This window comes from Delphinapterus leucas, chromosome 2 (assembly GCF_059928025.1).
Source record: "Delphinapterus leucas isolate spDelLeu-1000000601 "Yukka" chromosome 2, BTC_Dleu_Yukka2, whole genome shotgun sequence".
Lineage (NCBI taxonomy): Eukaryota > Metazoa > Chordata > Mammalia > Artiodactyla > Monodontidae > Delphinapterus > Delphinapterus leucas.
The window spans coordinates 176,437,978-176,676,119 of NC_143130.1; the positions used below are offsets into that span (position 1 = coordinate 176,437,978).

At 49.7% G+C, this 238,142-nt stretch overlaps 2 protein-coding genes and 1 non-coding gene across 12 annotated transcripts; 1 reads left to right on the plus strand and 2 right to left on the minus strand.

Annotated features, from left to right (window-relative positions):
• The first annotated feature begins 8,086 nt into the window (after positions 1 to 8,086).
• Positions 8,087 to 171,196, plus strand: EVL (Enah/Vasp-like). 9 transcript variants are annotated; one of them, XM_089908197.1, is made up of 15 exons: positions 8,087 to 8,610; positions 56,825 to 56,960; positions 108,072 to 108,240; positions 119,653 to 119,830; positions 147,867 to 147,930; positions 151,805 to 151,860; positions 153,582 to 153,811; positions 154,566 to 154,687; positions 158,330 to 158,390; positions 162,530 to 162,593; positions 164,236 to 164,302; positions 164,404 to 164,466; positions 168,303 to 168,369; positions 168,815 to 168,872; positions 170,712 to 171,196. In XM_089908197.1, the coding sequence occupies exons 3-15, from the start codon at positions 108,106 to 108,108 to the stop codon at positions 170,747 to 170,749; spliced, it is 1,203 nt and encodes a 400-aa protein (XP_089764323.1). In that variant the 5' UTR covers positions 8,087 to 8,610; positions 56,825 to 56,960; positions 108,072 to 108,105; the 3' UTR covers positions 170,750 to 171,196. The 9 variants fall into 9 exon arrangements, with proteins under 9 accessions (XP_089764323.1, XP_022431807.1, XP_022431804.1 ...); XM_022576100.3 differs by lacking the exon at positions 8,087 to 8,610 and adding an exon at positions 48,344 to 48,516; XM_089908198.1 differs by lacking the exon at positions 8,087 to 8,610 and adding an exon at positions 87,352 to 87,454 and having other exon boundaries at positions 56,619 to 56,960.
• On the minus strand, positions 166,376 to 192,909 carry DEGS2 (delta 4-desaturase, sphingolipid 2). Of its 2 annotated transcripts, XM_022576104.3 has the most exons (3): positions 192,778 to 192,909; positions 175,602 to 176,344; positions 166,376 to 173,785 (listed from the first exon to the last, which is right to left on the minus strand). In XM_022576104.3, exons 1-3 carry the CDS (start codon positions 192,857 to 192,859, stop codon positions 173,639 to 173,641), a joined length of 972 nt encoding a protein of 323 aa, XP_022431812.1. In that variant the 5' UTR covers positions 192,860 to 192,909; the 3' UTR covers positions 166,376 to 173,638. The 2 variants fall into 2 exon arrangements, with proteins under 2 accessions (XP_022431812.1, XP_022431811.2); XM_022576103.3 differs by lacking the exon at positions 192,778 to 192,909 and having other exon boundaries at positions 175,602 to 187,823.
• Positions 192,910 to 200,281: 7,372 nt separating this feature from the next.
• TRNAG-CCC (transfer RNA glycine (anticodon CCC)) lies at positions 200,282 to 200,354 on the minus strand. The gene has a single exon. It is a non-coding gene; the product is annotated as a tRNA-Gly (tRNA).
• Between the last annotated feature and the right edge of the window lie 37,788 nt (positions 200,355 to 238,142).

Genomic DNA, 238,142 nt, shown 5'->3' on the forward strand with positions numbered 1-238,142 from the left:
GGGTAATTTGCACGGCAGCAACAGGAAACTAAGACACTGGGTAAAAGGGAGAAACAGAGGTGTTATTCGGCTTCTTACCTGCATTTGAAACTCGAAGTTTTCAGATCTCTGAGAAAAGAGAAGTGCAGGCCTAAACTCCTGTCCTGTCCAAGGGTATCATCCACATGGGAGAGTAAACAAGGCTGTTCCTCCCAGATTGTGGCTAGGTGAGTGTCTTTCTCCACCAATCTTCCCAAATGCCTGGTGAGCTCTCTCTTTTCGTACGGCTTTATTGAGATATCACTCACATTCCTTAAAATCCACTCATTTAAGGAATACCACTCAATGGTTTTTAATATATTCACAGTTGTGCAACCATCACTACAGTATAATTTTATAACATTTTCATCACCCCAAAAGAAACTCCATGCCCATTGGCATTGTATTTGTTTACTAGGGCTGCCATAACAAAATATCACGGACTGGGGGGCTTAAACCACAGACGTTTATTTCCTCACTGTTCTGGGGACTGGAAGTCCCAGATCCAGGTGCAGCAGGTTTGGTTCCTTCTGAGCCCTCTTCTTGGGGGCTTGCAGACGGCCACCTTCTCAAGGCGTCCTTTCCTCTGTTCCAAGAGTCTCTCTGTGTGTCCTAATCTCTGCTTATAAGGACACCAGTCAGATTGGATTAGGGCTCATACTAATGGCCTCATTTTAACTTAACTGTTTAAAGGTCCTATCTCCAAATACATTCTGGGGTACCAGGAATAGTGCTTCAACAAATGAATTTTGGGTGAACGATTCAGTTCATAACAGATCGTTATTCCCTATTCCCTTCCTGCTCCCCCACCCCAGCCCTTGACAACCACTAAACTACTTTATGTCTCTATGGATTTACCTTTTCTGGACATTTCCTATAAGGGGAATCACACAATATGTGGCCTTTGTGACTGGTTTCTTGCACTTAGCATAATATTTTCAAGGTTCATCAATGTTGTAGCCTGTGTCAGTACTTCATTGCTCTTTATTGCCAGCTAACATTCCAGTATATGGAGGGACCCCACTGTGTTTATCCACTCATCAGATGATGGACGTTTGGGTTGTTTCCACTTTGGGGCTATTATGAATACTTCTGCTGTGAACATTTGTGTACAGGTTTTTGCGTGGATATGTTTTTATTTCACGTGGGCACATACCTAGGAGTTATATTACTGGGTTATATGATAACTTTTTTGAACAGTTTGAAGAACTGCCAATCTGTTTTCCAAAGAGATTGCATCATTTTACAATTCCACCAGAATTATGAGGGCTCCAATTTCTCTGCATCTTCAACGTCACTTATTTCCCTTTTTTATTTAAAAACTTTTTAATTTATAGCCATGTCAGTGGGTGTGAAGTCGTATCTCATTGCAATTTTGATTTGCATTTCCCTGATAGCTAATGAAGTTGAGCATCTTTTCATTGCCTGTTGGCCATTTCTATATCTTCTTTGGAAAAATATGTATTCAGAACCTTTGCCCACTTTTTAATTGGCTTATTTGTATTTTTATTATTGAGTTGTAAGGGTTTATTATATAGTCTGGATACAAGGCTCTTTTCACACATATGTTTGCAAATATTTTCCCCCATTCTGTGGGTTGTTTTTTCACTCTAATGGTATTACTTGCAACAAAATTTTTTAATGCTGATGAAGTCCAATTTATCTATTTTTTTTGTCCGTTGCTTGTGCCTTTGGAATCATATCTAGGAAGCCTTTGCCTAACCCAAGGTTATGAATATTTAAACATGTTTCCTTCTAAGGGTTTTATTGTTTTAGCGCTTACATTTAGGACTATGATTTATTTTAAGGTGATTTCTGTGTATGATGTAAAGGGTCCAAACTTCATTCGTTCGTATGTGGATGTCTAGTTGTTCCAGCGCCATTTATTGAAGACTATTCTTTCCTGCATTGACTTATCTTGGAGCCCCTGTCAAAAATCAACTGAACATAAGTATAAGGGTTTATTTCTGGACTCTCAATTCAATTCCATTGATCTATATTATCTACGCCAGTACCACACTGTCTTGATTACTAAAGCTTTTCAATACATTTTGAAATCAGGAAATATGAGTCCTCCAACTTTGTTCTTTCTCAAGATTGTTTTGGCTGTTCTGGGTCCTTTGCATTTCCAAATGAATTTTAGGATCAGCTTGCTCATTTCTGAAAAAGAGATTTTGACGGGGATTGCATTGAGTTTGCCTTCAATCTGCGCACTGCTGCCTTTGTAACAATATTGTCTTCCAATCCACGAATGGATGTCTTTACTTTTATTTAGGTCTTCTTTAATTTCTTCCAATGACATTTTGTAGTTTTCAGTGTATGTCTTAACACTTCTTTTGTTAAATTTATTCCTAAGTATTTTATTCTTTTTGATGTTATTGTAAATAGAACTGTTTTCTTAATTTAATTTTCAGATTGTTCATAGCAAGTATATAGAAATACAATTGATTTTTTGAATATCTCTCTTGCATCCTGCAACCTTAGTGAGCTCGTGTATTAGTTTTAATAGTTTTTCAGTCGATTACTTAGGATTTTCTAAACGCAAGATCATGTAATCTGCAGATAGAGATCGTTTCACTTCTTCCTTTCCAATCGAATGCCTTTTTTTCATTGCCTAATTACCTCCAGTACAATCTTGAAAAGCAGTGGTGAGAGTCGATAACCCTGTCTTGTTTGATCTTAGGGGAAAGCCTCCAGTCTTCTGATGAGCTCTTTTGATTTAAAAACTCTTATTTTGTCCTCAATTATGGCTTTTCCTCCTTCCACCCCATTTGGAACTCCTCTTATTTAGAAGTTAGATCTCTTGAATCCATCATTTACGTGCTTTATCTTGTCAATGATAATTTCCACTTCTTTCTTTTTTTACTCTGCTTCACAAAGTAATTTTTTCATCTGATCTTTTAGGTCCCTGGACTGCAGGCCCAATCCTGCCTGCCACCTGTTTTTGTCAATAAAGTTTTATTGGAACACACTCACATCCACTGGTTTAGGGATTGTCTGTGGCTGCCTTCACGCTGTGATGGCCGAGAGGAGTAGTTGTGACAGAGACCGAATGGTCTGCAAAAAGCCAAAAATATTTACTATCTGGCCCTTTGCAGAAAAGTGTGCCAACCCTAGTTCTAGATCAGTGTATTTTCTGTTTTTCCCTGCCTCTAATTAATCTTTTAAATTATGAAGTAATGGTTTTTGTTCTCAAGAATTGTCTTTTGTTCTCAGATTGTTCCTCTGCAAGATCTCCTGACTCTCCTGATAACTTCTCTGTCATTGCCTCCTCTAGACATGTCACCTTCTGACTGCTCAGCGTGGTAGAGCATTTTGCGGGGGGATGGCAGTCTTTAAACTTCCCAAGCTCACGGTTTCAGAGGCCCCAGGCCTCCCGGCTCTGTTGCAGAAATGAGTTCCCCACAGAGGCCTGGCTGTCAGAGTCTCCAAGGCAGGTGTGAGATAGCCGACAGGGAGAGAAGTAACCAGGACGTTTCTTCCACAGGCTACTGGTGAACAGCCACCCACACTGGGACCTGATGGCTGGGGCTGGGAATGCCAAGGAGGTTGGGCTTCCTAGGTAGGAGCTGGCTGGGGCATCCTTTTCCAAAGGTCTGGAGGCTCCTGGGTAAAGGCTTCCCAGGGATCAGCAGCTCCCTCTAGGATTGCAGGCTAGACTGGCCTGAGGGATGCACTTGGCAAAGTTTTCTTACTTTAATGAAGCGGGGCCGTTAAGATCCTGTTAAGTGGGAACACTCAGGCAGCCCAGGATGGCAGGACTTGGCTCCAGGCTCCTCCAGAAAGGCAGGCCTGCTCCAGCCTGGGTCCTCGATGCTCCTCTCCCAGTGCAAAGAGGTACTAAGAAGTTGCCCTCTGCCAGATGGGTACCCAAGGTCCTCCCCCTGCCCCCAACATGCACACATCTGGCCCAGCTTCCCCTAGATTGGTCCAGGTCTTTGAGTTACCAAGGAGTCATCCCCGGTAGGACCACTGCTGGCTCCTCTCCCAAGAGTTGGCCCCTCCTGAGCCTTCAAAGTGGGTGAAACATAATCTTCAGGGGAGTTGCTTTCTGAGCTGAGGCGCCTGAGAGATGGAGTCAAAGAGAAGCTCCAGCTGTGCGCCCCACACCAACCTCAGTGTGCGGAAGGCAAGGTGGGCCAGGAACAACTTATATTTCCCACCAGATGCAACCAGAACACAAGCGAGAGCTTTGGTTTCCAAAATATAATGCCTGCAGGCTCGTCCCTGCCCCACACAAGCACCGTTTGGATGAGGATGACATGTCAGCTCTGTGCTGTAGGAAGCTCGGGGGCGGGGGGTGTGGGGGAAGAAACTCGGGGGCGACAAAGAGGAATAAGCACGGAAGACATGCCTGCTGCTCTCATGAAGTTCACAGTCCAGTGCGGGGGGCCAGCAAGTGAAAAGACCATTCCAGAATGGGATGGCAAGGGTGTGATGGAGTGGAGCCCAAAGCCCTGAAGCCTTTCGGAGATTGGTGCCTACAGCCCTGTGGGAGGGGGTGCCGAGTGTTTGGGGGGCGGGGAGGGGAGGTGACGTGTGGGTGGAGTTGAAGATAATTGGCCAGGTAGAGAGTCAGTGGGCTGGGCGTGAGAGGAGGCAGACGTGTGTAGGTGCTCAATAAACAATGAATGAATGAATGAAAACAAATGGTGCTGTATTTAAGGGAAACAACTATTGGTAATAAATGAATTGGTCAAGGAGATTAACGATCTCAGTGGGGATTTTCAAAAAAGGGCTGCAGGGTCACAGGTGATCCCAAGTTCCCTGAGACCTCTGTTGTCTTCCCTTTGAAGAAGACACTTCAGGTGTCTGACACGAATTAGTAATTTACCCCGGCTCATTAATATAAACCAGACATGGTCTCCTTGGTGAGTCATCAAAAGCAACTGTGTTTCTTTTTATTATTAGTGATGAGTGACGCAATTACTTTGTTTTGGCAACCCCAGGTAATGGAGAAGATGATCCATGGAGTTGGTTCCTCATCAGTGACTCCAGGCTGGAAAAACTTCTAGAAACAGGGAGGGAGCATGGGATAACATGGGCAGTCCTGGGGCTTGTTGTTTGCAGAAATGTGTTTGTTAGGCTCTTCATCCACTCACGCGTGTACCCTCTCAGGGCCTCACCTCCACCCTCTGGACAAGGAGGTTGCATAAGATACTCTTTAAGGACTTTTTAGCTGTATTATGTATCTGTGGCTCTATGACTAGCCTGGGCTTAACACACAGCAGAAACCCCATCTTTCCTGCCTCCCCCATGAATGAGAAATCCAGTCCAGGAGTGCCTCAGAGCTGACCCACAGATAGCCTGGCCACTTGTCCCGAACCCCAGTACAAAGTCACTGACTTTGGTGAGCAATCTTTTCAAATCCAAGAACTGGTGACTTCCAGATACACATTGTTCAGGGGCCACATGTCCCCCCAAAATGTTAATTTTCTTTTTAGCAGAAGAATGGAAAACATGAACTCATGTACTTTTAAGAAATAAAGGCTTCATTCAGCAAACGGGAGAGATGCTAAATAGACGATGGGTTTAAGTGCTGCACAGTCAAGGGAAAGGGGAAGGAGCTGTGAGAGTGAGGCACTGGAGAAGGGCAGGAAGGATCTTCTGGGAGCTGACTTTGTGCTTATCCTCAGCAGTGCCTGCAAGACAGCGTTAGGAGTCCCATCTGTCAGTAAGAAATGGAGGCTCAGAGAGGTCTGAGCTGCTGAGTAAAACGCAGGGCTCTGTCTCCCCAAGCATCCTCGGGCTGGTGGGACAAATACCAATGCCCATTCATGGGGAAGTGGGGCTCAGCTTAGGGCACAAGTGGTCCCTACCTGCCCACCCGGCCCTTTCTGCAGCTCAAGAAGCCCTCTAACGAACAAACATCACATGGAAGAAACCTACCAAGGAGGCTGACACAGCCGATTTCGTGAATTCACTGAGTGATGTTGGGCCGCTTAAACCTTTCTCAGCGTTCTGTGCGCCAAACCCTTTCCTAAGAGGAGGATTTGCAGGTCCCCAATAGCATCCATGTTCTCTGATGCTCCTTAAAGGAACCTGAATGTCTTTACTGTTCCAGGAGATTAGTAGTTAGCAGGAAAGGTTGACGGGGGCAAGTCCCCCTCACCTTTGGTGCTAATGTTCTATAGGAAGTCTGCCATCAACATCTCCCAGCAAATCTTCTTCCAGTTGCAGAGTCCAAGACAGCAGGGAAAGTGCTTGATCTAGAGGTTAGAGTGCACCACATGCTTCAATAAATCAGGCTGGGAACAAACAGGCCAACATCCTGGGAGGGTCTTCTCACAGAACTTTGATATGCATGAACCAGGGGTGACCCTGCCTCTGCAGAGCACATTGGGACATCTCCAAGTGACCTGGGGCTTGTCCATTTTAGTAATTTTTAGGGTCTAACAAGTCTCTTCTGTAGCAAAGAGACCGATCTTGACCCTGGAAAGAGAGGGACAGATAAGGTTAGGAGGGGCTGAAATCCTCTGGGGCTGCTAACAGGACTGTTAGAGGACCAAGGTGCCCTTTTGAGTTTGAAGACTCTAGCTCAAAGAAATTGGGGAAGGAAAGTGGAGATGTGACAGCCAATCGCTAAAGAACTCTGAGGACAAGTGGATGGTGACGAAGGGAGATCAATTGGCAACGTGTAAGAATGATGAACAACTGCAGCAAACAAGAATGGATGGGGGACTTCCCTGGTGGTGCAGTGGTTAAGAATCCGCCTCCCAATGCAGGGAACATGGGTTCGAGCTCTGGTCCAGGAAGATCCTACATTCCTCAGAGCAACTCAGCCCACGAGCCACAACTACTGAAGCCTGCGCACCCTGGAGCCTGTGCTCCGCAGCAAGCAATGAGAAGCACGTGCACCGCAACGAAGAGTAGCCCCTGCTCGCCACAACTAGAGCAAGCCTGCGTGCAGCAATGAAGACCCAAGGCAACTGAAAATAAATAAATTTATTTTTTTAAAATAAGAATGGGGCTTCCCTGGTGGCGCAGTGGTTGAGAGTCTGCCTGACGATGCAGGGGACGCGGGTTCGTGCCCCGGTCCGGGAGCATCCCGCATGCCGCGGAGTGGTTGGGCCCGTGAGCCATGGCCGCTGAGCCTGCGCGTCCAGAGCCTGTGCTCCGCAACGGGAGAGACCACAACAGTGAGAGGCCTATGTACAGAAAAAAAAAAAAAAAATTTTGAGTCAGAAAAACCTTGGCTTGAGAACTGACTCCACCACTTCCTGTATCTTGGGCAAAACCACTCTTCTCACTCTGGGCCAGGAGTAGAATAGCGACCCTTCGCTGCCCTCCTACTATATGCCAGAAACCACTTAACGCTTGATGTGCTCTTGCTCATAGGCAATTTTTAAAAAGGTAGATACGATTCCATTGTTGCTGTGATAGAGGGGAATGGGAGCATTAGTAGCGATACTGAGAAAGCATGACGAACTGTGTCTAATTAGAAGTGAGAAGTGAGACTCAGAGAGTTTAGGGTTTCCAGCCAGCTATGAGGATGGCTAACCTTTAGGAAGGGTGGGGATTTAACAACCAGAGAAAACCTGGACGACCTCGTGCAGTCGATGTGATTTTTCACAAGGTGTGGTTTGCAGGCGCCAGGTGGGGCTTTTTTGGACTGGGAGATCCTTCAACTGTTGATATTGCCTCAAAGATACGACTCCCCGTCCCAGCCTTGGCTCTTTATTTACAAAGAGAGGGGGTTGCTCACTGCCTCGGAGCAGGCTGGGCACGCCGCAGGGCCGGGGAAGGTGGACTCCTCCCGCCAAGTCGCACGGACGCCGGCGCGCTCAGCTGCCTTTGTAGTTGAGAGAGGCACCCCGCGCGGGAAGGGGGACACAGCGCTCCACGTGCCGCGCCAGCGCCCCGCCCACTTTGGGCCCTGCCCTCCTCCTCGGCCCCGCCCCTCACGGATCGCGCTTTCTTCTAAGCCCCGCCCCTCTCATCCGCCAGTCCCACCCCGCCCTCGGAGCTCCTCCCCGCCCCTTACTGAGCACCCTTCCTTCGAAGCCCCGCCCCTTGCGGCCCGGCCGGGCCCTCACGACCCGCCCCCCAAGGTTCCGCCCCGCCCTTCGCAGACCCCGGCTCAGCTCTCCTGGAGGCGCGGGCGGTGGGGCTCCGCGCCTTTTGTGTCGGGTTTGGGCCGCCGCGCGCGCTCTCCCCTCAGTTTCGACTCGCGGGCTGACTTTGCCCGCGCGCCCTCTTGCTTGTCCGTCGGCGGCCTCGCAGCCGCCCGCGCCCGCCCGGGGACCGCGTCCCCAGTCTCGGGCGGGCGCACGCTCCCCCGGCCGGAGGGACCCGGGCGACGCTCGCCCCCTCCCCTGCACTCCCCTCCTCCCGGCGGCGTGCGCACACGGCGGCCCGGGCACGCGCCCGCCAAGATGGCAGGGGCCGGGGCCCAGCTGTCAGGCGCCGCCGCCGCAGCCCGTCCCCGCAGCTAGCGGCCCGGACGGCAGCCCCGAGAAGATGAGCCCTCGCTGCCCCCCGCAGCCCAGCGAGACGCGGAGCCGCCGCGCCCGGGGCCGGCTGCCCCGCTAACGCCCCGCGCCCCGCGCCGCGCCCCCGGCCCCGCGCGCCCGCCCCGGCAGCGACAATGAGGTGAGTCGGCGGGCGCCTGGGCGTGGGGAGGTCGGGCGGGCGGCGTCCGGAGCGCTGGGCGGGCTTCGGTAGCACCGTGGGGGTGTGGGGGACCGTGAGAGGGTCTGAGGGAGTCGGGGTGGGCGGCCTTCTGGAAGCAGCGGGGTGTGCCGGCCTTTGCAGCTCGCGGGAGGCACACGTGGGGGCTGGGGGCCGCGCGGGGAGGCCGACCGCGCGGCAGGTGTGGCCGCGCCCGGCCCGGAGCCCCTCCGGCCTCCCTCCCCGGGGTTCTGTACCCTTGGTCGAAGCCTCCCTGTGCCAGCGCTCTGGGGCTTACACGTTAAGTGGTCTGGTCGTTTCCTTCCACCTGGAGCTCCTTGCCGGCTTCAGCTCCCTTTTTCTTGTCCCCGTCGCCTTTCTTCTTGCACGCCGGTCAAGTGCAAGACCCGCAATGTACCACTTATTGGTTTATCACCCAGCCATGGGGACTGGTGGTTACCAGTTCGAGAAAAAACATTGCCAGCACCCAGGAGCTCGGAATTCTCTCTCCAGAGGTAACCCAATCCTGACTTTTTGGGGATAATCACGTCCTTGCCTTTTGTCTGTGTGATTTTACCTTCCAAACATATATCCCATAAAAACTATAGTGTCTGTCGTTTCATTTTGACTGTTTTGTGATCTTTATATAAACGAAATACTAATGAAATATATATTCTTTTGTGTCCGGCTTTTTCACTCAACGTGCTTCTGAGATTCATCCATTATGTCGTAACCGTTGTTCATTTTTATTAATCTGTAGTATTCCATTGTATGAAATACTACAATTTAGCTATTCTGGTATTGGTAGACATTTGAACTGTTTCTAGCTTTAGACTATTAATAATAATGCTGTTTTGAATATTCTTATACATCTGGTACATTCATTTCTGTTGGGTATATACCTAGCAGTGGAACTTCTAGGTCAAAAGATACCCATATCTTCAACTTTAGGAGATAACACCAAGTTTCCAAAGTGTTTGTACCAATTTACACTCCTACCAGCAAATGTATGAGAGTTCTCGTGCTCCATGTCCTTGTCAGTACTTGTCAACACTTACATTTTAGCCATCCTGGTGAGTGCACAGCCATCCTGGTGGGGTATCCCATTGTGTTTTCAGATTGCAGTTTCTTGCTGACTGATGAGGTTGAACATCTTTTCATGTTTGTTTGGTATCCTCTTTTGTGAAGTGCCTGTTCAAAAGTGTTTTCTTTTGAGATTTACATGCCTTTTTCTTCCTAATTTGTAGGAGTTCTATTCCAAAGTCAAGAAGATAGTTTCCTATGACATCTTCTAAAAATCTTACTGTTCTGCCTTTCAAATTAAGATCTACAGTCCACTTGTGACTTTTGTGTAACTTGTGGAAAAGCGGTCAAATTTTATATTTAGCAGAACCATTTATTCAGTACTGTCTATCAGAAAGGTCATCTTTTCCCCATAGTTCTGCAGTGCCACCTTTGTCATCTTCCAGTCTTCCATTTGGGATCATTTCTTTCCATCTGAGGAATACCCTTTAGAATGCCTCGTGCAGGTCTGCTGGTGACAAATTCTTACAGTGTTTGTTTGCAAGTGTCATTATTTATCCTTCATTTGAAAAATAAAACAGATTTATTGAGATATAATTCACATACCATAAAATTTACCCATTTAGAGTATGCAGTTTGGTGGTTTTTAGTATTTTCACAGAGTTATGAAACCCTTACCACAATCTAATTTTAGAACATTTTCCTCCATTTTAGAAGGGTCTTTTCAGTAGTTACAGAATTCTTGGTTTACCGTTGCTTTCTTTTAGCACTTTAAAGATACCTCATTGTCTCTGACTTGCATTGTTTCTGTTGAGAAGTAACTTGTCTGTCGTTCTTTGAAAGTCGTGTTTTTCTCTGGCTGCTTTTAAAATGTTCTCTGTGTTTGGTTTTCAGCAGTTTTTTCTGTGCTGTCCTTAGTATGGATTTTTTTTTTTTTTAATAACTTATAACTTAGGGCTTCTTGAGTCTTTGGCTTTATGTCTCTCATTAGTTTTGGAAGTCATGAGCCCTTAGGACTTCAAATATTGCTTCTGTCCCATTCTCCCTCACCTTTCCTTCTGGGGCTACCATTATACATGTTAGGCTATTTCACTGTATCTTCCTTCTGTGTTTTCTTAACCTTCCTTCTGTGTTTTCTGTTTGTCTCTTTGCCCTTCATTCTGGTTATCTCCTCACTTATCTTTCCTATCAATTGACTTTTTAATTTCAGTTATTATATATTTTTTGATACTTTAATTTCCATTTGCTTTTTTTTATGGTTTCCAGCTGTCTGCCAAAATTATCAATATTGTCTTTCATCTCCTTGAATATAGTATGTATGATTATCTTAATGTTTGTCCAGTTATGGCAGTATTTGTGAGTCATTTCCAACGTCTGTCTCTCTTGGTTTTCATTCATATTGTCTTATCTCCTTTTGTGCCTAGTTGTTTTTGTTTTTTAATTCCATGCTGGACATCATATTTGCAGAATTGTTTGTAGAAATAATTTGAGGCCTAAGAAGATGTTTTTCTCTTCCAGAGATAATTCACATTTGCTTTTGTCAGACAAATGGGGCACTTATAATCTGGGGTCACTTCAGTGTAGTCTCAAGGAACTGGGCTGTTTCTAAGCTGAGCTCCAGTCCTTTATGAGAGCCAGCCTGTTCTGTTCACCTTTAGTGCTCATGTTCAGCTCTTCACCAGCACCTTTGCCCTCCAACCTAAAGCCAGACTTTTAGGATTCCCTTCAAAGTTGGCAGACATCTCCAGGGAAAAGTAGCCCCAAATACTGAAATCACCTCCCTGAGCCTCTGATAGCCCTTCTTCCTCCAGGCCTCCAAGCAGGTATTTATTCTGTTCTTTTCCCTGCTTTTCAACTGGAGGATTGTTCTGATGTACTACGTTCATGTTTACTGGAAGTAAAAGTCCCTGATGTATGCATGCTAGGAGCAGTTTGAGTCACTATTCAATTTCAGAGGAGACTCAAGCTACCTGGTTACAGAAGCTGTGGGGAGTAACACCACCAATTTTTTTGTGTTATAACTGTTTTAGATCATTTCAGTTTGTGAAATGCACTTAGAATCAAGATAACTTTAAGAATAAATCTTTATTTATCTTATTTCCTCTTAATATGTAATTAATTGAAAAAATGGCAGATCATTACTGTAAAGCAAAGGATTTTGGAAGCAGGTGCCTTCCTCTCTTCTTTTAATATTCATTTCTTTCTCCTGTCTTGATTTCCTTAATTGTTTATTTGATAAAAATTACCCCTTTCTTGGCCCACTTGAATAGAACATTTCATTTTTTGATCAATAATGACATAATAGTATTCTCGGATCCCATTTTGGGGGATCAAATGACAAGGCATGGATATAGAAATGAAAGTTTTTAAATACTTTTTCCAAAATGAGTCATTCAGTTACCCTTTTTCTTTACACAGATTTTTTTTTTAAAACGCTGCTAACAGTTTAACATGGTTCTCTGTTGCAGACTGTTTGTAGTTAAACATCTATACGTGTATATTTACATGTACCTCTTGAGGTACATGGCTTTTGCAAATGGACCTGAATGAGTCGAGGAGGTCTGTTCATCATTACCTCTGTTGTCAATTCATTTGATTTGCATATTTATAAGCAATGTGGCTCATCTGTGAAAATTACTTTCTTTTTTGTTCATTCTGAATTTTTTTAACGAAAATGACACATTTTTCTTGTTAGATAATCTCATGGGAGTACATAGATATGACGTTTTGAAAATGGTCTGAAATGGAGCCTCTAAACTGATGCTTTTCAGGAATGTCTCAGAAAGGCATAGAGCTAGAAATGCATTCTAACAAATAAACTGAACATTTGAGGCACATGTCCACATAGTTTAGTTTTGCTAAACTATGTGGACATGGTGAATTATCCAAGTCACTGTTTTGCTGACTTGGATAATTAAGGATGTGTCTGAGTTTTTCTTAATTTTCTAGACTATTGCCTGAATTCTTATTTCCCTTTTCCTAAGAGACGTTACGTATTCTCATATCTCATTCAGAAATCATTTTTCGAGGCCTTACCGTTGCCTGATACTGGATTTGGTGATAAGGAGGTAGAAGGGGCTAAACCTCCCCTCCCGCAAATAGTCTCTGTCCCTAAAAGATTTACAGAAATTTACTAAATCCCTTTCTGCATCATTTTTCTACTTAAAAACAAAGATGCCCACATACACAGTATAAAATATATTTCTGCTTATATACTTTAGTCATTTATCTGTTGGGAAGGTTCTCTTCTGTGAACGTTTTCCCCCTCTGCCTTTTATCTTTTAAAGATTTGATATATAGAAGTTTAAGATTTTTATGTTATCAAGTCATTTTCTTTGTGATTTTTCCATCATTTCTTATGTTTTAGCATTTGTCTAGTAGTTCGGTAAGTATTAAGTTGTTTTTTATATGTAAAATTTCACAGAAGTTCATCCTTCAAATTGTCTGGAATATGAGGTAAAGATCAAAATTACATTTTTCTTCAAAATTGCTGATCAGATACTTGATTATTTTAGTAGATATATGGCGGAGGTATCAGGAATGTTTTCTAAGTTGGATGGCAGAACAAACCTGCAGATTCCAGAATCCTCTCCAGGGCTGCATGGTAACATCTGAAGCAGGATCACCTCCAATCTTCAGAGAGCTTGCCTGCCCCCGCCAGGGCCAGCCTTGTGTGTGTAAGGCATGGCCAGCCTACCATCTCACAGGTCTGGTTACGTGCCAGGGAACTACCTCATCTGGGCCAAGGGCACTTTATCAATTTGGAGTTCTGCAGGGTACAGCATGAGATACCCAAGCACAGACACAGTCTTCACACACCACAGTTAGCCAGCACTAGCTAACACAAGTACATCTCAGAGCTTATTGCTGCAGGATAGGGGCAGGGGAGCATTCCTCCAGGAATCTTTGGAAGTTGTGTTCGGGAGACCAGCTGTGGGGTTGTGGCGCTTCTGTGTGTGTACCTTCGACTCTCTTCGGTTGTTCTGTCTGTTTTTAGACCTGTACTGTTACTATATTTACCTTGTGGGTGGTGATTTTTAATATGAGCAACATCATCTTTTTATTAATGTCCTTTTGAATTTTGCTGGGTTGGTAGTTTTGTTTGTATCTAGTTACATAAACATAAGAAATTTAAACTTAGTTTTATAATTGCACATAAATAAGCTACGTGAAAATATATCGGCATTGTTTCACATGAAGATTTTTTTCCCTGTAAAGGTAATCTGTATACTACCCAGGTTTGAACCTTGCGGTAGACTATAGGCTTGGTGACTCCGAGTTGAGTGAATATCATAACTGCCTTAATAGTGTGACGATAACTTAGACAAGAGCACCTCCAGCTGACGTCAGGGTGGGGTGGGAAGGACAGTGGTCCCCTCAGCGAACAGCTTTTTCTCTTTCTGAGCCTGAAAGGAGAAGACCTCATAGAAATGACTTCTAGTGGCAGTTTTTAGTTTTCTGGTTTAAATGTAGTATATATTGAATGTGGAGAATTTGAAAACAGAGAAAGTATAAAGAAGACAATAAAAATCAGCACTGATCCCGCTGTTTAGGGATAACCCATTAAACATGGGGTATAGTCTCTTTACCTTTTTCACGTGTAAGTGTAACATTTTCACAAAATTGATACTATACTGTGTATTCGTATTGGGCATTTTACATTCAACATATATGCATTTCCCCTTCGTTAAATGTTCTTTGAAAACATTTAAAATAGCTGCATAATAGTCTATCAGATGATATACCATAATCTATTTACCAGTACCCCAAGTTTGGGGCAGTTAGCTTTGTTTTTAGGATTTCATCATTGTAAATAATACGATGATAATGTCTGTACATAAATCTTAGGGTATGTCTCTGATTATTTCCTTAAGATAAGTTAGCAAAATAGTATTATTACTGGAACCAAAGGCTGTTGATAAATTTTAAGCAAAGAAGAGAGAAAGATAAAGTTAATGAAAGGAACTTTATTCCTGGTCTTAAATTGGAGGTTCCCCTCCCAAAAAGCAAAGGCCTAGGAGAGGAATCAGAAGTAAATGGTGTGGTTGCATCTGCTTGCCAGTGGGGGGAGCCCTGTTCTCAAGTCCTCTATAGCTACTGTGAAGATGGATTGTCTGTCTTTGTCTTTAAGGCTGTGGGAAAGGCATCTTCTGCTTCTGGGTTTGGACTTAACGTAGGAATGTGAATGACCTTTTTCTTTTTTATAATATTGAGTTAGGCCACATTTGTCCCTTGTATTCTAAACAGCCTGGGTTTTAGAGTCTAATAGACCTGGATCCTGCCCCAGAGCCACTCCTTACCAGCTGACTGACTTTGAGCAAATTACTTAACCTTTATGTACTGACACTTTTCTCACATATAAATGAGGGTAACCCTACTTCTTTCTCGGGGTTTTGTGAGGATCAAATGAGAATACATAGAAAGTTCTCGGCTTACGGTGTTCAGTAAAGGTTAGCTGTTTACTTCCCCCACCTCAATTTGTTATGTCTGTGAAGGAGATGAACCCGGGAAGATCTGGGACAATTCTGATTTCAGGTATTCTGCCCTTTTGTCAGATTGCTATATAAGTTCTCTACCATCTGTGATAATTTTTTGGTTTAGAAACCACAGTTGCTATTGATGCTTCAACTTCTAAAAATGATTCAGGGCCATTCTCTGTAAAAGAGACAAAATAGAACTACTGAAATAAAGACAAAACAGGAGGCATGTTATTTTGGGGTAGAGGAGATCATTGTACCAGGAAATTTAGATTAAGAAATAGTTACTGCAGTTGAGCAGTTAGTTGCGAAAGTCATGGAGGTGGTGGCAGAAAGGGCAGTGGGAGCCAATGTGACACGTTTTCTGAGTGTCTTAGCGGAAATGGGCAACGTCCCTTACAAGGGCTTGGTTTTGGAAGCCTCTTACTCACCTTCTCCAGTCCTTCCCCCTTGTCGTATATCTGGCCCGGGCCCCTCTGTAAAGCTTCCAGCACCTTAAACACTCTGTGGGTGCTGCCCTCCTCTCTGGGCTCTCTCTGTGGAGCTGTGTCTATTGCTCTGATCTTGTCTTCTTCATTCTTCTGCAAAGGATCCTTAAGTAAGAAAAGGTCTGACGGACTAATTCATGAGTTGACCAGAGTTCAGCTACTTCCTTTTCCTCTTCACCTTGCTAAGTTCTTAGCCTTCAAATCTTAGCTTAAATGTCACTTCCTCAGGGAGGCAGTCCTTGACTCCAGCCCTGGCTGATGGCCCTTCCCGATTATTTGCCTCTGTGGCATTCCATATTTCCTATTCTGTTATTTTATTTTATTTTATTTTTCGCCACGCTGCGTGGCATGTGGGATCCTAGCTCCCTGACCAGGGATCGAACCCATGTCCCCTGCATTGGAAGCACGGAGTCTTAACCACTGAACCGCCAAGAAAGTCCCTCTGTTACTTTTTGTATTTATAATTACTTATCTTTTTCCTCCTATACTTCATAAAGGATTATGCTAGTTTCCATCTCTGTTGGGTCTCTAGAGCCTAGCGCTGTGCCTGGCAATTGGTAGATGCTTAATGAATATTGATGCTGCCACTTGTACGTAAAATGGGTAGTAAATCATGACATTCATTCTGCCTTGTCATGGGTCCTTCCAGTACCACATTCAAGGCAGCTCCCAAATGAGTGAAGCTGGCATCCAAGATGAAAACTCTTTCATTATGTGCTTAATGAGTTAATGAATTACTGGGTGACAGTGCTTTCATCTGGTGTTTCCGTACCACTACCAGGAGACAGGATTTGTTTATTGATGTGTGGATGGATTTTTTTTTCCTGAATTTTCTTTGTAAGGACATTGTGCACTGTAACTCTCGATGTCCCTGATGTTTCTCGAACTTTAATGTGCATAGGAATCCCTGTGTGTATGTCCTTCCAAAATGCAGATCCCAGGCCCCATTGCCAGGGCTGGAGGAATGCTTTTCGTAAATCTTTTTTTTTCCTGTTTTTGTTAATAGACTTTATATTTTAAAACAATTTTAGAGTTATGGGAAAGTTGAGCAGATAGTACAGAGTTCCCATACACTCTCCACATATATAGTTTCCCCTGTTATTAATATCTTATGTGGTACCTTTGTTATACTTAGTAAACTAATATTGATACAGTATTATTAGCTGAAGTGCATAGTATATTCACGTTTGCTTGTTTTTACCTAATGTCCTTTTTCTGTTCCAAGGTCTGATCCAGGATACCACATTACATTTAGTTGTTAAATCTCCTTAGACCCCTCTGCTGTGGATAGTTTTTCAGACTGTCTTTAATTTTTGAAGCTCTTGACTATTTTGAGGAGTACTTGTTTTGGTATATTGTAGGATGCCCTTTTATTGGAATTTATTTCATGTTTTTCTCATGGTTAGCCTGGGGTTGTTAAGTTTCAGGCAGGAAGATCACAGAGATAAAGTGACATTCCATTCCATGTTACAGAGGGTACATACTGCAGTGTGATTTATCACTGTGCATGTTGACCTTGACCACCTGGCTGAAGCAGTGTTTGTCAGGTTTCATCATTGTAAAGTTACTCTTCTGTTCCCCTTTTCATACTGTCTTCTTTTCAAGACGGTCACTATTCGTAGCTCACACTTGAGGAGGGAGTCATGCTCCTTCTGCTGAGCGCTTTTTAAATTTTAATAATTAAGTATTTATTTTTGTGTATTAGAAGAAAATCAGTGCATCAAATTAGTGGTATTGTAACTGGGTTCCCCAGAAAACTGTACCCGAGATGAAGGCTCCTGTGTGTCTGGAGGAGAGCACAGGATTGATGTTTGTGGGGGCCGAAGGGAGAAGCCTATATCCATTAGCTACTGTCTCCATTTGGCAAAGGATTGCTCCATGGGGCATTAATTGCCCCCGTACATGGTGATGTTCTCAGTGGGTACTGAGAGGGCTCACGTGGCAGCCCCCTGGGGCCGCAGCAGGGACTGGACACAGGTCAGAGCCCGGGCAGAACTGGTTGCCTCAGGGGTGGCTAGAATAAGAAACAGATAAGGCAGGAGGGGCTGAAATGATGCAGACTAGGTGCTTAATGCACCTGATGTTGTGGGGATTACTTCTCTTTTTTGAAATTTTTTTTACTCACTGCTTCTTGATTTTCAGTCATGGCTCGAAAGTTTTCTGTGATACCAGCTTGAATTCACCTATGTTTTAAATCTTTGATCCATTTGGAATTAAATATATGGTATGAGAGCTGGATCCAATTTTAACCTTTTCTATCTGGTTTTGCAGTTATCCCAATACCCCTTATTAAAAATTTCATTTTCTGGGACTTCCCTGGTGGTGCAGTGGGTAAGACTCCACACTCCCAATGCAGGGTGTCCAGGTTCAATCCCTGGTCAGGGAACTAGATCCCACATGCATGCCGCAAATAAGAGTTCGCACATGCCACAACTAAGGAGCCCACGTGCCACAACTAAGGAGCCTGCCTGCCGGAATTAAGGAGCCCATGTGCTGCAACTAAGGAGCCAGCGAGCCACAACTGAGGAGACCCCTGCTGCAGCTAAGACCCAGCACAACCAAATTAATTAATTAATTATTTTAAAATTCCATTTTCTCCCAGTGTTTTGAGATTCTGTCCTTTGTCATATTTAATTAATTTAACCTATTTCTGGATTTTCTATTATGTTCCATTGGTCTGCATTTATTCATGTGTCAATACCTCACTTTTGATTAAAGAGGTTCTATAGTGTGTTTTAATATTTAGTAGGGCTAATACTCTCTTACTGCTCTAGTGAGTTGATTTTAAAGAAAAAGATTAATTGATAGCACTCACGTTAAACAGATATGACAAAAATCATGAATGACCAAACAGTGCTTTAATCCAAGGGAACAAATCCAGAATGGCATGAGTCAGGCATCTGTCTGCCCCTCGGGGAGAATTCTCACTTATAACATGACATGTGTGGCTTTTGAATATGAATCCAAGGAGGCATCTGTGAGGCTGGAGGACACTTACAGGCAATGTGACCCCTCGGGCTAGGATTGTCATCACAGTCGAAGCACCCCCTCTGTCACTCTCCCTCCAAAGTATTGATGAAACTGGTTTATTTTGGAGGGTTTTTGACCTGTAAAAAATACTCATTTGTCAAACCATAGAAAGTTAGATTCAGAAACTTAGAAATTCTCTAAGTCCAGTGGTTTTTAACCCTCACTGGGCATCAGCAGCAGTTGAAAAGGCCCTCTTCCCCACCCTCCACCTGATGCCCGGGCCCTACCTTAGAGAGTCCATTAATCTGGGATGAGGTGTTTTGTTGTTGTTTCATTTGAAATCTCCAGGTTATTTAAGTGTGCAGCCACAGTTAAGAACTGCTGATCTAGTTCTGAGTTTCAAGACTGGGGCTGGTTTTTTGGAATGTAGTAAGTGCTCAATAAGTGTTTGCTGACTAATGAATGAGCCCCCTATTTCTCAGATGAGATATGGGCACAGACTCCAGAGGCCACTTGCTTACGCCTCACAGGCAGTGAGGTATTAGGGGCATGAAGCTCAGATTTCCTGTCTCGCAGTTCTGGTCTTATTTTTCACTCTTCTTCACCCATGGTTTTCTCTTTAGTTATAGGCAGAAGTAGGCAAGAGCATTTGCTCTCTTGATTCGTGCGTTCATTTTTATGACCTCGACCCTAGCTCCTCCTATTCAGTACAGCAAAAACTTGGGAATGAGCCTGAGACTTCGTAGTGAGACAGCTGGACTGTGCTGAAATTCCAGCCTGCATTCAGTGTCAGCCCACCTCTAGGTAGGGGTCGGGGGGAGACGGGAAAGGAGGAGCAGGGGCACCAGGGACTGCCATTCCTTGTGTATCCGTGGTGTGTCAGGCTCTGTGCCTAGGAGTTTTCAGCTCTCTCATTTTTTGAAGGGAGCTCCATGCCTCCAGCCATAAGGCGTGTGAGATTTTAGATTACAGTGCATGATGACATTACTTTTGATTAATGCTTTGTTTGAATTCGGGCTTTATGGTTTTCTGTTAATCAGCAGTAATGCCTAATCTCTATTTTCTCACACTCCACATTGCTTCATCCCCTAAATTGCTTAGTCACCTGGGAAAAACTCAAACTTCAGAACAGCAGAAGTTGTAGAGACCAACTAGAGAAGACTTGAATTAAATTATGAGTGATTTATGTTAGAAAGTTGCCATTTCGTTCCGTTTTAAACACGTTAAATTGTACTGGATTGGGGGGTTCTACTTCTGGCAGTGTTTTAGTCCTATTAAGAGCAAGAAAAGGTGAAAAGGTAAAAAATAACATCCCAACCAAAAGACACAGATTGGCTGAATGGATACAAAAACAAGACACATATATATGCTGTCTACAAAAGACCCACTTCAGACCTAGGGACACATACGTACTGAAGGTGTGAGGGGATGGAAAAAGATATTCCATGCAAATGGAAATCAAAAGAAAGCTGGAGTAGCAATTCTAATATCAGACAAAATAGACTTTAAAATAAAGACTATTACAAGGGACAAAGAAGGACACTACATAATGATCAAGGGATCGATCCAAGAAGAAGATATAACAGTTGTAAATATTTATGCACCCAACATAGGAGCACCTCAATACATAAGGCAAATACTAACAGCCATAAAAGGGGAAATTGACAGTAACACAATCATAGTAGGGGACTTTAACACCCCACTTTCACCAATGGAAAGATCATCCAAAATGAACATAAATAAGGAAACACAAGCTTTAAATGATACATTAAACAAGATGGACTTAATTGATATTTATAGGACATTCCACCCAAAACCAACAGAATACACATTCTTCTCAAGTGCTCATGGAACATTCTCCAGGATAGTTCATATCTTGGGTCACAAATCAAGCCTTGGTAAATTTAAGAAAATTGAAATCGTATCACGTATCTTTCCTGACCACAACGCTATGAGACTAGATACCAATTACAGGAAAAAATCTATAAAAAATACAAGCACATGGAGGCTAAACAGTACGCAACTTAATAACCAAGAGATCACTGAAGAAATCAAAGAGGAAATCAAAACATACCTAGAAAGAAATGACAGTGAAAACACGACGATCCAAAACCTATGGGATGCAGCAAAAGCAGTTCTAAGAGGGAAGTTTATAGCAATACAATCCTACCTTAAGAAACAAGAAACATCTCAAACAACCTAACCTTACACCTAAAGCAATTAGAGAAAAAAGAACAAGAAAACCCCAAAGTTAGCAGAAGGAAAGAAATCATAAATATCAGATCAGAAATAAATGAAAAAGAAATGAAGGAAAGAATAACAAAGATCAATAAAACTAAAAGCTGGTTCTTTGAGAAAATAAAAAATTGATAAACCATTAGCCAGACTCATCAAGAAAAAAAGGGAGAAGACTCAAATCAGTAGAATTAGAAATGGAACAGGAGAAGTAACAACTGACACTGCAGAAATACAAGGGATCATGAGAGATGACTACAAGCAACTCTATGCCAATAAAATGGACAACCTGGAAGAAATGGACAAATTCTTAGAAGTGCACAACCTTCCGAGACTGAACCAGGAAGAAATAGAAAATATGAACAGACCAGTCACAAGCACTGAAATTGAGACTGTGATTAAAAATCTTCCAACAAACAAAAGCCCAGGACCAGATGGCTTCACAGGCGAATTCTATCAAACATTTAGAGAAGAACTAACGCCTATCCTTCTCAAACTCTAAACTCAAAATATAGCAGAGGGAGGAACACTCCCAAACTCATTCTACGAGGTCACCATCACCCTGATACCAAAACCAGACAAAGATGTCACAAAGAAAGAAAACTACAGGCCAATATCACTGATGAACATAGATACAAAAATCCTCAACAAAATACTAACAAACAGAATCCAACAGCACATTAAAAGGATCATCCACCATGATCAAGTGGGGTTTATCCCAGGAATGCAAGGATTCTTCAATATATACAAATCAATCAATGTGATAAACCATACTAACAAATTGAAGGAGAAAAACCATATGATCATCTCAATAGATGCAAAGAAAGCTTTTGACAAAATTCAACACCCATTTATGATAAAAACCCTCCAGAAAGTAGGCATAGAGGGAACTTTACTCAACATAAGAAAGGCCATATATGACAAACCCACAGCCAACATCGTCCTCAATGGTGAAAAACTGAAAGCATTTCCACTAAGATCAGGAACAAGACAAGGTTGCCCACTCTCACCACTATTATTCAACATAGTTTTGGAAGTTTTAGCCACAGCAATCAGAGAAGAAAAAGAAACAGGACTCCAAATCGGCAAAGAAGAAGTAAAGCTGTCACTGTTTGCAGATGACATGATACTATACATAGAAAATCCTAAAGATGCTACCAGAAAACTACTAGAGCTAATCAAGGAATTTGGTAAAGTAGCAGGATACAAAATTAATGCACAGAAATCTCTAGCATTCCTATACACTAATGATGAAAAATCTGAAAGTGAAATTAAGAAAACAGTCCCATTTACCATTGCAACCAAAAGAATAAAATAACTTGGAATAAACCTACCTAAGGAGACAGAAGACCTATATTCAGAAAATTATAAGACACTGTTGAAAGAAATGAAAGATGATACAAATAGATGGAGATATATACCATTTTCTTGGATTGGAAGAATCAACATTGTGAAAATGACTCTACTACCCAAAGCAATCTACAGATTCAATGCAATCCCTATCAAACTACCACTGGCATTTTTCACAGAACTAGAACAAAAAGTTTCACAATTGGGCTTCCCTGGTGGCGCAGTGGTTGAGAGTCCGCCTGCCAATGCTGGGGATGCGGGTTCGTGCCCCGGTCCGGGAAGATCCCACATGCTGCGGAGCGGCTGGGCCCGTGAGCCATGGCCGCTGAGCCTGTGCGTCTGGAGCCTGTGCTCCGCAACGGGAGAGCCCACAACAGTGAGAGGCCCGCGTACTGCAAAAAAAAAAAAAAAATTTCACAATTTGTATGGAAACACAAAAGACCCTGAATAGCCAAAGCAATCTCGAGAAAGAAAAACAGTGCTGGAGGAATCAGGCTCCCTGACTTCAGGCTATACTACAAAGCTACAGTAATCAAGACAGTATGGTACTGGCACGAAAACAGAAATATAGATCAGTGGAACAGGATAGAAAGCCCAGAGATAAACCCGTGCACATATGGTCACCTTATCTTTGATAAAGGAGGCAAGAATATACAGTGGAGGAAAGACATCCTCTTCAATAAGTGGTGCTGGGAAAACTGGACAGGTACATGTAAAAGTATGAAATTAGAACACTCCCTAACACCATACACAAAAATAAACTCAAAATGGATTAAAGACCTAAATGTAAGGCCAAACACTATAAAACTCTTAGAAGAAAACATAGGCAGAACACTCTGTGACATAAATCACAGCAAGATCCTTTTTGTCCCACCCCCCCAGAGAAACGGAAATAAAAACAAAAATAAGCAAATGGGACCTAATGAAACTTAAAAGCTTTTGCACAGCAAAGGAAACCACAAAGAAGACGAAAAGACAACCCTCTGAATGGGAGAAAATATTTGCAAATGAAGCAACTGACAAAGGATTAATCTGCACAATTTACAAGCAGCTCATGCAGCTCAATAACAAAAAAACAAACAACCCAATCCAAAAATGGGCAGAAGATCTAAGCACACATTTCTCCAAAGAAGATATACAGATTGTCAACAAACATGAAAGGATGCCCAACATCACTAATCTAGAGAAATGCAAATCAAAACTACAATGAGGTATATCACCTCACACCAGTCAGAATGGCCATCAAAAAAATCTACAAACAATAAATGCCGGAGAGGGTGTGGAAAAAAGGGAACCCTCTTGCACTGTTGGTGGAAATGTAAATTGATACAGCCACTATGAAGAACAGCATGGAGGTTCCTCAAAATACTAAAAGCAGAACTACCATACAACCCAGCAATTCCACTACGGGGCATATACCCTGAGAAAACCATAATTCAAAAAGAGTCATGTACCAAAATGTTCATTGCAGCTCTATTTACAATAGCCAGGACATGGATGCAACCTAAGTGTCCATCAACAGATGAATGGATAAAGAAGATGTGGCACATATATACAATGGAATATTACTCAGCCATAAAAAGAAATGGAATTGAGTTATTTGTAGTGAGGTGTATGGACCTAGAGTCTATCATACAGAGTGAAGTAAGTCAGAAAGAGAAAAACAAATACTGTATGCTAGCACATATATGGAATCTAAAAAAAAAAAAAAAAAAATGGTCACGAAGAACCTAGGGGCAAGTCGGGAATAAAGACACAGACCTACTAGAGAATGGACTTGAGGATATGGGGAGGGGGAAGGGTAAGCTGTGACAAAGTGAGAGAGTGGCATGGACATATATACACTACCAAATGTACAACAGATAGCTAGTAGGAAGCAGCCGCATAGCCCAGGGAGATCAGCTCGGTACTTTGTGACCACCTAGAGGGTTGGGGTAGGGAGGGTGCGAGGGAGGGAGATGCAAGAGGAAGACATATGGGAACATATGCATATGTATAACTGATTTACTTTGTTACAAAGCAGAAACTAACACACCACTGTAAAGCAATTATACTCCAATAAAGATGTTAAAATAAATAAATACAAATAGACACCAAAGGGGGGAAAAACGAATCAGTTTGAAGGCATAGGAGAGCTACAAGGCAGAAAGGATTTGCAGAGCCAAGATTTGGTAGAGGGTTGTCAGGTAAGCCCGACATTGGGCACCAGTTCTTCCTTTGACGCAGTTGTCATTGCTGAAATTGTCAACTGAGAAGCTGGTTAGAGCTTTTGGGAGATTCATGGGACAGGGGAGATTAAAAAAAAAAAGTTGGTATTTGCACCCTTGCCAGGGATGAGGAGCCCTAGTAAACGCCCCAGTTTTCATAAGGGCTCTGCTTAGGAGCAAGGGTGAACTTAGGCATAGACTGGCCTTCTCAGGAACTGGAGTACTGCTTTGAATCATCTCAATATCTAACTAGATTAAGGTGACCCGGAGTGGTTTGTACCCCTGACCTACCTACCTGCGCATTAGAAACAAAAGCAAATCCTAGAGGAGTCGCGAATTACCTATACAGTTTTTATTTTTAATAATAAATTTATTTGTTTTTACTTTTGGCTGTGTTGGGTCTTCGTTGCTGCGCATGGGCTTTCTCTAGTTGACGCAAGCGGGGGCTACTCTTCGTTGTGGTGCGCAGTCCTCTTATTGTCGTGGCTTCCCTTGTTGCAGAGCACGGGCTCTAGAGCTCAGGCTCAGTAGTTGTGGTGCACAGGCTTCATTGCTCTGCGGTCGTGGGATCTTCCCGGGCCAGGGATCGGACCCGTGTCCCCTGCACTGGCAGGCGGATTCTTAACCACTGCGCCACCAGGGAAGCCCTATACAGTTTTCATATACAGTGACTGGCACTCGATCAAAGATTATCAGATATATGAGAAGATAAGACCTATCCAAAAACCAAGGGAAAACGTAGACAATAAGGACAGACATAATAAAATGATCGACTTGGATTTTAAAAGAACTATGATTAGCATATTTAAGGAAGTAAGTTGTGTTTTACCTTTTCTTGTTCACCATGGCCATCTCAGCTTAGAGGCTGACTCAGACTCCAGACAAGAGTGTTTATAGTATTTCAGTGGAGGGCACGTGTGAACAAGTGTGACTGCCAGTTGTCCTTGGGCATATTTGCATGGTTCTAATCATCTTTGCTTAATCCCCTGCTATGTAGCTTTGAGGTAGGGACAGAAGAGAAATTGGAATGATGATCACAGGCTTTTAGATCTCAGAACTAGAAGAGCCCCTGGAAGTCAATATATTGACCTTATTATTTTTTTCTTTGAGAGACGTGTACATGGTGATTGGTTTAGGCAATGTAAACACATGTGGAAGTTATTTTACACAATAAAGGTGGTGTTAAGTACTTAATGTAAACATAATTTCAGTAAATGTGAATAGTTTTTTTTTGTTTTTTTGGGTTTTTTTTTGTCTGAGCCACATGGCTTGTGGGATCTTAGTTCCACGACCAGGGATTGAACCCGGGCCCCAGCGCTGAAAGCGCCAAGTTCTGACCACTGGACCTCCAGTGAATTCCCTAAATGTGAATACTTTAAAAATACTTCAGAATTTTAAATTTACTATAATAAATGTGAATTTTTTTTAAAAAAAGTATAGACTTCTCTGTATTATAAATACATGACTACTGCTTATTTATCTATTTTCACGTCATACCTGCTTAAATTTTTACTTGAAAGATAGATATTGAGTACCTACCATATGCAAGACAGTGGTACTCGGGATAGGGCGAGTGAAAGTTGGACCTTGGGTAGTAGTATGTAGCCAAGAAGGGGAGCGTGAGGCATCTGAGTTGAAAGTGCCAGAAAAGAGGTATGGACAACACAATTTTTTTAATTTATGTTTTTGCATTTGCAGTGGGCTAGGCTAGGCTCTTTTATCTTCTGTTTTCGTTCTTTTACACTTCTTTTTACTGGTTTATTCTTTCGTCCAGTTGGCTTTTCAGTTGCTTGAAAACAATAGTCTTCAGAAAGTCTCTCATTAATTTAGTTTAATGTCTCTGGTTCTTCAAGTTATTCATGAGTTATCTCTAATTAGTGGCCCTTTAGAGGGCTTTCCTTTCACTGAGCTCTGACCCACTGAAGTCATTAGCAATTTAAAAATTTAAATTCTCTAACATTTGCCTGAACACAGAAAACTGTTGGGCCTGGCACACGTTTGAAGCCCTTTATACAAAATAGAAACACCACACCTTGGAGCCTCAGTGCCTATGAAGAGATGAAAATCAAATATACCCATTGACGCTACGTTCTTCTACCAGCTGAGATTTCTAACTGATCGGCTTTAGGGACTTCCTTTCCTAGGAAGAAGGAAAATGCTCTCCTCATTTTGTGTCACTGTGCAAAACTTTAGTCTCTTATAGGAGAAAATGTGAGTAAACCTTCATGGCCTTGGGTTAGGCAGTGATTTTTTAGACATAACACCAAAACACAAATGGTATCAATAAAAGAAAAAAATAAATTGGATTTCATCTAAAGTAGAAACGTGTGTGCTGCAAACTATACTATCAAGAAAGTGAGAAGACAATTCACAGAATGGGAGAAAGTATCTGCACGTTATATATCTGCTAAGGGACTTATATCTAAAATATACAAAGAACTCTTACAACTCAGTAATAAAAAGAAAACTGACTTTAAAAATGGGCGAATGATTTAAATGGACGCTTCTCCAACGAAGATGTACAGATGGCCAATAAGCACATGAAAAGGCACTCAGCATCATTAGACATGAGGAAGTACAAACCAAACCACAATGAGATACCACTTCACATTCACTGGAATAAAAAGGACAGATAATAACAAATGTTGGTGAGGGTGTGGATGCTCTGCACACATTGGGTAAGTGGCTCTGTGGGTAGATCTCATTGGAGCCCTTAGACGTTGGCTGGGGTGAATGTAAAAGGGTACAGTTGCTTTGGAAAACAGTTCGGTAGTCCTTCAAAACATTAAACAGAGTTTCCATATGTCTTGGCATTTCCCCTGTGAGGCATATACCCGAGAGAAATTCAACATACGTCCATACAAAACTTATACATGAATGTTCATAGGAGCATTATTTATAGTAGCCAAACAGTGAAAACAATCCAAATGTCTGATAAATGGATAAATAAAATGTGGGCTCTTCATACAGTGGGATATTATTCAGCAATAAAAAGGAATGAGGTACCCATACTGATACAACACAGATGAACCTTGAAAACGTTATGCTAAGAGAAAGAAGCCAATCACAAAAGACCACATATTGTTTGATTCCATTTATGTGAAATGTCAAGAAAAGGCAAATCCGTAGAGACGGGAAGTAGATTAGTAGGGCTGAGGTTAAGGGGTAAGAATGGGGAGGGGCTGCTGAGGGGTATAAGGTTTCTTTGGGGGATGATGAAAACATTCTAAAATTAGATTGCAGTGATTGTCGTGCCACCTTGTGAACATACTAAAAAATCATTGAATTGTGTGCTTTAAATGGGTGGTTTTTATGGAATAAAAAATCTCTTTCTAAATAAATCTGTTAAAAAAAAAACAAAAAACTGAACACACTGCTCTCCTTCCCAGACTTTTCTTCTTCCAAAATCCTCAATCTCAGTGAGCTGCGCACTGTGGTCCAAACTAGAAACCTAGAGGCTTGATGGAGTCAGATCCAAGTGGATGCATCATTATCATTATCTTGTCTTCTTCCTTAAACTCTCTCTTGTCCACTTCAGAGCTGTGATACTGACATACATAGGTCTTCATCATTATTAAAATGCCATAATTATATTCCGCTTTTGTTCTCTACCTCTTAAACTGTCCCCTCTGTATTTTGTTAAATTGTCAATACTCAAATCTGAGTTAATATTCTCTTCCTGAGTTTCTTCAGGATATTTCTGTGTCTTTCTGGATAAAGTTATGACTCCTTAGCTTAGTTTACAAAGTATTGCATGAACTGGCCTCTCTCTCCCTCTTCAGAGTAATTTCCTCGGTTCTCCATATTACAGGGAGCCTACCCTCACATGTTCTTTCATATGATACCTCCTGATTGTAATGCCAATTTCAAGTGGTCAGCAGCCCCATGTGGCTACCATGCTGGACAGCACAGATTACGGAACTTGCATGATTGCATCATAAGCACTCAGTTAATACTTCTTGAATGTAATCATAGCCATCATCTATGTTCGGCATTTACCCAGCTTCTGCTTTTATACTTTTGGTGGTAAGGTGCTCCCTGGGTTGTTACGTTACTAACCCAGCCCTGGGTATCTCTTCCTTCTTCTTCTTATATTCAGCCGGTGTTTGCTTCTCCAAAATGTCTACTAGTTGATCCAAGTACTGCATCATCCAAAACGGCACCCAGGTTATTAGACTATGACAGTCATTTCCTCGACTTTGCCCCAGGTTAACACATTGCTCACTTGAGCTTTGTACAACAGGTTCTGGTTTGTCAGTGGTTCTTACAAATTGTTGACTCCAGTTAAGATGTGGATATGGTGTGACTGGTGCAGAATTCAGGGTTTTATCAGCTCTCTTTCTGATATGTACATTTCAAGTTGCGCAGCCCTAATTGTTAATAAGTTTCAGCATTGGGCACAAAGTTCAGCGAGTAGGCAGTAGCTGGCTGAAAGAATTAGTCATTGAATGCATGTTGAATAAGCTTAAGACTTTTAAAGGTTTTTGGAGGGAGTGTTTTCTGTCACCGAGGTTGTGATCAAGTAAATTCTAATCAGTCTTGTCTGAAATTATTTATTGCTTCACTGCTATTAAGGCACCTCTTTTTTAAAAAATAAATTTATTTAATTTATTGTTTTTTGGGGGGCTGCGTTGGGTCTTTGTTGCTGCGCGTGGGCTTTCTCTAGTTGCGGCGAGCAGGGGCTACTCTTCGTTGCGTTGCGTGTGCTTCTCATTGCAGTGGCTTCTCGTTGCAGAGCACGGGCTCTAGGCGTGGTGTGGGCTTCAGTAGTTGTAGAGCGCGGGCTCAGGAGTTGTGGCTCACGGGCTGTAGAGCGCAGGTTCAGTAGTTGTGGGGCACAGGCTTAGTTGCTCCGCGGCATGTGGGATCTTCCCAGACCAGGGCTCGAACCCGTGTCCCCTGCATTGGCAGGCAGACTCCCAACCACTGCGCCACCAGGGCTCTTCTTTTTTTAAATCATAAGAATATTTGATCATTATAGAAAAATTTGAAGACGACGGATCTGCAAAAATAAGAGGAAAAGCAGTTGTCATCACATCATCCATTGACAGTCACTGTTAACTTTCTGCTGTGTATCCTTTTCCACCGGGCGCACGTTAAAAAAAATGAATATATTGTGGATTTGTACTATGCATACAGCTTTGTAATCTTTTTTATTTACCAGTACATCATGTTTGATGATATATTTGTGTTATGAAGTATTCTAGAGCTTAACCTTTTTCAACATCTTATGAAAATTTTCAGACTTAGAAAAATCATATTATCCAGTAAATATCTATACTCCCACCACCATTTCACTATATATGCTTTGTCACTTCTCAATCCATATACCCATCCTTCTGTCCTTCTGTCAATTCATGTTATTTTTTTTGATGAGTTTAAACTTTTTAACAACTCACTAGTATTTCATTGACTGGAAGTAGCTAGATTATCTAACCAATCCTCATTGTTGTATATTTATATAGGTTATTTTCAGTTTATATTATGGTTGTTCTCTCATTGTTGAGTTTTGAGATTTTGTTACTCAGTGTGGATATAAACATTTATCAGGTATGTGATTTCTCCCAGTCTGTAGCTTGCCCTTTCATTTTCTTAGCAGTGTCTTAAAGCACATATATCTTTAATTTTGATGAAGTCCAGCTTGCCAATACTTTCTTCTATGGATTGTTCTTTGCCTAACTCAAGATTAGAGAGATTTTCCCTTATGTTTTCTTCTAGAGGTTTATAGTTTTATACTTAGTCTGTGATCCATTTTATACGGTATGAAGTAAGGGTCTCAGTTCATTTTTTTTGTATGGATCTTCAATTGTTTTGGCACCATTTGTTGGAAAGACTATCCATTCCCCATTGAGTTGTCATAGCACCTTTGTTGAAAGTCACTTGACTATCTACTCATTCTTTTTTTTTTTTTTTTTTTTTTTTTTGCAGTACGCGGGCCTCTCACTGTTGTGGCTTCTCCCGTTGCGGAGCACAGGCTCCGGACGCGCAGGCTCAGCGGCCATGGCTCACGGGCATAGCCGCTCCGTGGCATGTGGGATCTTCCCAGACCGGGGCACGAACCCGTGTCCCCTGCATCGGCAGGCAGACTCTCAACCACTGCGCCATCAGGGAAGCCCCTCATTCATTATTAACTTGCTACAGCATATAATAAATCTCTCATTTCTGTATTATTCTTTTTTACCTCTGTTCCTGATGGCTTCACTCACCAAGCATTTTGGAAACAGTGTACTTCCCATGGTGCCTCTCATCTTGATTATTGATGCTGGGTGGCAGAGATCTGAGGGCATTGTGAAGAATTGGGGAAAATACGGTGGCGGGCCCTGCGTCTTACCCCTTCTCCCTTCCACCGAGGTTGGTTATTTGCCTGGGAAATTAAGTGATAACTACGGAGTGCCTAATTGGTGAAAATTTCATAAGAACAACGATTGAATACATGCTTTAACTGTAAAAAAAAAAAAAAAAATACCATCTAGCATGTACTAGGATATCAGCAAAGCTCAGAAAACTTTCTTAAGACTAAAAGTTAGTTTCTTCCAGTACTCTGTCTCTTGAAGTCGTCTTTCTCTGGGCAGTAATTTAATTGTTTTACAGTTTGTGAAAATGTGATTAAAGTAAAAGTGCAGCTTGGTAAGAAGATCTGAACTCTGTTTCTCAATTAATGTACTCAATAATAAGGATCGCGGTAGCTTATATTAATGAGCACTGTTCACATGCCATCACTGTTCTAGCCACCTAACATAAACTGTCTCGTTTTGTCTTCGCAGCACTCCCAGAAGGTAGGTGCTGTTGCTGCTCTCTTTTCATGGTGAAAAGCCCGAGGCACAAAGAGACAAGCGACTTGTCCTTTTGGCTGGAAAGCATGGGCCCCAGCAGGTCCCAAGCTCGGGAGTCACAGCCCTGTACTGCTCAAAAATTCACAGTGGTGGAGTTCCAGATACTCTGTTTATCTGTGATCCTAGCCTTCAGTTAGTACTCGATACTCCCCATGTTTGCTATTGCATTCATTTTTTAAATCACTTGTAAATGTAATTGTTTGCCCGAGCGTAGCTCCTTCAGCATTTCTCGTATGGCTAACATAATCTGGCTTCTCGTTGAGAATTTCAAGCTTTGAGGAAGTTGAGAAGCAGAAGGAAAGGACAGTTCAGTTTCTTTTGTCAGTTGCCGTTCGTGCCTAAAGGGCAGGTTGATGGCCATCCTGTATCTGTTCATCAGCATGTAGGCTCATCCCTTATGTAGTAAAGGTCTGGAGATGGGGGTGTTTTACTGCCACATTGAGCATGTGGTATATTCTGAGCGTCCACTTACCAAGATGCATGACTTCGATTCCGAGAGAGGAAAGGATTAGGATACGGAGGGCATAGGGAGCGAGGGTGGCGCAGGGCTGTTGTCACTGGAGATAGGTCTGAGGTCAGTCGCTTGAGGAAGGCGGTAAAGAGGGCGTTGGGCCTGGATCCAGGAGAGCTCCTGGCGGAGCTCCAAGCTCCCTGGCGGCCTTGGTGAGTCATTTCCCTCCTCTGAACCTCATCGTCACCATCGATCTGTTTTTGAAAGGAGACTGAACTAAGTGATGTCCAAGGACGCTTCTGGTATGCTAGCCTGTGGTCCTGTGGATCTTTCAGACCCAGGAGGACAGTGTGCTGACAAGCAAAATTAGGGCAGAATAAGTCAACCGGAGGCATAAACATAAATATCTTTCTCGGTTGTTCGCATTAGGGAAAAGTGATCCTGACGTAAGTAAACTCCAGACTCTGCTACCTGGTGTCAGCCTCTGGCCCCGCCCCTGATTAAGCAGGGCTAAAGGCACAGCTTTATTTTCCCTCCCCTCTCATGTTTCACAAAGCGAAGTACAGGGTTGGTCAAAACGTTCGTTCGGTTTTTTCCGTAAGCTGGCTCTAGTAGCGCTTAGTTGTCTTTAACTTCATTTGAAACAATTTTGTTAGATTGTATTGTGACAGCTGTCATATCAGCATGCATTTTAAAAAAACGTATCAAAATCGGTAAATTTTTGTGTAGCCATTTTAGTATTGAAGATGGAAGAAAAAAAAGCAACCTTTTCGGCATATTATGCTTTATTATTTTAAGAAAGGTAAAAACACAACTGAAATGCTAAAAAGATTTGAGCAGTGTATGGAGAAGGTGCGACGACTGATCAAACATGTCAGAAGTGGTTTGCGAGGTTTCGTGCTGGAGATTTCTTGCTGGACAGTGCTCCATGGTCAGGTAGACGAGTTGAAGTTGAGAGTTGATGTCAAATTGAGACATTAATTGAGAACAATCAATGTTATACCATGTGGGAGATAGCCGACATACTCAAAATATGCAACGCTGTGTGCAGTTCCCTGTCTGTTACCAAGCATGGCTGGCAGTGTAAGGCTTGACTTTGATCAGGGGCACTTTAACCGCTTAGATCCATAGTTCCCCCCTCTAAAGTCAGCATAATAATCCCTGCCTTGCCCGCCATGGCAGATGATTCTTTGGCCGGAGAAGACGGTGTGGAGAACTGCTTCGAAAGGGTTCTGTAGATGTCAGCTGTCACTGAGGTTGCTCCACAGCGAGAGCGTGGGTGTGTCCATTAGGTAAGGGTTTCAGCTGGAGGCATCTCAGATGGGTTAGTACTTCCTCTTAAACAGTGGGAAGAAGCAAGAGTTCCCATCTTTCTCATCAGGAGAACAAAACCACAAGCAGCCAGCACTTACGCCAGCTCCCTCGTTCCGTGCTGTGCAGTCTTTAGCAACGGGCTGAAATAGACCAGGGTTTCTTGGGAGGCAGTGATTCCAGCCAGATCAAGGCAGACTTTATTTTCAGGTAGACAGGGATTAGGCTATTCTGGGAACATTCATGAAGGTCAGTAAATTATTACTAATTAATAAAATCTGCATGTTTCTCAGATTTTAAAGGCTGTCCAAGTTTAGTTTATTGGAGCCAAGAGGCTATAAAATAAATTGAACCAAAAAACTCCCATAATAATCATAGTAAGTCTTTCCATTTGTATAGTACCTGATACTATACAAAAAGCTTTTACATAATGATCACAGCATCCCAAGGGGTAGGTGAATATTATGCTCATTTTATAGGTGAAAAACTGAGAACTTGTCCAGTGTCACACAGTTTGTCATTAGCAAACTTGAGACTAGAGGGAAAGAACTCTTTTATTGAACTTTTACTAAATGCAAACTGCTTTCACGTTTACTGTCTCATTTAATCCACGTAATAGTCTTATAAATTGGTACAATCCCATTTTATAGGTGAGGAAACGCAGGATCAGAGGGGTTAAAAATGAAGTGTTCAAGCTTAACAGCTAGAGATTGACAGAACTGGTATTTGAATCCAGCTGTTTGGCTCCAAAACTCAGCACTGCTGCCCTCTATTGCCTCTCAATTCATCTGTTCCTTCATTCATTCAACAGTGTTCCAGGCCCAGGGTCTCAGGCTCCCCAGCTTGCTCTGTTTCTAATTTGAGATATTGCCTATCACGTGAGTTCTATTGGAATAGAGAGCACGTTCATATAGTACACTTATCTGTATGTTGGGAGGGTATATACAAAGCAGTGTTGTTGTTTTTATAAAAACCATACCTATTCATTGTAAAAATTCAGCAGTACGGGAAAGTACAAAAAATAAAGTACAGATGACCAGGGCATATTCAGTCCCCTGGAGATAAACAGGTGTTAGCATTTTGGCTAACATGCTTCCGAACATCTCCTTATGCACATATATACACAGATAAAAGCATAGTAATAATGAAACAGCTCAGCTTAAGAGCTGTTTCATAGTGGCTCCATGTGCATCGCATCATTTGATTCTCACCAAAACCCTATGAGATGACAGTGTTACCCCATTTTACTCAGAAGGAAACTGATGTTGACAGCAGTGCAGTAATTTGCTCCTTAGTGGTGAGCTCTGTGATCTAAAGACTTAGCCTGTAACTACTGCGCTGTGTTGTATGTGATGTACAGGCCGACCTGGCTTTACTGCGCTTCGCAGGTACTGCGTTTTTTTATTACAGGTGGAAGGTTCGTGGCAACCCTGCGTCCTGCAAGTCTGTGGGCACCATTTTTCCAACAGCATTTGCTCAGTCACTTCGTGTCTCTGTGCCACGTTTTGGTAATTCTCGCAATATTTCAAACTTTATTATTATTTTATTTGTTTTGTAATCTGTGAGAGATCTTTGATGTTCCTACTACGACTCGCTGAAGGCTCAGGTGATGGTGAGCATTTTTTAGTAATAAAGTATTTTCTAACTAAGGTATGTACATTTTTTAGACATAATGCTGTTGCACACTTAATAAGCTGTAGTGTAAATAGAACTTTTATATTCACTGGGAAATCAAAACATTTGTGTGATTCATTCTATTGCATTATTGTGGTGATCTGGAGCTGAACCCGCAGTATCTCTGGTGTGCCTGTATATGATGGGGCATAAGTGAGAATACGCTATAGGCCTTTCTATAACTTGTTTTATTGTTTGATTTCTGGAAGTGTGTATCATACAATAATTCACAGTTTGTAATAATCCTCTAATGTTTTTACTCAACAGTAGTAACGTCTAGGCAGTTAATGTAGGTCTATACTTATAAAGACTCTTTGTATATGTACTTTATTTGAGCAATCCCTCGTTGAGGACATTTAGTTTATTTCCAGTTTTTTGCTATTTTAAGTTATGCAAGAATTAACGTCTTCGTGCCCTTTGGGTTTTAACTTGTTCTGTAGTGATTAAAAGGACAGAATCCCCCCAAGCTGAGAATCACAGGTGTTAGAGCGGTCAGTATTTCTCCATCTTGACCATGCATCAGACTCCCCTGGAGAGCTTGTTAAAACACACAGCTTGCTGGGTTCCGTCCTCCCAAAGTCTCTGATGCACTTCATCTGGGGACAGGGCTGAGGATTTTCCTCTTTGACAAGCTCCCAAGTAATGCTCACCCAGCTGGCGAAGGACCCCATTTTTGAGAGCCACTGATGTACAGGAAAAGCACTTAAATTGGAAATCAGAAGACTTCAGTTCTAATTCCAGCTCTGACCATAGTTCTGTGACCCTAAACAGGGGGCTGTGGTTTTCTCTGTCTTTGGTCAAAGTGGGAGGATCGGACTGACATTTTTCTTAGGCCACTTCTCATTATCAGTGAAAACTATGAAATCCTTCAAAATCCATGTTCTTCTGATGTCGTACAGTGGCTCTCAAGGTTTGCTTCATTCAGTGCCTGTGTCCTTTTTGCCCTCTTTTTCTTTCTTTTATTTACTGTGAGCCCATGGAAGGTAGTATTTACTGTGAGCCCATGGAAGGTAGTATCATAGGAGAGTTGAATGGTTTGAGAGTGAGGCTTAGAAAATGCTTATTTTTTTCATGTTAGCAAGAATACATCTTTTAAAAAAGAACCGCAGTTCCAAATTTAGTCAGCTACCTAACGAATCCCAGCTTAGCACTAGCAATCCACAGGAAGGTCTTTAATCAGTTTGTCCTCATACCTGTTAATTTAAACACCAGGGTTATATGCTGGGTGTCAGAGCTTTTTGTAAGAAGGAATATAAACACCATTGTAAGATTCATGCAAGTGGAACTTTTTTGGAAACTAAGAAGCAGTGCTATTTTGGATGAGGAAAAACACTACCCTGTACATTTTAGTAGGAGATCAGAAATAGAGAAAGCCTGATTATCAGAAATAAAATATGAGAAAGAGGGGCTTCCCCGGTGGCGCAGTGGTTGAGAGTCCGTCTGCCGATGCAGGGGACGCGGGTTCGTGCCCCGGTCCGGGAAGATCCCACATGCCGCGGAGCGGATGGGCCCGTGAGCCATGGCCGCTGAGCCTGCGCGTCCGGAGCCTGTGCTCCGCAACGGGAGAGGCCACAACGGTGAGAGGCTCGCGTACCACCAAATAAATAAATAAACAAACAAACAAATAAATAAAATAAAATATGAGAAAGAAAAACTAGCTTTTAGAGGGAAAAAAATACATTTATCTAAAGCAGGACTTTTCACATTACACCTCTCTTAGGCATATATTCATGTAATTTCTTTGTCATTATCTCTGCTCTCAGAACATGTGTGAAATGAAGGTTTTCCTTTTTAGTGCTTGCAGGTTAGGAAGAGCTTGCATGGCCTGGATTGGTGCCTAGACTTCAGACCTTAGGGAGAACCGCTGGCTTTGAGGGCAGCATAGGTGCCTTCAGACCTGTGTGGGTTGATTTTACATGTATGCATTTATACCCCTCCTTTAATTCCCTGCCTTCAAAATCAAATATCTTCATCCCTGCCTTGCCAGTAGGTGCTAGAAATTCCCACAGTGTTCATTCATTTGGTCGTTGCTATGATGTGAATGTTCGTGTCCCCCCAAAATTCACATGTTGTAATCCCTATGTGATGGTGTTAGGAGGTGTGGGGCCTTTGGGTGATTGTGTTACGAGGGTGGAGCCCTCAGAAGTGGGATTAGTTCTCTTGTGAGAGAGACCCCGCAGGGCTCCCTGGTTCTTTCCACTGTGTGAGGACCCAGCGAGAGGTCTGTGACCTGGAAGAGGGTCCTCGCCTGACCATGCTGGCACTCTGATCTCAGACCTCCAGCCCCCAGAACTGTAAGAAATAAATTGTTTATAAGCCACGGGGTACGTTACGCCACAACCCAAGCGGACTAAGCCGGTCTCCATTTCTGAAGGCTCCCGCTGGACTAGTCCCCGGAAATTCCCTTCCTTACTTAGCCTCTTAAGAGACACTTAACATGCCAAAGCCTTTGGAATCCATTCGTTCTTTCAGTTCTTTAGAGCGTTTACTTACTTGACCTGTTTGTTTATTCATTCTAATTTCCTGGCCTCTGGAAGGTACAGATGTGAACGAGACATTCTCTGATGCATTAGATTCTTCTTTGACTTCATATTAATTGTGCATTTAGTGTGGGTGGGCTTATATGTGCCTCTCTGTAGTGGGTTTGGTTTGTGACTTCCGAGCACGGTTATATTGGAAAGGAAGGAGTGATAGGGGTGGTTTTGTGAAGTTAGGAAATTAGAGTTAATTATGGTAACTGCCTCAGAATAACCAGAGCCTGGGGGAGGGGGCTCTGTGAATCAGTGCCTATGAATCAGATGTTCCCTTTTTGTCTTTAAGAGACTCACAAGTGTGATAGCTGGAGAGAATTCAGAGAAGCACTGAAGGCTGGAAATTCTGGAAAACAGGGCCCCCCCAAATTTCAGATGATTTGACCTAGGAAGACAAAGCAATAATTTAGAATTGACTTCAATTATTTGAAGGATTTCTTTTTACAAATTAAGAGGATATAAATGAGGCAGAAGCAAAAAATGGACCAGATAGGAAAGAACTTCTCATCCTTTCCAACCAGTTCATTGGAATGGATAATAAGCTAGGTTTAGATATTTTAGGAAAATTACCTAAAACTTGGAGAAAAGGCAAATTGATTATTATGTGCCCTTCCAATGTCACTCAAGAGCATTGTCTAGCAAGCCTGTCTAAGGGGTATCTGATATTCTTGGAGTTGACTTACTTTTGTAAAGTTAGATTTTAACTTGTGAAAAATTGGTAAGTGACAGGTGATCTTTTTCTGTCCAGTAGAGATCTAAATGATTTCTGTTTAGTAGAAGAGATAACCTCAAAAGTTACAGTTTAATTGCTCTGTAGGATATTAACCAGCTTTGTATCTAATTTGGCAAGATTATTACAGCATTCTTTTTTTCCACCACCTTTGAACCAGCTTTGCCATCCTGCCGGTTCCCTCATTAAGGACTTAGTTAATACATGCATACTATATATTTGTGAGAGAGTTGTGTTTTTAGCTTTTTGAAATTTATACTTTGACAGAAATGAGTGTTTGTGGAGGATATAAGCATCTTAGGTAGCTTACCCAGGAGTGGGGTTTGACTAATTTGACTTCCATGTCCTTTCAGCCCTGAATTCCCACAATTTTGGGTGTTTATCTGAATTCTCTTGGTCACCTGGGTAGTAAATTGCATTTATGGATCATCTAATTATCTGACCTGAATGAATACTTAAAATTCCTGCTTTATCAAGATCTCAGATAGCACAAAGTAGAAAAGGATCATTTCTTTTGTTGTTAAGACTAGCACTATTGGGGCTTCCGTGGTGACGCAGTGGTTAAGAATCTGCCTGCTAATGCAGGGGACACCGGTTCGAGCCCTGGTCCTGGAAGATCCCACATGCCGTGGAGCAACTAAGTGCGTGCACCACAACTACTGAGCCTGCGCTCTAGAGCCCGCGAGCCACAACTACTGAGCCTGCGTGCCACAACTACTGAAGCCCACGTGCCTAGATCCCGTGCTCCGCAACAAGAGAAGCCACCGCAATGAGAAGCCCGCGCACCACAACGAAGAGCAGCCCCCGCTCGCCACAACTAGAGAAAGCCCGCGCACAGCAATGAAGACCCAACACAGCCAAAAATAAATTAATTAATTCATTAAATAAATTTATAATAAAAAAAGAATAACACATTTATTTATGTAGCACTCACAGTTACAAAACACTGGCACACCTACTGTTGTATCTGACCCTCTCTCTTTCTTTGTGAGGGAGCAGGACAGGAACTATGGTCCCCATTTTATAGGTAACTAAGCTGAGCCTCCGGTAAAGTGCCCTTGCCCCAGGGCACTCGGCTGGTGACGAGTGGAGCTGGGACCACAGCGCAGCCCTTCACACTCCAAGCTCGTCAGCAGCTGCACGAGGGAACCAGGGTTCAAGAGGGTCTTGATAAGAACAGTGAGCTGAAGTAGGGAAAAAGCGAAGCAACCTAAATGCCCATCGACAGACAAATGGATGAAGAAGATGTGGTACCTAGGTACAATGGAATATTACTCAGCCATAGAAAGGAACAAAATTGGGTCATTTGTAGAGACGTGGATGGACCTAGAGACTGTCATACAGAGTGAAGTAAGTCAGAAAGAGAAAAACAAATGTATATTAACGCATATATGTGGAACCTAGAAAAATGGTATAGTTGAACTGATTTGCAGGGGAGAAATAGAGACGCAGACGTAGAGAACAAACGTATAGACACCAAGGGGGGAATCGGCGGTGGCGGGGGGTTGGGGGGGGTGATGAATTGGGATCGACACATATACACTAATATGTATTAAGTGTATGTATGTATTAAGTGGATAACTAATAAGAACCTGCTGTATAAAAAAAATTTTTTTCAAAAGAAACCAACTATAAAATCCTACATCACGGCTCCAGACTCCTTGCACACTGATTTACCAGTCCTGACTCTCATCCTGTAGTTTTGTTCGTCTGTGTGCTCTGTTCCTGACTGTTGGAGAGACCTGAGCTGTGTCTGAATCTTCCTTCACCCTCCCTCCCCTCTCAGGGATAGAGCGTTGCTGGACACACAGCAGGTGCCCAGGAAACAGTTCTCGAATGAATGTAGGAATTTGTTTTATGTGCTTTTATATCTTGATTCTCCCTCTATTCCTGGTAAGACACTCTCGGCAGATTTCTGTCTCTCTGGGTGACATCGGAGCAGCTGCACTTGTTCATTCAGAAGGATAATCTGCCCTTTTATTTGATGCTTGCACTGGGAGGAGGACTGCTGACTTAACCCAATTTCATCCTTTTATGAAATCTTCCCTCAACCTACAAACTGCTGGTTCGCTAATCCAGCAGATATTGCTTGACTAGTTCTGTGCTCCAGGCCCTGGGGTAGAACGGGAAAGACGAGGCGGGAACCCCCTCTCGTGGGGCTCCCACTCCCTTTGGCTCATGGCCCTGGTGGTGTCTTAGTATTTTTCTTTTTTCTTTGGCATGCAGGATCTCAGTTCCCCGACCAGTGATCGAACCTGCACCCCCTTGCAGTGGAAGTCTTAGCCACTGGACTGCCAGGGAAGTCCAGTGTCTTAGTATTTCTGTTGAAACATTTTCGGTCTTTGCCCTGTCTCATGAAACACAACGTGAAACAACTGAGTTGTGAAAAAGACTCTCTGAAACCTGCTCCCAACCCATCAACTTGTCTGTCTGCTGCTGCCCCTGGAGTCCACAGCCCACCATCTCTCACCTGCACAGCTGCAGCAGCTTCTCCCACTTCCATTTCCTTCTAAAAATGAAAATCAGGTCGTGGTACTCCATTGCTTAAAGCCCTCCAGCAGCTTCCCTGCTGATAAAGCCCTGCTTTCCCCTCTGTCTCCATCCCCCTCTACTCGCTCCTTCTCCGTTCCAGCCACACTGTGTGGAAGGGCAGAAGCCAAGCTAGTTTCCTCCTCCCTCGGGCCTCTGTACCAGCTATGTTGTCTGCCCACACTGATCTTCCCCTGGTATTTGCACAACTGTCCCTACTTGTCATTCACATCTCAGCTTAAATATCCCTACCTGAGAGGGGCCTTTCCTGTTACCTCTTTTAAGTTCAGTAGCTCCTCCCCCATCACTCTGGTACTTTGCCCTATTTTACCATCTTTTTCTTATTTATTATCTTACTTCCTTCATTAGAATATGAAACTGAAGGCTTTGGGTTTTCACACAGAAATTTGTTGAGGGAATGCAAGGATAGTTTTCAATAACCTGGTACAGATACTTAGAGAGTGCTTACTGGGTGAGAGGGATTGATGTAGACAGGAATGAAGAAGTAATTACCAGTAAACTCCTACTTTTGAACAGTGGGAGACTGAAAAATGGATCGTGATCGTGTTTGCTTAATCGTGGAATGATTTTTTTGGATAGCTTTTACTTTATTTTATTTTTTTAACATCTTTATTGGAGTATAATTGCTTTACAATGGTGTGTTAGTTTCTGCTTTACAACAAAGTGAATCAGTTATACATATGTCCCCATATCTCTTCCCTCTTGCGTCTCCCTCCCTCCCACCCTCCCTATCCCACCCCTCTAGGTGGTCACAAAGCACCGAGCTGATCTCCCTGTGCCATGCGGCTGCTTCCCACTAGCTATCTGTTGTACATTTGGTAGTGTATATATGTCCATGCCACTCTCTCGCTTTGTCACAGCTTACCCTTCCCCCTCCCCGTATCCTCAAGTCCATTCTCTAGTAGGTCTGTGTCTTTATTCCTGCCTTACCCCTAGGTTCTTCATGACCTTTTTTTTTTCCCTTAGATTCCATATATATGTGTTAGCATACAGTATTTGTTTTTCTCCTTCTGACTTACTATTCTGTATGACAGACTCTAGGTCCATCCACCTCACTACAAATAACTCAATTTCATTTCTTTTTATGGCTGAGTAATATTCCATTGTATATATGTGCCACATCTTCTTTATCCATTCATCCAATGATGGACACTTAGGTTGCTTCCATCTCCTGGCTATTGTGAATAGAGCTGCAGTGAACATTTTGGTACATGACTCTTTTTGAATTATGGTTTTCTCAGGGTATATGCCCAGTAGTGGGATTGCTGGGTCGTATGGTCGTTCTATTTGTAGTTTTTTAAGGAACCTCCATACTGTTTTCCATAGTGGCTGTACCAATTCACATTCCCACCAACAGTGCAAGAGGGTTCCCTTTTCTCCACACCCTCTCCAGCATTTACTGTTTCTAGATTTTTTGATGATGGCCATCGTGACCGGTGTGAGATGATATCTCATTGTAGTTTTGATTTGCATTTCTCTAATGATTAATGATGTTGAGCATTCTTTCATGTGTTTGTTGGCAGTCTGTATATCTTCTTTGGAGAAATGTCTAGATCCTTTTTGACCCTACTCCTAGAGAAATGGAAATAAAAACAAAAATAAACAAATGGGACCGAATGAGACTTAAAAGCTTTTGCCCAGCAAAGGAAACCATAAACAAGACCAAAAGACAACCCTCAGAATGGGAGAAAATATTTGCAAATGAAGCAACTGACAAAGGATTAATCTCCAAAATTTACAAGCAGCTCATGCAGCTCAATAACAAAAAAACCAACAACCCAGTCCAAAAATGGGCAGAAGACCTAAATAGACATTTCTCCAAAGATAGCTTTTACTTTAAATAGAATTCTCAAAATGGAGGCAAGGGATGTCTTTAAAACTTTTGTTTTGAAGTTAAATAGTTCAGGTGACATGTAGTTTGGGGGGAGGAGTTATTGGAGCAGGACTCACACGTTCCCTGTGCTTTCAACGAGGTGAGGGTTTTGTGTGGTTTTAAATTTTTGAAAGGTTAATTCAACTGGAATAAAAGCACGTTCAGTGCATTCAGCACGTCTCTGACAAAGAAATCTATGCCTAAGATTGTGCTCTGCCTTGTGAAGGATTAGAAAGGACTGAAAACAAAGGTCACTGCTAGTGGGCTCCCCACCGATTCAAAATAGGAGAGTTCAGAGCCGGTGGCTCCATATTGTGACGGATTTCTCTTGAAGCTGTATTTGCATAGCAAGCATGTTGTTTCACCTGGAATGTCTGTACATTTCTCTTTTTTTTAATATTTATTTATTTGGCCGCACCGGGTCTTAGTTGTGGCGTGCGGGGTCTTTAGTTGTGGCATGCATGCGGGATCTAGTTCCCCAACCAGGGATCGAACCTGGGCCCCCTGCATTGGGAGCACGGAGTCTTAAGCACTGGACCGCCAGGGAAGGCCCTGTCCATACATTTCTGATGGAGGTTGTGAGGGGCTAAACCCCTCAGGTCTCCTGTCACCAGCCCCCTTAAACACTGTCCCCAGTGACTCTCACCTGGTCAGAGGCCTAAGACATGTGATGGACAGAGATTACTCCTCAGTACAAGGCTTTTGTACAGTATGTGAGATTTTTAAAATAATAGCTGTTGATTATCACAGGAATTGCTGAGTTTTAGAGCTTATTGTAGGCTGGCTTTGGTCAGGAGGGCGCTCAATGGGATTTTGCAACATGCGGTAATATTAGCTACCGTGGCGTGCGGTTAACGTGTGCCAGCACTTCCTCTCCCCAGCATCCCACACACACGCTGTCATCCCCGTTCTGAGATTAGAGACTGAGGCTTAGATGGGAGAGAGTCTTCCCAAGGCTTCTCAGGCAGGTAGTAGTAGCACTGGGTTCAGAACCCCACTCTCCATAACCTCTGTGGAGAGGAGGCGGGGAGACCCCTGCGTCCGGGTCCCCGGTTGGCAGGGTGGGAAGTGGGTGGAGGCGGGAAGGCCCGGCTGGGGTGCCGAGACTCCATTCTGCAGTGAGGAGGAGTTGTGGGTTTTCCCTGGGAGGTGCTGGGGTGGGTGACTGTGCCGGAAGGGGTCAGATGGCAGGGTGATCAGGAGATGGGGTGTGACCAGGAAGGCCACTGAGCACACTCTCGAGCGTCTCTTGTTAGGCTCATCCCCCTGCTCAGTGGAACATCTGCGGCCAGGCCGTGAGGACAGAGTCGGATTTTCAGTCTTGTCTGTAGCTGGTTTCCCTTTATGTTCCCTCCCGCTTGGTCTGTATGCAGCACAGCCGCAAGTGTACGGGCCCGTGCATGTCAGAGCGTTCCTGCTCATGTGATGGGAATGCTAGTCTCTGCTCAGATGCCCAGTCCTTGTTTTGTTGCACATACATCATGGCGGTGCAAACCTAAAAACCTAACCTAAAAAAGTGGCAGAGGGGCTTCCCTGGTGGCACAGTGGTTGGGAGTCTGCCTGCCGATGCAGGGGACACGGGTTCGTGCCCCGGTCCGGGAAGATCCCACATGCCGTGGAGTGGCTAGGCCCGAGAGCCATGGCCGCGGAGCCTGTGCTTCGCAACGGGAGAGGCCACAACAGTGAGAGGCCCGCGTACCGCAAAAAAAAAAAAAAGTGGCAGAAGAAACATTGGTTGTGATGCCTCAAACCCATGGGACCTCAGGGCCTGAAACTCATAGATTGTCAGTCTCTAAAGGAGCTATGATGAGGATTCAGTGCCAACAATTAAATCATAACTTCACTTTCTTGGGAAATTGACCATTTCACGTGGAAAGCCATGTTGCTGGCAAGCTGAGCGTGTGCACCTTAAGCTAAGGAAGGACACCAGTTTCAAACATCCTTCTCATGTGGCTTTCCAAGATTGTCCCAGGTTTGGGAACACCTCCTGTCACCCACCGTGCTTCTGCTCCGTTATCCCCACGCCTATTTTTCTGCGGAAGCCTCGGGCAGCCCGCACGGCCAGTACAGGCAGCAGGTCAGTACTGGGACCTGATGGGACAGCCGGGCCCAGTCAGGAGGCTTCTGTTCATAGGATGAGACCGGGAAGAGGAAGTGAGTCCAGAGTGACAAGGGTGAGCGTGATGACGTGTAGCTCGGAGAGGCCTCAAAAGGTCAGCGCTGATGGGGCTGCCAGGTCATCTAGGCCTGGTGTTGCCAGGCTGACTCTGGTCCTGACCCTGGTGGAGGGAGGGGAAAGCCCGGTAGCAGGTAGTCTGGGGCTCTTCCATTTTTATCAGTTTTGTGTTCATATCAGTTTCATGTTCCAAGTAAGTGGCATTTAAAAAAACAAAAGCCTAAAAAATTACTGTCTGGTTATTCCTTCGTGTTACAAAGGGAACATAAGTCACAGAGTAGGAGCATGCTTTGTCTGAGCCTTGAGTCACTGGTGGATGGCCTGGGATAACTCTTTTTTAAAGCATTGTGTGGTCACAGAAGTGCCACTTAGAGAGGAGTGGAGTGGTCAGGAGTCCCTATTCCTGACACTTTGGTGTTATTAGTTATCAAGTGGTCAGGTGCGATTGCCCAGCCTCTGAAGCACACTCCTTCCCAATCTGGTCCGAAGGCCATGTCAACTCAGGTTTTCCTACTTCCTGGGGCAGCTGAACCACTTTTTCAGCCCTTAGCAGTCTCTTGTCTGGCTGTGAAATCTGGGGATTAGCCAGGGCCAGCTGGATGAAGGAACCTCAAAGGTTTGCCACGTCCCAGCCCTGTCTCAGGGCCACGGCTGCCTGACAGTCTGTGGAATAAGTCCTCTTAGGGAGGTATCCTGAGGCAGTTGGGTCTGTGGCATTGGAACCCCAAGCAGGCACAGGGGTTAAAAACTTTGGCATTAAACCTAACCAGGTGCCGGCGGGACTTCCCTGGTGGTCCTGTGGTTAAGACTCCACGCTCCCTATGTAGGGGACCTGGGTTTGATCCCTGGTCAGGGAACTAGATCCTGCATGCATGCCACAACTAAAAATCCCTCATGCCGCAACTAAGACCGGGCACAGCCAAATAAATAAATAAATAAACCTACCCGGGTGCAAGTCATTGCTCTGCCACTTCATAGCGATATGATCTTGGGCAAGTTACTTAACCACTGTGGCCTCTGTTCTCTTATTAGTAAATTGGGGAATCTCATAAAACTATGTCTCAAATACACTTGGTGCTAGGATTTGGTGATTTTTCACCATTTCTATCAGCTCTACTAGGACCTTAAAAGAATTGCCCTGAAAGGTATAACCAGCTCTCCAAGAGGAGATTCTTGAGTCGCCGGTGGAAACCAGGCATGAAGTCCAAAGGTTCTCTAACCCACCAGGCCTCATCACCACGCTGGACCTTCCTGGCGGCCATGGTAGAGCACATCTGGCAGTTCTCACCGTGCCCAGTCTCTGGGGGTTAAGGCCCCTGCTACTCCTCCCATGCCTTGCAAAGAGTACCAGGAATGTAGGTTTTGACCTTTAGACCAACCAACAGATCCGTCAAGTCATTGTGGGGTGTGTGCTGTTTACTAACCCCGCCCTCAAGGGTGGGAAGGATGGGCAGTGGGTGCTCGGTCTGGTGTCTCCTTTCCCTCGAGAAGCTTGCCCCTACCCCTATCCATCTGTGACTCTAACCAGGTCGTTTAATAAATTAAAACATCATATCATTTTATTTGGTATGGGTAAATTGTTCTTCCTAAGACTTGGATAAACTCTACTGCTTTTTTTTTTTTTTTTAAAGGACTTAGGACAGTGATTTTATCTGCATATCCATTTATCTTGTATTCCTGTCCTGAGAATCACAGGACAGAAATACCTTGCCCCTCTTCCCCCTGGGAAAAAAATTAAATGACCTCCTGTGAACAGACAAAACTTGAGTGCCAGGGTGGCCTCACATAAAGAAGAGCCGTCCCAGCGCTGTCAGCGAGAGACCACCTTGTGAAGTAATGAAGACAGTGAAGAACATCTCTGTAACTTTACATGCTTGTAAAGAACTTTCACAAGTCCTGCCTTGTTGGGTCCTTGCCCCCATCCTGTGACAGAGGCCTGGGCAGGATCCGCATTCTTCCCGTCTTACATACAGGGAGTCTCGGGCTGCCAGTGATCACAGAGTTAGCAGGTGGCAGATCTGGGACTTAAACTTGGGTTATTTAGTGACTCTGCCTCTCCTGCGTTTTCTGATCTATCACAGTGCGGCCAAGAAGCTGCCATCACTAGAGGGTCTCGGCAGAGGCTGTCAGGAATACTGTGGAAGGCATCTGGGCCGGCTTAGTTGACGATTGCTGTGTGGTTTGAGGGACAGAGAACTCCACAGGGTATCCTGCTCACCAGTCAGTCGCCTCAGTTGGCCCTCATCACTTCATTACTTTAAAGAGGAGCATGTGAATACACACATGCCCTAGCTTGCTTTTTCTCCCTGATAGAAAGCTGCGGAGGTTCGCTCAGCAAACCTTTACTAACTCCTCCCTGTCAAGCTCTCTACTGGGCCCTGGGAATACAGACATTAACTTCACACAGACCTCCCTCAAGGGCCTCATAGATGTGGGGTGGGCAGGGTGCTGTAATGCAGCGCAGTTGACAGCAGAGAGAGCAGCTGACCATCCTGCGGATGGGTCAGGCCCCTGGGGACGGAGCAGCCCAGGGAACAATGGGGACCACGTGGAAGGGTGCAGCCCATGTGGGGAGCAAGAAATAATCTGGGTTAGTTGGCCTGGGGACCAGAGGACAGAGGGCCTGGCTTATTTTGGGAACTGGGAGTGTCTAGCTGAATTTTGGGGGCTGTGAAAAGTTTTAATGGAAGAAAGTTGGAGAAATAAGACTTTGTGTGTTGCGCTGAGACATTTTTACTCAATCCCGTGACCACCGAGGAACTAAGGGTTGAAATAGGCGGACATCAAAGTCAGACTGAGAACAATTGTTCTGGTAGATTGTTAGAGAAGGGACGGAACAAGGAAGACCAGTTACTAATGCAGGAGACTACGAGGGAAATGCTGAAGGCGAGAGCCGAGGCAGTGGGTCTGGGAGTGGGGCAGGATCAGATTCAAAGAAACCTTCCTGAGGTAGAATCAGAGCCAGTGACCAGTGTGAGGGAGAGGAGAAAAGTCAAGAGTGACTCGCCGGTTTTTATTTGAGATCTGCTTGCCTTATTTTATAAAGATTTGCAATCCGGATGCTACAGTTCTCCTTAATGGCAACTTTCAGAGCACAGCCTCAGCTCACTTGCCAAATCTCGCCAGCTCGGGCTTTACAAGCGGGGAAACATTCCTCTTTTTTTGGCTGACGTCTCGTTTCCTTTTTCTTAACTTCTGTTCTGAAATTATTACAGCAGTTTTTGTACTTCAAGGAATTGGAGCCTGGTACATATTAGGCACTCAATAAATGAATAATCAGGTAAATGAGGTCACGCATTCTGGTTGACCTACAGGGTGATGTTGTTCGTGGTAAAGTGCTGGGCATAAAATGTGAATTCTGTCATTCCAGAGCAGCTTGTGCATTTGTGCTAAAATAGTGTTTGATAGTGGAAGGGTAAAATACAGAATTCTGAAGAATTTCCGGTAGCACGCAGCCAGGTATCAGTCTGCTCTGCGTTCGCTGCCCACGGTGGTCACCGTACCTGACCCTGAGCACAGCGGTGGCCGCGGGAGGGTGAGGTGACCCAGCAGCGCGCGGGGGAACAGATCGCGCTCTGGTGCCTTTACACTCTTGCCCCCCACCCCATCCCCCGTACGGTTCTTGCTGGGGGGGCGTGTGTTGTGTGATTTCCCCAGGATCCCAGGCGTGCCTGGGGTTCCACTTCTTGCCCGGGACTGACCCAGCTCCCAGCGTGGAGCCTCAGCATTCGCTGCGTTAATCAGACTTGCTGGAATGATCACGTGGTCCTCTAGCTGCCTGCCTGTCAGCTGCTGCTCGTCAGCAGCTGGCTGGCTGGAGGCTGCAGGCCCGTCTGCAGAAAGCCTTCTACTTCAGAATATGGGGGGTCGGGGGGTGCAGACCCGCCTCTTTCTTCTGCACTTTGCACCATCTGACTGACTAAACGGTTGTCCTCCGAACCAGAAAGGCTACCAGGCAGTATAAGGAAATTGTCTCTGACTAGGTCATGTTTGCATTTGAAGAATTCAGGTATGTTCTGGGTTTTCTACATCAGTCTGCCGCTGGGTTTTTGTTCTCGCTAGGTTTTTGCTGTGTAATGACAGCTTAGGCTCTGGCTCGTTCTCACAAAAGAAGGGTTCTTTTCTGTGGCGGGGTTTCTCCCGGTCACGGGGGCGGGAGGCGCGGAGGTGGTACCAGTCCAGGCTGTTTACTGCAGGACAGATGCAGCGTGGGTAATTGGTTTGATCGTGTGTGAATGTGCCGAGGACCCCACCTTGTGCCTCATCTGAGCTGTGCTGTTGCTGGTGTAGAGGTATGAATACAGAGTAGGAACTGCTTATCCAGAAGGAGTCTCTTGCTGCCTTTTGTTTTTCTTCCTTTGTCAAACTCATGGAGCCTGACTGCTCTTTTAAAAAACGCTAACTGTAGCGGTGAAGGTGAAAATCCTGCAAGTCTGTCTGCTTAGTCAAGATCTGATCTGGGCTCTGATTTTGCTCGTTGTGAATAGTGATCTCGCGGCTGGGCGGTTTTCTGGGAAGTACCCTCATGATGTTTTGTTAACAGGGTCCTTCTTTGCTTTCGTCAGCTTTTCAGCTGCTGTAATTATTAATGCTCCAGATTAGAGTCTTTTGTGAATCTTATGCCTTCTCTTTCCTCCATCTCTCCTCCCTGGGTATGAATGTAGGGGCGGGGGGGGGTGCTCCAGAAGAGATAGTCTCTAAGAAATGAAAATAAAGGAGCTGGGATGGGAGGGTTACCAGCTCATTCTTGTGCAGGTCTCCACCTCTTCGGAGCATACGGAAGACAGTGTGTCTGTTTCTAACCTCTGACAGCTTCTCATTTCTCAGATGGAATTTTTGTGTATTTTAGAACTGAACGAAAATACCATATTGATGGGCGAAGAAGTGATTGTGTGGGAACCTCCACAGGCCTTTTTCGTTCCCTCCAAATGTTGCTGCTATAGACATGAAAATGATAATAGAATTACCACCTTTCATTACTTGTAAGAGGAAACTAGAGACCTTTTGATCAAAATCAAGGGAGAGGATGAGAGCATTATCAGCTTTCCACAAGGAAAAGCAGGGCTACGGAGGTTGTTCCCGCCCTTTCTATAAACTTGGGGCTTTGGATCCAGGAAGTTATCCTTTGTTTAAGAGCGTGCCTCTGCATTATTTCTAATGGACTGGGTTTGTGAAAAGAACATTCTTTCCACGTGGCAACGTGCTCAGACGACATGGGGTGACACCGTGACCAGAACTTACAGTTTTAGGATAGCTCCATTAGATAACTAACAAGAATTTATTTAATGCCTGGCATGTAACAGTAGATAGGTCCTTAGGGAATGAATCGTGAGTCTTGGGTTCTAATCCGAGTTTCAAAATTGGCTTTCCTGATCCTTGTGAGAGTTACGGAAGAGCTTTGTACATCGTAGAAAGTAGTACAATGGTGAGGCTCAGATTTTATTGCTAGCATTTGTTTGAGATGGAGTAAGTCTCGGCTTCTGCCTCGAACAAGCTTGGAGCCTTTCGTTGCATTTTGTAGTCAGTGGGGAGGGATGCATATCAACAAACCCACTCCCACCGTGGTGGCACCTAGTCCCGGAGCCAAGAGCTGGGTCTGATGAGGTGGAAGGGGGTTGGGTTAAAGGCCACTGCTCTGCTGAGCTGAGAAAGTGGGGAAGCCTGTTACCCTTCAGGTTTCTGCCTAAGCTGGCCCTGAGGAATTTCGCTGAGTATGATTGCATTTTATGACGGCTGCACGGGGGCCAGACCAGGTGGCTTTCTTCTTTAGTCATGGGGCCTATGCACATGGGGGCCAGGTGATTGTGGTGGGGCAACGCTGCGCTCGAGAGGAGCTTAGCTTAGCTTTTTAGTTTAGGTCAGGTGGGTCCTGAAGCTATAGCACGCAGCAGAATCACCCGGAGGGCTCATGAAAACCCACCCCCAGAGTTTCAGATCTAGCAGGTCTGGAATGGGGCTTCAGGATCTGTGTGTCCGATAAGTTCCCAGGTTTTCTGATGCTGCAGTTCTGGGGACCAGACTTTGAGAACCATTGGCTTGGGGAAAGCAGACGTTGTTGTCGTTGAGGTGGGAAGTCTGAGGCAGAGGCGAGGAAGGAGGTACAGGGAGGAGCCAGAAGCTGCAGTTCAGGTATGGGCAGGTGGGCCAAGGCGGGGGTGCAGGCGTGAGGGGGGCACGCTCATGGGGCGGCGCTGGAAGGGAACACTGGGACGAGAACCAGGGGACTTGCTTTATAATCCTCGTTCTGCCGTGTGCTCCTTTGTGGGCTTGGCCAGCCTCTTCATCGTTCTGAAGTCTCAATTTTCTCAACTGCAAATGGGGATAGTTGTTCTTGCCAAGAAAGTCTATAATACTGTTAGAATTAAATGAGATAACATAAACTTACTTAATAAATTATAGCACTCTTTCCACATGAGTATAAAGGGAGGAGAGGACCCTGGGGGTCTCCATCAGGTTATCTGGACACAGCCCTCCGTACACACACCCAACTCCAAGAGCGCAAGGGCCACGTTCATTTTAAAAGGAAGTCTGATTGACAGACACGTTTACCTGCCGTTACTCCCTATTGGACTCTGAGTTCCAATGTGGTCTGTCAATCCTGTCTTTTTAACTTTGTCTCCTTAGTGCCTAAAACTGCTTGGCTCACAGTAAAGCCTTAGTAAGTGGCGGACGCAGTTCATTTTCACGAGGACTTAATAAGGAAGAAAAAGCAAGCAAGCTCTCTGGCTAGCTCGGCGCAGGCCTGGGATGGTACCGTGGTGCCCGCCGAGTGTGCTGGTTCAGAAGAGCATGTCGAAAAGCTGACATCTGACCTCCTGAGAAAAATGTGAAGTGTCCTCAGCACACCCCCACAGCAGGAGTGCCAGAGAACTGCGAGCACATTTCACGAGGAATCTCCGCGATGCCCTCACTCTAGAATGGGCTGCTCATTGTCGTGACGTGCCGGGGCCCAGGGCCCAAGCCTGGAGCGCTGCAGGGTCCCGAGAGCTTGAGAGACCGGGCCGGCATTTTCCAGCTGGTTAGGGGGTTTCTACCTTCCACTGACTGAAAGACTGTGTTGTCCTAACACGAGGCCAGCTGTTAGCTGGCTGTGCTGGGAGACACACTGCATTTGTGTTTTTGCTTTAAAAAAAAAAACAAAACTTCTTAGGCGAGATGTGTGCGGAACTGATAGTTTAAGTCAACATTTACCTGTTAGCTGCACACCACAGAGGCTGTCCTCTGAGCCCTGCTGGAGACAGCTTTGTGGCATACTGTCTAGTTTTTCCTCCACCTCTAGACCCAGAATAATGACTGCAGCCCCTTACCGACCCTGGAATAAAGAGTTTGAAATGTGATTTTCGGCTTCATAATCCCTCAAGTGAGAATGGAACCCAAATCAGAAACCGCTGTTTCTCAGAATTCCTGCCACTTATTCTGATTTATTTCCAGAAGGAATGTGGTATACCAACTCCAGTATTTAAAATCCACAGTTGGAGGGTTTCCCTGGTGGCACAGTGGTTGAGAGTCCGCCTGCCGATGCAGGGGACACGGGTTCGTGCCCCGGTCCGGGAAGATCCCACATGCCGCGGAGCGGCTGGGCCCGTGAGCCATGGCCGCTGAGCCTGCGCGTCCGGAGTCTGTGCTCCGCAACAGGAGAGGCCACGATAGTGAGAGGCCCGCATACCGCAAAAAAAAAAAAAAAAAAAGTGGCATCAGGGAAGACCTGAAGTTCGCACACGAGGAGAGCCCCACCACCCCATTTGAGTGTCCAGAGCCCAAGCCAGCTTAGTCCCTCTCATTTCCCAGGGTCCTGTAATCCCTTGAAGAAACATATTTAGGTACAGTGACTTTCACATGGTCGTGAGGAAATAAATCTCAGATCAACAGGACATGGAAACTGGGCTGGGCAGGGAAAGGAAAGGTACAGAAACTTGATCACTGAGTACATACTACGTACCAGACACTGCTAGCTGCTTTGCCCCTGGTAACTTTAACCCACATAAAAATGAAAACAGAGGCTCAGAGACATGGGACTGTCCCCAAACCTCCAATCCATAAATAATGTTCAATGAGTGAAGGAAATGAGAACAGAGGCTCAAAGGGGTGAGGTAATTTCCCTGAAGTCACCCAGCGGTTATGGGGATCTGGTCAACTTCAGTTCAGTCCTTCTTTCTCTGATACTCTGGGCCTAGAATGCCATCCTATGAATTGACCTTGTGTCTTCCAGCCAGCACAGCCTTTCTGAGTCTCTCCTCTGGGCCCAGAGCCTGTTGTAGCTCCAGGCACTTGGCTCACCTCCCTGACTGTGGGAAAAGACGGGGAATAGAAGAGGAATATTCTGCCCCCAAGGGTAGAACAGACTGACCCCTCCTCCTAGCTCCCAGGGCTCCTAGTGATGTAGCTATGTATCAATAGTACTTACTGTAGTGCAATTGTGTAACAGTCTCTTTCACATCCTTCTGCCCTACTAAAGTATGAGCTCTTGGAGGCCAGGAGGTATTATCTTAGTCGTCTTACCTCACTACCAACTCTTAGCCTAGTATCAGCTCTAGGAGGGATTAGTAAATGTCTGACTATTAAATGTCTACACTACTGATATTGTGGGCGTTAGAATAACTTTAATTGAATAAGTCACAGTCCCTAACTGCGGGGAGCTCACAGTCACGCTGTCTGATCCCCCAGGGCTATTCGTATGCACAGCCACGTGGGTCTTTAGTAGGGGCACCTGGTTGGAGTACATGGGCAGAGGGTGGAGGGTTGAGGGAGAGAAAAGTAGAGCAGCAGAGAGGGAAGGACAGACAAGTTTCATTGACTTGAGAGTTTCGCTGAGTGTTTGTCTAGCCACAAGCAAAAGTTATTTTGCGAAACAGAGAATTTAGCTGTAGGATGGCCACGCAGATATATTTTAAAATACCAGTCTATTCTCCGTTGTTAAGTAAGTGTTACAGTTGTTGAGTTTCACTCAAAGCGAAGCAGTGTTGTGGAACCAGACTCCCCCGCAGTTCATACAATGTAAATTTAAAAGCTGGGACCTTGCAGAAGTCACTTTATCTCTCTTTACCTCTCTTAGAGGAAAAGGACTATTTTGAGGATAACATATAGGAAAGAAGTGTATAAATTATAAAACTTTGCTATAAATGTTTGCATTTTATATTTTGGAATCAGTTCATAGTTGACTGGTTCAGGTGCTGCTTTATAAAACAATTTTTGTTTCCATCTCCCATTTCTCTTTGCTTAGCATTCTTGTCTCTTATATAGAAAACAAAGCAAAACTGAACTAAGAGGAAAGAATTTTAACTGGACTCATTACCTAGAGGAATAAGCCCCAGAATAGGACACCAGCTTGGGTCTGTGTAACTCTTGCTAGTTACTTAGGATGGTTGCAGAAGAGTCTCCCAGCTGTGTAGGTGTGTCCTTTTGGAGGTGGGAGGGCCTTTTTGCTATTAGGATAGCCCTTCATCCAACAGACCACTTCCTGAACATCAGTAGAAAATGCAAATATGTGTCATCGTTGGTCCTGCCCTCAGGGAATTAACTGTCCCTGAGAAGGTGCTGAACCAACACCAAAAGCATGGCGTGGGGGTGGCCAGAGACAAAAGGAATCCAGGGAAAACCAGGGGAAGTTCCACAGGGGTCCGGATAAGGGGCCTGGGCTGGGAGGAGGATCTGGTTTTTCTGTTGTGGAAGTTAGGGAGACTTGCGGGCCGGGCCGGGCCGTCTCTTGGAGCGAGTCTTAGAGAAGCATAGGATTTGGGTGGGTGAAAATAAAGGGAAGGGCTGTTGGCAGCAGTGCAGGAGCTGAGGCCCGGGGAGCCGGGAGCCAGGGGCAGTGTGCTCTTAGCCATATTTTGGCTGGTAAAACCTGAGGAGAAGGGACTTTTTCTCACTGTTTTCAGGGTAACCCAACCTGGTTGTCTTTTCCTCATGATGGTCACTTCTCTCTGCCCTGAAGGTCACTATTTTGCAGAGGCACACATTTTTCACCTTTAGGGAACATGTAAATATTCGTGGGAAACGCATGTTTTGCAGTGCTGGCTTGTTACTTCGCACAAGTTACCCAAGTTCTTCGTGGTTTAGTCTGCCTGTCTGTAAGATGGGGATATTACTTACCTCCCAGAGCTACTGTGTTGATTAAATGAGATTACTTATGTAAAGCATCTGGCGGGGTTCCTGGCACTTAGTAGATACTCAATAAATTAATTCCTTTAATTTACCTTAAGCAGCAGAGCATTTAATTCAGACCCTCATCCTGGATTAGAAATTACACAGGAGCCAGGAAGGAGACCTGACACACTCTTAAGGGTGGGGAGCACCTCTGATCTCCCCGTTTCCTTGGCATTCAGACTCAGAATGCCAGCAGTCAGTCCGTGGAAGATAATCCTGTTTGCTGCTGAAATGTTTATGACACAGTGAACTGACTGTGGTGTGACTGATCACCTGAGAGCCTGGATCTCGGCTTGGTTGGCACACAGATTCACTGGGCTGAGAGATTAATTAAGTTCCCTGAATTTGACATAACTGGGACACTGCCGCTTTCTGCCTAATCACGATACCATAGCCAGAGCCCACCATCAAGTGTCAACGTTGTCCCAGTGCCTCCCTGGTTAGTCCGTGGCCCGTTCTTCATTGTTCTGTATTCCTCCGGGTCATATCTCTTTATCTCCAGAGACTGACATGAGCAGTAGATGTCTGTTGAACTGAAGTGGGCCGCACTGGACAGGTTCGGTGTGTGAGCCCTCCTTTGGGGGGAAGCAGAGTGAATTACGGGGGGGAACTCTGTGGAGAGCACCATTCCACCCAGCGGGCGCTGTTGTGGATGTGGCGTAGTACATCCTGGGGCAGCTCTGCTGGGCCTCAGGAGAAGCCACTGGAGACCTCAACTGGGGGATCCCCCGTAATGGTTCCCTACTGGGAGGTTGCACTGAAACCTGACACAGGTGCCCGGGTCGCACCTCAAACCTCCCGAGTCCAGGTACTCAGAGGTGGAGTCCAGGCGTGTCCATGTTTTTTTTCAAGGCTCCGCTGATGACACACCTCCCTATGGAGTGTGTGGGGAGAACCTGAGCTTGGGAACCTGAAAGCCCTAGGTTCTAGTGATACTGTGTTACCTTAGATACGGCACTTAACTCCACTGGGATGTAGTTGGTCCACCTGGAAAATATAAATAATAATTTATGTGGTTCAGAGAGAACAAGATGACGGCCATGCGGGAGCGTGGGAAAGTCAGGAGCCCTGGATAATGAAAGGCGCTGTCACACGTGCTTTCAAGTTCAGCTGGCGCCTCCTGCGGCAGATTGAACCCAGGTGTGTTGAGTGTGTGGGGCTCGTACAGACACAACACTGGGTCTAGAACTGACGGCCTGCTGGTTTGTGGTCTGTTGGGTTCGGTAACTGGTCCTGTGGCTCTCGAGTTCCTGCTGAGCCCGGTTACAAGTGAGTGGGATTGTTTTCACTCCAGTCAGCCACTTCAGGGCCTGCCCGACGCCAGGACGGATCTCGCTGTGCGTCTTTGAGACTAGCTTGGCCTCCGTCTTCCTCAGTACAAGGGCTGGAGGAGAGAAAAGGCAGCCTGCGTTTATTTGTGGAGGCACTGGAGAAAACTGGAAACGGGGAGCCCTTCCGTCCCTGAGATCACCCCTATGCCCCTGGAGCACAGGGTCATAGGAAAGCGAACCCGGAGCAGGAAGGTGGGTGTCCCTCTGGGGCTCCCTCCAGGGTATTCAGAAGCTCTGTCCTTCCTATTTCACTGTGTGCCGTGGATCAGAAGCTGTGTATTGAGTCAAGATAGAGCCTTCTCAGGAGAGATGGGTAAAACTATGTGGTTGGATATACGTTTATGAACAGGACATCAAGCAAACTGTATGATTTAAAGAAGTGTTTGTACTCAGTGATGAAATTCCTTTTCCTGGAGAGAGGATGCTTTCATAGTCGAATGAACCTTGGAGCACTTCCAAAGCCAGAGTGAAGACTGTGTATTTTCCTTATTCACCAACTTACTGAAGAGTTGAGGGCATTAGAGATTCCTAAGGTAGAGGAAGGCAGATATGTTTTGCTACAGTTGATAAAACTGTTTGTTTTCCTGGTCTTGGTTGGGGCGTTATGATGATCAGGTTCCTGTGGTGATTCGAAGTGTGAATCAACTCACCCCGCCCTGACTGAAAACTTGAATACAGCCTGCCTCAAAGAAAGGTGGGCAGTGCGGGGAACAAGTCCTAGTATTGGGGGGACGGCCCTTTACCAAGTTGCAGTAGAACTCTGTCCACCACCAGTGCAGCTCCCCTTTGTCTTCTGCGAATGAAGCCGTCTGTGGCCTGACTGCATGCTCTCTCTTAAAGCTTAACTCCCAGGAATCTTCCCTCTGCTCCAAAACACGGATTTAGTCACAGATCTGCACGTGCCACTTTGCTTCCCCGTCTCTAAACTGAAACCACAGAACGCGTTTCAAGAATTCAGCGAGAGGCAGAGTGACAGGTAAGCAAAGAGTTTATTAGTAAGTATAGGATGCTTGTGAGAGATACAAGCGGGAAGGCAAGGGAGTGCTGCCCCCAGAACTTAGTGGGCTACGGTTTATAATCGAAGGAAAAGTGGGGCGGGGGAGAAGACCACCTTCGTCCTCACTCTTAAGCAGACGTCAGGCCTCCACCATCAGCTCCTCCTCCACGGCGGGTGGGGGAGTTCTCTTGCCCCTACACTGGCGAACTGGGACTGTCACGGAACCATGGAAACGAGCAAAACGGCGGTAACGTACACTGAAATGCAGTAAACCGTCTCGGGTTTCAGTGTAATGTCACCTTTTCCTCACATTTTTGTTTTTCGTGTGTGTAGAGGAGCATGTCCTAGGATTCACTAACTCACTGGCCTCACTGGGCAGGATGTGGGCCTCATTCCACCATTGTTTTAGTGTTTTGGGGGGGCATGTCTCATGCTTCTGTTGCATGGCTTTGTTGCTAAGCAAGCCCGTTCGGTTTTGTGGTTAAGCAAACCTGCTTTCTTGACTGATCATTAACTCACAGGATTCGCCCATACCTTTTTCTTTACTTAAGATTCCCTAGTGCAATTAACTGTTTAATCACCAACTTTGTCCCTTTACTCTGTCAAAACCGTTGTTTTCTTCCCATGAAACCCTTCAAAACCCAGGACTGCACACGCTACCTTCAGGAGCCTTTTCTGACCTCTGTCGCCCAAATACATTCTCCTTTCACTGAACTCCCATAGAGCACTCAAGCTGTATAACACATAATCTAATATTTAATGTTTCTCAATCTTATTTTCCTGACTAGACTGAGGGATACTTGAAGGCAGAAGCAGTGTTTGATGCATCTTCATCCCATCTGTCACACTTGAGCAGAGCTGGATGCAGCCTGGCTTCTCAGCACTTTTTATTTGCTCATTTTTATGACTTATTTAAAACCCTCTACCATATGCCAGTCATTGTTCTAGGCCCTAGAAGGGGAAACGGCAGGAAAAAGGACAATTTGCTGCCTCTCTGACGTCTGTTCATCACTGAGCACGGAGGCATGATTGGGATTTTGAGATAGGTACTGAGTCTGGGGAGCAGGACCTGCTGTGCACGGGCAGGGTCTGTCCGGGCAGTAGACCAGCAGGAAGGCCTGGAAGGGCCAGGTGGTAGGGTTTCAAAGCTGTAGGGACTTAGAAAAGGTTTGAGCTAGTAAAAATGCATGTGAAGTTTAAACAGTCGTTACATATTTAAATGAAAAGTTTTTCTGGTTCTTCTAGATTCAGATGCAAACAAGATAACACGTGTACACGTGTACCCGCCGTATTCCAGACACTTTTGTTATCATCTCTAATTTTCCCAACAATCCTATGAGCTAGGCATTATTATTACCATCTTATCTAAGAGGCGCCTAAGGTTCAGAGAGGTTAGGTCACTTCCTCAGAGTCACACATCTGCTTAATTGTTAAAGCTGGAAATTGGATCTAGGTCTTCTACCTAAAAAGTCAATGCTTGTTTTTATCATTCGGACCCTAATTTTGTAAAACAGAGTCTGTGAGGTATTCTGGCACTATTTGCTTTATATAATGTTTCATTGGATAAGTGAGTATATCACATTTATTGAGCCCTGACTGTGATCATTGTAACCTGCTAAGCACTTTGTAGGCATGAACACATGTACTGCCGTCCTCATAGGAATCCTGACACAGCTGCTGTTATTGTCGTATCTGTTTCACAACTTGTCCAGCATCACACAGAGCTGGCATTTGAACCCAGGGCCGTCTGACTCTCAGACCTGTGCTTTTGACTGCTGTCTTAGTCGTACAAGGGGCTTCATGGGGAACAAAGTTCTGTGGTCAGCTGTTTGAGGAAAATTGCACACCCCGTGCCCTGGAGAGTAGCATGAAGGCTCTGAGAAGTCCTGTAGCGGCGGGTGTGGGTATATGTGTGAATTTTGCCCCGAGTTTCCCATGTGTGTTTGATGAAGGAACTTTATTGCCTAACACTTAATTTTTAGTTTTAACTCTGGAAAATGCTGCTGTAGCGGAAGGAGAATCTGAGCCTGGGAATTGGAAGAGGGGGGAGAGGAGAATATTCAGAGCAAAATACATAAATGGAAGAAGATAATAAATAGAGCCTGTGATTTGAAGTCTCATTTAGGTGTGAGTTCAGGCTTCTGCTCTTACTGGCTGTGTAATTTGGGGCAAATCATTTATTCTTTTTGGGTCTCACTTGCCTTATCTGTAAAATATTGTTGTGAGGAAAAGTGATTATATACGCAAAAGTGCTTTGTTAACAAGCACTTTTTTTTAAAACGCGTAGTTCTTTTTTCAGTTGTTATTTGCCAAGTTCATTTAGTGCCCTAGTACCTAACACGGCATCTACTAGCTGTTTGAAGGACAATTAAAAGTTGTTCCGTGGGGGCTTCCCTGGTGGCACAGTGGTTGAGAGTCCGCCTGCCAATGCAGGGGACACGGGTTCGTGACCCGGTCTGGGAAGATCCCACATGCCGCGGAATGGCTGGGCCCGTGAGCCGTGGCCGCTGAGCCTGCGCGCCCAGAGCCTGTGCTCTGCCATGGGAGAGGCCACAACAGTGAGAGGCCCGCGTACCGCAAAAAAAAAAAAAAAAAAGTTGTTCCATGAATGAATGAATTTTGTCTTATGTGTCTCTGAGTTCTGTAGCTGACATGTTACAACTGAAAAGTTTTTTTAAATGTTCCTTGAATTTTCTTTCTCAGTTGTGTTTTTGCTAGGTTTTATGTTTTTGGAGTTTAATGAAGTCACTCAATTGGAAAATCAAGAACCATGTTTCTGTCACTCACTTTGTTGTACCCCAGTTTGGATTGCCAAGGCAGTTTATTTTGTGTGTTTCTGACATGTCCCTGGCAGCAAGAAATTTTTGACAGTTCCAAATAGTAAATTTCATTCAACAGTGTGCACGTGTTAGCTTTTTTTCTTTAATAAATTTATTTATTTATTTTTGGCTGCGTTGGGTTTTCGTTGCTGTGTGCGAGCTTTCTCTAGTTGCAGCGAGTGGGAGCTACTCTTCATTGCGGTGCGTGGGCTTCTTATTGCGGTGGCTTCTCTTGTTGCGGAGCACGGGCTCTATGCACATGGGCTTCAGTAGTTGTGGCGCGCGGGCTCAGTAATTGTGTCTTGTGGGCTCTAGAGCGCAGGCTCAGTAGTTGTGGCACACAGGCTTAGTTGCTCCGCGGCATGTGGGATTTTCCCAGACCAGGGCTCGAACCCATGTCCCCTGCGTTGGCAGGCGGATTCTTAACCACTGCGCTACCATGGAAGCCCTCTTTTATTTTTTACAATGCTCATTCTCTCAGATGTGCCCATCTGTGGTGGTTTTTTTTTTTTAAAGGAATTTCTAATGTATCACCCTCTTGATGGAATTACTCTTGATGTTTCCATGATAAAGTCTAGCTCTTTTCAAGGACTGTAAGGAGGAGAAACTTGCTGCGGTTTTGCTTTCCAGTACAGATCTTACTGATGGGAAGTGCTAAGATGTCAGGGCATTCTGTACCCACTTGAAATAAGTCATTGGTTTTTTAGCACCTGGCCAAAGAGACAGAGATGGGCTTGAGGTTATTTCAATAAGTAAGATGTTGCACAAAGATCAAGAAATTTTTAAAAAGAGAGAGGCAGTCAAAATACTTTTTAGCACACCTGTTTGTTTGCTGGAATAGCATTTATTGCTAGAAAGATACTGTGTTTTGCCCAGCAGCCGTTTTGGAGAGGAGGGGTTAAGTAGAGGGGAGCTAGCTTTCCGTTCCCTGGTAACTTGACCTGGTCATGCAGTTAGTGTGGGCCTGACAACTCACCGCCACTCTGGGGTAGCACACAACCCAGGCCTGGCCCGGCCAAAACTCAGTCCCCTGACTGTGGTGATTGGCTTAGGTGCGGGCATGTCTTCTAAGAGTCCTCCATGAGACCCCTGATGGGCTAGAGCTATTAGGGAAGATGCCGGTTTTCTCTGTCAGGATCATGAAAGCCTCAAGTCATTGGTAACCTTCTTTCCCACTATGTGGGGAAAGATGTTCTGCTAGTGAAGCCAGAGAGAGAAGTAGGGTTCAGCAAAGGCCAAAGAAACCGAATTCTCCTGGCATCACTGAGCTTGTGTGTCCCACTTTCCGCCCTGCTTAATCCAGGCTTATTCATGAGCCCACTTTTTTGTACTGTATGAACTAATAAATTCCATTTTTTTCCCATTAATATCTGTCACCTACAACCTAAAGAATCCCAAATAATACAAAACCATGCAAGATAAATAAAAACAGACTAAAAACTGTATCATTTTTACCTCCGGAGGAGATGACTGTCCCAGTAATCTTCAAAATTGTCAGACCACATTTACAGTGTTGTATTCCATCTGGGTGTTTAACAAAGGACTGTGGTCTAGGACACTGATATGGATGGAATTGTGTCCCCCTGAATTCATAGGTTGAAGCTCTAATCTCCAAGTGTGACTGTATTTGGAGATGGGACCTTTAAGGAGGCACTGAAGGTTAAATTAGGTCGTAAGGGTGGAGCCCTAATCCCATACGACTTGTGTCCATATAAGAAGAGGCAGAGTCACCAGGAGAGCTCGTGCACAGAGGAAGGCTGTGTGAGGACACAAGGAAAGGCGACATCTATTGTACAAGTCAGGTGAGAGACCTCTAGAGAAACCAACCCTGCAGACACCTTGATTTGGACTTGCAGCCTCCAGAACTGTGACAAAGTTAATTGCTGCTTCTAAGCTCCCACTCTGGGGTATTTCGTTACAGCCACCCAAGTTGACTAATACAGGCTCATTCGTTTAACTTTTTTTTTTTTTTTTTTTTTTACACGGTACGCAGGCCTCTCACTGTTGTGGCCTCTCCCGTTGCGGAGCACAGGCTCCGGACGCGCAGGCTCAGTGGCCATGGATCACGGGCCCAGCCGCTCCGCGGCATGTGGGATCCTCCCGGACCGGGGCATGAACCCGTGTCCCCTGCATCGGCAGGCGGACTCTCAACCACTGCGCCACCAGGGAAGCCCTATCTTTTTCTTTTTTTAGGTTTTTTTTTTTTTAACATCTTTATTGGAGTATAATTGCTTTACAGTGGTGTGTTAGCTGATTCACTGCTATACATATACATATATCCTGATATCTCCTCCTCCTTGCGTGTTCCTCCTGCCCTCCCTATCACACCCCTCTAGGTGGTAACAAGGCACTGAACTGATCTCCCTGTGCTGTGCGGCTGCTTCCCATTAGCTATCTATTTTACATTTGGTAGTGTATACATGTCCATGCCACTTTCTCACTTCGTCCAAGCTTACCCTTCCCGGGTCCTCAAGTCCATTCTCTACGTCTGCATCTTTATTCCTGTCCTGCCCCTAGGTTCTTCAGAACCATTTTTGTTTTTTTAGTTTCCACATATATGAGTTAGCATACGGTATTTATTTTTCTCTTTCTGACTTACTTCACTCTGTATGACAGTCTCCAGGGCCATCCACCTCACTACAAATAACTCAGTTTTGTTTCTTTTTATGGCTGAGTAATATTCCATTGTGTATATGTGCCACATCTTCTTTATCCATTCATCTGTCGATGGAAATTTAAGTTGCTTCCATGTCCTGGCTGTTGTAAATAGAGCTGCAGTGAACATTGTGGTACATGACTCTTTTTGAATTATGGTTTTCTTAGGGTATATGCCCCATAGTGGGATTGCTGGGTCGTATGGTAGTTCTGTTTTTAATATTTTGAGGAACCTCCATGCTGTTCTCCATACTGGCTGTATCAATTTACACTCCCACCAACAGTGCAAGAGGGTTCCCTTTTCTCCACACCCTCTCCAGCATTTATTGTTTGTAGATTTTTTTGATGGCCATTCTGACTGGTGTGAGGTGGTATACCTCATTGTAGTTTTGATTTGCATTTCTCTAATGATTAGTGATGTTGGGCATCCTTTCATGTGTTTGTTGACAATCTGTATATCTTCTTTGGAGAAATGTGTGCTTAGATCTTCTGCCCATTTTTGGATTGGGTTGTTTGTTTTTTTGTTATTGAGCTGCATGAGCTACTTGTAAATTTTGGAGATGCATCATTTGTTAGTTGCTTCATTTGCAAGTCTTTTCTCTCATTCGGAGGGTTGTCTTTTCATCTTGTTTATGGTTTCCTTTTCTGTGCAAAAGCTTTTAAGTTTCATTAGGTCCCATTTGTTTATTTTTGTTTCTGTTTCCGTCTCTCTAGGAGGTGGGTCAAAAAGGATCTTGCTGTGATTTTTGTCATAGAGTGTTCTGCCTATGTTTTCCTCTAAGAGTTTTATAGTGTCTGGCCTTACATTTAGGTCTTTAATCCATTTTGAGTTTATTTTTGTGTATGGTATTAGGGAGTGTTTTAACCTCATTCTTTTACATATAGCTGTCCAGGTCTCCCAGCACCACTTATTGAAGAGGCTGTCTTTTCGCCATTGTATATTCTTGCCTCCTTTATCAAAAATAAGGTGACCATATGTGCGTGGGTTTATCTCCGGACTTTCTATCCTGTCTGTTCCATTGATCTATATTTCTGTTTTTGTGCCTGTACCATACTGTCTTGATTACTGTAGCTTTGTAGTATAGTCTGAAGTCCAGGAGCCTTATTCCTCCAGATCCATTTTTCTTTCTCAAGATTGCTTTGGCTGTTCAGGGTCTTTTGTGTTTCCATATAAATTATGAAATTTTTTGCTCTAGTTCTGTGAAAAATGCCATTGGTAGATTGATAGGGATTGCATTGAATCTCTAGATTGCTTTGGGTAGTATAGTCATTTTCACAATGTTGATTCTCCAATCCAAGAACATGGTATATCTCTCCATATGTTTGTATCATCTTTCATTTCTCTCATCAGTGTCTCATAGTTTTCTGCATACAGGTCTTTTGTCTCCTTAGGTAGGTTTATTCCTAGGTATTTTATTCTTTTTGTTGCAGTGGTAAATGGGAGTGTGTCCTTAATTTCTCTTTCAGACTTTTCATCATTAGTGTATAGGAATGCAAGCTATTTCTGTGCATTAATTTTGTATCCTGCTACTTTACTAAATTCATTGACTAGCTCTAGTAGTTTTCTGGTAGCATCTTTAGGATTCTCTATGTATAGTATCATGTCATCTGCAAACAGTGACAGCTTTACTTCTTCTTTGCCGATTTGGAGTCCTTTTTCTTCTATGATTGATGTGGCTAAAATGTCCAAAACTATGTTGAATAATAGTGGTGAGAGTGGACAACCTTGTCTGGTTCCTTTTATCTTAGTGGAAATGGTTTCATTTTTCCACCATTGAGAACGATGTTGGCTGTGGGTTTGTCATATATGGCCTTTCTTAGTTGAGGTAAGTTCCCTCTATGCCTACTTTCCGGAGGATTTTTATCATAAATGTGTATTGAATTTTGTCAGAAGCTTTCTTTGCATCTATTGAGATGATCATATGGTTTTTCTCCTTCAATTTGTTAATGTAGTTTATCACATTGAATGATTTGCGTATATTGAAGAATTCTTGCATTCCTGGGATAAACCCCACTTGGTCATGGTGTATAATCCTTTTAATGTGCTGTTGGATTCTGTTTGCTAGTATTTTGTTGAGGATTTTTGCATCTATGTTCATCAGTGATATTGGCCTGTAGTTTTCTTTCCTTGTGACAACTCTCTCTGGTTTCGGTATCAGGGTGATGGTGGCCTCATAGAATGAGTTTGGGAGTGTTCCTCCCTCTGCTATATTTTGGAAGAGTTTGAGAAGGATAGGTGTTAGCTCTTCTCTAAATGTTTGATAGAATTCGCCTGTGAAGCCATCTGGTCCTGAGCCTTGGTTTGTTGGAAGATTTTTAATCACAGTCTCAATTTCAGTGCTTGTGACTGGTCTGTTTATATTTTCTATTTCTTCCTGGTTCTGTCTCAGAAGGTTTTGCTTTTCTAAGAAATTGTCCATTTCTTCCAGGTTGTCCATTTTATTGGCATAGAGTTGCTTGTAGTAATCTCTCATGATCCTTTGTATTTCTGCAGTGTGAGTTGTTACTTCTCCTTTTTCATTTCTAATTCTATTGATTTGAGTCTTCTCCCTTTTTTCTTAATGAGTCTGGCTAATGGTTTATCTATTTTGTTTGTCTTCTCAAGAACCAGCTTTTAGGTTTATTGATCTTTGCTGTTGTTTCCTTCATTGCTTTTTCATTTATTTCTGATCTGATCTTTATGATTTATTTCCTTCTGCTAACTCTGGGGTTTTTTTGTTCTTCTTTCTCTAATTGCTTTAGGTTTAATGTTAGGTTGTTTATTTGAGGTGTTTCTTGTTTCTTGAGGTAGGATTGTATTGCTATAAACTTCCCTCTTAGAACTGCTTTTGCTGCATCCCATAGGTTTTGGGTCTTCGTGTTTTCATTGTCATTTGTTTCTAGGTATTTTTTGATTTCCTCTTTGATTTCTTCAGTGATCTCTTGGTTATTAAGTAGTGTATTGTTTAGCCACCATGTGTTTGTATTTTTTATAGATTTTTCCTGTAAGTGATATCTAGTCTCATAGCCTGTGGTCCAAAAAGATACTTGATATGATTTCAGTTTTCTTAAATTTACCAAGGCTGGATTTGTGACCCAAGATATGGTCTATCCTGGAGAATGTTCCATGAGCACTTGAGAAGAATGTGTATTCTGTTGGTTTTGGATGGAACGTCCTATAAATATCAGTTAAGTCCGTCTTGTTTAATGTATTATTTACAGCTTGTGTTTCCTTATTTATTTTCATTTTGGATGATCTTTCCATTGGTGAAGGTGGGGTGTTAAAGTCCCCTACCATGATTGTGTTACTGTCCATTCCCCCTTTTATGGCTGTTAGCATTTGCCTTATGTATTGAGATGCTCCTATATTGGGTGCATAAATATTTACAATTGTTGTATCTTCTTCTTGGATTGATCCCTTGATCATTATGTAGTGTCCTTCTTTGTCTCTTATAATAGTCTTTATTTCAAAGTCTATTTTGTCTGATATGAGAATTGCTTCTCCAGCTTTCATTTGATTTCCATTTGCATGGAATATCTTTTTCCATCCCCTCACTTGCAGTCTGTATGTGTCCCTAGGTCTGAAGTGGGTCTCTTGTAGACAGCATATATACAGGTCTTTTTTTTGTATTTATTCAGCCAGTCTATGTCTTTTAGTTGGAGCATTTAGTCCATTTACATTTAAGGTAATTGTCAATATGTATGTTCCGCTTACCATTTTCTTAATTGTTTTGGGTTTGTTTTTGTAGCCCTTTTCCTTCTCTTGTGTTTCCTGCCTGGAGAAGTTCCTTTATCATTTGTTTTAAAGCAGGTTTGGTGGTGCTGAATTCTCTTAGCTTTTGCTTGTCTGTAAAGGTTTTAATTTCTCCAGCTAATCTGAATGAGATCCTTGCTGGGTAGAGTAATCTTGGTTGTAGGTTTCTGCCTTTCATCACTTTAAATATGCCCTGCAAAAAAAAAAAAAAAAATGCCCTGCCACTCACTTTTGGCTTGCAGAGTTTCTGCTGAAAGATCAGCTCTTAACCTTATGGGGATTCCCTTGTGTGTTATTTGTTGCTTTTCCCTTCCTGCTTTTAGTATTTTTTCTTTGTATTTATTTTTTGATAGTTTGATTAGTATGTGTCTTGGCGTGTTTCTCCTTGGATTTTTTTTCTGTATAGGACTCTCTGCGCTTCCTGGACTTGATTGACTATTTCCTTTCCCATATTAGGGAAGTTTTCAACTATAATCTCTTCAAATATTTTCTCAGTCCCTTTCTTTTCCTCTTCTTCTGGGACCCCTATAATTCGAATGTTGGTACGTTTAATACTGTTCCAGAGGTCTGTGAGACTGCCCTCAATTCTTTTCATTCTTTTTTCTTTATTCTTCTCTGCAGTAGTTATTTCCACTATTTTATCTTCTAGGTCCCTTATCTGTTCTTCTGCCTCAGTTATTCTGCTATTGATTCCTTCTAGAGAATTTATAATTTCATTTATTGTATTGTTCATCATTGTTTGTTTGTGCTTTAGTTCTTCTAGGTCCTTGTTAAATGTTTGTTGTATTTTCTTAATTCTATTTCCAAGATTTTGGATATCTTTACTATCATTACTCTGAATTCTTTTTCAGGTAGACTGCCTATTTTCTCTTCATTTATTAGGTCTGGTGGGTTTTTATCTTGCTCCTTCATCTGCTGTGTGTTTCTCTGTCTTCCCATTTTGGTTAACTTACCGTGTTTGGGGTCTCCTTTTCACAGGCTGCACGTTTGTAGTTCCCCTTGTTTTTGGTGTCTGCCCCCAGTGGCTAAGGTTGGTTCACTGGGTTGTGTAGGCTTCCTGCTGGAGGGGAGTAGTGCCTGTGTTCTGGTAGATGAGGCTGGATCTTGTCTTTCTGGTGGGCAGGACTGTGTCTGGTGGTGTGTTTTGGGGTGTCTGTGAAGTTAGTATGATTTTAGGCTGCCTCTCTGCTAATGGGTGGGGTTGTGTTCCTGTCTTGCTAGTTGTTTGGCATCGGGCGTCCGGCACTGGAGCTTGCTGGCCATTGGGTGGAACTGGGTCTTAGTGTTGAGACGGGCATCTCTGGGAGAGCTCTCGCTGATTGATATTACGTGGGGCTGGGAGGTCTCTGCTGGACCAATGTCCTGAACTTGGCTCTCCCACCTCAGAGGCACAGGCCTGACACCCGGACAGAGCACGAAGACCCTGTCAGCCACATGGCTTTAGGCCGGAGGGCTCTGCGGTCAAGATTGCCAGATTCAAAACTCAGTTTGGCCTTCTCTGGCTCTGTGGTCTCAGGTGAATTTCATCATCCACTGCGTCCTAAAGTACAGCACCCGTTCCCTGTGACTCTGAAACTAAAGGCCAGGAGTGGTGGACTGAACTCTGAGGGGGGAAAAATGCAAGAAAACGCAGAAGATGGACAGCCAGTGGTAGAAACCTGAAGAAGGAAGACTAGGTAGGGTAAAGCTGGTGCTGCGCAGCAATGGCGGAAGCTGGAGGAGCCCATGTCAGGCTTCTTAAAGTGGAACTTTAAGTAAAGTGAATAACCTCGGGTGCACAGTATAGATAAAAGAACTAGGTTTAAACCACATGCAAGAAAGTTCTAAATAAATGACAACGTGGGTCCATCCCTCCATGCTAAGGGGGTCCTAAGTAATTTCCTCTCCTGGACTCGTCAGCATCTTAACCCACTCTTTTCCCTTGGCTCGTGTGTCCCAGTGGCGGCTTCGAGCCGGTCCTGGGTGGTGTCTGTCCCTCTGCGTGCTGGCTTCTGGCACGTGGACAACTCGGCCAGCGGCTCAGTACGTGGTGATGGTGTTACTAGCACCTTGCTCCCTCTGCAGTTTCTTACAAGCCCCTCTTGTTTCCCCGCTTGCTTTCCTCCCTGTTCTTGTCTGCTGTCACCAGTTGCTGTGTTTTTCTCTTGTGAACTTCTCCTTGCTCCTTGTTCATAATCTGCTGTGTGGGGTTACTCCTGCGCCTGCATCCTCTCCCTCTGGTCCACACGCAGGCTTACCTTCTCCGCTGTGCTTGGATTACTTCTGTGTTTCACTGTTTTTCCCATATGTTGACTTCAAGCGTCAGGGCAGAGCGAGGATGGAGTGTGGTTGCCCTCTTGCTCCTCTGGAAACTCACCTGAGGACAGAACAAGACAGAACAAAACCAACCCTGACTCCTACACAGTGGATGCCCTTCCCTCTCAAGAAGTTAAACCTTTTTATGCATCTTTCTGTGCTTTTGCTTTTACATTTTCCCACCTGCACCAAGGAGTTTATACATCAATCAGTCAGACCTTCCCTGGGCTGTTAGAGACCAAGAAGAAGGGCTTCTCCCAGGCGCTTCTTTGTTTAACCTTTGCTGCCTGTGTGTTTAATTTGTTTGGTCCATAAGTAGCTCTGAGAGCTTTTGTAAAAGTCACTCAACTGTCCCATGTCTCAGTTTCTTCCTCTTTCAAATGCGTCTGACACTGTAAGCGTGGAAGAGCTGATGAATACGTAAAATATCACACTGAAAACTCATGGTGCTCTTACTACACTCATAACATGAGAATGTATCATATGCGGTAGTACGTGTTTGTCACTGAATATGAATATGACTGTTATTGACAGTAATGGTCCGCCTTCTGTTGTTCCCTTAATTCCAAGACCAGGAACGCAGTCAGTATTAATTAAAGGAGGAGGTTATGTTTGGTAGCATGGAGAGGGAACATTTGAAAGGATATTGAACTTGTTTTCACAACTCCTAGGTGTAAGGCTCTGCTCCACCAAGCTGTTAGGTGTAGGGCAAGTCCTTCACACAAGCTTTTCATGCCTTGCTTTTAATATGGTGATTGATAACCTCCATGTCTATCTCACAGAATAGCTTGGATGATTAGATGATACAATGTATCTCAAAGTACTTTATGTTTGCCTCACCCTTTACAGTTTACCAAGGCAGAATGTTGGCAGAGGGAGGGATGGGGCAGTGTGCTGTGGTACCAGGACCGGGGTTCAAGGTGACCTGCCACGTACAAGTAAAGTGGCCTTGAACCCCTCTCTGAGCTTCAGTTCTCTCGTATTTAAAATGAAAGTAATGATAATAAATGTGAAGAGCCCAACATTCAGTAGGTGCTCAGTAAATGTCTATAGAAATAGATTATTATTAGACGTATATCCTGGATGTGACATTTTCACCTGCATATTGCCAAGTGGATTTGGACCCCATAAATAAATGTGTCTGTCTTAGTGTATTTTCCCAGGTATTTTTGCCAAACTGTTTTTTATTTGTGTGAAAATACTAGTATCTAATGTAGAAAATCCTCTCCAAAAGTTTTGCTTTGGTTTGCAAAGAATAGAATGATCCTAAGCTGGGAATCAACCAGTGATAGAGTGAATAGAAGCACAGAATAGTGGCTGGCGTGCCACATTCTCTAGAGCAGCCCTGGCCCACAGAATAGAGCACAAGCCACAGATGGGAGCCATATGCCGCATTTTAAATATTTCATAGCCCTATTAAGTAAGAAGAACAGATGCAATTAATTTTAGTAATATATTTATTTAAAATACTGTGTCTAAAATATAATTTCAACATGTAATCAAGGTAAAAATTACTAATGAGCTCTATTAGGTGACTTTTGGTACTGAGTCTTGGAAGTCTGGTGTGTCCTTTACACTAGCATCGCGTCTCTACTCGGACTGGCGACACTTCTAGGGCTCTTGGTCACGTGGCTCGGGGTGTGGCACTGGACAGTGCAGCTCCGTGTCCCCATGAACTGAGAAGGAAGAGATCAGACAGAGATCTCTTTCACGTTGCTGCATTTAGCAAACAGACTTGAAAGTGCTGAGCTAAATAGAATTTCCAGATTTGTGCAGTATTCCTTGCTCTGTATTAGGTTGCAGTGATGTTGGAGGCTTCCAGATACTCCTCATTGCTCCTAATTTCTCTGCTCCTGACACAAGCGCCATGGGCATGCTGCCTGCTTTAACCCCCTCGTCTGTGGGCGCAGTGGTCCCTGAGCAGGGGAACGTACCATGACGGGGCTTCAGCGGCAGCCCCCAGGCTGGGGGGGCAGTTCATAAGCTTCCGGCGGTGGGAAGGTCTCTTTTTGGAGATTTGGAGCACCTTTGAAACATGAATGGAAGTTATTAACACAATCCCTGGAAAAGTCCAACATGCTTAAAACACAGCATTGTGTGCAGTTTCGGGGGGTTATGGATCCCTGAAGCCAGTGTGCGCACCTCCGGTGTAGAGCGGGCTGTGTCGGCTGGGGTCTCACCACACACTTGACTGTGCGTGGGGGTGGGTGGGAAGGAACAGACGTGGAACTAGTACCAGCAGTTACCCCCGGACGGAGCTTTTTATTTAAAAAAGTTCTTTATGACATGCAACATTGCCTAAACACAGAGATTTTGCTTCAACACACATACATACAAATACAACAACACCCCTCCATCCAGAATCCCATGTTAGAACTGTCCAGAAAGCGTCAACTAAAGCCATAGGAAAATAAACATGGGCTGAGCGCTCTCAGGCTGCCAGGTGCTGGGGAAGATAAAGTAGAGCCTGGTGCCTGCCCTCCCAGAGCCCAGTGGCAGACCTTGTAGTGGGGTCCAAGCATGTCCTAGGCAAACCTGGAGGAGGGGGTAATTAAATGCGTAGGCCCCTCTGGGTGAGTCCTGAATTCCCCCAGAGACAGAGCCTAAAGGGAGCCCTTTCACATCAGCGGGGGTGACCAGAGTGGCCGCCGGTGGGAGACGGCCTGGACTGTGCTTGGGGATAAGCTCCCCAGCATTGAAGCTTGGGCCGGCTTTACACCACTTCCCACAGGAGATGGGTCTTCTTCAGGGGGTTTTGTGTGAGGACCTGACATTGTTAGATTTGCATTTTATCCAGTTACTCTTGGAACTAAGTATGTGGAAGCTGGGTTTGAAGGAGCTATAGCTAGAGGCAGGGCAGCCAGTTAGGGAGCTGAGTTAGTCCACGTGAGAACTGCTGAGGTTTAATCTGGGTTGCCAGTTCTTGGCAAATTATTGGTTGAGGAATAGGAAAGAAATTCCAGATTGCCTGCCAAATAAATTGTGGTAGCATTAATTAAAGTAGAAACTATTAGAGGAAAAGCTGGGCATAGAGACTATGAAAGAGTAGCTAATTCCAGCCAGTGTGTTGACACCGTCCTAGGGTGGTGAGCCTCCTGCCTGGGGTTGGTGGAGTTAGAGCTGTCTGTGAACTCTGGGTGGGGGAAGGGGCTGTGAAAAGAAGGAGACCCCTGAGAGGCAGGAGGCGGCAGGAGGAAGCTTTGAGAGGATCTGAGCGCCTGTCTTCTCGTAGGGACACTGAGGCCCAGAGAGGGGACTCACTTGGCCAGGCTGCTGGGGGACTGACAGGAGACCTGACGGGAAACCCAGGACCAGCTGCCCAAGTCACGTGCCTCCTGGGCCAGGGCTCTTTCCTCTGTGCCCCAAAATGAGCATCTCCTAAGTTTAAGATTTTAGGGAACGTGCTGGCACGTGGGATGAGCCTGGCATCCATCATGTTTGCAGAGCAAGGAGCACCCAGGAAAAGTTCTGATTGACGGTCACTATCCCAAATGCCAGGCTAGGAGAGGTTTTTTGAAAATAAAAACAACTGGTCATTTTTTTTTTTTTTTTTTTTCGGTACGCAGGCCTCTCACTGTCGTGACCTCTCCTGTTGTGGAGCTCAGGCTCAGCGGCCACGGCTCACGGGCCCAGCCGCTCCGCGGCATGTGGGATCCTCCCAGACCGGGGCACGAACCCGCGTCCCCTGCATCGGCAGGCGGACTCTCAACCACTGCGCCACCAGGGAGGCCCCAGCGGGTCACTTTTGCACTTGCTTTGTAGAATACCCATGGCTTCCAGGTCTGCTGTCTTCTCATCAGTCCTAGGCAGAATAAGGACCCGTCACCTCATGTTACAGGTGACGAAATAGGCCAAGGGTAGAGAGGTAAAGAGATTTGCCTGGAGTCCCGCTGCTACTAAAGGACAGAGCTTGGGCTTGTCTAGGCCTTCTGGTGCCAAGGTCAGGCCGTTTCACTATAATGTACTGTACTTCCCAAGTCAGCCTTCCTCCATCCAGTAATCCTCCATTTATACAGCAGCCCGAACCCAGTCCTGTGTCAGGGCCTGGGGCTGCAGAGATGACCAAAACACTATCCCTGCCCGATGGCTCAGTTTGGTGGTGGTTTCCCAGAGGACACAGTGCTGCAGTAGATACAGGTGGATGGAGCAGAGTGTGTCTGCCCTCCATATTCCCTTGCTGGGTTCTCAGGTAGGTCTGTTCTGAATCAGCTTGGGCAGGACCTTAGGCAACCATTTCCTGGCTGTGAACTCAAGGTTGAAAAAGAGACTGGTGTTGGTGGAAAATAGAGGTTGACTATTACTAAAATTTTAGACCTAGGATGCTTTGTGAAGAGCTGGAGATTGTGACCTCCTTTAGGGCCTGACAGATGGAGCAGCTGGATCTATCTTGTCACTGTCGAGTAGACGACTTCAAGGCGACGACCCTGAGGAGTTTCTACTGAAGTGCTGGGTGAGTGGGCATCCGGAAGAGGCAGAGTTCCGTGGACTATGTGCCTATTGTCATCCTGCAAAGATTTTAGTGGCATGTGTCAAAAACAGATACATTAGTTCATAGATTCCAGGCCAGCCTGATAGGGTCTTTTTAGATTTTTAAATCATGAACTCTGTTATTAGCTAGATCTAGACTGATGAAACTGGAGTGGAATTCAGCAGAAGTTGAAGACAGTCCCCCAAACCAGGAAGTGACTGTCAGATGGGTGGTAGTCGCTTAGAGGATGCCCACCCAGGGTTGTATGGAATGTGATTCCACCTGTCTGCTAAAAAGATCATCTTGTAATGTAAATTGGCAAGAGTGATGTTACAGGGGTAACTTTGATTCATCTTGGTGATGGGGAAAAAGGTAATTCTTGCAAACGTTGATACTTCATAGTAATAACTTGCAATGCAATTTTCTGTAGAACTTTTCCTGACACACCGGGTGAGCTGCGCTTCCTTAGTTGAGAACTGCTGCTGAAGACCCCTGTACATGTATAAACTGGCATCCATATGCACGGCCTTCCGTGTATTAATTAAGCGGAGTGCTAAGCTCCACACCCCTCTGACAAGTGAAATGTTTTACTTTTCAAGAATCTTCCCCATTCATTGTTGTATTTAATCTTCACAAGCAGCGTGGTAATGAAGAAACAGACTCAGACCAGTTGAGACTTAAAATACTTTGAGACAGTGTCGGCTGTGTGCAGGTGGCCTCCTAATCCCGTCCCTCATTTTAAAGATGAGGAGATTATGGCCCTGAAAGGTAACTCGTTTCCCTGAGACCCAACCAGGTGTAGCTTGTCTCCCGACTCCCCACTCCCAGCTCGTCCCATCACACCTGCCCTGTGTGTCCCCGACGCCATGAGGCCCAGTCAGGGCATCAGTCACAGGAGAAATGTTAGCGTGAGCAGGAACTAAACCGTCATCAGCAAAGCTGCCTGAAACAGCAGCCAGGATATTTGGACAGAGATTTTTTTTAAGGATTCATTTTTTTGAAAATTAATTCATTAACGAAGTAATTATATTTCCTGTCAGCGTAGGCTAAGGCACTAAGCTATACCAGCTGCCTCCCCCATAACAGTTTTTGTTGGCCACACTTAAAAGCAGTATCGTTGGCTTCAGGAATAGAGAATTTTAAAATAGCATAGACTCCGCTTTCAGAGCAGGGAGGGCTCTCAAAGGTGATCTGTGGCTCTCTCACTGTGCGCACAGGCAGTAATGCCCAGAGAAGCCAGCAGGCTCACCTGATCTCGAAACAGGGAGCGGCCCAGGCCTGCAGTGCCTCCCTGCTCGGGGCCTCGGTTCACCAGGAGGCGTGCGTGCTTGCCGTCACAGGGAGCCCTTTCAGAGACACCTGTCCCACCTCCGTGGGCCGCAGGGGGGCCGAGAAACTCGCGGCGGGTGCGGGGCTGGGGTGCAGCGCCTGTCGACTGCCCGAGAGGGTGCTGACCGTCGAGTCCTGCCTCTCTCTGCAAAGCTCAGGGACCCTGGGTACAGCATTTCGCCCTTCTGGGCTTCGGAGAATGTGAGTATATTTTTATCTTCACCTCTCCCACCTCGCTGGTGAGGCTGTTGTGATGACTGAGAGTGTGAAACCCACTTCTTTAAGTGCAGATCGCTGTAGAAGCATTAAAGGGTTCTAAGGGTCAGAAATAGACGGCCAGCTGCCTGCTTCTTCCTTTGCCTTTTTCCTTCTCCCCTTCTCTCTCCCTCCTCTCTCACTGCTCCAAGTCTGTGCTGCTCTGACTAGGACTCAGGTTTGTCCTCCAGCATCAGTCAAGCTACTGCCCCAGCCCATTGTCCTTCATGCTTTCCCTCTGCTGCCCAGGTGTAGACCTGTACAGGCTATGACCTGGGACACCTGTCTGAGGTGCTCGGTCACGGGAGACCAGCGTTCAGGTTCCGGCCCTTCCACTAGCTTGCTGTGGCCTTTTGGACGAGTTGCTTCTCCTCTGCAGGCCTGTCTCCTTTACAGCAGGCCTGCTCAACATTGGCACAGTCGACATCTGGGGCCAGGTAACCCTTTGTCGGGGAGGCTGCCCTGTGCATTGTATTAATAGGGTATCTACAGCATCCCTGGTCTTACCTGCCAGGTGCCGGTAACCTCCCTGGTTGGGAGCCACTGCTTTATGGTACAGTAAGGGTAATAGTAAAATCATGGCCCACTTTTGCAGATTATCTCGTGCATCATATAAAATAAAGAGAGTGAGGTATTTTCTAAAATCTAGTACCGTCTTCTGCTGCCTTAATACCCTGTTCATGCCATATCTTCACAATCGTCGTTTCTAACCGCCCAGCCTGGGAATGGACCCCTCCTGAGCTCTCGCATCACCCTGTACTTTCCCATCACTGTGCTTGCAACAGTGTGTTATATCTGACTGTCTGGACTGCAGGGATGTATTTTATTTTACTTTATATCCATGAAATTTCACATGGTGCGTGCCATTTAATGGGTGCCCGGCATGTGCTTGTTAAATGAGTAAATCTCTCCCTTAAGTACAGTGCTTTTCACTTTTCCTATCGGTCATCTCCTTTGATCCCCACCAGAACTCTGTCTGCTAGAAAGGACTGGGGTTATTTCTTCCCTTCTGTAACTGAGCACACATCAGAAAGGAAGAGGTGGGACTGTCCGCCTCGGCCCTGTGGCGACTTCCTCCTGTCCCGCCCCCTTGCTTGGGGAGCTTGGGGAAGGAAGGGGCTGGCAATAAACTGAAGCGTTAGCTACTTTTCTGCTTTGTCCTGTCCTGGGTATATTGGTTAATACTAAATCATTCAGTGCTGTTTGTGCTCCTTGTTTGTCTGTGTTGATGGTTACTCGATGGAATGAATTATGGAATGAATCAGTGAATTCCCGGAATGCCCTGATGCTACTGTGGGCACTGATGACGTTAAGTAGTCTTGACAACTTTTTCCTCCAGCCGTAGCCTGAATCTCATGAAAGCCAGGTCTACTTCCAGCCTAATTAGAGTAGTAGGTCACCCAGAAGCAGCTCAGAGCAGAACTAAAATCTTCAGAAGAGCCCTGTCTGATTTGATATGATTTTTTTCCCCCATCTTGTCATTGAAAAAAAGTGTTGAAATTCCAAATGTAGGATTCCTTTCTCTATAAAGGCCTCTGAGACGGTGAGCCTGCGAGACTGAAAGCCCAAAGGGTCAGAAAAACCCAGGAGACACTATATATACAAGAGGAGGCACCGGGTTACTGAGTCTTCAGCAAATACAGTGTCGACTAATAATTTTGACAAGCAGTAAAAAGCAGTCCTGGACAAAGCATCAGGAGGCTTGGTTTACAAATTCAGCTCTGCAGCCACTGTTTGGAGACCCTGGGCAGATCTCTTTCACGTGGCCTGAGCCTCTTCCTGAGGCCATTAAACCCAAAGACAGAAACAAGTCATTTGTTCAAAAATAGAGTTGTTGGGCCACCTTTGGCAACCATGCAAAATCAGCGGCAAACAAGTTCTTCAATCCGGTCTCCTATAAAGCAGATGTCCGTTACACTTAAGATTGCTTGGATGGCCCACGTCAAAACAAAACAGTCTTTCCTGTGGCTTCCCCCTCTGAAAGCAGGAAGCATATCTTGTCCGTCTCTGGGCTCCCAGCACATAGCACAGTGCCTGCTTTAGCCACTGGTCCTAATCATCTCCCTAAAGATCCCGTAAAAGAAGTACTCCGTCTTTCCGGTGAGCTCCACTTCGTAGGTCCGGAGCTAGTGTTCACATTTTCCTTTCATCTCTCCAGGCTAGGCAGCCCCAATTTTCTCAGCCAGTCCTCACGTGTTATGATTTCTCTTTGCCCCACTATCTTAGTCACCCTCTCAGAATGTTTCCAGGTGGCCAGTACCTTTCATATTGCAATATCAAAAACTGATCTCGGGCTTCCCTGGTGGCGCAGTGGTTGAGAGTCCGCCTGCCAATGCAGGGGACGCGGGTTCGTGCCACGGTCTGGGAAGATCCCACATGCCGCGGAGCGGCTGGGCCCGTGAGCCATGGCCACTGGGCCTGCGCGTCCAGAGCCTGTGCTCCACAACGGGAGAGGCCACAGCAGTGAGAGGCCCGCGTACCGCAAAAAAAAAAAAAAATTGATCTCAATATTCCATGTGTGGTCCAGCCTGGAGAGGGCATGGGTTACATACTCCACAGCCTGTAGCACAAAGATAAATGAATCAAGTACCTAATCACTGTTTCTGATTCAGGTTCTGAGTTCTGATGTTGAGACATGTGTGAGATACCAACAAGCTTGCCTTGTGATTTTGCAAGATGACTTAGAGACATGTTGGACACTTGGGTGGAAAATCTGGAAATAGGTCCATACAGATTTGTCAGTTGATGTTTGACAAAGGTGCAAAGGCAATTCAATGGAGAAAGCATTGTCTTTTCAACAAATGGAGTTGGAACAATTAGACATTAATCTGCCAAAAAATGAACTTTGATCTAATCCCCACACATTATACAAAAGTTACCTCAAGATGGATGCTAAATCTAAATGTAACATACAAAACTATAAGAATTCTGGAAGAAATCTTGAGACAACCTTCATGAGCTAGGGTTAGGCAAAGGGTTTGAGACATGACAGCAAAAGCAACCATTCGTAAAAGAAGAAAAAGAGAGATGAATTGGACTTAATCAAATTGAAATAATTTTGACAAGGCAGGAGACAGACTTGGAAAAAATAATTGCTCATCCCAAAGGACTTGTCTTCGGAATGTATAGAGAACTCTCAAAGCTTAACAGTAATAAAACAGCCTGATTTTTAAAAAATGGGCAAAAGACTTGAATAGACATTTCACCAAAGACGATATACAGATGGCAAACAAGCACATGAAAAGGTACACAGCATCATTAGTCATTAGAGAAATGCAAATTAAAATTACAATGAGATACTACAACGCACTTACTAGAATGACTGAAATGAAGAAAATATTGACAATGCCAAATGCTGGTGGGGGTGCAGCTCTCCTGCATCGCTGGTAGGAACAGAAATGGTACAGCTACTCTGGAAAACAGTTTGGCAGTGTCTTATAAAGTTAATCATATAACCCAGTAATCTCACTCCTGGATGTTTACCTTATAGAAATGAAAACTTACATTCACGTAAAAACCTGTGTGTGTGTGTGTGTGTGTGTGTGTAGAGAGAGAGAGAGAGAGAGAGAGAGAGAGAGAGAGAGAGACTGTTTACAGTGGCTCTATTTATAACGGCCAAAAACTGTAAACCACTCAAATGTGCTTCGGCTTACTGGGTAAACAATTCGTGGTATATCCGTATAATGGAGTACTACTCTGCAAAACAAGAAAAAAGAACCAAATTATTTAAGAAACACAGTAACTTGGATGAGCCTCAGACGCATTATGCTGAGTGAAGGAAGCGTCCTAAAAGGTTACATACCGTAGAGTTCCATTAGTATAGCGTTCTATGAAAGAAAGCTATAGATCTAGAGAACAGATCAGTGAGAGCAAGGCGGGGGGCGGGGGGGAGGGAACGTGTGACCACTAAGGGACTATGGAGGAGGTTTAGGGGGTGATGGAACTGTATCCTCTGATTGCGGTGGTGGTTACTCAGATCCATATGGATGTTAAATTCACTGAAATGAAATAAAACCAAAACCAAGCCAAACCAAAAGTTCTGAGGAACAAACAAACAAAAAGCTCCAGTTTGGATGATAAAAAATGGTTCCTCATTATTGTGTTCCTTTGGATTTATTTGATTTATAGTTAACCAAAACTACCTAATGTGTCCTTCTATCTTCAGATGATCATTAAAACCATTGGAAATCACTGAAAGGAGGCAGAAGGCTTGGAAACCTTAAAATACTCAACATATAGCTTGAGATATGAATTGTTCTTGGGTTAGGTTCGTAGGCTTCCCTTGAAGCCTGAGCATAATTCAAGTTCATAGGCATTGCCTTGAAGCCAAAGAGCACATATACTGCAACTGCTGGATTCTGGGGAGGTCTTTTTAGTCAGAAGTCCCCTTGATTCATTTTATATTCTCTATATTCTAGAAGGCTGAAATAACTTGAGGGTTGTCACCCTACGTGAGGTCCTTTCTACTCGGTATTGTTTCTGATGTGAGCCAGAATGGTTTTCTTCAACAATCTCAAAGTCCCACTAATTCATAATCCATTTGGAAGCATTATATTCGCTACATTTAGGGTTAGTTTTTTTTGTTGTTTGTTTTTGTGGGGTTTTTTTGGTTTGTTTTTTTGTGTGTGTGTGGTATGCGGGCCTCTCACTGCTGTGGCCTCTGCCGTTGCAGAGCACAGGCTCCGGACGCGCAGGCTCAGCGGCCATGGCTCACGGGCCCAGCCGCTCCGCGGCATGTGGGATCTTCCCGGACCGGGGCACGAGCCCGTGTCCCCTGCATCGGCAGGCGGACTCTCAACCACTGCGCCACCAGGGAAGCCCTTGGGGTTAGTTTTTAATCATAGCTTTATTCAGACATAATTTACATACCATAAAATTCATCCAGTTCAAGCGTACTGTTCAGGGGTTTTAGTATATTCGGCTTTGCCACTGTTACCACAGTGAATTTTGGAACATTATCGTCACCCCACAAGGAAACTCTGTACCCATTAGCAGTCCTTTCCCATTTCCCCCAGTCTCTTCCCCCGGCAACCACCAATCTACTTCTGTCTCTATGGATTTGCCTGTTCTGGGCATTTCATATAAACGGAATTGTATGATGTGTGGTTCTTCGTGGTGGGCATCTCTCCCTTAGCCTGACGTTTTCAGTGTGCCTGATTGTTACACTGGCATCCCTTTTTGAGATGCTAAGTTGCACGAGTCCCTCTACAAAGCAGGGCTCATTTTAGTCCATCCCCGCATTATACCTGACGTGGGTGTAATGGAAGCAGCGCTGGACCGTGATAAATGAAAATTGTGACCCCTTATTCCATACAGACATTTTCCCCAGCATGAACAATGGTTCTCTTTGGGGAGAGAGGACCAGAGGAGAGGAGAGGGGCCTTAATTTACTTTCCATATCTTTCTATAGTTAGAGTTTTCTAACTTTAAACAAATATAACTTTAGAGCAAGGAATAGCTGAGTGGAGAGCTAATGCCTCCCACTTTGTTTACTTTGTATCTCTCTGTTTTAAGAAAGATCTAATAAGTCATATGTTTCTAAAATTTCACTGGGATGGTTTATTTAACTATTTCTCCTCAATTTTTTGGTTACTTTACATAGTTGAAGCTATATTACATATATATGTGCTCATGTTTTTTTTTGTATTTAATATTCCTCTGGATCCTTAATCATGTTTTTCTCCTTAAATTGTATTTGTGTGATATTAAAATTGCTAATGATGTTCTCTTTATATTTGCCTTATAACTTTTCCATTTATTTATTTTCAATCTTGAAGTATCCTTTTGTTTTAACTGTCTTGTGTTGACTCCATAACTCTGGTTCTTATTTTTTTTGAAATCCAACAAATCCCCGTCTGTTAACCAGTGACTTTAACCCACTTATGGTAGGTCATGACTATTACATTAGCACAGCCATCTTCAGACTGGGGCACATTCATTCCTGGGGGTGTGTTAAGACTTCCTGGGGCTACACTGGCAAAGATAGCTTGAAGGGAGTAAGTTTCCTGAGTTCCCAGTTCTGTGTGCCTGTGCTATGCTGGCTCCCCTTCCTCACATCGCCTCTCATGATTCCTCTTTTCTCACTGTGTGGAAGAGAGGCGTATCGCCTGCCCTTTCCAAACCTTATGAAGATTCATTGCCTCAGGATATAATAACCTTCAGTAGACCAAACAGAGGAATAATTTGAGAATGCATTGGCCTTGAAGGAGAGTCTCCTGAGAGCAGACCAAAGAAAGCATCTATAGAAAATACCAGGGGCTTCCCTGGTGGCACAGTGGTGAAGAATCTGCCTGCCAATGCAGGGGACACGGGTTCAAGCCCTGGTCTTGGGAGAGCCCACATGCTGCGGAGCAGCTAAGCCCGTGCGCCACAGCTACTGAGCCTGTGCTCTAGAGCCTGTGAGCCACAGCTACTGAAGCCTGCGAGCCACAACTACTGGAGCCCACACTCTTTAGGACCCACGTGCCGCAACTATTTGAGCCCACGTGCTGCAGCTACTGAAGCCCACGTGCCTAGAGCCCGTGCTCCACAGCAAGAGAAGCCACTGCAATGAGAAGCCCACACACCACAATGAAGAGTAGCCCCTGCTCACCACAACTAGAGAAACCCGCGTGCAGCAATGAAGACCCCATGCAGCCAAAAAAAACATAAGTTTAAAAAAAAAGAAAATACCAAAGAGGGGAGCTCTTATTTCATCTAGGCTGCCAACGTGTGCAAAGTGCCGTGCCTTATACGTGTAGCTCTCTGTTCTAAAATTAAGAATTCTCTCACTGTGCTGTGTATAAGCATGTTAGAGTTCAAAAGTTAGTCAAGGACAGGACTTCCCTGGTGGCGCAGTGGTTAAGAATCCGCCTGCCAATGCAGGAGACACGGGTTCGAGCCCTGGTCCAGAAAGATCCCACATGCCGCGGAGCAACTAAGCCTGTGGGCCACAACTATTGAGTCTGCACACTCTAGAGCCCGCGAGCCACAACTGCTGAGCCTGCGTGCTACAACTACTGAAGCCCGCACACCTAGAGCTCATGCCCCGCAACAAGAGAAGCCACCGCAATGAGAAGCCCGCGCACCGCAACAAAGAGTAGCCCCTCCTCGCTGCAACTAGAGAAAGCCTGCACGCAGCAACAAAGACCTGACGCAACCAATAAATAAATAAATAAATGTATTAAAAAGAAAAAAAGTCAAGGGCTTCCCTGGTGGTGCAGTGGTTGAGAATCTGCCTGCTAATGCAGGCGACGTGGGTTCGAGCCCCTGTCCGGGAAGATCCCACATGCCACGGAGCATCTAAGCCCGTGTGCCACAACTACTCAGCATGCGCACCACAGCTACTGAGCCCGCACGCCACAACTACTGAAGCCCGCATTCCTAGAGCCTGTGCTCCGCAACAAGAGAAGCCACCGCATAGAAGCCCGCGCACCGCAACGAAGAGTAGCCTCTGCTCACCGCAATTAGAGGAAGCCTGCGCACAGCAACAAAGACCCAACTCAGCCAAGAAATAATAATAATTAATTAATTTTTTTTAAAAAGTTAGTCAAACTTTTTCTGATAGAAAGTAAAACTGATTTGGCCGAATGGTTTGATAGAGCAAGCAAGTTCTACCAGTTAAGTTTTATGGCAGACGTTTTTCATAAATTGAAAGAACTTAAGCTTACATCTTAAATTGCATTTATAAATTTAACGTATTTAGTGCACCTATACCATATATGATGTTTCTAAATATTAAATCCTTCGCAACCATCTACACTTCCTGTGAAAAATTATACATGTTGCCTTAAAAATATGCAGCAGGATATATAATTTTCTAAATATTTCTAGAAGGTACATAAGCAGAAAAATTGGGTGACCAGAGTAATACACTGATTTCTGCTGTCTTAGTCTGTATTTCTGTTTTTAATGCTTTTTTCTCCTTGTTTTTTTCCTCCCGCCCTGCCTTCTAGTATATTATGTATATTGAATTTTCCTAAATTGAATTGAAAGCTGTAAATTCTATTTTTATTCTCCTGTGCTGCTCCTGACTTACTGTGACCCATGCTTGCCCCTCTTTCATCATCATTATTGTTCTAAGGCTTGTCAGTGTCTGCGCTTCCCTCAGCCTTTAATGTTCTCTGACCTCCCTCTGTGCCTCATCGGCAGTACTCCCCCACCCCCCCCAACACACACACACACACACACACACACACAAGTTGGTGTATCTGGAATTTTTGTTCAAAATTATAGATACACTTCCTTAAAAAATGGTTACTGATTATCATTGCTTATTCAAACATAAATTAAACCTCAGGCTATAAGAAGCTTCACTAGATTTTTGCCCCGCCCCCGTAATTTTTCTAACTATTTTAAAAAACCCTTTTAATCATTCTGCAGTCTGCAATCCAGTGATATTTAGTACATTCACAGTGCTGTGCAACCGTCACTACTATTTAGTTTCAAAGCCTTTTTATCACTTTTATCAAAAGGAAACTCCGTACTCATTAAGTAATCTCTTCCCATACCTCCCTCCCCTCCCCTCCATATTAATTATATTTTTAATGGGGTTTTTTTTTGATGTCTTGACATCTTTGGGGGGCCTTGCTGGCTGGGGAGAGACTGCCCCTCCCAGGGCTGGCTAATTCCTCTAGACAGTAAATTTGTTGGTGGGTCCACCTTTCATGTACAGACCAACCAGTCTGGAGTCCATACCCTCAGCCACCCCCTTTATCTAACTCACACACCAGGCCAGTATTTCCCCTGCCCTAAATCAAGCCTGGGACAGGTACCAGACAGCTAGGGACAGCCCCTGGGCCCCACAGCCTGCTGGAATTATTCAAACCAGCCAATTCTAATCTGTTTACCCTGCTCTGCTCTTCCCACGGAAACTCCAAGAAGGGCTGTCGCCTCTGCCTTCCCCTTGCTCCTTCCTGCCTCCTGACCAACACTGGTGCTTTCGCAATCCCAAACCTCTTGTTTCAAGGGAAACTGTCGGTAACGTTAAACTTTTCTTAGAACGGCATTGTCGTCACTCAGTCACCTTTATAAATGAAGATCCAGACACAAATGACCCTCCTCACCCCACCCCGCCCCGTGACGGCACTAATCTGTGAATTCTGGATATCACATGTAAATGGAATCATACAGTATGTGGCCTTTCATGTCTGGCTTCTTTCACTTCGCATAATGATTTCAAGGTTAATCTGTGCTGTAGCGTGTGTCAGTACCTGCCTCCTTTTTATGGCTGAATAGTATTCAATTATATGCTCCCATTTTTTATATCTTATTTCTTCCATCGTAAATTTTCTTTTTTCTTTTTTTTTTTTTTTTGTGTTACGCGGGCCTCTCTCTGCCGTGGCCCCTCCCGCCGCGGAGCACAGACTCCGGACGCGCAGGCTCAGCGGCCATGGCTCACGGGCCCAGCCGCTCCGCGGCATGTGGGATCCTCCCGGATCGGGGCACAAACCCGCGTCCCCTGCATTTGGCAGTCGGGCTCCCAACCACTGCACCACCAGGGAAGCCCTCTAAGATCTTATACCTGAAAGTACATTTCCCCCGCCCCACATTTAAATAATGGTTTAGCGAGGTATGAAATGTGAGTATCAAAGTTTTTCGTCCAGTATTCTGAAGCTAATATCCTGTTGTCTTACTGCAGCTAGGATATAGAAGTCTGTTCTGATTTTTGTTCTTTAATTGGTCATCTGATTTTACTTGGAAAACTTTTTAGAATTTTCTCTCTGTCTGATTTTTTTTAATTAATTTTGTTTGATTTATTTCCTTTTGGCTGCATTGGGTCTTCGTTCCTGCACGTGGGCCTTCTCTAGCTGTGGCAAGCCGGAGCTACTCTTTGTCGTGGTGCGCGGGCTTCTCATTGTGGTGGCTTCTCTTGTTGCAGAGCATGGGTTCTAGGTGCATGGGCTTCAGTAGTTGTGGCACGCGAGCTCAGTAGTTGTGGCTCGCAGGCTCTAGAGCACAGGCTCAGTAGTAGTGGCGCACGGGCTTAGTTGCTCTGCAGCATGTGGGATCTCCCCAGACCGGGGATTGAACCTGTGTCCCCTGCATTGGCAGGTGGATTCTTAACCACTGCACCAGCAGGGAAGTCCTAGTTGTTTGATGTTTTTGAATATTATTATAATCCTTGTGTGTGCACATGCACACTTACATTTTTTACTTATCAATTCTGTTTGTCACCCTGTGAGCCTTTTCAGTCTGAGGTCTTACGTCTTTCTTGAATTCTGAAAAATTCTGCCATTATTTTTGCAAATATTTCATCTCTTTGTTTTTCTTTCCTTCTCAGATGCCTTTTTCACAGAAACTGGTACTTTTCTGCTGTCCTCCTCTTTTTCACTTCCTGATGTGTCTAGGTCAGTTCTTTGACCTGATTTTGTGTTTTTCATCTCTCTCAGTTCTTCTGCTGAGGCTATGCATTGAGTTATTTCAACAATTATATTTTTATACTAAAATATTGCTTGGTTCTTCTTTCTCACTGCTTATTCCCACGTCATTATTAAATCTTTCCTTATATCTCCAGTAACTTTTATCATGCTTATTAAATTTTCAAATTCCGTTTCCCATGGTATAGGTTTTCTAAAGGAGAAACTCCTGTGTGTTTCATTTACTGTTACACTGCTCTACTACAATACTGCTTCACTTCCTACTTTATTTTTTTTCGTTTTAGTTTTATTGAAGTATAGTTGATTTACAATGTTGTGTTAGTTTCTGGTGTAAAGCAAAGTGATTCAGTTTTGTTTTGTTTTTTTTCTTTTTCAGATTCTTTTCCATTGTAATTTATTACAAGATATTGAATGTAGTTCCCTGTGCTATATAGCAGGACCTTGTTGTTTATCTATTTTATGTACAGTAGTTTATATCTGCTAATCCCAAACTCCTAATTTATCCCTTACTCCCTTTCCCCTTTGGTAACCATAAGTTTATTTTCTATGTCTGTGAGTCTGTTTCTGTGTCGTAAATAAGTTCATTTGTGTCATATTTTAGATTCCACACATAAGTGATATCATATGGTATTTGTCTTTGTCTGACTTACTTCACGTAGTATGTTAATCTCCAGGTCCATCCTTGTTGCTGCAAATGGCTTTATTACATTTTTTATGGCTGAGTAATATTCCATTGTGTATATATTACCACATCTTCTTTATCCATTCATCTGTCGATGGACACTTAGGTTGCTTCCATGCCTTGGCTATTGTAAATATTGCCACTATGAACATTGGGGTGCAGGTATCTTTTCAAATTATGGTTTTCTCCGGATAAACGCCCGGGAGTGGGATTGCTGGATCATATGGTAACTCTATTTTTAGTCTTTTAAGGGACCTCCATACTGTTCTCCGTAGTGGCTGCACCAATTTGCATTCCCATCAACAGTGCAGGAGGGGTCCCTTTTCGCCACACTCTGCAGCATTTATTATTTGTAGACCAACACTGCTTCGTTTCTGACACCGGATGTGTGGGGTTTTCACACATCAAGCAGTTCTGCAGTACCAGCTGGGTGTTCTAAGTTTAACTCAATTCTGATGCTGTTTACCTGGAGAGATAGCATCACATCCCACAGGTTAAGGGCTCTGTCCCACAAGGCTGTTCCTCCCCCTGCTTCAAATGCCAAACACAAATTCAGGTTATTACCTGGGCTTCAGACCAACTGGCTATTAATTGGAGGCTCCCATGCCCCCTTCCTGGGGTTCAGTTAGTTTGATAGGAGAGCTTACAGAACTCAGGAAAGCAGATTATTACAAAGGATATTAAAGGATACGAATGAACAGCTAGAGGAAAAGATATCAAAGGCAGGGTCCAGCAGGGTGCTGAGCGCAGGGGCTTCTGTTCTCACGTTTAGGTTGTGCCCCCCTCCCAGCTTGCGGATACATTCTCTCCACCCACCTGGAAGCTCTCCAACCCTGTCCTTTTGGGAGTTTATGGAGGCTTCATTAAAGAGGTGTGATTGAGTAAATCATTAGCCATTGGTGACTGAACTCAGTACAGTAAGTCCCCTACATACAAACGAGTTCCATTCCGAGAGCGCGTTCGTAAGTCCAATTTGTTCTTAAGTCCAACAGAGTTAGTCTAGGCACCCAACTAACATAATCGGCTATATAGTACTGTACTGTAACAGGTTTATAATACTTTTCACACAAGTAATACATAAAAAAACAAACACAATAAAACAGTTTTAACCTTACAGTATAGCACCTTGAAAAGTACACTAGTCCAGTACAACAGCTGGCATACGGGGGCTGGCATCGAGTGAACAGGCAAGAAGAGTTACTGACTGGAGGAGGGAGAGGAGGTGGGAGATGGTAGAGCTGCAGGATCATCAGCAATAGGAGATGGAGGGCCAGCTGCAATTTCACTCACGCCTGACGTTGATGGAATGCACGTTTGCATCTTTGAAAGTTCACAGCTTGAAGGTTCGTATGTAGGGGACTTACTGTATCAGCCTCTCTGCCCTCCTTGGAAGTTGAGGTCAAGGCTGTGGGTTGCAAGTTACAACCCTCTAATCACATGGTTGGTTCTCCAGGCAACCAGCCCTCACTCATCCTTAGGGGCTTTCCAAAAGTCACCTCGTTAACATTAATTCAAGGGTAGTTGAAAGGGGCTTGTTATCAGTAACAAAAGACATCAGTTTCACTGTTATCACACAAAACTCTTTCAGGAAGTGAAGACCAGAGGCCAAGTATTATAACAAAGGATGCTTCCATTCCTCTTACACTTTGGAAATTCCAAGGGTTTTGAGAGCTATGAGCCAGAAACAGGGACGAAGACCAGATATATATTTCTTATTATATATCACAGGTTTCTTCATTAGTTGCCTTTCTTTTAAGTCTTTTTTTTTTTTTATAGTGCTTACACTTCTCAGAGATATTATCATTTTCCCCTGTGAGTTCATCATTGTTTCCTTGGAACATTCAGTTGCCTCGGCCGGTCCTGCTGATTTATGCTGCAGGTGAGTTGGCCAGGATCTTAGTCGGGATGGAAGTTCCTTGGGGCAGAGGACCGTGGTATTATGGGCAAGGCTCAACCATTCCCTTTCCAAATGCTGAGATTTGAAAAACACTGTCCCCTCTCTGTACCACTAATAATTCCTGTACTTTTTTAGTCCCAGTCTCTGCAGCAGAATAGCTTAACAAACATTCTGAACACCCAGTATGTACCAAGAATTGTGCTGGGTACAGGTGGTTATAAAAGATGAATAAAACATGGTAGCCCTTACCTAAAGGACAGTGATCTGTGACAACTATTGATAATGCTGTAAAATGCTGAAGAAACACAGCAGCAGGAATAATTTTCTCTGGGGGCCTGGAGGGCATTAGACACCTCACTGAAGAGGCGATATGTAAGTTGGGTCTTGAAGGACAAATCCAAGTTTGACTACAGTTGGACATGAACCTTGCTAGCAGGTTTTCATAACATGTCAATGATGTTAACTAATTCTGTGTAGCCGTTTCTCTATCCTCTTTTTCTCTACTCCTAGAACACAAGGACCTACTGCCCAGAACACTGCCTCTTTTTAACACAAATTCTCATGGAAAGCCAGTATTACACAAGCATAATTTTTTTCTGTACTTCTTAGTCAAAGACCCTTTTATGCTGAAATATACCACTGAGGCAGAGTAGAAGAGCGGTTAGTCTCTTTAAAGAAAAGGAAACTAAAATCCACAGAAGGTGACTTCCCCAAGCCACACAGCAACTAGATGTTAACTAGATCTCCTAAGTAAGGTGTCTTTTAGTATAGCTTCGTGATTCGTTGTCAACCGTTCTGCTTCCTTTTGGGATCTAGCCCCTTGGAAAACACCTCCTTCAAGTCAATATAGTTGTTGTTTATTGAGCATGATCAAGGGCCAAATGCTTTAGCATTTAATATCCTGTGTGAGATTTGGTGCCCTTCTCTTTCATTTGTTCATTCATACATTCATTCGTGCAACTAACATCTACCCTGTACCTACTATATCCTAAACAGTATACTAGGTGCTGAGCTCAATTCATAGGAACACATTATAGGGTGCTACCTTAAACGACATTTCTTAACTCTCTCACTAAATTGCTCTCCAAGTGTCAACAGCCCCTATCCTGTTTTTCCAATACTTTCTATTTCCCTGACACAGTTGATGTAGGAATTGGTGGTGTACCTGCAGCCCATAGTTATTAATATAACCAGTCCTTTCATTGAACAGATGAGGAAGCCAGGGTCAAAAGTGAGGAAGCGAATGCCCAGGGACATACAGCGTGCCAATAATAAAGCATGGGCTGGAGTCCATGTCTCATAACACCCTGTTCATAAATCTTGCCACATTTCTTGCTCCATCTCATAATCCTACTCAAGGGCTGTATTAAGCCAGATGGTAGAGTTTTTTAAAAATGCCCCCAAAAGATTCACTCTTACCTGTGACCTACTTACTGAAACCAAGAAAAAGCAGTAGTAACATGTTTGGAGGACAGAGGAAATGAAGGATGAAAGTGAAAGGCACATTTCTCACAGTGAGGACATTTACACTGAAACTAATATCTTTAGGAAATGCTCAGGAAATGAAAAAGAACACCCTTTGGTACTTTAATAATCATAATCGACTTCTGCTTCTGGCCGTGACAGAGTATTTGTAATAGACTTGTCATCCTGACAAAAACGACTTGAAACTGAGCAAAATATACAAAATTCCTAACTATATGAAGGATATTGAAACTCAGACAAAATATTAAATCCTGGCTGTTTTCAGGCATTGAACAGGCAGCACAGCACTCTGAGTGGAGAAGCACACATGATAAGCCCCACGTGGCTCTAGCTTTCTACCTGGAGTCTCTTTCTGGTCTTGGCACAGAATGGTGGAACCCAATCTAAAAGTTGATCTTAGTGAGCGGACGAGTCAGTTGTTGGAATTCCAAGCTACTGAAATAGCTGGATGTTGCAGGGCAAGGAAATAGGGAAGAGGAAGCCATGTTGAGTTTTGTGTAGGGAATTCACTTTGGGTTGTTGGCTAAGGGCTGGCTGTGCATGAGTAGAATGGCACTCTCCATGAGACCTGGCACAGATTCCCTTCTGTAGGGCTAAAAGCTGAATGATGATGCCAGAGGTCATGCAGTGCTGGGAAATGCTGGAGATCCCTGTCCACCTGAATGAAGAGACCTCACTGAGCAGCACCTAGGCATGCAGTTGAGACCCCAGAACAGCTACGCATTAGGAGTAAGGACTATGCCCTTGAGTAAGGGACATATCCTAGGGCTAAATCAAAATGGAAGTAGAACTTAAGAAAGAATTAATCCAAGCTTGTTAACAATAAAAGGACATGCCAATAATTTACCTAACTGCCAGGACAAACTCAATACCTTTAAAGGAAGACAGCATAGCTGAGACTGTGCAGTGTATCATAACTGCAGTGTATCATAACGGGAGGGAAATTATATAGAGAGGATTATATGAATGACGGCTGACTTCTCATCAGATACCATGGATGCCAGAAGACAGTAGAACAACATTTTTAAGGTGCTGAAAGGGAAAGAAAAAAATCTCAGAATTCTCTATTCAGAAAAAAAAAGTGCCTTTAAGTATGTAAGCAAAATGAAGCCATTTTTCAGATAAAAGAAGAGTAAGAGAATTTATTGCCGGCATACCTGATGTACAAGAAATGCTATTGGCAGTTCCTCAGGCTGAAGAAAAAGGATGCCAGGCAACTCAGATGTTTAGGAAAGGATGAAGAATACTGGGAAGGATAAATATATATGGGTAAATATAAAAGACTTTTTTCCATAATTAAAAAATACAAACACACATACAGCATTCTATTGAGATTATATAATGCATAGGACTACTATACCATTAAGGGTGGGAGTGGATTTATGCAGTTATAAAGTTCTTACATTTTACATGAAGTGTACAATATTAATTCTGAGTATACTGTACGAAGTTAAGAATGTATATTTTAATCCCTAGAAAGACGTCTAAAAAGTAATGTAAAGAGGAATAGCTAAAAAGTCAATAGAAAAATTAAAATGGAATTCTAAAGGGTATTTAGTTTACCCAAAAGAATGCAGGAAAGGCACAACAGGGGAACCAAAAACAAATGAGATAAACAGAAAAGTAGCAAAATGGTAGATCTCTACCCAATCATATCAATAAATTAAATGTAAATGGACTAAATATTCCAATTAAAAGGTAGAGATAGGGCTTCCCTGGCGGCACAGTGGTTAAGAATCCTCCTGCCAATGCAAGGGACACAGGTTTGAGCCCTGGTCCGAGAAGATCGCACATGCCGGGGAGCAGCTAAGCCTGTGCGCCACAACTGCTGAGCCTGCGCTGTAGAGCCCGTGAGCCACAACTACTGAAGCCTGTGAGCCACAACTACTGAAGCCCGCGCACCTAGAGCCCGTGCTCTGCAACAAGAGAAGCCACCGCAATAAGAAGCCCGCACACCACAGTGAAAAGTAGCCCTGCTCGCCACAACTAGGGAAAGCCCGTGCACAGCAGCAAAGACCCAACACAGTCAAAAATAAATAAATATATAAAATAAAATAAAATGAATAAAATCTATCTTTAAAAAAAAAAGGTAGGGATGGATATGTTCATTAACTTACTTGTGGTGATTATTTCATAACATACATGTATATCATGAGCCAAGGAGTACAGGTAGCCTCTAGAATCTGAAAAAAAGGCCAGGAAGTTCTTCTCCTTTAGAGCCTCCAGAAGAGACTGTATCACTTCCAACACCTTGAGTTGAGCCCAGTGAGGCCATGAGATCTATGTCAGATGGCTGGCCTACTATTATCTTACAAAACTAAGGTAATAAATTTGTGTTGTTATAAGCCATAAGTTTGTGGTAATTTGTTATAGCAGCAGTGGAAAACCAATAAGAATGGAAGAAGATATACTAGGTAAATAGTAAGCGTAAGAAAGTTCCAATGGCTACATTAATATCAGATAAAGTAACCTTAAAGACCAAGAGTGTTACCAGCAATAAAGAGGGGCATTTCATACTGATCAAAGGGTCAGTTCATCCGGAAGATAGAATAGTCTTAAAAATATATGTACCTAACAAGAGCTTCAAAATACATAAAATAAAAATTGGCAGAAATACAAATCCACAATCATGTTTGGAGATTTGCCGCTCCACGGCATGTGGGATCCTCCTGGACTGGGGCACGAACCCGTGTCCCCTGCATCGGCAGGCGGACTCTCAACCACTGCACCACCAGGGAAGCCCATGTTTGGAGATTTTAACACCTTTGTCTCAGCAATTGATACAACAATTAGACAAAAATAAGTCAACAATGACAGCAAACCAATAAAGACATAAGATCCGAAACACCCTTTTTTTTTTTTTTTTAATTCATTTATGGCTGCGTTGGGTCTTCGTTGCTGCATGCAGGCTTTCTCTAGTTGTAGTGAGCGGGGGCTACTCTTCGTTGCTGTGCGCGGGCTTCTCATTGTGGTGGCTTCTCGTTGTGGAGCACGGGCTCTAGGTGCACGGGCTTCAGTAGTTGTGGCACGTGGGCTCAGTAGTTGTGGCTCACGGGCTCTAGAGCACAGGTTCAGTAGTTGTGGCACACGGACTTAGTTGTTCTGCGGCATGTGGGATCTTCCCAGACCAGGGCTCAAACCCGTGTCTTCTGCATTGGCAGGCGAATTCTTAACCACTGTGCCACCAGGGAAGCCCCGAACCACACTTTTAACCACCTTGACTTAATTGACATTTTTAGAAAAATGCACCCAGTTTCAGAACACATCTTTTCTTGTGCATGTAGTACATTCACCAAGATGGACTACCTGCTGGACCATCAAACAAGTCTCAGTAAATTTAAAAGGGCTGCAGTCATACCAGGAAGAACCAAAGAAGAAATTCTAAGTATGTTCTTTGACCACAGTAGAATTAAATTAGAAATAAATAATAATAACAGAGGTAAGATAACACCAAATATTTGGAAATTAAACAAAATATTTCTCAATAATCTATGGATAAAAGAAGTCAGGGAAAAATAGAAAATATTTTGAACTAAGAGAAAATGAAAACCACAATATGTCAAAGTTTGTGGTTTGCAACCTGAAGCTGTGCTTAAAGGGAGATGCGTATCTTTGAAATCCTTTGAAAATGCACTTTCAGCCTTCAGCTCTCACTGCCTGTGCTTTCAGCTCTCTAGTTAGAAGTGATCTTTCTTTTGTACTGTTCTCGGTGTAGCTGTTTTCCACTATATCAATAATAACATCTTAACACATCAACTTGCTAACCTGTCAGTCTCTTCCTTTATAACCCGCAAAAACCCTTTAAGGACAAGTAACTGCTGTTCCCATCAATGTTTTGTCTCTAGTTTCTAGCACAGTGCATGACACTTGGTGGGTCCTCAGTCAATTTAGAATGAAAGATTGGGAATGGACCTTATCTTCATGAGGACCCTGTGGAGACAAGCAAACTAAGAATTATTAGCCCCATTTTACAGCTGAGAAAACAGAAGCCCAGGTTCCCTTAATGAGCCAGTGACAAGGCCAGGTTTCCATCATTCCTCAGAAATTTTCCTTTCGGGTCCTAAGTTGCTGACAGAAACATCACCATTAGTGAGAAGCGTCTCCCCAACAGAAGTGTAGAATTTATACCGGGGTAAAACTAAAGCCTTCACGAGCTATAACCTCATCATGTCGTCTTTTATTCTCTGGAGGATGGACCAGGGCACCTTTCCGTGAAGACTTGTAGGAAGCCCTCGGCGCTGGGCCCCGGCGTCCTGACCGGTGAGGGAGTCTGGCCCTTGACCTTTCAAAACGCCCTGCCCGGCTGCGACCTCATCCCGGCCCTGCAGAAAGCGCTGGAGCTGGAGGCTGCAGCCTGGCGCTTTCAGGCAGCCCACGCTGGTGGGTCTGTGCACCACGAGCTCTGTTTCTCTATTTTCTACTGAGGTTTCAGTTCTCAACTGGGGTTTGTTTCTCCGTTGCCTCTGGTTCAGCTTCCTTTTCCTGTTTGGTTTTAAGTAGAGTCTAAAAATCAAGTTGCTGCCTTCCGAGGGTCTGTGCCCTCTGATCAGCTGGCCTGGTGGGAATACAGGACTTACCTCCTCGGGTTCCCTGTGCTACAGACGTGCAGCCATGGCCACAGTGTGAGTACGGGGACCAGAGGGGAGAGAGGGACGTCAGAGGAGACCGAGAATCACGGGGACTGTAGAGATCTCCCCAGATCCCCTGGGTGTACTGATGGGGAGACCGAGGACCCAGAGGGCAGAGGACTCTCACGGTCACACAGCAGGTTATGACGGAGCCTGCCCCCTCCGTCTGCTGGCCTGTCCACTACACCGGCCTGTGTCTCTGGATGCCTGTCATCTTTAATGGCTTTTTTTGTGTGTGTCAGAATCACTTCCTCAGAAGTCAGATGCCTGCCTCGGATGGTAGAGGGGACTCTGAACTATCTGAGGGGACTGGGGCTTGGCTGAGAGGTGCTGTGGACAGGTCCTGGCTCTTCTGTCAAATGGCCTGAAAGCCTCAGGGGGTTTTCTCTGAATGCTGGGCACAGAAGGAGGAGCTGGGGTGCCTTTTGTACGAGTTGAGACCTCATGGGCTGTCACAGCAGAACCCTGGCCTTCTGCTTGAGAGACTTGGGACTGACTTTAGACCGCGGATCACTTAGGCTGCTGCGGTTTAGCACATGTGTGGGCACCAGCCGGTCTGTGTCCTGAACTGGTCATTGTGAGCGCCCTTTCCAAAGGTGAGATTACAATTCAGACGTGATTTCCCCCTGCCCTGCGACCCCGTAAAATACTGTGGCTCGTAGGACAGAGCTTCATCCTCTGGGATTTGGGGCATTGACTTGATCGACTCACTGCAGCTTTGCATCTCAGCATAAATTATAATCCCTCCCCTTAAAAATTACTTCACAGTTCCCAAACTGCTGTTTCACCAGTTTTCTTGATTCTTTCAACCGTGTTGGGTGGTTAGCTCAGGAAGGGGGCATCACTGCTGTTCTGTGGGCGAGGAGGCCTGGCCTCTGATCGGCTGTGGCCCTCGCTCAGGGTTGCATGGCTGGTTGAGGAGGGACTGGAAGGAGAACCACCCAGAACAGCTGCGTCCAGCGTTTCTCCCAGGATGCAACACGGGCTCTCTAGGAGCATTTTGCAGGGAGTTATGACAGCTGACACACAGTAAGTGGGGCCCGTCCGATGCTTCTGGTCGGCAGGGGAGCTTTGGAGAGGGTGGCGCTCTCACGCCGTGGCGTGGCCTTGGGCAGGCTGCCGGAGCCCCTTCCTCCAGGCGCTGGCAGCTCTCAAGGCCAGGGCCGCAGTTGGCCTTCCCTGCTCCTTTGCAGCCAGTTTCCTATCATCCTTGAGCTCTAGAGGACTTGTGGGTGGAGCTGCAGCAAACAAGACTTTCCGTTTCAAAGGCTTGGGAGTGCAGAGTCTTACCCACTGGACCACCAGGGAAGTCCCAGGGATGAGTTTTAAAAGGGACCGAGGGGCTGCTCTCGGTGCCATGGAGACAGAGGGAACAAGACAGACGTCCTGAGACTGCACTAGGGGTAGTAGGAAGCGGGCGCACAGTCAAAAAATCGTGGAGAAGCGGAAAGCCCAGCTAGAGCGACGGCAGAGGCGGGGCCCTGCTCACGCCCGCTGCAGCCTTCACCCCCCGACCTGCGCGAGGGCACAAGGCAGCCACGCCAGACCTGAGTGTGAAAACATGAGGAGGGACCACACGGGGAGGGACAGCGAGGGGAAAGACCCTGAGACGGGAACAGCTTGGTGCGTCCAAAGGTCAGGAAAAGAACGGGGAGGCTGAAGCGACATAAGGGGAGAGTGAAGGGAGGTGGGGCGGAGGGGCAGCCAGGCCTCATCACGCAGAGCCTGGGAGCCCGGAAGGAGTCCAGGCTGTGTTTGTCGTGTCACGAGAAGCCTTTGGAGGGGGTTACGCAAGGGGAAAGACATCCGATAGAGCTTCAAGAAAAGTCACTCTAGTCACTGAGTGGATAAGAGTCTGTAGCACGACAAGAATGGAGGCAGGAAGGCGTCGGGGAGGCTGCTGCAGTCACGCAGGTGACAGGCCACGGTTGGGACCAGTGATGGAGCCAGTGGCATAGCGGGAGAGTGGCCGGATTTGGGAGGTGCTGTGGAGGTCTAGCCTCTGGGACTGCCTGCTGGATCCAGCTGGATCTGGAGGAGCCAGTGGTGTGAAGGAGGGGAGTGAATCAAACCCAACTCGGGCGGACTCGGGGAAGGCCGGGTGCAAGCCTGCGTACTGGCTGGGTCGGTGGGGGTTAAGCCGGTACAGGACGGCTTCCAGGGAGTGTTGGCTGAACGAGGCTGCACGAAGCGGAAACTCAGCGCGCCACGGCAGCGGGAGGACCGCACGCGTCAGTGATGTGTCTGCCCCTTCCTGGTGCAACCGGGTAATCCCAGCCCCTTCCCTCGTCTCCCTCTTGTCCTTACCGTGCTTGCTTGCTTGGTTTTCCAATGCACTTGTCACCTTCTGCCATATTACATGACTTTTTAATTTGTTGTTTGTCATCTGTCTCCACCCCACAAGGATGTAGGTTCAAAAGTGGGGGGTTTTTTGTGTTTTGCTGACTATAGTGTATCCTCAGTGCCTAAAACAGTGCCCAGCAATACACATTTATTAACTTGCTGGAATTAATTAACTACTTGCGTTACGATACTGGAGATGGCTGGGCCACCGACGTGCCAGCGGAGCTCCGCAGTGTGGCCTGTTGGAGCAGCGGCCAGGAGAGCAGATGTTCCGTGTGTTCTCAGCTCGTGATGGAGCCAGGGCTCCCTGTGCGACCAGTCGGTAGTCAGCTGCCTGGGCACAGCAGTCACCACTTATTCCACAGCCCTTCAGAGCTTGAATAAGCAAACGTGGAAGAAGTCCCACGGCCTGGCCACCCCACGGTGCCCCCCAGCCCACACCCTTGCCTCTGCTACAGGGTTTGGAAGACTGTCTCTAAGGGCAGCTGGTGTTTCCTTTGACATCTTGTCCTCACAGGCAAGTGTGAGTTCCGGAAGCTCACAACCAAACGAGCCCTCAGAGATCATGCTGTGCGTTTGCTGTCCCGGGAAGTGTAGCCCAGCCATTTGAAGATGTCTTGAAACTTCGCTGTCTTCTCCTATTCAAAGAATCCAGTGTGTCTGCAGTGGAGAAACACTCCCATAACGACTCTAAGTTCTTCTCATGGGAGTGTGTTGTGTTCCCTGGGCTTCCTGAGGCAGGAGATGGTTGAGAGCTAGTCTAGACTTTGACACCTGAACCCTTAAAAGAGAAAAGTAGCAGCAGTACCCTTTTCTGAGTGTTACATGCCAAACACTGTGCTAATTATATTGATGTGATTCGACATGTGTTGTACTTGACCCTCATCCTCGGAGGTGTTACGTTGCTGTTCCCATCTCACTGGTAGAACAGGGGTCAGCAAAGGTAGCTTGCTTGCTCCAGGTCACACTGGTATCACTTGGCAGAGTTGGGCTTTGAAGCCAGGTCTCCTGTGTTTTCAAAAGCTAAGCTTAGCTGTAGCCTCTTGAAGGAACTTGCCCAGAATGACCGTCAGAGTTAGAATCAAGGCTCCTAATCTCTGTCTTTCTTTGTGGTCTCTGATTTTCCACCGTTAATAGCATGGGAGACGGGAGACCTCCTCAGCCCTCCTGTGGCGCCCACGCGTCTCTCCGTCAGTCATCTGTTCATTCACCACCTCCCCTCCCAGCCGAGAGCTGTTCATGGGCAGGGTCTGCGTCCGCCCCCATGGCCAGGGGATGGCACGCACTCATTCTGATGCGAACCTGAGCCGCACCGCCCCGCCGATAATCAGGGGTGTCAGCCGAGGCTCAGCCGGGTCTCATTCCCAGGCGATTGATTAACTTACCCTCGGGGATGCGCGTACCGCCCCAGTCCTTGGCCCAGCCAGATCTCTACAGCTGTCCCAAGGCCGTGTTGAAACCTGTTCCACTCCCACAAGTGATCAGAGGCACAGACTCTGGGGACACAGGCATAGAGTGGAATTTAAATATGTTTGAAGTTGGAGCAGTCCTCGTGTGCACATGGCCTGTCAGATGGCTCCCCAAGGGAAGGGCTGCGTCGGTGGCCTCGAGAGAAAGTGTGGGAAGGGGTTGAGACAGGTTCAGTCTAAGGATGTCAGGCCCTCTCAACAGTTGGTTGGAGTGTTTGTTCCAGATTCCACTAGACTTCACAGAGAAGTGGAGCCAGCTGTCCAGGCATCCGGGACACTGGCATCAGAGCAGAGAAAAGGCAAACAGTCTCTTTTTTTTTTTTTTTTTTTTTTTTTGCGGTACGTGGGCCTCTCACTGCTGTGGCCTCTCCCGTTGCGGAGCAGAGGCTCTGGACGCGCAGGCTTAGCGGCCATGGCTCACGGGCCCAGCCACTCTGCGGCATGTGGGATCTTCCCGGACCGGGGCACGAACCCGTGTCCCCTGCATCAGCAGGCGGACTCTCAACCACTGCGCCACCAGGGAAGCCCTGGCAAACAGTCTTGACCGCACATGACGTGGCAGTCTGGCTCTCCCAACCAACTTGGGTAGAAGAAAAGATATTTGGGTTTGATACCAAATTTGTTCTTCACTTACCCAAAGCCTTTCTTTAATTCTAACACTCACAAAAATGGGGCTTAGTCACCATTTGAGATTATGCGTGTTATTCTGTGCAGATCTAATTTATTGTTTTCATTACTGTAATGCAGCAGTTCTAAAAATGTGATCAGAAGACCTACCCTTTTAGGGGTCTGTGAGTCAAAACTATATTTGTAATAATACTGAGACATTATTTGCCTTTTTCCCTCTCATGAGTGCAAAGTGGAATTTTCCAGAGGCTTACATGACATTGTCACGGTGACAGCCAAGGAAGTGTATACTTGTGTTTTTAAAAATTCTTAGTTTTAATTTCAAATATGGTAAATACAGATAGACTTAATCTCCATAAACAGAAGCTTTTTGGCACCCTCAATAATTTTAAAAAAAATTTTTTTATTGAAGTATAGTTGATTTACAGTGTTGTGTTAATTTCTGCTATACAGCAAAGGGATTCCGTTATACATGTATATACATTCTTTTTCATATTCTTCTCAATTATGGTTTATCACAGGATATTGAATATAGTTCCCTGTGCTGTACACTAGGACCTTGTCGTTCATCTATCCTATACATACTAGTCTGCATCTGCTAATCCCAAACTCCCACTCCATCCTTCCCCCACCCCCACCTCCTTTGGCAACCACAAGTCTGTTCTCTGTGTCTGTGAGTCTGTTTCTGTTTTGTGGATAAGTTCATTTGTGTCATATTTTAGAGTCCACGTGTAAGTGATATCATATGGTATTTGTCTTTCTCTTTCTGACTTACTTCACTTAGTAGGATAATCTCTAGGTCCATCTGTGTTGCTGCAAATGGCATTGTTTCATTCTTTTTATGGCTGAGTAATATTCCATTGTATATAGATAGGTACCACATCTTCTTTATCCATTTCTGTTGATGGACATTTAGGTTGCTTCCATGTCTTGGCTATTGTAAATAGTGCTGCTGTGAACATAGGGGTGCGTGTATCTTTTTGAATTACAGTTTTATCCAGATATATGCCCAGGAGTGGGATTGCAGGGTCATATGGTAATTCTATTTTTAGTTTTTTGAGGAACCTCCATACTGTTTTCCATAGTGGCTGCACCAATTTACATTCCCGCCAGCAGTGTAGGAGGGTTCCCTTTTCTCCACACCCTCCCCAGCATTTGTTATTTGTAGACTTTTTAGTGATGGCCATTCTGACTGGTGTAAGGTGGTACCTCATTGTAGTTTTGATTCGCATTTCTTTAATAATTAGCTGCCATCTTCAATAGTTTTTATGGGCATACAGGGGTCCTGAGACCAAAAAAGTTTGAGAACCACTTCTGTAAAGTAGTCCGTTATGTGACTGTACTATGAAAGACACGCACAGAATTGGTGAGCACCTGGTTCAGGATGGTGGCTCCCACTGGTCGAGAGGAGGGCACTGGGATGCAGGGGCCTCTCCAGCTAAACAGCTTTTTGAGATGACATCACATTCCCTGGCCTGAGTGGTGGGATCATGGGAACCTACTTCTCACAGGCGTGAACTGTTTCAGAATAAACATTTTAAGTTTAGATGAAAACACCAAACCTGTTTCAGGCCCGTTTCCATTAAGAGGAAAAAAGGTCACCCTAGAGGGGATTTACTCATTACCAAGAAAAAAGGCACCTTTCCATTGGAGAGCTCTGGCGCCTGCTCCCGTAGACAAGCTTGCCTGTCCAAGAGAAGGCACCTGAGTGTGGTGCCCCATGTGATGTGGCAGAATACATGCCCACTACCACCTGTGTTGTGTTCTTCCTATTTACCCTGAATTTAGTCACGAGGAAACAACCCAGGATGGGGACGGCCTCCAACACAATTGGCCTGATCTCTTCACACACACAAAAATCAATATCAGTGAAAAACAGGAAAAAAATACAGCCTAACACTCTAGCTTAAAAGAGAGTAAGCAGACAACACAACCAAACGTAATGCATGAGCGGATCCTAGATCTATAAAAATCAAAACATCTGGGGAAAACTTGGGTAACTTTTAATATGGGCTCTGTATGATCTATTAGTAAATTACTAATTTTCTTAGATGTAATAATGGTGTTTAAGTTATATATCGGAACGTCCTTATTTCAAAGAAATGTAAAAACCTTAGGATTGATGTATCATGATATCTGGAACTGTAAAATGGTTCAGAAAAAAAATGACATAAAAAAGAGAAAACTTGCATGTGGTAAAAATGCTTTATTCAGGAGGCAGAGAAGCCCTATCATGTAGCAGAAAGGGGTCTGCAGTCTAGTCCCGGCCTCCCGCATATTAGCTATGGGACACTGGTAAACTTGCCCCCTTCACTTGGCCTGACTCCTCCATCTAAAGAGTTCCTTACGAATGTTTCTCGGCTCTGACAGGGCTGTGTTTCCATCCCTGTTCCTTGGTCCCTGGATTGGGATGCGGTGCCGGTACGCCTGGTGTGGGCTTCCTGGTTCCCCTGGAATGCGTGCGTGTTGAGAAGTAACGGGAGGCCCGGGGTGATGGCCAGGAACACCAGGCACTCTGCCCGAGACGCACGCATCCCCACCCAGGGCCAGACGTGCCAGGCTCCCCTTCTGCTGCGGGCGCTCTGCACCCCTGGAGTGCCGTGGGCTGTGCGCGTGTGCCTTCCCTTGATGGCGCAGACCATGGCTTCTGTTCAACACACGGTCTGCTTTCTAAGTACCAGGCGTGGGGATATATTTGGTTCGTAGTCAGTACTCAGTGAAAGGGGTGTGTTCTTGGTTTATTTGTTAAATTAATGCGGGAAGAGAAAGCAGTGGTGGCCCGATCTCAGGTGGTTCGTGACCCCCTCCCCACCCCACCCCAAAGAATCCTCGAAGGCTGAGAAGTATGATGCCTGGCAGAACTAGGCACACTCAGAAGCAAGCATGTATTCAGAGATAATTACTGAGCAGTCCAGGAGGTCCCAGTTATTGGAGCTACAGAGATGAACATCTTTAAGGCAACCACAAAAAACCTGCCTCGTGGGGGAGAGAGAAAATCAGCAGACCTTCAGGACAGTGGCAGTGAATGGATAGGTGTTTCCTGAAGGCAGTGGCACTGAGCTGAGAAAGGTGAGATGCAAACTGTGGATGTAGGAAAGAGAAGTTGTCTTGAACAAGGGACATACTGGCTCAAGTAAACAGCACATCTGCATGAGGTAAGACTTGAGGTGAAGCCAGTGTGAGGCGCCTTCTGTATCCACGTTGGAGCTGCCCTTACCTCTTATTCTTTTAACCTCCAAGGAGAAAACTAAGGTCGGGGGCTCCTGAGTGTGACCTGGAGAGCCACCCTGGGCGTTCAGGTGGCAGCGCACAGGCTGTTGGGTCCTGCCTTTGCCAGGAGCCCCAGGGCGGAGGCTTGCCCACTGGGGGCACAGGCTGTGCTGCTGGGGCATCTCCCACGCCGGGTCCCCGAGCCCTGCTTTGCCCACTTACCCTCCTGAGTGCCTGCCCCGGGAGGGTGATGGCCCACCCCACGGAGAAGGTGCTGGGTAGCTTTCCTTCATGCCACTTACTGTACCTGCCACTGTTCTGCAGGTCTGTCTGGCCAGGTATCATATGTCTCAGCCTGACGGAAGAGAAGACGAGAGCTAGAGAGGTAGCGGCTGGGAGCAGGGAGTGGTGCCAGCTCATATCAGCTTACATCAGCCAAAACTCACATTCAGTGGGTGTTTATTAGGTGCGTAATCCCGTGATAGTTATTGTGGAGAGGGAGAGGAAGCTCCCAGTAGGGTAACCACTCACTCTGCTTTGTCTTAGCGCTGAGTCCTGCCCCACCTCCCGGGAAACGCCTCAGTCCCAGGCAAACCTGGATTCCTGGTCCTGCTGGGGCGACAAGATAAGCCTTCAGGACAGAGTGTGATGACTTGTCCTGTCTGAAGGGAGTGACCGAGCTGGGCATTGGGTTGAGCCCGTGCTGGCAGGAAGGGTGAGGTGTGATCCAGGCGACAGAGTGCGCTCCTAGGCTGACCCTCCAGAGGACCCCGAGAGGGCAGCCTGCACTTGCCCAGAGCCGCGGGTCTGTGTCTGCAGCTGGCCTCCTGGGAGCCTCACCCTCCGTAGGCCCACCCTCAGCACTGCGGTCTCCTGACTCTCAGATCCCAGGCCACGGTGATCTGACGGTGCTCGGTAACCGAGGCTTTTATTCGGCAGCTACTCTCTCTGAGGGTTAACGGACTCGGATTGTAGATGGAATGTTCCCACGGGCACGCGGTCATGAATGCACTTGTTCACAGTTAGAGAGTCATGTATTCAACAGTTTGTAGCGTCAGCAGCACACAGGGACAGATTACGAAGGGGAAAGCAGTAGAGCCCCTGCCTTCAAGGAGCTCACCTTCTGATGGGGCAGACGGATGCTGATTCAGATGTTGAGAAGCGGGACGGACAGGTAAGAGCTTTGGTGAGAGGCAGAGACGAGCACAGTGCTGCGGGGGCCGGTTCTTCTTACAGGTCCAACTGCTGTGCAGGTTCCAAGCTCAACCCTGGACTTAGTTTTCCAATGAGCCTCTCTTCATTGGCCCTGTTGTTCTCTGTTCCCTTTTTGGCTTTGCATCTTTTTGCTCTTACTTTATGAAATTACACTCTGTCCTTCAAATTTTTATAGTAACTGCCTGGAAAAGCCCCGAAAGGTATTTGTAGAGTGGAAAGGATTCCACATTCACTGCGCACAGGGAAGAGCGTGGCCAGGATGGGGTGTCACCACAAGCCCGAGAGAGGTTCGGAGACCTCATTCCCGGTCACGTAGGGAGCGGTGGGGCGGGAGTCCATCAGCTGGTGGGACGTGGAAGCTGAGCTTTTCCAGAAGGAATAGACAGAAGCAGAGGTGGAGACTGACTTCAGGCTACCTTCACTGTGTTTTCCCGTGTATTAGTTTTATCCACAAGTGCATCAGTGGTTTCTTATGTCAAGTCCAGGAATATCTGTGAGTATGTTTCACAGTTATATGCAGAAAGTTTGGGGTGTGTTTGCTCTTTTTCTTTTTACGTGAGAGATTTCAACAGGGATTCAGTAGCGGTCTCTGACGTATAGCCTAGAGGAGTTAACTGCTGAACCAGTGACAAGACACTGACTGCTGACCCGGGGCTGGGCTTATGGGCAGAGCTCAGCACGAACGCATGGCTGTCTGAGGGGGGCCCTGAGGTCAGACTAGCCTTGTACAGATGAGGAAACTGAGGCCCAGAGGATGCCATCTTCCTCCTCTAAGGTCCTGACAAAAGAGCTGTCCCAGCTTTGTCAGTGTATGTCTCACCTGCCACTGGGAGGGAAGTTACAGACTTGAATATTTTGCTGGGCCCACAAATACCCATACAAAAGCCCAAAATGAGACTGGAATTGGACTGCTAGCTCTGAAAGAGCCTTCTCCTGGGAGAGAAACTGCTTGTACCTGCAGCTCAGAGCAGCCTGTTAGGTCCCAGGGGCAAAAGTCCATCAGCCTGGCAGTTCAGCACCATGTGGAGCAAACCAAACGGCATATTGGACTGATTCCCACTAGTCAGTGGTGGTTTGCTCACGTGAAGGCAGCCTGTCCGAGATGAGCCCTCAGGAGGACCAGCTTTGGCGCAAGTTGTACAGGGCCAGGGCTGGGGGGAGGGGGGGTAGCAATAGTCCTTTTCAGTTTAGTAAAGGGAATTTTGTATGTATGTGTTTTTAAAATAGTTCAGTCTTTCTAGTATTTGTCTACCAAATTAACTTTCCTCAAAAAACTGATTTAGACAAATGAAGTGTCTGGTGCCTGTGAAATAACGCGTGTAGTATAGAGTTTGCATATTCATCCCAGTGGAGGTGTCGAGAAGACAGTGAATATATGGCGCTCAGAGGCACTGTCTAGGCTGGAGAGGAATCAAGAGTTTATTAAAACAAAACACAAGAAAAAATTTTCATAACTAGGTGTGATGGATGTTAACTAGACTTACTGTGGTGATCATTTTGCGATATATATATAAATATTGAATCATTGTGTTATACACCTGAAACTAATATAATGTTACATGTCAATTATATCTCAGTAAAAATAAAAAATAATAAAATGCTGACTCCTGCAAAACAAAACAAAAATCCCGAAGGGATAATAAGACGAATCTTAAGTAAACACGTATTTTCTTGCACTTAGGGTTTGTTAGTGGTAATAAAATAAGCAGAGATAGACAAGCACTAGTCAGATGGGAACAAAAATAGGGATTTTTGTTTAACCACAAGTTCAATTTGAACCTAAACTGCTAAAAAAAAACACAAAAAAACACAAAAAGGGAGCCTGTGGCTATGATTACAATTTTTAAAAAGTGGTTGATGTTGAAGCACCTAGCAGGGGCAAGCACAGTGGTGGGTCCATTGCTGTATCATGTCCGTTGAACAGCCCCGAGAGGTGTATGTGGTGCCCCAGGTAGGCTCTGCACGCAGTGCACTGTCCTTGCCTCGCTGGCTGCTGGCCGCCCCCGCCCAGAATCCCACATCCCCTTCCTGAACCCGCCTGGGGTTGAGAGCTCTTCAGCTATAAACCCACACCGCGGTTTCTTCAGAAAGTCTCCCCTGTTCCCTCAGTCCCTCCAGGCTGAGGAAGGTGTGTAATTATTTGTCTTATTTCCTGAGTAGCTGTGAGCAGAGACTGTCATATGCATCTCTGCATCACTAAATGTTTTTTGACTCACTGGCATCTGTGCTTGTCAGACGAAGGCAAGAGTATCATACCCAGATCCTAAGAGAACATGTGACAGGTGGTGACTCACTGGGGTGGCACAGGGGCCTGTAGCTGTGTTGTATGAATGGTGGATGGCAGAGCCAAGGTGCTCCTTCAGTTGTCCACTAGACTGGCAGAGCTGTTCAGAGCCCCTTTGTACCTCTGGAGGGCGGGGAGTGGGCTGACCCTCAGGACAAGGACAACTCAAACCATTTCACAACAAACAGGCTGCTTTGGAGAGCAGAGTTCCCCGTTGCCAGCAGTTCCATTCAGAGGCTCTGCGTGCTCTTTGGGCTGCTTTAGGAGGCGTGCTGTGTTGAGCATGAGAGGGGCTAGGTCCTCTCCAGAGCTCTCTTCACAGGGAGCAGTCATCAGGCCCCTGCTGTCTGCCGGGTTCTGGAGATAGTGGAGAATGAGACCCCTGTGTCCCTGCCCTCGGGGAGCCTGCACCGTGCAGGCTGTGTTACTTTGGGTCTTCCAAAAGCAGACACCAAGTCCCCCAGGACGGTTAGATTCCAGAGATTTATCAGAAGGTCAGTGAAGGATGGAGGGAGTGGAGAGGCCCAGAGAGCCTCAGGCCAAGATGCAGGTCTGACGTCTGCAGAAGGAGAAGGGGCGAGAAGGACTGAGGAGGAAGCGTCTCAGCCCACAGCACAGTTCTGAGACAGTCTGGGCCTGGCTGATGAGTTTCCCCTGGGGAGGAGCCCTGCGTGGGCCAGCCATCCCTGCCACCACTGAGTCATTGGCGGACAGTGGCCCAGAGAATGTGGCCTCTGTGCAGACGTGGTGGGCGTCCAGAGGGCAGCAGCTGGGACCACTGGTCAGCTCTGCTCCAGAACAGGCTCGTTTGAAGGTGATCAGAAGGGCGGCACTCCACGGCCTTCACACAGGGACTCTACCACACGGTTCCTTCCTGGCTTGCTCCCCCAGAGGCATCTCAAGGGCTTCTGTGTCACGTGCCAGTAAGCGCTACGCCTGGGATTTTGGCTCAGATCCCTCTGACTTGATCGAGTCTGTGCTTTGTTACCTAACACTGTGCTGTGTCTCAGGATCTCTCCCAGCTCCTGAGCCAGCATTCAGAGCACACACCTACTTGCCCACTGTCACCATGAGCGCCTAAGTGCGTGAGTAGCAGTAAGTGACACAACTTAGCCCAGAACTTGATTAGTAATTAGTTTACATTGGTGTGGGACTCTGACTTGATCTGAACCAAGGTCTGTCTAATTCTGTGTACGGTTTACTCTGATTCCTACCTTCGACTTCATGAGGACAGGGCCCCAAAGACTCAGCTAGGGGAGCGGCAACTCCTCCTAATATTCTCGTAGAAGATACATGGTTTCGGGCTCCAGAGCTCAGAGAAGGCAAAGCATAGTGCTGTGTTTGGTTTTCCTTTTGTTTTTCTTTTTTCTCCCCGCCAGTATGATATGGCTGTCTTCTGGGGAAGCCCATGCCTGCTCGTCTCATCACTGATTTCCCCTTAATTATTTGTTGAATGAGTAATGAATTATGAGAAAAAAGATGTAGCACAATTGCACAACAAAACCCACATAATTCACTCCCAGTACACGTGTCCACAGAAGGAGCCTCAGCACAGGGCGTGGACGGCTGGCGTCCAGTGTACCCCAGACTCCTGCACCCTCGGGCAGAGCTGAGGGGCCAGCAGAAGGATTGAGATGGAGCAGCGTAGGCCTGGAGCGGGTCTGAGAGCGCCGGCACGTGAAGTCGTTAGCCGGACAGCCATCAAATGTACGTAGGGATTCGTGTAACGTGAGGTGAGGGGATATGTACGGACAGGTTTGTGTGTGCACATACCCAGAATTGTTGCTAAGGTGGTGACCATCTGTACGTGTCTCCTCCGCCGTCTTGGAGTCGTAGGGGAGCTGGGTCCCGGGGAAGCTCAGCCCACGAGAGCCCTCAGGCAGGCTGCCTAGGCCAAGCTGAGGTTTCCAGGTCCCTGAGGGCCAGTCTCCTGAAAACTATCGTTTTGTCACCTGGTGACCGCCGGGACTGGGGAGAGAACTTCTCCGAATATTTGGTTTCCCTGCCCTCTTAGATGTGGTGAAGGGAACGGACTGTGACTTTCTCCTGATCGCTTGGTCTCATCATCACGATTATCACAATTACACTTTCACTTCTTTATAACTTGGCGCCGACTTGCTGGGCTTTAACTTTCCGTTTCTAATTCTTCAGCCTACCTTTCCGCTAACAGCCACTCCTCGCTGCTGTTGGTGTGCCTACCTTTGAAAACCACGTCTTACCTTTTTTTTTTGTTTTGCGGTACGCAGGCCTCTCACTGTTGCGGCCTCTCCCGTTGCGGAGCACAGGCTCCGGACGCGCAGGATCAGCGGCCACGGCTCACGGGCCCAGCCGCTCCGCGGCATGTGGGATCCTCCCGGACCGGGGCACGAACCCGCGCCCCCTGCATCGGCAGGCGGACGCTCAACCACTGCGCCACCAGGGAAGCCCGTCTTACCTTTTTAATTGGGGGATTCTAATACACTAGAGACTGAGAGTAAATGTTTAAGATTATCAGGCTCATATGTAAATGAAGAGGCCCGTGGGCTCTGGGAGACCTGCCCTGCGTGCTGTGGCGGGAGTTGCAGTGTGCTGACTTCAGTCATGACTATCTTCTCTCTCCGGGTGCTTCTTTTGCTTCTTCCCTGGTTTTCTGTCACATGCTGAACAGGGGAGTTTGCTTGGAAATGTCTCCATTGAAGCAGGATGGGCCATCTGTTCATTTTGATTTTCATCACTGTGTTCTTTAGAAGATCACCTAATCATGTTATTGTCTACATAGCATGTGTGAAGCCACCCTGTTGTGCTATCATAAATGGAGCATTTTGTTGGATGTTATGGAGAATATTATCTATATCATGTATTCTAGAGTCAGACAGAACAGGTTGGAAATCCCAGATAAAGTCGCTGAGTCCCTATGTGAATTTGTATAAATCTTTCCAAGTCTCTGAGCCACTCTCTTGTCATCTACAAAATGGGGGAAATAAACGGCTGCTTCATAAGTTGCTTACGTGCTTTAGTGCATTATTCAACACCGTGCCTGGAACATCGTGGCCAGTTGGCAAATTGTAGCTGTAATTCCTTTCTAATTCAAGCACCTTTTCCCCTGAAAGTGAAGCTGGGAGTCTCTTCCATGCTATCAAAAACTTTGGCATGGAACCTCCTGTCCACTCCCCCTGGTCTTTGGAGAGTCAAAACTTATCACCGCACAGAGCGGCCCTTCCACAGACAGTTGGAAGCTCTGGCAACTAGGAAGTTCCTTTGTGTCAAGCGGCAGTTGGCCTCTGTTTCAGAAAAGGACAAAGCCAGCATCCATCCCTTGTAACTGAGGCTGACGCTTAACGTTTTCTCTTGGTCTGCAGCGAACAGAGTATCTGCCAAGCCCGGGCTTCCGTGATGGTCTACGATGACACCAGTAAGAAGTGGGTACCAATCAAACCTGGCCAGCAGGGATTCAGCCGGATCAACATCTACCACAACACTGCCAGCAACACCTTCAGAGTCGTTGGAGTCAAGCTTCAGGATCAGCAGGTGAGTGCTGGGGTGACAGGCCGTCCCCAGTACTCACACACGACTCACACACACCACACATACACAAAATCTCACACACACCTCACTTCACACACACACACACCTCACACACAACTCACACCACACACACACACAAAACCTCAGACACACCTCACTTCACACACACACACCACACACACACACACACACACACACACAGGTGAAAAATGGTCAGAGAACAACAAGGTCATGGTTTAGAGTCAGAGGTCTGGGTTCAGTGTCTGGCTCTGTATTCTCATACTCCAAGGTGTAAGACCTTGAGCAAACTATCTTTTCTGAACTTCATTTTTCACAGCTGTCTTACACAGACAGTAATCCACACCCTGCCTACCTCACTGTGTTATTGTCATATTAGAATATAAACAATAGATGTGAAACAGCTTTGAAAAATATATTGTACAAATGTGTTAGTATTATTCTCTGCCTGCGTACCCATAAGTAATATAGCTGTGAAGATTCTGGGTCCACCAACCCCCTGAGTCTTACTTTGGGGGGAATATCAAGATGATTTAAAGAATCGGGGATCATTCTCCTCCATAATAGTACATCCTGGAAAAATCAGATGAGATAGTTTGTGAGTGTACCTGGTAAGTACCCGTGCCAATAAATACAAGGTAAGTCCACCTATGTCCGGGGTAGTTGTGTACAAATAACTCAGACAGAGTGATCTGACGTGTCGTGGACTGAAACAGAGACGTGGAGAAAGGGCTCGTGTGGCTTCACCACAGTGACTTTGTTAGGGCTTCAGGCTCTCCCTCCAGCTCTCTTCTTAGAGATGGACAAGGACATTTTTCAGCAGTGAAATCGACAGATCTGTAGTTCAGCATTTATGAACACCTCTGCCCTAAATAGGCAGCCCTTGTCAGTCAGCCCTTGGCTGAGTTGAGCAGCAGGTTTGCTGCTATCTTTGCAAGAATCATCGTGTTCACAAATAGGAAAGAGAGAACAGAAACTGAGGACTCTTTTTAGTGTGTTGCCTATTGAATGGGTTTCTGCTTTTGCCAAAATAGTCCTATTAGATTTCAGATTCTTGTGGCTAAAAGGGACCTCCTCACTTCAGAACCCCTGATCAAAGGTGGTCCTTCTGACCTGGAACTCTGGGTACCTTCAGGGGCATCCCTGTCCCTTGTTGATGAGCCTTACGGATAGGCAGGTTATTCTAAAAACCTTCTAGACGCTGCTTCCCTGTTCTTCTAGTTCACTGATTCTGGCTCTGCCTTTTAGAGGCACACTCCACCATATGCTGCAGGATTTATAACACCTTTAGCCCCAACTATAGCGACAACCAAAAACATCTCACACATTTCCCTGACAGCCAGGGCACTTCCACCCTGGTACTCGCCTTTGACATAAGGCCCATTATCTCAGGCAGTTCCTGAATCATAGTGGGTGTTCCCTAAGTGGCTGCTTTTATTATGACAAGTTTTCCATTCTCTTCATGCCTCTTGGTTGCCCTGCAGGGCACACTAGGAAGATACCATGGTGTGTGGGAACCAACGTGAACCTGGTTCTCGGAAGCCTCAGCTTCCTTCAGAGGAAAGCATGTGTCGGGGCTCGTTTGGGAGGAGACCTTTCCTGCGTTCAGGGAGGGACTGGCAGCCGCCCTCAGTGATCTCCTGGGGAAACTCAGAGAGACTCTGTTGCCTCAAACTTAGAGATCTTCTGGGACCTGATGGAGAAGTTACCAGCATAGCCTTCCAGCTGGAATTACACGTTCATCAGACAGGCTCCTGGAACATGGTTGCAACTCTGCCCAGGTGGGTGGGACACATTAGCCAGGAACACAAAAGAGATTCTCAGTAAACCAAGGTATTAGAGAAAGTGGCAGGAAACCTGGTCCATAATAACTTTTATGGACCCAGGAGAAAATATGGATTTTCACAGGTCTGGTTTCCAGTCAGTATGGATTACAAGGTCAAACATCTTAAGAGAGACAGAGATTCCTGGTCTTATAACCAGAGGGGGATATCTTACATGTTCAGTGCTCTCTGTGGCTTACAGAGCACTCTTCATGTTTATTATTTCAGTCCCCCAGTAACCCCATGAGGATAATGGTATAAGAATTGTCTCCCCCGTTTTGCTAATAGGTGGACATAAAACCAGGTGATCATTTGTGGGGAAAAGGACTGGTAAGTTATAGTATCATTAGCCAGGGTCTAACCTGAATCTCACATCAAAGGTGAAGAAACCAAAGGATGTTTAGTTGAGAAGGAGTTATGGCCACTAAAAATGTTAGTGACTCTCAGGCTGAATTAATAGAAGTAGAGGCCCAGAAGGAGGGATTTTATAGTCGTGCTCTGCTCTGCACTGGTTGTACTTTCCCGTGAATGTTGGGACCAAATCTGAGTGCCGTAAATGGAATCTGTAAGGAGGAGGGCGTCGAAACTGGTGAGAGGTCTGAAAGCAGCATTAATATGTGGAACAGTTGAAGAAGTAGCAAGAGATATTTACTTGGAGGAGAGAAAAACTGAAAGGGGCATGGCCACAGTTTTCAAATCTCTGAAGAGCTCCTTCTCCACGTGGAGGAGAAATCTTACTTTTTCTGTGAAGCCCTGAGAGCAGAACTAGGAATACTGCATGGATACTACGATGGAGAGGACTGAAACTCCATAAAAGGAAGAGCTTTCTTAGAGGCACACTATGGAAGAGGGACTCTGTTGCTTTGTGAGCCCACGAGCAAGCAGGCCATTTGGTAAGCATCCTGGGAAGAACATCCCATCACTGGGTGGACATTTGGATGAGACCACAGAGGCCTTTGCCAACCTGTAGATCCTGGGAGTTTTAGACCCAGGTGAACATGTGGGTCAGGAAGACCATTCCCCACCATCAGCTTTTTCTGTAAAGGGCTTTTGACTATTCTTACTCAGAAGCCTCAGAAACCTGTTAGACAGTATTTGGAGTTACAAGGTCTTCCTTGAAGAGAACCGGAAAACACTCCCACTTGTTCCTACACTTCCCAAAATAAAACATGTGCAAACATTGTTAATTGTGGGCTCTTACACAAGAAGTGTGACCTTTTAAAATAAGTTGTACTACAATGAGGTACCGCCTCACACTGGTCACAATGGCCATCATCAAAAAATCTACAAACAATAAATGCTGGAGAGGGTGTGGAGAAAAGGGAACCCTCTTGCACTGTTGGTGGGAATGTAAATTTATACAGCCACTATGGAGAACAGTATAGAGGTTCCTTAAAAAACTAAAAATAGAACTACCATATGACCCAGCAATCCCACTACTGGGCATATACCCTGAGAAAACCATAATTCACAAAGAGTCATGTACCACAATGTTCACTGAAGCACTGTTTACAATAGCCAGGACATGGAAGCAATCTAAGTGTCCATCGACAGATGAATGGATAAAGAAGATGTGGCACATATACACAATGGAATATTACTCAGCCATGAAAAGAACGAAATTGAGTTATTTGTAGTGAAGTGGATGGACCTAGAGACTGTCATACAGAATGAAATAAGTCAGAGAAAAACAAATACCATACGCTAACACATATATATGGAATCTAAAAAAAAGTTTCTGAAGAACCTAGGGGCAGGACAGGAATAAAGACGCAAACGTAGAGAATGGACTTGACATAGGGAGGGGGAAGGGTAAGCTGGGACGAAGTGAGAGAGTGGCACGGACATATATACACTACCAAATGTAAAATAGATAGCTAGTGGGAAGTAGCCACATAGCACAGGGAGATCAGCTTGGTGCTTTGTATCCACCTAGAGGGGTATGATAGGGAGGGTGGGAGGAAGACGCAAGAGGGAAGAGATACGGGGATATATGTATACATATAGCTGATTTGCTTTGTTATACAGCAGCAACTAACATAACATTGTAAAGCAATTATACTCCAATAAAGATGTTAAAAAATAAAATAAAAAAATAAGTTTTATCCTTCAGCACTTGTCTAGATCAGTCCTACCGAAGCTTGGAGAATTAGTTTTAATATAAAGCTGATAAGGACACAGGTTGAAAGTGATAGAGTGGAAAAAAGATGAACCTTAACAGACACTAACCAAAGAAAATGGTGTGACTATATTAATATTACACAAAGTAGACTTTAAGGCAAGAATTATTAGTGAAGATAAAGGACCTTTTTAATGATAAAAGAGTCAACTGAAAAGGATGGCATAACAGTCCTAAATTTGTAGGCATCTAATATATCTTCAAAATATATAAAGCAAAAATGGACAGATCTTAAGGGAGAAATAAAGGAATCCAGAAGCCTGGTCGGAGATTCTGATCATACCTGCAAGAGACTGGAATAAGTAGACGTAGAAAATTTGAAGAGCATTATTAACCAACTTGATGTAATTTACATTTATAGAAACTACAGGCAGCCACAGTAGAATATACAGTCTTCTCAAGTGTACATTGAGCATTTAACAGAACAGACTACATGCTAGGCCACAAAGCCAATCTCAACAAATTTAAAAGGATTAAAATAATGCAGAGTTTTTCTTAGACCACAGAGGAATTAAGCCAGAAATCAGTAATAGAAGGATAACTAGAAAATCTTCAAATGTTTAGAAATTAAGCAGTATACTACTAAATAACCCATAGGACCAAAAAAAAAGAGTCACAATGTAAAACTAGAAAATACTTTGAACAGAGCAATAGTGAAACTGCAATGTAGCAAAACTTGTGGGATGCAACTAAAGCACGGCATATAGATAAATGTATAGCTAGAAATGCATAGTTTAGAAAAAGAATGATTGAAAGTCAGTGACCTAAGCTTCTGTCTCAAGAAGCTAGAAAAAAACAAATTAAACCAACAAAAGTAGAAGGAAAAATTAAAAGCAAAACCAAAAATCTAATGAAATAGAAAGCAGATACACAATAGAGAAAAGCAAAATGTTGTCGTTTTTTTTGAAAAAAAGAGTCTAGATAGACCCACATATATATGGTCACTTGATTTATGACAAAGCCCCGTTGCACTCAATGGGCTAAAGATGGTCTTTTCAACAAATGATTCCAGAACAATCAGATATCATTATGAAAAAAAACAACTTTACCCCTAGTTCACACTATACCCCCAAATTAATTAAAAATCAACCTAAATATGCAAAGTAAATCAATAAAGTGTCTAGAAGAAAATTCAGGAAAATATCTTCATTATATTGAGGGGAAAATACAGGAAAATATCTTTATGATCTTGAACGGGACACACAAAGCATTAACTGTAAAAGAAAAAAAATTAAGTTGGACTTCTTTAAATTTAAGGAGTTTTCTTTGTTAAAAGGCCCCATTAAGAGAGTGAAAGGGCAAGCTACAAACAGGGAGAATATACATACGTACACACACACATACGTACATACATACATACATACGGGCAGGGAGAAAGAGAGGGAGAGAAATGAATATGACAAAGGATTCATATGAAGAATATATACAGAACTCCTACAAATCAAAAAGAAAAAAACAGACAACCTCTTTAAAATGAGCAAAATGACTGGGACAGGAGTTTCACAAAAGAGAAAAGAGCAGTGGGACAGAAGACATGGCCAGTGAGCACGTGAAGGTTGCTCTACATCATTACTCATAAGGGAAATACAAACAAAAACGGCAGTCAGAGTACTGCACGCACACCAGAAAGGCTAAAATTTAAAGGACTAAAGGCTAAAATTAAAAGGATACCAAATGTTGGTGAGGATGCAGAGCAGCTGGAGTTCCTGTTACTGCTGGCGGAGGTGTCAATCAATACAGCCTGTTTGAAAAATGGTTTGCCAGAACCTAGTAAAACTCAGTATACACCTACTCTTGGGTACCTACCCAAGAGAAATGAGTGTCTGTGTCCACTGAAAGACCTATATGAAAATATTCACAGCAGTTTTATTCCTAATACCCAACAGTTAGAAACTTTGAGAATGTCCATCAACAGGAGAATGGATAGGTTATTTATGGTATATCAAAAAATGGAATGTTACGTAGCAATCAGAAAAAAACTATATACTTATAAATGCAGTGACGCAGGTGAATCTCACAGATATTGTATTGAGTGAAAGAACACAGAAACAAAAGTGAACATACCATATGAATCCATTTCTGTGTAGTTCAAAAACAGGCGAAAGTAACTGATGGTGATACTCAGAAACGTGGACATCTCTGGGGAGGAGTGTATTAAATGAAGCTGATCCACACCCCTAAGTGGACTTGTAGTAATAATGCACATGCTCTAAGGAGAGTAAACAAGGGAATGGAACCATTGAGTAGGTACAGAGATTTTTTAACTGTCAGCTCGTAAGTTCTGTCTGTCAGTTAATGAACACTGACCACCCCCCGAGATGGTCAAGTGACAAATAGGCCATGTGTCATCTGCACATATGTCCAAAACACGTTGCATGGACTCTCCTTTTTTAGAAGGCAGTTTAGAAGTTTCAGAGTAGATCTTTTCAAACAGAAAATATAAATGTTTAAATGGTCATTTCCATTGATCCAGAAATTCTGCTCATAGGAATGTTCACACAGACATATGCACAAGGATGTTCAGTCCAGCATTATTTATAATATTTTCATTTTACATACGAAGAAGCTAATGCCAGTAACTTTTCCAAGTTTATTCAGCTGCAAAGTAATAAGGCCAGAATTTTAATCCTGAATCGTTTGACTCAAAACCCTCTGCTCAGTCCTTGTACCTAGTACGGTAGTTGTGTTCGGAGCAGTCGTAGACCCTTGTGGGCTATGTCTGGCTAGCAGACACAGCACTCGGTGAGCAGCCTTTATAACTCTATGCTCTAGGTGTAGATGGATCAGAAATGGTAACCCAAGAGCTGCAGTTGGAGGACAGGCCAGCCATGTGCAGCAAAGAACCCAGAGAACTTCTGGAACAGCTTTATCACACTCTCCCAATCCAATAGCCGAAAATCTCTAAAAGTAGAGAATCGATTTCTGAGGCTCTTTAGAGGTTAGAGCTAGGACCAGAGAAGGAATTATGGGAAGAAAGATTGCAGCTCGTTATGCTGGCAGTCAGAAGCAGCACAAAGTCCTAGGCTACAGGCTTGGATTCTAAATTCAGTTCTACCATTACTTACCTTGTAACCTTGGGCAAATCACTTATTCTCCCTGGGCCTCAGTTTTCCCAACTGTAGAAAGGGAGGATTGAGTTAGACATTCTGTCTGGTCTCTGAGTTCCTTACGCCACACTGTTTCTAGATTCTGGATAGGCATCCACCTCCCCCAGTTCCCGCTCCCTCTAAGTCCCCCTCCAAGAACATAGCCAACCAGAGATTTCAAATCTTAGGATTCTAAATCTCACTTCCCCAGATCATCCCCTCAAGTACCTGGAAAGATATGTGATACACTGAAGAGTCTTCTTTTATCTTGCTTCCGTATCCCTCAACCATTCTTGATATGATGTGGTTTCCAGACATTCGTCCATTTGAAACACATCCCTCTGGCTTGCTCTAGTTTGTCAATGTCCACTAAAAGTGCAGCACCAAAACCACACAAACACAGACCTTCTGGTATAGACTTAACCACGGCAGAAAGGAAGAGGGTCTTATCTCCCTCATTCTGGTCACTGTACCGCTATCATTGTGCCCTCTCCTCTGAAGAGCTGTGTTAACCACAAGTCACTGTGCTTCTTATCATGCATGTAGCCACGAAACCTCCAGCCCTTTTTCTGACGATCTAGAGCTAAACCCAGAGAGAGAGAACCACCGAGGAACCTGGGTATAGATGTTGGCCAAAACTGCAGTGTCAGTATGTAACAACTAAGAAACTGTTGTGTTTCTTTAGCTAATTTAGTACACGTGCTTCTCTCCCTCCGTCTCTCTCGCTTGCTCGCTCTTTTTTCACTATAGGACAATCCAAACCTACCTTCCACCTGGCTGAGACTTGGGGAAAAGCTCTTGTGGATATTGCCCGTATTTGCTATCCTCTGGCCTTTATCCAACAGCACAGCAGGATGGAGCAGTAAATGAGAGTTCTCACCTTAGTGCCCCAGCCAGCACACAGGGTGTCTTGGCCATGTCCCCTTGCGTCTCCGAATCTTTTCCTGAGCTCTCCTTCCTGACCGGGGTTGGGGGGGGGGGTGGTGGACAGTAGACTGAGTTATCTCCAATTCAGGTCACAAAACCCTAGAGCCTCAAAGCCAGAGGAGATCCGAGAAATCATCTTGTACCTCTCCTAAAGCAGAATCTTTCCATTGTATCACTAACAGCAGGCCATCCAGCCTTATCTAGACTCTGCTTGCATATTTCCATCTCTGAGGACCTTAATATTTCTCAGCTAACACTTGCTGGCAACCTGTGTGCTAGCAGCTGTGTTAATTGGTTTCATATGCATAATTTCTCCCCCGCCCTTCCCTACCCCCACCCCCACCACCTCTGGCAACCATCAGTCTGTTCTCTGTATCCATGAGCTTTTTTTTTTTTTTAAGATTCCACATACAAGATAGATCATACGGTTTTTGTGTTTCTCTGTCTGACTTCTTTCCCTTAGCATAATGCCCTTGAGATCCATCCATGTTGTCACAGGTGGCTAGATTTCATTCCTTTTTATGGCTGAGTAATATTCCATTGTGTATATACCACAGTTTCTTAATCTGTTCATACATCAGTGGACACTTAGGTTATTTCCATATCTTGGCTGTTGTAAATAATGCTGCCGTGAACATGGGGGTGCATATACGTTTCTGATTGAGTGTTTATATTTTCTTCGGGTAAATACCCAAACGTGGAATTGCAGGATCATGTGATAGTTCTATTTTTAACTTTAAGGAACCTCTATACTGTTTTCTGTAGTGGCTGCACCAATTTGCATTCCCACTGACAGTGCACAAGGGTTCCTTTTTCTCCATATCCTTGCCAACACTTTATTTCTTGTCTTTTTGATAACAGCCGTTCGGACATGTGTGAGATGATATCTCCTTGTGGTTTTGACTTGCATTTCCCTGATCATTAGTAACGTTGAGCATCTTTTCTTGTACCTGTTAGCCATCTGTATGTCTGCTTTAGATAAATATCTATTCGGATCTTCTGCCCATTTCTTAATTGGATTGTTTCTTTGCTATTGAGCAATACAGGTTCTTTATATATTTTAGATACTAGTCCCTTATGAGATATATGTTTTGCAAACACTTTCTCCCATTCAGTAGATTGCCTTTTCATTCTGTTGATGGCTTTCTTTGCTATACAGAAGCTTTTTAGTTGGATGTAGTCCCACTTGTTTATTTTTGCTTTTGTCACTTTTGTTTTTGGTATCAGATTCAAAAAATCATCACCAAGGCCTATGTCAAGGAGCTTACCACTTATATTTTCTTCTAGGGGCTTTATGGTTTCAGGTCACAAGTATGTGGAGATTAAACAACATGCTACGAAAGTGGGTTGAAGGAGAAATCCAAAGAGAAATTTAAAAAGTACCTGGAGACAGGGCTTCCCTGGTGGCACAGTGGTTGAGAGTCCGCCTGCCGATGCAGGGGACATGGGTTCGTGCCCCGGTCCGGGAAGATCCCACGTGCCGCAGAGCGGCTGGGCCCATGAGCCATGGCCGCTGAGCCTGTGCGTCCGGAGCCTGTGCTCCGCAATGGGAGAGGCCACAACAGTGAGAGGCCCGCATACCGCAAAAAAAAAAAGTACCTGGAGACAAACGAAAATGGAAGTATAACATAACAGAATTTGTGGGATGTAGCAAAAGCAGTTCTGCATTCTACCGCTAAGTTCATAGCAGTCAGTGCCTACCTCAAGAAACAAAAGCCACAAACAACCTAACTTTATGCCCCAGGGAACTGGAAAAAGATTAACAAAAGAAGCCCAAAGTTAGTAGAAGGAAGGAAATGACAAAGATGAGAGCAGAAATCAATGAAATAGGACTTCCCTGGTGGCACAGTGGTTAAGAATCCACCTGCCAGTGCAGGGAACACAGGTTCGAGCCCTGATCCGGGAAGATCCCACATGCCGCGGAACAACAAAGCCTGTGCGCCACAACTACTGAGCCTGAGCTCTAGAGCCTGCGCGCCACAACTGCTGAGCCCACGTGCCCCAACTACTGAAGCCCACGCGCCTAGTGCCCGCGCTCCACCACAAGAGAAGCCACCACAGAGAGAAGCCTGCGCATTGCAATGAAGAGTAGCCCGTGCTCGCCACAACTAGAGAAAGCCCACACGCAGCAGCGAAGACCCAACGCAGCCAAGAAAGAAAGGAAGGAGGGAGGGCAGGGAAAGAAAGGAAGGAGGGAGGGCGGGGAAAGAAAGGAGGGAGGGAGGGGAGGGAGGAAAGGAAGGAAGGAAGGAGGTGATCATTTTAAAAAAGAAGAAGAAATCAGTGAAATAGAGACTAAAAAGACAATAGAGAAGGTCAAGGAAACTAAGAGCTGAGTCTTTGAAAATGTAAACAGAACTGACAAGCCTTCAGCCAGACTCACCAAGGAAAAGAGAGCAGACTCTGTGCTCATGTTAGAATGTCCACACCACCCAAAGCAATCAACAAGATTCAACACAATCCCTATCAAAACGCCACAGAGCTAGAACAGCAATCCTAAAATTTGTAGGAACCACAGAAGACCCCAAATGGCGGAAGCAATCTTGAGAAAGAAGGACAAAGCTGGAGGCATCACACTCCCTCATTTCAAACTATATTACTGTTATTTTAGTATAGTAATTAAAAACCTTAGTAAATAAAAAGCATGATATTGGCATAAAAACAGACACAAAAATCAATGGAACAGAATAGAGAACCCAGTAATAAACCCATCAGATGTGGTTTTATTAATTTATGACAAAGGAGTCAGGAGCATATAGTGGGGAAAGGACAGTCTCTTCAATAAATGGTGTTGAGAAAACTGAATAGCCACATGCAAAAGAATGGATAGTTGTCCTTTTAACTAATAACCCATTTATTAGTGCATTCTGAGTATTAGACGCTATGCAGAGGGCTATGGGAGGCATAAATATGAATTAGAAAAGGCTCTCGCCCTTAAGGATCTTTATATCTAGAAGCCTCCATAAGATATGTGTCACTGTGTGACCTTTGCAGTAACCCCATTAGGTCAGTAGAGCCAGGATCATTATCCCCATTTTATAACTGGCGAAACTGAGACCCAGAGAAGTGCGGTGCCGCCTAGGGTGACATGGCTGGGAGGCAGGGCCAGGACCAGGACCCAGGGAACCTGACTCCCAGCTTAGGGCTCTCATGTGGAGGTCATGACCACACTCTTTGTTAGTTAAATGAAATAACTAGTTTTCAAACCCTCAGTGTCGTATAGATCATGTTGAAAAGCTGCCGGGTCGTGCTCTCCCCTTCTGCTGACCCCATCCCCGTCCCCCTGTCCTCTTGTAGCCCCAGGGGACACAATATCCTTGCCCCACACAGCTCACTTACCTTTTATTTATTTACACGTATTTCTCTCTCTTTTCCCTTTCAGGTTGTGATCAATTATTCAATCGTGAAAGGGCTGAAGTACAATCAGGCAACGCCAACCTTCCACCAGTGGCGAGATGCCCGCCAGGTCTATGGTTTAAACTTTGCAAGTAAGGAAGAGGCGACCACGTTCTCCAATGCCATGCTGTTTGCCCTGAACATCATGAATTCCCAAGAAGGAGGTAAGCGGGGCTCTGTCTTGGCCTGGTGCCTAGACTCTCTCTCATTCTGCCTCTGCCCTCCTACAGTTCTGGCTGCCTGGGTGTCCTCGCCCTGCAGCTGCGCTGAGCTGATGCTTTGTGGGTTCTCAGAGAAACGCACTGCCTGACTCTAGATTTAAAGCTATGTTAGCAATTTGAAGGAGGAGAGAATGGCATTTACACCTTTTTTGCCCTTGGTGAGATACAGATTTGTACTGTGTTCCTAAAGCCAAGTGTCCAGATGCATTTTACGCTTGTCATCCTAATTTGATATTCTAGACGCACGTTTGGCGTAGATCGGAGGGAACAAGCAAAAATGTATTCTTGTATTCAATTATGCGTATGTTTAGCACACTTTTACTAAACACTTACTGAGTGTTAGAAACTGACTAGACAGAATAGGTAAGAAATGGGTAGATGGAGGCCTTTCCCTCAAGGCACTTGGTATCTTGGAGCAGACGGAGTCATGAACTGCTAACTGTAACGCATTGTGATAAATGTGCTCATAAGGTATGAGCAGGGCAGGGGCTTGGGGAACACAGAAAGGGAAATAAGGGACTGCCCATATGGGCTGCCAAGGGAGGCTTTGAGCGGGTGGTGACATTTGAGCTGGAGTTTTGAAGGGCAAAGAGGTGGGAGTGGGCATCCCAGGCAGAGGGAACAGCAAATACAAAGGCACATGGGCCTGAAAGCCCAGCACATGATGGGAAAGAGAACGCTGCAGTGTCTCTGCAGACTGCGGTGCCGATAGGAAAGAGATTGGATGTGGAATTAGAAGGGTGGCACGGATTGCACAGTGAAAGTCTCCAAATTGGAAGACTTGGGGTGTAGACAATGGGCTGGGGGCGGCAAGTGGCGCTAGCAAAAGCTTCTATGCAGGGCAGGTAAAGCAAAGGAGCAAAAACACACGTGGCTGTTCTCGGAAATTTGTAGTGTTAGCTTCGGAGGGAGGTCGCAGGCCTTCCGGGATATTGGCATCTTGGTGGCCACAGAGACAGTCTTGCACTTTGCTGGAGATCTTACCTTGGTAGAGCGTGGTAGTGAGGAACTGGGCCTCGGGGTGCCCTGCTGGCCTTGAGTCCTGGTCATTTTCCTAGGCTTCAATTTCTTTAGCTATAAGATGGGTGATACGTGGTTGTTTCTACGTTTAAATGAAGTCGAATGTATGTTAGCAGGCTGCCTGACACATATTAATCACCCAGTGTGGGTGATTTGTGGGTATCATTACTGTCACTGCTGCTGCTGCTGCTGCCAGAATTGGGGTGGGAAGTGGAGAGACATAGTACTTGGAACCTGGAGGGAGATGGCTTTTCAATATCTATTGTGCCTGACAGGTTGGAGCTTTGGGACCCAATTTAAACCCTAGGAGAATTTTTTTAAGAAAATAAAGAACACGTTTTGAGTATGCTCCCCGCAGGCCGTACATAGAACCGGTACTTGTAGAGTTCTGTCCCCACTGTGGAAAGGCCCCAGGGTTTGTGGGTTTCTGCTGAGAGCTGGGCGCAGCGAGGAGCCACAGCTGTGTGAGTGATCAGTGCGGGGCCGCCTGCAGCATTGTAGGCGCCAAATCACCGCGTAGCCAGCTGTCTTTTTTTCCACCCAAAAGCCTTGAGCTTCGTGGTGGAGCGAGCTGAGTTTAAGGTTTCCGATCCGAGCTGCCTCACTTGCCCCGGGATGTAGGAGTTAAGCTTTATTTTATCTGTACATACAGATACATTAAGGGGGGGGGGGAAGGTTTTATTTTATTCAGATGACTGACGCAAAGCAACTACTGGTTATTTTTTTAACTTCACCATAGAATCACAAGGAAATCAGCTAATCCAGACCTCATCTTCAGATAGGAATCGTGTGACCTAGTATGAAGAAATAACTTCCCGGTGCCAGGTAGTAACTCAGATTCAGAACCCCGACCTCCTGCGTCTCCTCTGGGTTGAACGGGTGTCTTTGTTGGGGTAGGGGGTGGATGTGTGCTCACAAGGTGACAGTGGCCTGACTTGAAACTTTCATCATGAATAGTAGTCACCCGTCCCGGTTCCACGGCCTTTGGTGGAGGGGAGACCGTGGGGCCGCTGAGGAGGAAGCGTTTTCTTCACCTGGGGTGTACCGCACTGTACCGTACAGAAACCTGAAGTGTGAGCTCGATGAGCTTGTACAAATGCATATGCAGAACCCCTGCCAGGCCCTGACAGGGACCAAATCCCTCCACCCCCTCCCAGGAAAACCAGGATGTCAGGTTCTGTGACAGCAGAGCACTCTTACCTGTGTTCGAACTTCGTGTAAATGGATCATATAGTGTGTACGTCGGGGCCTGATTTCTGTCCCTCGACGTTACGTCTGAGAGACTCGCCCCTGGACCCATGTGTCTCTGCAGCCGGCTCTGTCACTGTGGAGTGCCACTCCATGATATGGCTATGCCACCCTGACCTGTAGTTTGGGCCTCAGAGTGCGGGCAGGGCACAGGCAGCCTCTCCACCAGCTACCACAGGAGGCCTCTGCTGCAGGATAATAGTGAGGCTTCTATCAAATCCCCTCTGTATTGGCAAACTGTGTTCTACCCTCCTCGGCGGGAGGCGGTTTGCGGTGCAGTGGACCCTTGAACCAACACGGCTTTGAACCAAGTGGTCCACTGACAGTGGTTTCTTTTCCGTGAATGCGTCTCCGGCCCTACATGATCTGCAGTTGGTCGCAACTGCAGGTGCAGAGCCGTGGACGTGGAGGCCAGCTGTGCAGTCACACGCAGGTTTTCACCCATGCAGACTCAGAGCCCGACCGCCACGTTGTTCAGGGGTCAAGTGTAGTGAGAAAAGCGTGTGTTCAGAGGCAGTGAGATCTCATAGTAAGTCTTTGCTCTGCCACCTGTGGCCTTGGGGTAATAAACCCTACTTCCTAGGGTTGTCATGAGGGTTAAGTTTAAAATGTTTATAGAGTACTTAGCGTATAGTGCCTGGTATGGAATAAGAGCGTGAATAATACTGGTTCTTTCCCCTTTGGTCCTGTTGAATTTGCTTATCTTCTGTAGGCTTCAGCATCCTTATTTGTAAAATGGGGTCATAAGTCCCTCTTCCAGAGTTGTGGAGAGGATTCAGTTGCCCGGCATGGGGCCTGGCACCTCCTAAGTGCCCGCCTCTGCTCCCTCCTCTCCTCACTGGCATGTCCTGTTCTGTGCTAGGCATCTGGGGCTCGGGCCATCAGATCGTGGACTTCCTGAGACTCAGGGTCTCATCAGCATGTCCCACCTCCCCCTCATGCGTGAGCGACACTAGTGTGGCCTCCTGGGGTCCAACAAACCTGGCAGACACAAGATGCTTAGATACAAACCTGAAAGCAAAGGAGAGCAAATCGTGGCCGCCCGGTCTTCACACCCCTTTCTCTTACCTGATTCTCACCACAGCCCTGGGAAGTGAGTCCCCACACAACATGGCTGGGTTAGGAGGCCGGGGCCCAAGAGGGGAAGGGGCTTCCCTGGATGTACACCCAGGACTTGACCCACTCTCGCAGTTTGCATCCTCTGTGTGCTGAGGACAGGTCACGACTCTGTTCTTTCTTTGTTCCTTCCTGCCCGTTACCCTGGTGAAACCCATTGTTCAGCCAGAGTTCTTGACAATATTCTGGAGAAAGAACGGGTGCAACAGAGTAATGTTCTCGCTGCCTGACTTCTACGTGCAAGAGAGGAGAGAGTCAGACCCTTGAGAGATCTGTTTTGCTGGACTTGTTCCTTGGTACCCACAAAACCTGTCTTTTTATGCCAGTGAGTTTTGGATACTCATTCTTCAACTTCAGGCCCAACCTAGGGAACCTAAAGCCAATTTAGCAAGTCAAATCAACAAATTAAATAATGGTCCTGTTGCCTGGTGCTTTCGGTTCCCTGGGTAGGGACAGGAGTGCAGAGCTGGCTCAGGGTTCTCTTGGGACCCACAAGGCTCTGGGTTCAGGGGTTATCTCGGTGGATAGGGGGACAGTCAGCCCCTGGGTTCTTGGGGCTTTTTCTATAGAAATTGGCACCTGGAGGTAGTTTGGGGTGTGGGGAGGAGCCGTCTGTCTCCGAATGCGCAGCCGTCTTCTGCGTGAAGGAGGAGTGCCGACATTGGCGGAAACGGGGCCTCCCTGTGGGTACCGCTCCGTGACGAGGTGTGATGGCCGCGGCTGGTGTGTGTGCTTAGGGGGACTCAGAGTGGGGCTTCTGTGGTCTAGTTGGATGGCAGAGATAATGACTGTAGTAATAATAACATCTAGGCTTCCTCTGCAAAGCCCAGGATTTTTGTTTCTTACCAGGATCTTCTCCCACGTGCCCCTTCCCTGCCCTTCTTGAGGGAAGGGGCTCCCACTAACCAGGCAGCCCCACAGGTAGGCCTCAGCTGGCTGAGAAAGGACTTCTTATACTCTAAAGAGCCTATAATTTGGCTTTTATTTCCCACAGGTTGTCAGGCCAGCTACTGTTAGACACATTTATTCAGATGGGGGCTTGGGGTTAAAAGAGGTGACATGTCTGCCAGAATCTTCCAGTGGAACTGAGACTCAATTTTAGGGCTCCTGCTTTGAAATCCAGTGTTTTTTCTACAATTCTGCAGTGCCTCAGTAGGTCAGAGGGGAGGGTCAGCCAGCCTTGGGCCCAGCCTGAGCCCACAGCTCCGGGTGGGCTTCTTGCTCTGGGGATCACAGGGGCTTGGTCAGGGCAGTGAGCATGGCTCATGGCACGTTACAGCTGCTACAGAAAGAGGACCGAGGACGCGGGCCTCGGTGCCGGCAGGTCTGCACCGTCTCAGCTCCCACACCACTGATGCACGTACCTGGACTCCCTGCGGCTGCTGTCCTCAGTGGGCGCGCACCACCGTCTGGTAAAGCCGCCAGCTGTCAGGCAGGGCAGCAGTGTTTACAGGCTATACTTGGCCACCCGGCCCAGCTCAGCTTCCCTCCCCGCTGCAGTTCATTCTCTTAGCAGACTTCAGTTCACAGTTTAGTGGCTTTATAAAGGCAACTGCTTCTATATGCTTCCGTGTGAGCCTGCCTCTGACCTTAAACAGGTCATTTCTCTGGGGGCCCCAGTCTCCCCGTCTCTGAAAGGAGGGGTACAGACTTAATCAAGCTCTCTACAGGTCCTTCTAGCCCTAACGGTTTAGGTTTTATGTATGTCTGGACAGAGTGAATGCTAGTTCACTGCTTACAGATGTGGTCACTGTGGCCGATGCTAGAAGCAGGAAAAGCCCTGTGTAGAAACGAGACGGAAGAATGTCCTTCTTTACTTCCCGAAGGACCTAGCACGTCCGGGAGGCAGCATCCCTCATCGTCCGTAGTCCTTGTTTATAACTGAAAAATAGAAAATACAGACCAGCAAACAAAAAATTACCTCCGATCCTAAAACCCAGAGATGACTGCTGTTAACGCTTACGTAGCCTTCCAGAGTTTTCTGTGTTCACACATGACTGAAGAGCTATTCCCCGGAAATAGTCTGTATGTACTGTCTTGTAAGCTTTTCTCACTTGGCACTATGGTACGCATGTCCTTCTGTGCCAAGGAAGTCGGATCTCCTCACCATTTAAGTGGCCAGAGTGTTGCGCTGAGTACCATATAGAGATGTTACTACAATTTAACCAGCCTTCGGCTTGTAAGTAAGTTGTCCCGATTTTGCACTACTATATTCGTGTAACAGAGGGCTGTTACAGGCTCTCAGGCTCTCTTGTATGTTTATATGTTAATTTGTATGTATGCTTTGCGTCTCATGTTCATCTTTACACACTTGTCCGATTATATCTTGGGATATTTCTGAGTCAAACAATACATACATTTCTAAAGCTTTGACGTATCTTACTGAATACACCTTCCGGAATGGGAGTACTGGTTTGTACTGTGTCCAGCCCAGTCGATGGTCACCCACTGCTGAGCCTGCACCAGGACCAGGCCTTAGTACTCCTATAATCTTAGCAAACACAAGAGAAGGGAAAACGTATCATATGCTAATTTGAGATTTCATTTTTCCCATTATTTTCAGGAGTAGCTTTAATTAAGTGCAGTACCACGCGCAGGGCTGCAAACCTCCTGCGCCTTTAGTCACGTCTGCATAATTTCCCACTCCCGAGGCAGGTGCGCCCTCCAATGACCAAGAGATCTTTTATTTCCTTTGGCAAATGAGTGGAGGCAGTCTGCTGTCATGTAGTGTGTTTCAGGCTCACGACAGATAATAAATACACACCTCCCTCACCCGGCTGCTGTGGAGTCGTGTTACTTCATCTGTATCTTAGGAGTCGTTGTTATTCATGCTCGGCTGCATAGGCGTAGAAGAAAACATTCACTTTCATTCTCTTTCATTCCCTGGAACTTTACTTCTGCTGGAGGAACTTCTTTCTGTTCAGAATCTAGAATCATGTCAGTAGGTCAGAGAGATTCCTCGGCTGTTCCTTCATCTGGCTTCTTAAAGCAGGGAGGGGGTCTAGGAGTTAGAAGACCTAGCTGTTTCAAGCTCTCAGGTGTCTGGGTGCCTGTCTGAGAAAGCGTTTCGCTGAATGATTCACTCGGTAACGTGAAAAAGAAGAATGGCTCTTTTGTTGGAAAAGCAAATGTGTAGATAAGTAATTCCCTCATTGACCTATATTTAGAAATAAATTTAAAGATGGGAAGGATCTTAGAAATACTTAGCCAAGTTTTTTTTCCAAAAAACTGGAGGGCTTTCCTGGTGGCGCAGTGGTTGAGAGTCCGCCTGCCGATGCAGGGGACACAAGTTCGTGCCCCGGTCCGGGAAGATCCGCGGAGCGGCTGGGCCCATGGGCCATGACCGCTGAGCCTGCGCGTCCGGAGCCTGTGCTCTGCAACGGGAGAGGCCAGAACAGAAAAAAACTGGAGTTTTTTTGTTTTTTTGTTTTGCTGTTTGGAGCTACTTCTCTGGTTGAAGGGGGAGGACAGAGAGGAGCTGGCCTCCCCGAGGGCTCTGTGGCAGCTCCGGAGAGGACAGACCTCGGCGGGTCGTGCCAGCACCCGGCCCGTGCGCCTGCTGCCGCACCCCACGGCCTCCCATCTCGGGCAGCTACAGCCAGCACCCTCGGCCCTGCACATCCCCTCTGCCGGGGTACTTATGTGTTTTACTCACAACACCTCTGTGGGGTCTGCTTCCCCGCCACCTTACTGGTTCTACTGGTGGTAGGACCGGTGTAGCCTTAGTCACCAGCCATTTTCCAGTAACAGAGCCGGAGAGGCACACAGGGAGCTCAGGAAATGCGTGTGAGAAGCAGCAGCCTTTTTGACCTCCTGAATCTCAGGAGCCCAAGTTCTGTTCTTCTGGGCTAGGACTCAGGAGGTCTGGCTCTGGTCGCAGCTCTGCTCCTCACGTGTGCCCTCGATCGGTGCAGTGACCTCCATGGGCTCAGTTTCCTCGTCTGAAACATGCAGTGCTGGTTGTCCTCCAAGGTCCCCCCAGGCCAGAGGCCCTCAGAGCCCTTTGTGTGTGGTGCCCCGTCGGCTCCGCGGAGGAAGAGGCCATGGTGGCCCGGAGGTTAGCAGACCTGGGTGCTGCTCGCCTGCATGCAGCCTGGGCAAATCACCTCCCTTTTCTGTGCCTCGGTTTCTCCATCTGTAAGATGGGCAGATTCTGAGGCGTTCAGCGCAGCACGGCGCATGAAAGGCTGTGATGGTGACCAGCCAAGCCCCGTCCGACTAAGGCAGAGGCTCCCCCAGCACAGCGTCTGGGTTCCCTGGGAAGCGCCGCCCTCGGTGGGAAGAGCCTGGCCTGGAGGTCGGGCATCTGGTTGTTGGCCAGCTCGGCCGCCGCCATGCCTGTGGCTTCAGGCGTGTCTCCTCTGCTGTGCGGGCGTCGGTGCTTAGGCTGGACTAGTCAGGTGGTTCTAATGGGGACAGTGTGGGAGCGGAGAGGAGGCGTTTGGTGGCCGGTGGACAGAGAGCCAGGAGTGCTGGACGCATCACAGTGCGCTGGGCAGCCCCGCGTGACCCTGTACTGTCCTGCGTGTCCCACCAGACACGTGGAAGCAAGGAACTTAATTATCTGAGACAGAACTTTACTGTGTTGCAAGCAAAAGCACTCTTTTTTTTTTTTAAATTAAGTTATTTATTTATGTTTGGCTGCATCGGGTCTTCATTGCTGCACTTTCTCTAGTTGCAGCGAGCGGGGGCTACTCTTCGTTGCAGTGCACGGGCTTCTCATCGCAGTGGCTTCTCTTGTTGCAGAGCACAGGCTGTAGGTGTGCAGACTTCTGTCGTCGTGGCACGTGGGCTCAGTAGCTGTGGCTCGCAGGCTCTAGAGCACAGGCTCAGTAGTTGTGGCCCACGGGCTTAGTTGCTCCATGGCATGTGGGATCTTCCCAGACCAGGGCTCAAACCCGTGTCCCCTGCATTGGCAGGCGGGTTCTTAACCACTGTGCCACCAGGGAAGCCCCTCCTTTTTTTTCTTAATACCAGTTTTAGTATGTGCTGAATTTTCTAGGAATGCAACCGCCACGTGCTTCAAAAGAAAATTGTGCTTTAGTTTGTTTGTAACTTTACCAAGAATTGTTTTCTCTTTTGGAAAATCTCATCTCCAGCGTACTTGCTGGTGAGATACACACACAGCACCGCATTATTGAAACCGCTTGTGTCAGTAGTGGTCACTGAGCCTGGGGGTGGTGCCAGCACCTGACTGATGATGTCTCCTACTGTAGTTGTCTGAGCTTTTACGTGGTGCGGTGTTGTCTTATTATTGGTTACTTCTCTCTCCTCTCCTTTATTATTTTTTTCTAATTTATGTAGGTAGGTTATATAATCTTTAAATTTCACTTCAGTATAATACAGGGAGTGTTATAAAATGTTTGTAATAAAAAGGGGCCATTGAGTCTGCAAGGAAGGGCTAGAAGTTGTGTAAAAACAAGACGAGTTCCATCTTCGTCACGTCTGGTATCTCCTTGGATCGTCACCTAACAGTGCCGGCTGGATAAGGGAGGCTGGGATCTGAACACTGTTCCTCTTCTCCTCCAGAGACAAGCAGGAGAGGCAGCGGGGCCCCCGGGAGGCGGGGGGTGGGCGGGGAATGTACATTTTGGAGCCAGAGTACCGCGGTGTGAAGGAGAGCCACGCGTTCCTCCCGCCTCTCCTCCGAGCACGCCTGTGCTCCGGCACCGCGTCCCTCCGACAGCGCACCAAGCTGTCCAGACACTGCCTGCAGGCAGCATCCCACAGGGTACGGGCTCAGCCCCAAAAGACCGCCCCCACCCCCTTCAGGAGCCAGTCACCTGTGCTTCTGACCAACAGGCCATGAGTCAGAGGGGCCTGTGACCTCCTCAGGTTCAATTAATTTGCTAGAGTGGCTTGCAGAACTCAGAGAAACGTCTGACTTACTGGATTACCGACCAGTGTATTAGAAAAGGATGGAACTCTGGAACAGCCAGATGGACGAGATGCACGGGGCAAGGCGTGTGGGACGGGCCCAGAGCTTCTGTGCCCTCTCTAGGCAGCACCCTCCCCAGCCTCCACATGTTCACCAACCCAAGATCTCTGAGCCCCATCCTTTTGGGTTTTTTATGGGGGTTTCATTACATAGGCCACAGGTGATTGAACCCAATCTCTAGCCAGTCTGCCCTCCGTAGAGGTTGAGGGCGTGGGGACTGAAAGTTCCAGCCCTCTAATCAAAAGTCACTGCATTAGCATCAACTCAAGGGTGGTTGAAAGGGCCTGTTAGAATACACCCATTTCACCTCCATGCTCTGAAGCTGTTTCAGGAATTGAGAAGAAGACTAAATGTTATCACGAAAGATGCCCCTTTGGCTCCTATTTAGGAAATTACAAGGGTTTTAGGAGCTATATGCCGGGAACAGTGTACGAAGACCAAATATACATTTCTTATTATAAATCACAGTATCACCCTTGGGTTCAAATTTCTGCTACTCACAAGCAGTGTGACCCTGACGAGTCACTTCGTCTATAAAATGGATATAATAATACCACTGATGGCTGGAGGATCACCCCACACAATTCCTGTGTGACACCTGTACCTGTAGGTGTCCGGTAAATAAAGCTTGTTTCCTCCAGGCCTCTGCTCTGCCCCCCTCACAGGCACTGCTGTTCCTTGTCAGCAGATGAGCGCTCTTTCATTAAACTAGGTTCTCTCAGAACTTCCCGCAGTCACTGTCTAGTTGTCTTTCCTTGTTCCTGAAGGGTAGGGCCCAGGTGGCACCGGATGCGAGGCCCCAGGCTGATGGCCTCCAGCCCTCTGGCGGGAGTGGGCTTTTGAGAATAATCTTCCCCCTCCAAGCCTCCACAGGTGTGGAGGACAGATGGTGGAGGCCCGGCCAGCACTGATGTGGGACCAGAGAAGGGCTTAGACGTCAGGGCGCTGGGCTTCCCTTTTGCAGCTGGGACCCGGTGAGGGGGAGGGACTTGTGCAGGTTGCACAGCACATCGGGGCGGAGCTGACGCCTGCACCCAAGCCTCCTCCCGCTGTCCCACATCACACCCATTCCTTCCTAAAGAAGGATTTTCCCTGGGACCCAGACCCAGGGTGGGGCTAGGAAGAGAGCTGTGGAGCCTGGAAGGCGGGGCTCGGGAGGGCTTGAGAGCTTGGCTTGTCTGTGTTCTCTCCAGTGACATCCAGTCCACCCTCCCAGTGGGCAGAGTCATGCTGTCCTGTAGCTCACTCAGAGTGGGAAGACCCCAGACCAAAACTGAGGGTCCCCTCCTCCATTCCCGCTAAGACCTCAAGAAACTCTTCAAATCCGAAGATGCGGCGACCCTCAACTCATCCCAGAGTCATAGACGCTCCCAGTAGGTCACCAGCAGTGATGAGGGGAGGGGGCCAATGTCATGTGCATGTGACCGAGCCTGAGTGTGCCGGGGAGAGTGGAAGAGACGGCCCAGAGGGCCCCCCACGGCATGTTGGGCCTTCCGCACAGACTGCCAGGGTCTGGGGCCCAAGAATGCTTCAAGCAGGAGACCATTAAAGCCAGCACTGGAGGCGGGAGTCCGTTTCCCCAGAACCTTAGGGCTTCTGGAGCCCCCGGAGGGGTGCTGCGAGGACCTATGTCCCAGTGCCTGGGCTTCTAGGGCAGGACCATGAAGTTGCATTCACAGGGGAGAGGCCAGGAGCAGCCCTGCTGCTGTAGGCTGTCAGACCTTGGGCAGGACTCCTCCCAGCCTCAGCTTCTTCATCTGTAAAATGGGGTGGTCATGCCTACCTCAGATGAGATCATGGGTGTACAGCAAAGCATGGTGCTGGTGGCAGGAGTTTTGAAGACTGGCTGGCTTGTCATGAGCAGGAGGCAACACCTCAGAGCATCCAGGCTCCGCGTGGGAGTGTGACTTTCCTTTAAAGGCCTTGGGCTCAGGATTAGATGCAGGAATGCCTCAGAATGTTAAAGCCTGATGCTGGCGCTGGGCAGGGAGGGGAACAGGGGCTTGCCTGGTCAAAGGCAACTTTGCTTACAGTTTGGGGGTTGAATGCAGTGAATTTCAAACTGTCTATGTTGTGGAGTTCCAGGGGTTCACCAGGCATGTCCTACCCTCACCCTGATGACAACCAGAATAGTTCCACTTTATCTTTTGGGACTCTGCAAAAAAGGAAAAGGAGCACCTGGTAGCTTGGTGCAAATCCACATGGGATGAGTTAAAGCACGTCTCTCAGAACATAGCGGTGTGGCCCTTTGTTACCTGGTTTGCTTGTGATAACATCATTCGTTGGTGCGTTTCCAGCTGGTGCTGGTGATGAATGTTCCCCCAGTCTTTCCAATGTCCTTAACTGCTGCAGCGTCAGCTCCCACAGGAGGGCGCCCAGGCCAGGTGCCTCTCCTGAAGAGTGAGGCCCGGAGCCGTTTCCTCTCACTGCCCCACCTCCCGGCTTCGTAGAGCCGGGGCTGGATTCTGCTTTTCATAAACCTCTTTTCTTCTTAAAATTACCTGCTTTTTTCTCCTAAGGAAAAAAGCTGTTTTCACCTCCCTCCTGCGGAGGCCGTGGGCACTTTCTATCCCCGACAAAGGGTCACTGAGGACACCCGTTCCCTGAGGCTCCGTGTCATCTCCTGCCTGCCCCCTGGTGGCCGCTTCCTGCGCACCAGCCCCCGGGGCGTCCTACCACCTGCACCCACGGTGACTCACCAGGGCACCTTCCCCAGAGCCCCCCCACCCCCAGCGTGCCCTCCTGTCCCCACTCTTCCGAGCCCCACTCCTTCTGCGGGACCCTGGCTCTGCAGACAAAGCCGTTTCTGGCCACCGTGGCAGGGTGCCCCGCTCCTTCCCCGCACTCCCACGGTGCTTCATTTACGCCTCCATCACGGGGGTTAATGCCACCTAGCACGTCGTATTGTTCTCAGCATGTACGTTCGGTCAGGCTGGGAAGTCAGAAAGTGTCCTGTTTGTCTCTGGACCCTCAAAAACCAGCACACTGTCTAACTGACAAGCTCTGGCTACATCCATACAGGTGAGGGGGGGCAAACCAAGACCCGGGGACTTGCCGGTCTTGAGACCTCCAGCCCCATATTGCGATTGCACTGGATGGTCTATCCTGACGCGGGCGTGCACTGGGCCCGACCCCAGACCCCAGCCTCATGTGTGTTGTCCTCGTGCTTCGTGCTTGGGCTACGAAACGCAAGGCACCCTCCCCTCCCCTCCCCTCCCCTCCCCTCCCCTCCCCTCCCCTCCCCTCCCCTCCCCTCCCCTCCAGGGGCCTCCTCCTGCCTCTCAGCACATGGTCATCCACTTGGTTTGAGCTCGCTATTTGCTCATCTAGACTGTGAGCCCGTCGAGGGCAGGAGCCCCAAAGAAGGGCCAACACGACCCAGGTGTTTGGACAGTAGGTGAGCTCGCTGGTGCGGTCACACATCTGTCTGTCTGTCTGTCCCTCACGTGGCCTTATGCTTCCTGCTGTCACGCCATCCTCTGCAGACCAAGACGACGTTCCTGGACCAGCACCACTTTTGGAACTGGGCGCAAGGCGAGGGGTGCTATCTGTGATTGAGGGACATGGCACATAGAATTGTCTCACACAGAAATCGCACCCGTCACCTTGGCCCGCCTAGCAGCACCCTGAACCGAGGAATACGCCTTCCCCAGCCAGCAGCCATGTTCTCACCGACCTCCAGCTCTTTGTGGCCCTGGGGTACACGTGTATCGGACGTGGAGTCAGGCAAGTCTGGGTTCGTGCACTGCTCGTGCCAAGGGTGTGCCCTCAGGCAAGTCACTTTAGATTTCTGAGACTCAGTTTCTCCATCTGTACAATGGGTTTACTACACCTACCTCACAGGGTTGTTGTGAGGATAACATGAGATGATGTTTGTGCAAGTTTTTTGTCACCTGTAAATTACTATAACAATTTGAAGTTGCTTTTTTTTTTTTTTTTTTTTTTAGTATTTGAAAAGTTAACTAACTAACATATCAACTCCTGTGGTGATGCCTTGGGAGACACAGGGAGGCCGGGCTGCTTGGGCTGGGGTGGTGAGTTCAAGTCAAGGGTCCAAGGAGAGGCTGTGCCTGACCCTTGGGGTCTCCCTCTGCACCTTGGCAGTACTTTGTAGCCTTCTTGGGGCCCCTGATTTCTGAGCATCCCAGCAGCAGCCTGCTGCCATCGTTGTCTTCCTTTAAAGCACTGCTGGCTTGTGTGTAGCTCCCATCCCGGAGAAGGAGGACCTCCTTCCACCGGCCCCAGGGTCATCTCCCTAACGCTAATGGGAGGATTTCTTTGGGGCTTTTCGTTTTCCTTAGATCTGACCTGGGTACCACATGCTCAGTCGGGGCTTGAGCTCCTGAATGGTCCATTATGGATGCCCGCCTCGCCAGTGCCCACCAAGTACATCTCGGGTTGGGTCGTGGTGAGCAGCCTGTGGTCAGCACAGCGACTGACAGATGACACAGACTCTGGGGGCAGAGGACAGAGCGCCAGGCCCTGTCACACAAAGCCTGTGAAACCTCGAGCCAGCCGTTTCATTACCCCGAGCCTCAGCTTCCCCGTCTTTAAAGGTGGTTTTACAATAACCACCTGCAGAGGTGCACGAGGCTCAAATGATAACGTAAGTGGGAGTGTGACTTGCAAGCTGTAAAGCACCCTAAGAATGCAAATTGTCATGCTTGCCCCTGGAGCACCCCATCCCAGGACACTGTCTGAGATCTCAGCCCTCAGCAACGGCCAGAGTCCTCACTGGTGTGGGAAGAAACGGTGACGTGCCCGGGGGCTGGCCCACATGCTCCTCAAGGAAAGGAACGTGTCTTTTGTTGTACCTGTCCCGCCTGGTCTCATCGGGTTCCCTGGCGTCCTCCTGAGACTGTCGGGGACAGGTTAGGAATCCCTGTCCCCACTTTAAGGCTGAAGAAACGAAGGTTCACAGCAGTGATTCGCCAAAGGCTACACTAGTGAGTGACAGAGCCCAAGTCTCCAATTCAAAGTCCAGGCCTTTGCCCAGTGAGCCAGATGGCCTGTCAAAGAGATCCCAGTCAGCTGGTGGCCTCCACACTTTCTAAATCATAACCCAGCTTGATCACGGGTTGATTATTATGGGCATTTAACCTGGCCCATCTTTATATCGAAATGCCTACTTCTTCTGAAATAAGTCAAAAATTAATTAGCATCTATTTTCTTTTTTCTCAGTTAGCATACTTAATATCTTTCCTAAAGAATGATAATTTCCAGGTCAGCCTTCTGCCAACTTTAGCTCGTATAGGATAAGAGCCAGCTCAAATATTTTAGTAAGTGACCATCCCAGGGACGCAGAAACCCAGGTGCTGGACTTGAATGCAACTTGCAGCTTCTAGAGTGGACAGGGTGTGAGGATTTGAGACCCTGCCCCCCACCCACTTGTCAGCTGCCTGCCTTCATTCATCATTTATTCATTCAACAAACGACTGGGCTTTCACAGGGGACACCTACTTGATTTGCCTGCTTCTGCGCTTAGTCTGTTCTCCACACACAAGCAGATTGATCTTTCCACGTCTAGGTCAAGCCAGGTCGAGCCTTGCTCAGGACTCTCCAGAGACTTACAGTCTGACCCAGAATCAAATCCAAACCCTGACCGAGGCCCGCGTGGACCTCCCTGGCCCTGGCTGCCTTGCTCATTCACTTCCGCCCCACTCTCTACCTCACCCACTTACGTAAATCCGATCACAGCGGCCTCCTGGTCGCCCCCCGATTGTGCCACACGTGCCCCTTCACCCCGGTGTCCCTTCTGTCTGGAATGCTCTTCCCTCCGAGTAACCCATGGCTCACATGACGCCTCGTCAGGGAGGCAGGACCCACACACCTGCCCCTTCAGCTCTTCCTGCTGCGTTCCTCCTGTTACGTGCTACCGTGTTGCCTGTCTTTCCTCTCGAGAACCAAGGGCCCAGGAGAGCGGTTTGTGTCCACGGCTGTATCCCCAGTGCCGTGCACAGTGACGCTTGTGTGATGGATGAAGGACCAGGCATATCCTGGGCCTGTTCTGTTATGGGCCGTGCACCAGCACACAGAGAGGACCAAGACACGGTTCCCGCGTCTGCAGAGCTCAGTCAGGCAGAGAACAGGGACTTGACAGTACAGTGTGGCCAGTGCGGGGACAGAGGGAAGTAAGTCCAGGGCCTCGGGAGCCTGAGATGCAGGGACAGGGCTCCAGGAAAGCCTCTGCAGAGGGCATGCTGGATCTGGGGCTTCAAGGATGGATAGAAGTTTGCCAGTTAGAGAAGAGAGAGGACAGTCAGGTGAGGAAGCTGCACGTGCAAAGGCACAGAGACGTGTTTGGGCCTTTCACGGGGGCACTTCCCACCCTGGACGGGTGTGGGGGAAGCGGTGAGGCTTACGGAACAGTCAGGGCCAGGTCTTGAAGGGCCTAGACCATCCCCTCGAGCCCCAGGCCTTCATGGCCTCCTCTCCCTGCCAGACAGATCTTCAGAGGTGAAAAATTACATGCTGATATCCTGCCCTGGCGCCGTGGCTCTTGTCAGGGCTTAGAGGGAGCGTCCTTGCCGATTCCCAGCTGCCTGGGACTTCCTGAGACCTGAGAGCCTCGTGCTCTGCCTCTGTAGCTCCTGGGCAGCTCTTGGCCACAGCCCGTGGCTTCTAAATGGACTCAGCGATGGTTTGCCCCAGCCGGCCAGCCCCAGTTGCCACTGTCCGTGGATAGCACCCCAGCTGTCTCCCAGCTTTGGAGGGACACGGCATGCTGTTTGCGGTGGCAGACGGGTGGGACAGAAAGAGTCCTGGCTTCACCCAACTTTACCACCAATTGGGGATAATTCATGCCTCTGAAACTCCATTTCTGATCTGTTGCATGGGGTTGTACTAACAGCCTGTCAGGTGGTTTTGAGAAGTAGACACGGTGGTGTGGGGGCATAAGTGTAGGGTATTTCACTTCTCAAGGCGCTCGCAGTCCGGCAGGGTTGCACACAGGCACCTACACAACTCTGATAAAGGGCAGCCTGGGGCCTGGCGGGTGGGGCTTCACCAAGTCCCTGAGCAAGCCTGGGGCCATGGGCTTGTGGGGCAGAGGTGGGAACGTGCCACATCACAGGCAGAGGAAGCACCAGAGAAAGGCGGGAAAGAAAGCAACATTTCAGGAGGACGCAGGCGACCGACTGAAGAACAGAGAGGTTAGGAGAGCACACCGGGGCGAGGCTCAGAGAGTGAATCGCAGGACCCTGGATGCTGGTCAGGATCCCGCCTGTCCTGGGGCTGGTGTGCGGTGGAGCTGCAAGAGACCCCGCATCCTAGCCTCCGAAAATCCTTGCAAGTCCTGGGCCATGTTGTAAAAACTCACGCAGATTTTATGTTCTTCTCCATGGTGCATCTGTGCCTCCTTCCCTATTTGGAATTATTTCCCATTCAGTAAAACTGATGCTCCAGGGCTTCCCTGGTGGCGCAGTGGTTGAGAGTCCGCCTGCCGATGCATGGGACGCGGGTTCGTGCCCCGGTCTGGGAAGATCCCACATGCCACGGAGCGGCTGGGCCCCGTGAGCCATGGCCGCTGAGCCTGCGCGTCCGGAGCCTGTGCTCCGCAACGGGAGAGGCCACAACAGTGAGAGGCCCGCGTACCGCAAAAAACTGATGCTCCAGAAGGGTGCTCTGTGCCCTCCTGTTTCTGCACATAGCGCAGAGCACCCCACGCTGTGGAAGGGTCTGCCCAAGGCACAGGGGCCTCTCCAGTTGAGGCGTGGAGGGCGGAGAGTGGCCTGGCCTCAGCAGCAGAGTGCAGGAGCAGCCCTACCGTGTGACCTCAGTGACTCAGGCACAGCTGGAGGTTAGCCAAGCCACACATAACTGGCAGGACGTTCTTACGTGAGCTCATCTAGAAAACTTAGAATAAATCCTTGCTGAAGAAACAAATACATTTAATTAGCTGGTTCATAGGCTCATAGTGTAGAAAAGGACTTTACAAGCCATATCAGCCAAGACCCTTGTGTTATACACAGAGAAACTAGCTCGGAAAGTCCCGCACCGGCAGCAACAGGGCTCAAATCCAGCTGTTTGCCTGACAGTGTTTCGGCAGCTCGTGATTCCCTTTGCAAACACTGCTGTTGAAATGTCATCACGCGCCTCTGGAGCATCTAGCGGCTGGAGGTGGAGCAGGCAGCTTAGTCGGGGTCCGAGCCCTGCCACCTGCAGGGTGTGAATTCTGCGGATCCCATCCACTGCGCCTTCAGCAGTTGGAGGTAATGGAGACACTAAAGCCCAAAGAGAATTAACACTCGTCTCTGCTGACCCGCATCCTAGCTTCGGTTACAACCTCACCTTCAGTTTCTCCAGCTGCTTGCACCTAACACATAGCGCTTTTCTAAGGAGAAGTGGTCCGTGGCTGGTGGGGTGGCCCGGAGTTGCATTTCTGACCACTGGATACCAAGGAGAGAAACTGCTCCTGAAGACCTCCCCTTTGGGGAGTTTTCTCAACATGACCCATCGCAGAGCTGACCTCTGAAGAGACAGGAAGCTGATGGGGACAGAACATGGGCTCGGAAGCTGCAGGAGCTCGTTCTGCTTCTGACTCTGTCACTTACTTGATGTAGACAAGCTTTTAATTTCTCTGGGCGTCCCTGGCCTGCTGAGGTAATGATAATTCCACTCCTGGGATGTGTTATGAGAATTTAATAGAGATATGAAATGTTAGTCACTCAGAATTCCCTAAGAAGAAGGGGCACTGGCAGAGGGCTGAGTCGTGCTGTGTCAGACTCTAGGCTGACACTAACGCGTTGGAGATCCACACCCCAAGATAAGGGATGCTCTCGTTGTGTTTCAGACCAGGAAACAGAGTGAAAGAGCTTCAGCAATATGCCCAAGGTCAAAGAGTGACAGAGCCAGGACTCAAATTTAGCTTCAAGTGGCTTCAAGTCCGTTCACTGTGTAAACGGGGAGTGCCGCTCTCAGCACCTGCTGCCTCCTCTGGCTCAGCCCCGCAGGTGGGAAATTAAGTCCCAAAGAGGGAAAGCGACTAGCTACCCAAGGCCCCAAAGCCCAGCAGAACCGATGTGTTAATCATCCGGGGAAAGATTTGGACAGGCAAGGCCGTGTGAGCCCCGTGTCAGGGAGGAAGGTCGGGAGCGGGGCGGGGGGGGGGGTAGGAGGTGCCAACCTTGAGATGCCCCTCCTAGGCAGCAAGTCTGGGGGATCCCAGATTCCTTTGAAGTCCTTTGTATTACCTTACATATCCGTACATATTTGCATTTTAGCTCAGGGCAGTAAAGAGGGAGCAGTCAGCATCACAAGGGAAGATGGTAAGGGAGATGGGGCCTGACCCCAGTAGGCCACTGGTAGGGAAAGAGGAGCTGCAGGAGGGGGCTGGGGGCCGGGAAGCGTTTCCCAAGGGACCCATGGGAATGATGTTTCCCACGTGGGGACCAGCACAGAAGCGTTATGCTTTCTGATGTTTCGTGTGAGAGCAGGGCTCAAGGAGAAGAGTCAGAGACAGAGAGACAGCAGGAGGCAACCTAGGAGTCGGGGAAGGCTCCACGGGGTCGGCGACCCACTTGACTGGGCTTTATGGGCCCTGGGGCTTTGCCAGCTGGGGAAGTGCAGAGGCACCTTCACAGCGGAAGGAGCAGCCACTGCACCCACAGGTATGATGGCGGAAGGGGATCCAGGGTGGTGGAAGGGGGTGAAGGATTAACTTCCCGCGGGCCTTGAAGCTGGTTGGGCTGGAAAGCAGGCAGGAGGGGCAGGGATTGGCTGAGAGAAGCAGCGAGGAGAGGAGAGGAAATCCAAGGAACGGCCGGATGGAGCTCGGGAAGAGCGGGTGGCCAAGGTCAGCGGTGCCTGGGACTCTTCCCTCGGTTGGTCACCTGTACCCTCTGGCTCCGCACCCACCTCGTCCCCTCCCACAGCCCACGGGGGCAAGAGGAGAGTGAGCCACGGTGGGAGGCTCCTTCTGGAAGACACCTGGCGTCACCAGGGCCCGTGGGCTGGCCCCACGAGGGGTCTGGACCCTCCTCCTGGGCCCCCAGAGCTTTCTGGAGTCGGGTAGGCAGGCGGGTTCTGATAGGTTAGCTGGGAAGCCTCATTAAACATTGAAGCGGCGAAGCCCATTTGACGGCTGCCCGGCATATCAGTTTCCCAGTGCCCAAGCCAGGCGGCTGAGGAAGGAGAGGTAAGTGGGCAGGATGTGAGCAGCGCGCCTCCGGACTGCGCCCCGGGGCCTGCCCGTAATGGTCAGCAGGGAGTGGACCTTCCACTGCTTCTGCTTCTGCCACTGCGACTGCACCGTGCTTTGCAGAGTGAGCTGTAGGTGACGGGAGCCCCTCCCTCTCCTCCCCGCTCCTCCCGGGCCTCCCCTTCCGCTCCCAGGTGCTGGGGGAGGCGGGGCCGGAGCTCTGGGTCTTGCGACGACCTCCCTGTCACTGATGGTCGGAGGGTTGAGATGCTGTTCTGACCGAGGCCTTGCAGGAAGGGTGGGCAGACGCGGCAGCACGCGGGCTGGGCCGTGGCCAGTGTGGGCTCCGGTCCCAGCAGCCCCGTCCACTTGGGGTGCCTGTGGCCTTGGGAAATCGCTCACCCTTTCCAAGCCTCAGTTTCCCCGTCTATGACATAGGTCTGACAGGCTCTGCCCTGGATAATTGAGCAGATTAATCACAAAAATGACGCGAAGGTGGTTTGTCACGCAGGCAATAAATGTGTGACAGATTTTATTGCACTTTATTCTCTTTGAGATCCTTTTCAAGGTGCGTAATGTGTTCTGAAAGGAGCTTATTAAGAAAGGGAGAAAAAATATTTTACTAGGATGATAATTGGCCTGAGGACCACAGCCTGAGTGGGACTAAGCAGGCTGGTTGGCAGCATCCTGGCCTGGAAGCCAGGAGACCTGGGTTCTCGCCCCATTCACCCCTGTTTGGATGTGTTCTTGGGCAAGTCCCTCCCTTTCCCCTGGCCTCAGGATCCCTCTACGCCAGGAGAGGGGACCCTGCTTGCTAGCACCCAGGGTGGCACACAGGCCTCCTGCTGTCATTAGAGTGAAAGGGCCTTTCCTCTCTGGCGTACCATGCTGGTGCTTCATTGCAAGGCCGGTAGGTACTTCTTACTGTGTGGCCTTGGGCAGTTCGCCCCTCTCTGAATTGCAGCCTCTGCACCTGCTCACCTGGGTCTACAGGTCATTTCAACACTGGCCTCTTAGACACAGCTTTAACCACCGGTCACCCTGGGGTTGAGCCATAACTGGCGGGCCCATGGATGAGGGTGTATTACAGGATTGCAGTGGATGATAAAACAGCTGGCCCTGGTGATCTGAGTAAAACAAAATAAGCTGCCTCACGTATCAGCCACTGTGAGCCTAAATTCACTCATAAGGACTGGCAGAAAAGGCACTAGAAAATTGACACGGGGTAACTTTCAGCAAGCAATCAAACTGGCAGGGCGGTGGCAGTCGGGACTTGTCTCCTGCTGAGCCAAGCTCAAGAGGTGGCTTAAGCACCCCTGCCTGGGCTTCCTAAGCATCTCAGAGGTGGTGAGGCAGCAGCTGTCTGTCCAGCCAGAGCCCAGCATCAGCATGCTGGTGTGGACAGAGCCCTGGGCTGGGAGACACTTGTCCTGGGCGCTGGTCCCAGCTCTGCCACCGATTCCTGGGTGGCCTTGGCAGGGTGGCTCTGAAGACCGTGGCCAGGCCTGAGCTTAGGCCCGGATCACAGGCTCCATTCCCATGTGTGTGTTTGCTTGCTTGGCAGCAGGAACCTAGACACGAGAAGGGAAGGCTGCACCCCATCTCAAAGTGTGGCTCTGAGGCGGTCCAAAATGGAGGCACCTCTGGAGAAAGGAAAAGGAGTCAGCCAGAGAGACGGCAGAGGGGAAGGGGGCTTGAAAGGGCTTGGGGCTCTGCCCAGCCTGGGCCAGGTGGCTGTCACTTGCTGGCCAGAAATTCCATCAGGCATCACTGAGCAGGTGCTGGATCCTTGGTTTCTGGTGCTGCTGGGATCTCAGGTTCCATCTTTTCAGGAGGCCCAGGGGATGCCTTTCCTGTAGAGACTGCCTGGAAACCTGGCCTGTCCCTTCTGTCCCAGAGGAGCTGGGGGCTGGTGTCCCAGGGCCTCATAAATGTTAATGGCCAGCAGGAGGACGGCCTTTCTCATGAGGTGTCCGCAGTGCTTATCTGCCTACCTCAGCTGTGTAACTTGAAGTGCAGTACCTGGGGCAGGAGCAGTACGGCCTCTGCCTGCCCTGCACAGCCAGACTCAGGGTGGAGTCGCAGTGGAGCGCTTACCCCTCCGTGGGGACTCTTAGTCTTTTGTTTCTTTATTATAAGCTGATGCGTCCTGCTTGTGCAGAATTTGGAAGTTCAAAAAGAGGGGAAGAGCCCACAATCCAGAGGTAGCCACTGTGAACATTTAGGTGTATTTCCTTGTTTGTCCTTTTAAGTTGCAGAGATTCAGAACTAGGAGATCCTTGCTTCCATCCTTCTCACTCTATAGGAAACTGAGGCCAGGAGCGGGGAGGGGCTTAACTACGGCGTGGCCGAAATCCAGCAAGAACCTGGGTCTCCCCGGCTCCAGGTTCACTCCAGAGGGGATTTGAACAAACTGAAACAGTCCAGGGAGGCTAGCCAGGAACGGGGAGGAGCTGGGAAACAGGAATGAGGGGTGCTGGGAGAATTGGAGGGGGAACACGAGCTCCGCTCTCCACCGTCCAGGCCCCTGTCTGGTCCTGACCGGCTCCCGTGGGAACAGTGCCAGCAAGACAGGCTTCAGCCCACTGGGAAGTAGACCCCGGGTAGGCTCTGGGATCTCTCCTCGCTGCGGCCCTTCAGGCTCTGCACAGCTGAGAGCCTGGGATACAGATCTTTCTCCTGGGTCAGGAGCGTTCATTTGCGCTCACTTCACCCAAGCACTACGTGGGCAGGGCACCTACGTGGGGTCAGGCAGGATGGCGGCAGGCAGGCCAACCCACAGTCTCCCTCTCCAGAGGCCAGTGGGTGCTGAGAGTCTGCGGGGGCTGGACTTCGGCCGGGAAAGGGCGCCAGGGCTCCCCCCACTCCCCCCCAACCCAGCAGCCGCTGCCTGCCTCCCGCCCTTCACGCTGCTCTCTAGGACCCTCTGCCCCTGTCCTCCAATCCGGCCTCCCCCACCCTTCCTTCCCCGGGAGGCGGAGCAGTTCAAGGGCATGTGTCTAAGGGAGCTGAAGTCACTTGATGTCCTCTGCTCTCTGGCTTCCTTAGGATAAAATACGGATGGTACCAACGCTCCTGGGGTGAGAGTGCGGGTTAAGTGAGTGACGTTTGGGAGTCTCTGGCGCAGGACCTAGCACGCAGCATGGTGGCTGCTCGATAAACTTGAGTTCTCTCATCCCACATCCTGTCGCCTCGAGTTGGCCAAGTGCCACCCCCGCTGGTGACCACGGTGTCTCCCTGCTCGCGAATCTCCTGCTCGTGAGGCGCGTCCCCAGCTCGGCCACGGCCTGTTTCCAGCGTGAGGGGAAAGCTCTAGAGTGTGCTACCTGCACAGCCTCGGCAGTTGTTGGAGATCATCAGACAGTTTGCCTGGGACCCGATCATTCATTTATTCAACAGATATTTGTCGAGTGTTGACCGGATGCCAAGAAGTACGTTAAGTGCCGGGCACGTGGAGAACAGGACGGTTACGTGCCTGGGGGTTAAGTCGGACGGCTGTGCGCCCGGGTCCTGGCACATACAGGTGCATGTAATACGTCCTAGGGGACAGGGAGCCTGGGTTCGCAGAGTCCCCGTGAGGAGGTGCCCCCTGCACAGCAGAGCATGGCCTGGGACCCGCCTGTCCCCTGCACCCCTCTCAGCAAGGCTGGGGCGGGGCCGGAGGTCAGCCCCTTTGGGTCCCTTCTCCCGGAAGCCTGACCCTGTGCAGCCGGCTTTTCCTCCATCTGCTCTCCCCGGCCCCTTGCTGCTAAATGAGGGCAGTGTTCCCGAGGACGATCGCATCTCACGCTGGAATCTGCGTCACAGATGGAGGCCGTGGAAGTCTTCGGGGCGCAGTACCCAGACCAGGCGCTCTCACCCCATCTGGGAACAGCCCTGTACCCCGTGGAGGGCGCAGGGCCGTTCATGCCCTGCTTGCTGCTGAGGCCCCAGGTCTGACCTCAGTCCTCCCAGCCCCTCTCTCCTCTTCAGTGTGGCCTCCGGTCACTCAGTGACTTGCCCTAGGGCCCTCGGCTGCCAGCCCCCTTCCCGGGCGGGCTCGTGGCCTGGGTCTGGCCAGCCTGCCCCTCCCCTCTGGTGTTGTCTCTCCTTCCCGTCCCCCACCTCATGACCCCCAAGGGTAAAAGGGCCTCCTCTGAGTCACCAGCGTGTTTGTAGGAGTGGGTGTGTGATGGGACTCCGACCTGAAGCTGGAATGTGGGCCTCAGGGGACAAGAAGTCACTCCTTCCCCAGAAGAATCATGTCAGATGGACTCAGAGCGGACGAGCCTGCCTGTTCCATCCCCAGGCTCCTCTCTCTGGTCAGACAGGGGCTCCATCGGGCACGGGCCACCCTCTGCCCTGGCCTGCCACCAGGGTGTGCACTCTGACGCTGTGGGCTGGACCCACAAGACACCAGAGCCTCACAGGCACCCCGCTTCTCCTGATGTTGGGTCCATGTTCCACGTTAAATTTTCCCCTTTGTCATGTGTCTGTAGTGCAAATTAGGCTCTTTATTGTGACTTTGCAAAACTTGTTTGAAGTGAGTGAGAGAAGGGCAGCATCTATCTTAGTTGGAGCTCCCAGACTTGGCAAGCTTGTGACACCGAGCCCCATGGCCTTGGGCAAGCCCCCTCCCCACTTCTCAAAGCCACCAACACCCCTTCTCCGGGCGGCAGTGGGCCCCTGGTGCCGGCGGGGAGTAGCCTGGGAACTGTGCCTCAGTCGGCCTCCTCTCTGAACAGGCACGGACCTGGGGAGCCCTGTGTTTCTGGGGCTCACTTCTAGGTAGGTCTTATTTTCATCTGAGCGAGTTCAGTCCCATTCCTTCACCTGTGCTTTTTTCCCTGGGCTTGGTGATCACACCAAGGTTCCCTCAGACCTTCCCAACTCCGTTTGATAAAATACGCCGAGTACTTGATGTGAGCCGGCCTTGAGCAGGGAGTGTGATGAGTGACAGGCGTGGTCTCTGCCCTCCAATCACTGTAATATCAGAAAGGGGTGTGGGAGAGGCCGAGCAGTGGAGGCAGGAGGATGTAGGGCAGGCTTCCTGGCAGAGGCAGCTATGCAGTTGGGCCTTGAAGACGTGGTAGGTGAGGAAGGTGTCCCGGGTGGATGGGGGCCACACAGAGACGGGGAGGTGGGAAGCACAGCAGGTGATCCAGGCTTAGTGAGCAGGTGCAGAAGGCCTGCTGGGGGGCGGGGGGTGAGTCCAGGAGAAGCGGCTGTGGGGATGGGCTGGACTCTTAACTCCATTGAGCTTGGACTTGACCCCATAAGGGTCAGACTTGTGTTTTCCAGAGATCACGTGGTCTGCAGTGTCTGTGGAAGCTGGATGGGGAGAAAGGGGTGTGGGTAGAGGCGGAGGTCCCTTTGGTTGACTAAGGCACGGGTCCAGGAGAGATGCTGAGGCAGCCACGTGAACAGGGAGAGGCAGGTGGATTCTGCTGGGGTCTCAGACGCAGCAGCAGAGAACTTGGTAGCTAAGGAGACTGGGGGGTGGGGTGGCCTGCGGTCCTCACCTGGATCCTGGATCCTGGAGGTGGGGGCACGGCTGGCCTGCGGTGACTCAGGCACAGGACACTCCGCGTGTTTGGCTTCTGATCACACCGCTCAGAGAATCATGGGAAGTAACTTGGGACGCGGGACAGACGGGAGTGATGACCAGCCACCCGATGCTCCCGCCCTGAGATCTCAACACAAGAGGCATCTACAGATGGGCTGTGCCCAGGCTTCCCAAAGGCCCTAGACCGTCCTGGAGGGTGGAGCCTCCTCCCCGTTCTCCTCCCGCCTCTGCCAGTGGGGCACCGTGGCCAGTGGGTGGAATGGGCCAGGAGGAAGGAGGCACGCCCCGCACGACCCTGGACAGACCCCTCCCCTCTGAGACAGAGGGCCTGTGCTTCCTAATGCTAAGGACCCTCGCAGCTCAAAACATACCCACGTTTTCTGAGGTTAAGAAGAATGGGAGGCCTTACGCAGCCAGTGTTGTCTCTTCCTGCCCCGTAGTGTCTAAAGTTCTAGCCGGCTCATTTTGAGATGCCTCACGCGCAGGGACTGGAGCCCCCTGGGAGCAGCGAGGGCTGTGCTCTGTCCTCCCACCCTGACCAGGCCGGCCAGCTGAGGGTGTCAGGAGGCAGTCCAGGCCGGCGGGCAGAACAAGGGGCACAAGCGCAGGACCTCTGCAGTTCACGCCGTGGCAGCTGGCTGCCAGCGGGGGTCCTGACAGCTGGCGGGGCCCGGTCAGAGCGAGGGTGGGCTCCCGTCCTCAGACCAGGGGCCAAGCGGGGGCTCCGGGGCAGGGGCTTGGCCCCGGAAGAGGGGCAGATCCGGACGCGGGCACGGGCCCAGCAGCCGAGGCCAGGTCTTGGAACAAGGCAGGAGTCCAGCTGTCAGGCCTGAGCCCCAAATGCTGGGCTGAGTGGGTGGCACTGTCCGCCGTGCGGACACCAGGCAGGGCCTGGGCGCTGTCTGAGGGCTGCAGCCCCTCGCCCGGGACTCTTCATCCTACAGGCCGGCCTCAGCCGACACCACGGTGCGATGGAATTTAAGAAAGAAAGTGGCGTTTTGCGGGTAGTCTGAGCTTGGTTCTCCTGTTTACAGGTGTGGCACTTACCCTTTCTGGGCTGTTCCCTCGCCTGTTACAAGCCTTCCTGGGAGCTGTCCAGTAGGGTTGTGAGAATTACAGTAACTGTAAATTAAGTTAAGAGAAGTGCTCTGACACTGCTGTAAAGCAGTGTTCTCGTATTTTTTCTCTGGTTTCCTGAGAACAAGAGGAGAGGAGCCCTAAGGCCTGGGCCTCACGGAGTAGGAGAGAAAAGAGATCCCCTCCACCGCGGATTTATTTTTTTAATTAGGAATGTTTTTTCTTTATTAAACTTGAAAATTTTTCTAATGTCTATACTGGACATATTTACAGAAAAACCAATTTTTAGAAAGAGCAGAGTTGTTTTATGTTAAATAAAGCAGAACAAGCATGTTTAGAGACAGGAAAAGAAAACCAGTATTTATTTCACACCTACTAATGTGCCAGGCCACCAGATATTTATGTAGTCACCTCTGTAAAGAGTACACAGGTGTCTTCTCTCCTGCCCGGCCCCTGAGTTCAGCAGTTGGCATTGAACAAGGCAGGGTCAGGCAGGGCCACCCAGGGGAGAAATTTATCCTCAGGTGCTGGGAGGCCCTCCTCCCGTCAAGCAGCTGGCCCACTGCCCACCACCTGGATCCTCTTTCCCCAACTAAAGCATCCACACAGGGGTCCGGAAGCGGCAAAGCAAGGCTCACTGAAAACGTGACTGAAGCCCATACTGGGGCCTAGGACTGGGCACTGCTGAATATGGAAGCAAACTCCCGGCTTGGAAAGGACTGGTGTTGTCACACCTGGGGGTGGAAATCGGGCCTTCCTGGGTGGGTAGATTTGGGACCTCGGTGTAGGAAGGGACCTGCTCCCTTGGGAGGTGAGGCTTGCGTTGTGGGGATCATGCTCGGAGAGCCAGCCTGGAGGGCACCTGCACTGGGCAGAAGCTTGCCCCAGAATCAGATGACCTGTTTCGGCTTTGAGATTCTGTTACTCTCTGTGCCGCTGTGCCCCTGACCCAGGGGACGCCCTGCTAATCTCTCAGCTGTTTGAAGCACCTGTGGGAGAAGCCTTCTGCCCATCGTGGATTTTGTCGTACGCCCCTCATCCTAGAGAGGAGACAATGCCCCTTCCCCACCTAGGCAGCGAGGCATGAGGCCAGCTTGCCCGGAGTCCCTCCCCCATTGCTGTGACTCCGCAGTTCCCCAGTGACACCTGAGCTGGCAAAGAGAAGGAACAATCAGCTCCTTCTCAGATTGGAGCAAAAGCTTGATTTTCCTGTGAATGTAACACAGCACCAGCCCCGGTCTGAACAGGAGGTACACTCCACAGACCTCGCCTGTTCTGGGGCCCTGCCTTCAGGGTCAAGGGCAAGAATGTAGCCTGGAAGGCTCCACAGTTGCTCTGTCCTCTTCTGCCCACCGCACAGCTCCAGACTCCTAGATGCAGGCAGGAGGGCGTCACATCGCGGTGAGGGGCACGGGGCTGCGGCCCAGACCCGGTGCTGAAACCCCGGCTCCGACACATACCTGCCGTAAGGGTCATTCGCCTGCTCAAAAGGCGGAATAAAATGGATCTACTGGGTTCAGTGATTCCAAATTTTAGTTAGAACAGCTTTGTGGGACATAGAGAGGCCGGAGCCAGATGTTGAGGGTCGAGGGCACAGTGGCAAGTGAGGAAGTGGCAACAGCAAGTGCAGTTTGAGAGGGAAGCCAGAGGGGTCAGGCGAGAAGGGGTGATTCTGAGCCATGTGAAATGGCACCCCCTTTACTGGCGCCAAGGCAAGAGCCGCAAGAAAGGGAGAAGGAGGTTTGACTGAGAGGGTGAGGTGGGACAAGATGTTGCAGGGCTGAGGACCAGCGGTTGAGACCATCTCGGGTGGGACCAGAGGGCAGAGGCAGGGAGAGTCCCGGGGGTCCTTTCTTCTCTGTTAACCGCTGCGCTCTTGTGCTTCTCTGCTCCACAGGCTCCTCCAGCCAGCGTCAGGTGCAGAATGGCCCGTCTCCTGATGAGATGGACATCCAGAGAAGGTAACCCCCCAGCAGCAAGGGCCACCCTGGAGGACACACCTGTGGCTGCAGCCAGGACTCCCAGAGAGACACGGGGGCGGGGGAACAGGCCTGACCAGAAAGGAAGGGGAGCCAGCTCACTGCTGCTTTGCCAGTGACCGTGAGAGGGTGTGGTTTCACGGTGGGTGGGGAGAGCTCGCCGGCGCTGCAGCCTCGTGATCAGCCTGGCAGTGTCCTGTGTCATTCACTTATTGAGCACAGCCCTCCCGGGTATATTAGGAGGTAGTCATCTGGGGATTCAGTAACGTGGCCAAGGCTGTACTGCTGGAGATGGGCGGACGTGACCCGCCAGGCCTGTGCGACTGAGGCCCGTCCTTGACCCCGTCCTGTGCTCTGTCCGAAGGCCTCGTGAGCCCTGGTCCTGGCACTCTCTCGCTGGGTGCCCTGGGTGGGTGCCACGGCCTCTCTGGAGGATCTTAACCCCCTGCCTGCTCACCTCCCGGCGGAGCTTAAAGCAGACAGAGGCTGTGAGAGCACTTTGTGCGCTGCAGCTGCTCTTGGACAGCTGGGCCAGGGCTGCGCCGGTGGGATTTGGGCCATAGGGTGACGCCCTGCCCCCCCGGCCCCCTCCAAGGAGCTTCTTAAGTGTTAGAACTGGGAGGAAGGGCCAGTGCCATTGTCCTGAAGTTACAAAAGAGGTCGTGGTGGCCAAGGAGGGAGCAGCCTCCCCAGGTCACGTTGCCAGGTGAGGCAGCGTCAGGGCTTGAACCTGCTCTGTGCCTCCTGGGTGGGGACTCAGCGTCTCTGAGGGGCTTGGAGTCCCGGCTCTGTGGGAGCCGTGCTGCGGAGGCAGGCCTGGGGCCTGCATCCTCACCCGGGTCAGCGGGAGAGGACGTGCCTCCAGGGGCCTGTGGTGAGACAGGTAGAGCCCGGGGCCGGGAGCTGGGCAGGCGACATCCCCACCCTCACCTGGCTGTGAGACTCTCTCAGGGGGTTCTCTTCTCGAGCCTCTCCCCTGCTCTGAGCACCTTCTGGCCGCCATGGTGTACTTTGTGACCTTGGGCCAGTTACTGCTCTAGGCCTCAGCTTCCTGTTTGAAGGTAACAGTGTTAACGAAGGAAAGATGGGAATATGCTTCCCAGACTCAGGTTGGAGAGGTTCCTTTTTTTTTTTTTTTTTTGGCTTTTTAACAATTTATTTAAAATTTTAAAAATCATCAGATTTACCATATTAGGCATTTTTAAGCATACAGATCAGTGGTATTAAGGACGTCCACGTCATTGTGCAACCAGCATCATCACCCATCCACAGAACGTTTGCATCAAAAATGAAACTCTGTCCCCATTAAACACTAACACCCGGGCTTCCCTGGTGGCGCAGTGGTTGAGAGTCCGCCTGCCGATGCCGGGGACACGGGTTCGTGCCCCCGTCCGGGAAGACCCCACATGCCCCGGAGCGGCTGGGCCCGGGAGCCATGGCCGCTGAGCCTGCGCGCCCGTAGCCTGTGCTCCACAACGGGAGAGGCCACAACAGTGAGAGGCCCGAGTACCGCAAAAAAAAACCCAAAAACAAACAAACTGAAACTCTATGCCCAGTGAACATTAACTCCCCCCTCCCCACTCCCATAGCCCCTGGCAGCCACCATCCTACTTTCCGTCTTTATGAACTTGACTACTCTGTATACCTAATATAAACAGAATCATACAATAAGTGTTTTTGTGGCTGGTTAATTTCACTGAGCATAATGTCTTAAGGGTACATCCAGGCTGTATCATATATCAGAATTTTCTAACTTTAAAAAAAAAATTTTTTTTCTTCCTTTTTAAAGTACGTAATATTCCATCGTATGTGTAGACCACATTTTTCCTATATTATTTTTCTTGCTTTGACATTTTGGCTATTGTAAATAATGCTGATATGAACACGATTGTCCAGTGGATGAAGATGGCAGCCTTGCAGCGAGTGGCCGAGACCAGTTCCCCTGACCTCAGAGGTTCCTTTTTTTTTTTTTTTTTGTGGTACACAGGCCTCTCACTGCCGTGGCCTCTCCCGTTGCAGAGCACAGGCTCCGGACGCGCAGGCTCAGCGGCCATGGCTCCCGGGCCCAGCCGCTCCGCGGCATGTGGGATCTTCCCGGACCGGGGCACGAACCCGTGTGCCCTGCGTCAGCAGGCGGACTCTCAACCCTGAGCCACCAGGGAAGCCCAGAGGTTCCTTTTTATTAATTCCGCTGGCCTGTCTTCTAGCCTCTCAGGAGTATAACATATTGCAGTTTACAAGGGGTTTTTACACACTTTGTTTCATTTTAATCCTCACATTAGCTGTCAGGGGTTGTTACTACCCATACTATTTCTCACATGAGCCAACTGAAGCTCAGAGAACAGAAATGACTTGCCCAAAGTAAGCAAGACTTAGAAGCAGAACCAGAACTGGCCCCAGCTCAGCCCTGTGCCAGGTCCCAGGGCTGCCTCCACCCGGAGAAGGGCCTGCGTCCTAAACACGCCCTGCAGTTGTGCTCTCAGAACCGGTGAAACACCGCGCACTTTATCTAACGCCACCCCCAAGTCCAGTGTTCCAGGCCACTGGCTGCAGAGGGCCATTCAGTTTTGTCTGCAGTCGACTGTGCACAGACCGAGCGACCCCGGGAGGTCAGTCTATGAACCACAGGCATCAAACTGCAGAGCAGGGATCCCGCTCCCCCTGCATCCCTGGCAGTCACCACGGAGCGGGACCCAGAAAGAGAGGAATTGCGTGGTGCCCAGCAGTGAGGTAGGGACTCTTTAGTGTCAAAAGGGTCTTTTTCATTATTTTTTAGATCTCGGGCATAATCCTCACAAGAACCCCATGAAACAGGTGTTCTTATGCTTATTTATGGAGCGGAATCTGAGGCCCAGGAAAGGGAAATGACTTGCCTGTAATCACAAACCAGTGAATCCCAGAACGGGAACCAGAAAGCTCTCTACCTCTAAATGACCTTGCAGTAAACTCCAGGTCCCACTTGACCTTCCTCCAAGGTGAAGGCAGCTGGGCAGCCCTGTGTAGCTATTCCACACACAGCACGTGCTGAGCAGGTGCTGCATGCACACCCGGCCCCAGCCCCAGCCGTCAGCGCGCTGCACACCAGCGGAGCAGATGCGTGGCCCACAGCCTCTCGCCCTGGGGGCGCCCTCCCGCTCAGCCCCGCGCCCCATTACAGGCCTTCAGAGTTGGCTCTCAGCAGTTGAAGCCCTGCTGCCACCCGGGCCCACATGACTCCTCGAGCCCCTCCTGCCCCAGCATCTCAGCCCCAGGTTCTGTGGATGTGTTTGTGGGTCAGTGTGTTCACTCGTCCAACCTTGAAGAGCAACCCAGGGCCACTCGTGCGAGGAGCTAGGAGGTTAGTCCCCGCAGAGGTACACCCCGCACTACAGCGCAGCTTCCCAAATGGCCCTCCAGATGGAGGCCAGGCCGCAGCTGGATCAGTGGGAAAGGAAGAGGACAGGTAGTCTTAGTGTCCGCTTCTCTCACAGCCAACAATGCCTGACAGTTGTTCCAGGAAACTGAGCCAGGTGCGGTAAGAATGGGTGCCCCTGAGGTCGAGTCTGTTGTGGCCATAGGCCCCCAAAAGCTAGGCGAGCTTGTCCAGCCTAGGGGAGAGCTTGGTCTGCCCAGGTGTCTTAAGACTCGGCGGCTGCCGGCGCTCCCCTGTGTGAGCCCTGGAGCCAGGGCCTACAACTCTGCCTCTGTAAGCGGGGCGGCAAGCCCAGCAGTCGGAGCCTAGGGTGGGATGAGGCGAGCTCATTGCTGAGCCCCCGGGGGCGCCGGCGAAGCCCAGCTCTGCAGCCTGGGCTCTGACGCGGAGCCGCGCGGTCTCGCCCCAGGAGGTGAGACCCGCTCTGCTGTGTTTGCTTTTCAGACAAGTGATGGAGCAGCAGCGCCAGGAGTCTCTAGAGAGAAGAGCCTCAGCCACAGGTGAGAGCTTCCCCTACCTGTGCCCGCTGGCGCCCCTTCACTAGATGGTGCCCAGGGACACACTGGGAACGCTGTGACCAGCTGCTGGTCGCACAGGCCTCAGAGCGTGACAGCCACGCCTGGTGAACGTGGGGAAACGAGGGAACAGAGCACGGGTGCGGGGATTAACTCAGCTTGGCCCAGCCCTGCCCACCGGCCTCTGGTCCTTCTCCCGACTCATCCCCTGAGTAGAGCGTGTCTCAGGCCCTGTACTAAGGGCTGAGGACACAGCGGTGGACGAGGCGGATGCACCCTCTGCCCCAGGGAGCTGACTGTCCAGTCAAGGACACAGACTAATGACCCTGGGTCACCGCGGGGCACATGCAGTTACCAAGTCAGTGCAGGGGTGGAGGCACATGGAGGGGGCCCCAGCTGCCCTGGGGGTCAGAGAAGACCCCAGGGGAGGGGTGGCTTCAGTCCTGAACAGTGACTGGAACTCAGCACAGTGAAGCAGAGGGGTTTTCTGGAACAGGGTAATGTTGATTAGTAAGCATGGGACTTCATAACTTACAAAGTACTTTCACGTCCTTCGTTTCACTTAATCCTCTCGAGCCCTGTGAAGTAAGCAGATGAATGTTTCCCTGTCTTACTGATGAGGACCCCGGGCCCCAGCTGGCTGCAGAAGCCCCCGCTGGTGGGGATGCTGTCTGGTGCCGCCCCCTCTCAGCTGGGCCGCTGCACCCCTCGGGCTCCTGTCCCGCTCTGCCCCACCCCTGCGTTACTAATGCGGGTCTCACCCTGTCACCGGGTCACCCTTCTCCATCACTCCTGAACAACCTGGGTCCTTGGCACGGGCTCCCGGTGCGCAGGCCCAGTCCCTGCAGACCCACTGCCCTGCACACTCCCTCCCGGCGGCTCCTTCAGTTCCCGCAGGGCCTCCCCGCCTCGCGCTCACTCACCCTTCACCAAACGTCACTCCCGCTCTTCTGTCCTGTGCCAGCACAGTCATTGCTTCCCTAAGGAAGCCTTCCACGGACTTCTGGTCAGGCTGGAGCACCTCCTCACAGGCCAGGGTGGCGCTGTGCGCCTGCTCTTGGTGGCACTTGTCACCCTGCCGCGGGGACAGTTCTGCATTCATCCATGTGATTGGTTTGCTGCTACCAGGTCATGAGCACCATGAGCAGGGAGCCTGTGGCCGTTTGTCCCCAGCGCCCTGCACGGGGCCAGGCCTGCAGCAGAGGCTCGGGCGTTGGATGGTGGGTGGGGGACAGGGGACTGCCTAGCCCGCAGCAGTGCTTCTGGACAGATGCCCCGGTCTGCCCTGCGACCCGCAGCTGCCTGCTGCTGTCCCCAGAGGCCAAGGGGCAGTCACAGCTGTATCTTGGGGACTAACAATTGCTGAAGCCTAGGGGGGTGCTAGGAGCTGAGGAGAAACAGAGAAGGAAAATAAGACACAATTCGTGCCGCCGAAGAGCTTCTTGTCCCACTGGAAGACCACAGTTGAGCAAGAGAAAGTGAGCGTAGCTCAAGGGCTGCTAAGCAAGTGTGTGACGCCGGTCCAGCCTGGCCCCCGAATGTAGGGAGAGACTGGAACAACGCCAGGTGCATCCCGCGGGGGCTTCCTGGAAGAGGCCACCTTGAGCTGTTCCTCATCCCTCAGGGGAGTAGGCTGCCCTCTGTCCCTGTTCCCGGGGAGGCACCCGCTGGGGGCTGGGCACTCACTGAGCCCACTGTTGTTTCAGGACCCACCCTCCCAGCGGGGCACCCCTCCATTGCAGCTGGCGCCCCCCTCTCGTGTAGCGGGCCTCCACCCCCACCCCCACCCCCTGTCCCACCTCCACCCACAGGGGCCGCCCCCCCTCCCCCGCCCCCCCTGCCAGCCGGAGGAGCCCAGGGCGCCAGCCACGACGAGGGCTCCGTGTCCGGCCTGGCCGCCGCCCTGGCTGGGGCCAAGCTGAGAAGAGTCCCGCGGGTAAGTGTCCCGGGCCCTGGCAGACGGGCAGGCGGGTGGGCAGGACGGACCAGGCTGGGAGACGGGTTTCTAACTGGCAGAGGGGCGGGCGGACCCTTTCCCGCCGGCGGGGAGCGCAGCGCCGCCCTCCCCAGCCAGACGGCACCTCCCACCTCCTCGGTCACAGTTACCCGGTTACTGAGACCACTGGGACAGGGCTGCGTGAGAGCCGTAGGTGCCTCCAGTTACGTAACCTGCTGCTAGTCCTTTACAAGCGAGGCAGGAGATCTCTGCCCTCGTAGATGAGGAAACCGAGGCGCAGGCACGAACAGCTTGTTCAAAGCACGCAGGTCATCAGTTGCGGTTTGGACTCAGGCCCTGGGTCTCCTGCATTTAAGTCCACCAGCTCCCTCAGGCTCAGCTGGCCCTCCCAGCCTTCCGCAGCGTCCTGGGAGGTGGGGCTTCTAGAAGGCCGTACGTGTGGCTGTGGGATTAGGAGCACCTGGGACACAGAGCTGTGCCTCCTCCCCCCTCAAGCCATGCTGGCCTTGGCAAGGGTGCTGACCGTGAGCCAGCGAACCTGGGGCGTGCCTGCCAACCGTGACCCTCCAGTCCCAGTCGCTCTCTGGACTCCAGCTCTGCCGCCAGCAGGTGGGGTTGGGGGACTAGATGGCCTCGACCTCTTCCAGCACTGCCATCACACGTGGCCCCGTCTCCCCTCGAGTGGCATCCTGCCACGGACACCAGACCGAAGCGCGCCGTCCTCTCCCCTTAGCCAGAAGATGCGTCCGGAGGCTCCAGTCCCAGCGGGACCTCGAAGTCTGACGCCAACCGGGCGAGCAGTGGGGGTGGAGGAGGAGGCCTCATGGAAGAAATGAACAAGCTGCTGGCCAAGAGGTGAGTGCTCAGGCTTCCCCCAGACCCAGCCACTGTCAGGAGCTGCTGTTCCTCAGTGGAAAGGTGAAGCCTCGCCTGGCCCCAGGACCCACTGTCCCCTGGGTTCAGCCAAGCAGGGGGGACTGTTCGTCGAGCTTTCCCTTCTCCAGGGGTCAGTCTGAGACGTCAAGCCAAAAGGAGTCCTCTAAACTCTAAATCCTTCCTCATTTCAGTTTAACAAGTATTCGTTGAAACATCTGCCATGTATCAGCCTTCTCCTGAGCAGAGAGAAATTTGGAGATCATTTCAGAGATAAATTCCGAGGGAAAATAGAAGTATTCCCAGCGGTGAATGTATGATGAAGGGGCCCGTCTTGTGGGGGTCCTTACAGAGGACTCGGGAGAAGGGGTGCTGAGGTGGCAGGAGCCCAGAGGACGTTACCCCTCAGGGATGGAGCAGCAGTTCCCTCCCCGTCGTGCTCAGCTCTGTGGCCTCCGCCTCCATCCTCACCAGCACATGTGCCTCCAGCTTGCCCAAGGCCATCAGCCTGTCACTATGGCTCTTCGTTGTTCCCCAACTGAATCCCAGGCAGATGGAGAGATCAGACAGCTCCCTCTCAGAAGGGTCGCAAAAGCTTGGGTCTTACTTGTAAATGTGGTGGGGCAGCGGGAATGCCCTGATGGGGTTTCCAGGGCCATGGCTCACCCGGGCACCAGAGGACCCAGGAGTGGGCCTCGCCTGTCAGCACGCTCCTTGTTGCCCAAGAAAAGCAACGGCGGGGGCCTTGCTCCCCCGTGACCCCTCCTGCCTTCGCTCAGTCTCCAGGCTCTTCCCGCCGCTCCCATGGCGGCTAACCCGGGGCGAGCGCTTTCTGTGCCGGGTCTTCGGTAAACCCACACGGCACTGCGAGGACACGGGGGAGACAGAGGCCCCCAGAGTGCAGGTAGCTGGTCTGGCACATCTCGGCGGGGCCGGCCCAGGGCCCTGTGTGCCCAGCAAGGGAGGGCACAGGGGGAGGGGAGCAGCCAGGTGGGTCCACGTGCCGTGACCAGAGGTGAGCCAGCGGCTGCGGCCGGACAGTGCAGAGCAGCTCCAGGGAGCCGGGGTGCTTCACGGGGGAGGTTCTGCGCGTCCTCTGGGCCGAAGCAGCAGAGGAGAGCGTTCTGTGCAGAGGAGCAGAGGCGGGTGTGGTGGGTGGAGTTACACTACCTGGAGAGGCTGAGACACGCCCCCCCAGAGCGCCCAGGGCCTGGAGGAGGTGGACCAGAATGCAGGCTAGAGGGGAGAGCCTCGTGTGCACGTGCGTTAGAGTCCATTCCAGAGGGGCCTCGCTTAAAAATAGAAGATTCTTTAAAAAAGGAAGTGTTCACGCTCTCCCCAAGTCCAACACCAGTGCGTTCCCAGTGACTGCTTGGCCTAGATGGTTTAGACCAAACGGAGAGGAAGCTTCTGAGAACAGGAAAAGGCCGGTGTGCCAGGAGCCAGTGAGACGCCAGAAGCTGGTGGCAGAGCCGGGCCCACCGAGAGCACTCACCCTGCACGACCGGCAAGGGGCGGCCACGCTGCTCTCTGAAGCCCACCTGGGCGTGCAGGGTGCTGGGTGGAGCCTACAAGGAGATGCGCGCGAGGGCTGTTTTTTGTTTTTTTTTTTAAAGAAGATCTCTGCTTCCACTTTGTACAGACATCTAATTCTCTATCTTAATCAGCTTGTGATGCTATAAAAAAAAATCAGGATGCATGGCTTATAAACAGAATCTTATTTCCCACAGTTCTAGAGAAGTGCAAGACTACGGCACTGACAAATGCAGTGTCTGGTGAGAGCCCGCTGCCTGGTTCATAAGTGGCCATCTCTTTGCTGTGTCCTCACGTGGTGAAAGGAGCAGGGAGCTCTCTGGGGTCTCTTTTATTTATTTATTTATTTTTGGCTAGGGTCTTGTTAAAGCCCTTTTTTTTTTTTTTTTTAAGTTGGGGTATAGTTGTTTACAATGTTGTGTTAGTTTCTACTGTACAGCGAAGTGGAGTTCCCAGTGCCATACAGCAGGTTCTCATTAGTTATCTATTTTATACATATTAGTGTATACGTGTCAATCCCAGTCTCCCAATTCATCCCACCCCCACTTCTCCCCTTGGTGTCCATACGTTTGTTCTCTACGCCTTTGTCTCTATTTCTGCCTTGCAAACAGGTTCATCTGTACCATTTTTCTAGATTCCACATATATGCATTAAGATACGATATTTGTTTTTCTCTTTCTGACTTATCTCACTCCATATGACAGTCTCTAGGTCCATCCGTGTCTCTACAAATGACCCCATTTCGCTCCTTTTCATTAGGGCTTCTTTTTCTTATCTGTCAAACAGGCATAGTAACAGAGCTTAGCTGATCAAAGGTCCTTGCGGAGTCGCTGCCTCCTCAGTTGCTGAGGCCTGTCCCGGCAGTGGACCAGGCGGGGGAACCGTGTCGCTGGGAGCTGCTCGATGCTGAGCGTGTCCACAGACACTCAGCCCAGGGAATCTTCACAGGCCTGGAGGGGCCTGGTCTGCTGGGTATCCTTAGAAGATTAAACGCAGGCTCTGGGTAGGAGCAGAATGTCACGGGCGCGGTGGCAGTAGCAGGCCAGGCAGGAGCTGGTGGTGCTTGCACGCAGCGTTGGGAGTGAAGACGGGCCAGACAGCCCAGAAACAAAGTGCTGAGCCAGAAGTGAGCGGGCCCACTGTCACAAGGAAGAAGTCGGGGATGAGTCCCGGGCTTCTGGGAAGGGCCATAGGTGGGTGGGATGAGAAGATGAGGAAGGAGCCCCCTGTGGCCGGTCCCTGGACAGGGACAGCCAGCCGGTGGCCCTCACCCCCACCAGGCCAGCTTCCCTCCTGACAGCCAGCTACCTCGTGAGCTCCGACAGCTTTGTTTGTGTCCTGGCGGCTTCACTGAGTTGAGAGCCCCCGGGGCCGGATCTTTGGAGAGCAGGAAGGGGTATGTGTGTAGATTTGGGAATTAGCCAGAGGTAGGCCACCACTGAGGCCGGAAAAGAGCAGCGAGTTCTCAGAGTGTCTGAGAAGGGGGCTCATCCCTGCGGGGAGGTGCGTGCCGTGACTAGAGGGCGTCTCTTGGGTTCTTTCCTTCCTGAGCACGTGCTGCTCTTCGTGGTGTCCAGGTCGGGGAGGACATGGCTGCTGAGCTCTGAGGTAGGAGGAGCTTTAGGGTGATAGGGAAAGGCTTCCTCCTCCGTCCCGCAGGCGGCCTGCAGACAGGATGCCCCCAGGCTGACCTGTGGCGGCGGCAGCTCTCCTGCCCCTCGTGGCCAGGCCTTGAGCGTCCTGGGAGGACAGCGGCCACCCGGCCGAGCCCAGGTCCCCCGGGACCTGGACAGGGTGCGGACCAACCTCCTCGGCCTTCAGGTGCTGTAGACAGAGATGGGGTGCCCCCCACCCCACCACCCAGACCAGTTTTGTGTCCAGGGTCCTGGGGCCAGCACAGAAGGCCTGGACACTCACCCGGGCATCGCCACGGGCCAGATGGGCGCCTGGACAAGTCATCTCCTTCACACAAAACAGGGGTCACACCCCAGCAAGGAGTCTCTGAGAACCAAGCTGTGTCCGCACAGAGGCGACGTCTGCTCTGTGTGGAAACCTTTCGGGCTGATTGTATCTTCTCCCTCCTTGTGTTAGGAGAAAAGCAGCCTCCCAGACAGACAAGCCGGCTGATAAAAAGGAAGACGAAAGCCAAACGGTAAGCACACTCCACGGCCAGCCCACCCCGGCTTCCCCAGAGGTATGAATGGACCAGGCCTGCGGGACACCGTGTTTGGGCATACACGCGGTAGATACTTCGCTGGGTGATTTGTAGGGGGACAGGGGTGACAAGAGGGACAGGAGGGGGTAGTGCAGGGGAACAGGGCCTGTGGGCGCTCATGTCCGTCCCCGCTGCACCGGGTGGCAGGCCTGTGCTCACTGAGGATCTAGCAGACACTGCTCTGCTTTGGAGCTCGCAGCCTCGCAGGGAAGGCAGGTAAGAGGCAGAGAAGCAGGACCCGCCTGGGAGCGCCTTGAGGGAAAGGCCTGGAGGCTGGGGAGCTCAGAGGGGCAGCAGACAGATCTCAAAGGACTCGGGGGGTTGGAGACTACAATCGCAGTAGGCAGTGTCTGCTTGAAGACCAGGGCAGTTATTATTTTCAAATTATTCCTGTTTTTGAAAGGCTTCACTTGAGTCCATGGATTCCAGCAGGAGCCGCAGGTGAGCTGGGCAGAGGAACCCAGCGCTCTGGCTCTTGTCCTGAGGGGGTCCTGGAGCCTAGTCTATCCACACAGGTTCCAGGCTCCCGCCGTCACTAGGGTGGCTAACACTCTTTCCCTCTGTGTTAAGCTTTCCCTGTAAAAATAGACTCCTACTGAAACGGCTAAGTTTAGACCTTAACTACAGATGGCATACAGGTTGCATCTCGGTGGCAGGAGACAGAAGAAATATTACAACCACCAGGCGCCAGGGTACCGTGCCACCCCTGTCAGCAGGGCGAGGCTTACCGGGTGTGACCCCCGGGCTCCAGCCTTGCCAGCGGCCCTCCCTTCCCCTGGTCCCCCCGCCTGGCACATGCGGTCCCCTCGGCCCCAGCAGCTAACTCCTCCTCGGCTGCACTTCTCTGTGTAAACAGTACTCCCTGAGAAACAGGCTCCCGACCTCCAGGCTAGTAAGGCTCTCTACTACTTGGCCCCCGGGCCCCCCTCCCCACCATGCTTCTCCTCTGCCCTTAGCACACACATTTTTGCTTGTTCAGACTCGCTCGTTCCTGCTGGATCGTGAGCCCTGTGAGGACCAGGCGTGCATATTCCACTGTTCCCATGCCTTGCACAGAGTATGGAGTTCATCCAGCTAACTCCCCGCTAATTTCTCAAACTGCAGAGGCCTGTCTGGCCAGGAGCCCAGGAATAATTACAGGTCTCCAAAGGCGCCGGCCAGTTCCCACCATCACAGCTCCAGCCCCGGTACCCAACCTCCCTCCTCCCTGGTCTCCAGGAAGAGTGTGTTTCAAATCCCAGGGACCCAGGAGGAATCTTTGACCCCAAGGGTAGAGTTTTCTTCCTCTGACTCCCCTTTTTCTTTCCTTTCCTTTCCTTTTTTAAGAAGCCTCCTGGTCACTGGGAGTTCTGTTTGCCTTGGTCCCCCGCAGTCAGGAGGCCCATGCCCGCCCTGGAGCAGCCTCTTCCAGGGCAGGGCTAGGGCAGTTCCACACACCAGAGCAGGTGCCGCGTGGACGGAGACACTGGAGACTGGCTTTTCTTCTTTCTTTTTTCTCTTTTCTTTTTTGTTTTTTTGGCCACGCTGTGCAGTTGGCGGGATCTGAGTTCCCCGCCCAGGGATTGAACCCGGGCCCTCAGCAGTGAGAGCACCGAGTCCTAACCACTGGACCGCCAGGAATTCCCTGGCTTTTCTTTTTTATACTTTTCAGTGTTTCCCAGATCCTCTTCATCAAACATTTACTAGGTTTATAATTAATGAGAAACAAATAAGCATTAGTTAAAGAAGGAAAACACCCCAAATGTGGAGTCAGATGTGGCTTAGGCGGGTGCTCTGCCGCTTGCTGGCCACAGGCCAGTTATGTCACTGCTCTAAGGACGTGTTCCTTGGCATGAAAACACAGGCGCTGGGCCGGCAGCCTCGGGGCAGGGGTGTGGGCGCAGAGCCCCCTGCGCTGGGAGCGAGGAGTCTTGTTAACTGTTTTTGAAATAATAATAGGATGACACAAAACAACTTACTGATTTTTTTCAGTTACTCTAACTTCACCCATAATGGCTTTCATTCTTGCCTGTTTCCTCTGGGCCCTGGTTCCCACGCATACGTGTTGATTTATATAATTTCATTTATTCCTCTTTAAACCAGAGCGCTCAGGAGACTTGTCCTGAGACCCACGCCTAGCACATTCTTTTGCCCCTGGACCAGCAACTCCCGGGTTCATTCAGTCACCGCGCAGATACAGGGTGGGGGGGGGTTCCTGATAGGTCTGATAGGTGCCAGGTCTGCTCTCAGTGCGGGGACCAGGCGTGAGCAGTCGTGGTCCTGGCTCTCACAGCCTCGCGTTAGGTGGAGCGGGTGTGGTGGGTCCTGATTGGAGCGCTGAGCCTGGAGTCCTGGCCCTGGAGGTGGCCGTGAGCATCCGAGAGCCCTCACCCCAAGGCTCGGATGGACCAGATGGGAAGCAGAGTTGACGTGGGCAGTGGCAGAAGGCGATTCTTGGCTTTGGTTAGCATTATGCTAGTTCCGTCTCGTCAGGTCGGCTGGCTGTCTCTGCTCAAAAGCTCCGGGTAGGGCGTCCCTGGTGGCGCAGCAGTTGAGAGTCTGCCTGCCAATGCAGGGGACACGGGTTCGTGCCCCGGTCCGGGACAATCCCACATGCCGCGGAGCACCTGGGCCCGTGAGCCATGGCTGCTGAGCCTGTGCGTCCGGAGCCTGTGCTCCACAACGGGAGAGGCCACAACAGTGAGAGGCCCGCGTACCGGTAAAAAAAAAAAAAAAAAGCTCCAGGTAGCAGCTGTATGTGTTTTGCTTGAGAAAAATGGAGGAATTATGATTACTTAATAAATGCCATTTTCCTAAGAGTGTAGAATCTTTCCAAAATATGTGTGATAATAAGCGTCATCTTGTATTACTGCTGCATTACTCACCTCCATTACAAGTGTCGCCACAGACTTATTCCACGGGCAGAACAGACACGCACGGGCCGCCTTCGTGGGGCCCCGCTGGGAGCCAGGCACGGGTGTCCTGGGTGGATAGGACCATGGCCTCTGTGCTCAAGGGAGGACACAATAAACTGACTGCTGACAAAGAAAAGTGCTGAGGACAGAGACGGAGCACCAGGGCCCTGAGCCCTGCGAGAGCTCCCAGGACAGGCGGCATCTGCCCCGAGCCCTGAGAGGAGCGGGCGTGCAGGACAGAGACGCGCAGCGGCCGTGTCTGGGGGATGGTGGGGCGCACGGGCGAGCGGCTGGAGGCTCGGGGCTCCGCCTGGCCCACTGGCCAGCAACACTGATGAACCCGTAGCCTGGTTGGGCTAAAGATAACCTTCAGAGCATTCTGAATTCTTTTTTTCTTTTTTTTTTTTTTCTTTTTAATTTTTGGCTGCATTGGGCCTTTTTTGCTGCGCGCGGGCTTTCTTCTCTAGTTGTGGGAGCAGGGGCTACTCTTCATTGCGGTGCACAGGCTTCTCACTGTGGTGGCTTCTCTTGTGGCACACGGGCTCTAGAGCTCAGGCTCAGTAGTTGTGGCTCACGGGCTCTAGAGTGCAGCCTCAGTAGTTGTGGTGCACGGGCTTAGTTGTTCCGCGGCATGTGGGATCTTCCTGGACCAGGGCTCGAACCCGTGTGCCCTGCATTGGCAGGTGGATTCTTAACCACTGCGCCACCAGGGAAGCCCCTACATTCTAAATTCTTAACGCTTCCTCCTCTCCTGTGAAAGAGAAGTGAAGTGCCGGGGTCTCTAGGACTCAGGCTGTGTCCGTGCCCAGCCTTGACCAGCAGGGCTGACTGGAAGCAGGCTCCTCCCAGGGCTGTGGAAGGGTCCCGGTGGACAAGGGGTGGCAGCACCTCGTGAGGGACAGTGAGTCTGTGGGCAGCGCCAGGCCCGGGGTCCAGGCCACGTCCACTGTGTCCCCCTGCAGGCTTCTCCTCCCTGACTTCCGTGGGGTGGACCACCTCCCCACCACGACCTGGGGTTTTCATTGGTGAATAGTATTTGTTGTTTCACTGATTATAAAAATAATATATGTTCGTTGGCTAATTTGGAAAACTGAGGTTTTCTAGATAACCTGGCCCAAAGGTCCCCCACCCAGCCGGCCTTCCTAAGCAGGCCGACGGCAGAGCCTTTCTCTTCCATTTCAGGAAGAGCCGAGCACCTCTCCATCTCCGGGGACCCGAGCAGCCAGCCAGCCCCCCAACTCCTCAGGTAAGGTGCACCGCCCTGCCGGCGCCAGCACGGGGTCTTAGCACAGGAGGGGCTCTTACAGGAAGGCAATCTGATACCCCTGCCTCACTTTACGGTGAGCAGAGAGGCTGCGCTGGTGGGGGGCTCCCCGCCATCTTCGCGGCCTCCACGCCGAGCCTGAGCAGGGGCACCCTGGAGGAAAGACCACCCAGTCTAAGCCTCACGTCTCCCAGCCGGCCTGCCAGCACCTACCGAGTGGTGTGGGAGACCGTGCCCTGGGGCTCAGGTTCACGGCCTTGGGCCCGTGCTCCAAAGAGGGGCACGTAAATGTCACGTTCCTGCACCCTGCAAAGCGCCAGCTGTGACCCATGTCACAGTGATTAGCAGTGAGTCTCGCTCACTGGGAAGTCAACCAGACAAGGCGGTCCTGAACCCCGTGCAGAAATCCCCCTGTCTGAGCTCTGGAGCGGGGGTTGCGATTAGAAGAGTGCCTTGAGGCTCTACGGTGGGAAGAAGCCACCGCAGTCAGTCACTCGTCCAACATTTCAGTGTCTGCTCTGAGCCAGGCCTGTGCTCCTGAGCACATGGTGCGGTGCAGGCTTGGGAGAGGCGGAGGGGAAATAGCGCCCCCGCCCCAGCCAGCGGAGGGAAGCTCTTGCCAGGTGCTGGCTGCTCGCTGGGGCACGGCTCTGCCCCGCACGGGCCTAGCGTCCTGACTGTTGGCACGTCTGCCTCCCTTGCGAGGCCGTGGTCTGTGCCCTCTCCTTCTCAGGCAGTGCCACCACAGTTCTTGGTGAGTGACTGCACGAACAGCTCACATCCCAGTGGATGGGTTGTTCCCAGTCTAGGAGGTTGAGGCTCGGTGTGTTTAAATGGCTTCCTCCAGGCTGCATGCCTGGACCCTGGACGTGGTCCCAGCTCTCGTACCTGCCCTGCAGACCCAGCGTGGGCCCGTCGGCCTGCACAGTCTCCAGGCTCAGCTCAGGGTGGTTGGCCCCCTGCTGCCCCAGGGGTTTTTCCTTCTGCCTCTCTGCTCATCCTGCAAAGTCAGTGAATTCTGTCCAGCTCAACAAATCTCTTGAAGTAAAACGAGATGTAGTTTAACACCAGTTAAAAAAGAAAAAGGAAAGACAAATCAACTTTGAAGCCCAGGCTGGGAAAGAACCAGCTGCAGTGTCGGGGGGGCAACCAAGAAGTCAGGGGACAGGGGGTGCACGTGGGTCGTGGGCCTGGCCCCTGAAAGCGAACGTGGACCCCGGGCTGCCCTGAGAGTGTCCTGGTGGGGGGCCTCCTGTGCCCTGCTCGGCCCACTGCTGGAGTCCCAGGTCGCCTCTAGAAGTCGTAGTTAAGAGGTTCCCTGACCAGCTGGCTCACGTTCCAAGGACAGACCCAGTCATGGTGAGAGGACTCAAAGCCAGGCCACAAGGTCAACCGAGTCGAGGGAACAGAGGCTCATATCCTGAGGTGGGGGAGATGCCGGGTGACAGCAGGGCCATCTACACCCTGCCAGGGCCGCCTGGGCCAAAGGGGACTGGAATAAGGAGCCGGGTCTCAGCTGTGACGGGGGAGCACGGGTGGGCCTCCTGCCCGGGACGCTGTGGGATGGGGGCCGCTGAGCGCCCTCCCAGCTCTGAGGTGCTTCATCCATGACGTGAACCGACAGAGGCCGGCCGGAAGCCCTGGGAGCGGAGCAGCTCGGCGGAGAAGCCCGTGTCCTCCTTGCTGTCCAGGTGAGCTGCCCCGGGAAGGCTGGCCCTGCGCCCGGGTCAGTGGGCCCAGGTGGGCGACGGCGCCAACTCACCTCTCTGTTCCATTCCGTTCCACCGCGCAGAACCCCGTCTGTGGCCAAGAGCCCCGAAGCTAAGAGCCCCCTTCAGTCGCAGCCTCACTCTAGGTACCGAACAGCCCCGCCTCTGGGGCCTCCTTTGTCCCTTGCCCATGACTAACACCCCGGATCCCACCCGTGTCCTGTCATCTAACAGTCGGCTCTGGGAAAGGGCGGTCTGTGCTTCGTCAGGGACAGGGCGGGCCAGCTACTTCCTGTCTTCTCCTAGACAGAGGGCCCGCGGCCAGGGGAGGGGAGTGACTGTCCAGAGAGGCAGCGAGGTGGAGCCGGGATCGAATCCCAGCTCTGGCCTCGCTAATTGTGACACCAGGCAAGCCAGGGAACCTCTCCGAGCCTCCACTGCTCCCCCACGCCACGAGGAGGCCTCTTCATCCCTCGCGCACAGGGTGACCATGTGTGGACAACAGCTGGACACAGGAAAACTTCAGCAGCCCTGGCTGCATCCCGCAGCTCAAAATCCCGGGGGCTGGCCCAGCACCCCACCTCCTCTCCTTCCTCTGCCTTTTCCCCAGAGATACGCTGACCACATTTCCCAAACCAAAAGCTGATGTGATAACAGGATGGGTTGTTTGAAACTGAGGTCACCCAAAAAATCGAGAGACAGTCACACAGTAACTATGGGCCAAGTGTGGCCTGAATTTGCAGGCTTCTAGAATCCGTACTAAGAAGTGTCTTCAGTGCCCATCACAAATTGGAGGGGAACAGCCCAAATCCCAGAGCAGGTGGAGTTTGAGCCTGGTCTTGCCAGATCAAACAAGGTGACCAGAGAGAGCTCCAGCCGGCCCAGCAGGAGTGGCGATGACAGATGCGGGTGAACAGGGATGAGGGGTCTCGGCGGCAGCCAGGATTTGTGGAGGGCCTTTGTCAGCCAGGCTCTGAGCTGGGCCCTGCAGGTCCCTGCCTGCAAGGAGCTCATTTTCCTGTTGGAAAGGCCCGTAAATAAGACAACTGTGAGTTCTGAGAGGTGCTCTGGGGAAGACGTAGAGGGCCGCGTGGTGGACGGGGCTGGGGACGGGGGTGCTTTAGCGAGTGGGCCTCTCAGAGGTGGCATTTGAGTTGACCCGGTTGAGAGGGAGCCTGCCCCGTGGAGATTGTGGGCACGGCCCTCCAGGCCGAAGGAGTGGTAAGTGCTAAGGCCCTGAGCCTGCCACCAGCCTGGCAAGTTCAAAGAACAGAAAGCAGGCCGCTGTGGCTGGCAGGTGATCGGACGTGGGGAGGGCAGAGGGAGGCACGTTTAGAGGGACAGGAAGGAGCCGCACGGTGAGAAGTGTGGATTTTATTCTGTGTGCGGGCCCCAGTCTCCGAGCTCTGAGCAAAGGGCGCCGCGATGGAGTTGCTCTCTGGGCAGCTCGCTCTGGCTGTGAAGCGAGAGGTGGACCGGAGCCGGGCGGGAGCCAGAGCAGCCGGGGAGGCGAGGCGGCCGGGGCTGACCTGCAGCTCCCAGCAGAGCTAGCTGCTTCCTGGTCGTGGAGTAAGGACGGGCGGCCAAGTTCTGAGTGGCCAGGCGTCCCTCACAGGGCAGGAGTGTCATCTAGGGCATTCCTACACGTAAGAGGGCTCTCCGGCTCCGAGCCAGAGCGCTTCTCCAGACTCACAGACGGGGCGGGTGCCGCAGGGCTCACAAAAGCTGTCGGGGTCACCATCGGGGGGACTTTCCAGGTCTGCAGATGGGGGGACCGAGGCCCAGAGAGGTGAAGCAGTTTGTCCAGGTGACTGGAAAATTGCTCTTGGAACAGGGACTTGAAACTACAGGATGGGTGTGACGGATCCAGGGATCTCAGGCCTGACGTCTTTCCACATCAGGACGCAAAGTTACTTACAGACTCAGTCAGGACCACATTTATTGAGTCTCTTTATTGAGTTCATCCAGGAGGGGTGCAGGAGCACTTTTTCTTTTCTTTTTTAACCCAGCTTTGTGCACTGGACACTAAAATTTTATTTACATAGCATTCAGTGGTTTTTTTTTTTAATCCAGTTTTATTGAGATATAATTGACATCTAGTGTTGTGTAAGTTCAAGATGTACCACACTGTGATTTGATATACGTATGTATTGTAAAATGGTTACCACAGTCAGGTAAGTTAACTCGTCCATAACCTCACACAGTTACCTTTTTTTGTACGTGTGTGGTGAGAACTTTCAGATCTATTTTCTTCGCTCCTTTCAAGCATACGATACAGTTTCGTTAACTATAGTTACCGTGCTGTACGTTACACCCCCAAGAGGGAACCCATCTTATTAGCGGAAGTGTGTGCCCTTGGACCACCTCCACCAGTTGCCGCCACCCACTAGCCCCTGGCAGCCACGAGTCTACGCTCTGTTTCTGAGTTTGGTTTTTCTAGATTTTACATATAAGTGAGATCATGCAGCATTTGTTTTTCTCTGTCTGGCTTATTTCACTTAGCATAATGTCCATGTTGTCACAAATGGCAGGGTTTCCTTCTTTCTTGTGGCAGAATACTCCATTATGTAACCGTGTGATGTACGTATGTACACGTGTGTGTACATATACTCACACGCACACAGATACAGACATGACATCTTCTGTCTCCATTCATCTGTCAGCGGACCCTTGGGTTGTTCCCGTGTCATGGCAGTTGTGAATAACGCTGCAGTGAACATGGGGGTGCAGCTGTCTCCTGGGACAGTGATTTCATTCCCTTCGGCTGTGTACCCGGAGGTGGGATTGCTGGCTCGTGTGGTCATTGCGTTCTTAATTCTTTGAGGCCCCTCCACACTGCTCTCCATCGCGGCGGCACCGGCACTTTAGCTTTCATGCTTGTCCTCCTTCACTGTGGAGGACACCAGCCCCCAATTTCCCCAGATGGACCTAATCTGTACAGTGACCCCTGGTAGCCATGCCAGTCCGCCAGGTCAGTGTCTGTCCGCCAGCTGTCACATCCACGATCCCTGCAGCTGGCTCTAGCCATATCATTTCCCTGAACCTGCCTTTCTCTCCACGTGGGGACAGAAAGTGGATCCAGAAAGTGTACCCTCAGCACCATGGTCCTGCTTTGAAAGGCCAGGTGGTTAGACGAGCGTTTGCCAAGATTTCCTTCCTTCCTCCCTTCCTCCCTCCTTCCGTCCTTCTGTCTTTCCCTCCCCTCCTCTCTTCCACTGGTGAGATCTTAGTTCTCCGACCAGGGAGTGAACTTGGGCCCCGGCTCTGAAAGCAGCAAGTCCTAACCACTGGACCGCCAGGGAATTCCCTGCCAAGATTTTCCAGGGAGGATTCATGTGCAAGAGACATTAAGTTTCAAACCAGCTAACCTTAGTTCGGAAGCATCAGAGGACAGTCCCCAAAACTGAAACCTTTGCCTGAGACGAGCAAAACCACATCCAAGGACGTTTCCTGAAGTAATTACACACCAGAGCCGGTTACCAACACCAGGGACACGTGTTTGTGTCGGAAGTGGGTGCCTTTAGGATGAGTGTTTAAGATTTTTGCAATTTTGTCTCGTATTTAATGCCATCGTTACTGGTTTTCCCCAAGCCTCCGTCTAGCCAGGAACGTAGACCCTCACTGAGGACCAGCTTATCGGGGTCCCTTTCCAGGGGAGGCAGCATGTGACGCTGTCCGCTTACGTGGCTGCTTCTGTGTGAGAGCTGTCAAGTCAGAAGACCCCAAGTCCTGACTCTTGGGTTGGGAAATATGGTCGCAGTATCCATGAGCCCCTCTCGAGGTGGAGACAGGGCATTGGAGTCCTTTTCAGGTAGCTAAGGAGCGGCCGGAGGTAGAAGCAGAAAGCGTGTGAAGGACGATGGGAGAGGGCAGGGCTGGGCCCGCAGCGGGGAGGCGCCGGGGCACCGCTCGGTCTCCCAGCACGGGGGCGCCTGCCGGGCCCCAACGCCCACCTGACCGCACCCTGCCGCCCTCTCCCCAGGATGAAGCCGGCGGGAAGTGTAAACGACGTGGCCCTGGATGCCTTAGATTTAGACCGGATGAAACAGGTGAGTGTGTCCTTCCCGGAGAGGCTGTGAAGGAGCCAGAGGCTGGGGACTTGTCGGGGCCGCGTGGGCAGGCAGGCCCGCCCTCTTGCCCAAGAGGGCCACATGCGGCTGCCAGCAGTCGGGAGCCGGCGGTGGGGGAGGGGACACGCACAGCGTTGGTCCCCCTGCCCCTGTCCTCACCAGGAAAAGGCTCTGGGCGCTCCCGGCCCGCATCTGGGGCTTCCCCTTCCTGGCACCCCGGCTCCTCCTGAGTATTTCTCAGGCGTGGGAGGGTGTCCCATGTCCCACTCACACACCGTTCCCCAGTTCCCCAGCTTGGGGAGGGAGCCGAGAACACGGGGTGACATGGGCAGGGGTGAGGGTTGTGGCGCTGCCCCTGCCTCTCGATCAAGGCCACTTCTCCTCTGCTGTCTGTCCCTTCACTCCGAGGCTCTGCTCCCACCAGGAGATCCTCGAGGAGGTGGTCCGCGAGCTCCACAAAGTGAAGGAGGAGATCATCGACGGTGAGTAGAGGGCCCCCACCCCCGGCATCGCCCTGAGCCGGGGTGCACCCAGCGTCCTTGAAGACGGAGGCCTGCCTGCGCCCAGGGCGGCCAAGCAGGGGTCCAGGATGGTCCAGCCAGGGAGGCCGTCCTGGGCCAGGAGGCCTGGGCCTTGTACCAGCGTGGGGGCGGGGGTCAGTCTTCCTCCCAGCGGCCAACACCACCCTCCCGAGTCTCTGAGCAAACTGAGACTCAGATTAAGCGCCTTGTCTAAGGACGGGGACGCCCTGCTGGTCTACCGCCTCAGTCCGAGTCTTCCCAGGATTAGCCTGTGTCGAGGAGAAAGATGCGAGAGGGCATTCCCAAGCCCAGAGCAGCCCTGAATTACCTGCTGCTTAGCTCGGCATCCGTGGACTTAATTACTTCTTCTTCTTCTGCCGCTTCTGGTCACTGGGTTTGGGGTTATAGGGGCAACCGCTGCCTGCCCAGAGGTTTAGGGGTCCAGGAAGCCACAGAATTGCCTATGGGCCTGACCTAGTTCACAGCCTGCTTGGCCGGGCCTGAGGGAGCAGGCACGTGGCTCCAGAGGCAGGGCCTCGTCACAGTGAATCACATCCGTCCTTCCGGTCCCCACCGGAGCCTTTGATACCGCTGGCTCAGATCTGGAGCCAGAGGAAAAGGAAAGGTTCGGGCCGGGCTGGCTCCGCCCGACAGAGCAGTGAGGCACAGCCTGGTGCCCACACCCCTCCCCATCCCACCTGCTGGGCGCTGGTGGCGGAGGGCCGCCAGACATGGGAGAGAGGAGAGGCGGCTGGGAACCTGCGTGGGGTGCCAGCAGAGCCGGACCCCTGCCCAGGGCTGGGTGACGGCCACACCCCATCCTTGACCCAGAGGAGAGCACTCAGTTCCTGTTTGCCCAGTCCCCCCACAGGCCTGGGATGGGCAGATACGGAGTTAATGAATGAAAAGAGAAAGCAGAGCCAGAGAGGAGACAGAGGCCAACTATTAACCCTGCTCTAATGCTGGGCACTCCCACCTCAGGAGGGCTGCTTGTGTGGCCCCAGGGCCAGGGCTGGTGTGGGGCCCGAAGCAGGGCTGCCAGCCAGCCAGCGAGCAGAGGGCACAGGCCTCGACGGAGGGAGCCAGTGGGTGTGGGGGGCCCCCGTCTCTGCACCTGCCACAGCGCGGCCATGGTGGACGCAGCCTCTGGGGCGGGCGGCTGAGAGGCTGGGGGAGATGTGGGCCCTGGGGGTCTCCTGGAACCCTCCCCTCGTTCCCCTGCTGCTGGAGACAGGCCCGGCCCTTAGCTCTCTCTCCTGGCCTTCGGCTGCAGGCCCCCTGGGGTCTGTCTGGGCAGAGGCTCACATCTGGGGGAGGACTCTGGGGAGAGGAGTGGGGAGAAGCCCCGGCCCCCTCCGGATGGGGCGAGCCCAGGCCCGGGAGGCAGGGCGTGGGAGCCCTCCGCCCTGCTCAAGGTCACTGACCTGATGCTGCCCCTGGGGGCGGGGTGGGGGGCTTGACGGTCCTCCGACCAGAGCTGGGCTGCCTGCCTGCCCCTTACCGGTTCGTCCTCTGACGGGGAGGGGCGGTGCCATCCTCGAGGGACTGCCAGCTCACGACTCTGACGGGGAGGGGCAGTGCCATCCTTGAGGGACTGCCAGCTCACGAGAAGCGGCAGATGAGACCCACAGAGGGCTTTGCTGTCACCCCGGAGTCGGCCGGAGCCCGCTGCGCTGCTTGCCCTCTGGCCTGGGGGCCAGCGGGGCGGCTCTCGGGAGACAGAGCGGGGCAGACCCCAGGCAGGACCTGAGCAGGCCGGCGAGCGGCGCCTGAGCCTCCTGTCCCGCCCTGTCCCCTCAGCCATCAGGCAGGAGCTGAGTGGGATCAGCACATCGTAGGTCGCTCGGCCCCCGACGCCGCCTGAGACCCGGTCCAGCCGAAGGCGGGGACAGCAAGGAGCCCAGCGCCCAGGCCTCCAGCACACACGAGCACGCACTGAAGCTAGGATGTGCTTCGTTTAAAAGTCTTAACCTGTGATAAAATATTAAAATGAGGAAAAAAGTTCAGCTCCTGGATTTTTTTAGATTCAACCTGACACAGCACACCAGGCCTGTCGCTTTTTTTTGTATTTTATATTTGCCTATTTAAGTGTACATTCCTTTCGGTTTATAGAGAAGACACCCCGAGTCAGTCACGCGCCTCGCTAGATGGTTTCAAGTTTTCTCCTAGGTGCCACCGGGAGCAGCGGCCGCTTCCACGTGGCTCCTTCCCAGCGTCCTGGTGGTTGGGGTCCATCCACGCACCAGGCGGTCTGTGTGCACGTGGTAATAAACGCTTACCGTCCACACCCCGGCTCCGACTCGCTGGCTGTTGGCGGCTCCCGGCCGGGGAGGCCTCTTTTGGGGGAAGGGCCCACGGCAGTGGCGGCCGTGGGTGCGAGGCTGGGCTGACTCAGATGCGAGGGGGGACGGGCCGCTGAGCTGCGCAGCTCAGGCACTGCCGGCGGGGGGCCCAGGAGCCTCCCCCCGGGGCCTCCTCCAGGGAGACGGGCTCTGAGTGGCGCCTGGAACATCAGCAGGGCCGGGAGGAGGCACCAGCTTAACCTCCCCGCCGCGCAGAGGGGCGCCCCGTGACTCGGGCCCAGCAAGGCGGGCAGGGAAGGCCTCGGCCCTGCCCCACGAGTCTCCTGCAGCCCCCAGGGAGGAGCACAGGTCCCCGCCTCCGTGGCAGGAGGGGCAGCCCGGGTGCCCACCTGAGGCACTTCCCAGCACTTCTCAGACCGCGCAAGGCCCCCGTTGGAGCCAGAGAGGGTCTGGCTGTCCGCCTTGGCGACTGCTGCCCCTGAGCCAGGAGTGAGGGAGGCCCCAGCCAGTGGAGAGGCTTTGGCCTCCTTTGACTATCACGCGGGCGCCCCAGCCGGTGGAGAGGCTTTGGCCTCCTTTGACTATCACGCGGGCGCCCCAGCCAGTGGAGAGGCTTTGGCCTCCTTTGACTATCACGCAGGCGCCATGGCACAGTGTGCCCAGGCGCTGGCCCAGCCGTCCTCTGGGGGCCACGGGAGGAGGGCCCCCAGTCTGGCTCGTGACAGCGGGACTGTTTTCTGGCCAGGCTCTGGACACACCGTCTCACCGAGTGCTCCCAGCGACCCTGGGACACAGGAACAGGGCTGTTCTGCTGGTTGGGAGGTGAGCGGCTTTAACCCACACACAGCTCCATGAGCGGCTCTCCCGGGCTCCTTCTGCCTCCCGCCGTCCAGGAACCCTGTCGCCTCGGGGCCTCGGGGAGAGAGTCCTGGCAGGTGGCGAGGGGGTGCTCCCCTCTTCCCGGGCAGCTGCCTCTCGAGAGAGTTGTGCCAGACCCCTGCCCTGGGCCCACCTTCGGCTCTGGGTGAGGCCCAGCCGTGACCGTCCCGTCGGCAGATAAGCTCGCTGGCGGACACGGAGAGCTCGCGAGGCTCAGCTGGGCTCTCTGGGGCTCCCCTGGGCCCAGGCCAGCGTGTGTGCACAAGGAGGGGCCGCCTGTCCAGGCTCAGAGCCGCATTGCCCTCCCACAGCCAGTCCAAGGGCCTCTTCCCCGGGCCATCTCAGTGGTCAGAACACCCGGGGACAGGGGTGCCTGGCACACGCGAGGCCACTCCCAGCCCTGAGCAGGAAGCCTTTGCGTAGCAACTGCCCTGTCTCAGGCACCTGAGACCTTCCTCCCCTCCCAGCTGGGCCTTCCTACCAGCCCTCTCTCTCCCGGGCCAGCTAAGGCAGCCCCGCCGTGCCCACCCCTGGGCCATGGTCCTCGGCCTCCCCAGCCTCACGGCTCCAAAGGGAGGCCGTCTTGGCCCGGCCGCTTCCTCTGGCAGGGAGGGCCTCGCCCAGGCATCCCTCCTGCTGCCCGCCTGCCTCTGGAAGACCAGGACCCACACCCCGACACAGCCCCCGGGCCAAGGAGCTGGCGCCAGCGATGCCTCCCCACCTCTCAGCTGGGCCATTAGCCCTCCGCACAGTCTGGACGAGCCGCATCCCACTTCGCAGAGACACCGAGGACACCAGCCAGCTTCCGCCAGAGCCCTAGCTCACTTGGGCAGTCACGCGTCGGTCCAGCGGCCTGTGGTACCTGTTCTCCTCAAGCCCCACATCTGAGCTGGTGGGGGTGAGGGCCCCAAGGTGCAGCAGGAGCTCGGCAGGCGCGGGGGTTGGGGGCAGGGTTGTGGCGGGAGCAGGGACGTGGCCCGAGGACCACGTGCATCTCATCTCTGCCCACACCCCCAAAACCGGCCACTCAATGACAGGGTCCCCGGGGAAGGCTGCCCCAGAGGGAGGAGCGTGGCCTCAGGCCCTGCTGGCCAGGAGCCGAGCCCACTCCTGGGAAGCACCCTCTGTGGACTTGAAAACAGGCTGCTTTAAATTTAGGGCATGGGCACGCCAGAGAAATCAGCTCCCTGGGCACAGGGCACCCAGCGCCGGGCCAGGCCTCGCACATGACGTCCTGAAAGGGAGGGCCCGGCCTGCGGTCACCAGTCCCCGTGCAGACCAAGCCTCTCCAGGCTGCCACCCGTGCCCGCTGTCTCCAGGCGTGGTCTCGGGACTCCAGGGGGACAAGAACAGCAGCCTAGGGTGCGGGAACCAAATGCAGCCAAACCAGTTCTGGGCACTGTACGCCCTGGGGACAGGTGACGGCCAGCCCTGCAGGTGGGCGGGGCGAGGCCGGGCAGCAAACAGAGAGCACAGGCCCTGCTCCCACCGGGCACTGAGGCGCGCGCAGCAGGGTCCGTGCTCTCGGGGCGCCGGCCGTCGGGCTCACAGGCCGTCCTTCGCCAGCTTGCACACCCGCTTCACCCTGGCGTAGGGCCCCAGGGAGTCCTCGGACACAAAGTCCCAGAGCACCTTCACCCACGAGTAGTGCTGGGGCAGGTGGTCGTAGTACTCGGGCGCGATCTTCCGCACCTGTGGAGAGGGCACATGGGTCAGAGGCCGCACACAGGCACGTGCACAGCCACAGGCGCACGTGCGCGCAGACACACGTGAGCACACAGACCACGTGAGCACATGCGCAACCCTGTCATCTCCCAGGGTACCCGTGTACGGGCCAGCCGGGCAGGAGGCTGCCCGGCGCTGCCCAAAGGCGGAGGGGCCATTGGCCGGGGGCACCAAGAGGCGCTGAGGCCCCTGCCCCAAATGGGGGTGAGGAGTTAAAATGCACACCCCCCTCCCCGGAGCCCACACCCCGAGTTTCTGATCCAGGAGCCTCAGGGTGGCCAAGTCCTGCTGAACCAAGGTCACGTCCACGCGCCTCAGCCTGGCGTTCGGTGCCCTCTCGGACCTGCAAACCCCTCTGACCTTGGCTTCCACCATACTGCCAGCCTCAGGAGAGGCTGATTTATTTCCCCCTCCAGCTCCCTGCCCCTCTCTGCACCTGACACCCTCAGCCCGCCTCCTCCAAGAAGTGCTCCAGCCTCAGCACCTACGTGCACACCAACTGCAGGGAAGGCCTCCCCCTCCCCCCACAGAGGACACACCAGGTGCACAGGGCCTGCTTTATAACTGAAAAGGGGGGCCTAAGGGGGATGAGGTGACACGCACGGCAGGAACAGGGAGCCTTTGACTTTGCTTGGGAGAAGGAAAGGCTCACAGCTGACAGCAGCTGTTTCTGTGAGTGTTCTGGGTCAAGATTCTGGCTCTGCTGCTTCCTGCGTCAGAGACCCCTGCTCCCTGAGCCTCTCCCTTCGCGTCCATGAAGTGGGCGTGATGGGCTTGAAATGCTGTGTAGGCTTGTGGTGAGGCTTCGGTGAGATGGTGCCCAGCACAGAGCAGGACCTCAGTACCATTGGCGGGGGGGGGGGGGGGGGGGGCGGGGCCTGCACAGCCAGGGTGGACACACAGGCTGTCAGACTCCGGAGTCACGTGGGCCACGGCACAAACACCACACCCAGACCAGTGTTCACACGCACTCCAGCACACGAGTGGGTGAACAGACATGCACGTATGGACAGGCACACCTAATCACGTGTAGGAATGCGGGCACACAGACGTACACACAGTCTCGCACACTCAGCCTTCCCACGACCACAATCTCCAACCCCCTGTGCGCGGTCACTTCTGCTCTAACCGACCAGTGCCAGACCAAAACGACAACAACTCCTCCCCCCTCCCCCCTCCTCCTCCCCCTCCCTCTTTCTTCTTTAGAAATTCTCCAACCCAGATCTCCCAAGACAGAGGTGCCAGCCCAGAGGCTTCCACTCTGAGGCAGCTCGGGCCAAGCCCCTTGGGTCACAAAGGGCAAGGCCCACCCTGTCCTCTCTGTGCTGTGAGGGGGCCCCTGGAGGGTCACAGGGCAGTGACAAGAAATGCGGAGGGACAGGGTCAGGAAGGGGAGGCGCTTCACTTGCAGTATCGTTACTGCTGCACCATTTACAGGAGAGAAAGCTGAGGCACAGAGAGGGCAAGCGGCTTGCCCCAGGACACACAGCCAGCCAGTGAATATCATAGCTGTGCTCAAACGGGTCTTCATTAAACCAAGAGGCCTGAACTGTAAAATGCCCCTTGAGCCCCTGCCCCGCCCCCCCGAATTCACCTTCCTATTCTCCAGCCAGGCACTCCGTGTGCCAGGTGGCCTTTCCTTCTCCCCTGGGGACCCCAAGTGAGCACGTAGCCATCCCATGATCAGCACGAGAGAAAGGCCGGAGTGTGGCCCAAAGCCCTCCCCGCGTTCCCCCACCTCCCACTAAGGTGCCATCGCAGCCCTGCGACCATGGCCACGTACCAGGGGCAGGTTGCAGCCCGGGATGCTGGGGAAGTCGTGATGCTCCATGTGGTAGCCCACGTTGAAGGTGATCCAGTTGAGGGGCCCATAGTAGGAGTAGGTCTCATGGCCCTTGAGAAACATGTAGTGCTCAGCCACAAAGTGGCCCGAGATGGGGTGCAGGCCCAGGCCCAGTAGGGAGCTGGCCAGCAGGTAGACCATGGGCTTGAGCCCCCAGAGGGTGAAGATGGTGGCGTTGGCCGCCAGCTGCGCCAGGGCATTGAACACCTCCATGCGGGTCATGGCCTTGGGGTGCACGCAGAGCGGCCGCAGCGAGTAGAAGAAGGGCTGCAGCGCCAGCCAGAGCAGCTTGCGGGCCGGCGTGCAGAAGAGCCAGCCCTCGAGGCGCGTGGGCACGTCCACGTCCAGCCCGTCGCCGCCCAGGTAGCGGTGGTGATCCACGTGGTACTTCTTGAAGGAGGAGGCGTAGGGCACACCCAAGGGCAGGTTGGCGAAGACGGCGAACCAGCGGTTGTGGGCAGGGTGGCCAGTGCCGAAGGCCGTGTTGTGCGAGATGTCATGGATGGCCAGCGTCAGCGAGTGGTTCACGCAGCCCCCGAAGGCGTAGGCCCAGAAGAGCAGCCAGCGCCACGCCAGGCCCCGCACCAGCCAGCAGGCCAGCAGCTGCGCCAGCACCATCCCCAGCACCAGCCACTTGAGATGAGGGTCCGGCCGCATCAGGGCCTTGATGGCCGGGTACTTGGCTGCAGGGAGGACCGGGAGAGAAGGTGAGGGGGCGCTGGCCGCGTGGGTCCCAGATGTATGCTTCCCCTCCTCCCTCCTTAAATTTTTCCTGCCATCTTCCCTGTCTTTCCCTCCACCATCCATTAAGCCCCCAGGCAGTGACACAGAGAGTCGCTCTGAGATCTGGCACTGCGGCTTTGGGCCTAGAAGCAGCCTCGCCTGTGCTCGTGCCGAGGGAGGCAGGCAGACCCGTCTCCCCCCACCACCCAGGGGGCTCTGGGGAGACTCCCCAGGGTGGGGGTCTTTGTCACCAGCCTAAACAAAGAGCAGGCGTCAGCATGGGCCACAGAAACATAATTCCCGAAATCAGAACAGCTGCTGAGAGCCACAGGTTCAGCGCACGCGGTGCTGTGTACTGTTGCTTGGTTGCTGCGGGCTTCCAGGGAGCCCGAGAGCCACAAGCAGACTCTTCGGGGGGGCCCCTGGGAGGGGGCAGGGCGGCTGGGGGAGGGGAATGCGGAGGGCTCTGGCTTTGTCTCGGTGTTTCAGTTCGTAAAACAAACAAGATCTGAAGGAAATATGACAAAACGTTGAATACACTAATTTTGGGTGGTGGGTGTTTGTTATTGTATCTTTTGTACTTTTCTGTATTTTGTTTTACAGAAAAGGAAAAAACAATGGCAGTGGGAGTTGCCCAAGCAGGGAGGGCCTTCCCAGCCGAGGAGGCAGCCGGAAGAGAACAGGGTGGGGTGGGGGCCTTGGGGCAAGAGAGCAGTGCCTTCTAGAAACCTCTGCTTGGTGGGAGGGGGCTGGCAGGCTTAAGGCTGGTGAAGCAGCTGGTGCTGTATCCAGGGGCACGGAGGGACAGGGCCGGGGGGCATCACATGCTCAAGGGGACAGTCAACCCTCCCACTCCAGGTCTGCTGTGTCCCTTGGTTCCCTGGCAGAGGAGACAGGCCCTCAGGTGGAGCCAGCGTCCTGACACACAGATTGGGATCCAGGCCGGCGACGGCGGGGCTCGTCCCAGGCACCCTTAGGACAGTCAGTACCCATCTCCAGTGCCTTCAGTGCCTGCCCCTCCTACCCATCCAGCAGCTGGGCGGCCTCAGGCTGGCCTGTGAAGAGGGTGTCCAGGGCTGCAGCAGAGGCTGGGCCCCAAATGGAATTGGCCAGGCCAAGGTTGAATCCTGGCCTACGCTTCCCTCCTAGTGACCCAGGAAGTCGCTGCCCTTTAGTACTCAGAATGGAAGTATGTGACAGGGCTGCCTTCTTCCTCCCAGCCCAGAGAACTTTCTGTCAGAGCCCCCCAGCAATGGAACAGGCTGCCTCATAGGTGGTGAGCTGCCTGTCCCTGGGGGTATGCAAGGAGAAACACAACAAGGACTTCTGCCCCAGAGGGGAGACTCAGGCTCAGAGTCTTCCTGCCCAAGCTGTGGTGGTGCCACAAGCCCATCTCGAGGTCAGTCTTGATCCTGCTGTGTGGCCATGGTGCATTCCCACCCTCTCTGGGCCTCTGTGTCCCAGTGTGACACAGTGTGGGCAGGATGTGCCTCACAGGGTATGTGTTCCACATACCGGTCCTGGAGCCTGATGGTGGGACAGCCCGCGTCTGCTGGAGATGTCGGGGCGGGGGGCGGTAGTCGGGGTTCCCACATCCTAGAACCTCTGCCCAGGAAGCCCACAGAATCCCCCAGGCAGCACCGACACCCCTGCTATCTACACACCAGCACGCCCACCAAGCCTCCACCTCATCTGGCGGCTACGGTGGTTTTGGCTCCGACCAACTGGGCAGTGGTGCTATACAGCCCTCAAGACAGCCTGCCAGGGGAGGCGGCCAAACCTCACACCCCTACCCCCGGCTCCCATTCCAGCCTCCTTCCCCCTACTGCTGGGGCTACCCCCCAGGCTTCCAAGCTCGGCAAAACTGCCTGGGCCCTTTGACCCCGGGAGCTTTCCCCGAAGCTGCCAAGGACACCACCTAATCAGGTCCCGGAGGATGGCGGTCACAGCACAAGCGTCAAAGCAGAACCTAGGAAAGAGCAAGCAAGCCCAGGCCTGGCAATAAACCACAGCCCTGCTTAAGAGGGGCCCAGGGGGCCACAGCATCTCCAGGGGGGGTGGAAGGGAGCAGCGTTCAGAAAGGGTTCAAATTCCAGCTCTGGATAAGGGTTTAGTAACAAGAATATATAAAGATATCCTACAACCCAAAAACAAAAAGACAAACAACCCAATAAAACATGAGCAAAGGACTTGAATAGATATTTCTCCAAAGATGTGCACCTGTTTCTCTAAGCACATGAAGAGGTGCTCAGCAGCAGCAGTCACAGGGATGCGGCCAGCCCGACGGTGAGATCCCACCGCAGAGCCGCTAGGACAGCCAAACTCGAAAAACGGAAACTAGCAAGCGCTGACGAGGCTGCAGAGAAATGGGGGCCCTTGTTTGTGTGCTGCTAGTAGGAACGGAAAATGGTGCAGCCACTGTGCAAAACAACTGGGTGGTTCCTCAAAAAGTTAAACATGGGATTACCATAAGACCCAGCAATTCCACTGCCAAATATATACCCCACAGAATTTAAATCAGGGACACAGACAGAAACTTGCATATCCATGTTCACAGAACTATTCACAATAGCCAGAAGGTGGAAACAGCCCAAGTGTCTGTTAAGTGATGAGGAGTTAAACAAAATACGGTCTCTCTACACAATGGAATATTATTCAGCCTTAGGAAGGAATGAAACTTCCAGTTACAAAATAAGTAGGACATGGGGATGTGATTCTAGAATGGTGACTGTAGTTATTAATACTGTGTTGCATATTTTAAAGTTGTTAGGAAAGTAGATCTTGAAAGTTCTCATCAAGAACTTCTCATCCAAATAAAGAGGGAGACATCGAGAATGGACTTGAGGACTTGGAGTGGGAGCGGGAAGCTGGGGCGAAGTGAGAGTAGCATCGGCACACATACACTACCGAATGTAAAATAGGTGGCTGGTGGGAAGCAGCCGCATAGCACAGGGAGATCCGCTCGGTGCTTTGTGACCACCTAGAGGGGTGGGACAGGGAGGGTGGGAGGGAGGCTCAAGAGGGAGGGGATGTGGGGACATGTGTGTGCACATGGCTGATTCAGTTGTGCAAGAAAAACTAACACAGTACTGTGAAGCAATTATACTCCAATAAAGGTCTATTAAAAAAGAAAAGAACTTGTCATCCAAGAACTCATCAAGAAAAAAAAAATTTGTAACTATGTATAGTGACTTGTTGGGATCATTTCACAGTATACCATATCAAATCACTATGTTGGTGGGGGAGGGATAAATTAGGAGTTTGGGATTAAAATATACACACTACTGGGACTTCCCTGGTGGTCCAGTGGTTAAGACTCCATGCTCCCAATGCAGGGGACCTGGGTTTGATCCCTGGTCAGGGAACTAGATCCCGCACGCTGCAACTGAGAGCCCGCATCCCGCAACTAAAGATCCCGCGTGCCGCAATTAAGACCTGGCACAGCCAAATAAGTAAATATTTTAAAAAATATATGTACACAGGGCTTCCCTGGTGGCGCAGTGGTTGAGAATCTGCCTGCTAATGCAGGGGACACGGGTTCGAGCCCTGGTCTGGGAAAATCCCATATGCCGCGGAGCAACTAGGCCCGTGTGCCACAACTACTGAGCCTGCGCGTCTGGAGCCTGTGCTCCTCAACAAGAGAAGCCGCGATAGTGAGAGGCCCGCACACCGTGATGAAGAGTGGCCACTGCTTGCCACAACTAGAGAAAGCCCTCGCACAGAAACGAAGACCCAACACAGCAAAAATAAATAAATAAACTCCTACCCCCAACATCTTCTTTAAAATTTATATATATATATGCATACTACTATATATAAAATAGATAAGCAACAAGGACCTACTGTAGAGCACAGGGAACTCTGCTCAATATCTTGTAATAACCTACAATGGAAGAGAATGCAGAAAAATTATATATATATATATATGTATTTATATATATATATATGTATGTATAAATGAATCACTTTGCTGCACACCTGAAACTAACGCAACCTTGTAAATCAACTATATTTCAATAAAATTTTTTTTAAAAAATCACCTGAAGCTAATATAATGCTATAGGTCAATTATGCCTCAGTTTTAAAAGCTCTTATATTGAATTCGCTGCTTCTCTGGCACAGTGCCGGCTCCCTCAATCCTGCTCCCGGGAACTGACTCCCAAATAAACTAGCAGCACCTCCGCCGCCCAAAACACAGGCACGAAGGACTACCGCGGGCTGCATACGACACGGATGAACCTTGAAGACGTGATGCCGAGTGAAAGAAGCCAGTCAGGAAAGGCCACATACCGTACGATTCCACTTACGTGAAATATCTAGAACAGGCAAGTTCACAGAACCAGAAAGTAGAGGTTTCCAGGGCTGGGGGGGCGGGGGGGCGATGGGCAGTGACTGGTAATGGGTGTAGAATTTCTGTTTGGAGTCATGAAAAAGTTTTGGAAATAGTAGTGATGGCTACACCACACCGTGAAAGTCATGAATGCCCCCAAATCACATGTTTCACACACGGTTAAAATGGCAAATTTTATGTTATCCTTTCCCACAATTTTGTTTTTTAAGTTTAAAAAAAAAAAATCCGGGGCTTCCCTGGTGGCGCAGTGGTTGGGAGTCCGCCTGCCGACGCAGGGGACACGGGTTCGTGCCCCGGTCCGGGAAGATCCCACATGCCGCGGAGCGGCTGGGCCCGTGAGCCATGGCCGCTGAGCCTGCGCGTCCGGAGCCTGTGCTCCGCAACAGGAGAGGTGGTGAGAGGCCCGCGTACTGCAGAAAAAAACAAACAAACAAAAAAATCCCAGCTCCGAGCAGGTTACGTCAGCTCCAAGGCTCGTTTCTGAACCATAAACAGGTCACTGGGAGGATGAATAGATAAGGCACGGAAAGCTCAGGCTGACTGGCCGGGAGCGGACACCCAGATGAATCTGCGCTTTATGACGACCACCCAACAAAGTGCACCGTGAAGGCCGGCGGCCAGGATGCTGCCCGAAGACGGGTATGCTGGGGACAGCGGTGGTGGGATTAGGCTGCATAGCGCTCTCCTCCCGGGCCTGCCCACATGGCCCAACGGCGGCCAAGTGGGCTGTCCCTGCGTTGCGTGTGGGAGGCGACTTGGCTGTCCCAGAAACACCAGAGGCCCCGAAGGGTACTCGCTGCCCCAGGCAGGTGGAGGAAGATGCAGGGAAGGGGGTGCCAAGGCCCCCGCCGCCTGGAACCAGCTCACAAGGTGGAGGGAGAGACTGGCAACTGGGGTGGGCAGAACAGGAGCCCCCCAAACATGTCCAGGTCCTACTCCCCTGTGAATCGGTCAGCTTCTGAGGGACCCTGGAAGTCAGGCTGCACCCAGGGTGCTGGTCTGCTGACCTCACAACAGCAAGGAGAGCCTGGAGTATCCCGGTCATCCCAGGCTCGGGACAGTGGGAAAGCGAGCAGGAGAGGAGGTCTGGGGATGTGCAAGGTCTCCACCGGCCTCGCTAGCTGTGAAGATTGAGGGGCACAGGCGGCTCCAGAAGCTGGAAAGGCCAGGAAACAGATTCCCCCCCTGGAGCCTCCAGAAGAAACTTCACCCAGTGGGACCCGGGTCAGAGTTCTGACCTCCAGAACCGTAAGATAACAAGCGCGTTGTCTGTGGTCATTTGTCTCTGCAGCTCTAGGAAACACACAGCAACTGGACGGGGGATGAGGAAACCCCGGGGCTCTGACAGCCCAGCTGACCTCACTACCCCATCCCTGCACTGGCCTGGCGCTGGGCGCAGCGGCAACTCACGTTCGACCCTGCCCCTCAAGGGTGCCACTGCCCGCCAGCCTCGGCCGAGGTGGACCAGCCAGCATGACGTTCGCCCAGCATCGCCCTGCCAGACGGGGCAAAGGAGACAAAAGGACCCCAACCTGGGGGGTTGGCCCCACTCAGGAGGGGGGCAGGGGGCAAGCCTCATCCCAGCTTGTTCCTGCCGCCAAAGGGGGTCAGAGTGAGCGGGCACATTTCAGAAGGCGGGCCTCAGTGGTGCCCAGGAAGATGCGTGCTTCCACTGTAGGGCTGAGAGGCCTGAGGGGGTGGGAATCCAGCAGCCACAGTGAGGTGGAGCAGGGGAGGATAGAAGTGTCTTCACGAAGGCCAGGGGAAGAAGGATGTGCCTGCAACCCAGCCTTCGGGAATGTTCTCACCCAGTGCCCAGGAAATCACGTGCAAAGTTCCCGAACATTTGCATACCTGAATGTCAGGTTGGGACCACAGGCCGCAGGGCTCCATCAGCCTCCCGCCCACCAGAGGTGGCCTCTGGACGCCAGCCTCCAAGGGTCCGGGCCCTCGCCTGCCCAGGCACACCTGGGAGCTCAGCCAGGCAGCCAGAGGCCACCAGCCTCCACAGGGCAGGTCTCTCCATCTTCCCCTTGGAAGGAGGCCAGGCCTGGGGCAGGCCACACCTGCACCAGGTGAGCACAGACTGGCAAGCCAGCAGGGACAAGCACCCCAGCTCAGGGATCCAGGCCAGCAAACAGGCCACTTCCGTACCCCTCAGAGGCAAGGGCAGTGACAGAGCCCAGCAGCTGTGACCTTGGACGGTGGGCCTCTGGTGCCCCGTCTGTCATACAAGGCCAGTAAGTCGTGCATGAGTGGAAGCAAAGGAGAACATCCTTGGGTGTCCCTTCCCTGCCTGGCCTGGCGCCCCTTCCTCCTTTCCTGACAGTTTCCCAGGGACTCAGCCGCCCTCAGCTCGGGTGCGGCCTCAACACAGCCTGGGGTGCCTGGTCCCCAGCCCCTCACCCTGGCCGACTGGGCAGGCCACAGCACTGCCCCAGCCTAGGTCTCCACATCTGGGAAATGGGGGTGACACCCCGACCTGCCCATCCAGGCTCTGGTGAGGCTGGGATGACAGCTCTGAGCCCTGGGAGCTGTTACTACTGTTGTTATTAAATAGTTTTCTGATCTGAGAGTAAAAAACATCCCATTTCTGACCTTTGGGGCTGTGGGCTGCTCTTGGAGGTGATCTGGCCCCAGGCTTGCTTTAACCTATGAGCAAAGGCCCCAAGCTCCCCGGCCACGATAGTCACTAGGCCCAGCCATCCTGCTGGAAGCAACGGAAAAAGGTGGCCCACGCACAAGCCGGATGCTGGGCAGCTCAGGGGCGATCCCGAGAAGGGGCCAAACACGTGAGCTCCAGACCACCTCCACCCTGCCCGGAGGCCCTGTCCAGACCACAGTGCAGGCAGGAGGAGCCCCAGCAAGCCAGGCGAGTCAAAAGTGGGGGCTCAGGGGCTTCCCTGGTGGCGCAATGGTTGAAGAGTACACCTGCCGATGCAGGGGACGCGGGTTCGTGCCCCGGTCCGGGAGGATCCCACACATGCCGCAGAGTGGCTGGGCCCGTGAGCCATGGCCGCTGAGCCTGCGCATCCGGAGCCTGTGCTCCGCAACAGGAGAGGCCACAACAGTGAGAGGCCCGCGTACCACAAAAAAAAATAAATAAATAAAATTTTTTTTTTTTAAAGTGGGGGCTCAGAGACAGTGGCCAGGGAGCTAGGAGCCCAGCGGATTCCAGGGGTGGCACGGCTCGGAGACCTCGCTGAACACCCCTGGCCTTCAGCAGAGACCCCAGGAAGGCGCCATCTAAGGAGTGGGGCCCCTCCGGACCCACCCGAGCCGCGCTGGTGAGCAGGGTCAGGCTGGTTCACTAGCTCATCTACGCCTGCTGGACGAAGATCCATCTTCGCTCAAACGAAACAGCAAACATCAAACCTTTTCAATTCCAGGGCTTCTAGGTCCCTAGGAGGCGGGAGGCCTAGAGGCCTCCCTGAGAAGATGCTCTGGGGCCCTCCAGCCAGGCGGGCCTAATGAGGTCACTGGGTGCAGTCGGGTTTGGGATAAATGGAGCCGTGGGCTTGGGGGTGCCCAGCTGCCGGGGGGTCAAGGAGGGTCACGGCAAGGAAGGCCGGACAGGCACCTGCTGGACTTAGCAAGGCCCTGGGGGCCCCAGCAAGAACCGTTTCAGCAGGAGGCGAGGTGAGAAGGTGAGGCCAAGCGCAGGCCTGGGGAGGGAGGCCTGGCTCGGGGGTTGAGATGGGAGAGATTGGGGCCAGCGGATGGCAGAAGGAGAGGACAGAGATGCGGGGCGGGGGTCACGGAGAAGGCCAGGGGGTGCTGGCCTGACAGAGGGGCGCCTCTTCTGGGGCTCAGGGATGAGGCTGGGTAGGGGAAAGCTGCTGGCTCCATGTTCTCTGGGCCCCAGGAGAGGTGGGATGCCCAGGAGGAGGGCGAGAGTGCCCTGGCAGCCCCACGAGGAGTCCTCTGGGCCTGGCTGGACACCCAAACCTGGCCCAGCCTGACCAGGCTCTGCCCCCCTGGGGGATCTCAGCTGATGTCGGGGGGGAACCCTGCTCGCTCAGGCCTCCAGCACAGAGCACCAGAGAAGCTGGGTTAGGACACTCACGCCTCAAGGGCTCTCTGCTCCAGTGGGGCAGCCTGGAGCCCGCATGGACAGCCACATGGAACCAGAGACAAACAGACCCATGCAAATGGCCTTCCAGCAGCAGCCTGGGCGGGGCCCAAGGCAAGCTGCCCACGAAAACAACCATTGCTAGAAGCCACACTGTCCAGGCATGACACAGAAAGGAGGGGCGGAGGCCCAGGGAAGGGTCTGACAAGGCAGGGCGAGGCCGACAGAGCCAAGACTTGACCTCAGGACCCCCCGCCTTCAGGCCCGTGGATGTGGCCGGAGCCCGGGTGTGGACGTGGTGCTCAGCAGGTGAAACGTGCCCGGCGTCTGACACACACTTCCTCATGCAGCCCTCACCACCCTGCCCAGGAGGGGACTGTCCCCCCATCTTAGAGATAAGCACGCAGAGCTTCCACCACATGGAGAAACGACCTAATTTTCCACTGGCTCCTCCAGAGTCCACAGGGATTCCTCAGTCCCGAGAGGAGCTGTTTCCTGGAGCTGGGCTACATCGTCAGGGCACAGCGCCCAGAGAAAATCCTGGGTCCCAGTTCAAGAGAGCCTCACTGCAGCCTGGCTCAGTCCAACTGCTGTGGCCCTTGGGCCAGCCCCTGTCCCTCTCTGGGCCAGCTTCCTCACTCTCCATCCCTAAGGCACCCACTCTGACAACTCTGGGCTGTGAGGGCCTGGAGGTGGGGCCTTCCCCAGGGCACATGGGCCTCGGGTGGACAATGGAGAGGAGGCCGCAGGCCCCGAGGTATTGGGGAGCTTGGCTCCAGCAGATGGGAACATTTCCGTGCATTACATATATTTACATACGTGGCGGACTTGTTCATGAGGACCCAGAGGGCTCAGCAGAGGAGCCTGCCTGAAGGGAAGCAGCCTGACCCCACTGCCCTACGCTGACCCCACAGAACAGTCTCCCCGTGGACACCAGGTTATTCCCAGAAGATTCCTGACAGATCCTGCTGGGCCAGGCGTGGTGGGGAGGAAACGGCAGAAACAGGCAGCCCGGCAGGGGGCGCTGCCGGGCCCTCGCCCTCCGCAGGGACCGAGGGTCCCCGCGCAGCCCCTGCTGACCGGCCGCGATGAGGTCCCTTCTCACCGGCCTCCTCCAGGGCTCCCAGGAGCACACGGGGCTTCTCCCCACTCTGGATCCTCCACGCACCCGGGCCAGGCACCATCTAGGGCTAGATACCCTGACCGCTTCCCCAGGGAGGTCAAGTGACATCGCAGGACAGTCCCGCTGGCTCCAGGGGGGCCTTGTCACCGCCTTTCACCACCAAGCGCTCTCCAGCCTGAACATTCCATCGTGTCGGTCAGCTCACTGTGCCCACCTGCCTCCAGCGCCTGTCTGACCCTGTCCCGCCACAAGCCACCCCGTGCGGAGCACCTTCCCTCTCCCCCCAGGGGCTGAGCACCTGTCCTCTGACAGCATCTCCAGCAAAGGCACCAAGCCCTCTTCATCCCCTCCTTCCTAAACGGCTCCCCCCCGCAGCTCTGGCCCCAGTGCTTCCTAAGCCGCCTTGCCCTGCCCCATCTCGCCCCCTCCTTTCCGGTTTGGGAGCCCAAAGGCAAGCCTAAGCCTGGCTGGTCAGTGTGGGCGGTGCTCTGGGGGAACCGGGGAAGCGGCCCAAAGTGCCTTCGGGAATCACTGACCCACCTCCCGCCAAACCTGCTCTTGATTCCGGACAAATATTTGCCGAAGGTCTGGGCTGAGCCGGCCCCAGGCCCCAGAGGCGGGAGGGGCTCGCAGGCTCAGCGGGGGTGGGAGGCACACGTGCGGGGCACAGGGGTGTGTCCCGACTAGGACGTGCTTAGGACACACACACTGAGCCCCGTGACACTCGAGCCGAAACTCGAGGGACGAGGAGTGGCTCTAAGGATACAGGGTGGGCTGCCGAGTGACGGCAAGTGGTCCTAGGGACCTCTGGGGTGAGGGGAAGGCTCTAAAACTAGACTGTGTAACTTTACTAAAAAATCACTGGACTGTTCCTTTAAAATGAGTGAATTTTATGGCATGTAAGTCACTTCATAAAAGCTGGTGCGAATGAAAGAATGTGGATTAGAAGCAGGCCAGGTGAAGGCACAGCACACACATCAGTACGGAGGCGGAAGGAAGGAGAGGAAGGGGCCACGGGAGCTGGTGACTGCCCGTGGGTCACGTGCCGGGGAGGACAGGAGGGGGGACAGGCTCTCTTCAGGTCCCGCGTGGAGAAGAGGGTGGAACAGAGGCGCAGGCCGGAGTCACCAAGTTACAGCCCTGTCCTAACCCTGACCAGGCTGGGTGAGCTTTGGGCAAGGGGCCTAACTTCCCAGGGACCTGCCCTGCATTAAAAAAAAATGCAAATGTCTGTAAGGCCAAAAAAAAAAAAAAAAAGGAGTGGGGGAGAGAAACAAAACGAATGAAAAAAACGTTAGGACTTCCCTGGCGGTCCAGTGGTTAAGACTCCACGCTTCCAATGCAGGGGTGCGGGTTCGATCCCTGGTCAGGGAACTAAGTTTCCACATGATGTGCAGTGTGCACCCCGCCTCAAAAAATAAAAAAAAAGTTCCAAGTGAAAAGACAAGGGACAGACATGGGAAGATTCTTGTTACATGTGGCAAAAGCAGGGCCACCACAAGTCATGCGTAAAAGACTCCTACGGATCCAGGAAAAGGGCTCCTCAGATAGAAAAAGGACATGAGTCAAAAATTCACATAAGGAGAAAGACAGTGAAATCATGGAAGAAACACTCAGCCTCACTAATCAGCTCAGAAATGCCCATTAAAACGGGATGTCTCAGGACCTTCCTGGTGGTCCAGTGCCTGGGACTGTGCGCTCCCAATGCAGGGGGCCGACGTTCAATCCCCGGTCAGGGAATTAGATCCCAGAGGCCACAACTAAGAGTTCACATGCCACAACTAAAGATCCAACGTGTCCGCAACTAAAAAGATCCAGTGTGCGGCAACTAAAGATCCTGCGTGCCAACTAAGACCCAGCAAACCAAATAAATAAATAGAGAGAGAGAGAGAGAGAGAGAGAGAGAGAGAGAGAGAGAGAGAGAGATTGGAGGGGAAAAAAATAACGGGATGACTCCCTGCTCTCCAGCTGGCAAGGATTAAACCGCATGCTCTGAGCTGTGGCTGACAGGTCCCTGGCACCTCTGGAGGGAGGGAAACCCTGCGACGGTCGTGGCAGGTTGGACTAGAGATGCTCAAGCTTTGGTAGGTGCCTACTGCCTCACTCAGCCTTGCTGGGAAGAGCACTGGTGGAGGTGGGCCCGGCCCTGCCCTTGGGAAGCTCAGAGTTGAGTGGGAGAGTCAGACAAAGCTATCACCCCACAAATCAATGTAGAATTACAGATGGGAGCAAAGGTCACAAGGTAACAGTGCACAGCACCCTACGGAAGGATAGGGAAGGAATAGCTGGGCGGCAGAGACGGGGGTAGACTGTGGTGTGGGCAACCAGCCTATGCCTGCCGCTGTCAAGTGCCCAAATATACCGCCCTCTCCCCAACTCAGTGGGCAGCGATGCACGTTGGTAGTTTGAAATTGGCCATGATGGAAATAGCTACAAAAATTGGCAAATGCCAATTTGCGAATCAGGGTCTTTTGTTCCCTCCAGAGATTCAGTTGATTATTTAACATTTCCCAGCATACCGTGTGTGAGGGCATGCGCTGTTAGACAGTGTTTCTGAGAAAGGGACATTTAGGCTGAGACCTGAAGGATGCATAGGAGTTCCGTAGACGAAGAGTAGGGAAAAAGAATTCAAGCAGAGGAAACAGCATTTGCAAAAGCCATGAAGTAGGAAATGGGCAGATGGCAGGTATATTCCACCAAGTGGCTAGAGAGCAGACAGTAAGGAGAAAAGGCAGGGGCCAGAGCATGGGGGTGCCAATACGCAGAGCAGAGATGAGATTCTAGGAAGGGAAGCCCTTGGAGGACTCAAGCCAGGGAGGACACAGTCAGCTCAAATAGGGTCCTAGAGGGACTCCCTGGTGGTCCAGTGGGTAAGACGCCATGCTCCCAATTCAGGGGCCTGGGTTCAATCCCTGGTCAGGGTGCTAGATCCCACATGCCACAACTAAGACCCAGATAAATAAATATTTTTTTAAAAAATAGGGTCCCAGGGATCACCTATTGTCTGTGCTGCTGCGTGCCCAGGCACCCAGCACCCCTCCCTCCCCACCCAACTTAGGATCACAGCACCCCTTTCTCGGAGAGCTGCAACTCTCTGACGTCACAATGTGATACTGTGCGGTTTGCCCATCACAGCCCCCCGCCCACTGGCCAATCAGAGGACTCACAGCTCTGGCCAGCGATGAGCTGGCTCAAGGGGAGGACGGGCTACTCAGGGCAGAAGGGGAGAGAGGCACCTCTCTCTCTTCTGTGGGAATCTCAGAGCTGGGTGGACACAGGCTGCAGCCCGCCTGGAGGACGAGGAGAAGGCTGACTGCAGCAAGGACAGGGGCGGGAGAGAATGGCTGTGTGGCTGGCCGGCCCTCCACCCCTGGCTCCAGCATCTCTGTGGTTGGGTGAAGAGCCTCCACAAATGTGCCTGAGAGTGTCGGCCAGGTCAGTTCTGGATTTTACCACTCGCCACTCAGAGACCCCTACGCCCACCCCAGGGCCTTTCGTGAGCAAATAATCCAACAACTGCAGAGTCTCACTTCCCTGCTTTCCTTTGATCGCCTGATTTTTTTTTTTTTTACTTATGAAAGGGCACATACATGGTAAAACACAAAAAACAAAAAATCACAAAGCTATTTGTTTCTGAAAAGACAAATTCAAACCCTGCTTCTTATTCCGCTGGGCACACCTGGCTTGGACTCTGGTCTCCAATGTTACCAGAGTCTCGCCGGCTCCGTTCCTGCCCTCGCAGCACAGGGAGCCTCAACCCTGGCCTGCAAGGCACGTCCCCATCCAGGCGGGATCTGGAGACGGACTTTGGTCCTGCGCGAAGCGCACGGCAACCAGCTCTACGCAAGGCCTTCCTGGGTTCTGACTTCAAGATTAGGATCCTTGAGCATCCAGAGGCCCCAAGGAGCTTGGTGTGGGCCACAGCGGCCAGCTGGCTAGGACTGGAGCACATCCCTGCCTGAACACCGACTTGGCCTCTGTGGCCACTGAGCTGTGTGGCCCTAGGCAAGTCACTTCCGCTCTCTGAGCCCCACTCTGGGGCCTCCTCTGTAAAGAGAGGATTTCCCTCAGGCTGAGAACAGCACAAGCTTCAGGAAAACAGAGATGGAAAGGCATTCCCTGTCCTTGGGGAAAACATGGGCCTTTCTGCAAGAGGTAATAATTATCATCGCAGCTAACATTTTGTTGAGTGCTGGGCTAAGCATGAACACCACCTCGTTTAATCTGCACAACAGGGACTTCCTTGGTGGCACAGTGTTTAAGACTCTGCACTCCCAGCGCAGGGGGCCCAGGTTCCATCCCTGGTTGGGGAACTAGATCCCACATGCATGCCGCAACTAAGGGTTTGCATGCCACAGCTAAGGAGCCAACCAGCCACAACTAAGACCTGTCGCAACCAAATAAATACATTTTTTTAAATAAATAAAAATGATAGTTAAAAAAAAATCTGCACAACAACTCCATAAAGAAAGTGCTACAATTCACTCCTTTTAACTCAATCAAACCTCAGTTTCCTCATCTGCTTATTGACTTGCCCAGGGTCACATGACAAATGAGTGGGTGTTGTCCTTGCCAGGAGATCAGCTCACAGCCAAGGTCTAGAGCCACGTAACGTGCCCCAGAGAGATAAGGACCCGATGGGCTGGAGCGGTGGAGGGGAATCCCCCTGAAGCACCCTCCTCTGGCCCGGGCTCGGTGGGGGGGGGGGGGGTAATTCCCACAGGAGGGAGAACTGAGCGAGTGGGGCAGAGTAGCGAGGAAGGTCCCCCAGGCGGAGGAACAGCGTGCGCAAATGCCTGAGAGGGAGGGGGAATGGCACATTCCAAGTTCATTAGCTCAAAACTGGACTCGTGGGGAGGAATCCACAGCACCCAGTGCACAGAGGGAATTTGCAAAGCTCCCTGGAGAGTCAGCCCTTGAGAACTTGTGCTGTCCCCACCCTGGCCCAAGTCACCTCCCTCTCCTCCAAGTCTTCCAGGCTTCCCAGCCACCCTGTCCAGGATGCTTCCTGGATTGGTTCCAGGGTCCGTGGCTTCCATCTTGAGAGACAGATCATTCTCCATGTCCTGGTGTGCTGGGTACCACAGTGAGCACTTTCTCACCCAAGCTCTCCTTTTATCCTCATACCCGCTCCTCCAGAAAGGATGATGGTGCCCATTATGCAGATTGGGAAAGTAAGTCTGCAACCCAGAGTGTCTGGATCCCTCCAGGCAGCTCTATGGGCCAGGATACCTCCCTCCCGCAGCCTTCTCCACCTGGGGCCAGGTGCCCAGTGAGTCCTGTAAGGGGGAGGTGGGGGACAGCCAGGGGAGGGGAAGGAAACACAGCCCTGCCTTGAAACTGCTGAGAGACAGCAGCCACGATGCCTGTGCTCCGTGGGGGAGGGAGGACCAGATGATCACCAAGTGCCCTCTGAGCCACCTGCAGGAAGTTCGCAGGCGTAAATAGTGCTGGGTTACTGCTCACGTCACAGGAGAAAACCACAGACGTTACAGACCCACCCAGGGGTCTCTAGGCCCTGAACCCCCAGCAACAGCAGGGCACGGTCATACACTAACCGCTCAGTGCCTCCGGTGTCTGAAAGGTAATAGGACAGATATTTCCCTAGTCTTGGGGTGGGGCAGGAAGACACCAAAGGGAAAATTCTAAAGAAAAAAAAAGTCAACCTATTCAAATGCATTTAAAAAAAAAAAAAGCTTTTGTGACTATAAAGGGAAAAAGATTTGCAATGTATAAGACAAAGGGTTAAAAGCCTCTATACAAAGAGCTCTAACACCAACAAGCAAAAGACCAAGCCAAGAGAAAAAAAAAATTTAAATGGCCAATTAAACATTGAAACCAATCATCAAATTAAAAATTTAACCCACAATGAAATAGTATTGTTTTGTCCGTCTGCTTGGTAAAGATTAAAAACGTTTGCCAACCCCAGGTGTAGGCGAGGGTGTGGTGAAATGGCGACGGACTCTGGGGCAGGGGAACGTGTCCACCCTGCTGGAAGCTGGCCCGGCACTGCAAAGGCGATTTGGCGGCACCTAGTAAAAGCTGTTCTGGAGGTGCGAGCCCTTTAACCCCTAATTGCAGGTAAAGGACTGTACACCCTGGGTCTTCCTGAGAGACGGATGGAGCCCATCAGGATGGGTGAATCCAAAGGATGTGTGACCACGTAGGTAAAAATGACCTCCCGGGACACTGAACGACAGAGAGGGGGGCCACCGTGTATTAGGCTATAAAATAAAAGGACAGACTCTTTGGTACAGTCTGTTTTTTAAAAACTTGTCTCTCTGGTTCAGCGTTTGCTTCCTTCGAGGCGCTCATTCTGCCCTAAACTCCGGGATTGGGGGTGGGCTTGGCGACTCCTCCGGCTGGGCCGCCGGGACCCCGGCGCTCAGCGCACATAGGAGCCCGGGATGCGGCGGAGGACAGGTGGCTGCGGAGCTGCCTTCGAAGGCGGGGGCGGTGCATCCCGTACAAAGACGGTCCCTGGGGCCGACCTCTGCGCTGCGACCTCTCCCCAGAGCTCGAGCCCTGGTCCCGGCCCTGGGAGTGGCTCGCGTCCCACAGCCAGGATGGAGCAGCTGAAACGCGCTCCCCTGAGGCGCGGAGCGCGTGTCTTAGATCCCAGGACAGAGGCAGAGACGCGAGGGGAGTTCCAGGCCGGAGCTGGGGACCCTCAGGAACCCCGAGCCGGGGACGCTGAGGGAGGAGGAGTGGCGCTCCTACCCTCTCTAGAGCAGAGGTAGGGGAGGGCCTAGCTGGGCATCCGGGCCTCAGGAGCGACCCCTGGGCTCGGGCTGTCCCGGGACACCAGACGGCCCCAGGGCTGTCCCCACCTGGGGCCCGAGCTCACCGAGCATCTCCTTGCGCCGCTGCGTGTGCGGCTGGTCCGTGTAGACCCACTCGAAGTCGCTGCGGCCCGCGCTGTTGCCCATGGTGGCGCCGGGAGCTCAGGGCTGGGCTCCCCTCCACCTGTCTCCCTGCTCTGCGCGAGGACCAGTTCGGGCTCGGGGCGGGGCCTCAGGGGGCGGGGCCTCAGGGGGCGGGGCCAGGGAGCGCCTCTGCCACCAGACCTGGGCGCGGTCTTGTGTCGGGGCAGAGGCGGGTCCCCGGGGCCCTCGGAGCCTCAGTTACCTCGGTTGGAAAATGAGACTGTTAGGACGCAACCCGTGCAGAGTCCCCGGACCCCACGTTGTGTGGCGACGCCCCGTTCCCTCGGTTTCACTGAGGCCCGCCCCCCCCCCCCCCCCGCCCCGGTGGCTGAGCACCAGTTCTCTCCGCGGCCCAGGGCCGCTCGCGCTCCTGCCACCCCTGGCCCTACAGACCCACCGGTGAAAGCGCCCACCTGGCACGGGGCAGGGGTTGGAGGGTAGAGATTAAATGGATGCGACAGTGGTGGTAAACAGAAGGGGCTCGGGAAAGGTTCGCCACAGCGATTCTCCCTTCCCCTACCCACTCCTTTCATGCAATAAGGCAGAGGACAATGAGGTGTATGCAGGTTGGAGGAAGTGAGTCAGCCCCACCCCTGCCTTCAGGGAAATCGAGCGACAGGGACACAGGCATGGAAGAGGCCTATTAATGACACAGGCCTAGTAACGACACCAGTAGGTCCTGGGACAGCTAAGGTTCAGTAGAGGGGTCTTTTGTATTAGGCTTCAAAGAATGAGCAGGAGTTCAACAGCTAAAGAAGGGCAAGGGCATTGGTGGTAGAGGGAACAGAAGCTGCAAAGGCTGGGACTTGAAGAATCCAAAAATTGTCAGAATGGAGAGTCTGGTTTGTGGGGAGTAGGGACACAGGGCCCCTCACTTCACTTCTCAGGGATTCCTTCCGGCCTCCTCTTGCTTCTTTGGAGCTTTGTATGGTGTACCTCGTGTACCTGGAGCCCAGCCTGTAGGAGCTGCCTAGGTAGCAGACTGGCCTGGCAGCCAGAGGTACCACAAGGTGGGCAGGTAATAATGGTGAGCCTCCCTCCAGTCTCCCGCAAGTCTGTGGGCCAGGGCCAAAGGCAGTCCTGGCGTGAGATGGGAAGGAAGGCAACTGGGTGTGGGCATCTGGTGGCAGCCAGCCACCTGCCCGAGTCAAGGATAGGAAAATGGGCCAACAGAGAGGCTGGATTCCCTGTCCAACAGAGAGACACTTAGAGCCTAGGGTTACCACCACCCCTTGCACCACCCAACAGTGTCACCTACCTGGCTTGCACACCTCCAGGAATGGAGAACTCAGCACTCCCCAGGGCAACCTGCTCTATTCACAGTCAGAGGGACCCTCAGAAGTCCCAGCCGCCCCAGCGGCTGCCACTTTACAGATGGGTAAAATGAGGCTCAGAGATGAAGGGGGCCTCAGAATAAGCAGAAGAGATGGGACAGGCCCCTGATCTTTGACTTTAAAAGCCCAAAGTCAGAGTGTCAGCCCCGTGTTACAACCAGTGAGATCTGGGTCCCAGCTCTGCCCTCTGGGGCACCACCATGCCTGCCAGTTCCCTCTGCCCAGGATGGAGATCAGCAAACCACTCAGAGATCGACCCCAGGACTCAGTCTGTCCAGGTGAAACTAGCCCAATGGCTTCATTTTACAGATGAGAAAATTGAGGCCAAAGAGGGGACAAGGCAAAGGACAGACTGGAGAGAGACCTGAGAGTGGAATAAAAGTTCATGACTTCCAATCAAGTGCCATGGCCAAGTAATCCCCAATTCCCTGAGGTCGGCTTGGACCACAGAAACTCGGCTTCACGATGATGAACCCACTCAGAGCACATGGGCTAGCCTCCCCACCAGGTCCCTGGTCCTAGAAATGAAAGAAACTGCATATTCATTTGTAATGTGGTGTCCTGGGTGGGATCCTGGACCAGAAAATGGGCAGTAGGTAAAAACTAAGGGAATCTGAATAAAGTATGGGCTTTAGTTAATAATAATGTATGAATATTTGGTTAATTCCTTGTATATTAGATTATAATATGTCCCTATATTTTAAGATAGTAAAATAAAGAGAATTGGGCGTGGAAGCTATGGAACCATCAATACTATCTTCACAGTTTTTCTGTAAATCTAAACCAGATGTTAAAGTTTATTTTAAAAATGAAGCGGGGCTTCCCTGGTGGCTCAGTGGTTAGGAATCTGCCTGCCAATGCAGGGGACACGGTGTTCGAGCCCTGGTCCGGGAAGATCTCACATGCCGCGGAGCAACTAAGCCCATACGCCACACTACTGAGCCTGTGCTCTAGAGCCCGCGAGCCACAACTACTGAGCCCATGTGCCACAACTACTGAAGCCCGTGCACCTAGAGCCCGTGCTCCGCAACAAGAGAAGCCAGTGCAATGAGAAGCCCGTGCACCACAACGAAGAGTAGCCCCTGCTCACTGCAACTACAGAAAGCCCGCGCTCAGCAACAAAGACTCAACACAGCCATAAATAAATAAATAAACATTTCTTTTAAATTAAAATAAATAAATAAATAAATAAAAGTGAAGTGTATGGACTTCCCTGGTGGTCCACTGGTTAAGACTCCGCACTTCCACTGCAGGGGGCACAGTTTCGATCCCTGGTCGGGGAACTAAGATCCTGCATGTCAGAGGGTGTAGTCAAAAAATAAAATTAAAATGAAGTGCATAAAATGTACATATGTACAGATACATACATTCATAGATAGATACATATATATATATACAGATACATATATATATGTGTGTGTGTGTGTGTGTATATATATATATATATATATGTAGTAGTTGTTGTTAAATCCCTAACAATATTGGAAAACAGGGACTTTTGTGGATGGAAACTGAGAGGAACCCAACAAGGCCAGCCACTCTTCCATGACTCCTGCACACCCTCCACTCCCCCACTTCCCCTAAGCTGGGTACCAGCCCCAGTAGGCAGGGTTCACTGAACCCCAGGAAGGACCCTGATCGGAGGCTCTTGGTCAGGGTGCTCTGCTGTCTTCAGCTGCCTGTGAGAAGCAGGAAGCACCTATGTCCAGAAGTTCTGACTATAGTGTTTGCTGTCCCAGCAGAAAGTCCTCTCCTGCCCTGTGTTTGCAGAAAACAGGCCAGAATGCATTCCACACAGCACCTCCCAGCCCTCCCCAAAGCCAGCTGAGCCTAACAGCCCGTGACCCAGAGCCAGCCAACGACAGAAAGAAATCACTCCACGAAAAAGGGCAACCACCCCAAGAACAGGAGGAACTTCACACCTGGGAAAACAGAGCCACTGGAGAAAACAGAACTGGACTGAGGAATGAGAGTAACATCTCCCAGGAGACATAAAGGGCTATTCCAACCTATTAAAATAAACAAACACACCAGAGATGGGCAGGTATGTATTGTTCTTTAAAAAAAAAAAAACCCTCAGAACTTCCCTGGTGGTCCAATGGTTAAGAATCCTCACTTCCACCACAGGGCGCACAGGTTCAATCCCTGGTTGGGGAACTAAGATCCCACTTGCCACATGGGGCAGCCACAGGAGAAAAAAAAAAACCTCTATTGAAATGAGAGGGACTTCCCTGGTTTCGCAGTGGTTAAGAATCCGCCTGCCAATGCAGGGGACATGGGTTTGAGCCCTGGTCCGGGAAAATCCCACATGCCACGGAGCAACTAAGCCCGTGCGCCACAACTACTGAGCCCGCATGCCACAACTCCTGAAGCCCACACACCTAGAGCCCATGCTCCACAAGAGAAGCCACCGCAATGAGAAGCCTGTGCACCGCCACAAAGAGTAGCCCCCACTAACCGCAACTAGAGAAAGCCCACACGCAGCAACGAAGACCCAACACAGCCAAAAATAAATAAATTTATTAAAAAAAAAAAAAGAAATGAGAGCTGGGGGACAGGAACAGAACCCCAGCATCCTTTTAATGAGATTTCTAGGAGAGAGAATGAAGGAGAGGTGACATTTACCCCTCCCCTGCCTTGTTTTCTTCAAAGAAGCCATCTCCCACTGGAATTATAATTTGATTATATGCACATATGATTCTGCCAACTTTAAATAAATTGTTACATCATGTACTTATTTATTTGCTTACTGTCTGCTCCCTCCTCTCCAGTGTCTTTTTCCCTTGGGTTCACGCCTTGCATTGCTAATGCCTAGAAGAGCTCCTGGCACAGGAGATGACCTTAATAACAATTTGCTAAATGAAAGAATGAATGGGGACTTCCCTAGTGGCACAGTGGTTAAAACTACACGCTCCCGATGCAGGGGACCCGGGTTCGATCCCTGGTCAGGGAACTAGATCCCACATGCATGCCACAACTAAGAGTTTGCATGCCGCAACTAAGGAGCCCGTGTGCTGCAACTAAGGAGCCTGCCTGCTGCAACTAAGACCCGGTGCAACCAAATTAATTAATTAAAAATGTTTAAAAGCCTACAAAAAAAAAAAAAAAAAAAGAGGGACTTCCCTGGTGGCGTGGTGGTTAAGAATCCACCTGCCAATGCAGGGAACATGGGTTCAAGTCCTGGTCTGGGAAGATCCCACACGCCGTGGAGCAACTAAGCCCATGCACCACAACTACTGGGGCTGCGCTGTAGAGCCTGCGAGCCACAACTACTGAAGCCCGTGCACCTAGAACCCATGCTCCACAACAAGAGAAGCCACCGCAATGAGAAGCCCACGCACTGCAACAAAGAGTAGCCCCTGCTCAACGCAACTAGAGAAAGCCCACACGCAGCAACAAAGACCCAGCGCAGCCTAAAATAAATAAATAATTTTTTAAAAAAAAGAATGAATGAGTCACATCAAACAAGTAATAACTGAGGATTTCCCCAGAACAAAGGAAAGACATGAGCCTTCACACTGAAAAGTGTGTCGTCAAGATGAAAACTTGGTTCAGCCAGTTTGGAAAACTCTGCAGCAAAATCTGCTAAAGCTCCACATCCATCCACCTCATGATGCAGGACTTTCACAGCAGGGTGCATCTTGCGAAGAAATGAAAATAGACATTCGCCAAAGACATGTGCAGGGATGTTCATAGCAGCTTTACTGGTAGGAGCCCTGTCCTGGAGACAACACCAACCTCCAACCACAGGAGAATGGACAGACGTCTCATGGCAAATCCACCTGCTTAAAGGTGTGCCGCAATCAAACCGTGGCACCAAAACCTACACCAACGTGGTGTATTATCTGAGCTTTTTAAATTTACTGTATTTCTAATGCTTTGACATCTTGGGGCATTGCTGACCCTGAAGAGACTGCCCTCCAGGGCTGGCCAGTTTCTAGAGATGTAAATGCTTGGCCGGGGAGTGTGCCTTCCATAGGCAAACTCACCTATCTCCAGCCCACCACCTGACCTACCTGCTCTGTACTCAGGGCCAGTATTCCCCTGCCCAAATCACCCCAGGGCCAGGTACCAGACAACTCGACAGACAAGCTGAACAAAGTTATTCAAACTAACCAATGCTAAGCCTGCTGACCCTGCCTCATCCTTCGTGGAAACCACAATAAAGGCTCCTGCCCTGCTTCCCCCTCACACCCTGGGCTCCTGACCCTGGTGCTTCCCCGTGTGACCCTGGTGGCACTGCCTCTGCTCTTGGGAACCATGCAGGATAAACTGTCTTGTCCAGGGCAGTGGCCTCCTGATCTCTTGGCCTCATCATACCTGAATAATAATAAAACCTACATTTTAAAACAATTGGTGCGGCGAGCAGGGTGTTTTGGCCTCAGACTAAAAGGATATGCTCTTGGCATACTAACTGGTCCCACCAGGTGGCAGTGGTAGCCTGGGAGTGTGGCGCCACCTGCTGGCAACACTTGGGCTTGGTGCCACTGCCGCTGGGGACTGGCGGACGTGGCCACAATTCCTTGAGTTCTGGTCTGAGCCATTACTTGCCTAGATTCCGGGAGGACGTTCCCAGGGTCCCCCTTTTTCTTGGTTGACCAGCTAAGTTTACATAGGCCCCTCTGAAGGGAAGGAGGTGTGACTTCCCGCTAAGTGCTGTGGCCGGGCCTGACCGGGCAGCACTGATACGTGTGCACAAACTGAGCTGCCGTGAAAGGTGCCCTGCCTTTCAGCCCGGCCCATGGGGCAGAGTCGTGCTCTTCAGAGCCACACTGCCAGGGCGCCCACCCCAGGGACTGTGGCACCCTGCAGGCCCTGGGGGAAGGGCCATCGTCGTTGTGTTGTCCATTTTCCCTCCACCCAGAGGAATAGGAGGGACCACACTGGTGGAGACCTGGGGCGGGGTGGGGCGGGGGGAGGCAAAACAAGCGTCCCAGGTAGTGGCTGCTACCTAGAGGCTGACAACTGGGCCCCTTGTCCCTGCCCCTTTTTTGCTTATCGGCCCAAGACAGAAACTAAAAACCACAGAATCAAGCAGCTAAACGCCTCAAACAGAAAAGAAAAAAAAAAAGCAGGTGGGGGAAAAGAGAAAAAAAGGAAGAAAAAGGAAAACCCTAGATACAGGGGGAGAAAGCAAAAGGTGAATAAATAAATAAATTACATATCTTATAAATATATAAATATATTTATAAAATATATAACAAATAAATTTTACATATAGTATATATTTTTAAATATTTTAAATATATAATAAATTTTACATATATACATAAATTAAAGGTCCATAGTTTGACCCAACTGGAGATCCAAAATTTAGACACTAACAATTTATACAATAATTTATATATATATCAATACATAACTATACATAACAAAAATACCACAGAATTTATATAAAAAGATTAAAAACCACCAGTTGGCTTTTGTGCTTCTATAACATAGGTTCTAAATTAGCTTTAGTATTTGCTGACATCACCCACTGACAAAACTTCATGGGGCTTAATCAATACTGGGGCTCAAATAATTGTCATACCTGGGGATCCCACCAAATTTGAACACTGTGGCCCCTATAATCTTAGGGAAGAAACTGAATATAAAATAGAGGGGAAATAGATATACTTCACTTTAATGGTAGCCTTGCCTAAATTTCCCATAGTCATAGTACTTTTGCCCTAAAATATCTCATATTGAGCAAAGACGCTCTAACACCATGAATAATAAAATTAAAGTCTTTGGCATCTACAAATTGACTTGATAAAATGGGACCCCACAGACCCCCAGTTAAAATAGTTAATATGACCCAACGTAAGTTAAAACAGGGCTGTCAGGGAGTAAAACTTGTATATAAAACCTAGTTAACAAAGGGTGAATATCCCCACTGCTTCCATTTAACGACCCAACTTTGCCTATTCTGAAACCTGGGAAAAAGAAAGGGTTCCTCCTGGTGGATTCACAACAGTAAAGCTGTGGTTCATGCATTAAGGCCCCTGGCCCAATATCCAATTTTTTAAAGAATATTTATTTATTTGGCTGTGCTGGGTCGTAGTTGCGGCACGTGGGAACTTCATTGCAGCATGCATGCAGGATCTAGTTCCCTGACCAGGGATCGAACCTGGGCCGCCTGCATTGGGAGTGCAGAGTCTTAGCCACTGGACCATCAGGGAAGTCCCTCCGATATTATTAAAATCACTCCCTCCACCCAATCAAGACCAGTATTTATTTTGCTCTTACAGATTTGGCTGATATGCTCTGTTCAGTGCCTATATCAACAGGCTTTCTGCCAGTTTGCCTTCAACTCTAAAGGGACACACACACCTTTTGCAGGCTACCCATGGGGACTTCGACAGCTTTGCCATCACCTCTACATGAGAACACCCACTCCCCAGGGCCTTCCCCTACTACACCCTCCAGCTTCCCAGCAGGACCACGATGGCTGCCCCTTCCCCTTGGTTACACACAACACCACTCATTCTCACACAGACTTTACCCGATGGTCACCTCATGCCCCCAGCAACTGCCCCCCAAAACACACCAAGATAATATTGTAGAAAAACAGACAACAGCAGCAAATCATATGTATCTCTTACATTAATATTTTTAACACACTCTGATTCCACAGAGATATTGTTAGAGACCCCGGAAATTTCAGGTCTGTTTTCTTGGGTAATGCCATATAGATGAGAACCTTCGGTATAGACCAGCCTAGAAGGACCCCTAATACTTGCCACTTGTGTCCTTCCTTCCTATTCTCACAACAGAAACTTATGCCCTACTCTCTAAAATCCTCCTCTATCATCTCCCCACAAGGGTTCCTTAAAATGATGTCAAAGCATCACAGGGGGGCTTCCCTGGTGGCGCAGTGGTTGAGAGTCCGCCTGCCGATGCAGGGGACACGGGTTCGTGCCCCGGTCCGGGAGGATCCCACATGCTGGGGAGCGGCTGGGCCTGTGAGCCATGGCCGCTGAGCCTGCGCGTCCGGAGCCTGTGCTCCGCAACGGGAGAGGCCACAACAGTGAGAGGCCCGCGTACCACAAAAAAAAAAAAAAAAGCATCACAGGGCCAATTATATTCATCATACCTATTTATTTTCTGTAATTCTAATGCTCTGACATCTTGAAGCCTTGTTGACATTGAAGAGGCTACCCACCTCCCAGGACTAGCCACATCCTAGAGAGAATAAACGGGGAGTGTGCTTTCCACATGCAAATTAACCAGTCCCAAGCCCATGAGCCACAATACTAAAGAATAACAAAGTAAAGATTTCAAGACTTACTGTGAGACAACATGTCCACGGTGAAAGAACAGACGCGTAGACCCACGGGACAGAACAGAAAGCCCAGAAACAGACCCCACACAAATGTAGTCAGCTGATCTTTGACAACAGAGCAAAGGCATTGCATGGAGAAAAGGGTCCCTTCAGCAAAGGTTCTAGAATCACCGGACGCCCACATGCAAAAGAACAAATGAACCTAGACACAGACCTCACACAAAAAATTAACTCAAAATGGATCACAGACCTAACTGTGAAGTGCAAAATGATAAAACTTCTTCAAGAAAACAGGACGCTCAGTTTCGCCCAGGCCTTCGCAGATGGGTGCGCCAGCAACTGCTGGGCCGCGACACTGAGGCAGAGGACGGGGAGGTGGGGAAGGTGAGCCCAGTTTCGGGGGACGGCAATGCCCTTAACCCCCCTGCGGGCTCAGCCCTGGCCGCCCCTGTGAAACGAGGGCCCTGGGGTTCCCTCTCACCCCACTGGCCCGAGGGCACCATCTCTAGGCCAAGGCCCACTAAACGGCCTCCTGTGACCGCGTGCTGAGCCAGGGCTTGGGCCGGGCGGAGGGGGTCCAGCAGCCAGCCTTGGGAAAGGGCATCTTGGATTACGCGGCGGGAGCGATGCGCTCTGCCCCCCAGTGCTGGGACGCCAGCTCTCGGCCATCTCAGTGGAGATGGGCCTGGCCATCACGCTCTGTTGGCTGGGCGCCTGCTGGGAGTACCACTCCCTTCGGGGACTCCTGCACCACAGTCAGCAAGGTCATAACGGGGTGTCGGGTCCCTGCCACGTGCTGCCCTCAAAGGGCTGGGTCTGCAGTCCTGGCGGCTGCTTTCTGTAGCGTTACACGGCTCCTACAGCTGGAAGGGTCCCATTCTGGCCCCGGGGATGCTCATGGCTGACTGTAAAGTGTCTGGCACTTACTGGTCGGGGAGGTCCTTTGAAGAATCTGGATTCAGGCTGCCTTGGGGGGTGCCATCCACCACACTAGATGCGCCACCACCAGGGACTTCAGGGTTGGCTCCGCGGGTCGCCCAGGCTGGAGGCATGTTGTTCCCAGGAGCATAGAGGGTGATTGCATGTGGAGTGCAGAGTACGCATTGCTCCTGTGGTTGATGAATACCCTTTGCAGGTGAGATAGGAGCATCCCAGGTGCGGGGAGAGTTTAATCCAGGCTGTTCGCTAGGCCTGGGCACACTGGGTAGGGCAGGGCGTTTGAAACAGGGCAGGGCAGGGCTGTGACCTTCCCACCCACACTCATTGCTTTTGCTGCCTACTTCACCTGTAACTGTAGTATGAAGGCTGGGAAGAAGGCTGCTGGGATGGCTGGCTCCACTGGACTGGAGGAGAGAGGAAACTGGAGCAGCCAGGGGCCCCAGAAGAGGAGAAAGGGAGGTGAGGCCGATTCGACACCAGCTGTGTCAGGCTTCGAAGGACGAACCCATGAAGGCATCGGGCCACACAGTGACATTTTCATCCCTCCTCGCCAGCCATTCCTGGCTCCCCAAGACTCAACCATGGAAGGTACAGAAAGGTGTGTGACAAGAAACTCATGGCTTTTAATCCTGGCAGGAAGGACAAGGAAAACCAAAGATAAAGATTTGATCAAGTTTTACTATCCTCCCACTGGAGACGGGGGAGGGGGAATCAGTCATATTTAATAAACATCTCTCTCCTCAAAAAAAAAAAAAAGAAAAGAAAACATAGGATGGACTTCCCTGATGCTGCAGTGGTTAAGAGTCTGCCTGCCACTGCAGGGGACACGGTTCGAGCCCTGGTCCGGGAAGATCCCACATGCCACAGAGCAACTAAGTCTGTGCGCCACAACTACTGAACCTGTGCTGTAGAGCCCGTGCTCCACAACAAGAAGCCACCGCGATGAGAAGCCTGTGCATCACAATGAAGAATGGCCCCCGCTCTCTGCAACTAAAGAAAGCCCACGCGCAGCAACAAAGACCCAACACAGCCAAAAAATTCATTCATTCATTCATTCATTCTTTAAAAAAAGAAAACAGGAGAAAAATCTACATGACTTTGGGTTTGGTGATGAGTTTTTAAATACAACAGCAATAGTACAATCCATGAAAGAGAAAAAAAAATTGTAGTTTCCACTTTATTAAAATTTAAAATGTTTTCTCTGTGCCAGACACTGTTAAAAGAATGAACAGACAAGTCACAGAGGAGGAAAAAATATTTGCAAAACACATATCTGATAAAGGACTTGTATCCAAAACATACAAACTACTATAAAAAGTCAACAATAAGAAAACAAATAACCCAATTAACAAATGGGCAAAAGATCTGAACAGACACCTCACCATAGAAGATATACAGGTAGCAAATAGCTTATGAAAATATGCTCAACATCATGCCGAGCAAATTAAACAATAATGAGATACGACTGCACACCTATTAGAACGGCTAAACTCCAGAACACTGACCCCACCGAATACTATCAAAGATGTGGGGCGACAGGAACTGGGCTGCCTCCATACAATGGAATATTATTCAGAGATAAAAAGAAATGAGCTAATAATTCGCGGAAAGACGTGGATGACTCTTCAATGCATACTGGTAAGTAAAAGAAGCCAGTCTGAAAATACTGTGTGACTCCAATTATAGAATATTCTGGAAAAGGCAAAACTATTGTGAATACAAACAGAACAGTAGTTGCCAGGAGCGCTGAGGGTAGAGTTAGGGATTGATAGCGGGTAGCAGGCAAAGCACAGGGGAATTTTTAAGGAGGTGAAATTATTGTGTAATAGTGACTATAAGACATTAGCAATTGTCAAAACTCGTAGAACTTTATATCACAGAGAGTGAATCTTAATGCATGCAAAAAGCCATTTAGGAGGTACGGATCCCAGGATGCAACGCAGAATATGACAAAAGAATCTAATTGTCTTAAAAATGGGTGAAACAACCTCAGTGAAGGGCCTGGGGGAATAAGGTGCTGACCTAAGTAACACTGGAAATGTGTACAGACTGCAAGACTAAAGGCAAAAGCACTGTACTCTAGTTGATAAAGTTGTTTCCTGTGGGGACATGTGTTAACAATTCTAGAACCACTCTACAAGTATCCTGGAATTGAACAATTAAGTAAATAAGTGGCAGATGGTAAGAGCCAGGTTTCTTGCTGTTGGAGTGGGATGTTATAAGCAATGGCAAGAGGCTGAAATGTTCCAGGCAGTAATGGATTAGGGCTGGAGACATCAACGTAAATTTATGTTTAGCTTAACATATACACAATGGTTACATGTTGAAATAGTAATAGATTGCCTTGCTTTGTTAGCTCTGAGCACCTAGAAACAAGGACATCCCAGTAGCTATGATCACATGTGATCTTCATTTTTAATACCCTTCTCCAGTGAAGAGCCCGGGCTCCTTGGAGAAACGGCAGATGGTAGGACTAGGGCTAGAAATATACAAGATGAGCCTGGAGCATCCTGTAATGGCTGAAAGTAAGGAAGTGCTCAACACACACACACACACACACGCACACGCGCACGCGCACACACACACACACACACACACACACAGTGACGGGGGCATGACAAAGAGACCCAGGAGCCAACTACAAGAGTTCCCAATAGCCAAAGCTAGGACAATTTGAGCAATAAAATAAAGTAGCATTGAATCATTAGAGAAATGCAAATCAAAACTACATGAGGTACCAACTCACACCGGTCAGAATGGCCATCTTAAAAAGTCTACAGGGCTCCCCTGGTGGTGCAGTGGTTGAGAGTCCGTCTGCCGATGCAGGGGACACGGGTTCGTGCCCCGGTCCGGGAAGGTCCCACATGTCGCCGAGCGGCTGGGCCCGTGAGCCATGGCCGCTGAGCCTGCGCATCCGGAGCCTGTGCTCCGCAACGGGAGAGGCCACAACAGTGAGAGGCCCACGTACCGCAAAAAAAAAAAAAGTCTACAAATGACAAATGCTGGAGAGGGTGTGGAGAAAAGGGAACTCTCCTACACTGTTGGCGGGAATGTAAATTGCTGCAGCCACTATGGAGAACAGTAACGATGTTCCCTAAAAATGGAGTTGCCATATGATCCTGCAATCCCACTCCTGGGCATATATCTGGAGAAAACTCTAATTTGAAAAGATACATGCACCTCACTGTTCATACCAGCACTATTTACAATAGCCAGGACATGGAAGCAACTTAACTGTCCATCGACAGAGGAATGGATAAAGATGTGGTACATATATACGATAGAATATTACTCAGCCATAAAAAAAGAATGAAATAGGATTTCCCTGGTGGAGCAGTGGTTAAGAATCTGCCTGCCAATGCAGGGGACATGGGTTCAAGCCCTGGTCCAGGAAGATCCCACATGCCACAGAGCAACTAAGCCCGTGTGCCACAACTACTGAGCCTGCACTCTAGAGCCCACGAGCCACAAGTACTGAGCCCGCATGCCACAACTACTGAAGCCCACACGCCTAGAGCCCATGCTCCGTAACGAGAACCCACCGCAATGAGAAGCCCGCGCACAGCAACAAAGAGTAGCCCCTGCTTGCCACAACTAGAGAAAGCCTGCACACAGCAATGAAGACCCAACGTAGCCAAAACTAAATGTTTTAAAAAAGAATGAAATAATGCCATTTGCAGCAACATGGATGGACCTAGAGATTATCATACTACGTGAAGTCAGACAGAGAAAGACAAATACCATATGATATCCCTTATATGTGGAATCTAAAATATGACACAAATGAACTTATTTATGAAACAGAAACAGACTCACAGACATAGAAAATAAACTTATGGTTACCAAAGGGGAAAGGGGGTGGGGAGAAGTTTGGGATTAGCAGATACAAGCTACTATATATAAAATAAACAACAAGGTTCTACTGTTTAGCACAGGGAACTATATTCAATATCCTATAATAAACCATTATGGAAAAGAATCTGGAAAAAAATAAAGATATATATATATGTATATTTCAGATATATATATATATATATATATATATATATATATATATAATTGAATCACTTTGCTGTGCACCAGAAACTAACACAACCTTGTAAATCAACTATGGAAGGAAGGAAGGACCGGGACGTCCCTGGCGGTCCAGTGGTTAAGACTTCACCTTCCAGTGTGGGTTCGATCCCTGATTGGGGAACTAAGATCTCATATGCCTCGCAGCCAAAAAACCAAAACATAAAACAGAAGCAATATTGTAACAAATTCAATAAAGACTTTAAAAATGGTCCACATCAAAAAAATCTTAAAAAAAGAAGAAAGAAAATGGCATTGGATTATAACCCAAAGCATTAAACAAATATCCATGAGTCCATATTGATATAAATGACTGAGTAAATAACTAAATGGAGAAGAAGAGACAAACCTCCCATGCAGAAGAATTCCAAGGAATTTAGGTTCATACCCCACCCTCAAGGACAACTCCCCACTCCTCAAGTGTGCGCTGCACCATGACTTCCTTCCGAAGACGACAGTATAGGCAATCCCCTGGCAGTCCAGTGGTTAGGACTCCGTGCTTTCCCTGCCGAGGGCCAGGATTCAATCCCTGGTCAGGGAACTAAGATAGAACAAGCCGCGCTGTGCGCGGCCAAGAAAAAAAAAAAACAAAGCAAAACAAAAAAAAACCCCGAAGAGGACAGTATGGAAGGGGAGGGGGAAGAGTCACTTCATGGAGGAGAAACCCGACAAGCACATCTCAGCCAGGTGACCCAGGTCAACGTCAACAGCGATGAATCTCGTTGATAGTATGTGGCCTTGATATGAAGAAAGGGCACTTCACCTCTGTGGTCTTCCTCCCAAACCCGTCACTCAAGTCTAATCATGAGAAACAGTCAGAAAAATCCCAGCTGAGGAACATTATACAAAACACCTGCCAGTACTTAAAACTGCCGAGACCATCAGAAACAAGGAGAGTCTGAGGAGCTGTCACGGCCAAGAGGCGCCCGAAGAGACATGACAACTGAATGTAATGTGCTGTCCTGGAAGGAAGTTTAGAACAGAAAAAGGACATCAGGGAGAAACTGAGGAAATCTGAATAACGTATGGGTTCTGGTCAGTAATAATGTATTGATATCAATGCGTGTTCACTAATTGTAGCGAATCTACCATACTAGAGCATGAGTGTAGGAGAACTCTCTGGACTATCTTCCCAGTAACTGTTCCAAAATTTCAGACGTTTATTTTAAAAATATACACGAAAGCATACAGACTATGTTTCCACTTACGTGAAGTTCAAGAATAGGCAAAACTAATCAATGGTGTTAGTGGTCAGAATCGTGGTTTCCTTCGTGGGTGAAAGGGAGCCCACCAGAGGCTGGAAGTGAGTGGTCTGCATCCGGACGGGGGTGGTGGTTACACAGGTGTAGACAATTGTGAAAATTCATGGAGCTGTATTCCTAAAATGTGTGCATTTACTACGTTACATTTTTAAAAATTGGAGTAGAGTTGCTTTACAACGTTGTGTTAGTTTCTGCTGTACAGCAAAGTGAATCAGCCGTACGTATCCATATATCCCCTCTTTTTTAGATTTCCTTCCCATTTAGGTCACAGATCACTGAGTAGAGTTCCCAGTGCTATACAGCAGGTTCTCATTAGTTACCTGTTTTATACATAGTGGTGTATATATGTCAATCACCATCTCCCAGTTCGTCCCATGCCCCCAGTACATGTTACAATTTAATTAAACAGAGAACACAGGGACTTCCCTGGTGGCGCAGTGGTTAAGAATCCGCCTGCCAATGCAGGGAACATGGGTTCAAGCCCTGGACCGGGAAGATCCCACATGCCGCGCAGCAACTAAGCCCGTGCGCCCCAACTACTGAGCCTGCACTCTAGAGCCCAGGAGCCACAATTACTGAGCCCACGTGCCACAACTACTGAAGCCCACATGCCTAGAGCCCGTGCTCCGCAGCAAGAGACGCCACCACAATGAGAAGCCCGCGCACCGCAATGAAGAGTAGCCCCCGCTTGCCACCACTAGAAAAAGCCTGCAGACAGCAATGAAGACCCGACGCAGCCAGAAATCAGTAAATTAATTTTTAAAAAATGAACACAAAAGGAAACAATAACAGCAAAAATGCCTGACATCACCATCTACAAACACTGTCAAGAAATTTCTGAATACCTGCAATGAAGAGAAAAATGCCAAAAGCTCCCAAGAAGAGACAGAAAAGAAACAACCTGTAAAAGAACGAGTCAGCCTGGCCACAGCCTCCTCAGCAATGTTGTGCACAGGAAGCCCTGCAGCCGGCTGCCAGGTCCACCCTCCTGCCTCTCTCCCACCTTGGCACCCCCAGCCCGCCCAGTACGCCCAGACCAGGCCAGCTCTGCCCTCGTAGCTAAGTCTGAGCAGCTCCTCCAGCTGCACCCCACAATGCCCCCACCCCCTCCCTGTGTCCCCAAATCCCTTACCTCGCACTTCTTCCCCATCTCTCTCCAAATCCTTCATGCCAAGCCCAAGTGCCACCTCCTCCAGAGGCTTCCCAGACCTGTGAGCCTGAACTAGAGGCTCATCTCTCTTCCACCCTCTCCCCTCAGCACTGGTCGCTATATAATACGGAAGAACCTTTGTATTCTATTACAAGTTAATCACTAAAGGGATGTTGCCTATAAACTTCAATTATACACAATGGCCCGTCTCTGGGGACCCTGCCTCCCAGGTAATGAGTGTTAAGCTAAAATACTTTTGTTTAGCTCATAGGAAACCTCCTGACCGGGCCCATCTGTGAACGGCTGCAGGAAGGAAGAAAGTAACACATCCCCTCCAGAGGCTGGCCGAAACCAGGACTTTACCCTGTCCCCTTTCAGTGTAAAAGCAGCCTGAATTCTAGCTCAGGGAAGATGGTTCTTTGGGACATCTAGTCCACCACCTTCTCAGTGTGCTGGCTTTCTGAAGAAAGTCGCTATTTCTTGCCCCAGCACCTTGTCTCTCCATTTATTGGCCTGTCCTACAGCAAAGCAGTAACATCTATCTCTGTGATCTCTGTCTTCCCAGTTCTGCCCAAGGGGCAGTACAGCCTCTGGACACAGATAGACCCAACTGGGATGGCAGCTCTGCCTCTCACCTGCCAGGTGACCTTGGGCAAGCTTCACATCCCAGCCTCGGTTTCCCCACCTGTAAAGTGGGGATAGCTACTCCACTTCCCAGGGTGGTTGGATGTAAGTGGAAGCCTGTGTAGGAAGCACCCAAGACCTCGCCTGGCACCTCGTAGGCCCTCAAATGAAGGCAGTTATCAGCTGGGAGAACCAGCTGATCACGGGATTGATGGACGCCTCCTCCGTGGGGCCCTTGGCACTCCGGGCGGGGAGCCAGGCCCTGAGCACTCTTGTTGAGATTTAATTCATGACACTTCTTTGATTAAGTCATTTCAAACATGTGGCTTAAGGATAAAATTAAAACCAGTTGGAGAAGTCCGCCCTGATTTGGCGGGGGGAGGGTTCCAACCACAGACAAACGAACCCAGTCAGGTGTGGATGGATGTTTGGGGCATGGGATGTGGTGCCAGCCCCACGGGCCTGAAGTCAGACCCTGCCCCAGGTCATGCCAGCGCCTCCCCTGGGCCAACAGTAAACTGGAGGCCTCCCCGCTCCTGTGTGACTGTGGCGGAAACAGGTTCAGCAGAGACAGGAGCTTCTGCCCAGGACTGTCTGGCTTGTGCGTGTTCCGCGGAGCTGAGGCTTCCAAATCAAAGCTCTGGGAGGTCCTTGGTCTCCAGGGCCAGATCCCCAGCCCAGGCCCAGGTGTGACAGTGTGACAGCCAGGCACAGGGGCAGCCCAGGGCTGGCACACTGCACACTCAGTCCTCTCCTGCCTCCGTCCACGCCTGTCTGTGGATCCTGTCAAGGTGTCTCCGCAGGGCCCACTCCTGGGCCTGGCAGCCTGCTGAGAAGCGTTCTGAAGCTCAGATCTTATTCAGGGTGCGAGGCCTCTAAGTGCCTTTGAAACAGGAGGGGAGCGGACAGGGCACAACCTCTGAAAGAATGACACAGCCCTCGAGGATAGGACATAAACTGGTTAGAACCAACTAGGCCCAAGATGGCGGAAGATTCAACTTCCAGTGGACCTTGAGCCTCATTATACGCTCACTGTACTACATTAGCATAAGCTAAGTGACACACCCACCAGCAGCATGACAGTCCCCAGGCCGACCCTAAAAGGCCAAAAAGTGGGCGGGGGCCCAATGCCTGGAAATCTCGGCCCTTTCTCCAAAATAGTTGGAATAATCCTCCCATTCATTACCCAGCTCATAAAAACTAACCACCCCATATTTCGGGGCCTCTCGCCTTCTGAGACAGCCCAAAACCTGTCTGTGGAGTGTGTTTCTCCCAAGGCCGGTCTTGCCTTTTGAGATGGACCGCATTCTGTCTATAATGTGTATCTCTGTAAATGGATCCACTTCTTACCTATCACTTAGTCTCTCACTGAATTCTTTCTGTGATGAGACATAAAGAACCTGAGCTTCGGACTTCCCTTGTGGCGCAGTGTTTAAGAATCCTCCAGCCATGGGCTTCCCTGGTGGTGCAGTGGTTAAGAATCCACCTGCCAATGCAGGGGACACGGGTTCGATCCCTGGTCCAGGAAGATCCCACATGCTGTGGAGCAACTAAGTCCATGCGCCACAACTACTGAGCCTGCGCTCTAGAGCCCACGAGCCACAACTACTGAAGCCCACGCGCCAAGAGCCCGTGCTCTGCAACAAGAGAAGCCACCGCAATGAGTAGCCCCCGCTCGCCACAACTAGAGAAAGCCCACACGCAGCAAGGAAGACCCGACCCAGCCAAAAATAAATAAATTAAATAAATAAAAGAACCTGAGCTTCATTAAGTCCTGAGACCAGGTGTGTGGTTTTAATTAAAAGACAGTGGGTTCAAGTCCCAATCTGGGTTTCGGCTGCATTCAAATCCCATCTGAGCTGTGCGGTTCCACTTTCACTGCCGGCACCACCCAGTGGGAACACCTTCTGAGCTGGGCCTGGAGTTGGGGGTTGAAATGCTTCCTCCCCACACCCAACACACACACCCACAGACTGTAGAAGACAGTGTCAACCAGTCAGGCCCCCTGGGGGCTCTGCTGGGGCTAGGATCACCTGGGGCATAGTGGCTTTCAAGAGAACTCCCCAGAATTCACCAGAGTGGGGGTAATGGTGGAATTGCAGGCAGAGTGACTGGGCCCCCATGTGTTCAGGTAGACCAAAAACCCCGGGTGTGGGAGAGCTCTCTCCTTAAGGGTCTCTCCGGGGTCTACTTTCAGCTCAACATGGTTGCATTTTCAGGGGATAATCAGTGTTTGCGGCCCACACAAATCCAAAGAGCCCCCAAGGCCTCAGACATGTCCCTTGAGAGGGTCAAGGGTTGGCCCCAGGCCAGCCATTGGCCTCTGACTTCTCCCCTCCTTGGCTTTGCCCTCACTCTCAGGGCATCTTCCTGAATCCCAAGGGGTAGGCAATACCCCATGCCCACACCCAGGGCCCCCCATCACCACCACCCAAGCAGCCCTGGCAATGTTTCATCAGCCGTGAAGAGTTTAGACATGGGCCACCTTGCACCTAGCAGCTGGGCTCACCCACAGTGCGGAAGATGGGATGGAAATGTGAAATGCCTGTTGGTGTGGCAGCAGGAAAGCCGGAAAAGGAGGCGAGGTTTTTATGCAAAACCTGTAAAAATAAAACGTATGTAGATTCATCACCAGAGACGTGTCTGCCTAAATACACCCACACCACAGAGTATTCTGACCAACCTATTTATGTGCTACAAGTGTTCTCATGTATCGGCGTGTCCCTGTGTGTCTGGGTGAATGCGTGTCTGTGAGTGCATCTGTGAGCCTGGCATCTTGCTGTGTGTGTGTGTGTGTGTGTGTGTGTGTGTGTGTCCTTGCATACGTGAATGCTCTGGAGGAGGCCTGGAAGGATGCTCTCCAAGAGGGGAGGGCAGGACAGGGATTACTTCCGAGAGGAGGGGCTGTGGGACCAGGGCTGTTATTTTAATGCTTCTGTCCTGTTTGAGTTTTATAAGCTTAGATCATTAAAAGAATAAAAAATATCTACATGGACCAAAAAACGTTGCCTGCCATCAAGCCAGCAGCCACTGCAGCCGCCTCCTACGGTGCGCCCTGAGAGGAATCCAGGATGGAGAAAAACGGGATACTGACCCTAAGTAGTTAGATGCATATATAAGGAATAATTTCAATAAGCCCAGACTCCTGCATCTTTTTTTTTTGCATTGGGTCTTCTTTGCTACACTTTCTCTAGTTGTGGCTCGCAAGCTCTAGAGCACAGGTTCAGTAGTTGTGGCCCATGGGCTTACTTGCTCTGTGCCATGTGGGATCTTCCTAGACCAGGGCTCGAACCCATGTTCCCTGCATTGGCGGGCAGATTCTTAACCGCTGGACCACCGGGGAAGCCCCCAGACTCTTGCATCTTTCCATACATAGAAAGGCACTAGAGTCATTAACTTGAGATGCCTGGTTTTTGTGATTAGCAGTAATCTTTTGATGTTCTACTACTTTTTTTTTTTTTCCAGCAAAAACTCCTATATACCCTGGCTCCTCACTTACCTCTTTGGAGCAGTTCCTCAAAGCTATCTGAGAGGCACTGAGCTCTCAAGTTACAGTCCTCGGTAAGGCCACCAAATAAAACATAATTCTCAGTTTTTAGGTTTTGCATTTCTTTTTCAGTTGCCATCTAATTTAATGTTTTAAAATTAACAAACCTCTCTGGTCCAGCATCGTTCAGTCTCGCCCTCCTCCACCCCCCAAGGCCAACCCGCGCCCCCTGCTGGCTGGAAGGTACACCCGCGTCCCTCGCCCTCACTGGGTCACCTGGCCTGTGGCCTTTGCTGTTTTGCCTCTGAGAGTCCCACCCTCCCACCCCGAATCCCGGCCCACCGAGGCAGCCCAGCCCAGCCCGTGCCTTGAACTGCCCCCGCCCCGCCCCGTCCCCACCCCGGGGCTCCCCTGCGTGCAGCCGGTGGGAACGAGGGCACTGGTGGCCCGACGGCCCCCCATCCCACCCTCCCGCGAACAAGCGCCAGAGGTAAGAAGGCCCCAGAGGGGAGACTCGCAGGTCTAGCACAGAGCTTGGTAGCGGGGAGGGGGGGGCCGCAAGGAAGGGAGAAATTCGCTTTTGGAATCCTTCTTTTAACCCCTTTTCTGCCGGCCCATCTGTCTCCTATCTGGGGGAGGGGGGCAACAGGCCCCTCCCTGGGCCACGCTCACGGCTCTCAGCTCTCCGGGCGCCAGCCACGCCCATGCGGGGGCGGGGTGGGGGGGCGGGAGCGGGGAGGGGACAGCCACCCAGATGCCACAACCTTGGTGAGGGTGGGAAGCCCTGAAACTGCAGGTTCGGGCCTCCAAGGAGAGGGAAGAGAGGGTTCCTGACCAGAGGGAGAAGAGGGAGAGACTCCCAGCGGAGGGCACCGCTGGGCAGAGGCCTGGCATTGGGAAGGAACCCGCAGGCTGCGGCTGGAAAGGGCGATCACAGGGGCCTCGGGAGGGGCTCCAGCGGTTGCGGGGGAGAAGGGGCAGATGACAGGCGGCCACGAGAGAGACCATTAGAAGTCCTGTAAAACGGGGGCTCCCCCCACAGTCCCGTGGTTAAGACTTCCACTGCAGGAGGCGCCGGTTCCATACCTAGTAAGGGAAGTTCCGCATGAAGCCAAAAAGAAAAGAAAGGGATGGAGGGAGGGAGGGCAGGAGGAAGAAAGAAAGGAAAGAAGGAAAGAGTGAATCCTCCTTCAACATTTCTTCTTGGGCCCCTGCTCCTGGGGCCACCTCCATGGGGTCTGGATCAGGGACACCTCCACTTCTGCAAAGAGCAAAGGGGACTGTACCTGAGACCTTGAAGGAGACAAATGCAACCAGCAAGTCAGTCAGTGGCTGAACCAGGGGAGGTGGCCAAGCCTCCTGTTGGCCCTGCCAGAGAAGCTGAGTTTGCCCCCCCATGGGTGGAGTGCAGGAATGGCCTGCTCCAGGAGATGACAGTAGAGAGCACGCCTGATAGAGCCAAGACTAATCCTTGTGCTGATTTAATCACCTGTGGGCCTAGGGCCCTGGCTCATTCAACCCCACCTGCCGCCCTGGCATGGACTGCAGCTTTCAAACCCCGTTCACTGATTCACTACACCCCACCCTCCATTCATCTATCTGCCACAGGGAGAGATTTGGAGAGATTTACCCAGGGGCCAACATAGGGTCACACAGAGGGTGAAAGGAAAGCCTAGAGCTCAGGTCCTGCACCCGCTCCAAAGGGAGTCTCCAAGGTTCACCAACACCACCCCAAGGAGGGTCTTGGACCAGCTTCAACAAGCCTTTCTCCTGGGGAATTCCCTGGCAGTCCAGTGGTTAGGACTCTGTGCTTCCACTGCAGGGGACCTGGGTTCGATCCCTGGTCAGGGAACTGAGGTCCCACAAGTCTTGGTGCAGGGAAAAAAAAAAAAAAGGAAATAAAAAACAAAACAAAAAAACAAGCCTCTCTCCTGAACACTTCTCTCAGCCAGCAGCCCATCGCTGGCCCCAGATCACTCTCCCACTGCTAAGCCTTTGTTCCAGCGGTTCCCTCTGCCTGGAATAACCTCACTTAGGCCTGGCCAAAGTCCCTGAGCCTTCAAAGGCCAACCGCTTGGTGAAGCTTCCCCAGACCCCTCCCTGGAGCATGGCTCTCCTTGGCCTGGACAGGTTGGCTTATCTCTGGGTCTTCAGTGCCTACTCAGGGTACACAGTAGTTGCCTAATAGGTGCTGGCTGAGTGCTCATCCACTCCCTGAATAAACACTCAGCCTGCACTTGGAGCTTCAGTTTCCCATCTGTGCAAGGGAAGCTAGGAAGAGCAGACATGGCCTGTCCCTCCGGGAGAGACTTCAGAACCAACGAGAACGCCCCCCAGGAGCCGCTGGATTAAGGCACCAGTCCAGAGATTTCAACCTGGGGGCTCTGGAGCAGGATGACGGAATGTTTTCTCCCCTCCAGACCAAGGCCAAGGCTTGCATGTCTCACCTCCTGGGTATCTACACACAGAGGAGGACAGCAGAGTCCTAGACACCAAGGCTAGACAAGGAGCAGGCACTTGACCTGGGTAGACCAGGGCGGGGCGGAGGGGTAGGGCCCAGTGACCCCAAGGGATGACAGAAGCCACCAGCTTGAGGTAACCTCAGGACGCTGCCAGGGCATTTATAAACAGCTAAGCCAAACCACAGATACCAACGACCAGTAAAGTGAACTCCCTGGCATTCTCTGCTGCCCTGATTTCCACCTTCAGAACAGTTTTCAACAATGGAGTCGACTCAGGTCACGTTCTCGTACTAAAAAAAAAAAAAAAAAAAAAAAGCTGAAAGGGTCAAGTTCCCTCAACCAAGCCTCACTATTAACTAATCACTTGCCATGTGCCAGGCCCCAGGGGGAGGGGGATACAATTATTATTATTGTCGTTATTAGTATAATAACATATAGACGGGTAACATAATAACGTTGAGTGAAAGAAGTCAGACCCAAGAGAGCACATACTGTATGATTCCATTGATGTAAAGTACAAAAATCAGGCCAAATTCATCTACAGTGGTTAAAGGCAAGGTAGCAGTTGCCCTTGGTGGGGAATTTTGGGGGCTGAAATGCGGTTTGTTTTTTTTATTTTTTATTTTTGTCTGTGCTGGGTCTTCCTTGTGGTGCATGGGCTTCTCTAGTTGCTGAGTGGGTGGGCTCAGTAGTTGTGGCGCGTGGGCTTAGTTGCCCCGCGGCATGTGGGATCTTAGTTCCCCCACCAGGGATCGACCCCGCGTCCCCTGCATTGGGAGGCGGATTCTTAACCACTGTGCCACCGGGGAAGTCCCTGAAATGTGCTATAACTTGATCTGCATGGAGTCACAGTGTAGACATAGGGAAGAATTCATCTGGCTGCGCACATAAGATTTGACACTTTAATGTAAATAAACCAGTAAAGCTAATATAATAATACTATACCAAAATACTAATGATTGCCCCCCCCCATTTTTGAGCCCCGCTGGCAGGAAGGGCTGTCTCCAACCGCCGTGCCCTCACTGCCACGCACAGGGCAGCCACTTGGCCGCAACTCTCTCTATTCAACCTCACAACTTTTACAACCATGGAAACTGCAGTTTGGTGGAAGTGGGTCTTGTCTGACTCCAGTGCCTTTCCCAGGAAGTTCTGTGGCCACTGCAGCTCTGGGAATGAAGGCAGAGACGTGAGTCCGAGGATGGAGCCAGGGCTTCCAGCGGCCCGGTGACCAGCTACCCCCGGCCAGGCCGTGAGGGGCCAGAAGAGGGAGGGTCTAATGCTTCCAGCAGGAGGTGATGTTCAGGCTGAGGGTTTAGACCGGTGGGTGAGGTTTAGACCAGCAAAAACTGGAGGGAGGATGGCAGCCCAGGTGGAAGAAACAGCAGAAGCAAAGGCCTGGAGGGAGGCAAGTACAAGGTGTGGGCGGGATAGCGTGCCCTGGTCAGGCTGGCACACAGGAGCTAGAGGAGGCTCAGCGGAGCAGGTGTGACTGGCACAGCCATGGGTTGGCACCAGGCAATGCTGGGTTCTGCTGAGAACTCTGGGGTCCTGAGAAACTTCCAGAAGGCTTTAATAAGATGTTATTAAACAGGAATTGTTTGGGGGACTTCCCTGGAGGTCCAGTGGTTAAGACTCTGCAATCCCAATGCAGGGGGCACGAGTTTGATCCCTGGTCGGGGAACTAAGATCCCACATGCCGTACAATGTGGCCAAAAACAAAAATAAAAACAAAAAGAACAGGAGTTGTATTTGAGCTAATGTCAGCCACACCCAGATTCACAAAAGAGGCTGGAGAAAGAGGACCGTCAAGGCAGGGCGGATGTGACATCACCGCCCCCACCCACCCATCCCCCCCCTCCTCCCCCCACTCCCACCACCCCCACCCCACCCCCGACACAGAGCTTTGTGTGCCTGGAATCCAGGGAGACACAACCAGAGCCCCTCCACCCAGGTGGCTCCTGCTGAGACACTCACAGCTGTGATCACTGGCAAGGACGCTGGACACCTCCCCCAAATGGCCCTAAGGAGGACAGGAACTCTGTTGGCAGCCCAGTCAGGGACACAGGGTTCAGAGACAAGACGATCAAGAGGCCCCTGAATTCCATCTCGGGCATGACCACTGTTAGCCCTCTGCAGGGACTGCGGGATGGGAAAGAGTTTTGTTTTCGTTCAAGAAGCTGTTACTACGTCAGTGGAGCATCTTAAAATCAATGACATCTTAGACACAAGGACATATTTTATATATATGTGATATAAATGGACATATTTAACCTGATGTTTCTTTCATTTAAAATTATATTGTGAAAAGGATGGTGGAGAAAAGGAAGGAGAAAGGAAAGACATAATAGAGTCATCATTACTCATAGCTGGGAGTCAGTAGATAAATAAAGGACTAAGGGTGTTATATAAACTTACAGAGGTAACCACAAGTACACAGCTACAAAATTTCCAAAATATCAGAAGAAATCTTGCACCTAAATTAAGCCAATAGTTTATAAACTACAAAAATAGAAAGCATAAAATAAGATGACTTCACTGAGTCTAAGATAGATTTGTCACATCGATATATGCAAACTCATCTGTAAAGGGACCTGCTCGTCAGATGGTTCACATTCAACTTTAAGCTGGAGGCAAAAGACACTCCCCAATCCAGAGGACTCAGAAAGAATGAAAGTAAAAGCATGGTGCAAGGGATAACAGGCAAATGCAAACAAACAGAAAGCAGGGGTCAAGTTCAAGGCAAAACATTAGGTGGGGCCAAGAGGTGCACTTTATAAGGAGAATGAGTGCAAGTCACAGTGAAGGTATCACATATCTAGTATGCACCAAATTGCATTCATTTGCTCTTTGGTGCCAACCCTGCATCAAATAACACAGTATCCACATTCATACAATGAAAGAAATACAGGGAGAAAGTAAAAAGCACATCGGTAGTAGGAAATTTTAATTCATCTCTCACAGATACGTGTATTAAGAAAATTAAGAAAAATTAAGATTAGAGAAGACAATAATATAATTATTGACATAGATTTAATTAATTTTTTTAAAAGATCTTTTTTTTTTTTTAAAAGTTAGCCTTTCGGGCTTCCCTGGTGGCGCAGTGGTTGAGAGTCCGCCTGCCGATGCAGGGGACACGGGTTCGTGTAAAAAAACAAATTTTTTTTTTAACAAAAAAAAAATTGTAAAATGGTTTAGAAGAGAAAAAACAGTAGAACTAATTCAAATAAAATAAATCCAGTAGAAATATATATATATTTTTTTTGCGGTACGCGGGCCTCTCACTGTTGTGGCCTCTCCCGTTGCGGAGCACAGGCTCCGGACGCGCAGGCGCAGCGGCCATGGCTCACGGGCCCAGCCGCTCCGCGGCATGTGGGATCTTCCCAGACCACGGCACGAACCCGTGTCCCCTGCATCGGCAGGCGGACTCTCAACCACTGCGCCACCAGGGAAGCCCAGAAATCATTTTTTAAAAATTGAAAATAGCAGAAATTCCCTGGCAGTCCAGTGGTTAGGACTCGGCTCTCACTGCCCAGGGCCTGGGTTCAATCTCTAGTGGGAGAACTAAGATCCCACACGCCCCACAGTGCAGCTAAAAAAAAAGAAAAAAGAAAGATTGAAAACAGCTAAATCAGTAGTTGATCTAGTCAAGGAAAGAAAGGAATAAAATACAAATACACTAAAGATGACGACAATGGTGGTAAATTTTTCACTGCACACCCTCTGATGCCTTTAGAGCTTACCTTTTGCAGGGAGAGAAGCCATAGCGAGATAAATCAGTAAGGTTGTTTCGTGTTTTGTGTTTTGGCAAAGTCCTTGCTCCCACGGGGGTGAGTGGCCTCTGCAGCAGGACCTGACGCCTGCTAGGAGTGCCTGTTTACCCGAAGCTTTGCCCTGCGCTTTCCGTATATTTTTTTTAAATAAATTTATTTTATTTATTTTTGGCTGTGTTGGGTCTTTGTTGCTGCGCATGGCCTTCCTCTAGTTGCTGAGAGCGGGGGCTACTCTTTGTTGCGGTGCGCGGGCCTCTTACTGTGGTGGCCTCTCTCGTCGTGGAGCACGGGCTCTAGGCACGCGGGCCTCAGTAGCTGCAGCACGTGGGCTCAGTAGTTGTGGCTCGTGGGCTCAGCAGTTGTGGCTCACGGGCTCTAGAGCGCAGGCCCAGTAGTTGTAGCACACGGGGCCCAGCCGCTCTGCAGCATGTGGGTTCTTCCCAGACCAGGGCTTGAACTCGTGTCTCACTGTATTGGCAGGCGGACTCTCAACCACTGCGCCACCAGGGAAGCCCGCTTCCCATAGTTTTGATGCAGTTACACGCCGTTTTCACAGCTTGAATACGGGGTGCAAACGGTCCTTCCTTGGATGCTTTCTAAGGCGCATCTCCGTTACCCTCGGGCCGTCTGAGGGGTGAAGGCCGGGTCATTGGTCCCCATCTGGACTGGTACAGGTGGGGGTTCCGGGGCCAGAGGACACTTCCGGCTTCCCAGCCCTCACAAGTCACGACCGGCCTTGGCGGAAGAAGCCTCCCTGTCTGCATCTCCTCCGGGTCAGTTGCGGATGGGCCAACTTCAGCCCTTTACTTTGCCTTGATGGACCCCCAACGAGCCTGGGGCCCTGGCTGGGGAGAGGGGCCCTGCCCTCCGGGATAAGCATCCCCAAATAACGATGCTTCCGGATGGAGAGAAAAGCTCAGAGCCCTGGGAAGCCCCAGGGAGTCCAGCCGCTGGGGCCTCCAGGGAAGGCTTCTTGGACGAGGCGGCGTGCACGCTGAGACTTAGAAGTCGGGACCTCACAAAGGGGGAAAGTGAGTGTTGGGGGGAGGAGAGCAGACTTGTAACTCGGCCCCCACAGACCCCCTCACTCCCGCCCTCAGAGGCTTGGAACTCTGGCTCAGCAGAGCAGGGTGGGATACGGACAACGAGAAATGATCACTTTCCAGCGGACGCCGGACGACCTCGGCCAACACACACGTCATCGTCAGTTCATAGAAATTGGTCTTTTGGCCAAGTGGACGTCCGGGGAATTGCTAATCTGCAACCTGCTGCCAGCCCCCATTCGTGAGCCCCAGCAGCCCGAGCCGCCCTTTGCCGCCCCCTGCCAGCTGGTCTGTAAGCGCCTCGCGGCGCGGCAGAGCTCGGGGCCCGGGGCCCTGCCAGCGCGAGGATTGGCCGCTCTGAGTCAGGTGCCCCCGCCCCGGGCCAACCAGAGAGGGGGAGGCGGAGTCACCGGCGTGTCTCCTGCTGGACGGGGCTGTGGGCGGGACGGCTGGGCTGTTCGCTCCGCCCCGAGCGCCCGGCGGGGGACTGGGTGCGCCCCTCCCGGCTCCCTGGGACTTCAGGACGCGGCGCCCTGGAGCTGCAGCTCTCGCCTCCTTTCCCCACTGCCTCCCTTCCCCACTTAGTGGCGGGGCAAGGTTTTCAAACCCTGAAGTGGCTTTTTTGGGATAAAGACACAAATCCTTGCTAGGCCGCGAGGCCCTGCGGATCGGAGCCTTGCGGCCTCTCAGCCTCCCCTCGGGTCTCGTCCTTGCCGTTGGCTCCTCAGCTCCAGCCACAGCTCCCTCCTGCCCTGGGCTTTCACCCAGTCTGTGCCCTGTGCATAGTCAGCCCTTCCCCCCTCCGGTCCCCTCCCCCTCCAGCCCCCATCTCTCCTCAACTGCAGCCTCCCTCCCCCCATTCTCCAGTTACGCTGACCCGTGCCAAACTCCCAGATCAAGGCCCCTGGGACTTTGCGCACGCCGCCGCCTCCGGGGTTCACCCACCCCCACCCCCATCACGTGGTCAAGAACAGTCCCTACTTTCCAGAGCCCAGTGCCTCTGCTCTGGCCCCACCAGTTCCCTGAGGACCCACAGTTGCAGAGACTTGAGTTCAAACCCAGCCCTCTGCCTGACACATTTGTGGCCGCCCTGGGAGAATGGCTCATCGGTGTTCTTGCAAAACAGTGCAGCCAACTTAGGGAGAACTCTGCTGATTTGCCGTCACTGAGCAGGGGCTTGGTGGACATTGAACCTCCACAGCCCACCCTGCAAGGTCGGACATGTGGAAAGGGCCTTTCAGGTTCATAAACAGCTTTTTAACATTAACTCTCAGGTTCTAACTTCAGCGACATCTGACAGTGAAAATAACCTGTCCTCAACATGAGTCTGGTCCCTCTGGCCAGATGGCCTTCTGTGCACCTCCAGCATCAGGTCCAGCAGGGCTGTAGGGCCCACCTCCATCTCAAGTCTGAACTCTGGCTCAGCTCTGAATCCTGTGTGACCTTGGGCAAGTTCCTTCACCTCTCTGATCCTCTGTTTTCTTTCTCTCTTCTTTATTTACTTTTATTTTCAATAAAATTAGTAACAGGTACACATCTTTAAAGGACAAATAGAACTACAAGGCTTATAATGAAAAAATGGCAGTTTCCCGACCCTCTCCCCCTCACTCAGCCCCACCCCGAGTCCTCCCCTCAGAGGCAGCCATTTGTGCTCTTCTAGATGTTTCTTCAGGCTTTCACTTTTTTTTTTTTTTTTTTTGCGGTACTTGGGGCTCTCACTGTTGTGGCCTGTCCCGTTGCGAAGCACAGGCTCTGGACGCGCAGGCTCAGTGACCATGGCTCACGGGCCCAGCCGCTCTGCGGCATGTGGTATCTTCCCGGACCGGGGTCACGACTGCATCGGCAGGCGGACTCTCAACCACTGCGCCACCAGGGAAGCCTTGGCTTTCACTTTTATATGTGTAAGCGACAGGCTTATACTGACAATTACTGATTTTTCACTTTTTTTTTTTTTTTTTTTGGCCGAACAGCACAGCATGTGGGATCTTAGTTCCCCAACCAGGGATCGAACCCTCACCCCCTAAAGTGGAATCGTGGAGTCTTAACCACTGGACCGCCGGGGAAGTCCCTGATTTCTCATTTTTTTTTTTTTTTTTTTTTAGATACGATCCAATGGCTGCCTGCTGCTGAAAGATGAGGATTTAGCTCCGTTAAACCCTGGTACCTCCACACTTGTCCCCCGCCCTGTCCTCCCAACGTGACCACACGCCTCTAGGCCTCTCACCTGTAACAGGTGCTGGCTCCTCAGGCCTGGTGTGAGGATAAAATGACCTCCTGGATCCTAGGAACACTTCACACAGTGCTTGGCACACAGCAGGCGCTCAATAAATGCAGCTATTCAGTGATAAATATCTGTTGATTGGTTCAGGTATATTTTAAATGTTTTATTATAAACAGTTTCAAACATACATAAAAGTAGAGAATTTAACAGTCTGATGAACCTCCAAGGACCCATCACCAGCTACAGCTACATCAACCCACAAGCCTAAGGGCAACCACTTTATATTATGGGTTTTCCTCCCATCATTTCTTTCTAACATAAATAAAAATGTAGCTATTTGTGTCCCCCTAACCTTTTTAGATAGATGATGACATAATATATACAAGAATCAAGTGGGTTTTTAAAAAATACCTTTTCATTTATTTATTTATTCTCTTTTTGGCCATGCAGCATGCGCGATCCTAGTTCCCTGACCAGGGATTGAACCTGTGCCCCCTGCAGTGGAAGCACGGAGTCTTAACCACTGGACTGACAGGGAAGTCCAAGAATCAAGTGTTTTTTCATTTTTTTAAAAACATTTATTTATTTATTTATGGCTGCGTTGGGTCTTAGTTGCGGCACGCAGGATCTTTCATTGCGACACATGGGCTCTTCGTTGCGGTGCGCGGGCTTCTCTCTAGTTGTGGCAGAGGCTCCAGAGTGCGTCGGCTCTCTAGTTGTGGCACCCAGGCTCAGTAGTTGTGGCGTACAGGCTCAGTAGCGGCACGTGGGCTTAGTTGCCCTGCAGCATGTGGGATCTTAGTTCCCCGACCAGGGATCGAACCCACGTACCCTGCATTGGAAGGCGGATTCTTAACCACTGGACCACCAGGGAAGTCCCAAAAATCAAGTGTTCTTAAGTAAACTTTTTAAAACTACTGATTACAAGTGTAACACAAGTTTATTGTGTGTGTTTATCTCACACAATAATCTCACTGCCCAGCTCTGTGCAGGGACCACATTGCAGGAACGTGTGGAAATTGACAGAAATGTAGGTATTTGCCTACACACATTTTCATAACACATTTATTGAGATACAATTCTCATGGCCTAAAATTCAGCCATTTAAGCGGTTTTCAGTATATTCATAGAGTTTTGCAACCATCACCACTGTCTACTTTTAGAGCATTTTCAACACCCCAACAAGAAACCCTGTACCCAGTAGCAGTCGTGCCCCATTCCCTAGCCCCAACTACTCTACTTTCTGTCTCTCTGGATTTGCCAATTCTGGACATTCCATATAAATTGGAACTTACAATATGTGGCCTTTTGTGGCTGGCTTCTTTCACTTAGTATATTTTCAAGATTCATCCATATTGTAGCATGTGTCAGTACTTCATTCCTTTTTATGACCATATAATATTCCACTGTAGTTAAAACATTGTTTTTAACCTGCTTTAAAAAATAACAACTTAAAAAAAACCCCCACATATTAGGAAAGTAATGCACATCATTACAGGCGGTCTTCTCTGAAACGTGAGCCCTGCAAGAAGCTTAGAGATCATGGCAGGGCGCAACTTTGTCATTCACTCATTCACTCATTCACTCTTTTATTTATTCATTCAACAAACACCCGCTTAGCCCTGATGTTGAGTTGGGCCCTGGAGACCCAGAGGTGGAGCAGCCCTGGCTGAGACCTTGCCTGGGTCAGTCCAGCAGGATAGCCCAGCCTGAATACAAACACTTGAGATCAATGCAGATGCTCTGAGGAGAGATGGTAACAGCAGGAAACTAGAGTGAGGGGGGACCTTGTGCTGGGGCTGAAGCAGGTGGAGGCTTTCCAAGGAGTTGGGTGGGGGTGGCAGATGGGGCAAGGGCATGGGATGGAAAGGCCTAGCAGCGGGAACAGCATGTGCAAAGGCCCAGAGGCATAAAAATCAGCCCTATGCTTCCCTTTCAAGCAGACCCACCCAATCAGGAAGGCTTGCCTCTCTCTGCACACACCCTCCCCCCCTCCTCTCCTAGTCCCTCTTTCACAAGCCTATTACCAGAGCAGGTTTCTTAACCAGGCTTCACAGAGAGAACCGTAGGGAGGGGGAGACCAGAGGATAGAGAAGCCAGGGGTTTCTGAAATTGGACACAAAAATTTTACATCCTCATTTCCACACACCTCTGACTGGTATTTACTTTCTCATCAGTTAGGAATGGGGGCAACAAACTTCAGTGCTGTCAGCTGCACCTGTGACTTTGTCACCAACAGAAACCCAGATGTTTTCAAATCACGTTTCAACTGAAGAAAAATCTTTAAATAACATTTACACTCACTGCTACTTTAAAATGATGAATTTAAATTTTATTTTTATTTATTTAATTTTGGCTGCCTTGGGTCTTTGTTGCTGCACTAGGGCTTCCTCTAGTTGTGGCGAGCGGGGGCTACTCTTTGTTGAGGTGCGCGGGCTTCTCATTGTGGTGGCTTCTCTTGCTGCAGAGCACGGGCTCTAGGCGCGCGGGCTTCAGTAGTTGTGGCCCACGGGCCCAGCCGCTCCGCGGCATGTGAGATCTTCCCGGACCAGGGCTCGAACCCGTGTCTCCTGCATTGGCAGGCGCATTCTTAACCACTGCGCCACCGGGGAAGTCCTAAAATGATGAATTTTGGACTTGCAGCTTTGGTCTTTTTATTTAATGTGCTAATAAATAAAATACACTACTACATTGCACACGTGTTTAAAATGTTTTATTAATTGCTTTTCTATATAATTGGTTTCCTCCATCTACTCATTTTAAAATACTGTTTAGAGAAGTCCATAGGTTTCCCCCAGACTGCCTCAGGGGTCCGTGGCATGCAAAGTTCAAAGGTGCCTGGTCGAGAAAGAGGAAAGTTCTCAGGGGTGGCAGTGGAGGCCCCAGGGGAGGAGCAGGGTCAAGAGGCCAGGGCCCGGACCGTGGGGAGAGCCCGTAAAGGGCCTGCCACCCGGCCTACGGAGGGCGCAGACGGGGCTGGTCCTTGCGGCGAGGGAGGAAGCCACTCCGGCCCCTAACCCGGTTAATCTAACCGGACCCCAAAGCCCGACTTGTGAGGATGGTCAAGGCTGCCGCATTTGACAGCCTACCGCGTGCCAGGAGCTCCAAGCGCATCCCGTGTTACTTTCACACCTTCCGATGACACAGGCCGGGAAGGCGAGGCGGAGGTCCCCAGGGCAGCCTGTGGTCCCCTGACGCCGCAAGTCACCCCCACGCTCCGCCAGCGCAGCCTCCGGACCCTGCATGCCTGTCCCGCCCACCCTGAGCGCAGGTGCCACGGGGCGAGGGGGCACTGCGTCCGGAGCCATCGCCCTCTTGGGACGCTTGCTGGTGCAGATTCCCCCTGGCCTGGGGGAGCGACTTTCCCAGCTGCTGCCATGGGCCTTCGGACCCGGACGCGACGGGGCACACCGGCCATGCTGGTGGGGGGAGGTGGGCCCCACGGGCCCAGATGCGCCGCGGTGCGCAGCCTTGGACAGCCGAGCACTCGGCAGAGATCCCAGGACTGCCACCCGCTCAACAGAGAGGGCTCCTCAAGGCCGGCCTGTAGTGTGACAGAATCCCTGCTCCGTTTTTACAGGTGGAGAAACTGAGGCTTAGAGAGGCTGCGTGACTAGCTCGAGGTCACACAGTGAGTTGGTGGCAGGGCGAGAAGAACCCAGGCCCCTGAACTCCCCGGGCGGGGCCTCTCCCCACGACAGTCTGAGAAGGCAACAGGTAGAGCCCATGAGGTGTGATACTAAGGTAGGGGCCAGATGCACATTTCGGTGTTCCCAAGGTAAGATGTGTGTCGTAAGAGAAGTGAAAAATTTGGGCCCCCAAACAGGGACACAGAGTTTGACCCATTATATTTTTTCAAGGGCCGGTGGTGTGGGGTGGGATTCTCAGAGCCAGGCTGCCTGAGTTAAAACCCAGGCCTCCATCTTCCCTGTGACCTTTGATTTAAGAGCTCTGTGCCTCAGTTTCCTTATCTGTCATAGATGTACCTATTCAGGTAGGTTATTAATGCATTTCTAAAGCTGGGAAGAAATGCACCAATAGTTAACAGTGAGATTTGGGGTGATTTAATTTTGCTTTATTTATACTCATACCTGTACAGTGCAAGCTGTTTTATTTCCTGCTCACTGGAAAGTTTTGAAACACTTGGAACCTGTCTGTCTTAGTTACTGATGTATCCCAGCACTGAGCATGGTGCCTGGTGCACCGGACATGTTTGTTGACTGAATAAGTAAACTATCAAAAACAATGCCCACCCTCTTGGAACACTCATTTGAGTAAAGAATAATTCTACCCAAAGCAATTTTGATAATATGCAGAAATAGAGAAAGAATATGAAGAAGAATGTATGTATATGTATAACTGAATCACTTTGTTGTACAGTAGAAATTAACACAACATTGTAAATCAACTGTACTTAAATAAAATAAATTTTTAAAAAATGAGAGCAGCACAGAAAAAGAAAAGAAAAGAAATAGAGAGCCACAGGAGGGAGGGGACCCGTAGCTAAAGGGAAGGGGCAGGCTTCCTGGAAGAGGTGATGTTAGTGGCAAAAGGGGTACGGACGTGACAGCCTTTTGTAGTGTGTCCGCATGGACAGAAGCTAGGTGTGCCACAAGCTCAGCAGGGCACAGCATTAGGGAAGGGTGGACAGGTGGTCCAGCCACAGTTGAGGGCCATGAGCATCTTGCTATAAATCTGGATTTTGCCTGGGGGCAGTGGGGACCCATGCATGCTCTGGAGCAGGAGAGAGCTAGGATGGAGATGGAGCTTTGCGAAGACTAGCTGGGGAGGCCCAGGGCAGTACCCCTTAGGGTGCCACAATGGTCCAGTTGTGAGGTGGTCTGGTCTGGGAGGAGGAGAAGAAAGGGATGACATTTCTGAGAAAGTTGATCAGGAGTCGAACTTCCCACAGAGCAAATGGCCAGCCCAGATGGCTTCACCTGTGACTCTCACATGCATTTAAGGAACAAAGAGTTCCACTCTTACACAAACTCAGAATGTAGAAAAAGAGGGAAATGCCCCAGTCCTTCTGTGAGGCAGTCATAGCCTTGACACCAAAACCTGATAAGGGAAATGGGAAAAAGAAAACGTACAGGGCAATCTCATGCATGAAATACATGCAAAAATTCAACATGAGTAACAAACTGAATCCAGCAATACATGAAAAGGATAACAACACAGCCAAGGTGGGTTAATCCCAAGAGTGCAAGCAGATTGGTTCAACATTGGTAAACTCAGCATAATCTATTGCTTTAACAGAAAAAAAATGAGAAGTCATACCATCCTCTCTATGGTTGCAGATGAAATTCAAGATCCATTCATGAGAAAAACTGTTAGCAAACTAGGAATGGAAGGGACTTCCTTGCCCTGATAAAGGGCAGCTACAAAACCCTATAACAAGCATCACATACAGTGCTGAAGCATTGAAAGCTTTCCCTGTGAGACTGAAAACACGACAAAGATGTCCATTGTTACCACTTCCAGTATGGTTCAAACTGTCCTGAAGGTCCTGGCTAGAGCAGTAAGGCAAGGAGAAAAAGGGTATAAAGATTCAAAACGAAGAAGCAAAATTGTCCTTATTTAGAGAGGATAGAAAAGTCACAGAACCAACACATAAGTTACCAGGACACAAAGGTTTTAGCAAGGACACAAAGGTTATAGCAAGGTTGCTGGATATAAAAATCAGTGTGCAAACCCCGCCCCCCCAAACCCACCAATGTTAAAAAAATTCTAGCTAAGACAATTAGAAAATGAAGTAAGAACAACCATTTACAATAACATCAAATATAAGCCTCTTAAAACACGTACAAGCCCCCTTTGGAGAAAATCATAAGACTTGATAATGAGATAAAGAGGCCTCAGTAAATGGTGAGATATACCATGTCCATGGATTGGAAGACTTAACATTATAAAGAGATCCACTCTCCCCACATGATACATAAGTTCAATGCCATCCCAGGTAAAACCCCAATGGGCTGTATCACAAAGCTCTGCACTGGGCTTACCTGCGGGGAGAAGGGAGGATCATGGTCAGGACAGGGCACAGTCTCTGGGGTTCAGCAGTGTTTTTATGGTGGGGGGGAACATTTTCAGGCGAAACTGGTCCATTGCTGTTGGCCTTGTAAACTGATGCATCCCTTTGGGGGCAAAATTTGATAATTATATATACCAAGATCTATGAAAATGCTGGAATGCTTTGACCCTGTCATTGCTCTCCTGAGAATAATCCAGAAGAAAAAAAAAAACTAATTTTTCCTTGCCAACGTTATTTTTAATCCTGAGAACTGGGAGGAAAAAGCCCCTCAATATCCAGCAACGTGGCTTGAATTCTGGCCACAGGAAAGCCCCCTCTTCTCTGGGTTCGTTTCCTCCTGTGTGGAATGGAGGGAATGGTGTCCAGCCCTCGGAGTGACTGCAAGGCACCTGGCACCCAGCCAACAGCCCCCTGAAGCCTTTCTGGAGTAAGCATGCCCCATGCTTCCGGGGGATGACTCTCCTGAGGTTGATGCAGCCAGCTAGGCTCGGCTACCAGCCCAGGTGCACTGGAGACAACGTCCCCATGGCTGCAAAACCCCACCATTCTGCTCTGCTCAGCGCTCCCCGACCACCCCCGCTTCCTGCACCCCACTGCTGTTCTACCAGCCGCTTCAGCTTCCCAAGCACCCACCTCCACACCCCATCCAGAGGCGCCCCGCCAGGGCCAGCTGCTGCAGCTCACCAGAGTGGATAGCAGCACCTGGCTACAGCACAGCACCTGCTCACACACCTGCTGGCCCTGGGCTAGACCCGGCTTCGGCGCAGCTGCCCGCCTGCCCACCGTCACTCCCGTCTGTCTGGATCAACTGCCATTTCCTGCATTTCCTGTGCTCTGACCGATTTGGCAAAGGCACAGGGCGAAAGGGAGGTGGCCCCCGGCCTCCGGGCTCACGAGCTCCTGGGTAAGTTAACGACAAGCCTCCAGGCTGGTGGCTGTCTTCCATGAGGATGGCCTCCACAACCAGCTGATCCCACCACAGAGGCCCCATCTAGGAGCCCCCGCCCTGGTCCTGCTGAGGAGTGCTCCTTGGTCTGCAGTCTCCGCACCCTGGGTCCTGAGCCCCTGGATGCTACTGCAAGTTACAGATAAAAGGCCATCTAGAAACTAGCGAAATGCGCCACGTTGTGACTTTTTTGGGGTATCCTTCACAGGTATCACAAAATAAGTCCATTTCAACTCAGAGGGGACTTACTTACCCAAGGTCACATGGAGTTAGCAGAGATAAACAGAATCCAGGTCTCTGATTGTGGGCTAGGGCCCGCCCCCTCCTCCCCCGGCACCAAGCTAAGGTGCTTTACATACAGAACCTCACCTCTTTCTTACAAGTGCCCTGAAAGCCAGGCCTGTTTCCCCACTGTGGCTCAGAGAGGTTAGGCCACCTGTCCAAGGTCACACAGCTAGTAAAGAAGCAAGGGTGGCCCTGTTCTTCCTAGTCAGTGTCCAGCTTGGGTCGCATTTAGGACGCAGCCACAGAAGCAAAGAATCGTCAAGCTGGAGCAGGCAGGCACTGGAGAAGTCCAGCTCATCCACGATCAAAGCCCAGCAGGACACAGCAGTGAGCGGGAATCTGTTTGGAGGCGTAGACAAGTTTCTCCGTGCTATGTGGGGACAACAACGGACACCCAGAAGGATGTGCAACCCCCAGAGCAGCAGAGGAGGATACATATCTGTGGAGAATGTCCCACAGAAGATGAAATAAAATCCAGGGGTCCAATCTGATGCAGAGAATGCAGATATAGAATAACGCACAAGGACTAGAAGACTGGTGGTTTCTGGCGCTCGATGAAATGTGGAATTCAGAGGAATATCTCCACTTGGGTTTGGATTTGCTGTTAATGTTGTATAGCTTTGATTAGCGTACTTTATGGATACAATGCTATACGCATGATTTCATTTGAAAAACCCTATTGTATTTGGGTATCTATTAATAGTTTATATTGGGCCCGGGTTTGATCCCTGGTCGGGGAACTAAGATCCCGCCAGCCGTAAGGCACGGGCAAAAAAAAAAAAAAAAAAAAAAGAAGAAGAAAAAGTTTATACTGAGATTATGTTTTAGTTCAATTTAAAAAACAGAAAAGAAAAGCACAGCAGATGCAGGGCGCTTCCCACGGCTCGCACTTAGTGGCTCCTGTGGCGTTTCCCTCCCCAACCATAAGGTAAGGCGGGGTCAGGCTCCCAGGAGCGACCCACGAGCCCACACACGCACGCGCTGCTGGGCCTCCTCTCCCCTTGGCTTCACACCCTTTTGTCCCAGTTAACTCGGAAAGCTTTAAGGTCGTTTGGAAGCCCGACAGTGCAGATTCGCACTGGAAGGGCCGGCCGGCCTACTGTAGCTCCAGGAAGACGCCTCCGTCCTGTGTGCCCCACTTGCCTCTCCTGCAAATCCAGGCGGCTTCCTCACCTCACCTGGATCCCGAGGCAGTTGTTCCACTCCAGAAATAGCTCGTATTTGTTTTACAACTTTTGAGCTGATACAGATTCCAGCCTCATTTAAGGCAGAGGAGCTTCTTTGTCCCTGAGGTAGGCCAGAACCTGCCCTGAGGACAGAGCCACACCCATGACCCAGGTCCTGCTAGAATTCCTTGATGGGCTTTGGAATCAGAGCTTTGTTAAAACCAACCAGCAGCTAGGTTTAAGGGCAGGGGGCCCTGCCAGGTGTTAAACCACCCCCAGGTATATGCGGTGTGTCAATGACAGGCTGAGTTTAAAGCAGGAAGTGACAGCAAGTTCTACCCCTTCCCTGACCCATTTTGCATTGGGAATTAGAAAGACAGAGGCTCCGGGAAGTCACTTTAGTCCAGATTCCATATTAAGCACCTCTGTGCACAAGGCCTGGGAAACTAGCTGCTTGCTAACCATGGAAGGAGGAGGGAGAGACAACAGGTACCCAAGGCAGTACAGAACTACACGCCACGATGCCGCAGGGGAAGGGAGAAGGAGTAACGGGGAGGGGCTGCTGCCCAGTGCGGACGGTGAGAGATGGCTCTGTCCTGGCCAGGCCACTGTAACAGCGCCATAGGCTGGGTGGCTTCTAAACAACAGAGATTTATTTCCCACAGTCCTGGAGGCTGGAAGCCTGAGGTCGGGGTGCCAGCACGGTCGGGTCCTAGTGAGAGGTCTCTTCCTGGCTGCAGATACCCGTTTTCTCACTGTGTCCTCACAGGGCAGAAGGAGCAGAGGAGCTCTCTGGGGTCCATTAGGGCACTAATCCCATTCACAAGGGCTCCACTCTCATGACCTAATCACCTCCCCAAAGTCCCACCTCTTAATTAATACCATCACATTGGAGACTGGATTTCAACACATGAATTTTGCTCGGGGAAACATTTAGTCCTTAGCAGGCTCTCTGCAGTGGTTATATTTCTTATTTTATTCATTTATTTAAAAAATAAATTTATTTTTGGCTGCGTTGGGACTTTGTTGCTGCATGCGGGCTTTCTCTAGTTGCGGTGAGCGGGGGCTACTCTTCACTGCAGTGCTGGGGTTTCTCTTGTTGCAGAGCATGGGCTCTAGGTGCGCGGGCTTCAGTAGTTGTGGCTCGTGGGCTCTAGAGCGCAGGCTCAGTAGTTGTGGCACACAGGCTTAGCTGCTCCGCGGCATGTGGGATCTTCCCGGACCAGGGCTCGAAATCGTGTCCCCCGCATCGGCAGGCGGATTCTTAACCACTGCACCACCAGGGAAGCCCTGCATTGTTATATTTTAAACCGACAGGGGTTAACACAGGGAATTAATTTACAAAATCACTGGATGGGCTGAAAACAATGGGCCAGAGATCCAGGGATGGCTGAACCACGAACAAGGGCCCAGACCAGGAAGGCCACCACCGGGATTGCCGAATTCAAAGGTGTGCAGCAGGGAGTTGACCCAGGGATCAGAAGGCAGGGTGACGGCTGGAGGTACAGCCGTGGATGCGCTGGTGTCTCTGTGATCTTTCTCGCCAGAAAACCAAGTACTGGGAAGCCTTGCACGGAGGGGTGCTCAATATGGGAACTGGACTGGAAGTGATTTCCCTCCAGAGCCTCTGTCTTTCCAATTCCCAACGCAAAACAGCCCTCAGCATCAGAGAGGGGGTAGAACCAATGAACAAACGAATGAAGGACCGAACTAACTGCACTGCCACCTCCTGCTTTAAATTCAGCCTGTCATTTACACACTGCATATGCCTGTACACGGCAAAGCTGACACTTTATTTCAGCATTCCAAAATTGAGTATCTGATCGAAGAAACCCAATTTTCACCCAGAACCCCAGCGACCAGGGAGTCTGGTAAGCACAGCAGGGAAGAAGGTGCCCAGCCCATCCTCCTTCCCAGGAGGCAGAGGGAGAAAAACTCCCCACAGGCCCGATGCTGCTGGTGCCAGGGACTGGATGGGGAGGGAGAAGGCCTGTTCCCAGGTTTTGGTCAGTGCAGTGGGTGGGCGGCGGGGAAAGCGTGGAGCTGGGGGGCCGGAGAGGGCCAGAGTTCAGCTCCCACAGAGCTGAGTCTCTGGGCCTCTTTCCCAGGCCTGTATTTCACAGAGCAGTGGGGAGCTTTTTGTAGAAGATCATTGATTGGGGGAGAAAAATCAATTAAAGCCCACTGACTGAAAAAGTAACTTGGGCTGGAATTTTTCTAGGGGAAAAGAAGCTCCAAACCATAACTTATCTACTGCTCTATTAATAACACACGAAGCCACAGCCAATAAATAGAACAAGCGTGAAGCGTATACATTAACTTTATACTGAAAAGGGAGGAGCCAGTGAAGCCGGGGAGGGAAGGATGACGTATGGGGACAGGAAAAGGGAAAACAACAGAGGAGGAGAGGAAAGCCCGGGAAGAAGCCAGGGAGACAAGGTGCAGAAAGGAGAGAATCAAGAGGAGGGAGAGCTGGGTGCAGAGGGGGAAGCGCTGGGCGACAGGGCCGCAGCCCCACATAGGCAGCGAGAGGCCGGGGTGATGAGAGGGCGACTGTGCCTGTTCTCCCATAAATAAGAACTCTATTTAGTTCACCAGGAATATAAAAATACGCCATGCTTCTGGAAGCAGGCTCCAGCTCCTCTGCCCCGAGTCGCTGACGTAACCCATAACCAGCAGGAAGAGCCCTGATGCGATCCTCAGCCTGCTTCCTAGTGACCCAGATGTGCGCTGCCTGCCTCCTTCCAGCTTATTTCCCGCACTTCCTCAGAGCTCAGTAGATAAGCTTGTTTTCAATTCTTTACATTCTCCCTTGCCTCGCCTAAGGTGAGCGTTACTAACTAAAGAGTGGGTACATTCCCGTTCGTTTCTTCATGCTCATATAACATAAAGATTATCTGTATATCTATATCTGGGGGGGGGTGGGGAGAGGATGGGGACGACGGAGGGGAGAGAGAAGCCGACAACATATACACACAAGCACAACCGCAAGCCTGCTGCCACATGGAACATAAACGGCGCACCGATCAGAGAACAGAGGTGGATCAAACAGGGAGGGCTTCTGCCCTGCCCGGCTGGAGTGCTGAGGAGGTGGCCTTTGAGGTGGAAGTTGAAGGATCCAGCGGGCAGAGGTGGAGCCTGGGGAGGAAGACATTCCAGAAGGAAGGAAAAGCAGGGAGGGACAAGGCACACCCAGTGTGACCGCAGAGTGACATCTTGCAAAGGAGGAAGGAGTAGGGCTGACAGGAGGCTTGTAAGAGGAGGTTAGGGCCAAAGAGCTGACTTGGGTCTGCCTGGATGGTCAGAGCTCACAGACGATGGCCGTCAACCAGGATGAGCACGGGAAAGGCCCTTTCAGCTGAACCTACAGCCTGAATGCCTTGCCTAAGTGACTCACGTGGCTGGACGAAATCAGGTCTAGGGGCTCTGGACTCAAATTCTTTTTTTTTTTTTTTTTTTGGCCATGCTGCGCAGCTTGCAGGATCTCAGTTCCCCAACCAGGGACTGAACCCAGGCCACGGCAGTGAAAGCATCAAATCCTGACCACTAGGCCACCAGGAAACTCCCCTCTGGGCTCAAATTCCACGACGCCCACCAAGTTTGTGGATTCTAACACTGCCTCTTCCACCTGAAGCAACAGGTTCCCTGAAGGCCGTCTGGTACCCGGTGGGCCTGTTCTTCGCTGACCCCTGGGTGACTAGCGGGGGGGGGGGGGGGCTGCCACGTGGGAGCACCTAATCTAGTGGCTTGAGCTTGCTGCTCTCTTGCTCTCTGTGTAGTTCGCTGGGGGACTGATGACGCCACTACACCTTCTGAGTGCTGCAGGGACACCCAGGGGTGTGGGCACAGTGAGCGGCTCTCCAGGGACGGTCTCCGAGGCGGGGGGCCGACAGGTACTAGGGGAGCATTCTCAGGTGGTACGAAGTCAAATAACCTGCTCTTTAACTACGAGGGAAGGGGGGAGGTAGGTAGAACGCTTGAAAATGGTTAACCACTTCACTACTCTTAGGTTTTTAAATGGGGAGAAAGCTCCCAGCCACCATTCTTCCTTCTGATAGGGAAATGGTACAGTTAGTTGTCTAAAGTATCCAAAAGATCTGATACAAAATGGGAAATGATGGGAAAAAAGCACAAATTTAATATGGATAATTTGGCTTCCACAAGCTTTTCTTCATTTGCTACTTAAAAAAAAATTATAAAATACTTGTTTATTTGTACACCCATGTTCACAGCAGCATTATTCACAACACCTAAAATGTGGAAACAACCCAAGTGTCCACTGAGGGATGAGTGGATTAGCAAAATGTGATATATACATACGAAGGACCATTATTTGGCCTTAACAAGGAAGGAAATTCTGACATACCTCATGACATGGATGAATACTGAGGATATTTTGTTAAGTGAAATAGGCCAGACAATAACAGGACAAACACTGCGTGATTTACGTATACGAGTGAGGTACCTAGAAGTCAAATTTACAGAGACAGAAAGTGAATGGTGAGTGTCAGAGGCTGCAGGGAGTGGCAAGTGGGGAGTTACTGTTCAACAGGAACAGAGTTTCAGTTTGACAAGATGAAAAGAGTTCTGGGGATGGACGGTGGTGATGGATGTACAACAATACAAACATACTTAACACCAACGAACTGCACACTTAAACATGCCTATGATGGTAAATTTTATGTCTTTTACCACAATAAAAAAATCTAAAAGTAAAAATACATGTGTGATAACTGCACACAAATATAAACAAACAGAAACCTACCACATAAACCCCAACTGCTCAAAATCCTAGTTCCCGGAAGCAAACGACACTGTTTTGACATGTTTACTTTCCACTTCTCCTATACCTTTCCCTCAAAAGAGTTGGGATTATAATATATACACAAATGTGCTACATTTTTGCTTATTATTGTATCGTAGCGTTTTTTCATATTAAAAACGTTTACAAAATTAAAAATCATTACATATAAAATCTATCCCGTGGATTCCATATGGACGGACCATAAAATTACCAAGAGACAACACTTTAGACACGCAGAACGGTAACACCCCCTTCAATGTCCCTTCCCCTCCATCCCATTCCCTGGTCTCTCGTTCCCCAAGGGAACAACTTACAGTCTCCCCTGTGGCAGTAGGTCAAGAATGGGCCCCTGCAAGTTCCTCGCACCCCAGGACAAGGGTTTATGTGAGAAGCCTAGTGGGAGCAGTGGGTTCACGGCTCCACAGGCCTGACCCCTGACTCTGCAATTCCCTTCGCCTTTCCACACAGTCACAAGATAACGCCACAGTCCTCGTCATCACGCCGGTTTCTGGGCAGGAAGGAAGAAGAGGGGCTGTCTTCTCTTGGGGCTTTATCTTCTTATTAGGGAAGGGAAGCCTCTAAAGTAACATATGTTTTCCTTAATATTTCACTGGCCAGAACTGGGTCACATTCTCCCCAACTCCTTTTCACATCCATCACTGGCTAAAGGAAGTAAGACTGCCTTGGGGGGGATAAAAAGGGACTTCCTGGCGGTCCAGCAGTTAGGACACTGTGCTTCCACTGCTGGGGACCTGGGTTTGATCCCTGCTCGGGGAACGCAGATCCCGCAAGCCATGTGGCGTGGCCCAAAAATAAATTTAAAAAAAAAAAAAAAATTTTTTTTAAAAAGGACTGCCTTCGCTGTTTAGCCAATCATGATTTATCCCCCGAGCTAAGATAGTTCCACCCTCTTCCCGAAGGAGCAGATTTCTACCTGCTACCCGAAGAAAAAACTGGGGCTCTGTAAGGAGGGAGCATTGGATGCTGGGAGAAGAGTGGTCGCTGGCCAGACACCAGAGTGGATGCCACAGGGACCTGATGTATTCTGCTAAACAAATGCACACACGTACATCCGCGTGACATACAGTAACGTCTTCAACCACTCCTCGAGGCTGTTTCTAGAAGGGATTTCTGATGTACGACCCCAGCTTACATAAAGGCTATGTGAGAGTCAGCAGCTAACATCGAGCTGGTGGAATAACGTGATGGACGACAGTCAAGACGCCTCCCGTCTCCATAGGCTCCTATGACAGACACAGCCAATAAGATGAAGATCCACATATTACATCTGGTATGTAACAGGTAAGTCACTAAATTTGGATCCTAAGAAAAGCAACGGTTTGAATAGAGGATGGGGAAAGGCGATTTAAAAGCTACATACATGTGAAAGCAAGCAGTGGCTGGTTTGCAGCTCTGAACACTGAAAGGGATGAGTTCCAGCGAACCTTGACACCATGAAGTCACAGCTGAACATGGCCAGGCCCGCTACAGGTGGAAGCCAGAAGCGGACAGACTAGTCTTTCATCGAGTAGCCTTTGCATCTAGAATTCAGTGGTTTGGGGGAAAAAAAAAAGGGATGAGTAAGCATCCAAGGGAAACTACCACTTCATGGCTGGAGAGATGTGTGTGAGCAGATCTATAAAACACCTCTACCTGCCTGTAACACAAGCAGCATTGTTACCTGCTTACCACTGGATTAATACATGAATCAAGGCATTTACTTCAGCAGGAAATGGTCTTTCTACGTGGACTCCCTCTTTGTTGTGGCAGTTGCACTGGGGGTTTGCTTGTAGTAAAACGTTTGCTTTGAGAGGGCTGGAGCAAAGACTGTGTGGGCTTTGTGCAGGTCAAAATAAGACCGTTTTTCCAAAGCACAGTCTCCTTAAAGGGTTTCATTTTTGAAGACACTTTTGAGAAATAATTAGAAATATACACTTTCATGTAGTTTGGGATAAGCAATATTCTTTACTTGTTTCACATTATAAACCAGTTTTCCCTGTTTGAATTTCCTAGAATTATGTCTAATTTCCAGACACTTATTTGCTCGCAAACGTGGAAATTCCTACTACTCAAAACATCTGAAGGACGAGTAAGCTAAATTCAGGGTTCCCAGAGTCCGATTCCTTTAAGACTCTGCCACGCTGCTCAGCCCATGAAGCAGCATTTTCCTGTCCCCACCAACCCCCATCAAAGTGCACCACCATTTATTTAACACTTAGGGTGTTCCAGGCCCTGAGTAACTCAGATGCATGAACAGCTACGAGAAAGCAGAAGAAACATCCCTACCTTCCGGAAGCTTCCAACTCAGGAACTATCTACAAGTAATTAAAGTAAAAGACAGCTAACCGCTTAGCAAGTTGGGAATTTTCCATACTGCGGAGAAACGGAAGACCAGGGAGGGCGTTATTTGCAACTGGA

Excerpts from the sequence above, each read along its gene's own strand:
- DEGS2 (XM_022576103.3), bottom strand. The coding sequence starts at position 176,468 with ATGGATGGTGGAGGGAAAGACAGGGAAGATGGCAGGAAAAATTTAAGG. Across the intron at positions 173,786-175,601 it reads CGGGCTGCAACCTGCCCCTG|GTGCGGAAGATCGCGCCCGA; the intron begins GTACGTGGCCAT and ends CCCTCTCCACAG.
- EVL (XM_022576094.2), top strand. The coding sequence starts at position 94,559 with ATGCAACACGGGCTCTCTAGGAGCATTTTGCAGGGAGTTATGACAGCT. Across the intron at positions 147,931-151,804 it reads GAGATGGACATCCAGAGAAG|ACAAGTGATGGAGCAGCAGC; the intron begins GTAACCCCCCAG and ends TTTGCTTTTCAG. Across the intron at positions 158,391-162,529 it reads AGGAAGACGAAAGCCAAACG|GAAGAGCCGAGCACCTCTCC; the intron begins GTAAGCACACTC and ends CTTCCATTTCAG.